The sequence below is a fragment of the Microplitis mediator genome, chromosome 9, assembly GCF_029852145.1.
Source record: "Microplitis mediator isolate UGA2020A chromosome 9, iyMicMedi2.1, whole genome shotgun sequence".
In the NCBI taxonomy this organism is placed as follows: Eukaryota; Metazoa; Arthropoda; class Insecta; order Hymenoptera; family Braconidae; genus Microplitis; species Microplitis mediator.
Window position 1 is genome coordinate 3,682,068 of NC_079977.1, and position 288,358 is coordinate 3,970,425.

Consider the following 288,358-nt stretch of genomic DNA (forward strand, 5'->3'; position numbering starts at 1 on the left):
TAAGTATCTATATACACATACATAATTTGAATACAGATGTATCTATCAACCGAATAGATAGATACTGTCTAAATACGTTCAACGTAACGGTATTTATCACATTTGATAATTTTAAATACAGTATATATTTTTTAGTATTTTGGAAATTCATAAAATCATAATTATTAAACCTGTGTACACTTAGTGCAAGGATGCGATGTATAGATAAATACTAAAGTGTGAGCTATATAGCTCAGATAAATATATATTTATCTATGGGGCGTTCCACGCAAAATCGGACACTATTTAGCTTTTGCACCTCGGATTTTTTCGCAACTTTTTTATTTTTTAGTATAGGTTGAAAGAGGCCTTCATGATTTTTTTCAAATTTTTTCCTCCAACCGTTTTCGAGATATCGAATTTTGAAAAATGTAGAGATTTTTTTTTCAAACCCCTATAACTTCGCGAAAATTGGTTTAAATAAAATTTTCAAAGAGACAAAAAGTGTTCGTTTTTAGACATTTTTTCAGTAAAGAATATCAAAAAAATTTTTTGAACCACGCTTCTATTGAAATTTTAACTTTTAAGTATAAATTATCGATTTACAAAAAACACGTACTGATCGATTTTCATCATAATTTTTCACAGCAAACTGTCACCTATTCTATAACTTTTCCAGCTATGCTCAGATGGGATCCATTTTTTTTCGATTTTTTAAATTTCATATTCCGGTTTTTTTTTTAAGAAAAATGTCTAAAAAAAATATCATTCTCAGGATTTACTATTAATAATTATCTGACACACAATTGTCATCAAAATTTTCAAATTTTATTTACACAAAAAAATTATTATTATTAATTAATTAATTAATTAATATTAAAACGAATATTAGAACTAGCCTCCTACACAAAAAAAAGAATTTTTTGGCGCAAAAAATTTTTATTTGACCCAAGAAAATTTTTACTTGACCTAAGAAATTATTTGAATTATGAATTGAAAACAAAAAATTTTTGGCGCCAAGAAAATTCTTTCTCACCCTAAGAAAATTTTTATTTGCCCCAAGAAAATTTTTTGTATTATGAATGGAAACAAAAATTTTCTTGGGGCGAGAAAATTTCTTGCGTCAAGAAATTTTTTCTAATATTAAGAAATTTTTTTCTCGCTCTAAGGAATTTTCTGATTTCAATCCGAAATACAAAAATTTCTTTGGGCAGATAAAATTTTTTCGCACCAAGAAATCCTTGTTCTGTGTGACTAAATATTTGAAAGCAAGAACAAATTTCTTGCCCAAGAACTGTTTTCTAGACCTAAGAAAATTTTTGTTTTCATTTCATAATGCAAAATATTTCTTGCGCCAAGAAATTCTTTTCTGTGTATGATATATTTAACGTTTACTTGTCTACAGATTTTTACTGTTTAAAAAAAAACTTGAACTGACGGAATACTCGTCAGAATTTTTAAAAAACTAGTATATATAAAAATCTCTACATATGTATGATGGTTAGATTATGTATTATGGCCGGGCTAGTAATTTAACCTCACCCACGTCTGTAGAAAAATTTAAAAAGATAAAAAAACAACTTGAAGACATACATAAGCCGCAAAGCCAGACTGACCACGGACTGGCCATTCATCTTTGGGTCTGATCCACTCCCGTCACATACTATATACACCAGGCTACCCTGAACTAGGGCCCCGATCAACTCGCTAATTCATTGCGCGATTCACGTTCAAAGGCGGCTCCGCTTCAGTTAGCTAACCGACAAAGGAAGTTGTTTATCCTTACACGACGGACCACAAGATGGCTGCCCGTTTAACCAACCGTCTGTCAATCAACATTTGTAAAAGATAGACAACCGAGCATAAAAACCCTCCCAATTGTCTGGGGCTCTTCAACACGCAGTCATCTGGATTATTTAGTAACACAAATGTATCATCATCATCAATTGATTTTTAATCTCTATCCAAATAAATATTTTTAGTAAATACTTTATAAAAGCAGTATCGCAAACAATAAATTTTTTATCTTAAAATATTTATTTGAATCTCCTTTGAAAAAGAATTTGCTGAAGAATTTTTAATTTAAAATGAATTTCCACTAGATAAAATATCATAGAACCATGAAAAAAAAAATCTTTCACTTGACAATATTGACTACATACCCTGGCTATAACAATTAATGGATATGCGTCAAAATTTGAGAGCAATTCGCCGTGACTAATGGCCCTGTCATCGTTTGGCTGAGGGATAGGTTATATGGAATGAGGATGATGGAATATGTATGTATACATACATATATTTATATATATATATCTAGATGTATGTGTGTATGTATACCAAGTCATTTGATGATTGAGCGTCGAGTGATAAATCAGGTAGTGTCTATAGCTACTTCGTGATGTCTAACTTGGTGAAACGTAAGCTTCGGGGCGAATATCAGTCGAGTCAGATGCACAGTGGAGTAATCAGCGCACAGGAACATCAGTCTCTGTCAAAAAACCCAGCCTAGTCCGGCATCAGCTACCTCACGAAGATGGATGTCGATGAAAATAAAAAGCCATTTTTACCATAGATCTTACATTATACGGTGAACTCTAAAGGGAACAATAGTCGATATACTTAATAATGTTATTCAAGTATAGTGCACTTGCTATTATTAAAAATAACCTGATGTACATTGCAAGCTGGGGTAAAAAATATAAACGGAGAATGATGATTTATTTTATCCTACTTCATACAGTCGATTAAGTGACTAATTAAATGGAAGTTATTAATGGTAAAAATAACTACACTGGGGTTTATACAAGAGCTTTATCAGCAGCCATCAACTTTCATTATTTTTATTACTTACCAACATTGTACGCACTGCAATTAATTGTATTAGGAAATTGTAAATATACTCTGAAAAATCGGTGTTGAAATTGAGTCCAGATTGAATAATTTGATCTGATTTTAGTGCACTCTCGTAAATTTGAAAGTGAAAATTGTGACTATTCACTGCCAAATGGTGATTTTCACTACTTCGTTTTCAGAAAGTAACTCAAGTCAAAATACAAATTCTAGTTTAGTCCTCAAAAGCCTCAATTCCTTTGATTTTTTATTTGCCGCCCAGAAAGTAACAACTTTAGTACTCAAAATTATCAATGAGAACTATGAGGTATAAATGCGCAAAATCCTTAACGAATGAAAAGTTATACTTCGGACTTTGAGAAATTTTAGATAGAAAAAGGGATGGGAGAGAATACGTCGAATGAGACTTGAGGTTCAAATGTGGATTAAATTATTCCTTTATGTTTTGAGTATTTTGAGGCTCTAATCCAGATTATGTTATTCCAGTTAAGTCCTCAAAGCGGTAAAATTGGTCATAACTACTACTTTGCGGACTAAACTAGGATAACTTTCTATACTGTTGTCAATCTTAATTTTCTAAACTAATCTTCAAAAACCTCATTGAGAACTTGAGACTTAAAGCTGAAAATTAGAACGTTTTTCGCGCAACAAAAACAAAAATTGGGAAGTAAAAAATCTACTGGATGACTAGATTTCTGAAGTGTTTCGCATATAAATGCTGGTATGTCAGCCGAAAATCTTAGGCCACCCCCAACTTCCGGAACTGACCCTCAAGCAGTCGAATTACCGAAATTTTTTTCGAAATCACTCCCGATTATTTAAGTGTAGGACAAAAACTCGATGAAATTTCACATGTTAATTAAATACAAATAAAAAGTAAAATTGAATAGAAGTAATTTAAAATTTTTATTACATATATATATATACATATATATATATATACATATATATATATATATATATATATATATATATATATATAATAATAAATTTTATAAAGATTGACAAATGGATTGTGTTGAAATTGAATCATCAGATTTGTTAGAGTCCTAAGTAAACGAATGAAGAAAAAAAAAATCTAGGTCTCTGGAGATCAACAAGCCAATTTGTGCACAATGGAGGATGATGTACGTCTTACGTCAAAGAACAAATATAAAATGAAAAGAATAAATATTTAGATGTGCAAACACTTTGTCTGATCTTCCTATTTCTGATTTTATTTTTCTTATACGTAATTTTTCATGGGAATACTTTTCTCAAGGCACTTAGGTATTTATCTTACATTTCCAGTAGCTTCTGGATTTTCAAATCAATATTCTATAAATATTTTAAATAAACATACGCAGAGATATAGATAGAAAATCCCGGTCAATATTGGACTCTAATTTGAAGAAAATAAATGTTTCTATGTTAGAAAAATTTTATCTGAGGAATCTTGGGAAGAATGCAGCAGGCTAATGATACTTGAGCTCAAAAAATAACTTAGATTACAGATAATAAAATTTTATTGTTACTCGAAATTTTTACCGCATTTCCTGCATTGAGAAAAATACAAGAGGTAACCCGAGTCGAAATTTTAGCCCTCATTTCACATTATTTTTGGGTTTTACCCCTCATTTCATCCTCAATCACTCTAAAACCAGATGTGTTACAAGGGTATTATTTTAACACACATTAAATGTGTTCTATGTTTAAGGCCATAAACAAAACTATAGTTTTTTGTAGTCACTTAAAACACGTTTCAAGGTGCTAATTTCGACTACACACTTGGTTTTACAGTGAAAAGAGCAAAGTGACTCTCATCTCGCCCTCAATGAAGTTTACTGATCCTCATTTCATACTTAGAAACCTCATGCGACTAAACTGAACCTCATATCAAACTCATAAACCTCAGTCTATACTCATTTCAAACTCATGAACTTCATACTGACCCTCATTTCATACTTAAAAACCTCATACGACTAAACTGAACCTCATATCAAACTCATAAACCTCAATCTATACTCATTTCGAACCCATGAACTTCATACTGATCCTCATTTCATACTCAGAAACCTCATGCGACTAAACTGAACCTCATATCAAACTCATAAACTTCAATCTATACTCATTTCAAACTCATGAACCTTATACTGACCCTCATTTCATACTCAGAAACCTCAAAGTTGAAAATGTTGTAAAAAATGAGACTTTTTCACTCTCATTCCTACGCTGTCAAAAAATGAGAGTAAATTCGGAGTTCCGGAGTTTGAAAAAAAATTTCTCTACACTCAGAGATAATAGGGAGTTTTTTTTTTTTAGCTGAGTAATTTCAGAGTGATCTGGATTTTATTTACTCCGATTCGGAGTTTTAATATTAAAATAAACTCCATTTAGAAGTGAATTTTTAACACCCAGAAAAAAAGATGTCTTGGTTCGAGTAAAAATTTTCTTAGGTTGAACAAAAATTTTTTAAGCCAAGAAATACTTTTTTCTGTGCAGTGTAAGAATTTTAATTAGTGAGGACAAATTGAAATAAACCTCGAATTTTTCATTTGAAGTTTAAAACTGGAATTATTTTTCGACTCGGAAAAACGAAAGAAAAATTCCTGACTTGACTGCACATATATATATGTCATCATAACATATTTTCATAGAATATATGATTGCCTCATTCGATCCCAAGAGATAATATCTACCGTCAATAAGAATTGATAAGACGTACCCGGAGCACTTAAGGGAACATCGTATAGCGTCAGACAGTGTCATCTCCCCATTTCTCTGATGGTGTCTAGCAAAGTATATATGTATACTCCGACATCTCCTCAAGCACATCGCTGAGTAGCGAACATCAAGTTTGATGATAGCTGAATGCTGCGGCAAATAAAGTATAAGTATAAAGTATATACTGTACTATGCTACTATATGTACGATCCTATATTATACTATATTATATGATACTATATTGTGTACACAATGCCAGCAAATCGACTTAAGGTAAAATGATATGATACTTGTCTTGAGACTTGGCGGCTCTCAACAAAGTGCTTCAGAGTATCAATGTATCATATTTTAGAGCTATAACCACTTTTTTATTTTTAAAAGTAAATAAATATAAAAACACTAAAAATATTACCCCTTCGTACCGCGACCTAGATGACCTGGTTAATAATTTTAATATACGGACATGGTAAACTTTTTCAAAATTTTATTTAGCTTTTTTTTATGCAGATAGAAAAAGTATGGCGGAGTCGTAAAAAATGAATTATTATTTAGATTTTTAAATGTTTTTATACTCGGGTAAGATATATTATAAAAATATAGCAATTGTTGTTGGATGACGTATTTTGAAAAAAGTACTTTTAAGTCACAATGACGTACACAAAAAAAATATTTCTTCTCGCCTTGAGAAAATTTCCGTTTTTATTTTATAACACAAAATTTTTCTTGTGCCAATCCTTTTTTTCTGAGTAGAAGAGCGCCAAATTTGACTCCTGAGAAAAAATCTCGTCGTTCGAAAAAAAATTTCGAAATTTGGAAAAATGATAAAATTTAAATAAAAAAAATATTTTGATCACTAGATCGTTAATTCTGATGTTTAGGCCACAAAAAAAATTTGAGAAATTTGAAACTTTGTACAATGAATCTTTAGCTTTGAAAATGAGTTTGAAATTTCTGGAGTCAAAGTTACAGATTGGCGATAAAAGAAATTTCGTACACTTTTTGTAAGAAATGAAGAATTCGAAATTAGGGAGTTCAAAATTAGACTTTTTCTGGCACATTTAATTTTCTGGATATTCTGAACCTATACTAGAAAAACTATAGAGATGCTTATGATTATTTTCAAAATATCGATCCTTTGAAATAAAAAAAAAACAAGTCTCTATTCAAATCTTGAAGATCAATATCACGAAATAAAAAAAAAATTTTATTAAACGATTCCCAAATCTCCTAGAGAATTTTTAACTTTTCAAATTTCTAAAAACTAAAAATTCCCACCTAAACGCACAAAATTTTTGAGTAAAAATTACTCATAAAGTTTGGTACTGTAAGGACATCTAACCAGTAACTAAATTTTTAATATTTTCATAGTAGAAATTGCACTTCATTCACATGCTATCGAGTAGTAGGGGAGGGTGGGGCAGAGCGGTCCCCCTGAAATTTGGATCAAAAAACAAATTTTTTTTATTTTTCGTCTAATTACTATAAATCCGATATATTTGCGCATTTTTAGCCTTACGCATGACACCTGGGGCAAAATGGACCAGCCGAAAATTTTGAAGAAATAATTTTCTAAAAATTTATCTGCGTAAACATTTTTCCAAAAATTCAACTTTTTCATTCTACCCATCAAAAATCTTCTTCCAAAATCTCTAATCTTTCAAAATAAAAAAAATGAATTCTGTCCAAAGATATATAATAAATAAATCAATCAATGCTTCAGTTTCTTCGATTACCGTAAAATAATTTATGAAACTGATTAAATTCTGACAAGGTCATTGGTCGCCCGAAAAATAAACATCGCGTTATTTTTTTGAGATTAGCTAAACTTTTTTAGACACAATTTAAAACTAAACTTTCACAGATACAATTTAATTGCAAATTACGTAATTTCATCATTACTATCATTGCTACTATGCTTCATTGTATCCATTTATTTGACTACATATTTTTACGCTGCAGATAAAAAAGAAATTATAAAAAAAAAAAATGAAAAGTATTTAAGATAAGACTGAAAAAAATAAGAAGAATGAAGTTTTGAAGTTCGGTGATTTTATTTTGAGATGATGATATTCATCAGTCTACCTGTTTAAATATATATAAATATATATATATTCTTAATGTATAAGAAGAGTGGTTCAGAGTTAAAGTATAAAGTGCTTGGCTTGTCAGCTAGCTAGCTACTAGTATGATCACCCTTGCCACCAGTCGCGGCCGTCACGGCTTCCGCCGGCGCGCGATGATAAATTACGTACTCACAGTAATTGCCTCCTAAGTTATGGTTTATAACGCGTATGAAATATGGTATCGTTCTGCACGCAATTACTGCTCGGTTATTTATCTCGAGTGCCATGACTTGTACCTCAACTCCTCCTTCTCTCCCTCCTTCTTTACCTCCCCATGTTCCACCTTCTTCTCCTCTTTCTTCTCTTTACTTGTTTTCTGCTGCCGCTATACGCTTTCGTAATACTTATTTTGATTTCTATTTTATCACCATTTTACATTTTTATCTTTTATTTCATTCGGTAATTAATCATTTTTTTTTTTTTATTGATAATAGTAATCACGAATACAATTCAATCGAAATATTAGTGTTAGTTATTTTTATTTTATAAATTGTTTTCAAAGTGCAATTTCATGATTTATAAGAGATAAGTATGATAAATATATGTGATTATTCTAAAGTATAAATTTAAAATAATTGCCCGGCAATGAGTTGGATATAAAAAACTTTTGGGGTACAATGAACTTGGAAAAAAAAATTTTTATTAATTATCATCATTGAAATTTAATTAATGACTTAAAAATTTTAGTTTTGTAACAATAAATTTATTTTATATCTTGTGTAGATTTTAAAAATTTTTAAATCGGAGTTAAAAAACGCTTCGCGCTCGAAGTGCGCTAAGCATTCAATATTCAAAAACGATTTTTTTAAATTTATGATTTGAAATTTAAAAATTTTATGAAGGATTTGAATGAAAGTTTGCATGCAACGTATTTTTAAAAATATTTTCACAGAAAATATCTAGTATCAAATACATTTTGCGCATCTCAAGTGCGAAGCATGCGCACTGGTCTAATAATTTTACTGCAATAAAAATTATTTAAAAAATTGAAAATTTTATATTCCCTGGTAGAAAGTGCGCGACTGTCGACCAACACCCGATCGGGGAGTAAAAGTAAGGCCCGGTGACATGTACCCGAGAAGGTGTCAGACCAGGGACGATTTCGTTGCCCGAACTATCGAAAACCCAGTTAGATAACTAGTCAGGGAGAATGTTGTTAGCCTCATTTCTTATACCCTGTCGGGAGCCTGTTAAGTTTGAAAATATATATCCCGAAAACCATTAACCCAATCGGGCAAAACGTTATGGGCTATTTAATTAAAGTAGAGCATTTTCAAAAATAAATTTATAATAAAATTGAAAAAAAAATTTGGTAATCGACTATACATAAAATATATGAATTTGCCGACAGATAAAAAAGATTTCTTGGCGCAAAAAAATTTTACTTACCTTGAAAAAATTTTCACTACCTCCAAAAAAAACTTCTCAGGACTAGAAAAAATTTTTTGGCTCAAGAAAATTTTTTTTCACCCTAAGAAAATTTTCTGTCTAGAGTAAAAATAGAGTAAAAATATTTTGCACTAAGAAATTATTTTTTTTTGTGTAAGAAAATTTTTCTTTTAATTTCATAATGCACAATATTTCTTGCGCTATAAATTTTTTGCGCATGACAATAATTTTTATTTATCATAAATCGCGATATAAGTAAAAAAAAAAAATTATTATAACTAAACAATGCAAATATATGATCAATAGCAACAAATACTATAGAGTGAACTTGACCCAAAATATAAATTATTAATTTTTAATGAATAAACACTCGAGCTATTCAAATTTTTTAAATTATCGCTCATGATTTAAATAACTCAAGTAATGATTAAAATCATTCGTTTATTTAATTTCTATAAATAATTTCATTACCATTGCAAAGTATATTAATTACTTAATTAAATTATTTACTGACTTTTTAACAAAGTGAATATTAATTTTTAAAAAATACATGAAATTTTGAAATCAATTATAAAAAGTTATGAAATCATATTTTTTTATCAACTTTTTTCCTCTGAGTTTCGAAGCTTCGCAATTGCGGTGTGTAAAAAGTTGTGTAAAACAAAGGATCAATCCAAAGTAGAAAACTAGTCTAGTGTCGCCAACTGGCGGCAAATTATGAAAGTACTTCCACTAAAAGCACGTGGTTAAAATTTACTCTGTCGGTAAAAGTGTACCAGTGTTTACATTTTGTGATTTTTAGTCATAAAAATTGTGAAATTGAAATTTTGACTTACAATTTATTCCAATTGAACTACTGTACGTTTTTTTTTAAGTAACTAAAGAAATTTAATTATAAATTATAAGAATTATTAAGTGAAATAATGGAAAAATATCCAGAAATTGTCTGGCCAGTAGAGTTCTCAGAACTAAAAGTAAGTTTACAAATTTATTTATAACTTAAAAATTACAAAAAATCTCCTGATTATAATTTTTTTTTATTCTTTAATAATTTTTTTAACTAAAATTTTTGTTTTAGTCGATCGAAAATTTATTGAAATGTAAAATTTGTTATGATTATTTGGATACGCCGGTAATTACACCTTGTTCTCATAATTGTAAGTTAACTTTTATTTTTTACTAATTAAATTTTATGATACTGAAATTAGCTGACGTCTATTAATTAAAATCTACAGTTTTTTTGATTTCATGATCCAGCAAACAATTAAAAAGTTTTGAATTTTTTTTCAACCAATCAGAGGCAAAAAAAAGAAAAACAAAAAAATGCACATGTAGAAAATTTAAAAAACTAAAGGTGCAATTTTTTGAAATATTTTTATTTTTATAATTTATCATTTTTTTCAAAATTCAAAAACTATTAGACGTCTGCTACATTCAGTATTATGTCATGAAGTCAGCAGACAATTAAAAAGTTTTGGATTTTTTTTTTAACAAATCAATTAAAAAAAAATAAATAAAAATATGCACATGTAGAAAATTTAAAAAACTACCAGTGCAATTTTTTTAAATATTTTGTTTTTTATAATTCATCATTTTTAAAAAAGAACAAAAATTATTAGTCGGCTAAACTCTGTCATGGAGTCAGCAGACAATTAAATGATTTTGATTTTTTTTTAACAAATCAATTAGAAAAAAAAACACTAAAAGTATGCACATGTAGAAAATTTTAAAAACTACAAGTGCAATTTTTTTAAATATTTTTTTATTACAATTTAAAGTTTTGAAAAAATTCCAAAAATTATTGGACGTCGATTAACTTCAGCATTTAATTTTCTACACGTGCATATTTCTATTTTTTTTTCTTGTAAATAATTTAAAAAAAAAAAAAATTCAAAAATTTTAAATTGTCTGCTAACTACAGGATCATAAATTTGAATTTTTTTATTTTTAGACTGTTCTTTATGTATAAGAAAATATTTGCACTACAAAACAAGATGTCCTCTATGTTTTCACGAATTATTTGAAAATCAATTGAGTCCGAATAGAATTCTAGAAGATATTTTAATAAATTTTGTCAAAGTAAGAACTAAATTGAACGAATGTATGAAGAAATTTAATAACAATACAATTGATCACAACAAAATAAATCAAAATAAGACATCTTGTGAATCACAAAATTGTAACGTAAGTAAAGAAAATTTTGATTCTGGAACAGTAGATACGTCTGAAGAAAAAGTGGACCAAGTTCATGAAAATATCGATGAATGTCCAAATAACTGCGACAGTTCGACTAATAAATCTTTGGATTCCAATAAGCCAACGCTGGACAATGACGAGATATCGCAAAAAAATACAAATTCTTCAGAAGTTAACGATTCCGATGAATTGAAAGCGTGTCCTGTTTGTCGTGTCAATATACCAGGGGTAAATTTAAATATTCATATTGAAAATTGTTCTAAAAGAGAAGCGATTCCTCATATTCATACAACGTAAGTATGAAATTTTTGATCGATGGGGCAATTTGAGTTTTATTGAACAGTTTTGTAACTTTGGGTTTTTTGTCTGTCTGAAAATTAATTTTTTTATCCAACCAATTTTTGGAAAATTTTATTTCTCTTAATAGTTTCCGTTCCTTTGGAAAAAAAAATTTCAAAATTCTCTGACGCGATTTTTATAATAATTTTTCTTTATTTAATTTGAATGAATTTACTGCTAATTTTACATAAAACTGAAATTAGCTGACGTCTAATAATTTTTGGATTTTTTAAAAAACGATAAATTATGAAAAAAAAAAATATTTAAAAAAATTGCACTTGTAGGCTTTTAAATTTTCTACATGTGCATATTTTTAGTTTTTTTTTTCTTCAAATTTAATTGTCCAAAAAAAAAATCAAAAAATTTTTAATTGTCTGCTAACTTCAGGATCATAATTTTACAACTTCCGTACAAATTTAATAACAAGCCGATGTTTTTTTTAATTTTTCTAAAAATTGAATGAAAATTAAACTCGTTGCGTAAAAAAAAATCTAATAGAAAAATTTTGTTCAAAAAACCAGTGAATTAAAAATTTAAATAATTTTATATTTCGCGCCTAAAAAAAAAGTCAAGTTTTCCAATCAAAAACCCAATAAAAAATTATCCTAGACACGGTTTTATATAAATTTAAAAATAACCAATGTATCAATAATCAATAAATATCAAATTACAGACCAATCATAAAACGCCCACATCTACCAAAGTTAGTATTAAATTTAATGAAAGACGCAGAGCTCAAAAAGAAACTAAAAGAAGTCGGCCTTTCTACCAAGGGCACGCGCAAAGTTCTGGAGCTTCGTTATCAGCGATACTGCACACTCTATAATGCGGAGTGTGATAAAAATAAACCACGAAGTACCAAAGATCTGCTGAAACAATGCAACGATCAAGAGACACTAGAAAAAACTGTCGAGACACTTCCTATTAGTATGCGATACAAGCGTTAATTTTTTTCGCAAAATATACACATACATATATATATATATATTTTTTTATTTATTTCGAAATAAATTTACATTAGTAGATAATATCAAAATAAGAGATCGTGAACTTAAGAGATGATTTTATTAAAACTATTGTACTAATATTTTTTTTTATTGTTCTCATACTGTAATTATTAAAATTAATTATTTCAAATGATATTTTGTTATTTATTTAATAATTTTAACATCACATTCAATCGATAAGTCATTTTATATTTTTTATATAGTATTCATTTCTATATTTTATTTTCTTATATAATTTATCGAGAAGGCATCGATTATTTTTAGACAATAGTTCATTTATTTATTTAATTATTTATGATTAATTGGTTAATTAATTAATTAACTAAATTATTAAGTTGGATTTTAAGTTGCGCTTACAGAGCTGCCCTTACAATTACACACCTTTGGTATCATTTGATTTATTTTTAAATTTAACTAATTTGTATTTTTAAATTCTATTTTTACTAGTGAAATTTATCGATAAATCGTTCGATAAATTAACATTTTTAAATTAATTTATTTATTAATAATAATATCCGATGGATATTGCTTTTGTTTTTTTAAATTGTTGATTAAATTTAACGGATACTTTGCTTTAATTTTAATAAAATTTATCTTTTGCTAACAAAGTCATAGACAATTTAAGTTAATTGTCTATTTTAATTATTTAATACTTTTTATAATTTGAAAATATTTTATAATTTAATATCCAGTTAAATTAAATACTAAATCAGTAACTATAATTTTTTAATTATCGCTGCCCTGGCGGATTCAAATTACGGTAAATTATGATATTTACCGTAAATTGCGGTAATTGTCGCATTTTATCGAAAAATACAGAATTTCTACGGTAAATTTGCCGCATTTTACGGTAATTTACAAAAATCTGTGAGAATTTACAGGCTTTTACGGTAAATTATCCCACAGATCACAAATTTACGGTATATTACTGCTATTCTACCCGCAAATTTACTGTAAAGTTTCGTCCTATTAACTTAAAATATCGAAATTTACTAAAAAATGCCGTATTTTTCCTAAAAAATAGAATTGCTATGGCAAAGTCACCGCATTTCACGGTAATTTGCAGTAGCATGCGGTAATGAGCTGCACTTTACAGCAAATTACGGTAAAATGTGGGAATTTTACTAAAACTTGCAGCGTTTTCTTTACTGTAATCACCGTATTTTACCGTACGATACGCTAAGTTTACTTTTACGAAAAAATACTGCACTCTTACGGTAAAATACCGCAGAGTTACCGAAAATTTATGGAATATTGCCGCTTTTTCACCTCAAATTTACTGTTAAGTTTCGTAATTTTACCGTAAAATACCTAAATTTATTTTAAGATGCCGTATTTTGCCTAAATTATTGTATTTTTACAGCAAATCCACCATAATTTACGGTAATTTACCGCCCTTTGCTGCAATTTACCGTAAAATGCGGGAATTTCACCATACGAGACGGAAGATTTGCATTTACGGAGAAATACTACATTTTCACGGCAATTTTACGGTAAATTACCGCACGATCACCGCAAATTTACGGCTAACGTCCAAAGTTTTGTCGTAAATTACCGCAATTTACTGCAAAATTCCGTATTTTACTAAAATTTCTAAGGTCAAGACTTAGATAATTGCCGTAATTTACCGTAAAATTCGGGAATTTTACCCTACGATGCAGTAGATTTACTTGTACGAAGAATTACTGCATTTTTTGCGGCAATTTTGCGGTGAATTACTGCACGATTACCGCAAATTTACGGCAAACTTCCGTAGTTTTGCCGTAAATTACCGCACAATTCCGTATTTTACTAAAATTTCGAAGGTCGACTAACGATAATGACCTCAATCTACCGTAATTCAAATCCACCAAGATATTATTATTTTTAATGATAGTAATAATAATAATAATAAAAGTTGTTTCAAAATTAATACCGCACATGGTATTAATTAATAAATATTTAAAATATTTTTTACTATTTATTTATTTAACAATTTCAATTAATATATAAAAATTCAACTATAAGAGACTAAAGAACTTTATCATTATTTTTCTCCAACAATCTATCAATAAAATATATAAATTCATATATTTATTAATTTTAAATTTCATTAAATATATATTTTCATTGACTGATTTTATTTTATTATTATTAATTAACTTTTTTATATTTTTCTCTCAAGATAAATAGTATATAGATTTTTTTAAATTTATAGCTCATGATTGATCAACAATTTTTTTAAAAGATAAAGAAAAAAATAAACGTATACGTACAAATTAATTTATAAGCTCGATGATTTGATTGATGATTTTAATTTTATTTATTTTAGTAATTAAATTATTTATTTTTCTTTTCTATACTTTTTATCGTCACGTGTCGCTACTTTTTTTTTGCCTCGCAACTGTAATGCCGATAGAACCTCGTATTTTTCTTAACAAATCAATAATGTCAGTCGTTGGCATATTTTCTACACTCTCATCATTTACCTGAAATTAAATAATTATTTAATTAAATTTATCATTACACTGAAAAAATTCTCCAACAATAATCCCAACTTTTTAAAAATATTTAATTATTTTCAATTGTCATATCGGTATTAAAAATTAATTAATTAATTAATGAAAAAAAAAAAATAAATTAAAATTACCGCCGAGGTAGTGATTAAAAAAAAATGATCTGCAGCTCATATTAACTAGGAATTAAATGAAATTTGGAAAATAAAATTTAGTAAAATTTTTACATCATTATTAAAATTCGAAGGTTCAAATTTCGCGGGCTAAAATTTACTCAAATTTCGTTTAACTCCCAATTAATAAGAAGTGTCAATTTTGTAAAAATCTATATTGCAACTGCGCTCTTTTTGTTTATTAATACTTTAGTTTGCGCACCTCAAGAACGAAGCGGATTTCTTGTAATTAAAAAATTAATTAATTAAAAAAATTTATGTATTAATTGAAAAAAAGTCACAGTTGCCGCCGAGGTAATGATTAAAAAAAAATTATTTGCAGTTGATATTAATTAGGAATTAAAAGAAATTTGGAAGATAAATTTTAGTAAAATTTTTACATCATAATTAAAATTCAAATTTCGCGGGCTAAAATTTACTCAAATTTCGTTTAACTCCCAATTGATAAAAAGTGTAGATAATTTTTTAAAAATCTATATTGCAACTGCGCTCTTTTTGTTTATTAATACTTTAGTTTGCGCACCTCAAGAACGAAGCGGATTTCTTGTAAATAAAAAATTAATTAATTAATTAAAAAAAATTCATGCATTAATTGAAAAAAAAAGTCACAGTTTCCGCCGAGGTAATGATTAAAAAAAAATTATTTGCAGTTGATATTAATTAGGAATTAAACGAAATTTGAAAATAAACTTCAGTAAATTTTTTACGTCATTATTATAATTCAAAAGTTCAAATTTCTTGGGCTATAATTTACTTTTCAAATTTCGTTTAACTCCTAATTGATAACAAATGTAGATAATTTTTTAAAATCTATTGCAACTGCGCACTTTTTTCGATTAATGCTTTAGTTTGCGCACCTCAAGCGCGAAGCGGATTTCTTATAATCACGATAACTCTCTAAAAAAAACGGCTTACGGACCTAATTTTTTTTTATCAGCGTTAGTTTGGTGACTACAAGAATCCTATCGTTAATTACCATCCAACTTTTTTTGCTTTAATTGCAATTAATAAAAATTAAAAAACTTGTAATTCACGAAAAATTCAGCCGCCATTTTTATTTTTATTATTATTATTTTTTTCATTTTTCTTCCGCCCACTGGTTGCAGCACCAGCGTAACAGCATTGAAAAAAAGAGCGGCATCTAATACAAAAAGGCGGGATATTTAAAAAAAAAATTAAACTGAAAACAAGAAATAAAAATTTAAAAGTTGAATAAAAATTCTTAATTAAAAAAAAAATTAATTAGTATCACAAAATAAAAGTTGTGATTAAAAATAAATTGGGCGATTGAGGCGCGCACTTTTGAATTTCCCATTTTTTTTTATTTAATTAATTAATTATTAAAATTTCATTATTGTTATGACAGTTGAGTCATTAAATTTTTTTTTGAGTGGGGGTATCGTCTGAGAATGTCGATTATATTTTTAAAAAAAATATACTTACCATAACTAATATATCACCCTGTTTTAATCTCCCATCTTTAGCAGCAACACTATCAGGATGCACCATTGATATTATAGTTGAGTTTTCGTGTGACTGTAAACTAAATCCTAAGCGACTATTCCAACCACGTGTCAATTCAACCATAAATACCTTGAAATTTAATTTAATTATCATTAATTAATCAATTCAATAATACGTTATTAATAAATACAAACATAAAATATTTTTTTAAATAAAATTTTAATTTATTCATGTTTGTAATTACAAATTTTTTACTTCAGTAATTTAATTCAAGGACTGTGTGAATATAAAGTAATTATGTAATCACTAATTCAAAGTATAATTTAATCTCCAATTTTTCGTTTTTAAAAATAATTTAAATTTCTATGATCCTGTTCAGCAGACAGTTCACAATTTTTGGTTTTTCTTTTTCAAAATTCATTTTAAAAAAAAACTAAAAAAATGCACATGTAGAGAATTAAAAAAACTATAAGTGCAATTTTTCAAAATATTTTTTTTTTTATAATTTATCGTTTTTCAAAAATCCAAAAACTATCAGACCTCGGCCGATTGCAGTATCGTAAATTTTTTTAAAAAATAAATTATATAAATTTTATTACTAATTAAGTCATTGAGTTAAAAAAATTAAAAAAATATTAATTAAGTATTCAAATTAATTATATATATTTACCTCACAGTCTTTGTATTTATTTTCCTTAGTAACAGTTCCATTGAAATTGTCATTTTTAGTTGTAGTATCACCGTTATCATTACTGTCGTCTGGTGCAAACATAACACCCTTCCACTTGAGTAAACTTTTACTGCCAGCGGGATCTTGTGCAGTTGTAATTTTTCCTAAAAAATAAAAATAATAATAATAATAATAAAAAAACAACTAACAAATCCACCTATTAATTATCCGCCATTTTTATTAATACAATATTACCCTCTCTTAAATTATCCCCTACTTTAATAAACTGATAAGTCTATCACTTTCACAATGCCATAAATATTTATGATACTAAACAGCTCGAATATGAATCTATATATATATATATGTAGTAGAAAGATATAAATATTCGCTAATACGCCGATAAAGTATCACTTAACACTAAGCTGAATTTACAATTCAAACAACTTCCCGGCGGCAAAATTATTTAACTGACACAGTAGATCATTAGAAACTTTTTTTAATAAAGTTAATTTTTCATGCATAATTTTATCCCACGTTGCGTAGACTTGGTCATGTATTTTTTATTTTAATACGATTTACATTCATGAATAATAATTATATTTTCTTATTCATATTTATTTAAAAAGTTTAATTAAAATTTTTAAAATGTAATTTAGATTTAAATTCGAATTTAATATTTATTGTTTTTTTACTAATTTTATTTTTTTTTATAGAAACAAAAATTTGTAATTTTTTGTTGGTTCAAAATTGCACATTAATTTTTTTAATTTTAACCAAATTTTTTAAACCCATAAAGTATTTAGTAATTTTTACTTCACAAATTTTTGAAAATTAAATTTAAATTTAAATTTAATTTTTTTGTATAAAAAAAATTTCACGTTAATTTTTATAATTTTAACAAAATTTTTTAAACCCATCAAGTATTTAGTAATTTTTACTAAATAAATTCATTAAATTATCAGAGAATTTAATGCAACCGGGAAATATCATGGAAATGTCAGGGAATTTCGAAAAGTATCCAGGAATTAAATTGTAACAGTTCAAAATTTAAAAAATTTTAAATTATACACTAGTTATAAAAATTAAGGGATATTAAATAAATTTCAAATTTTAAAGTGATTTTCCCCAGGCTGTAACTCGAAGGAAAATGGTCATACGACAAAAACAAAAAAGGCAAATTGTAGCTTCAAGTGTCTAGTTTTCTGATCTGGTCTTTAGATTTTTTTATTATGTGCAGTTCCGGAGTAATCCTAAGAAAACTATCGAAAAAGAAATTTACCAAATTTTTGCTCGTCTTAAAAACGGTCTTCGAGCTTCAATAAATTTTTTCCATAATTATGATTGATTTTTGATTACTCCGGAACCGTGCATAATAAAAAAATTTAAAGACCAGATCAGAAAACTAGACACTTGAAGCTACAGTTTGACTTTTTGTTTTTATTGTACGACCATTTTCCTTCGAGTTACAAACTGGAGAAAATTACTAAAAAATTTGAAATTTTTTGAATATCCCTTAATTTTTGTAATCAGTGTATTTTGAATTTATTTAAATCATAAAATTTCTTATTAAATATTTTAACTTATACATTTTTAACATCGAATAATCAAAAGTAGGCAATATTAATTTATTTTATTGCCATTTTTTCTGGTTTCTCTTATGATTTAATTATCAAATTAAATTATTAAAAATGAAAATATAATAAAAACTTTGAATATCTAAATGATACGAATAAAATTTCTAAATCAGGGAAAAATGTGAAAAACTTTACTGGAAAACCGGGAAATATCAGGGAATTTTGAAATCATTTCTTTGTGGCCACCCTGTTTAAATAATTTAATTTATTTTTATACTGCAAAAAATTTTCGGAGTTAATGCGGAGCAAATGACTGCTTATTTATTTAATTCCTTTGGAGTAAAATTCACTCCAGTATTTATTTTAATTTTAAAACTCCGAATTGGAGTGAATGCGGATTCAAATAAAATCCAGATCACTTCAAAATCACTCCGCAAAACAATAAACTCCCTATTTACTCCATATGCGCAGTGATTTTTTTTAAACTCCGTTACGTATTCAAGTGAAATCCGAATTTACTCCCAATTTTTTTTAGTGTAATAATAAAAATTAAATTAAAAAAAAAAATTCATACACACCTGGAATGTTTTTATCACTAGAATATGTAGCTTTGGATTTAATGTTATCATTGCCACTGCAAGTTGGATTAGCGCTTTGGTACGCAGGATTTTTGTAACTGAAATTAGCGTCAGACGTATCATTGTCTGTATCGAATACCAACGGCGGCATTGACGCCGGTTCGATCGGTAAATTATTATCCTGCATATCGCCAATTAACGCGTCATTATCATCATAATAATCATCAGCTTCTAACAATTCATTATCATTAACAGTCGACGAATTAATTACTTCAATATTTTGATCATTGCTCATTTCAGACTTTGATTCACCGTTTGATAAATTAAGATAATTTGGCCGTGATGGTTTGCTGATATTTATTTGTGGATTGTTTTGATTTGAATTAATATTGCTCGATGTATCAATAGCATCATTCTTATCATCATTCATTGAAGTTCTTGATGCAGGACGACGTAATCGTCGTGGCGAACAATTATTTGCCGTTTGATTTTGAGTTGACGAACCATTTGATCCATTCGGTGATAATTTACGTACAGCTAAATCACAAAGCATATCGACAGCCTCTTTTCTGAAATAATATTCAAAATTTTATAAAAAATATGAAAATTTCACTGGAAAAGAATTATTTTTATCCGACGATCTTTAAAACGAATCAACCGATTCGAAAGTATTTGGCGGCAATCAAAAAAGTTCACTAAGAAGTAGAACTGATGACATTTTGAGGCAAATCGGGCAAGTGGTTTATGAATTAAACGAAAAAAACCTTAAGGGGGATAGCCACTGTGAAATTTCAAAAAAAAATATTTTTTTTTTTTTTTTTTATTAAATCAAAGTGTATATGTTCAAAAATATGTATCTAAAGTTTTATATGAAAATTCCGAATATTTTTCAAGTTATAGTCATTTTTGTGACAGCGCGTCAACTGACCACTGCATCTACTAAAAACTTTAATCGCATTTTTCTCGAAACTACTTTTTTTGAACTGGTGGCATCTGTAATTTGCATAAATATCAACCGATTCGCAACTTTTTTTTTGCCGTATTCGCCTATTCAGTAGCTAAAGTTGCATGTAGGGGATTTTGAAAATTTTGATTTTTAAGATTTTTTAGGGCTGTTTGAATCCAAAAAAATGAGAAAAAATAACGAAAAAATTTTTAATATGTCGCCATTTTTTTTCAAATCCAAATTTTCAAAATCCCCTATGTGCAACGATAACCACATGCATACAAATTACAACGCCGTTTGGTTTTTTTGTTTCTGATAATCCGTTTTTGAGTTAGAGATGACACCGTGGTGGGGGAAATTTTTTTGTTGCTCCACAAAAATGCTTATAACTTTGTAACAACATGATATTTTTTAATGAAAATTTAGGAGAATTATCTTCAATGTATACTTTAGTAAACAAAAAAAACCCGATCCCCAAATTCTTTTATTATTCCAGTCAAAAAAATTCCCGAAAATCACCGATTTTTTCGATCCTCACAGTGGCTATCCCCCTTAAAAAAAAAGTTTTTATTTTTATTTTTTGTGTAACTCGTGAACTACTCGACCTATCGACAAAATCTAATCAGTTCTAAGTCTTGATGTTCTTTCGATTGCCGCCAAAAAAATTTAAATTGACTGATTCGTTCCAAAGATATCGTGGGACAAAAAATTTTTACACACACGCACACACACACACACACGTGCGTCAATCTAAAAATCATCAGAACAAAATTCTAGGAGCTCTGAATGAAAATTTTTTAAAATCGGACTTCCATATTTTTGAAAATTTGAATTTAAGCGGGAAATTAAAAATAAACTCGGCTCCTTTATTTTTTTATTTTTGATTATCAATACCTGAGACTAGTTCGTGGTGGACGTAAAGGATGATCAGGTTCAGTTGGTGATAATGCCGAGACTGGAGTTTGAGTCAAGTCGCGATAAAGACGTAACTTAACTCTAGGACCACACTGACGTAGTAACGCAACTGCTTCTTCGTGGCTCATTGGAGACAGCGGGACACCATCCACCGTGACTATTTTATCACCTGGTTGAATACGTCCGTCACTCAATGCTGGTTCACGTACCAGTGCTCTGACATAATGACCTAGAGCGCTGCTGTCGACCTTCCTCAGAGTAAATCCCAAGCTACCGGCTACTTTAGTCATTTCAATATCGAATTCCTGTTAATCATTTTTTTTTCTTTATTAGTAAACCCGATCATGTTAAGTCAGGAGAATTATTTTAATTAATCAGTTTAATTATTATTTAAATTGACAATTATGTATGCCGAGATGGCTTCACTTCACTTTAATTTATCGGTAATTGACACAAAATTTTTCATGCAATTTCCGATACTTCAATATCGCTGATAATTAAAATACTTATATACTTATATTAGTTTTATATATACTTATATATCAATTTAAAATTTTACTAGGATTTTTAAAAAATATTTATCATATGATCGGAAGATAAATGCGAGTATTAACTTATTATTAATAGACATAAATATAAAGATAATAAATATATATTTTGTTTTAAAGTTAAGAGATGAATAATTTATTGATTCAAAAAATTTATTTTTCTTCAAAGAAATTGGTTTTATTTTTTTTCCTCTAGGGGACAGGGTAAATTTTTATTGTAATTTCAGTCTCCCACTACCACGCGTTTAGTTTTGATCTCGACTACTCGTTATAAGACTGTGTTTATTTTATATCATTTTAAACGTCATATTTACGGTTTGTCACATGCGCCAGTATTCCGATTTTTCTATTGCTTATAGCGGTAAAATAAATACTTATCTTTTTACACAAATAATAAATATGATGACAATGGTATTAATTACAGTAATAATAATAATAATAATTGTTATTGATCAACATAATGCTCAATAAAACTTTTAAATTGTAACAGAAACTTTAATTCTAATTAATCATTACAATTATCAACAATAAATAATATTTATAAAATTATTATCCGCGAAAGATCGATAGTAAATTTTCATCATTAATTTTGATATTTTGTTCCTTCTGTTAGTTTATAATTTATCGAATTTTAACGGAGGCTTATAACGGGCTGTCTGCTACGAAACTCAAAAAAGTGGTTAAGTAGTCGCTGTTTGGACTCAGTACCCACCTATTGAGGGGAGAGACTTACCGGTAGGCTTATGACGTAGTCGACTGTATTAATTTATATATTTATTCATATATATAATTTAAATTCTATGTATTCACTTCTACTTACACCACATGGTTCAATATTAAGTGGTGGCACGGGCTTGAGAAAGCGTGATGGTAATGAAGCTTCACGTCGTGTCGGTGGAGTCGGTGGTGCCTTTGGTGGTGTAATACTGGGTTCACCAGGTAGCCGACATACTAATAATTCAACGGTATTAGAAGTTGTACGAAGTACTTCTAGTGCTTCCTGTTAAATAATATAAATATTTTAAATATTCATAACTCATTTTAAATTCAAACTGCAAATTAGTTATAAAATACATCAAGTTTTTTATAATTAACCAAAACAAAATTAATTAGCAATAAATTTTAATGTCAATCATTTAAATTATTGATATTAAAATTAATTTTGTTAATTTCACTATAAAAAATATGATAAGAAAAGTAACAGACAAAAGTTTTTAATTTTTATAAATAATTTACTCGTAAGTAAAACGAAAATTTTTCTATTAATATTTTAGTCGTTTATTCCCATGTAAAAAAAAATTCGTTCCAAAAAAGTTCTGCATGTGAAACTTCTAAAAATGAGACAGATTAGAACTTCAAATGGAACTTTTTTGGAACGTTAGTAATTTTGATGGTAAAAAAAATGTTTTTATGTACAAATTTAGAGTAAAAAAAGGACGTTCTTGGAACTTTTTTGGAATTTTTTGTGGAGGTTTTTTTGTGTTCAATAAAAAATTCAAAAGTAGTAATTTTTGAACTATTTTTGTATGTTTCTGGAATGTCTTTGATTTAGAAAAGATGCAAAAGTAGTGATTTTGGAACTTTTCTGGAATGTCGATATAAAATTCCAAAAAACTTCCAAAAACGTCCTTTTTTGACTCTAAATTTGAATCGTTTATTTAAGAAACCCCAAAAGTCAAGAAAACAAAATTTTTCAGGAAACAAAAAACATTTTTTTGGAAAAACTTGACATTAAAATAATAAATAAATAATTGAATACAATAATGTTAGCGTCTCTGAAAAGATTCCAACAAGAAAAATTTAATTTTTTAATTGAAACTACTTAAAAAAATTATTCAAAGTTAATTGACTTATGGGGTTTCTCAACCAAACGGAAAAAAAATTTATAAAATCATTGTTTTTTTAAATGTTTCCACTCAAATCATTTATTACACTGATAAAATGAAGTATTAAATATGTATTTGAACTCTGAAACTCAGAAATTACAAAAAATTATAATTAATTTAAACATTTTAATTAGTCATATAACAGTCAACAATAAAACAACATTTGAAATTAATTTCCCAAAAAAGCGCGAATTTTAAATAAAAAAAAAAAAATTATTTCGGTAAAACTAAAACTGCATGTGTTTAGTTGAGTCATTGACTTATGGGGTTTCTCAATTAAATGAAATTGCTGTCACCCCGTTAATTTTTTTTTAAACGCTGATTTGATGCATATTTTGATTGATTTCTATGGAGGGACATCCAAAGAACCCGAAAACCCAAAAAACCCAATTTCGTAAAAAACATGACTTATGTTTCTCAAATAAACGATTCATTTGCTCATAAAAATTTTTTTTTTACCATCAAAATTACTAACGTCCCACAAAAGTTCTATTCGAAGTTCTAATCTGTCTCATTTTTAGAAGTTCCACATGCAGAACTTTTTTTGAATCTTTTTGGAACGAATTTTTTTTTTAAATTTAAAAGAAATAAATTTTTTTATTGTCGGTTACTTTCAGTGGCGTAGAAAACAATAAATAAAAAAGTAATTAATCGAATGAAAAATATATTAGACTTACGTAATTAGTTAGACCAGAAAGTGTAATTCCATTAGCTGCTAAAAGAATATCACCAGACTCGAGTTTATTGGAAAGCGCCGCTGGCTGCTGGGGAAAAAGTCTTTTAACTCTGACCGGGCCTGATTTTCCACCACCGGAAAGACTCAATCCGAGACCTCGGCTACTTTTTTGCAAGGTCACCTTAAATGTGTTTTCTGCAAGCATTAAATAAAATAAAATCCAATCAATAAACTTCAATATCCTTATTCTATATCCTTTATAATGTGCGCTTATATCTCTAACTCTTTATCATAAAAGTGAACAAAGAGTTCCATTATTTTTTATTTCTTTTTTTACGTAAAAATAAAAGTCTTTGTATTTTTAAATTTGAACTTAGAGATAATGCAAAAAAAAAATAAACTAAGAAGTGACCTGAATTGTAAGCATTAAAAGGTGAGCCAATGACAATCAGTACCGGATATACTTGACTATATTTTAGACTCGCCTCTAACCGGATTTCCGAATTCTCATCCACGCTCTGGTATTTTAAATTAAATCTCCTCGCTATTGTTATAAACAGAACTAAATTATCACTTTTTTCACATGGTTTAAAAACGGTTTAATTTTACTTGGGAAAATTAATGTGATTAGTAAATAATCTGTTGTTTTCCGAAAGAATTAATTTTGAATTCAAATAAAATTAAGAGCAGTCGTAAAGAATTTTTTTAAATATTTATGCAATAAAATTATTGAGAAAATAAGTATGTATAAGTATTTTATTATCATTTTTATAAAATATTTGAGATACTAAAGAAATTTTTACCCATAGAATTCTTTAAAAAATTTTGGCTAAAGAATTTTACTTTGTACTGCACTTTTTTTTTTGTCATTCCTTATCCAAATTTTTTTGTAAAGATTTAAAAAAAATGTAACAAGTGTTCTAATTATTTTTCTCAACGATAGAATTCTTCAAAAAAATTTTTTTTCATTTCCTTTTTTAATATTTTTGTAAAAAATCATTTTAAAAAAACAAAGTAACAAAAGTTCTAATGATTTTGGTCAGAAATTTTTCCCTATAATAGAATTTTTCAAAAAAATTTACTTTTTATTGAATTTTTTTTTTTAATTTTGTTTTCATTTCCTATCTAAGCATTTTTGTAAAAAAACATTAAAAAAAAAAAAAAAAAGTAACAAAAGTTCTAATAATTTTGTGTTCTGAGAAATTTTTCCCCATAATAGAATTCTTCAAAAAAATTTTACTTTGTACTGAATTTAAAAAAAAAAATTTTTTTTCATTTCCTATCTAAATATTTTTGAAAAAATCAACAAAAAAAAACAAAATAACAAAAGTTCTAATAATTTTGTGTTCTACGAAATTTTTCCTCATTATAGAATTTTTTTTTAAATTTTACTTCGTACTAAATTTAAAAAAAAAAAAATTTTTTATTTTCTATCTAAATATTTTTGAAAAAATCATTTAAAAAAAAAAAAGTAACAAAAGTTCTAATGATTTTGTGTTCTGAGAAATTTTTCCTCAAAATAGAATTCTTCAAAAAAATTTTACTTTGTACTGAATTTAAAAAAAAATTTTTTTTTTATTTCCTATCTAAAAATTTTTGTAAAAAATCATTAAAAGAAAGAAGCAAAGTAACAAAAGTTCTAATAATTTTGTGTTCTGAGAAATTTTTCCCCAAAATAGAATTCTTCAAAAAAATTTTACTTTGTACTGAATTTAAAAAAAAAAATTTTTTTTCATTTCCTATCTAAAAATTTTTGTAAAAAATCATCAAAAGAAAGAAGCAAAGTAACAAAAGTTCTAATGATTTTGTGTCCTACGAAATTTTTTCCCATAATAGAATTTTTCAAAAAAATTTTACTTTGTACTGAATTTAAAAAAAAAAATTTCTTTTCATTTCCTATCTAAAAATTTTTGTAAAAAATCATTAAAAAAAAAAAGTAACAAAAATTCTAATGATTTTCTGTCCTACGAAATTTGTCCCCATAATAGAATTCTTTAAAAAAATTTTTTCATTTCTTATCTAAAAATTTTTACAAAAAATCATTTAAAAAAAAAGTAACAAAAATTCTAATCGTTTTGGGGTTTAAGAAATTTTTTCCCAAAATATAACTTTTTAAAAAAAATTTCTTTTTATTCCCTATCTAAAAATTTTTGTAAAAAATCATAAAAAAAAGTAACAAGTCCTAATAATTTTTTATATCGAGTATCAGTTACATGCAACATAGATCTGAAATAAAAACAATTAATTTATCAATAAAACATAAAACAATTTTTCTTATTGCACTTATCGTCATGTACGCAGACAGCTTCTACTCGATCTCGAAATCAATAACAGAAATCTTATCTCTAATAAAATAAAATATTTATATCACATACTAAATGACTACGCAGAGTGACGCACAAACTAGTGGCCTAGTTTAGAGCTGCGCGGACCAACGATCAATAGTGCATTATAACTTTTGTCATGGTCATGATTTTAAAAATTAATCATCATCATTTCGAATTAAAATAATAAATAATCGGTCAATTAGTCAATGGGTAATTTTGATACCTGGATTAATTGCCAGTAACGGCGGGTGTTCATCTTCAGGTGAACGTTCCGACGCGTATCCTTGGTCTTGATGTTCACTTGATGTAGGCTTTGAATTAAAATCATCAAGACGTTCTAATTGCTGACGATGATGATGCTTCATCAATTCACAGGTGGGCTTGTGAATAATTTGCTTATTTTGCGGATAATTTAAATCTATTTCACCGGATTCATGCTGGTTATACTGATGAACAATCGACTGTATACTTGTGGGATCACACCACTTTGGATCTATTCTTCTTTTAGGCAAAGTGCCCATTAATTCAGAGTCATAATGGTGACTATTGGACGGAATATACTCGTCAGTACTATTGTGGTGACTTTTTCTCACTAAATTTAAATTCCCATGCTTGCAACGCACAATATCGACGTCATTTTGATGATACCTAAAATTTATTATCATTCTTATTCATTTTTAACTTGAAGATTTACTGGATTAAGTAAAATTACTGAGGATTGTAAAGAAATTCAAATTTTTTATTCATTCGGTTCGACCCTTAACTAAAAAATTTTCTGTTCTATTTTTAGTTCTGTCCCGTAATTTTATTAAAAAAAAAAAAATATAGGATAATTTACGACCTATGGAATAAAAATAGAAATTTTCCGATGACTTTCAGCCTCGAACACAAGATTCAAAAAATTTCGACTCCGAATTTCTGTATCTACCTCTTTGTATTTTAAACTCAAAATATCTCATTAACTATTGAGTTTTTTGAAAAACTATAAGAGATCTTTTTTGTAGAGAATTTAAAGATCTACAAAAAAGGTCTCTTATAATTTTTCGAATAACTCAGTATTTACAAAGATATTCACAAAAAATTAATCGCGCTTTTTTTGAAATTTTGAAATTTCCGCGGGAAAATTTTCCAATTGATTTTTTATTAAAATATTTTTTTGGAAGATTGAAAATTTTGACAGATCTCACGTCGGAGAATATTTGATGAAAAATGCTGTGGTCATATAGACAAGTGACCGCAGAAAAATAAATTTGATGTTTTAAAATTCCATGCTGGCATTTTTCGAACTATATTTTGATAAGTGAATTTTTTTTTGAGATAAAGGTCACATGCGTAATAAATTTATTAAAAATATAATTAACATACTCCCAAGGATCGCCTTCAAGAGTTTGCAGTCGATATCGTTCGAAATCCGTCACCTCATCATTGAATTGAACTGATGATTTTTTATGGGGTAAAGTTCCACCCAAATTTCCAGATATTGTGTCCGTTATAACATTATTATTATTTACTAACATAAAATCATGATCATTATCTAAATTATTCGGTAATGACCCAGAGAATTTGTACCTAGACAATAAAATTATTTATTTAATTATATTATTGGAAATACAGTCGACTACATCACAAGCCTGCCCGTAAGTCTCTCCCCTCAATAGGTGGGTACTGAGTTCAAACAGCGACTACTTAACCACTTTTTTGAGTTTCGTAGCAGACATCCCGTTATAAGCCTCCGTTAAAATTCGATAAATTATAAACTGACAGAAGGAACAAAATATCAAAATTAATGATGAAAATTTACTATCGATCTTTCGCGGATAATAATTTTATAAATATTATTTATTGTTGATAATTGTAATGATTAATTACAATTAAAGCTTCTGTTACAATTTAAAAGTTTTATTGAGCATTATGATGATCAATAACAATTATTATTATTTTTACTGTAATTAATACCGTTGTCATCATATTTATTAATTGTGTAAAAAGATAAGTATATATTTAACCGCTATAAGCACTAGAAAAATCGGGATACTGACGCATGTGACAAACCGTAAATATGACGTTTAAAATGATATAAAATAAACACAGGCTTATAACGAGTAGTCGAGATCAAAACTAAACGCGCGGTAGTGGGAGACTGAAATTACAATAAAAATTTACCCTGTCCCCTAGAGGAAAAAAAATAAAACCAATTTCTTTGAAGAAAAATAAATTTTTTGAATCAATAAATTATTCATCTCTTAACTTTAAAACAAAATATATATTTATTATCTTTATATTTATGTCTATTAATAATAAATTAACTCGCATTTATCTTCCGATCATATGATAAATATTTTTTAAAAATACTAGTAAAATTTTAAATTGATATATAAGTATATATAAAACTAATATAAGTATCAAAGTATTTTAATTACCAGCGATATTGAAGTATCGGAAATTGCATGAAAAATTTTGTGTCAATTACCGATAAATTAAAGTGAAGTGAAGCCTTCTCGGCATACATAATTGTCTATTAATTTATTTTCGCGCTGTAACGGGAGAGTGAAATTGCAATAAAAATTTACCCTGTGTCCTAGACTAGGCTTATGACGGATAGTCGACTGTATTATAATTATTTTATTCTAGTAAATAAAAATACCTGTCCTCCGATGAACTAGAACAAGGAACAAGCATTTTTCCAACATGACTAAGTTTTCCTTTCGAGTCACAAAGATTACCCGATGACTGGGTTCTACGTCCAGTAAGGCCTTTGCCATGATGACGACTTAAATTTGAACCCATTACCAAATCCTCGTTAGTTGTTTCGTTTTCGGTTATTAAATTAAATTTATTTTTATAAAAATTATCTGATTTATTATTTTCTTTTGTTGGGTAATTAAAATATTTACTGATGTCTTTCTTGGCATTTATTTTGCATTTTACGGAAATGGGTTGACGATGATATTTTTTATTGTTGTCATTATTAAATGATGACGTTGATGATGATGAGACATCATCGTGAGGCCGAATCTTAGGCCTTAGGAAATATAAATTCACTTTATTGTCTTCATTTATTTCTTTTTTTTCATTATTATTGTTATTGTTTATGGTATTTTTTATGTAATAACTACAGGGAACACTCGGCCCACCCACCACGGGGGACACTAGTGCTTCCTCACCTGTAACATAAATATTTTTAATTACAATTTTTATTTTTTATTATTCATTTTTTATGAATGATACTGAAGTTGGCAGACGTCTAATAATTTTGGGATTTTATTTTTGACAGTAAATTATAAAAAAAAAAAATTTGAAAAAATTGCACCTACAGTTTTTTTAATTCTCTAAATGTGCATATTTTTATTTTTGTTTTTTTTTCTGATTGATTTGTTGTAAAAGAAATCAAAAAATTTTTAATTATCTGCTAACTTCAGGATCATTTTATGATCCAGAAGTTAACAGACAATTAAAAAAATTTGGATTTTTTTTTCACTAATTGAATTACAAAAATAAAAAAATCTACAAATATGCACATGTAGAAAATTTAAAAACTACAGGTGCAATTTTTTCAAATATTTTTTTTTTTTATGATTTACTATTTAAAAAAAAATTCAAAAATTATTAGATGTCGGCTAACTTCAGGATCATATTATTTTTTATGATATGATACTGAATTTAGGAGGCGTCAAATAATTTTTGGATTTTTTTAAAAACAATAAACTATAACACAAAAAAATTTCAAAAAATTGCACCTATAGATTTTTTAATTTTCTACATGTGAATATTTTGAGATTTTTTTTTTTTTTGTAATTTATTGGTTGAAAAAAAATCTCAAAAATTTTGAATTGTCTGCTATCTTCAGGATCACTTTATGATACTGAAGTCAGCCGACGTCTAATAATTTTTGGATTCTTTTTAAAATGATAAATTATAAAAAAAAAATATTTGAAAAAATTGCACCTATAGTTTTTTGAATTTTCTACATGTGTATTTTTTTATTTTTTATTTTTTTATAATTGATTTGTTAAAAAAAAAAATCCGAAAATTGTTAATTGTCTGTCAACTTCAAGATCATTTTTTATTTTTTTTTTTCAAAGTTAAGACCCGTAGCTAAAAAAATGAGTAATTTTGCAATAAAATTATTAGATATTAAAATATGAGGTTTGGGAAAATTTTTTTTTTCATTTGAAAATTTGCCATATTTTTTACCCACAAAAAAAAATTTATGTGATTTTTTTTAATGATCCTGAAGTTAGCAGACGATTACCAATTTTTGAATTTTTTTTTTTCACCGAATAAATTGTAAAAAAATACACATGTAGAAAATTAAAAAAGCTACAGGTGGAATTTTTCAAATATATATTTTTTTTTTTTAATTCAAAAATTATTAGACGTTGACTAACTTCAGTGTCAAATTTTTTTATCGAATCGTTGAGAAAAAATTTAAATTTTTTACTCAAAATTTTCAAACAATATTTTAAATTCAAAAATAATTTCTGTTCTCTTTCGTCATTATTTTGACACATAGATTACAATTGCGCTAAATCATTAAAAAAACAAATACGATAAAATAAAAGATAAGATTTTTTAGGACGAGAGAATAAAATTATTTAAAAAAAAAAAATTCTTACGTGTTCTAAAAATAAAAACATTGAGAATTTATTTTTTTCTTAAACTTTATACATAAAATTATTTATGTAATTTTATTATGATTTTAAAAAAATTTTAAATTTAAACTCGATATATATTCAACATTACTCACGTACTGAGTAATTTTATTTGACATTAAAAATAGAACGAAATTACCCATGAGACATTTTCATCAAGAATTTAAATTTCTTTTAAAAAAATTATTTTAGTATCAATTTCACTAAAAAAATTTTAAAAATATTAAGAAAATTAATAAACAAAAAATGGATTTTTTTATAAAAAAATTTTATTTGCCCCAAGAAATTTTTCGCATTATGAATAAAAAAAATTGTCAGAGCGAAAAAAAATTTCTTTGAGGGAAGAAAAACTTTTTAAGACAAAAAAAAATTTTTGCACCATGAATTTTTTTTTATGTAAAAATTTATGATGATCCAGAAGTTGGCAGACAATCGAAAATTTTCGGATTTTTTTTTTCATCAGAGAATTGCAAAAAAAAAAAAAAACTAAAAATATGCACCGGTAGAAAATTTAAAAAACTACAGGTGCAATATTTTCAAATATTTTTTTTTTTAATAATTTATCGTTTACAAAAATCCAAAAATTATCAGACGGCCAATTTCAGTATCATAATTTATGACCCATTTAAATTTTCTTTAAATTTATAAACGTAAAATTATAAAATAAAATAATTCAAGGACTTTTTTTTTACTTACGCATAATTCAAGGACGAGGACAACGTACGTTTCCCATTCGACATAAATAAAAAAAACCAACCTCCCAAAGTCCTTCATCCATAAAATAAAAATTTATAAATAATACATTTTTAAAAACCACTAGTTTTAAATTATTTTTTCACCACATTCTATTTTTAAAAAAATTACCATTTTACAAAATAATTTTTTTTACTAACTGTCAAAAAAAAGGAAATAAAATACCCGATTATTATTATTAATTTTTGAAACTAAATTGTTTTTAAACTCAGTGTTAATTTGAATAAAATATATGAGAATTTCATTACAATTAAAAATATGAAATTATGTGAGTGCATTAACAAACGCACATTTAAACCCTTTAATTAATTTTAAACAAAAAATTTAAAAAAAACTCAAAGAACTCATTAAAGTTCATAATTAAATAATTATTAAAGTGTCTAATTAAAATACCGTAACACAAGTTTTGAATAAACAAGTAGAGTACATGAAAGGCTGGTAATTTTATTCAAATTTTTGGAGCTTCAATTCACAAAATAAAAAAAAAACATTACGTTCACTAAATTCAAAGTTAATTAAATTTTCAATGGCAATTAAAATAAAAGTCTGATTTTTATTAAATCAAATTTTTTTTTTTAAATTTACCAAAAATAAAAATTTGAATATTTAAAATTTGTCCCGGTTATAAATTTATTGACAATAATCCTGAAATTACGACAATTTTCTTATTTTTTTTCAACACATCAATAAAAAAAAAAAAAAATACACATAGAAAATTACAAAAACCACAAGTGCAATTTTTTCAAATATTTTAAAAATTCAAAAATTACGACCGTCAAACTTCAGATTGACATTTAATTCCACTTTCAAAAACCACAAACTGAATATTACCACAAAAAATAAAAAATCCTGAAGTTAGCAGATAATTTTTGAATTTTTTTTCCCAATTCAAAAAAAAATACACACATGTAGAAAATTATAAAAACTACATGCAATTTTTATGACAGAAAAGTTGGCGGACTTTTGACAATTTTTTAAATTTTTAAATAATAAAATGAAATTGTTTTAACAAATAAATTAAAAAATGGACTTTTAAAAAATTTTAATACAAAATTTTTTTATATGTAATTCAAAAATTGTCTTATGTCTGCTCCATTTACACTCATCAATTTTTCGGAGTATTTTTTTTTAAATTTGTTTTTTAAAAAAATTCAAAAAATCACATCTAATTTGAGTATAAAAAAAATGTAATTAACCTCAAGAATTCGAAATATGAAAACTACCAATCTCTGTACTCTTTAAAACAACAAACAACAAATAGCTTTCACTTAATATACACACTTTTATATTATTATTTTATTAAACAAATAAACATTGATTTAATATAAATAATAACAATAATAATTATTTGAAAAACGCGCAATACAAACTCACTGATACCGTAATTTAAATTACACTGTAGTAATTAACGATTAAAATCATCATGAGAGCATGGACTGTCGGCAAACGGCAAGTAAGAAACGGAGATTTTGCGTTTATTCAATGAAAATGTATTCTCATATATATATTAACATGTATATATATATAATATATGTACACTTGCACATAGAAATCATCTACATGCAATACATACACAATATACCTAGTGTAAATAAGTATGTATGTATAATTGAGTGCATTGTGCTGTTAATTCTATATATATATACTTATATATATATGTATACATATATATAGGTAAAAAAAACTACAGCTTAACCGATTTATCACGCTAGATAAACGCGCTAGAGTATAAACGACTAATACATACACAGAATAAAATTATATTAGTGTAGACATAATATATATAATCACGGAATTTAAAAGTATGTGCACTGCAAGTACTCCAGAACACTGTGTACTGTTTGTACACTTACACTAATAAAATATAAGGTATATTTTCTGCTTACGAGGAATGTATTCCTGCGTTCTAAGTTTTGTTTTTTTTAAATATTTGAGTGGGGGAGAAAATGGCGGGAGGAGCAAAAAGACCGCGAATTATTTGAATTCGGATTTTGGCTGTTTATTGGGGATTTTTTTGTTTGGAGTTTATTGTTGTTTTATTGGGCGGGTGTTGATTGTTGGTGATTACATAATTAATGGAGGGTAATTAGAGATTTTTTTGAATGATTGATTGAGGAAATTGGATGGTTAGAATGAATATGGGTAAAAATTGTAATACATTCAGCAATTGAGAAAATTGGAGTTGGATAGGAAGAATCGATAAGTTTCTTTGTTTGGCTTAAAGTTACTTAGCAACGTATTTGCTGGAGGATTTTATTTTAATATAAAATTACATCGTGGAAAAATTGGATCATTGCTATCAGCGATGGGAAATATGATAAAATTAATGGATTAATTTTATAGTACATCTCAATTCAATATTTATTTTATTACTTTTCTATTTTGCTTTTATAATTTAGTATATTTTAGATGTTAATTTTCAAAATTAAGCTTTTGAAAGTTAATTTAATTATAGATAAATTTAAAAAATTGTTATTAGTTATTTTTTTTGATTATTTTAAAATTTGAAGTTTCACAATTTCATTGCGAAAAAAATATATTTAATATAAAAAGAATTATTCTTTATATTTAAAAATAATAATACTAATAATAATAATAATACTAATAATAATAATAATAATAATAATAATAATAATAATAATAATAATAATAATAATAATAATAATAATAATAATAATAATAATAATAATAATAATAATAATAATAATAATAATAATAATAAGTCATTTCATTTCTACACAAAATAACAAAATACTCTTTTATTCTTGACCTGACCCGTGACCCAATTTAACAGCAAAACACACAGTTTGCCAATTGGATCAATGTAAATTAAATTTCCCCCCAAAAATATATATACGTAAATATTTTTAAAACTCAAAATTTTTAGTTCCATGTAATTTATTATCTACAGCCTCCCAAGCGGCACAAAAAAATTTTTGAATTTCACTTCCCTGATTAAACAAAATGATTCACTCAATGTTGAATGTATATCTATATAGTAGTAGAATTGAATCATTTTGAATTGTTTTGAATCGTTTTCAATCGTTTTGAATCGTTTCTTTTAATCAGGGTTGACAATTGGCAACACGGAAAGAAAATTTCTTCAAAATTTACTGTTAAATTCATGTGAAAAATTACCGAAGTACTAAATTGGTGAACAATATCGTCATTTGGATTAACATTTACTTGAGACTACGGTAAATTTTTTTAGTAGCTGAAGAAAAAAATTTTGGTTCTTCTCTAATTTTTAATATTAAAATCGTAATCAATATTTGTTCATCTTATTAATTTTTCACTATGATTTTTTATCGTCATACTACAGTCAAAAATTGATGGTTTTTTCTATATTTTTTACGTTGTATATTTGAATAATTATAAAAAAAAAAGGTGATTAGATCAGGAATTTCACAACGTCTCACGATTACTATTATTTTAACAGTAATTTTAAATGAAAATTTCTTTCCGTGTACACAATAAAAAATCGTTGCCTTAAATTTAACAAAAAGCCAAAAATTTTCTGTGCCGCTTCGACTACACAGTAAAAAAGGATCCGTCAAAATCAACACATATCGTGTGTAAAACGAACGTTTTACACTTATTGATATGTTACTTTAACATGTTGTGTGTTAAAAAAAGTTACACGCGTATACGTTAAAAGTAAAAATTTTCCAAAAATTCATTTTTGACATATTTTATGTGTTGATTTGACAGTAACATATAAAAAGTATTACTTTCAAATAAAATAATATTTTTGTCCGTCAAAAAATCAATTGATTGCGACAGTTATATTCAAACAAGATAAATACTGTGTTAAATTGGCACACCAAAGTGTTAAATATTAAACACTCAGAATTTTAACACATGCTTTTTTTTACACTTTGACGATTCGTTTTTTTTACTGTATATCGTCCCAATTCCAATAACAAAATTATAACTAAAGAATTTCAAATAATAATTTTCCCAAAATTAGTACATTAATTATATTACCAATTATTCAAAAGTCAGTTACCTAAATAATCTTAACTACATATTTATTAATATAAATTAATTAACAATAAATACTTACAAATATATCTCGTAGCTGACAATTGTTTCCTCCCCCAAGTAAATTAACGTCTTAATGCCATCATGTAAAACTAATTGTTATTAAAAAATCCATTCTACCCCAGTAACATCGACACACACAGCATTTGACAAATGTAAATACCGACATATAATTACTTCTCTTTATCACAAGGCACATAGGGACGTTAAATATTGTCGTCAATTCTTTTTCTTTTACAAAAACCTTTCAAATCACGGGAATTATTCAAAATTTCCCAATTAATTATAATATTCAATGATCTCGCATAAAAATAATTAATTCCCTTACATTATTAATGCACACAAAAAATATCTAAATCAAATACCACTTAAATTAAATACTATGTGATATTATTTAATGTAAATGCGACAGCTTGTATGAATATAAAATGAGATTTAATTTTATTAAATGATGATAAATAATTCATAGTAATGCCTTTTATTTAAATTAAATAATTCACGATGTAAAGTTAATATAAGTGAGTAAACATTATAATTATTTACATAATAAGTACCACTCAATTGTCCATAGTATTAATTTTAAAAAGAGTATTAAGTGATCTGATATATTTATTATTATTATTATTATTAATATCAAGCCTATGATTGTATTCACTATTTAAATCAAACTATCGGCCATAAGTTTTCGTACTGATCGGATATATTGCAGATAATTCCCGTAGACATTAATCGTGTATGGATTTTGTCGACAATAAATCTTGTGTGGATTTAATAGACGATAAATTAGACATCGATTTGCTGAACAATATTTTTTAGATCGATTCAAATATTGAGACCGAGTATTTAAAGCCAAGTTCACTATTATTGTTAATTATTAATTATTAAAATTTTAAATTTGCGTTCAAATGCGAGCGTAAACTAAAGACACAGAGGTTCAGTGTGAAAATGATGACAAAAAATAATTTTACATACTCAAGATTTAATGGCGGTGTTAATTTTGTTAGACGTTGACACTGGATAAGTTTAACTAATAATGTTAACACTTGTGTTAATTTGATTGTTAAACGAGACGCGTGCTGACATTAGTGGTGATGCTGGTGCCTAGACACTGCGCGTCTGGTAGTTATCTGGCACCCGATCCAACACACCCCCGACGTCACAGCGTGGCTCGATGGCGCCACTACCCCTGGCTGCGCCCGCAAACCCAGTATCCAAGGTTGCTTATCCCAGCTTTTTCACCCTGTCACCTCTTTACCCCCTTCAGACTACAGTTCCCCCTCTTTTACACCCACGAGCTATCTGAGTACTAGAGTTTTCCACCCCTACGCCTCTCGTCGCAATTTTTGCCAATCGAGTGGTTGATGATGAGACTTGAAGCTATTGTGTTTTATATTTCGGATGTCGGATGGAAAATGTGGAAACTGCATTTATTGAGTTCAATGATTGATTTTATTTTTTTATATTACGGTGACCTTTAATTTTAGTTTTATTTATATTGATTCGCTCGGGAAAAAACGGATCTCGAAACTTAATTATAATTATTAGGTGGAAAAAAACCCGAAACCTTTAATGGATATAGCTTTTACTTTTGGCATAAGAAAAATTTTTATTCCGGAAGTAAAAGATACGAACACTTAGAAATTTTTAATTTATGACAGAACTTGTTCTTATGGAATAGTAATTTTTTACTTGTGTCAAAAGTAACTGATTGGAGATCCCATTAGTATCCTGCATGAAAAAAAGATATATGATAAAAATATATGATAATATATTCAACTTTATATACTATTTTATAAAATTTCATATACATGTTTTCGTCGATTGGATATATAACTATATATTTTTAATTATAGATAATTCATATATAAATAATTATATTCTCGTATACGCTGTTATATATTTTGAATCATATATTTTAATATAATCATATATTATATGAATATATTTAATCATTTAGCGTAAACCATATATTTCATTTATTTTACTACAAATATATTGTATTATATATTTCAAATATGTACTTATTTATACAATACAAAAAATATATTATATAATATATATAGTAGTGCCATATATAACCATATAACTAAATTTCATATATATGTATTTATACGCGAAATCATATATTGTAAAATATATAGCGAAGATATAATTTCATAATATATTAATATAAACTAAAGAATACAGTCGTTTTCGCAACATATATGATCGGGTATTTATTATATATGTTGCCATATATTTTAACCATATAAATTTTTTTCATACGGTAGTTTGAGTTGCTTTTTTACGTACGCAGAAAAAAAGTATTTCTTGGCGCAATAATTTTTTGTTTTCAATTTTAAGGCAAAAAATTTTCTTCGGGCGAGAGAAATTTTTTTGTGTAAAGAAATTCTTTTTTTCTGTGTGATAATGAAAATTTTCTCGAGCCAAGAAATTTTTTCTTGTTCTAAGAAAATTTTTATTTTCATTTCATACTGCGGATTTTTTTTTGCACCAAAAAATCATTTTTTTGTGTAGGTAATTTTTGCTTTTTTTTTTCTTCATGCGAGAAAAAGTTAATTTATAAATTCATTATTTTTTTTTTTTTTATTTTAAATTAAATTTCTAATTCCTTTGTTTTATAAATTAAAAATGATTTGTAATTCATCTGGAAATCTGATATCAATTACTGACAGTATTAAATCGTTTGATCTTTATTATTTGAGAAATAAAAAAAAACATATATATAATATATATATCGAAAGTACGGGAAAGAATCAAAGACTAGTTTTTAAACTCCGCCAAGACTTTTTTTTAATTAAATAAAAAATAAACTTTCTTTTACTTTGTACAGAAAAAAAATTTTACTTTTTATTATTCTTTTTTTTTACGTTAGAGATAAACGTTTTATTTTTTTATTTTTTGTATAAGTTTCAAAGTACTGAGAGCTTTATCATTCATACTCATTAATATATTCTGTATTATTATAACATACTGAGTAATGTATATTATTATCATGTCATTTATGTCACACGATACACATTTATAATTTAATACCATCCCGATCAAAGAGTTACATAATCGAAAAATAAATAAATAAATTTTTTTTTTCATACAATAAATTATTTTCAAATTTTACATACTCACAATAATTTAAAAAAAAAAATGTGTACATACAAAAAAAATTGGGGCAAAATGAGACACCATTTTTGAAAAGAAAATACAGGGCGGGCAAGTTGGTCCTGGTTCGCAAAATTTCAAATTTTCAGTAGACAAATTTTTTAGTATCTAGTATTTTAAATTTTTTATTGAGAACCGATAAGCCTCTGAGGTAAAATGGGTCACAATTTAAAAAAAAATCACAAGGCCGCAGTTGCAGATAAAATATAAATTTAAATTTTGAATGTTAATTAAAAAACTTATCTCTTAATGCGATTATGAGTAGAAACTGTATAAAAAAATATTTAAAAATGAAAAAATAAAAAGTATACTTCATGTTTTCACATGAATTTCACTAAATTAATTTACGAGTTGTCATTAAAAAGCCATTAATTGATAAATTAATGAAAGTTGATTTTTTATAGATCATATTTTTAAAAAACCACTTTCTCCACACTGTAAAAATACCGGTGTTAAAAATGGACTCATTTTAACTCCGTGCGGTGTTGAAATGGAATTATACCGGTGTAGGAGGCGTCATTCGGCGGTGTTAAAATACCGGTGTAAAGTGGGGTAAATTGCGTCCGTCCAGAGTAATAACTTTGGAAGTTATAAAACACAAAAAATATCTTGACACACACACACACACTCAAACTCACGAGCGCACACACGCACGCGAGCGCACACATTCCCAAAGTAAAATATTTTAACACCGCACTGTAAAAAATCACCAGGGTAAGTCCAAGCGGTGTAGGTGTTGAAATTAGCGGTGTTAAATTTACCCCCAAAAGCGGTGTGAAAATAACGCCGCCGCCGGTGTAAATATTCTGTACCGGTGTTAAAATATTTTACTTTGGGAATATTTTTACTTACTCGATCACTATACTTGTTAATAAATGATATTTTTTATTAATTTTCATACGGAACTGACATTTTTTGTGTTTTATAATCTTTAAAATTAATACTTCAAGCGGACGCAGTTTACCCCGCTTTTACACCGATTACCCCGCTTTTACACCGGTTTTACTCCACTTTTACACCGGTTACCCTGCTTTAACACCGGTGAATTACTCCTCCTACACCGGTGTGATTTCATTTTTACACCGGGCGGAGTTAAAATGAGTCCATTTTTAACACCGCTCTTTTTACAGTGCGGTAAAGAATATTTACACCAACGGCGGCGTTATTTTTACACCGCTTTCGGTGTTGAAGTTTAACACCGCCAATTTTAACACCTACACTACTTGGACTTACCCCGGTGATTTTTTACAGTGCAATCACGTTTACCTTTTTTTAAATTTTTGAATTCAATTACGATATTGATCTAAAGAAAAAAATTTTTAAATTTCGTTCGTAAACAAAAAAAATTACTTGCTTGTGTCATCATGCCCCGTCTTATCACTTTATTTCAAAGCAAACCTTAAAAAAATAATTATAAAATATATATAAAAAAAAAGTCATTACCTCGTTTTTTGTCTTTAAACTTCTGCGTATCTTTTTTTTCATTTTCGTTTAATCCGACATCCCCTTCAAGCCGATGACTTTTTTCATTAAAGTTTTTTTTTTTTTTTTTATCCCCTTGCTGTTTTAAAAGTTCGTAAACTTGTCGAAAATAATCTTCAGCAACATTTGTTCCAGATTTAATTTCACCATTAGGTTGTACGACACCTTGATTAATTTTTATATCAAAAAAATCTTGATGACTTTTGTTTGTTTTGTCCGACAGTTGCAATTTAACTTCACTTTTCTTCAAAGGTAAATTACAATTTACAAAATCCTCTTTACTATTAATAATACTATTTAAATTACATCGTTTTTTTCTCTTATTACCATAACGATTGTGGTAAATAAATTTAACATGAATATCACAACAATTTATCGGCGTGCAATAATTTCTCCTACAGTAATTTAATTTATTTATTTTTAAGTTATTATTTAAATTATAATTATTATTAAAACAGTAATTATTATTATTTAATTCAGTATTACAATTATTTAAATTTTTTAACTCGTGATTTATTATCATAAATTTCGAAGACTGTTTGAATAATCCCGCTTTACTATTAAGATACTTTTGAATTTTTTTACATCTCTCCTCGGCTATTTGCTCATTACTTTTATTGATAATTATCGATGATGTCAAATCTTTTAGAATTAATTGACGTAAATAATCACCAATTAAATAAATTTTCAATTTTTCAACCCTTACGTTCCAAAAGTAACGGCGTTTTTTACGAGACGGACACTTCAACATTTTTTGAATATTTGTTGATTTAATTAAATTTTTTTTTTCACTTTCATTTTTGAATTTTAATTTATTCGAATTATTTTTAATACTGTTTATATTTTTATTATTATTATTATTATTATTATTTATTTCATTACTTTCTTGTAAATTATTTAAAGACTCATAGTATTTTAGTAAATAAAATTCATTACCAATTTTCAGTCTCATTATCATTTTTTTAAAATTTAATTAGAATAAAAAAAATCAAGGATTCAAAATTTGACGTTTAATTTAAATTATTAAATATTTAATAAAATGGTGATTTTTTTTATTTTAAAAATTTAAAAAAATATCGAGTCGGCATATAAGCGATAGTTCAGTCGATCGAAAAGCAACTGGTTAAAATTTATAAAATAAAAGTTTGACTTTTAAAGTGTGACATCATATATACAGAGAGTATGTAGAGTATTAAGTATCTAAAAATAAAATGTTAGATGGTTGGTGGAATACAAGAATTTTGGTGGATGAAATGTCTTAAAAATATCTTAGCTTATTATTATTATTATTATTTTTTTTTTTTTATAAATATGTAAATTTATATATATACATATATATGAACAGCTGAGTCACTCGACAATTTGATTTATATATTCTAAAAAAAAGTAAATTAATTTTTCATTCATAAGATTTATGGTTCAAATTTTGAAAAACGATAATAAGATTTCAAATAAAAATTAGTCTGAGTAAAAAAAAATTTTAAACTGACAGTTAAAATTTTTTATTAATTTTATTTCTTAAATTTTTAAAAAATAAAAATAATAAATTATGTAATTTTGAAACGTTTGGGTCAAAAACTCGGTAGTTTGGCATTGAATATTACATGTAGTATATATAGATATGTATATATATATATGAATGTGCAAATGATAATTTTTAGCTCAGCTGAAATGTAAACAAGTGAGTATATATGTGATATATTTATCAACATATAGACGCATTGTTAAAAGATTCTTTAACGACAGAATGTTTATGCTGTCAAAATATTTGTGAAAAATTTCATAAACTATTTTTATAAATATATATATTTTTAAAACTAAAAAAAAAAACATATTAAAAGTAATTATATTTATTTATGCATGAAATATTTTTTTCTCGTATATATTACTTTTAAATGTGAAAATAAATTTGTAAAGCTCAGTAAGCAAAAAAAAAGTTGTTTGCTCTAAAAGTTTGCTAACTTTGGCTTAAAAAAGTTTTCTCGGGTTTGAAATAAAGTTTTAACAGTAAAAAGTGATGTTTTTTAGAGTTTCCCCGAAAGGTCAGTTTGTTATTCATTTTATTACGTACTACAAATATGGCTGTTGAAAAAAGTTAAGCGAAGAATAAAGTCAAATTTTTTTAATACGATCTGCACAGATCAGTATTTTATCATACGATTTTTTTTTTTTTATAGCAGCTTTTAATATATTTTTTAAATTAATAGTATGGTCGAGATCTTCAACTGCAGTAGTCGGTACATATTCTACAGCAAATAACAAAACATTGGTCTTTACCTTTAAATAATAAGTAACAGTCGCATTAAATTATTTATTCATATTCATATTAAATTTATGTCTTTATATAAAACCTTTGATTACGTTGATTCCGAAAAACTCAGATAATTTTTAGACTCGAAATTTCGGTACTCAGATTTTAAACTCAAAACATCTAATAAACTATTCAGTTTTTGAAAAAAGTACAAGATACCTTTTTTGTAGAGAATTTGAAGCCCTACAAAAAAGATATCTTGCACTTTTTCAGATAGTTCAATATTTACTAAGATATTTACAAAAAACCAATCAGTCTTTGGTTATTAATAACTTTTCGATTTTTCAGAAAAAATCTAAACTTGATATTAAAATAAATAGGGGTGAAGGGGGCAATGTGGGCCTCTGGGGGTAAAGCGGGCCCCTTAAAATTTCCTATACGCCAATAAATTCGGACGGATAATAAGCCCTGGTGAAAATTTTTCGGACTTCTGTCTGAAAAACTCAGTTCTAAAGTTCTAAAGACTTTTTCGGCCAAAAGTCCGAAAAATTTTCACCAGGGAGCTTATCGAAATTTCTTATATAATGAGGGCTAAAATAGACCACCAAAACTGTTCATTAAATATAATTTATTAAGAAAGTTAAAGATAATAAAATTACGTTTGAAAGTTATGTCGCAGCAGACTATTAAAAAATGATTTTTATATTATTAAAATACAATTGTTTTATAGTTATTTGCAAATATCACACGTGTACCCTGACTAAACAACTGAATTCGATCGAATTAAACAGAATTAAATTTTTAATTCTATTTAATTCAAATAAATTCTGTTAACTCGGTACCTAACTTGAAAATGAATTCTGTCCAATTCGGCAGGAAAACCAGAATTTGTCCAAATTAAAACGAATTTAAATAATTCTATTCGGTTTAATTCGAAAATAATTCTTCAATTTCTGGTTCTGAATCCGAATTGAACTAAATTAAAACGAATTTGAAATTTTTAAATCGGTTTTATTCTCTTTAATTCAAATTCAAATTTTCAATTCAGTTGAATTCTGTTTTGCAGAATTCGACAGAATATAATAGAATTAAAATTTTTAATTCGGTCGAATTCAGTTGTTTAATCAGGGTAAAGAATAAAAAATATCAAATCCGAAATTTTTTGGAGGGCCCACTTTGCCCCTAATTATCGATTTTTCAATTTTAATGGACGCAGCATAATTCAGTGAAAATTATAATTATTTTCTTTAAGGGACTCACTCTGCCCCCCTCTCCCTTATATTTTTAGAAAAATCAAACTTTTTCATTGATCTTATTCCAAAATGAATTTATGTATTTCTCATAAATTGCTGAAAGATTTAGTTTGAAATATTTGTATATTAAAATTCACTTTTTCAAATTTTAGTCACCTATATACTAATTTATCTTAAAAAATTTATAACAAAAGGGAGAGCCTGACCCTCACGTGCCCAATTTTGTCTCGTGAGTTACTTCGACTCTTCTCATACCCAGTAGAAAATTTTCAGTAACTGTCTAATACTTAATTATTTTCGAAAATACCGAGGGTGAAATATTTTCTAAAAAATGAATCTATTTTCTAATTTTGGTACGTAATGTAATTTATTGTTAAAAATCAATAGTAAATTTCGTACCAGCTAGAACATTTAGTGGCATGTCGGGAGAAGAATAATATTTATATTCTCTAGCAATATGATTATTATGAATCCCTAATTTAATAAGGTTATGGAGAGAAAAGATTTGATTAGCAGTTGGGGATTTATCATAAAATGTTCCAATTAACGCGATTCCAATGCTTATTTCGTTAAAGCTAATAGTGTGGGCGCCAGCAGTATCCCACCCGCGCCCAATATAAATGCGACCATCACCGCTGATAAGAAAATTGTATCCAATATCGCGGTCCCCGATGTAATTAGAGAAATATTTTGCTTGAAGAGCTCTAACTATTTCACTACAAGTGTCTCTAATGAAGCATGTATCAGTTCCCGTGTGATAAATCATAATAAATGGAGCCGGAATCACGTCTAATTGTTTTATTGGTTCCGTAGTTGGTAATGCATTCCATGCCGTACGATTTACAAACACTAGTTGCTCATATGAATCGTCTGTAGACATTAGAATATAATTATTTTAGATATTAAATGTTCATTAAAAAAATATTATTATTATATAATAATTTCTCACTAATTTTGTCTTCCAGAGAATTCGGAAATTCATCCCCGTGAAAAATCCAGCCGTCGATCGTGATAATAATTATCGTGAAAAAAATATTATTCAGTAGCAATAATTTGAACATTTTGGTTGACATGGAAAATTTTTAGTTACAAAGATTACTATTTATTAACTGAAACATTTTTTTAAAATTCTGCTTCTTAAATACATAAAATTTTTAAGTAATAACTATATATTTATATATATAGGTATTATTAATAAGTATTTGACCAATAAGCTTCGAGTCTTTTAAATTAATTGATGTATTTTTTCCGGTTCAAATTAAAATTTATTTTAAAACTAAGTAACGATAAATCGTAAAAATATAAATAAACGATACATTTTTTAATGGTTCATAAAAAATAATAATAGTTACAGCTCTGTTTTAATGGCCTATATAAGGGAGGGCCGGGCAAAACGGCCCTGATTAGAAAATACGATTAATGACGATTAAAAGAGTTTTGAATCGTCGATTAATGATTAAAGATGATAAAAAACGATTAAATTTTTAATCGTTTTTAATCTTCATGCAGGACCAGAAATTGCAGTAGGGGAGGGTGGGGCAGAGCGGCCCCCCTAAAATTTTGAGCAAAAAAAAAATTTTTTTTTTGCGACTAATTACTATAAATCCGATATGTTTGCGCATTTTTATCCCTACGCATGACATTTGGGGCAAAATGGACAAGCCCAAAATTTCGAAAAAGTGATTTTTTCATATTGTTATCATCAAATTAAAAAAAAATTAGTATAATTCCACATTTCTAGCCCTACGCATAACACCTGGGGCAAAATGGACCAGCCGAAAGTTCCAAAAAAATTTTTTTTTCATATTTTTCGGCCGTTTCTCTATGTAAGAGGCAAATTTGGTCACTAAAAATTTATAAAATAAAATTTTTTTTTTTAGTTGATAAATTTTTGAAATAAAGTAAAACTATAGAATTTATTTTTTTTTTATTAAATAACAATTATTAATTAAGGTAATCGCGAGTGAACGATTTATTACACTTTAAAAAATTTTTTTCGAGTAATATAAAACCAAAAATAGTTGTCAAGAGAAAGAAATAACATTCTTAATGATAAAAACAATTTAAAAAAAAAAAAAACGAAAAAAAAAATTTTTTATCACTTTTTGGAGGGGGGCCGCTCTGCCCCACAAAAAAAAAAATTTTTTTTCAGAATTTTGGCAAAATGTCCATAAATTTGTTCGAAATAGGACAAAAGTAAAGTGATCTTATGGTTGAAAGCCACAAAAAATAATAATTGGCTTAGGCGGGCTGCTCTGCCCCACCCTCTCCTTTATTATTTTACGATTAAAGATGATTACACGGAAAAAAATGATGCTCAAAATTTTAATAGTTTGTATTTTATTTTTGACAAAATTAGTATATTCGATACTAATATCAACCCAGGATCATTACTCTCTTGAATATGAAATAGTGAAATTAGTGACTATTCACTATTTGCTAGTGAAAAGTATATCACTAATTCAAATAGTGGTATACTTTGCACTAGCAATAAGTGACTATTCACTGCCAAATAGTGATTTTCGCTAATTCGTTTTTAGAGAGTATATATTCACAAAAAGGTTATTACTTATATTAAAATTTGATACACATATAAGAGCAAAATTTGTAATTTCGTATATTAAAATTAATATGAAAAAGAATCGATAAATTGGTATCTACAGTTATTACTATTCAAATAAACATAGAAAAATTTAAAAAATGAGGATCCGAAAAATTAGTAAACGTACATATTAATATGTAAAGATCTAGTATACTAATTTTTCATTTTATTATTTACCACTTATTGATTTATGTATATTGTAAATTAATTTATAATGATGAATAAGTGATATTTTAAGTTAATAATTGATCACTGATATCGAGTTTATGAAATAAAAGTTAGTAACTTTTGCAATTTTCAGCTGGAAAAATCAGTATCTAAGATACCAAATCATAATTTGACCCATCATTACTTTTTAATAGATTATGCCATAAATTAATTAACTTTCACTAATAAGTCACGTATTTATATACCTAAAAGTAGTAATTTTTACTTACTTTTTGAAATAATTGATAGTAGTTTTTAGGAATCTACAAAAATTAGTAAACTGCTTTGCATTAAGTACATAATAGTACTAATTATTGATAACAGATTACACTTTTTACTATTATTTATTAAGTTTTAATATTCCGTTTTTTCCGTGTAAAAATAATTAAAAATTTAATCGTCATTAATCGACTTTAACAGTCAAAAATTTCAAAAAATTAAAGGAAACCTTCAATAATTGTCTGTTCAAAAATTTAACAAGAAAATTTTATTCAAAAATATTTTTTAGTAACTCTTTACACAACTTTTTTTGATTTACAATATTGTTTTTGGGATATCTATAAATATAAAATAACTTTGTATATAAAAATACATCATTTAATACTATTATTGTAATACATATACCGCAAACATAATTAACCCTTAAAATACATCTAAAAAAGTTAAGTAAAATTAACATATAATTTGTAATTTCAAAGTCTGTATGTCTAGTGATCGAATTGATCAAATTTACACTCAATTATTTTTTCATCTATAAATTTTATTTATTTATTTATTTATTTACTTCCCAAAAATTACATACATAGTCGTACAAAACTACATATAATCCCCATAGAGACAAAAAGATTGTCTGTACATAATCTATAAATTTTTCTCAAAAATATGCGCTCCAAAATTGTGAACATAATGAAAAAAAAGACCCGGGTGATTTTTACGCATGCGTAAAAATACCTGCACGGAAAAAAATGATTGACAATAATTGTAGTTCAACTTGTAATTATTTATGTTGTGTTCGATAACTAATGTCGTTTCAGTTAGTAAAATTAGGATTTTAATGTTTAAACTGCTATAATTAAGAGTTAACCGTTGAAATATACTGCTTGACTATTTAAAATTACTACTTAAACCTTAAAAAATCGCAAGACACTTGTCAAAAAAATGCATCTGTTATTAATTTCTTACGTTCTACTCCATGATATTTGCTGAGATTCGGTCTAGGCGCGCTGTTGACGAGAATCTCAGTAATATTTATTAATATTTTTTTTCCGTGTGGTTAATAATTTTTACTGCTGAAAAAAAACTGTGACCACTGACTTGACGATAACGTCATGTATTCTAATAATAAAAATACTTTACTTTTTACTCATTCAAATAATTAGTTAATCATATTGTTCAAACAATTATTCTTAGAAATCTCTTTTCTAAAACAACTTATTTCTTTATCTACTTAATGATAATAGATAAGCTCTTAATTACAGCATTTAAATTGTCATTTACTACAGAAATAAACTTTATCATTTATTTGCACTAAAAACATTACATTCACATTTTTCGATCATTTAAAAGAACAAAATTCTTAAAATTTTTCTATATATATTTGGAATGTGACTCAATAAAGTCTACCTTTGCTTAATTACACTTCCAATTATTTCTTTATCAACAGAAAAAAAGCTATCAAATTGTCAGGAATGTCGGGTTATCAAAATTACTCTATAATATATTACATATAAACAGTTTTGGTATAAGTTATTGTCTTACGCATGTCAATTAATACTTATTATATTAAAATATATTTAAAATCTCTTATAATTTAACAATAATTATTTCTGAGGTATATCAAATTCATTACTTTGTACGTAAATGGAACACACATGATATTGTTTTCTTATTCACTAGACTTTTTCGGTTGAGTAAATAAATATATACGTAAAATATAAATATGTCGAGTATATTGTTTACATATATAAAAACTTAATAAAATTCTCTTTTCGTAAACAAAGAAAAATCTTTTCTCCCCCTACGATTTTTTGCGTGACAAATCAAAAAAATCTTCTAGGCGGGAAATTTAAAAATCTCAAAGTGCACCAATAATATCATGTATACATAGATCCTAATCTAAACAATGAAGGGTTATGATTAAATTTAGGTTAGCGAATTATTTTTTTCATACATTGCGCATTGTACTGCGCTGACCTGCGCAATTAAGACACGACTGTTTGTTTGGGTGGGGTGATTTTGTCCTTAATAAAAGGATCTATTGTTTTATGGAATGGGCATGGTTCTGGACAGGGCGTCAACTTTATGAAGATTTTACTGTAGACACACAACACATTTCGGGATTACATAAAAGTTAACAACCGCCACAACCATCGCAACCCATACAAAGCTCAGCACAAAGGCCAAAATCGCAGCTGGCACAACCATCGCAACCGACACAAGCATCGCAACCGGCACAAGCATCGCAACCGCCACAACCATCGCAACCGGCACAACCATCGCAACCGGCACAACAATCGCAACCGGCACAACAATCGCCACTAGCACAACAATCGCAACCAACGCACCCGCAATTTCCATTAGGAACAAAGTGAGGCCCCCATGGGTGACACGGCAAACAACCGACATCTATTGAATCAGAATAAAAAATATATAAATAATTAACACAAAAAATTTCCATGGAAACGAAAAAATTGAATACCTGCTACGGTCGGCTGAACAGTAACAACTTCCGGTTCGTTAGTTTGATTATTTTGTTGTGTTGCTTCAGAGTCATTTTGGCCATGGGTATCAGAATTCAAAAAAGCAATTACTACAACCATTATACAGACCATTAACGCTACAGATGCAAAAACAACTGAGTCGTTTATAGTATTTAAGTTATCAACGTACATTTTTAAAATATTAGTTTTAAGCTATGAACTGAACACACTGATAATTTTGAGACGCGCTTATGTGGACGGAACAGGTGACAATGATGACTAATGTCTAAAATTTCGTAGCAATCTCTATAGAGGGATAGAAACGGAAATAAAATGTCGGAAAGTGTATTTCCTATAGTATCAGCTATCTATGTAATAGATTTTTTTTCTATTACACATTATCTATATCTATGTTTCAAATACTTATAGATAGATAGATAAAAAAATTTATTTGATCTTGGAGTCGAGACTCCCTCAATATTACATACAAGACCATCAATATTACATAATTGAATAAATATTATACATGAGATATAGCACTTTTAATAATATAAGTAAGAATATAAAGTAAGATTAACTAATTAACTAATTAATGATATGATTTAATGATTTACACTTTCCATGTAGTAATTAAACCCTGATTAAAAATATTGATTGAAAAGAATTGAGAAGCGGTCACTCTATGCAAACTGTATATCTACATATACAAACAAAAAAATTGAAATCAATTGAAATTATTGAAAAGAATTCGAATTTTATCACTTTTAATTCTTTTCAATCAATATTTTTAAACAGGGAAAGAATCATTACGGAATTTTTCAAAATTATTTAACACAGTAATAGTAGCTGGTAAGAAATTCCAGGCGCGTATACCGTGAACAAGAAAAGAATTTTCATACATTCTACAATTAAATCTCCCTGATTGAGAAACCTAATTTGAAATAATTCAAACACGATCCGAAACAATTCAAAGTTAGCAAAATTGACTATATATAGATATACACTTTAGCATGGATTGAATCATTGCAAATGAGATTTCTGAATCAGGGCTAGGTAATCGCAAATAATTATCTCTTACATCTATTCTTTGCAACGCAATCGGTAAAAACTCTAAATTACTTCTAAATAATTGCCGATAGTTTAATCGAATTTCTTCATAAAAAAAACAAGCTAGAAAGTAATCTCTCCTTCATTTCAAGTTCAACCACCCTAGCCTAATATAGTAGGGTGTAACATGTTCAAATCTTGATATTCTGAAAATATATCTAACCACGGTGGCCACAGATTTTTGAGATTGAAATTCCCTGACTTTTCCAGGTATTCCAGTCAAATAATTCAAAAATTCCCTGACTATATGTAGTAATATTAAATCATTGGAAACATTTATTTAATTTAAAATAAAATGCTGTAAGTCAGTTTAATCAATAATTAATCATTGTCGTTAAATGAAGCTTTTTTTTATTATTTGTCAATGTTCATTTTTTTTTTTTTATTTATTAAATAAATAATTTTTTATTTTTGATTTGAAATCCATGTTTTTATATAACTTACTCTGTAATAAAATATAAATAGATTTTTCATTTTCACTAGAATAAATTTCATAAATAAGAATATTTCATAGAATATTAATAAAGTATTAATGAAGTACGCGAATAATAAATATAGTGAAACTTATTAGTTTATTACTTATGTATACATTTAATGTTTTTAGTTTTTTAACTTGTCAATATGGATGTTAATAGCTTGAAGATCCTGGCGATTGGTTTCTACTAAGACTTTTTTTTTCTAACAGCCTTGATAATTCTAACTGCTTCATTTTTTCGCTATTGGAATCAATTTCTACTAATTTTTTTCCACATGGTTTTACAACCGCATTCGCGCCGCGTCACTTCTTGAACAGTTTTGACAGAAAACTAAATTTGGAGGATTTTTTCAGTCAAAAGAAAGAAAGTGAAAATTTTTCCAGCTTTGTGACGAAATTCCCTGACATTTCCCTGACTTTTCCAGTATATTTATAATTCCCTGACATTTCCAGATTTTCCAGAAATGTGGCCACCATGCTAACACAACAATTTACTTTCCGCTGTAATCTGAGTTGTAGTTCATTTGAAATATTAGTATATTAGATAATAATTTTATTTGACCGTGGGATCAAAATCTCTTGTGGGAATTCAAGTAACAAAATTTTCACATTAATTAACATATGACATATACAAATAAATAAAATTAAAGTATCTGTTATAGTTTTTGAAGTATTTTATAATTCCCGGGTAATAAAATTTTTTTACAATACAATATTTATTTAATTAATTATAAGAACAATATTGACTAGATAATTCTAAACAGTCAACTATTTTGATTTAGTTTCACTGTCTTTTTCATTGTTCGTTGAATTTGTCTCTGGTTGTTCATCCATCTCCAAAATATCATCAGAAAAACCTTTGTCGCGATAGTAGTCAGGATGTTTGGCCATACATGAGAATAATGTTTTAATGGCTACAAGACAATCCGCATCATTTTGTCCTTCTGCAGACGTAAACATACAAGAAAACGAATTTTTGAACTCTGAACCGCAGGGTCCTGATGCCATTCCATCCAAGCAAGGACAGTCCCAATTTATTTCTCCATCAGGAAGCAGTAATCCAGGAGTTGATTCAGATTCTGCTGAGTTATTTTCCTTCGGAGATGAATTGTCTTCTTTGGCTGCTGAAATTTTTGTGTATTTTTCTTCTTTTTTTTCAGTTGACATAATTGGGTTCTATGATAGCAATACTAATTCTTTTTTAAATACTAATTTTAATATAATAAAATTAGTTCTTTTGCACTGAATATTTTTCTTCAAATCTAAAACAATTAACAGAAAAAATACAGAGCTTAGTTGTTCGTTACTTTTAAAATAATTAAAAAATCTAATTTCATTAATATATTTTTGTAAGATACTCAAAATTTACGTCAGTTAGCGCCTATAGCCGGCAACTCAAAATATTGTGTATAACACAGCAGGAAAAAAGATAATCATTCAAATTGCAACGTTAGCAGTGCGTAAAATATAATTTCTAGCTGCATGTATTATAGCTTGCGTGCAAAAAATATCGCAGTAACAATTAGTCATGTGAAAAAATTTTTCATCAAATTTCAAGCGCCTTCATTACCTGCGACCAGTAACTCGCCGACTATAGGCACTTTCTCCCTGATAGCGAGTATCGATATATCTTGTCCAAAAAATATCGATAGAAAACATCGATAGTTTAGAAAAAAAACATCGATAGTTGAAATATCAACAGATATCGCCCATGCCTAATTTAAAAAAAATATCGATACCGTAACATCGATAGTTTTAGTTTTTTATTATCGAGTATCGATATATCGTTTCCAAAAAATATCGTTAGAAAACATCGATAGTTAAAAAATATCGATAGATATCGCCTATCCCTAATACAGTATAGTTTAGGCATCGAGAAGTAGCCACTTCTCAACCGCTACCCCACGAACTAAAAGAGAACTTTCAAATCATGAATATATAAAGCAATAAACGTTTCGCGCGCAAGTCACTTTTGACATTAAATTTTAATTTTTAATGTTATGTAAATTGTTTATATTTTTATGTCATGTTCAGATATTGGTATCCGAGAAAATAGTTTGACAAAATTTTTTTTTTTTTTTTTTTCATCAGAGGGTCAACTTTTGACGAATATTTGAACTATCTTTTAGTTCTCAGATTTGTTGTATGAAAATGATTTAAAAAAATTTTAAACTTTGTATTGAGTGATTTCTTAAGTCCCAAAATACTAGGATATAAACTTTGATATTTACTAGTATGTTATTTTATAATACTTACCAAATTATTTTAATTTATCGTTTCTATACGAGTTTATTATTAAAAAAATATATATTATCATAAAAAAAAACTAATTACACCATAAAACTCAATAGCTAACCGCACACATGTCCACATAACACACGTGTTTACAACAATGAATGTTCAAGTGAAAACAGTCTAGGATGTGATGCAATGTAATGATTTTTCACTTATCATATGTAGATATTTATCACATATATTTAATACTTCATAGTCGGTCCCTGTAAGTGAAAGTCGTTCAAATATCGTGAGACAGATGGCGTCTCTCCGTATTTCTCTTGCGGGCGACCACGTCCATTCTGCGCGTCTTTTGTGCGCACGCAGTATAGAGTATAACAAAAGAAATGTAGCTGTAGCTGCTTCATTGTATTAATTGATAAAAAATTGTCTCTTTGAATACTTTTATAGAAGTAAACAATGAATAAATCAGATAAACACATCGATAACTAAGAAATTATTCTCAAGTTTATGTTCTCACTTACTACGCATTCACTGTTTGTATTTGCGACCCTTAGGGAAAAGTCAGGGCCGATGAAATTATTAAATATTTGAATAAAATTATTTTTCCAGTATCCGAAATTGGCCTCACAGTGGCCTACTACTCATGAATTCCGTTCATATATTTTACAAATATTGTTCTACAGTCAAGTTTGAGGGTGTAGTCTAGTTGGTCATTTTTGAAAAATCTTTTTTGTTTTTTTACATTTTTTTAATGTATATGTATCCAAGCATATTGTGCCAAATTTTTATGGAGATCCGAGCAGTTTAAGTGTATTTTTCTGAATCTAAAGGTCGACAAACACAATTTTACGCGTATCGAATATGTGAACTGCCACAGCTTGGACACATCAAGAGAGTGCAGAACGGAAAAAGGCCAAATTAGAAGCAAACGAAAGTTTTGAACAAGAAAAAGGCACTTCGTATAGTGCAGGCATCGCAGATTAAATTTTGGTAAGATTTTTTTTTTATTTAAAAAAACTTTAAACGCGTTTATTTCGAAACTACGATTTCGCCGACGCCAATCACGATTTCTCTGGAACCCGAGGGCTGATCCTTTTGAAATTTTAACCACATATTCTACACATAAGTACTTACAGGATAGACTAAAATCATAGAAAAATTTTGATTTTAACTAATTTTTTTTTACAAATAACAGCGAAAAAAAACACTTTTTTTCATTTTGTTAAATTTTCGTTAGATAAAATTAGTAAGAATGGTCCAAAATTAATATCGTTAGTCTATCTCGTAGCCACTGTCATACCGAATTTGAAACACTTCGATTTTTTTGTTTCAGATAAGCCGTTGCTGAAATATCGAGATTGAGCTGACCTGCTTTTAAATTATGGCGCTCTGTTAGAGTACACCTTTTGTATGAACATACTTATAAAAATGAATTAAAATAATTTTTTTTTTTATAATTCAAGACTTCATTTATCATCCCTAACAGTGTTTGTATACTTATCTTTCATAGCAAGCTCGCAAGAAATTCCCAAAAATAGACTATTTTTTTAGCCTACGAACTAGACCACGCCCTTAACAATGAAAAAAATTAATTAAAGCTGTTCGATTATTTTATTTTAAAATTCCATTATCAAAAAATAAATGTTATATAAATAGCAGTAAATTATTCTATAAAAATAAATAAAAATTTTTATTATTTTTATAATTTAAAATTAATTGTCATTATTAATAATACTGAAGTTAGCCGACGTCTAATAATTTTTGAATTTTAAAAAACGATAAATTATAAAAAAAAATATTCAAAAAAATTGCACTTGTAGTTTTTTTAATTTTCTACATGTGCATTTTTTTTTTTTTTTTTTTTTTTTTTTTTTTTTTTTAATTGATTCGTTAAAAAAAAAAATACGAAAATGTTTACTAGTCTGCTAACTTCAAGATCATCATTAGTACTGTACTTGACACGGAAGAACCCGACGTAATTATAAAAAATTAATTATCTTATGGTTAAATATAATAATTATAATTTTTTTTTTTTTAAATTTATCTAATCGAAACAACCCGCGCATCCATCATCACAGTCACAACCATCGCAGCAATCGCAGTCACAATCTCCGTCATGAATCTCATGATGATTATGATGATAATCATGTCCATGATTGCAATCAATGCAGCATAAAAAAATATTTGGCGAGGGATCTAAAATAATAGAAATAATAAATTAATAAATAGTAATTAAATTTTTGTTAATTAATAAAAAAAAAAAATTACCAGGCGGCGGATTACTAGACTGATTCAAAACCACTCGTTCTCTTCTTTCTTGACGGCGATCAGGATTTTCTTCTAAATTTTCCCCAGAAGCAATCACTTCATTATCAGGCAGTTCATTAGGATTTGCACTGTAACTGACTGCGGTTATTACAAAAATAATAATTGCTATTACTGCTACTGCTATTACAATTGTTATTGAAACGTCCATCATTTTTTGTAGTAATAATAATTATTTTACTTATCGGTCAAATTTATTTTTAAGACGGACATCAGTGAAAAAAAATTTGATTGGCTCGGATATTTTTACGTGTCTCAATGTATAGCTGATGATGATGATGATTATTTTTAATACTTGGCATTGGAGATAAAATAGAAGATTTTAGTAGGAAAGTTTATTTCCTACACTATCAACTGTCTGAATTCATTGAATTATCTAGTAATTGATTGATACCGAGGCGGCAATTAAAATTTTTTTAAATTATTAGAAAATCTGCTGGGAAATGGCGCCAATTTAAAATTTTAAATACTAGTCTATTAAAAATTTAAAATTATTTGAAAATTTACTGATAAATGGCGCAAATTTTTAATCATAAAAACTACTCTATTAAAAATTTTATATTATTTAAAAATTTACTGATAAATGGCGCGAATTTTTGACCTTAAAAACTACTCAATTCAAATTTTTAATTTTTTAAAAATGTATAAAAAAATGCTGATAAATGGCGCGAATTTTAAATTTTCAAATTTAATGACACCTCAAGACATTGAGGTACAAATTTTTTTTTCCACTTGACGTAAATACTACTCCATAAATTGAGTCACGCGATTAGAAAATTCTTCATTGCAGATTTTTAATTTTCGTATAAAAAAAAAGCGCGGAATTCAAATAGCGGATTTAATGTCTCCAGATTACGAGTTCCCTGAACCATACGTTCAAAATTAATTAACTTCTAAAAATGTAGATCGATTACTGGAACAATAATCAGCATAATCGGAATTTGAATTTGAAGTTGAAAAATAAAAATTTTAATAATAAGTAAATCATTCGCTACTATAAATTAAGCGCAGTAATTTCCGCATTTGTGTTATACACGAAAAAAAGAAATAATTAAGAAGATTTATAAATTTCAATTACTCTATTTATTTGATCAATCATCAAAAAGAAAAAAATTAAATTTTACATAATAAAAAAAATAATAAACTTATCAATCAATTAATTACTCAGTAAATGTTATAATTGACAACTGTACAGTTCGATATGATAATACATTTCTCATACATTTATTTTTCATTCGAATACTAATCGCTGAGTTTATCAATAAAACGACATCTTCATACAACATCAATTATTTAATTAATCTCTTCTACATCATTAATAATAATAATAATAATGATAATAATAATATATTTTTATATATAATGTGTACACTAAAATTTTAAAAAATAAAAAAAAATCTTATCTACATTAAGCATTCAGTAAATAATTAATTTTCTTCATATTTTCATATATATTTATATATATGTATACAAGTACTTAATTTAAATGTTCTAACACTTTATATATATTTTATAATATTTCCTTATTTATTTACTTAATTAATTCTCTCTGCATTTTTAATAACAAATCAAAATAATATAAAAAAAATTATTATTCAATTCATGATAATTAACATTTGATATGCACGTGCGTTAATTGCACTAATTTTATAACCTGAATAATTCAATAATAACAACATAGATATTATTTTAGTGTATCACGTTGCTAAAATATAAGGGCGTTTTTATTATTTTTTAATTTTTTAAACTTCATATCATAATTTTTATAAAAAAAAAAAATTATTATGCTCTTATATATACATGTATGTGTATAGATATTAAGGTGGCAATCGTATGAAGTATTTTTGAATTTTGATGTTCTAAAGTTGGAATAAATTAAAAACTTTTTAAAATTTGTCTGAACTTGGCGCTCATATTTAAAATTTTAATTTTTAAAAAATCATAAAGTTTGTATATATATAAAAGTTATTATGAAGTGTCAAAATTTTTAAAACTATACTGTAAATAATAACAAACTAATAAAGATAAATTTTTCAAAATAATGAAGGCGAACTATTTTTATTAGGGGTGTGCGAATATTCGAATTTACGAATTATTCGTCTCGAATCGAATCGAATTATTCGATTCGAATTTCGAATAGTTCGAATAGTTCGAATTTTTCGAATAATCTGAATTCAAACCAAATAATAAACTAATTATTAAATTGAAGAATAATTCGTATTCGTCGTAATTATCGAAATTTTTGACTTCTCGTTAAAAAATTTAGAAATTTTAAAAAATTCGGGAAGTTATTGGTCCGATTTTTGAAAATCGAATTTTTAAGAGATCTTGCAGACTGTCTGACATGGAAAATTAAAAAAAATTTTGCCGTGTACATGTCTTTTTTAATTTATGTAGAATTTTTGAATCAAAATACGAAATTTGCCTTTTCATTTCAAATATGACCGGATGACACTTTTTTGACACTAAAATTTTTATTATTTTAGTAATGAATTCTATGAAAAGAATATTCAAATTGTCAAATACATCCGAACAAGACAACTTTTCTATCGAAATCGATTAATTTAAGAGCACAAGACAATTATTTGAATTATTCGAATAATTCGAATCGAATGTTACTATTCGATTCGATTCGAATGATATTCGCACACCCCTAATTTTTATTAAATATCGTTCACTAATAAAACCTGTAAAATTAAATTAATAATTTTTTGGAGTTATATATTTCAAAAATATTTGATTCCGAAACTAAAGTTAAAGAATAATTTTTTAATTTTGTTAATGGAAGATCGATTTTTTTTTTTTTTAAGTCAAGTAAAATAAAAATATTATTTCCCGATGGAAATCAATTAAGGCCATTTTCAAATAGTGCCGCCACTTTTTTAAAATATTCAATAACTGTATTAAAATTTTGATAATTAATTAAAAAAAAGTTTAAGCATTAATTGAAAAAAGGGCAACGCAGTTACAATTTCGCCGAGACATAGATTTAAAAAAAAATAATTTACAGTTAACATCAATTAAGAGTTAAACAAAATTTGGAAAATAAATTTCAGTAAAGTCTTCATCTCAATATTATAATTTGGAATGTCAAATTTTTTAAGCTAAAATTTATTTAATGAATTTCTTTTAACTCCTTATTGATTTAAACTGTGAGTAATTTTTTAAAAAATCTATATTTCGGCGAAATTGTAACTGCGTTGTCCTTTTTTCAATTAATCCTTCAGCACCGAACTGAGCCGAACCGTATTAATTTTTACGCCTTACTTTACTCGCGTGATGAGAAAAAGTCTCATGGCTTTTAATAATATTCTTTATGTTTGAAATAATTTTTAAATTTCAAAATCATAAAAAGCGCGAAATTTTATTAAGATAAAAAAAATTTCACTGGGTCATTCCATTTGAAATTACTTGAATAAAATATTAATTAGAATAAAATATTTGAAGTCAAGTGTGAGAAAAAAACTCATAGCGCGGGTGCTGAAGGGTTAACGCTTCAATTTTTTTAAAATTAATTAAGTAAATTTTAATATTGTTATGACAGTTCAAGGTCATTGAATATTTTAAAAAAGGGGGGCTCTGTCAGAGAATGCCCTTAAATCTGAAGAAAGATTCAAATCGGATTCAGTTAAAACCTAACCTAGAAAAATTAAAATCATTTTCCAATTGATTATCAATCACAGTCTGCGAGGGCGCTTTGATCGTATTCCGATTAAAACCAATAAGAAAACTCCGATCGGATTCTATCAGAACACAGTTTTAAAAAAATGATAAAAAATCATTTTCTGATAAAATCTTATCAGAGTTTGCGAAGCCGCTTCGCGCTCACGCATTCCGATTAAAACCGATTGATTTTCAACCGGAATTTCTAGCGGGGATTTGCAAATTTTTTTTTACTTATTTAAAAAAATTCAAATTAAAAACATCCCAATTCATAAATAAAAAATTACCACCATAATAAACATACTATATATATTTTTAGTGTACATGTCTTTTTTTTTTAATTATCATTTAATTAATTTAATACATTGTACATCTAATTGATAAATGCACTTGGTTAAATCGATAAAATACACAATGTTGTGTATAAATATATAAACATATACTCCATGATATGTATGGTATAAAATAATAGATAAAAAAACTATGAAAAATAAAATAAATAAAATCTTTTTTATTTTTATACTTTTTTTTTAATGTAAAAAATTGCACTTTTTAAAATCTCATGTAATGTCGGAATTTAAAATATATATCAATTATTGTTATGTAATTTGTATATTTAATAATAATAACAATATAAATATACGTTTTCATAATTTCAATCAATAACGGGGTGGAAAAGCATAATAATTATATATGTATATATTTATATATAGTATATTTCGCTAAAGGCGTTTTACTCCTTACTGTAAGTAATACTTTTATGTATTTTTTAATAAATTTAAAATACAATATCAATTATTTATTTAAATAATTAAATAACAATACACAGTAAAAAAAATTTTGTAAAAATTAACACAATACTGTGTGTTAGAACAACAATTTACACAAATTTTTACATCCCCGGGTAAAAAAAATTATATAAGATCATATATGATTTGTATATAATTCATATGATTATATATAAAAATTCATTATATATAATTATATATGACTACATATAATCATATAGAATTATATGGAACTTATTTAACACTTTTCGATATTTGTATGCAATTAAATATAATTATATATAGTTTATATATGATTACATATAAAAATAAGTTATATATAATCATATATATTACATATAATTATATATGATTGCATATAATTATACAAGAGTTTATTTAATACTTTTCGATATTTGTATGTAATTACATATAATTATATATAATTCCATATAATTATATGAAAGTTTATTTAACACTTTTGGATATCTGTATGCAACTAGATATAATTATATATAGTTTATATATGATCACACTAAAAATTAGTTATGTATAATTATATATTACATATAATTATATATGATTGCATATAATTATATAAGAGTTTATTTAATACTTTTCAATATTTGTCTGTAATTACATATAATTATATGTAGTTTATATATGAATGCATATAAAAATCAGTTATATATAATTATATCAAAGTTTATTTAACACTTTTGGATATTTGTATACAATTACATATAATTATATGCAATTACATTTTATTATATCAAATTATATATAAATTGCATATAATTATATATAAATTTTTTTACCCGGTCTGTGTTAACATTATTAATTTGTGTAAAAAAAAAATAATACCAAAAAATATTAACATTCTCTGTCACCGGTTCTAAAACTTTAAAACATCATAATGTTATCTGCAACACTCGTAAAGTGTTAATTTAACACTTTTATTTGTGTTATTCTGATGCTTATAAAAATGTATGTATGACTACGGAAAATTCAAGACATTCTCCGTGTTAATTCAATGAGTTAACACGCGCTCTATGTTAAAGTTACATTTTAAAAGTGTTAACACTTGTTTGAAAAATACCACAGATGTTACTTTTGTTTCAATTAAAATTTTTTTAATTTTAACTGATCAACTAACACAAAAATATTATGTTAAATTAACACTCAAAAGTGTTAAATATCCAACACAAAATTTTTAACACAGACTTTTTTCTTTACACTAATACGAAAAATTTTTTACTGTGTAAATCACTTGTGCAATTTTATAAATTATTTGAGCTTAAAAATTTTTAATTATGGCCGATTATTAATTATTATTAATATATCATAATATAAAAGCTTTTTTTAAAATTATAGTACATAATTAACTAAGTAATACTAATTGCAGAGGTAAAATAATTAGCTACTATTTTTTTTTAAATATAAGAAGCGTAAAAAATGATTATAATAATAATTATTATTATTATTTAAGTACCGTTAACGTAGGCCGTATTTTTAAAATTATTTTACGAATAATTAAATTTTTAAGTTTTTTTTTTTTTTTCACTTGTCTCTCATTTGTTCACTTTTACACAATATTTACATATTTTATTATTAAATAAACATTGAAAAAGAACAATGCGATTTTTACCTGACTTATTATCGCGTCTTGGTGAGTCTTGTTTATTATTTTGATAAGGAAACGCCTGGAAAAATAAAAATAATAATAATAAATATATAAATAAAATGTATAATTAGATGAATAATTTATTTAATTACGAATTGAAATAAATATTCTGTGAGTTTTTTTTATTCAGTAATTAAAAGTACACAGGGCACTTTTATCTTTTGAATGTTAATTAGTGGAAACTTGAAAATATACGCAAACGTTTATGATTATAAAAGTAGATTTATAATGATGACATTTTTTTTTTTTTAAAGAAAAATTGTCATTTTTTTCTGCTTTAATAAATTAATTATATTTCCATATCTAATTTTATTTGAAAATTTTTTTTTTAAATAATTTTTTTCCCGCGAATTCCATGAAAATATTTTAAAAAATTTTCTAATATATTCTAAAATTTTATAAAAAATTTTTTGTTCAACAAAAAGTCGCTACCGATTTTTTTTTCTCATGTTACTGATAAAAATGACTCTTTAATTTTATTTTAATGCATTCTTACTAAAAATTTGTCATAAATATCAAATAGTCTATGAATTTTATTAATTTACTTAGGAATTTCATGAAAATAATTTTTTCAATAATAGGAAAATACTAAAAAAATTGACAAAATATTTGCTAGCATCTAGTGACACAAAATTATCACAGCGGACGGAGGTACTGCCGGTACTTCTACCAGAGAGAGAATGAACTTTGAGTCACCCCTACTACCGAATATTTTTAAACTGCGCATGCGTAAAGAAAAGTGGGGGGAATATTTAATATATAGAACACCCAAAGCGGGAGTAAAAATCGAAAACATCCGAGGCGGTCTCTTGCGGGGACAATTTAAAATTCACGTCATAAATTTTTAAGTCAATTTTATAAAAAATCATTTTCTTAATCGCCTCTCGCAATTAATTGCCCGCGAAATTATAATCAAAAAATTTTTTTTTTTAAAGTTCTTAAATTGTCACATGTCTGCAACTTTTCAATTACAAAAATTTAATTTTGAAAAAATCATGAATGAATCAAAAAAATAAATGATCCTTAAGTCAGTAGACAATTAACAATTTTCAGATTTTTTTCCTCAATTTAATGACAAAAAAAAAACCAAAAATATGCACATTTAGAAAATCAAAAAAACTATAGGCGCAATTTTGAAAAATATTTATATTTTATAATTGATTGTTGTGACAAAAGATCAAAAAATAATTAGACGTCGGCTAACTTCAGTATCATAAAAAAATCCGGTAGTAAATTTTTTCAGTCAATTGACCTCAATTATCTATCAATTTGTCAACCTCGCACTACATTTATCATCTAAATAATTCTATAAGACCATAAAATATTTACCTCACTAGTCAATTGTCTAATTTTCCCATCATCAGCATCATTAATTTTTCCAAGTTCCTTGTTCTCATAATTATCACACACCCTACACTCCATAACCTCTTTATTTTCACTGAAAGGTCGTGGTGGCGCTTTGCGTTTTACTTTTCTAACCCGACTGCCCGCCATTTTGTCGGCATTGAATTTAACTGTTTTCTTACAACTAAAACTTCGACTCATCGACGATCGGTCTCTTAAACAAGATTCCATTTCTTTAAATTCAAATTCACTCGAACAAACACTCAGTTTTTTATTATCTATTTTTTTAACCACCAGACCGTCTTTTTTTTTACTCATTAATTTTCCCGTGTGTTCTATTTCGACAACTATATTTTTATCATTCGTATATATCTTTATATCTTTTCCTACACACGAATCATTGCTATTATCACTAACTATATAACTACTATTTATTTTTTTATCATGATTATTATAATTATCATTAATAATATTATTTTTAGAATTAAAAATCTGGTCATTAACTCGATAATTATGACTAATTCTACCAGATTTTTTATCTCCAGACGTATATGTATTTTCAATAATATTATTGTCATTATTATTATTAACATTATTAATACATAAACGATTAATTTTATAATCCATCTCATCAGATATTTTAATTGCCGGTTTTTCAGGCTCTATTTTTTTAAATTTCATACATTTAAGACTAGTAGTATCGTTATTGTAATAATCGATCTCCAGATCTTTATCATCAGTCTTTTTACCTTTAATACAGGCACTATTGTTCATAGAGTCACAATTTATTCCATTATTATTAATATTATTATTACTATTATTAATATTATTATCATTTATATTTTCTACCATCACTTTATCGTCGATATTTTTTTTACCCAAGTCTGTGAGCTCTATTTTTTTAACTTTTTTCAGCTTTAATTCGTTAAAATTAGTAACAAGTTCGTTCAATAAATCATTTTTTATATCATTTTGACTTCTCATATTTTTATTATCAATTTTTATCGTTTTTTTATCATCACTTTTAATTACTATCCTTTCATTTTCTGATATTTTAGTTTTTTTATAACTACTGTTCATTTTTTCATTTCGATTTTTCAAGTCATTAAAAAATTTATTGTTATCGTTATCGAAATCAAATGAAACATTTTCATTTTCTTCTGTATGGTAAATTTTTCTGTGGTTTTTATTTTGAAATTTAAAATTTTCGTCATTAGTCGGGGTACCGCCATCTCTTACTGCGAAAGGTAAATTACTAGCAGTAATCATAAAACATGTCGCTTCATTTTTATTATTATTTTTATTGCTGTGTGAATTTAAAGACTCAGGTTGTTGGCACATTCTATTCATGTCTGAATACTCCATCACACTTTCAAAGTCTCGAATAGTAAATAAAAGCGGTGAATTATATATTTTTTTATCTTTATTATCTCGCTCTTTTATTTTAGTAATTGCGTTGCTGTTTATTCCATTTGAATTTGGCTTAATATTTGATGATGATGAGGAGGATGAATACAAATTTCTTGGTTTTGTTAATTTATTTGAATTAGTTTTAGTTAATTGACTACTGGACAACGTCGATGAGTTAATTAATTTATTTTCATTTTCGGTTAGTTTTTTTGATGGTTTAGTCTTTAATGTTTTAGGGTCTGGTGAACTTTTTTTACGGCGCAACGGCACTGCTGGTGGATTATTTAATTCAACTGTAAAATAACACACTTTTTAATTATTCACTATTGTTAATTTTTTTATTTAATTTTTAAAAGATCGTTTTTAAAGAAAAAAAAATTATGGAAATTTTTTGTAGACTTGAAACAATTTTTTTTATAAATTTAAATTTAACAAATTTTTTAATAAATTTTAAAAATCAAAATTTAAATTTTGTAACATTTTTGAATGAATTTTAAAAATCGAAATTGAAACTTTATAGTTTTTTTGAATAAATTTCAAAAATTAAAATTAAAATTTTGTAATTTTTTTGAATAAATTTAAAAAAATCAAATTTTATAATTTTGTTGAATAAATTAAAAAAATATTAATTTAATAATTCTTACATAAATTTAAAAAATCAAAATCTTAACTTTAGTTTTTTTGAATGAATTTTAAAAATTAAAATTAAAATTTTTCATTTTTTTGAATAAATTTTAAAAATCAAAATTTAGTTTACAAATTTTTTGAATAGATTTTAAAAAATCAAATTTTATAATTTTGTTGAATAAATTTAAAACATTTTAATTAAATAATTTTTACATAAATTTTAAAAATCCAAGTTTAAGTTTTATAATCTTTTTGAATAAATTTAAAAAATCAAAATTCTAATTCTAAAATTTTTTTGAATAAATTTAAAAAAATTTAATTTTATAATTTTTACATGAATCTCAAAAATTTGAATTTAATAATTTTTGCATAAATTTTAAAAATCAAAATTTAAATTTTATAGTTTTTTTGAATAAATTTTAAAAAGCAAATTTTAAATTTTATAATTTTTTTGAATAAATTTAAAAAATTTTAATATAATAATTTAACAAATTTTAATTTAATTATTTTTCAAAATAATTTTTGTATGAATTTTTGAAATCGAAATTTAATAATTTTTAAAAAATTTATATTCAATAAATTTTTAAAATTAACTTTTTATTTTTTTTTATTAAAAAAAATATTCTAATAATTCCCATATATTTTTTTTTCTTATAAAATGCGTTTTGTTTCACAAAAAAAAAATAATAATTCATACTTTTCTTCATGATGATAACAAGTTTTTAATTATAGAAATAATTTAAATAAATTTTTTACAATAAATATACGAGGACTCGAGTGTGAAGTTTAACTAAAAGGTACGACCGTTCGTAAGTTACTGAGCAAGATTCCATACAAATTCATTTAATCACCTTCTTTACCCTTGAACTCATTGGTTTAGTTAAGTTTGATAGAAAATAATGTCAAATCGATAGTTGAGGTTTGACTAAGTGGATAATGGCAATTTAATTAAACGAGAAATACCCAAGTTGAAAGGTTTGAATTAATATCGAACAAAAGTATTCAAATTACGTTCAAGTTATAATTATTTTTCATTAAACTTATTATTGATATCGAGTGAAATAGTAAGTAGGCTAAAATAGACCCGGAAAAATTTTTACACAAAAAAGGTCATACTATTTATTACACTTCTAATTAGTAATTTTACTATTTTATAACCTGAGTAAAAAAATGAATTTTTAAATAATTGTCAATTACGATATGAAAATTTTTAGTGTAAATAAAATATTTATAAAAATTTTGGATCGAAATATTCAATTTATTTGATTTGAATTCGAATTTTGAAAGCGCGCGTAAATAAATATTTTTGAAACTCATGTCCGAAGGTAGTAATTCTCAGAAGTTCGAAGTGACGTCACGATTCTGAGGTTATGACATTTTCTTAATAAAATCGAGTCATACTTGAACTTCTTCCAGAGAAAGAATGAACTTCTAGTCGCCCCCACTACCGAAAATTTCTAAACTGCGCACGCGCAAACAAAAAGTGGGAGGATATTTAGTACTCCAACACCCAGAGTGGGGGTAAAACTCGTAAACACCCGAGGTTAACTTTCTTGCGGGGACGTAAGAGTGTCGTGATCGGAATCCGTAGGAAATTTTCGGTTTGTAACAGCGTGAAATAAGCATCGTTTTCTAAGACTACTCTCTGGGAAGACAATATTTTTTTAATAGCAACATGGAAGTCTGATTTGCTAGGAAAAATGACTAAACTATCATTGGTTAGGAATTAAACTTTCCCTAATAACGGCCTAATAATAATAAATTTTCAGAAAATGCATAAGAAGATTTTTCAAAGTTTTTGATATGCAATTTTTAGAAGTTTTTTTCATAAGTATTTTAGTTGTTTATATAAAAAAAATAAATTCTTTTACTGTTTGATTTTTCCAGTATCCTAATATATATATATATATGTAAAATATGAACAAATATATAAAAAATACTTGGTAGTTAAAAAAAAAACTAAATTTAAATTCAAAAAATAATTTACGAATGTTAAATAAATTTGAATAAAATAAATTTTTTAAAGTAAAATCGATAGTTATAAAGTTACAAGTGTTTGAATTTAAAGATTTAAAGTTTATATAAATTATACGACGCAACTTTTATTTTATTGACTTTAACAAAGAACATTGTTTGGACTATTTATAAGAAATCCAAGAAATTTATCAAGAATCTTTCATCTAGATAATTAAATTCTTAACAATTTTATAACCTATAAAAGTTTCACGGTACCGATACTTGAAAGTTAATAAAACGAAGAAAAAAAATCTAAAAAACTACAATTAGTATATAAACTTATAACTGGTAGTTAATTTGATAAATAAAAATTTATTTACCTGATTTATATAAAAACTTGATGACTGGTACCGCTGATATCCAAGTCTTCAATATTAATCAGTATACTTGCGGAATTTATTTCATTACTCGTAAGTCCATCGATATAAAAATTTTTGCCATCATAATTGCCCATGGTACTGGAAGCAGCGCTGCTGTAAGCACTGGAAGTATTTTGAACTGACGACGTCGGGTCACATGATTTCGACGGCGCCAGCCATCTTGACGATAAACTACAAGTTGTTTGCGTATCTAATGAGTTATCTGATTTATCATTAATTGTACTTTGTAATTGATGCCGGGTTGTCTTTATATTGTCTTTATTACAATTATAATTATCACTATAATTATTATGATTTATTACTTGTGAAATAATCAATTCAATCGTTTGACAAGAACTATTTTGTAGCATTTTTAACGCGTCTTCATAACGAAAATTAAGTAAACTATGGCCATTTATTGCTACTATTCGATCACCTGAAAATTATTTATTATTCTTAATTAATCAACTAATTCATTAATTTATTTATTTATTAAATCATTAAATATATGTAACCTTTATTTATATTTCCCGCCATATCAGCAGACCCGCCGACTGAAATCGCCTGGACATAAACCCCGCCGTCATTCCCTTCGGTCACTTGCAATCCGATACTACCGCCATGCCCTCTCTCTAATTTAATTGTACGTAAAATTCGTTCTTCAACAAACGACAATTCTTCAAGCCGAGCCATAAGGGAAGTCGACATGGTTTCGTCATTCGAAATATGAAAGGTTTCATCATCAATTCGTATGTCTGCATCTGAAGTAGAAAAAATTTTTAATATTGCAATCAAAATCGTGCCCACGAGAGAATACCTCGGGTGTTTTCGGTTTTTACTCCGACTCCGGGTGTTCTATGTTAGAAATTTTCCCCCACTTTTCTGTGCGCATGCGCAGTTTGGGAAAAATTGGTAGTGGGAGAGGTTAGAGGTTCATTCTCTCTCTGGGAGAAGTTCGATAGTTGTCATGCTATAAGTCTCTGAGGTAGATATGATAGACTGTGGCAAAATTTTTTAAAAAATCCACTACGAGGACAAATAAAAAAGTTAGATTTCTATGAAATATAAAATCTACAGACAAAAAAAAGGTACAGAAAGACTGAAAATCAAGCAGTGATGAAGATGAAAATGAAGATTTAAATATATAAATAACGTCCTAAGAAAAATATAAATGTAACTAATATCATTCTAAAAGCTACACTATATGAAAAATATTGATTGTTTTTAAACTGTAGTTTTAATTCAACAATAAACATGCGTTATAATAAAGTGAAGAATTTATATTTTGTAGAAATATATATTATTGAATGCACAACTACACACACAGAGTAAATAAAGTGGTATGAGGCTGGAGAGGGTTTATGAGCCTCAAAATTTCGCGCTCATATTGTCCTTACTATGGTATTTTGTCCGATAACTACTGCATTGAGGGTCAAATGAGAAGCAAATTTATATGTGATTTCACGCTCATTTGACCCCACACAACCTCACCAAAGTTGGTTATTTGAGGGTAAAATAGAGGCCGAAATTTTGACTCGGGCACCGATTAGTAACAAAGTTATAAATATTAAAAGGTCCGTCTCAAAATTTCTAAATGAACAGAAGCGAGTAAGCGAAATGGAATAACAGAGCGAGTGGGCAATAACACACATTATATACAGCACGACAACTACCTTAATGTATAAATTAAAACGTAAAAATTCATAAAATAGAACATACTTAAAACATATGCTTCAGTCATCGGCGAATCATTTGAATGGACTAATGAACGGATTGAAGACACAGAATCAGATTTAAGTGACATTGATTCAAATTCATCAGCAGAATCTTTTGGCGCCAAACTGTTGCCATAAATTGCACGTGTGCCCATTTTAACACCCAATCGTCTAGGTAAACTTGGCGTACGAGACCCTTGTTGCTGCTGTTGTTGCTGCTGTTGCGAAGGCTGTTGCTGTCCTTGTCGCGTTGTCGTACTACTATTAGAATTAGGAAGACTTGATGTTTTTATTTTGCTATAATTTTTAGTGACATCATTTTCACTATTCCATGCATCGGATGTAGATTCCGTTGAACGAAACACATGGACTTTATTTTTTTTAGCACAACCAGACTTATCGATTGCCGCATAAAGCTCTTCTGGATGCACCGTAATCTTATCAGTCGGCTTGTAGCCATTGGAAGACATTAATTTCGGTATATCGTAAATAGATTTACACAATTGCCCGATGCTCTGATAATTGTACGTTTCATCTCTGAAAACACGACAGTTATCTAATTTATCACGTTCATTCAATTGCACACGTTCGCTTTCATCTTCAGTATCACGCGAAGCGCCCTCTGGCTCTAATCGTGCCCCTTCCGGTTCTAATCGCGTATCAACTTGTGCATAGAGCGCGTCATCTTCAGGTGTATAGCAAACAGAATCATTGCTAACTTGTGACGGAGTTGAATCTTTTTCCGGATTCTCGTTTTCTTTGTTCTGACAGTCTTCTAACGAAAGCTTATTTTCCCCATTATTATTATTAGCTGCTATTATTTTATTGCCAATTTTAACCTTAACTTTACTTTTGGGTTTTATGTTACCCAGTGAATCTGTTATCAGCGGGACGCCAAAGTCTTTTATCAAATCCTGATGCGACGTAAGACCCGATCGGAATTTTTGGAAAAACTGATGATGCAACGACGTGAGATTGAACGCATAGTAACTTTTTTTGTGGTCCATTTTAAGGTTAAATTTTATGTGTTTGCGGCCATTTTGTTTAGTGTAAATCGCCAGCCCGTTTTTGCTGTAAGTCAGTGTATGAATATCCCGCCATTGCAGCCGAACTAATTCGTTTATTTCTCTTACTTGACCAGCGCGTTTGAATAATTTAACCCCTTGACCATAAATACCGAACCAGATGTTCGTTTCCGCTTTGCGGACTTTGTTATTTTTATCGTTACTTTTGACAGTTTTGCCATTGACATCAGAAATGATGTTTTTGGGTACAGCGTAAATATTTTCTTTGCCGTCGACGTTAACGATACTGTCGTTCGCCTGATAGTTAACTTTTGCTAACGTGGATTCCTTGGATAATTGCTGTACAATTTTGTTCAATTCCCTGGCATCAATCGTCGCAATGTAAAGATGTAGGCCATAATCATCAAGTTCTTGGGCATGAGTAATAAATAATTCCTCAGCGGTGTTTGCGTCGAGACCTCGTCTATTTTGGTGCGCTTGGTGTAGCTGGATTGTAAGTGTTTCGTTAGATAAATTCACTTGGGATCTCTCCTCAGAATTTGATAGAATCAATGTCTCGGGCACGTAATGTTCGAGTAGGAAATAATTTCCCCGACCGTGTTCATTTTCATTGTAATTACCGAATTCCGCTTGGAGAGCAAGACCTGTCAGATTGACGAGCTGCGCCACTGAGCAGACCAGCTGCTGTTCTAAAATACATCGTCTTATCTGTAGGTATAGCAAATGCTTCGAAATCCAACTGCGGATTCCGCGCAATGAGGGTAAGAAAAATCTTTGCCGTAAATAGAGCATGAAACTTGTCGGCAGACACATCGGCCCGGGTTTGTTTTTGTCATTCAACCATCCAGGAGGCGCGACTTTGTGCAGTTTTGTTTCAGGAGGCAACATGGCGAAGTCTCCTGCCAATAGCGCCGCTAACCCCAGAGTAAAATTTTCCTCCAATTGCTCGGCCTGGATTATCGCCTGGAATAACTGACTTGCAGTTATTCTATTACGGTCACAAACGACGTCGATCCGTTGCCCGGACAGTAAGATAACAACCAGACGGCCTACATTGTTGCCCTTAGGATCGCCAATTTTGAGGAATTTTGACGGTTGATTAGCTCGTACTACAAATTCCGGACCGACACATTGTGTCTTGTTTAGACAACGTACTGGACCACTGAGTGCTCGATATAACCGTGATGGGGCTCGTTGTACGGGTTTACCACGACGAGCCCTTGGCCCATTTCGTACTTGGAGATTCCGAGGTGGTTTAGGTGGCGGTGGGTTACTGGGAGGCTCGGGTAAAGCGAGGGGATGCGAGTAATTTGTCATTGCGTTGTTAACTACTGCTGAAGATTTAACATTGTAAGTGGGTTCTTGATGACATTGTATTTGTTCATTATTATTTTTTTGTTCCTCTTGTTTGTAATATTTTACATCCGGATTCTGACAGACGTTTTGTTGTTGATTATGATATTGTTTTTGAGACTCAATTATAGACTCCACTGAATTGCTTCGTAAATTTTTAGCTGCTAAATTCCGACTGAGAATTTGCGGGCTTGAATACTGTCGATGCAACGAAGTTTGGGGCGGGCGATTTTGTCGGGATGAAGTAGCGCCGGGAATAATTTCTACGCTGCGAAATGGCACTTGGCCAATATGAGGGGGATCTTTATTGTGGGCTTGAGGGTTTGTGTTGTAATTGGGGTTATTGTTTATCACAGAGTCTAAATTAAGTCTGGTCGTAATCGGCCGCACATAATGACTATTCTGATTCGGATGATGTTGTTTGACAGTCAGACCGTTAACGCGCACGTCCTGTGAGCTAAGGAATGGTTTCATTGGAAAAGCATATATCGGTTCACTGTAAACGCTATTTTGAATCTTTTCATCGTTTTTACGTTTCGTTATATTTCGCATCTCCGATTCATTGGGGGGTTTATTCGGACACTCGGAATAAATCGGCTGTGAATTTGTTCGAATGTGATTCGTTTTGTCTGTTAATAACGGCCCGTTGGATTTAATATCTGTTTGGGATTTAAATTGATGTTTTGTGAGGTGCAGAGTTGATGGCTCGAGGACACTCGGAAGATTGGGATGAGATCGTGAATTGCGTGATTGCGCTTTGAAAATCTGTCCTTTGACGTGGTGAGGCTTTGTATAGTTACAGCTTTGGGGAATTGATTTTTCATTGTTTTCGGTACGTTGATTCCAACGATGAGGATGTAATTGACGTGAGGATGCTGCCCGGTTACGGGCTATGTACTGAGGTGATCTTATAACTTCACGATACATGTCCATTACTATGCGAGTAAAAGGCTTTGACAACATACGCGTACGACAATACTCTGATATTACCTGAAAAGTTTTAATAAATTTTATATTCAAAAGAGCTGAAAATAATACATTTTTCTATGGATACGATATGTACGCTAGGGTGGCGCAAAAAAATCGACTATTTTTTTTTTCGATCTCGCATGAAAATTTGTTGGTTTACGATGTTTTAAGAAATCTCTCCAAAAATCAGCTCGATAAAAAATTTTCAAGAGGTCGCTCACGAATTTTAAAAATATCAAAAATAATCGAAATTCGGATTTTTATTTCTAAATTTTTTTCTTTCTCGCGGCAGCAATAATTTATATTTGTGAAATCATGACTACGCTGAGAATTTCAGCCCAAAATTTGAATATTTAAACCTCGCTCAAGAATTTTGAATGTTTCCGAGTGCTGTCTTTTGGACGTTTTTGAGCGACCCTTAAGTATTAATAATAAAGCTTCTCGATTTTTTCACCATCAATTTGCATGACAATGAATGAAAATATAACCCGAGAAATAGAAATATCAAGTTTTTTACATACTTTTTTATTTTTTAATTCAATTTGTAGGTTTTTTCGCTTATTCAAAACTTGCCAAATTTTATTGTTTAAGACTGTCCTGTATATTTTTGGTTATGCAACAGTTATATTTAAGTGAAATGACAATAATTGAGTTATAAAAAAATATAAAAACTAATTCAAACTATTAGTTACATATTATCAGTTAATATTCAAAATTCTTGAGCGCCGTTTAAATATTTAAATTTTGGGCTGAAATTTTCAGCATAGTCATGATTTTACAAATACAAACTATTGCTGCCACGAGGAAGAAAAAAATTTAGACATAAAAATCCGAATTTCGATTATTTTTGATATTTTCAAAATTCGTGAGCGACCTCTTTAAAATTTTTTATCGAGCTGATTTTTGGAGAGGCTTCTTAAAACATCGTAAACCAACAAGTTTTCATGCGAGATCGAAAAAAAAAATAGTCGGTTTTTTTGCGCCACCCTAATGTACGCACACGGAAAAAAATATTTCTTAGCGCAAGAAAAATTTTGAACTATGAATTGAAGACTAAAATTTTTTAGGGCGAGTAAAATTTTTTGCACTAAAAAATCTTTTGTTTCTGTGCAGTAAAAAAATTTCTCGTGTTTGTGTAAAGAAAAAAGTCTGTGTTAAAAATTTTGTGTTAAATATTTAACACTTTTGGGTGTTAATTTAACATACTGCTTTTGTGTTGTTTGATCAGTTGATTTTTAACACAAAAAAATTTTAAGTGAAACAAAAGTAACATCTGTGTTATTTTTCAAACAAGTGTTAACACTTTTAAAATGTAACTTTAACATAGAGCGCGTGTTAACTCATTAAATTAACACGAGGAATGTCTTGAATTTACCGTAGTCATACATACATTTTTGTAAGTATCAGAATAACACAAATGAAAGTGTTAAATTAACACTTTACGTTTGTTGCAGATAACTTTTAATGTGTTAAAGTTTTAGAACCGGTAACAGAGAATATTAACATTTTTTTTTCATAAATTAATAGTGTTAAAACAATATAAAAATTTGTGTAAAATGTTGTTTTAACACACAGTTTTGTGTTCGTTTTCACTGTAATTTTTCATGCAAACAAATTATTACCCGAAAAATTTGATCTGATTTTAGTCTGACTAGACTATATTTGGACTAATTGGTCAGTCTTTAAATTTTTAGACAAAATTTTAATCTGTTTTTGATCTAAAGTCGATCAAAAACAGACTAATCAAAATTCTAGGCAGAAAAAGTCTAATTTCGATCTGGATAAAAACAGAAGACAAAATATTTTGAGAAAAAAGTATGATTTTGATCTATAGACGACCAAAACCAGACTAAAAATATTGAAAACAAGTCTGAAAAAAGTAATACTACCGGTAAAATTCGATTAAATTTCGCGTTAATTAAATACGAATACAACTAAAAAGTAAAATTGAATACAAACAACTCAAAATTTTTCATCCGAATTAAAACAGATCAAATTTTCCGACCCGGGTACTCAATTTCTATCTATTTAATCACAATTATAAAGCTGGTGGGCGCATTAAAATTAGTAGTATATATATTAGTATAAATCTGATATTTTATGACTCGCACATGCTGAAGCTAGTGTGTTGTTAATTCATTCGTATAAATTTTATGTCATGAATGATATGCTGTAGTATTTATATATTGTTACATATATTTACATCACTTGTTATTGATTATGTCTGGATTCTCGTTTAATTAAATATATAACTAAATAATATAATATAGAGTGTAGTAGTAAAATTTAAATTGAAACACGTACATCAAGAAGATTCATGAGAGAAGCACGTCGCTGCGGATCCGGTTCAATCATAGCTGCTAAAACAGACTGTAGTGCCGAAGGCGGTGAAACTGACACTGAACCTGTTAGGGCAGCGACCCGTGGGGTGGTATCCAATAACGCACGGCCCAGCGAGTACATCCACATCTACGGAAATTATAATTACATGTCAATGTCTATTGAGTCTACGGGGTCTAGACTGAAGCGATGATTGTTTTAAAGCATGTGGGTTATATTTATTGGCTTTTAAATTAAAGGAAAAGGGGTTATTGTTATTTATGGACTTACTTTTTCGGATTCAGTGTCTGAATACAAACGACCGGGCCTATATTCTGGTGGTAAATACGCTCGAGCTGTTTCCGGAGACGCCATCTGCAATATAACTCTACCCCGGGGTGTGAGTTCAAGTGTGTGAGGAGTCACCACCGGCCCCGCCCGCGAACCGCTTCCAACAACTCCGCTGTCTTCAACAGATAACAATACATAACAATTATTATCTCAGAATATATTCAGAGACATTGGAAATTCAACCCCTTACAATATATATATATATATATTGTCATTTTATATTTTATTTACGCTGTAAAAAATTTACGGAGTGAACACAGATTAAATCTGGAGTGAATGCGAATTTAAGAAAATCAAAATCACTCCTCTGAAAAAACAAACTGGAAATTCCGATTGATGAAGCGAATTCGGATTTAAATGAAATCCGTAATCGATCCAAAGTCACTGACAATTTTTACAATAATTTTGAAAATTTTCGAGATCAGATTATGATTAATTTTCGGAGTGATTACGGATTTTATTTCAATTCGAATTCGTTACTTGGGGTTCGGAGTTCGAAAGAAAAATTACTCTGCATACGGAGTAAATATGGAGTTTGTTTTTTCAGAGTAAATTTTACTCCGAGGGATGTAAATAAATAGTCATCTGCTCCGCATTCACTCCGGATTGAATCCACAGATTTTTTAGTGTAAAATTTTTTAGAAATTTGCTCCGTATGCAGAGTAATTTTTTTTCAAACTCCGAAACTCCAAGTAACGAATTCGGATTGAAGTAAAATTCGTAATCACTCTCGTTTTTTACAGTGTAAATTTTTTATCTCGAAAATTTTTAAAATTACACTGAAAATTGTGAGTAAATTCGGAATGAATACGGATTTTATTTAAATTCGAATTCCTTCCGATTCAAAATTTTGATATTAAAATAAACTCCCCTTCGAAGTAAATTTCACTCCGAGGGAAATAAATAAATAGTCATCTGCTTCGCATTCACTCCGGATTTAATCCGCAGATTTTGTAGCGTAAAAATTTTTAGAAATTTACTCCGTATGCAGAGTAATTTTTTTTCAAACTCCGAAACTCCAAGTAACGAATTCGGATTGAAGTAAAATTCGTAATCACTCTCGTTTTTTACAGTGTAAATTTTTTATCTCGAAAATTTTTAAAATTACACTGAAAATTGTGAGTAAATTCGGAATGAATACGGATTTTATTTAAATTCGAATTCCTTCCGATTCAAAATTTTGATATTAAAATAAACTCCCCTTCGAAGTAAATTTCACTCCGAGGGAAATAAATAAATAGTCATCTGCTTCGCATTCACTCCGGATTTAATCCGCAGATTTTGTAGCGTAAAAATTTTTAGAAATTTACTCCGTATGCAGAGTAATTTTTTTTTCAAGCTCCGAAACTCCAAGTAACGAATTCAGATTGAAATAAAATCCGTAATCACTCCTGATTTTTTACCGTGCGAATTTTTGATCTCGAAAATTTTCAAAATTACACTGAAAATTGTGAGAAAATTCGGAGTGATTACGGATTTTTTAAAAATTCGAATTTACTCCGATTCAGTTTTAATTTCAACATAAACTCCCCTTCGGAGTAAATTTCACTCCGAGGAAATTAAATAAATAAACAGTCATCCGGTCCGCATTCACTCCGGATTTAATCCTCAAATTTCTTAGCTCACAAAATTTCAGAAATTTATAAGAAAACGACACTTATGAAAATTATATCCAACAATTTTTTTTTTCGAATGTATACACGTGTTGTTCAATTCTACGTGACAACAGACTGTGCCTTTTAGAAATATTAAAAATTTAAATAAAGAAATAAAAAAAAGCAGTCAAATAAATTAATCGAATTGAGTCCAGTAAAGACAGTTCTGATATGAATTTTTCGCGTTAACTGAAAGGTATTTTTAGCAATAGAAATCATACATGATGATATGATTGATGTTGAAAATCCACTCTGAAAGTGACGACTCATTGACATACATTCAGAACTTAACATATTGATGCCAACGTATAGTATTCTAGGGGAGGAGTTCATTGTTGAATTAGATGTATGTTCTCTGCGCTTGGCAGCATACTTATTATATATTGAAAAGCAGCTTTGATACCGACATTCATGACAATTCAATTATTTAATTGACTTAAATGTTTACACCAACATATTTATGGAAATAATAATTACACGTGTTTCTTTTATATTGATTTCTTGCGTTAATAATAGAGAATAAAGAAAAATATAATTTAAGAATAAGTCTATTTGTGGAACTGCGAATTCAAAGTTATGTAAATACTTGAATTCAAATGGTACATGAATAATCCTGATGTATCCTTACAAATCTTAATATTTTATGCATTCACTTCCAGTTCCTGCTAAAATTATACTGTTATATAAATAAAATTAAAACTTCGTTATTAGTTGGAAATGTCAGATAAAGTTCAAGTTTTTATTCTCATTTTTAATGTTCACTAGTGGAAAATTTATAAAATTATATCAATAGATGGTAAATAATAAATATGAGTGATTGTACGGAACTCGGGTAATTTTGAAGCAGAATTTGAAAAAATAATTTTGAATTTTGACTCTTTTCCCAATGATTTTAATGGACTGTCATTTATAGTTCATTTTAAGAAATAGTTTATTTAGTAATTTATGAAAAATTTATATATTACACTGTTAAAAATAATTTGAAAATTACAATACAAAAGGAATTGAATTTTCATAACTAGATATTTGAATTTATTTTCAATGAAAAAAGCTTTAAATTTAATATACGTAATTTAATAATCAAGCTGGTATTCAAAATTAAGAAAAAAAATATGAATTTTAATAAACGTACTTAAAATTTATACTTGATTTTAAAATTTTCAAAGCAAGTATTGAAAATTCTAAAACATATATTGAATTTTAAAAATTCTATTTGAAATTTCATAATACTTATTTGAAAATTCAAAAAAAAGTATTTGAAAATCCAAAGTGTTGATTTGAAAATTCAAAAACGTCTATTTTAAATTCTATATGAAATTAGTAATGAAATTTCAAGACAAATGTATGTGTTTATTGCGTTATATGCAATCTTTGAAAATTCAAACAATGTTTTTTACAGTGTACGGAAATTAGACTAGGGACTGACACGTATTCTGATAAAGTAACGAAGAAAAGAATATATATTGTAATACAATAACCTAAGGTAAGTCTAAAATATTATTTCATGACTTAGACTGCGAAAAACTTGACGCGAAACTTTAAACACGTTTTTCTCGAAACTGTCTTTTTCAAAACGATTCTCAAGTTATACTGGACCGATTTACCTGAAATTTTTTTAGCCTTCTTTATAGACTTCTCTATATCTCGAACTTTCTTCATCCCCAAATTTCAATTTTGACTATTTTTAAAAAATTCGAATCAAAAAAAGTGGTACAATAATTGTTTTTTTTTTTTTTTCAGGCACTCGCCATTTTGTGAAAAATTTTTTTTTCAACTTATCCGTAGTTCCAGACATTGCGACATTACTTTAGATTAATAATATTTTTTTTTTGTTTCCGATTGCTAGGAGGGTGGGAATTGTGGGTATGGTCACGTGCTAATTTTTTGAGACCCCCCACTTCATCAGCTGCTAATTTTTTGAATTTTCAACTTTTATTATATTTTTATTTTTTTCTGTATTCTTGTAATGTTAATAAATGACTTATGAAAAAATATATACTAAAAATATTGATTGCCTTTTTTTTACGGCACTTCAAAAATTACCTGAAATTCATGCCTCTACACTAGAATACCCCCTTAACATTAAATTAAGGCTGAGTCGCACCTAACGAAATCTCGAATTTGAGAATTCTGCGATTTATTAAATAATTATCATAACAGCAATTTTCTTAGCTTCTGACTAAAAGCAGAAGACGAACTTCCTCGGAAGATTTTCATCATCCGAGTCCCATAAATATTCAAAAAGTAATAAGAATTCTTAAATTCGAGATTTCGTTAGGTACGGCCGAGCCTTAATTGCTGTTTGAATTATTATGCACACGGAGAAAAATGGGCTTAAGAAATCAACGAATTGTTATAATGACGACCAAAACGGAAACAGGAAGCTGAGTTGCCAAAAATTATGCTACACTACAATAAATATGTACTTGAAACTTATTGATAACTTGTAATGAATGTTCGTCTAAATTAGGAATTATAGTAGAAATTAAGAAATTTTTCGCGGCTCACAACAATGATTATAGTGCAGCATAATAATTTTCGGCTCAACTTCCTGTTTCAAGTTTTCTCTGCAGCATAATAAAAATTCGTACATTCTTTGTCTCCATTTTTCTCCGTATACTTGAAGATCGGAACGTTTTTCGCGGAATAAAAAAAAATTGCAAGTAAAATTCTACTGGACGACTAGATTTCTGAAATGTTTCACATGTAGATCCTGGTATGTCAGTCGAAAATCTTAGACCGCCCCCGACTTCCGGACTACCCCTTGAGCAGTCGAATGACCGAAATTTTTTTCATTTTCGTTGCGCTTTGTTTCGATCTTCAGGTACATAAATAAGTATTCTAAGATAAAAGTATTCATATATAACTAGAGCTCTAACTATTTCGGGCTAAAAAAAAATTGGTTGTTGCATTAAAAGTTTTGTTTATTTTGCCAGAGGCTGGGGCTGATAAATTCAGTGGAAAACAAAAAAAAAGCTTTAAAATAAACCGATTCACTGAGCTGTGGGGTTATATATACAGTATATCTATAAATATATTATACAGTAAATCTATATTTAATCGAAAACAATCGCAAATAATTTACATCAAATTTGCTCGTCAAAACTGACAAATCGACTGCCTCACGTGTTTTTAGCATCAGCATGTCACTAAAAATAAATTCAAAATTGCACTCGAAATATGACATGTCTGGTACTAAAATCAGGTCTTATTTTTTAATACAATAGAGTATTTTTGTTTTAAGACTGTAATTAATCGCAAATTAACGCATCTCACATAAAAGGAATGACACCCGAAGTTTCGAACGTGACTTGAAATTCAAAAATAGTGACATAAATTCGTCAAAAATTGAAATTCATAGATTTGTTACCCCTACCAAAGTATCAAAGTACAATAAAAATAACAATAGAGTCAATTTTTTTAATGTTGACACGAAAAGGAACTGACGTTTAAGGGGGATAGCCACTGTGAAATTTAAAAAAAAAAATTTTTTTTTTTTTATTAAATCAAAGTGTATATGTTCAAAAATATGTATCTAAAGTTTTATATGAAAATTCCGAATTTTTTTCAAGTTATAGTCATTTTTGTGACAGCGCGTCAACTGACCGTTGCATCGACTAAAAAATTAAAACGCGTTTTTCTCGAAACTACTTTTTTTGAACTGGTGGCATCTGTAATTTGCATAAATATCAACCGATTCGCAACTTTTTTTTTTGCCGTATTCGTCTATTCAGTAGCTAAAGTTGCACGTAGGGGATTTTGAAAATTTTGATTTTTAAGATTTTTTAGGGCTGTTTGAATCCAAAAAAATGAGAAAAAATAACGAAAAAATTTTTAATATGTCGCCATTTTTTTTCAAATTCAAATTTTCAAAATCCCCTATGTGCAACGATAACCACATGCATACAGATTACAACGCCGTTTGGTTTTTTTGTTTCTGATAATCCGTTTTTGAGTTAGAGATGACACCGTGGTGGGGGAAATTTTTTTGTTGCTCCACAAAAATGCTTATAACTTTGTAACAACATGATATTTTTTAATAAAAATTTAGGAGAATTATCTTTAATGTATACTTTAGAAAACAAAAAAAAACCCGATCCCCAAATTCCTTTATTATTCCAGTCAAAAAAATTCCCGAAAATCACCTATTTTTTCGATCCTCACAGTGGCTATCCCCCTTAAGAAGAAAAAAGTCTAATTTTTGAAGAATGTCATTCTAATTTCAAATGTTTATCATCTGCCCTCTAAATTACTCATATTTATCTGTAAACTAATATCCATAATAAAATATGTTTGGTACAAACTGCTCTATTTGTAAGCAAACAGAGTCATACTGATCGAAGGGTTTCGCTTGTGCATGTAACAGATATTTATTTACAGCAAATATATGATTATTATTAGATGATAAATATTTATAAATGTTTAAAACAAAAGTTTGTTGACCGAATGAAATATGCGGTTAAATTTTCCTTTCATGTTGATACGACAGATGGCTACATAATAACGCTAACTTTATTACATATTCATAAAATCACAATTGTGCGAAACATACAACATATATTTTAGTAAAATCATATCATACATTTACCGAATGACAGAGAATAATTCATTACTTTAAATTATCTATAATGGAGTGAATGATAAAAAGCATAATTTATTTTAAATTTCTAAAAAATCATTCACTGTCGGCCTTAAAAAAATAGTATCAAAAGTGAACACTTAACTTTTTTTACTGACTACTGTGATTATTATTTATTTATTTATTTATAAAGAGACCCAACAGCCATATGGCCAATAACAGGGTCACAATAAGATACATAAGTATAACAAAAGATGATGTGGCAACGAGTATTAGCATACAAAAAAAAATTATAGGATAGATCACTATGATTTGTCTTCCAAAACATAAAAATATAAACAATAATATTGGACTGTAATAAAAAAAAAGAAGAACAAAAAAACAAAATTTAAATTACATTTTTGAAGACAAGCTTAGTAGTCTAATTCTTTAGTTTAGTGATTTATTTAAGTTTTTAACTACACTCTTTACAATATTCGAATGATGTTAACTAATTTCCACAATAATTAATAAAGCCCATAGAGTACTAGTTATCAATAAGGAGATACAATCTATTAAATTTGTATATAAGTATAAAGGCCAAAACAGTACTCTGCGATTACAATAATACGATAGACAAAAGAGAAAATGGGACCAGTGTCCCAAGCTAGTGGTGCGTGTCTCCCGAAGGCTGAGGAAAATCTGCCTCATGCCCTTTGACTCTCGAGGGTGTTAGCCCTCTCTCAATTTGAGCCTTAATATTGATATTAAGAGGTGTATCATCGCAATTTTTGATCTTTTTTGAATGAGCGGGTTTTTGTCTCATAACTCTCAAACCATCGAGATAAACGAAATTGACTTCGATACATTTTTTGAAGGAAATTTGATGCTCTACAAAAAAGGTTTGATTGAAATTTTTTGTCAGATGAACCGTTTCCTTATAATCATGCTTTGAACATTGGTAAGATTTTAAAATTTGATTGTTCAACTTTGGAATTTTGTAATTCATGTAAAAATAAGTTTTCGGAAAAAGCTAATAAATATTCTTGAAGGAAATTGAATGCTCTACAAAAAAAGTCTCTTAACAATTTTCGCTAAATTCACTTCTTCAAAAGTTATTCAAGATTATTGAAGTCGTTTTACTTAACTTCAACCTTGAATAACTTTTGAAGAAGTGAATTTAGCGAAAATTGTTAAGAGACTTTTTTTGTAGAGCATTCAATTTCCTTTAATAATATTCATTGGCTATTTCTGAAAACTTATTTTTACATGAATTACAAAATTCCAAAGTTGAACAATCAAATTTTAAAATCATACCAATGTTCAAAGCATGATTATAAGGAAACGGTTCATCTGACGAAAAATTTCAATCAAACCTTTTTTGTAGAGCATCAAATTTCCTTCAAAAAATGTATCAAAGTTGATTTCGTTTATCTCGATGGTTTGAGAGTTATGAGACAAAAACCCGCTCATTCAAAAAAGATCAAAAATTGCGATGATACATCTCTTAATATCAATATTAAGGGCTCAAATTTTCACGATGATTTTTTTTTGTCATCCCAAATAATATTTTCACAGTATCGTTAAAAAAGACAAATAGTCGATTTTTTTGGCCCAGTCTAATAAATATATATACATATATACGCATAAAATCAAATAAATCTAAACAGTTATCACTAATATCACTTATATTATTACAAGCTGTTGTGAGTCTAAAGAGCGATTATTAATTTTTTAGCTCCATTTGTTTCATGTCCGGTTTAATATTTACCCCAACTCTTTTTTTTTCATAATAATTTCATTTCTATGCTCAAAAGTATAATTTTAAGCGGATAAAGTTTATCGGTCTATTTTAATGAAACTATAATGGACATTAATGAAACCGATGAGTAATTTATGTCATTACCTATCGTAATAAAATTCCCCAATGAATTTCAATCACCTCTGGATTAATAGCTGCAATGATTGATAGCTCATCAATCATCAAAATCATTACAGTTATTCACAAATAAATTCTTATTTTAGTTACTTATATTTTCGTATAGATTTTTCATCAGTATCTAAATATAATTTTAATATTCTCGTGAAACTTTATCTTTAGAAAAAAAAACATTCATATATGTATACATATATATGCATACAAAAAGTTTATTTGGACATATAAATAGCTGTTGGAAGGAAATCTCCACCGGAGATGAAGTAGAGAAATAAAAAAAGTAGACCGGGAGTGAGAAAAGGTGGTAATTCCGACATATGAAGTTTGCTCAGTGCCTCCGGGACACATATAATACAACAGAATGCTATATAACGCGATAGCTTCAATTTGATACCACTGGGCATAGCAAAGGCATTATTTCTTAGTCCTTCTATTGTCTGTTATATCCAACTTAAGGATTGCATACTGATCTATATATATATATATATATAAGGGTGATTTATTCTAAAATCGGTCTTTTCTTCCCTTTAACCCCTCGAGAAACAAAATATACAATAAAGAGAAAAAGAATTGGTGATAAAAATTTTAGGGGTTGCATTGAAACTCTATTGATTATTGAACATTGCATTAAATCATTAATCACTACTACACTTTTTCCTTCTCTCAAATAAACTTATTAAATTCCATTGGCTGTTAAATATATCCATTGATGATTTATAGTATACATTGATAGGATTTGTAAATATTTAATAAGATTTATTCATTTTTAATAAATAATTTATAAGCCTGGGAAAAATAATCCGCACGAATTTTCCGTGTCGGGTCTAGTGCTGATATTTGATTTTTTTCAAACGGAGAAATTATTCTTGATTGAAATGCTACGGTGTTATGGTAAAGTCAACCATTGGCCGACTGACGGAAATTGAAGTACACACATGCAAAAATTACTATGGTTGAAGTAAAATTCCCAATGGTTACAGTAATTCGTGATGAAATCGTTGGCAGTTTTACTACGGTCGTAATTTTGTCATGTGTTTATTTCAATTTCTGCAGGTGATCGATGTCAAGCTCTTAAAATCGATCAGAAGACTATTTTTTTTATGAGCATGACATTAAAACAAAAATAACTAGAAAACAATGCGGAGTTCGAAAAAACTTTATTAGAAACAACTTCTAAGGAATAAAATTGTCTACAAAAAAGGTCTCATGATATTTTGTAATAGGTCTGATAGTTTCGCAGGAAAAGTAAGAAAATCTCAAAATTTAATATGAATTCGACTTTAACCTCAAATAACTTTTGAACAAATAGATTTATCAAAAAATGATAAGAATCTTTTTTTGTAGAGCATTTAATTCCCTACAAAAATATACCTGCCAATTATTCCTATGACGCATTGTAAGCTACTTATAAAAATCTGAAGACGTAAAAAAAATTTTTTCCATGTTATTCTTATGGAAAATAGAAAAGTGCGATGAGGAACCTCTTAATGTTAATATTAAGAGCTCTAATTTTCACAGGCGTCTTTTTTCATCTAAATAAAACTTTTGAACCTGTTTCCGAGAAAAAAAAAATTTGTTATTTTTTGGATCACCCTAATATATATTAGGGTGGCGCAAAAAAACTGACTATTTTTTTTTTTTTCGATCTCGCATGAAAATTTGTTGGTTTACGATGTTTTGAGAAACCTCTCCAAAAATCAGCTCGATAAAAAATTTACAAGAGATCGCTCACGAATTTTGAAAATATCAAAAATAATCGAAATTCGGATTTTTATTTCTAAATTTTTTTCTTTCTCGCGGCAGCAATAATTTATATTTGTGAAATCATGACTACGCTGAGAATTTCAGCCCAAAATTTGAATATTTAAATCTTGCTCAAGAATTTTGAATGTTTCCGAGTGCCGTCTTTTGGACGTTTTTGAGCGACCCTTAAATATTAATAATAAAACTTCTCGATTTTTTCACCATCAATTTGCATGACAATGAATGAAAATATAACCCGAGAAATAGAAATAATAAGTTTTTTACATACTTTTTTATTTTTTAATTCAATTTGTAGGTTTTTTCGCGTATTCGAAACTTACTAAATTTTATTGTTTAAGACTGTCCTATATATTTTCGGTTATGCAAAAGTTATATTTAATTGAAATGACAATAATTGAGTTATAAAAAAATATAAAAACTAATTCAAACTATTAGTTACATATTATCAGTTAATATTCAAAATTCTTGAGCGCCGTTCAAATATTTAAATTTTGGGCTGAAATTTTCAGCATAGTCATGATTTTACAAATATAAACTATTGCTGACACGAGGAAGAAAAAAATTTAGAAATAAAAATCCGAATTTCCATCATTTTCGATATTTTCAAAATTCGTGAGCGACCTCTTGAAAATTTTTTATCGAGCTGATTTTTGGAGAGGCTTCTTAAAACATCGTAAACCAACAAATTTTCATGCGAAATCGAAAAAAAAAAATAGTTTTAAAAAAGAATAAAATATTTACTAAAATAAGAAGAAAATATTAGATTAATTCTGTACTCAATTATTCAGGGAAATCAACATTTTTCATTCAATTTGAAATATAAGAACTTAAAAAAAGTTTATCGAACAAATTCGTGAGCTTTTAATCAATGAAACAAGGGAGCGCTAATGAATCGAGGGAAAAAAGTCGATTGTAATGGTTCAAGTACTTACTGGAAAGAAATAAGTCTTGGAGGGCCTGGGCAGCTTGGCAGAGAAGAGCCCATGTCTCGGCAGCGGCCAATCCTGTTCCCCTGAGTGCAAGAATGTCTCCAGCTAAAACCGGAAGTACTGTACTTCCTGTATCTACTGACATTCTGCAAAAAAAAAATTAGTTTATTGTTCTCGAAATCTATAATAAAATAACATATATTTTTTTACATATATTTACATCTATACACATATATATATATATATTTTTTTTTAAATGCTAATTTAATATTAATTGAAAAACAAAACCCCAATTGCGTTAAATTTGTGAATAAATTCAATTTAAAAGTTATAAATATTTTAAATTAAATTAATCCATTGGATTTAATTGAGTTTTATATGGACAAGATTAATTAAATACTTAAATAAAATTTTACATTGAAAAATGACATTAAACTAATAATTATTCTGTCACTCAGCGTAACTTTAATTAAAAAAAAAAAAAATAAACTAGTAAATTTATGAATAATAATAATAGAATTAGTAATCAATAGAATGAATTTATGAAAGGAGGTGTAAAATTTTTTATTCTCATTAACTGAAGTTAAAAAAAATAAAAAAGTGATAAAAAATCTATTTATAACTAAGGAACTAAAAGTAACTTATAAAGCGCAGATTAAAGTGGAAGTTGAAAATTTAAATCTGCGGGATAAGTCACTTTCCGTTGGTACTGAATTGCTGCTCTACTCGACTGATTGATACTCGATGCAGCGAATAGAGAACTGAGATGAGAACACTCTTCTATATAGACTAATACAGCAGTAGTATGTAGTATATAGTAGAAGCATTTGCCAAGTGACTGTACTTATACACTACTACTAGACTAGTGTTGATCGAGTCCGATGGGACGTTTGACATTTAGCAGCATAGTGATGTCACTTCCTCTCAAGCCTAATCAATTTAACGGGACGCCATCAACGAAATTGACTGGGCAATTGGCAATACTTTTGTTTTTAATTGTCAATTTTTTTTTTTATTCAGAATTTTTATTTTTATTTTTTTTTTACTCAGAAAATTCGACGGTATTTTTTTGATAAAAAATTTATAGAAAAATTGATAAATCTACTAGACTTTTTTTTAGTTATTTTTAATTTTAAATATTGAAAAAAAATAATAGACAGAAAAAAAAAGTTTTTACTCGACCCAACAATTTTTTTGCATTTTAAATTGGAAACAAAAAATTTCTTGGGGCGATAAAAAATTTTTAGAGGTAAGAAAAAAATGTTTTCTAGTCCTAACCCGAGTCGGAATTTAACCGCTTTAAGTACTCAATTTACTTGAATAGACCTATTTTAGTACTTGACATTCTTAAGGGGTTAGGGGTACTCAGGGGTATGAAAAAATGATGATTTTCAATAATTTTTTTTTTGTAGTTAATTACTTTATTTGACAAAAATAAAAACATAGCTTTATTAGAACACGTTTCGATTTGACTTCACGAAAATTTCAAAAAAAAAAATTAATAATTCAAAAAGTTATCGCTGTTTTTGTAGAGCCCGTTCCTCCCGAAGTCCTTTGCGGTGATCATCATAAGTCCTTGGAGATTCATCTAAAATCAATCGGACAAGAAAAATTAGTTTTATTAATAGATAATCTTGTGCCTGATCGAAGCTTTTTTTTTTTTTTTCGAAATTAACAAAATGGCGGCCTCAGGAAATTTTTTTCAAATTTTCGAGAAAAAAACCGACAGTTTATTGTTAAAAAAAAATCGAAATTTTGAAAAAAAAAAAAAATCCTTCGATCAGGCACGAGTTTTTAATGTATTTCAAAAGTACAATAAATTTTATTGAAATCTACCGAGCAGTTTTTAAGTTACAGTGATCACCAGTTCAGAAAACATAGTTTTGAGAAAAACGCATTTAAAGTTTTGCTATGGATTTATGTCGAATTATAAGAATTATTTAATAACTTACACTGAGTCATCTATTCCTGGACCATATAATAGCTCTTCAGCCGACATAGCAGCTTCCAAAATATCGATTTGCTGGTGCCTACGTTGCAATCGACCTTCTCGGGTGTTATCATTAGCGCGCTTATCTGCTACTTTGATACGTGCAGCATCCATTCTTTCTGCATACCGATGAGAATTAGGCCCACAATTAAGTCCTAGTGTATTCATCAAGACTAATAATGAATTTATACCCTCATTAAATATACACATAGCAACGTATGCAGCTATTTGTACGATGGTAAAACTAGTATTTACCGTTTTTGGGCATATTTTCCATACTAGTTGGTTAAAGCTTTCATTATTATTCTGATTGAATCCACCTACACATCTTGAAAGTAAATTTTCATTACTAAGATCTTCGTATATAGGCTTGATAGCTTTTAAAACATCAGAAGGTAAAGGAGAATAATCGTGAGAAAAGGTATCAAGCTCTCCTCTTGCTTCAGCGCGCTGGTAAGAGCACCAAGATTCTTCGCCTTTTGGACACATATCATGATTCGGTTTTTCATCACTCGAGCCGTAGTGATAAAAGGTTGCCATTATAGCAGATTTCATATTTTCAATAGAATCACAATGCCGGCGTATTGCTAAACCATAGTACACAGTTAGTTTGTCTATTAATTTTCCTGTGAGCTTACCTCGACCACCAAGACCTTTTTGTTTACTCTTCAGCGTACGTAATCGACTCCCCATCCGCTTTTGGACATGCCCTATACATTCCTTTTTATTTACAGTTGTATTTTCGTAAGGATCTGATTTTATAATTCCTGAATAGGTCTTGGAGTCACCATCACCAATATAGTTGGCATACTTAACTCCATATTTAGTTTCAGAATACGAAAACATTTCGACCATCGCATCCACCTCCATTTTCCCAGAAGACCCTTGATGATTAGCAGAACACACATCTTCATGCGATTGATACCATTCCTCGAACTCAACAGTATTTGTTTTTTTTTTCCAATACTCACATAGCTTACAATATGCACTTTTAATGTTTATGTCAAGAATCTTTCCAGTAAAATAGCCAATTATAGAAGAAACTCCAAATGACGATGTATATCCCCGTTTTTGCCAGGTTCCATCTCCCGATACAGTTAGATGATTTATATCTTCATTTTCAGTTGTTGGCATTGCTTGCTTTTCTTCATTCACAGCTTTCGTCATGAAGGTTTCTGCGACGGCTTTACTACAATTCAAAATCTGTTTCAGTAAAATTGTATGCGTAGATTTATCTAAAAAAGACGGCATGTCCATCAGGCCGCAAAACTTGCACAATCCTTCGTATCCTATTCCTAGTATTCTCATTACAAAAATGAAACGTCTGTTTATTTCATAAGAATGCCCAACGAAAGAACAGGAAGGAATATATTCATTTCCACAGTTATTACATGCAACTACAATTTTGAATCCCAGCCCACGTGTACTTGCTGTTTGAAACACTACATTTCCATCACATTTTTTACATTTTATAAGAGCAGAAATTGCAGTGAATACCTGAATAAAATTTATTATTCGAAATTCAGTACTGCTGTCTTCAGGTACATCATCTTCAGTGTTTTGTTTTAATTTTTTAGAAGATGTACTCTGAATACTTTCATCACGTTCGGCTGTTTTCGGATTAAAAACATTCTTTCTTTTGACTGAACGCGACTTATTAATTTTTTCAGAACTCCGAAGTTCTCTTGAAACCTTTCTAGAATCACGTCCCATGGTTAATAATTTAATTCACTTGAGAAATAATTTATCACAAAACTATCGACTGATCAGTGCAACGACTACAGGTATACTGGCAACCAAAAATTATTTTTCAGTTCTTGTACTACCTACAAATTGTGAATATATGTAGAAGGATATATATATATATATATATATATATATATATATATATATATATATATATATATATATATATATAATTATAAATACATTAAAATGGGGAGATATTCATGACAATGAAACCCGAAAGGTCGGTTGCTTGCAGCTGTTTCTAGCTACCTGCTCTCGAATGCCACGTAGCACCCGAGCGTCCTTTGGTCATTGTTAAATAACTCGAAAAGAATTTGTCGGATTCACTTCAAATTTTCACACAATATTTTTAAAATATTATACTTTAAGAAAATGCAAAAAAAAAAAAATCGATTTTTTGAAAATTCTGACTACCCCTAACCCCTTAAGCGGACCTAAATAAGTATTTTTCATATTTTATACTCTCATTAGCTCCTATGGATATAAAAAATCAAAATTTAACATCTTTAGAACCTATGAAAAATATTAATTCTCATTTGGTAGGATAAATACTCTATAAAAAAACTTGGAGAAATTAATTTCGAGAATTTCAAAATTTTGCATGTATAATCTTTTTCTTATAAATTTTTGTTCAAACGGAAATTAATAATTATAAAAACCAAAATGAATTGAAAAGATTTTTTGCGAATATTAGTATCTAGATTTTTTATGTTACTGCACAGAAAAAACAGATATCTTGAGTCAAGAAAATATTTTTGAAGACAAACGTTTTCGGGAACCAAGTCAAGAATTTCTTGAGCCAAGAGAATTCGTCTTGGTTGGAGATTTATACTTTATCTGAGAAAATTTAGGTCTCCAAAAAAATTTTCTTGAATCAAGAATATTTACCTTCAGTCAAGAATTTTTTTTTTTTGTGTGTGACAAAGATGAACATACATTGAAATTGAACAATTGTTCTCTTCGGGTAAATGATTTTTAATCAAAAATTATATTATTCGTAAGTAGAATATTTTGATACACGATGTAATGGAATTCAAATTGGAAACAATAGAAAATCCAGTGATATTTCGATAATTCGCGAATTGTTTGAACTATTCGCGAATTATTCGAAAATTTCCGAATTATTCGAAATTTTACGAATTATTCGAAATTTTCTAATTATTCGCTTTTTTTCGAATTATCCGGGAACTTTCGAATAATTCAAAAATTCTAATTTCGAATCGAATATTAATATTCGATTTGATTCCATTCGAACGATATTCGATTCGATTCGATTCGAACGATATTCGCACACTTTCTTGATCCTAGAATTTTTAGATTCTAGCAAAGTTATAAATTTTGACTCGAAGAAAATTTTTTTCTTCAATTCATAGTTCAAAATTTTTCTTGTGCCAAGAAATATTTTTTTCGATTGAATTTTTTTTTATTCCACTGTGACCTAAAATTTTCGGATACTTTTAACTGTAAAATTCTATGCGTGTATTGAAAATAAATATAATTTAATTTCAACCAATCAATATTGTTACATAGTTGGGATGTGGATACTCTATTATGTATGTAATCTGCCAGCTTGGACTTGGCAATAATTCCTGTAGTAATATATATGTATATATATATATACAAAATAGCAGAGTAGAGTAGCGTATTGTATTGTATCAATCTAGTGTAGAGTTATCCCAATAGCAAGCCAGCTTTGCATGGCCCAAGTGATAAACATCAATGTCAAAGACGACATTGTGGCAGAAAACTTCCGCTTGATTTTCTCCTATTACTTATCTGCAATTTCTTGTCCCACTAAACAGACTTAAAACGGGATAAAAATTTTCTTTTCAATGCTGTTGAGTCTGTCGTGAAAGAAAAATTTCCGCTCATTTTATTTTCTTTTTTTCTTTAAAAAAAAAAATAAAAACCTGATAGAATATTGATGTATTTACAAATACTTTATATTACAGAAGATTAAATTAAAAATTTAATTTAATCTCATCCGGATTTTAATATAAAAAATTTTTGATGTTAAATTTTTTTTACGAAGGGTAAGTTCACTTTCTATGGATTTTTACAGTATATATAAACTCAGTAAAGAAGGATTTCTTGGTGCAAAAAATTTTTACTTGTCTGAAAAAAATTTTTGTATTATGAATTGAAAAGAAAAATTTTCTTGAAGAAAGAAAAAATTTCTTGCCTCAAGAAACTTTTTTTTAAACGATAATTCAAAAATTTGTGTAGGCAGATAGAATTTTTTTGCACCAAGAAATTTTTTTTTGAGTACAGCTAAAAATTAAAAGTGAAAAAAAATTTCTTGCGTCAAAAAAGTTTTTTTTTTAAACGATAATTCGAAAATTTCTGTAGGCAGGTAAAATTTTTTTGCACCAAGAAATTTTTTTTTGAGTGCAGCTAAAAATTAACAGTAAAAAAAAAATTTCTTGCGTCAAGAAACTTTTTTTTTTAAACTATAATTCAAAAATTTCTGTAGGCAGGTAAAATTTTTTTGCACCAAGAATTTTTTTTTTAGTGCAGCTAAGAATTGCAAGTGAGAAAAAAAGTTTCTTGCCTTAAGAAAATTTTTTTTGTCCATATATATATAAATATATGTGTTAGACTGTAGAGATGGTAAATTATTGGAAGAAAATTAGGTAACGTAAATTAAGTGCTGACTGGTTAGTAATTCCGAGTGACTAATGGTGTTCACATGATTGAGTGTAAATGAGTGTTTTTCAAGTATTTCAAATAAAAACATTGTCTACAGACAGATAATTTTTATTTGACAATAGCTTTAGAAATAAAAACCTATTAATTTTACAAACTCTTAGCAGTTGATAAATTATTAAGTGAATAATTACAATAGATAATTATTTTCAATTAAAAAAATAATTTATACAGTTTCATCATGAAAAAAAACTACAACTTTAATAGTAATCGCAGTAAATGAAAAAATTATTAACTATCACTGGTAATGTTGATTTAACATTGAATAATAACGAGCAACCTGCAGTCACTACGTGACGGCCCAAATATCACTACTAAATTTATAAAATACGCAGAAAAAATGGATTTCTTGCTGCGAAAAATTTTAATTTGCACCAATAAATTTTATGCATTATCAATTAAATACAAAAATTGTCTTGGGGCGAGAAAAGATTTTTTTGGTCAAGAAATAATTCCTTGCGCCAAGTAATTTTTTCTAGTTCTAAATAAATTTTTGTTTTCAATTCACAATGCAAAAAATTTATTGGGGTAAGTAAAAATTTTCTTTAGGCGAGTAAAGATTTTTTGTGTCAATGAATCCTTTTTTTTTCTATCCACACTTTTTTGGCTTTGAGAAGTTTCCTAAAACCAAAAGGGAGCATAAAAATCTGTCATTTTGGAATAAGTAACGCGATATAAATAATATAGATATATATTCAGTGACATTCAGTCATATTTAGTGACAGAATAATTAAAGTATTTATTTATTTAAAGAAAATAAATACGATCGTCTTTTTTCCCGCGTAATTTAAATGTAATTCGAATGATATAGATAAATCTTTTTATCTCAATACTTGGCAATTAAAAAGAGTTTAAAGTATGAAAAGGCACAAATTCAAGTCAAGACCTATATAATGATACCAATTTCAAGAACATTAACTAATTCTATCATATAGATATGGCGGGAACAAAATTTTCCTTATTCTCTTAATAATATAGAATAGATAACAATTAAAATTTAAATAAATATTACATTAGCGTAATTGAATAAATTTGATGGTGAAAAAATGGCAAATCCCTTTTGATTTATTAGAAAAAATTAAAGCTAAATGTTAGCTATGACTCAGTAATTTTTGCTATCGCATGGATAATCTCAGTTTGTATTATTATTTTTAATTTAAATAAAAAAATTACTTCCATGTAGTCTTTCAGCGTTTAAATTTTGTACTCAACTAAAAAAAAAGGGGAGAAGGGAAAGAAAAAAATAAAAGTTTATAATAATCACAGTGGACGATAGAAAAAGTATAATATTTAATGAAAAATTACTAGCTCGAGTGAGTAATTACTATCCGTAATTAAAAATTTAAATTTATCAGTAAAAAAATAGAAACTCCTTTTGATTTAATAGAAAAATCTCTAGTTAAATGTTACCTATGTCTAATTTTTACTGTACAAATAATTTTTTAATCTCATGAAAAATAAATTACGACATTTGTTTAGTCATTTTCGGGCGATTTTCTTTCGTAAATAAATCACTTGTAATTTTTTATTTAAATTTATTTACAAAAATACGAGATTATTTGAATTATTCAAAATTCCCGCCTTAAAATTCAAAAATTGCACTGCAAAAAATTGGGAGTGATAACGAATTTTATATCCGAATTCACTCCGGATTTCATTCGCGGTCACTGCAAATTTTTTTTCAGTGTAAAAAGTAAATATTCGATACAAAAAAAAATATATATATATATTAGGGTGTTTCAAAAATTGAAAGTATAACTAAAAATAAAAATTTTGGTACCATTCCGAGCTCTTGATAATGATATTAAGGTTTGCCTCAATCCATTTTTCTATTTTCCATTTAAATAACACGGGAAAAAAATTTTTTTTTTTTTAGAATTTTCCAGCATAAACAAATCAACGGATTTTTATGCACAACAAATTTTTTTGTAGGAAGTTGAATGCTCTACAAAAAAAGTCTCTTATCATTTTTTGATAAATCCCACTGTTCAAAAGTTATTTAAGCTTCAAGACAAATTTATAGTAAATTTTGAGATTTTTTTACTTTTCCGGCGAAACTATCAGTCTTATCAAAAAATATCATAGAAACTTTTTTGTAGATAATTTTATTCCTTACAAATTATTACAAATAAAGTTTTTCGAAATTCTGCGTTGTTTTCAAGTAATTTCCATTTCAATGTCTAGCTCTTAAAAAAATAGAATTCTGATTAATTTTAAGAGCTTGACATTGAAATGAAAATAAATTGAAAACGATGCGGAATTTCGAAAAATTTTATTTGTAATAATTTGTAAGGAATAAAATTACCTACAAAAAAGTTTCTATGACATTTTGTATTAAGACTGATAGTTTCGCCGGAAAAGTGAAAAGATCTCAAAATTTACTATAAATTTGACTCGAAACTTAAATAACTTTTGAACAGTGGGATTTATCAAAAAATGATAAGAGACTTTTTTTGTAGAGCGTTCAATTTCCTACACAAAGTTTCATTGCGCATAAAAATCCGTTGAGTAGTCTGTAAGCTAGAAAATTCTAAAAAAAAAAAAAATTTTTTCCAATGTTATTTAAATGGAAAATAGAAAAATGGATTCAGGCAAACCTTAATATTATTATTAAGAGCTCGGATTGGCACCAAAATTTTTATTTTCAGGTATACTTTTAATTTTCCAATACCATAAAAAAATTTGTTTTTTTCTGAAACACCCTAATATATATATTTTTTTTAAATAAAAAAAATTCCTATTGTATGAAAAAATATATTATTTATATATTTTCAATAACCTTTGAAATATATATTGAATATTCCAACAATACAAGAAATATTCATAATAAAATATCATTCAATAAATATAAGAACATATAATATAACTATAAATATAAATAATGAATACACACCTTACACATCATCGAGGGGTTGATCATCACGCGGAGGTACTCTCGCGTTAATAATCTCGTGGGTAAGGGATATTGAGCCGCGGCTTCCAGGTAAATAGTAAACTAAACATGATACACCCACGAGGAACAGGAAGAATAGAAATACAAGATCGAACATCAATAACGAGTTTAATGTCATTAACTGCATCATGAATATCAATGTATCACTTTACAGTTATATTTTTATACAATTACATTTTTCAATATTGATATGGATTTTATATAGTTTTCATGTCATATGTAAATTTTTGTGCACGGGTGTTATCATGAAAGCTCCCATTCACTCAATTGTTACTATTTCCCGTATCACCTTGATCCAATTGTTTTTTTATTGAAGGATGATAGGCATATACTGGTAGACGACTCAGTGGTGATTGATACCTACTACATATTCCTATAGTCAAATGCAACAGGAAAGCGTAATTTGATTTTGATTCAATGCGCGTTCACCCTCGGAAAATATATTGTTCTATTCCCGAGCGTATAGTAGCTATATATGTAAGTCGTAAACATTTTCTGTAATAAATTACCCTCAAGAATAACCTTTCTATAATAATTTTTCACAATTCTTCGGGTCAAAAATTACGATTATAGTTCAGAGTTTACTCTAGAAAAAAAATTCGTTACATTGAACTTCAAAATTTGAGACAATTCTGAGGTGACCATTTTTGGAAGATTAGAAAAATTAAGGCGTACACAGAAAAAAAAAGATTTCTTGGCTCTAATAAATTTTTTCTGTACCATTGAAAATTTTTGATTTCTATTTTTGATGCAAGAAAATTATTAGGCAAAGTAAAAATTTTCTTGCGGCTCGTTTTTGAAAGGTTCTTATAAAAGTTAAAAAACATTCATAATGGGGTGGCCACAAACCGGGAAAACCGAGAAATATCATGGAAATATCAGGGAATTTCAAAAAGTATCCGGGAATTTAATTTTAACAGTTCAAAATTTAAAAAATTTTAAATTATACACTAGTTATAAAAATTAGGGGATATTAAAAAAATTTCAAATTTTAAAGTGATTTTCCCCAGGTTGTAACTCGAAGGAAAATGGTCATAGGACAAAAACAAAAAAGGCAAATTGTAGCTTCAAGTGTCTAGTTTTCTGATCTGGTCTTTATATTTTTTTATTTTGTGCGGTTCCGGAGTAATCCTAAGAAAACTATCGAAAAAGAAATTTACCAAATTTTTGGTCGTCTTAAAAACGGTCCTCGAGCTTCAATAAATTTTTTTCGATAATTAAGATTGATTTTTGATTGCTCCGGAACCGTGCATAATAAAAAAATTTTAAGACCCAGATCAGAAAACTAGACACTTGAAGCTACAGTTTGACTTTTTGTTTTTATTGTACGACCATTTTCCTTCGAGTTACAAACTGGAGAAAATTACTAAAAAATTTGAAATTTTTTTAATATCCCTTAATTTTTGTAACCAGTGTATTTTGAATTTATTTAAATCATAAAATTTCTTATTAAATATTTTAACTTATACATTTTTAACATCGAATAATCAAAAGTAGGCAATATTCATTCATTTTATTGCCATTTTTCCTGGTTTCTCTTATGATTTAATTATCAAATTAAATTACTAAAAATGAAAATGTAATAAAAACTTTGAATATCTAAATAATCCGAATAAAATTTCTAAATCAGGGAAAAATGTGAAAAACTTTACTGGAAAACTGGGAAATATCAGGGAATTTTGAAATCATTTCTTTGCGCCCACCCTGATAATTAACTTTTTTTTTTTTTAATTTTTTTCATACCCGAAATTTTAGTTCGAATTATTTTTACCTCGAAAATTAAGAAAAACATTTTTCACAAGTACTCAGTTGAAAATTATTTTTACTCTTGAATGTTTTCAAAGTTCAGAATCGTCTCAAATTTTGAAGTTCTCTATTACGGACTTGTTGGAAAATCATTTGAACTTTTTTTTTACAGTTTGCGTTTTTCACGATAAAAATATGAATTTAAATAAATTTTATTAATTAGATGTTTTTTTTTAAACAAAATTCAATTGCTTGTAACATTGTTTCAAAATAATGACGTTATACATAATAAATTAAATATATATATCATTTTTATTTCGAGGTGGAAGAAATATTTCCATAATTCAATTTCAAATGAGTTTTAAATTAAAATTACACGTAAAATACGGGATGAAAAAGTTTTGTAGAAACAATATTACTATGAATTAAATTTCCTACAAAAAAAATAACATAAAGTGTAATGTAAACGCGTGTTAAATAAATTTTTCAAGCGTGATAATAGTTTTGATAATATAAAAAAAGTTTTATCCCCGAAATCTGACGAAAATATAAATTCAAATATAAACAATGATGCAGACAAAAAAAGTTTAGTAACAGATTGTTCAAAATAAAACAATTCAAGCTCCAAAATTTGAATTTCAAATTAATCGTCTCCTATTAATAAAATTATTTTGTAGCCTCGTAATTGAGATAAAAATTTTTAACAATAAATCAAAGCTTTTTATTTCACTATTTTACGACAGACAAATTAAATTATGTAATAAAAATATTACTTATTTAATAAAATAATTAAAAATTTTAATCACACTAAGAGCACTCATTTATGTAACCGTTAAAAATAAAAAAAATTTTATCGGCACTTGTTACGTTAAAGCAACCGTTAAATGTCTGTTTTATTGCTCGATAAAATAAAAATTGTTGACTTTAAAGTTGTTTCATGTTAAAAAAAAAAAAAAAAAAAAAAAGGATTGAGACAGATGTTTATCAGCGGATAAAAAAGCGTGAGATATCTGTGCGGTAATACCGTTCGAGAAATACTAAAAGGTGCATGTTCGGTCGTTTCTCTTGAAGCCACATCCCCTATACACCCTTTAACACCCTACACCCTCTCTGACGTTTCTCGAGAGATTCTGGGGTTCCCTCACCCACGCTTGTACGTCAAACGCGCATCCACCAACGCAACAGTTGCTGCGCGCCCATCGTGTGCGTCCATTACCGATCTCTACCCTCGTGTACTCTTTTCGAGAAAAATTTACTCTCCATTCTAACTCCGGCAGTTTTACTACATACTTTCATTTAGTAACAAGAAAATCTTCCATTCTATGCCACACAAAAAACATTTTTACTCGATCCAAGAAAATTTTTATTTGCCCCAAAAAATTTCTTACGCAAATAAATTTTTTCTAGTCTTCAAAAAAACTATATTTTTATTTCTTATGCCAATAAATCCTTTTTTTTTCTGTGTACACATAAGAAAAATGACACCTCAACTTAATTTGAAATCGATAAAGAAGTTTCTTCCATTTGTACTGCAATCCGGGTAAACTGTAATCTATTAGTTTTTTCCGTGGAAAAATATGACAGTCGGAAATACTTTATTTGTACAGATGGTTTTCTTTTATTTTTCAAGGCATTGAATGAAAATTTTTATATCAAGTTCGATGAACTAATAAAATTCTTGAAATAGAAAAAAAAGTGTTTTATTGAAAAAATTCTGTGGAAATGAAAAATAGTTTATGAGAGACTTTTTTTTGACTGTTAAGTTGATAGCTGCAATCAAAAATTTATTTTAGAGCTAACGAACGAATAATTGCACAAACACAAAAGCGCGATATGCTCAGCTCTATATTCAAATTTTTTATTTCGACTGAATCAGCATAGACTTTATTTTATTAATTACTTAAATAAATGGAAAATCGGTTTTTGCACATGAAAGTGAAGGAAAAATGTATACTTTAAATACCGAGCCCTAGGTCTAGATTTTCTGTGGAATTTCTCTAGGATTCAGAGAAGTCTTCTGGAGCTCAAGGAGTTCGAAAACAGGGAAGTTTTGGGACTGGTCCGCGGGGCCAACCGATGTCCAGATTTTTTTTTTACTACACGGTAAGAAATGCATGGCCTGACGGCCATACTGACATTGCGGCGTCCGCGACAACGTGTATAAAAATAACATTTATGGTCAAAATATATGTAAAAATATATGATAAACATCAGAAAATATATGTGGCCAATTTAACTATATTTTCTGATATATTTTTTTTCATATTAAAAAATATAATACTCATCATATACGAGTCCGTATATGTTTAGCATATATAAAATATATATGTCAATCATATACAAAAAATATATTTTTATCATATATGAAAATATATATTCTTTTCATACACAAAAACTATATTTTTATCATACATAAAAATATATATTTCTATCTTATACGAAAAATTTCGATCGTAAAGCACATCTCAGATGCTTCGCATCATGAGTCGTGCAATATATTCTGATCATATATAAAAACATATATTTATATTGTGTATGGAAAAAAAAAGTTTCTTATTCGTATGACCAACTGCAATTAAATTAGATCTAAATTTTAATATACTCTTTAAATTGCAGTTAAAATTTTCAAAATTAGTTAATTTGATGCGAATATATATACCCATATACATATACATACACTGAATAAAATATATGCTTAAATATAACAAAGAAAATATATGGTGCCATATATAATATAAATTATATGCTACCATATATTTCATTTCATGTAAAAATTTTATATTTTTTAAATATAAAAGGAAATATATCAATACAATATATTAAAGGTAAACGTTTATATAGCTTAATATAAAAAACATATAAGTTACATATATGGAATACATATATTTACTACTGCATATAATTTTATATTAAATCAGCGAAAATCTCTATATGATTTTTTATAATATACAATATAATATATCATATATTGTTTTGTTGCAAACATATATGATTTTATATATTTTAACCATATATTGTTTTTTCATACGGGCAATGCCGAGGGCACAATGCTACTAATTTTTCCCGCCATAATTTCTGGCATGTCAATCAATGTATACTATTGTATTACCACCAAAACTATATAGATGTCGCTAGACTAGGTTTCTCTGCCACAAACAATGTGGATACTGCAATGCAGTATGGGCCTGACGGCCATACTGACATTACGGCGTCCGCGATAACTATTGCCAACGTTCCTATTCCCGCAGTGGTTGAATCATCTATGCATACAATTTTATAACCTATAAAAATCTTCGATACCATACAGTATGGCCTTCGAGCCCATACTGGCATAGTGATAGCGCAAAATATTTCTTACCGTGTATTAAAATTCGAAAATCTCGACAAAAGTTCAATTTGGAGTTCCAATTTGTCTCAAATTTAGAAGTTCTACACGGAGAAAAATCTTGGTTCAAAACCTACTAATTTTTATTATGCTGTCGACGAAACTTGAAACAGTAAGGGAAGCATCCACAAAATTATTATGCTCTTATGAAAAATTATTATGCCGCATCACAATTATTATAATGTATGGAAGTAATTTTTATTAAATCTTATCGATAAGTGTCTCGCGCGTAGTAAGTATTATGATACAGCATAATAATTTTTCGTATGAGCATAATAATTTTGTGGATGCTTCCCTTACTGTTTCAAGTTTCGTCGACAGCATAATAAAAATTAGTAGGTTTTGAACCAACATTTTTCTCCGTGTACATATTGAACTTTTCGTGAATTCTTTTATAAAAAAATGTATACGTGGGCCATAGGTGAACTGATTTGCTCGCGAATATTCAGCAACTATTTTCTTCAAAGGTGACCTTATTTTATAGCAAGATATATAAATGGTATTTAAGTGTTTAAAATATAATTTATTTCTTGGAAAAAAGACTCAACAACAGCTATTACGTGCTTCTCATGTTATAATGAGGCAACAAGAAAAAGAAAATTACTAGCAACGATATATTTTTTTAATTTTTCTATCGAAAAAAAGCGTATTTAAAGTACGATCATATATTTTAAAATAAACACTTAGTATTGATAAAACGATATTTTTAAATATTGATTTTAAAATGTTCACTTTCTCAAGTACTATAAAATATATGTAGGCAGTGCATAAAACGAGTTATTATGTAAAAAAAAAATTGCAAGTCCTCAAAGTTTATACCTGATATTTTAAATGAAATATTGGACAAGTACTTTTAGGATTATTGGAGAATATTTCTCATTTAGTTTAATAATTCCTTAGTTTTATTCAAACGCGGGATAATTATTCCGACAATACATGCAATATTTCGAATTTTCACTCGAGTGAAAAATTTTAAGGGTCAATTATTTGTAAAAAGTAAACGTATGCTAAAATTTTAATGATTGCAAGAATTTGCTTAAAATAACAGTCCGTACAATCCAGGATGAGAATCCATGCAATCCTGACTCGAACTGTTATCCTCTGAATAATCGATCGTTAAAGGAATTCATGTTTCCACACGGTTTCGTGATTTGTGAACATGAAATTCATTGCATATATATTGTAAGTCATCACATAGTTAAATAATTCAATTAACCCTTTAAAGACGTACATTTTACAAGTATTAATAAAATTTATCAGATAGTTGGGATATCTTGGATGAATAGATTTGAATCTTTATGATTTAATGTAATACTTCCTTAGATACCCATGTGAAAGGAGTTCATAAGTGAGCTTCCGAATTTGAGACAATTGTGAATTTTCAGTAGGTCATTGTTGGAATTTTGAAAAAATTCAATAGAAGATTTAATCTCCAATATTCATAATTCTGCCCTGTTATGACAAAACGACGTATCTCGAGATACGCTGTTTTGTCGTAACAAAGCTAAAAAGGTTTATTTAGGGTCACTTAATAATAGGGTATCATCAAAATTTAACTAATTTAATTAATTATGCCAATAATATTGATCAAATGAATCAAATGAATTTAAAAGAAATGAAAAAACGTATATTTTTTGCATTGGAAATTCAATCCTCGAGTTACAGCGTTTTTTCATAACAATTTCATCTATTTATCAAAATAAGCATTAGTTTGTTACGATACAAAAAACGTATCTCGATTTACAACGTTTTGTCATAACAGAAATTAATTTTTCTGTTAAATTGTACTCAAATTCTGTGGAAACTTTAAAAGCTATTTTCTCGAAACTATAATTTTTGAGATACGTCGTTTTGTCATGACAGGGCAGTAATTGGTTATAAAGTTTTTTTTTTTATGTTTTTCAAACCAGCAAAATTTTCAAGTCTAATTATTGTTGCTGAAAAAATTAAGAAAAATGTCTTAAACTTCGTTAAGTGACATAACTACGAACTTTTTCTAAACTGTAATTTCAAAGAAAAAACCAATGGTTGACTAAATACTATTAACATATTTAAAAAAAAAGTCCAAAATTAGTTCAAAATTAATTTTTAATGAATGTATTTTACCCGGGAAAAATTGATCAAATTTCGAGCTTTTAATAGAGTCAAAAAAACTCTACACAAGAGTAAAAAAATTATCACTTATATAATTTTAAGTCAATTTTTTTTTGTTCTTGTATTTTCAGAATATTTCAACTAAATATATTTGGTACAACAAAATATGACAGTTTTGATTCAAATAATTTTATAATTTGACGGAAATATATCATTTATTTGTGGTAAGTAATTGATATATTTGTGACGAAGATATTAAATTTGTGATAAATAACCTAAAATTTGGCTATACTATACATATATTTGAAGCTCTTATTTATTTGTCGCAATAGGATCATTTCTTTACCACAAATAAATCACTTATTTCACGCAATTAAACTACTCAAATATATTATATCTTTCTCACAATTAAATATTTATTTGGCCGTATCCAAATATACGATATATTTGGCTCAAATAAATCTTAGTTGGCTCAAGTAAATCTTTTTTTCGGTGCAGTTAAAAATCGTTTAAAAAAAGTTCGTTATTGTATCACATTTTGAAATTTTGAATAGCCAACACTTTTTCAACAGTTTTTTCAACACGAGTTCCCTAAAAGTACTCAATTAAAAATTATATTTACTCTTGAATGTTTTCAAAGTTCCAAAAATTATCAACTCAAAGTTCACAATTGTGAACTTTTTTGTAAAATTTTTCGAACTAATTTTTTCACATGGATATTTGTATTTTTCGACATTGTGTGTTATGCTAAAAATAGTATATTTTATCAAACGCGAAGTATATGCTTTAGCTTTTAGGAAACATGTCCGGTAAGTACATTAATTTACCGTTTTTACTTCCCTTCACTGAGGTAGAAAAGAGATGTCACGAGCAGTGTCTTTTTATTTTTATTTATATTAATGCTGCACTATACCACCGAGAACTAAAAAAATTTCCGAAAATTTTAGGTCATTTTAAAAAATTTTATCTCGGATGAAAATGAGCTGCCATCAGAATAAAAACAGCTAGATTACTACAAAAAAATCTACCTGACTTATTCTTAAGCTAGCAATGTCTCAAAACGAGGATTAATTTCATATGCGAGACTTTTAACTACTCAGCACTTGTGTTTTTTAATGTCTCGCTTGCACTGTGTCGACATCCCATAAGTGATAGTGTCGTGAGAGAAAAATTCTCATAACGAGAGTGCTGAAGGGTTAATCCACACTTTCCCTTTTCTACTGCCGTTAGCTTCCTGAATGTGGGGGTCGAATAGGAAATGCAGTCTGAGTTATTCTATTAGAGAATTAATTTTCAAGGCAGAAAACGTTTATAAATTTTATTAATAAATATAATATGAAGCAATTAACCCTTTACGTACTGCATCTACCAAGGAAAATCCATTTTTCAAACGTGACTTTGAATGCTAGTAAAACATTTTTGGCTCGCAACTTTAACCCTGCCATTTTTTTTTAGAGAACTATATACACGTTTCAATATCATATGTTATAAATGACAAGCATAGAAAGTTTATTGTAACGTAAAATGGAAAAAGATCGATCAAATCGAATGAACTGAGAAGTGAATTGTATGAATCGAAGAAATAAAACCCTGGAATTACAATTTATTCAATTCCGTAGCATGGCCATGCATAGAAAGTAGAAAGAAAAAAAATGGGTATTAATGTTACGACGTCAAAGGTTAGAAAAATATATCCTGGGGTCTGGAATAATTATAAATTGCATTGAAATACTGCTCTGGTATCTAAAAAATTTTCTCGGATAAATGGAAATTTTCGAATAACCAAAAGATGTCTTAGATCTTTTAAGGGTCAGAACTTTTTTCTCTATCACACTCAAGTCGACGAACGGTATCCTTGTTGCACTTGCGCAGTAAATGGATACTTTGTAATGCATCGAGCTACGTTCTTAATTTTGCGTTTAGAGATTTTGTTTGAGAGAAAAGCTTGGGCAGAAATTAATATAGACCCTCCTTAATGACAACTTTTAAAGCAATAGATCAAAAGTTTTGGCCGACTGAACGGGGCTCTTTTTCATTGGAGATTAGCTGAGTAGGGATGGTAAAATCGATTCCGATTCTACACGAGAATCGATTTTGTGGTCAAAAAACTCGATTATTAAGACTCGACTCCCAGTTATCTGAATCGATTCTTAGTAATCGGGTTTATAATTTATTTTTAATGCCGAACTAAGGACTCTATTGAATGAAAAATGGCGTAAAGTAATTGTATATTTTATTACGAAAATATTTCAAATTTAGTGTCTTCTGTGCGTTCGCATCGTTTTCTTATCTTACATTTTTTTATTTTTGATCAATCATCTTACAAATATTTTGATGACATATATAGTTAATTTCCTTTTCATTATCGCATGAAAATCGCATCTAAATAATATAAAACTCATTTTCGGAATATAGTTTGTAGCTGTACTAGTATGTCATATTTGTCTGTACCAGTTTAGTCATCATGACATTAATATTGTCTGATTTACTTTTTTAATAAAATGTAAAATTTCTAATATTTTCATAAATTTGCATTCTATTATACTTTTAACCTCATTTTATTGGTTTTATTTTTGAATATCAAAAAAGTTCTGAAATTTTAATTTTCTTGAAAAAAAAATTTTTTACTCAGAATCCATTCAATTTAAAAGAATCGATTCTTGAGATTGATTAATCGATTCTGAGAATCGAAATTTATGAAAAAAAAAATCGGAATCAAGAATCGATTCTTCATCTTAAGTTTCCATCCCTATAGCTGAGTTGACCAAATGACTGAGGGAAGAAGCAAAATTGAAATCTGAATCATTTTATAAGATGAAGTTGCGTCTAAACAATAAGATGTAGCACTGTGTGTGTACACAGCCGCGCAATACAGCTTCGAGTCTGGAGATAACAGTATCCTTCAATTAACACTAACGCGTTACATCAAGTGGTTCGGTGACCAGTTGCTAATTGATTTTTCTGTCACAAAAATTGAATTTAATCACTCTACAAGTCTCCAAAAGCGAAATTGGTTTATACTCTCTTGTCACCTAGTGGGCTGTGGCGAACTAAGATTTTAAGTAAATGAAATTATGTAATGGATTCTGTCCAGACTCATGTTAGTCGTAGAAAGACTTAGAAGTGTTTCTTTAATTTCATTTTCTAGTTGCTCGTAATAGATTTTAATCTTAATTTTTGATCAATTTGTAAACTTTGTAAGCAAAAGTAAAACACAGAAGATATGAAGATTTTACTCTTGATTTGAAGTTCGCGGGAAATTTTTAAATTCAAATACTTAAGATTTGAATTTTTTTAAATTTTGAGTTTCTTTACTTTTTAATTAGCAATTAAATCTGTGTTTAGAAACGTCCTTATTTTTTAAAATAATTTCCATAAAAATGAAAAATATTTATTTCTTTTTAATAACAGCTAAAATATTAAAAATAAGGTCAATAATAAGAATAATAAAGAAAAAAAATAATATTCTACCTTTCATAAATGCAAAGTAAATATGTACGATGACAATAAAAAGTATTTAATAATTTCATATTATTTGACAAAATATTTTTTTTACTAAAGCTAAAAATAGTTAAATCTGAAAAGAGAATATAAACCTCAGCAAAAAAAATGCGTAAAAAGAGATTAACTCTGAAGGGGAAATAAAAACGCATGCAATTAAAAATATAAGGTTTGCTGAATTTCACAGTAAATTTTTACGATTTACTAAAAGTGTACTTATTAATAAATAAAAGTACATTTTGATAAATGACGTAAGTTTTGTAATCATGTTTTATTTTTAATAATTTGAATTTTAAAAAAATTGAATCATCGAACTTAATCTCAATTATCATATACATAAACATATATACATATCTAACGATGAACGTATAGAATTAGATCTCTGCCTAAGTCGCAAAGTACCAAAAAGTAACACATTGTGAGTGATAACGAACAGAGAAGAGATGGAAAAATTAATTTGTGGGGTGAGAAGTATTTCGACTAAGTATACGACAGCTGAAACTCCCCAATTAGAAGTGTCTATCATACCCCATCTAAGACACTGTGTTAGAAAGTACAGGTTGGAATTGTTAAACAGTCAAATTCCATTAACTGGGACAGTTAGTTTACGGAAGAGCGGAAATTTCCTTGAAATTCTCACTTAGCAAATGTCCCTTCTCTTTTTTAAAAGTAAACTACAACGCATGCGCTCTTACATCGACATATAAATGTATAGCATCGGATGAAAGACAGCGTAACCTATAATTAATTAATGTAACGGGACCTAAGTCCACCTCTTCCACGGAAGCCGTTGCCTCGCCCTTTTGGGCATAAACGCGCTGCGGATTCCCATCTCTTCCACCCAGACGACACTCTCAGTCAAAACCAAAAGTGGACATTTACCGGGGGTATAATCAAAAATCCCCATTGCGTGTGGTATCTAACCACAGCCACCACGAGTCCTACCTCACTCGGGCCCCCCACTCCTTCCACCTCAGAAAATAAAGAGACTCTGGCCGAAATGGGGCTTGGAATGGGGCCCCCATGGTACCAATTCCCTGTATTGGTCTACAGGCTGCAGATAAGTATTGAGTTGCAGCATAACTCATCACCCTAAAAAGGGTTTCTTCCACATTATCCCACTTGGATCTAGGACGGCAACTATTAAAAGATTGCCCTCTACCGTCATCACCAAATAAATAAGTGTAACCTATAGTGGGGGTCGATTGAAGGGAAGTTCCGACTTCATGAATTTGACTGTATATTAAAACAGGCATAGGGACGAGTCACTGCGAGAGGCACGAGCTGTACAAAGCCATCTAGTAGAGTGGAACCGAACTACCATACATATATTTGTCATTTCTTCATTTTTGAGGTGGCAGAAATGCTTCAATTTATAAAAATCTTCGACTGCGTGCAGCAGAACCAAAAATTTCAAAAATATAGTAATAGAGCAATAATTGAAAAGTAAAATACAATAAAAACATTCGAAATAAGGAGCTTTCACAAAATGTTATTTCTTATCTGGCATAATCTAGCCACTTTTAAAACATCTAAAAGTGCTCTAATTCTCTATACAAATAAAGAAAAAAAATGTATGCACTTCGAAATGTAACTCATCAGGGGGCGCGTGTGTTTTAGTATCACTTATATTCCAACAAGTTCTGATAAGTTTAAAAGCCTCTTGTGAGAAAGAAGCTCATAACCCACCTTCTGAAGAGTTTAAAAGTGACTACAATGCTTTAGAAAGGAAATAAAACACTTGGATTTACACTTTATGAATATAGAGTTTTTTTTTCTTCGCTAGAATAACTATTACTTCTATTTTTATTTGGAATATCGTTAAAAATATAATATATATTCATAAATTGTTTGAAGTTTTAGTTTAAATGCTAAGCAGTAGGAACCGAAAAGTTTTCAAACAATTGCTTATATAGACAGACGAACAAACAGATAGACGTCTAACACAATAAAGCTATAAAAGTTTTAGTGATGACTATATAAAATCCTAATTAAATAGTACAGTACTTTTCTAAAAAAGAAAAAAAACTTTTTTTAAATAGAAATGACTCAAAAAAAAATTGGAGTACAGAAAAAGTGATCAATAGATGGCGCTTCTATTATATATATACTATACATAATGAAAAAACCGGTGACCATGGCCAGGCGTGGGTTCGAATCCCAGCGGTTGCCAAAAGAATTTTTCACACAAAGAGTGTGAGGTCTTTCGGCCCTGAGGTTCGTCCCGTCGCCGATTCATGAATTTGATCTGGTTTAAAAGTTGAATTTGATTTGGTTGAGATGTGAATTTGATTCTTATATGAATTCGACTCGATTGGGAATGCCCAAGACCTTAATATACATATATATACTTAAAAAAAAAAAAAAAAAAAAAAAAAAACAATGAAAAAGATTTTGAAAGGTGGTTTTTGAATTGTGAGCTTAATAAAGATAATTATTATCGTATTATTGTTAAATATAGTACGTAGGTATTTATTGAATGTTTAGATACTTTATATGTTAAAGTTGGCTAGATTGAGAATTCCCAAGGCCTATTGTACCTCTTTTATATTTTTTCAATAAAAAAAACAAAAACAATGAAAAAAATGGCGGCTAAATTTTTTTCATGAAATTTCAGATTTAAGTTTTTATGAATTACAATTAAACAATAATTCAAGTGTAAAAAAAAAAGATTAGTTGGAAGTTATTGCGTTTACCAGCATCCGTAATATTGACCGACATCACGGATTTTTTTTCACAATTTTTTGTTTTTTAATCATCATTGCTAAAAAATTGACTCAAAATCGTGTTCATTTTGTTCATTAATAAATTATCGTTCAAATGCTACGCATTTCGTTCAAGTTTGGCATATTTGAACGGGTGTAAGTACGTTTTTTACGTGAGCGAATCATCGGGTACCGAGTAAGCGATAGTAGAACACATCTCATTGCTTCGCAAAATCAATTAGAAAAATTAAATTAACAACCCGGCTTCCCATTTTGGCGACAGCAGAACACTGCCTCCGCTTCGCGATCGAAGTTTGCAATATATTTTGTTCTTTACTGCTCATATAGAAATTTTTAATTAAAAAAAAGGTTACACGATTAGTTGAGAGAAAAGATGAGAACGAATTTTTGTTGTTGTTTAATAGAATATATATCTGGCACTGAAATAAAATTACTCGCAATCCAAGATAATAAATAGTAAGAGATACTTGAAAAAGTTTTCGCATTGCTACGGGGTCGATAATGAGCTTACGAGCTACTGAAGAAGCCCTTCGCAGTAAAAATTGCCGGCTGATCCGGACATGGAAAAAGTTTGCGCAAGTTGGGTGTCATGCAATACGCAAACTTTCTTCAAACTCGCTCGAGGTAACTTCATAATAACTACTTGATACTTTGAATACTTTTATTAATCGTTAAAAACCATCAGATGTTTTTAAATAAAATAGTAATAATTAATTTATACAAACTGAGTGTAAGTTGAAAAATAAAAGCATTATTTTTCCAATGATATTTTTTTTTTGTGGTGGTTATAGTGCACTTTTAAACTTTATTCGTTGTGAAATATTTCATTTAATATTCAACAAAAGTTATTGATCTATCTATACATATATGTATGTATGTATAGATGTATATATAATTCATTATTTAAATTGCGATTAAATAGTTTTCAAGATAAAATGTACTTTCAGCCGTTAGAGTATGAAAAATTTTTTTTACGGACCTGGTTATTGAATTATGCTTTAATAGCTGTTCATTTTATGCAGAATTCTATGATTTATAAGATCCATTTATTAATTTTTTTTTGTAAAAAGAAAAAGTAAATTATTACTTTGAAATTCCTATTTGACGCGGGTAATTTAAAATAAATATTTGTTACCTTATTAAAAAATTTTTCTATAAATTTTTTTTAAAAAATGTTTTTTTTTAACCCAAATTCTGTTCGTAAAGAAATTTTTTCTCAAGAAATTTTTTTTTTTCAATTTCAAATTCAAAAAATTCTCGCGCTAACAAATAATTTTTTTCTGTGTACATAAATAAAATTATTTAAATATTTAAAAAAATCTGTCACGTAAATTAATGTGTTTTTTTTTTATTTTGTAATAAAATATCCAATAAAAAATGAATAATTATAAAAAATAAAATATTTCAGATGATATTAGAGTCATGGTAAGACGAGACCGCATTGAAAAAAGCGATAAAAAGGAGGAAAAAAAATTGCCAACCGTTGATGAAGAAGAGAAAGACTTGAATCAAGGTTTCGGTGATTGGCTAAGATCAAGTGACGGTGTGGAAATGATGAGACTTTTTGTAATTGCGAATTCACTTCTTGTTTTTGTCACAATCGGTTGGCCAAACATACAACAAGTATGGTCCATAATTAAGGATTACATAACCGGCGAGGACGAATAATTTAAGATAATCATCATAAAAGTATGACAATATAAATGAAAATTACTACAGAAAAAAAAAAGATTTCTTGGTTCAAAAAATTTTTCTCGTCCCAAAAAAATTTTTTTTTAAACAAATAAATTACAAAAAGTAAAAATATTCACTTGTAGAAAATAAAAAAAACTATAGGAATTTTTCCAAAGATTTTTTTTTGTAATTTATCGTTTTTAAAAAAAATCCAAAAATTATTAGACGTTGGCTAACTTGAGTATCATGAAAATTTTTGTTTTCAATTTATAATAAAAAAAATTTTTCGCGCCGAGAAATTATTTTTTTCTGTACATTACAGGAAAATTTAGTCAGGATATTAAAAATAAAATGTATTTTTAAAATTGACAGATAAAAAAATTGAATTTTAATGAATGATAAAGTACCTAATGCTCATCTAAGACTTGGACGGATATTAAGTTTACTCCTCGTTTCTTAAACAACTATCGATTTTCGAAGCACTACTTGAAGAAAACTAGCTCAACGTGAGTAATTGTGTTACTCGGCTGAATTTTCCTCAATTGCATCCTAACGTGAAAGTGAAAAAGCTTCGTCGCAAGAGGAAATAATATTCCCGTCGAAATTTTTAAAATAAATATAAACTTTACTACCAATGCATTAATAATAATGATAATTTGTTAGCAAAAAAACTTGATGGGTAATTCGGTCCGTCTAGAAAATTTTTTAATTTAAATTATTTTATCAGCCCAATGCTACACAGAAAAAAAATATCGACTGAAAGTAAATATTTTTGATTTAAAAAAATTTTTTTTAAAAACTCAATTTTTTCGGACAAAGTAGAAATTTTTTCTGACCTAGAAAAATTTTCTTGACTCCGCGAATTTTTACTAACAATAAATTTTGAAAATTTAAATATTTAAATTTTGCTGAAAGTTTAATTGATTTTTGGCGGGAAAATTTTTATTTTAAATTTAAATTGCAAAAAAAATATGACGACTTGTTACTCAATTTTTTGAACGATATGTTATATGAATATATATCGAAATTTTTCATATTAAAAAATAATAACTCAGAAATTGAAAATAGACGAGAATAAAAAAAAAATTAAGTTATGCTGGCTGTCGCTATTCGCGGTGTTGTTTTACTGATCGTGATTGGCTGGTACAGTAACAGCGTTTGGAAAATGATTGACGGATATTTCAAAGATAAATTTGAAAAATATTTGCGTGATGAGTACAAAAAATATCCGCAAATGAAAAAAGATGTCCAAGAAAAATTAATGGAAAAACAAATAAGCGAAATTGTCGACTCTACGATAATCGATAGTAAAAATAAACCTAAAGAAAAGCCATTAGAGTTAAATTTAAATAATAATGAAATTAATAAAATTAAATCAGTTAATTTGGGTCATGGAGAAAATTTAAAATCAAAAGATGAGTTACGAATGAAACCAATTAAAGAAATTAATAAGAAAAAGAAATCGAAATTCAAAAATTTACGTTCGGATAATAAGGCCAGAACTGAGAATGACGAAAATGATTTTTCGGAGTTTGAAAGTGATGGTGATAAAAGAGGAATTAAATTGAAAGGTATACGAGTGGCGAGTTTACCATTTAAACCTAAAGCTGATATTGGTAGTCTTGATATTATTTCAGAAGATGAATTTTGTCCAATTAATTTAGATAATTATGATGAGGAAACGTGTGGAGAAATTAAAGTATGGCCTTAATTATTTAATTTATTTGTAATTTAAAATTTAAATATCAATTTTGAGTTTTTGTTTGAATCCTATATATATTAGACTGATTCAAAAAAATCAACTATTTTTTTGTTCTCGAAACCTCCTATTAAGATGCCTGTTAAAAAATGAGCTTTTAATATTAAAATCTAGAGGCCGCTCATTGCAATTTTTTATTTCCGATTTAAATAACATGGAAAAAAAAATCTTTAAGTTTGGAATTTTGTACCTTCGCAATGGCTCATTGTACAGATAAGCTCAGGATATGATTTCGTAGGGAATTAAACGTTCTACAAAAAAGTCTCTTATCATTTTTTGATAAGTTCGTCTGTTCAAAAGTTATTGGAGCTTGGAGTCAAATTTAAAGTAAATTTCGAGATCTTTTTACTTTTCCGGGGAAACTATCAGACTTATCAAAAAATTTCATAGGATCTTTTTTGTAGAAAATTTTATTCCTTACAAATTACCTCTGATAAAGTTTTTCAAAATTCCGCATTGTTTTCAAATTATTTTCATTTTAATGACAAGCTCTTAGAAAAAATAGTGTTCTGATCAACTTCAAGTTAATTTTAATAAAGAAAAAAGTCTGTGTTAAATATTTAACACTTTTAGGTGTTAATTTAACATACTGCTTTTGTGTTGTTTGATCAATTCATTTTTAACACAAAAAAATTTTAATTGAAACAAAAGTAACATCTGTGCTACTTTTTAAACAAGTGTTAACACTTTTAAAATTCAACTTTAACATAGAGCGAGTGTTAACTCATTAAATTAACACGAAGAATGTGTTGAATTTACCGTAGTCATACATAAATTTTTATAAGTATCAGAATAACACAAATAAAAGTGTTAAATTAACACTTTACGTTTGTTGCAGATAACACTTTAATGTGTCAAAGTTTTAGAACCGGTAACAGAGAATATTAACATTCTTTTGAGTTATTTTTGTTACACAAATTAATAATGTTAAAACAATATTATAATTTGTGTGAAATGCTGTATTAACACACAGTTTTGTGTTAAATTTCACACAATTTTTTTACTGAGCAATTAATATAAAAAATATATATTAAATATATATATGATATAATTAAATATTTAAATATTTTAGTAATTTCATAATAAAAAAAATTTGTAACTGCGTTAAAATTTCAAAAATTTAAATAATCTATATTATTAAGAGAATAAGGAAAATTTTGTTCCCGCCATATCTATATGATAGAATTAGTTAATTTTATTGAAACTGGTATCATCAGATAGGTCTTGACTTGAATTTGTGCCTTTTCATACTTTAAACTCTTTTTAATTGCCAAGTATTGAGATAAAAAGATTTATCTATATCATTCGAATTACATTTAAATTACGCGGGAAAAAAGACGATCGTATTTATTTTCTTTAAATAAATTAATACTTTAATTATTCTGTCACTAAATATGACTGAATGTCACTGAATATATAGCTATATTATGTATATCGCGTTACTTATTCTAAAATGACAGATTTTTATGCTCCCTTTTGGTTTTAGGAAGCTTCTCAAAGCCAAAAAAGTGTGCATAGAAAAAAAAAGGATTCACTGACACAAAAAATCTTTACTCGCCTAAAGAAAATTTTTACTTACCCCAATAAATTTTTTGCATTGTGAATTGAAAACAAAAATTTATTTAGAACTAGAAAAAATTACTTGGCGCAAGGAATTATTTCTTGACCAAAAAAATCTTTTCTCGCCCCAAGACAATTTTTGAATTTAATTGATAATGCATAAAATTTCTTGGTGCAAATTATAATTTTTCGCGGCAAGAAATCCTTTTTTTCTGCGTATTTTATAAATTTAGTAGTGATATTTGGGCGACTGCCTCACGTAATGACTACAGGTTGCTCGTTATTAATTACAAAAATTATAATAAATAAAATTAATTATTTAAAACGCACTATAAAATTTAACTTCGTGTTGTATAATTTACGAAAGTTATATTAAAAGTTTATACCCGGATTCGAAAAACACAACAAACTTTAAATAAATATAATATTAAAATTATGCAAACTAGAGTAGAAACTTCCAGTTAAATAATTTTATAGTACAACAAATTTTTTTTTTTACTAAATTATTTAAATGCGAAAGTACTATTGCATAGTTTACAAACAATGTTCATTCAAATTCTTCGAAACAATTTCCGCGCGCTTATAAAAAAATAAAAATTTTTATGAACAAAAAAATTCAAATTTTATAAAATATTCAAATTTTTTAAAAATTCAAACAACCAGAGAATTTATAACTTCAATAAATAAATATTTTCCCACATGTGCAATTGTTTGTTTAAATAAAATAATTACTCACTCACACTCCGAAAACCCGTCACTTAATTTCAAAATCATCAAATAAAAATTTAATTTAAATATTTAATTGCAATTTAAAAATTCAAAACCCAGAATTTTATAAACAAAATTTATATAAAAACTTTAGTCTGTAGTTTTGTAGGTTAATTTAAAAAATATATGATTTAGTATAAAATATTTGAATTTTTAAATATTCAAATTAATTTACCAGTGAAGGATAATTATTTAAAATAAAAAAAAATATTTAATTGTATTTACTAACCTACTAATTTTGTAAAATAAAATATTATAATAAAAAATGAACTAACCTAGGATACGATGATCTGGAGCAGGATATTTATTTTAAAATGATTATTATTTTTAAATTAGAAATTTTTTAACACCGATAATAACTCACTATTTTTTAGCGCTTGTTTATACATTTTTACACTTATATTCACAAGTTAACATACTTACATTACGAATTAACACTGACAACACACGATAAATCATCAAATGAGAGCGCGTCATTCTCCAGTATGTCGCACTCACACACACTCACTATATACATATACTACATGCTCGCACATATACTTTTTAAATTTATATACACATATAATATATATATGTTACATAAACCTGTGTCTATGTGAATGTTCACAATCCTCCTTTAGTTTGAATATTTCTGCACGAATTTTTCGCGGGCAGCACTGTCGCGCTTTCAAAAATCATGATCCTGAAGTTAGCGGGCAATTCAAAATTTTTGAATTTTTTTTCAATCATTACGAAAAAAAAAATCTAAAACAGGGTGGCCACAAAGAAGTGATTTCAAAATTTACTGATATTTCCCGGTTTTCCAGTAAAGTTTTTCACATTTTTCCCTGATTTAGAAATTTTATTCGTATCATTTAGATATTCAAAGTTTTTATAATATTTTCATTTTTAATAATTTAATTTGATAATTAAATCATAAGAGAAACCAGAAAAAATGGCAATAAAATAAATTAATATTGCCTACTTTTGATTATTCGATGTTAAAAATGTATAAGTTAAAATATTTAATAAGAAACTTTATAATTTAAATAAATTCAAAATACACTGGGTACAAAAATTAAGGGATATTAAAAAAATTTGAAATTTTTTAGTAATTTTAAACAGTTTGTAACTCGAAGGAAAATGGTCGTACAATAAAAACAAAAAGTCAAACTGTAGCTTCAAGTGTCTAGTTTTCTGATCTGGGTCTTTAAATTTTTTTATTATGCACGGTTCCGGAGCAATCAAAAATCAATCATAATTATCGAAAAAAATTTATTGAAGCTCGAAGACCGTTTTTAAGACGAGCAAAAATTTGGTAAATTTTTTTTTCGATAGTTTTATTAGGATTACTCCGGAATCGCACACAATAAAAAAATATAAAGACCAGATCAGAAAACTAGACACTTGAAGCTACAATTTGCTTTTTTTGTTTTTGCCGTATGACCATTTTCCTTCGAGTTACAACCTGAGGAAAATCACTTTAAAATTTGAAATTTTTTTAATATCCCTTAATTTTTATAACTAGTGTATAATTTTAAATTTTTTAAATTTTGAACTATTACAATTCAATTCCCGGATACTTTTCGAAATTCCCTGACATTTCCATGATATTTCCCGGTTCGTAGCCACTCTGTAAAAATATGTACGTATAGAAAATTAAAAAAACTAAAGATGCAATTATTTGAAATATTTTTTTTTTATAATTTAATGTTTTCAAAAAATTATCAGACGGCTAAATTCAGTATCATTCAAAAATCGTGTTTTTTTAATGAGTGTGAATGTAGCAGACGATAATTGATAATTTTTAAATAAATAAACTAATTAATTAAAATAATTAAATTTAAAAAAATACGTGTACTGATTTTTTTTTATCTACGTATTTTTTTATTTTCCTCCTTTTTTACATTTTATTTCTTTATTCAAAAATTCAAAAAATTGCCAAATGTTAGCCGAATTCACGCTCATGTTTGTTTATGATCCCGAAGTTAGCAGACAATTGAAATTTTCAAATTTTTTTTCAACAGTTCAATTTAAAAAAAAAAGAACAGAAATAAAAATAAAATTTGACTTTAAAATTCCCGGTCAATTTAATCAATCACTCAATCTTTAAAACAAAGTATCGATCTCTCGAATCGATTCCATAAAAAGAAGAATCGATTCAAATAATCGAATTGCTTACATGAATAAATCGAATTTGTGGAGAATCGATCTCGAATCGTACATACTTATTTTTCGATTAACCTCGAAGTGCATCAGCGCATGTGTATACAGAGGGTATAGGTTACGTTTTTACATACATTTATATTTATATCATTTATATATAATACATATATACATTTGCATAAATAAATAAAAAATAAATTTAAATAAATATATATGTACATTTACATATAATAACAAAATATGAGTGACTGTCTAGTAATTAATTATTTGTGTATTATTTAAATTTTTTAATTACAAGATATTTATTTATTGACAAAAGATAAGTTTTAATTATTAATAATAACAATAAATATACATATATATTTAAATATATATATATTTAAAAAATGGCAGATAACCACAGCGATAGTAACAATAATTTTAATGGTATTCTACCTCTGCGGGAAAGTTTGGTAAGTAAATTTTTTTAAAACAAAATTATTTATTTATTTAATTAATTGATTAATTAATTAATTTTATGTACGCAGATAAATACAGCAGTTAAATTTTTGAGAAACCCGCAAGTGTCATCGAGCTCTTCGAACAAAAAATATATATTTTTAAAAAATAAGGGTCTCACGGATGAGGAAATAAAAAAGTCATTTGAACTCGCGGCAGCAGCACTTCCAGTTGATAATAAAAATGAATTTACTGCAATATCTATTCCTTCCTATAATAATAATAATAATAATTATGTTAGTAGTAATTATTTAATACAACAACCAAAGTGGATTTATATTATCAAAGAATTTTTTAATGTTACCGCCTTTATCGGGACTACTTTTTACTGCATTTACTGGTGTTACAAGGTAATGTTTTTTTTTTTAATTATATTTTTTAATTCAAATTCGAATTCAAAATGTAGAATTTTATGAATTTCTATTTAAATTACTAGTAATTTAAAAATTTATTAAAGTTCAAGACTGAATTATTTATGATTCTGAAGTTAGCAGACAATTACAAATTTTTTGATTTTTTTTTAACATTTAAATTTGAATAAAAAAAAAAAACTAAAAATATGCACTTATAGAAAATTTAAAAGACTACAAGTGCATTTTTTTCAAATATATTTTTTTTTATAATTTATAATTTTTTTTTAAATCCAAAAATTATTAGACGTTGGCTAATTTCAGTATCATAATTATTTGAGTCACTTTTGGATGATACTGAAGTTAGCCGACGTCTAATAATTTTTTGAAAATTTTCAAAACGATAAATTATGGAACAAAAAATATTTTAAAAAATTGCACTTGTAGTTTTTTAAATTTTCTACATGTGCATATTTTTAGTTTTTTTTTTTTTGTAATTGATCTGTTGAAAAAAAAAATTCAAAAATTGTTAATTGTCTGCTAACTTTAGGATCATAACTTTTGGAAGTCGCATGGGGTCCAGATAATTTTTAAAAATTCAAAATTTGTAAATCCTGGACCCATGTTACCACTGAAGGCATCAAATGCCTGCAATATTTTTTTGTACATTGGAAATTCTTACTGCTCGGCTACTAAAATTTATTCTACGGTTCTATTGCCTAGGGAAATATTAAATATGTAATTTAATTGCGAAAAAAATAATTGCAGTTCTATTGCCTAGAAAAATAATTCATGATGTTCAATTGATTGCTATTTAATTGTGAACCCAGTCAAAGAAATACCTGATTAATGTAGACAAGCTCCTGATTTTGCTGAGAAAATCTTGTACTTGTTGAGGAGAAATGACCAACGTTCAAGACCGATCACTTGATAAAAAAAAGACGATTGATCTGTAAAATATCAGAACCGCGGTAGTCTTGACAAAAGTATAACTCGCCATGTCCATAATAAGACACTGAGTTGAATCTCATAGTCGACGCAGGGAATCACCTGATCAGGTCACTAATTTCTAGCGCCAGGATTTTTGCGTTAATTTAAAAATAATTAATAATTAGTGGTGTGAAATTTTTTATATTACGGGGAAAATATTGGTCTTATCAAAAAACTTTTCAAACAAAAGTTGTAGGAAATTTAATTTTCTAAAAAAAATGTCTCTTATAATTTTTTCTTAGGACTAATAAGAAAGCCGTAATTTCAAAATTAAGATTTTCATAAATCCTCAAATTTTGAATCATTCATTATGAATCTTAATTTTTGAATTACGGTGAAAATATTGATCGTATACGAAAATTATAAGATACATTTTTTTTAGAGAATTAAATTTCCTACAACTTTTGTTCGAAAACTTTTTTAATAAGACCAATATTTTCACCGTAATATCAAAAATTTGAACTATTCATTTAAAAAATAAGGCAAAAATCTTGTCCCTACTAATTTCTGATAGAAAACTCTGTCAAGTTTTCCAGTTGCTATTGTGAAGACTACCGAGGTTCTGATATTTTTCAGACCAGCTGCGTTTTTTTTATCAAGTGATCGGTCTTGACCGTTGGTCATTTCTCCTCAACAAGTACAAGATTTTCTCAGCAAATAAATCAGAAGCTTGTCTACATTAATTAGGAATTTCTTTGATTAGGTTCACGATTAAATAGCAACCAATTGAACATCATAAATTATTTTTCTGTAGGCAATAGAACTGCAATTATTTTTTTCGCAATTAAATTACATATTTTATATTTCCGTAGGCAATAGAACCGTAGAATAAATTTTGATATCAATAAAAAAAAATTCATTATTGATTTTCTTAATTAACATTGAAATTATTAATAATTTTTATTACAATTACAGAAATTTATCGAGCCATTTTTATTCAAACGTAAGCCTCCATCAAAACCTGACGACAGTAACGAAATAATTCTGAAAGACGTCAAAGAAATGAAGGAGTCCATAGCCAACGTTGAAGAAAACGTAAACAAACTAACGTGCAATCACACACCGGACCCAACAGTTCCACAACTGATACAAGAATTGAAACAAGACTTAGCTAGTTTAAAAGGTCTACTATTATCCCGCAAACAATTTCCAAGTGCGCCGCCTTCGATTCCTACCTGGCAGCTGGATGACGCCTCGAATCAGAATCGCGAAAAAACAACCGAAGACGATGCCGCGAGTGGCAGCAGCGCAAATAATTCTGACAGTTCACTAGAAATGATACGGGAAGACCCCAAATAAATTTCTTTTATTATCATATATATTATATATATATATATACTTATTGATAAATTAATGAACAATAGTTATGTCGATCACCAAAAATAAACCCGACCCAATAAAATAAATTTTTTTTATACTTTTAATAAAATTATTTAATTTTTTTTTTTTATTTAAAACAAATTTTAGTTCTGTAGTCAAAGTTTTGAATTTAAAAATTCAAATTTACGCGGGAATTGTAGATAATAAAAATGATGGTTTTTTTATGGAAAATAAAAAACAATTCTTATAATTATCATTTATTAAGAGTCTATAATTAACACACCTTCAACAAGATTTCTACACACTAGTAACTATTATTATTATTACATTAATTATATTTATCATTATCATTAAATAATTAATTAATTAATTAATTAATAATCGCTAGTATTTATAACAGACATAACATTCCGACTAATATTACATTTAACCATTTTTTCATATCATACTGCAACTGTAATAAATGTAAATATAATTATTATTTTCACAAAAAAAATAATTTAAATAAGTCTACATTCAAATTTACATTGAACCGAATTATATCGCGGTTCTGATTACAAAAGGACGCATTTTTATTCTGTCTTTTGGCTCAAGGAAACCTGAAGCCAAAAGGCGTATAATTTTTTTTACTGCAAATTATTTTAGATTTTTAAAATCCAGTTTAAAAAAATTTGAAATCCAGACAGAATTTAAATCCCGCGCTCTTGAGGTTTTCAAAATTTTCAGTCAAATTCAAAGTTGAGGCGATTGGCAATGAAAAAATTTACGCCCTTTTGAAATTCGCGCCGTGATATACTCGTGTAAAAAAAATTTCAAAAATGTTCGATATGTGGAAGGAAAACTTGAGACACAGGAAATTTTTTTTGAATTTTTGTAATTTTGATAGGAAAAAAAAAGTTGAATTTTTGAAGAACGAATTTGATGATACTGAAGTGAGCCGACGTTTTATAATTTTTAGATTTTTTAAAAAATGATAAATTATAAAAAAAAAAATATTTGAAAAAATTGCACTTGTATTTTTTTAAATTTTCTACATGTGCATTTTTTTAGTTTTTTTTTTCTGTAATTTATTCGCTGAAAAAAAAATCTGAAAATTTTTTATTGTCCACTAACTTCAAATTATCACTTTTTTGAGTACAAAAAAAAATGATAGTAAAGTTAGCAGACATTTGAAATTACAAAAATTTTTTTTAACAGATAAATAATGAAAAAAAAATATTTCTAAAAAAATCCACATGTCGGAAATTTCATAAACTATGCGTGCAATTTTTCAAAATATTTTTTTTAATATTTATTTTTTTGGAAAAAAAAATCCAAAAATTTTTACGATACTGAAGTTAGCCGACGATGTATAATTTTTTTTTTTTTTTTATAATGATAAATAATAAAAAAAAACAAAATTTGAAAAAATTGCACCTGCAGTTTATTAAATTTTCTTCATGTGCATTTTTTTGGAATTTTCTTTTTTTTGTTCTTAATTGGTCAAAAAAAATTTTGAAAATTTATAATTGTCTTCCAACTTCAGGATCATAAATTTTTAAATGTCCGCTAACTTTATTGTCATAAAAAAAATAATATTTTCAAAACCATTTTTACTAAATTTTACCTTCGTTCAAAAAAAGTTCCCATAAGGAACCAATAGCTTCAACAATAAAAAATTTCCAAATTTGCAGTTTTAAAACTTTTCCAAAATTACAAGTTTCCCTTTAAGTTCTACTGCTCAAATTCATTCCTTCCACACCGAATATTTTTACACGTAATAAAATATAAAATTTATCGACGTATAATTGCGTGGAAAAAGCAAATCGACAATGAAAACAATTCCACTATTTTTTTTTTAATTATTTTTTAAGCCAAATACTTAATAATGAAATTTATTTTTACTCGTTTACATAATTACTCAACCACATATATAATACATGGAATATTGATCTTTGGCTAATGCATAATTTCGGAATAGTGCTTTACATTATTTACAAATTTAATGAAAAATAATTAAATTGTGTATCAATGAAAAAAAAAACTAATAAATAAAATAAAATTTCCGTCCAAACCCGTGTAAAAAAAATTCGTTCTAAAAAGATTTCAAAAAAGTTCCGCATGTCGAACTTCTAAACATGAGACAGATTAGAACTTTGAATGGAACTTTTTTGGAACGTTAGTAATTTTGATGGTAAAAAAAAGTTTTTGGTAAAAGAGCAAATTTAAAGTCAAAAAAGGACGTTTTTGGAATTTTATATAGACATTCCTAAAAATTCCAGAATCACTACTTTTGACTTTTTTTAGGACTAAAAAAAACGTCCAAAAAAAATTCCAAAAAAGTTCCAAAAACGATGACCCTGAAGTTAGCCGACGTCTAATAATTTTTGGACTTTTTTTTAAACGATAAATTATGAAAAAAAAAATATTTGAAAAAATTGCACCTGTAGTTTTTTAAATTTCCTACATGTGCATATTTTTAGTTTTTTTTTTTTTTTTCTATTTTATTTGTTGAAAAAAAAATCCAAAAATTACTAATTGTCTGCTATCTTCAAGATCATCCAAAAACGTCCTTTTCTGACTCTAAATTTCCTTATAAAAATTTCTTTTTACCATCAAAATTATTAACGTTCCAAAAAAGTTCCATTCAAAGTTATAATCTGTCTCATGTTTAGCCCGTGTAAAAAAAATTGTTGAAAAAAGGTCAAAAAAGTGTTGACTAGTCTAAACTTCAAAACTTGACACAATGACGAACTTGTTTTAAACAATTTTCAAACTTTTGAAAATACATAGAAAAAAACATTTGACATAATACTACAAATTAAAATTTTTCAGTGCAAAATACGTTCAGAAAAAACTGATTTTGAACCATTTCTGAACGTTTTTCGTTTCAGCATATCTTAATAATATGAGGATAGTTATTGATATTTCTCTTGAATTTTTAAAAGTTTAAAAAGCGTTCAAAAAAAGTTCGTAGTTGTGTCATGTTTTGAAGTTTAGAATAATCAACACTTTTTTGATTTTTTCTTAACAATTTTTTTTACACGGGAGAAGTTCCACACGCGGAACTTTTTTGGAACGAATTTCTTTTACACGGGAAACTAAATTAAATTTTTTAATTTTTCATCTTCAATTAAATCGTCAATATCATGTTGCATTAAATGAATTATATTTGTAACAAATACTAGATTAATTACTTGGATGTGTAATGAGGGCACACATACGCAGTACGTACATAGATGACATTAATTTTGTTTTAAATTTCTATGTATTTGTGTTGTCAGTGTAATTATTATTATTATTTATTAATTTGTTATCATTATCATTATTAATATTATTATTATTATTCTTATTATTATTGTAATTATAATTATAATTAATTAAACTATTTCAGCAAATCAATCGAGCATAATAAAAACACTAGACTGCTACCACCCACCACCCCCACTATGGGGTAAATGTAAATTTCTTGATAGAACTGAGCGCACGTCTTGAGTAAAACGAAGTGCATCTAATACAGGTAATAAACTTAATAATGCTGTATCACCAGCATCACTGAACCATGATTTTATTGGTATTGCATTATCTGTAATCAATAAATTTTTTTTATTAATAAATTATCTGTAAGTGAGCAGTAATGTGTGATATCATGTTTGGTTACAAGCAACGGATTTTATTAATAATTTTCTGTTCGATAAATATCGATTGTAAATCATGAGATTCTGAATAAAAAAAAATTTCTAGTAGATAAATGTTCAGTGAACGGAAGCTGGTATTTATAAATAATTATGGGGAAATTGCAGAATAAAAATTTAATGTAATGAATAGAATGATAACACCGGCGCACAAAAAAAATTAAGTAGAATTTGCATTTGACCGGACATACCTACGGGTACGTATTTTGGTCCGCTGAATCCGAATTCGAGGTCAGTTTGACCCCTACACCCTCGAAATTTCGAAAAAACTTTAAAAAACCGCAAAAATGATGAAAATTTGCAGTTTTAATGATAAATAAATGTTTTGGAACTAAACTCAGCGTGATTTTCATGTATTTCGATCCGCTGAATATGAATCGAAACTTTATTGAGACCACGAGCCATTTTAAATGTGAAAAAATCACACAAAACTCTCGAAAATTCCGAAAAAATATAGTTTTCATGATAATGATAATTATAATTATAATTATAATTAATAAAATTTAAACTGGAAAAAAATAGAAAGCCGGTTTACTCTAAGGGTAAAATTCGGTGACACGACCGGTGACCCAAAGACAACTGATCCCCGACAATTGATCCTTGCGACGATTGATCCGCTGATAAAATATACTCACACATATAAATGTGAAAAATTTGTGTGTAAGAATATTTTTTATGTTACACGCACACAAAATTAGTGAAAAAAGGGCGTAATTTTTCACATATATGTGTGTGAGTATATTTTATAGGTGGATCAATTATCGCAAGGATCAATAGTCGGGGACCAACGGTCAGGTAAGCGTCAAATTCAAACCCGCTGTTTTCGAGCTCAGAGCTTTTGGGCTCTGGTAAAAAAAACGATTAGACGGAAAAAAAATATTTGGCTGAAAAAAATTAATTTTTGTCCGGAGATATCTTTGGAAAAAATTCAACTCTGCGGCAATCGAATCGTGCAGCAAAAATTAAAAAAAAATTTTTCTATTCTTAGTAAAAACATGTTAATTACTCGGCCGATTGACTGAAGTCTAATCATTTCTAAGTCTTAGTGAGTCCTTTCGATTGCCGCCAAAAATTATCGAATCGATTGATTCGTTCCAAAGACATCTTCGGACAAAAAAAGTTCACGCGCACACACAGACCCGGACATTTATCCAGAAATAGTCAAATTTCCCAGGACATCTAAACACCGAGATCTGATAGAAACTCGATTTTTTAAAATCGGACCGAAATAACTTCCCCTTTTTTTTTTAATTTTATATTTTTATAGCGGGAAGTTTGAAAATTTGAAAACGGAGTGCAAAGCAATTACATGGTGGCCACAGATTTTGGAGATTGAAATTCCCTGACTTTTCCAGGTATTCCAGTCAAACAATTAAAAAATTCCCTGACTATGTGTAGTAATATTAAATCATTGGAAATATTTATTTAATTTAAAATAAAATGGTATGTCAGTTTAATCAATAATTAATCATTGTCGTTAAATGAAACTTTTTTTTATTATTTGTCAAAGTTCATTGTTTTTTTTTTTATTTATTAAATGAATAATTTTATATTTTTGATTTGAAATCCATGTTTTTATATAACTTACTCTATAATAAAATATAAATAAATTTTTCATTTTCACTAGAATAAATTTCATAAATAAGAATATTTCATAGAATATTAATAAAGTATTAATGAAGTACGCGAATAATAAATATAGTGAAACTTATTAGTTCATTATTTATGTATACATTTAATGTTTTTAGTTTCTTAACTTGTCAATATGGATGTTAATAGCTTGAAGATCCTGGCGATTGGTTTCTACTGAGACTTTTTTTTCTAACAGCCTTGATAATTCCAACTGCTTCATTTTTTCGCTATTGGAATCAATTTCTACTAATTTTTTTTCCAGATGTTTTTACAACCGCATTCGCGCCGCGTCACTTTTTCAACAGTTTTGACAGAAAACTAAATTTGGAGGATTTTTTCAGTCAAAAAAAAGAAAGTTAAAATTTTTCCATCTTTGTGACGAAATTCCCTGACATTTCCCTGACTTTCCCAGTATATTTATAATTCCCTGACATTTTCAGGTTTTCCAGAAATGTGGCCACCATGTAATCATTTCTAAGTCACAGTGAGCCCTTTCCATTGCCGCCAAAAACAACCGAATCGATTGATTCGTTTCAAAGACATCGTCCTTTTTTTAAATTTTAAATTTTCATAGCGGGAAGTTTGAAAATTCGAAAACGGAGTGCAAAGAAATTACAGTTTCTCATTTATTTTTGTGATGTAATTTTCCATAATTCCCATGATTGAATTTCATTAAAATTTCTCAGAATTTTCCTGATTTTCTACTCGAATAAATAAATTAATTTAAATGCGGCAAAAAATATTTAAATTAAACAATAAATAAAACACAAAACTAAATTAGTAAAGTACGAGCACCGTTTTGAGGTGATGAAAAAAAATATATATAAAATGTATGTAGCTTGGAACCAGACTAGTATAATATTTATTTCTTACGTGGATAAGCTCGGTAAGCACCAGGACTATTGTCAAGTATAAAAACTGACGTTAAATCGGAACAAATAGCTGCTAAGTCCTTAGTATATGATCCCATTTCAGGAGTACAGTGTTGTCTGTAATATCTACGTCTAAGTATGCCACGATTGTTGTCCAATTTATCAGCAACTGCAGCTCCATATATTTCCATTGATGCTGTGAATACAACCAACTCGTACCTGTGTAATTAAATCATTTTTATTAATAAAATTTTTATATTTTTAAATTATTATATACTCAATACTTTTACTTTTAATACTCAATCAATAAAATAATTTTCTAAATAAATTTTCCTGTCAATAAAAAAAAAAAATTTATCGATTTATTTTTATAAAAATTTTCTTTGACTTGTCGCAGAAATAAAAAATTTCCCTAATTATTGTAATGAAAAATTTTTGAAAAAGGAGAGGCGACTAAATTTAAAAATAATTCCGATGTTCTGTAGATGAATTCGATTTATCAATTATTTAAATGTATTAAAAATTACTATAAAATATATAATTGTTCGTTTACTTACCACTGACTTACAATATCCAAAAAAAAATCAACATGTGGTCTTTTGTGGACGAAAAATCTCACTGGATGTCGATCAATTGTCACTTTCAGTACAAAATCCGGTGGAGTTCCCGGTCTGACTGTCGGTCTTGCTACTCCATCATGATGTGAATGTATTAATGTTTCGTCTAAATCTAATACTAGTACTTTTCTCTTCACTATACCTGGATAAAATAAAAACAAAATATCATTTTAATACAAATGGATTTGCTGTTCCATTATTTTACGTATCAATTACAGGATAAAAATAATTGAGATGGACACAAATCAAATTTGATCAATTTTTTAAATTGTAAGAGACTTAAATTATTTTTTCCCGAGTGCAGATCGACATTTTTTTAATTTAAAAAAAATTCATACAGGATAAAGTAATCAGTATCCAGCTCATATTTATTTTATGAAAAAATTTATTTCGATTGTTGATAAAAAAATTTTATTTGCTCAGAAAAAAAAAAATTTATTGGAGCAAAAAATTTTTATTCGTCCCAAGAAAATTTTTGTTGTCTCAAAAAATTTTTGTGATATCAATTGAAGATGAAAATTTATCTTGGAGCGAGAAAAAATTTTTGCTTTCATTTTTAATATAAAATTTTTTGCCGCCAAAAAATTAATTATTTTGAATTTGAAATAAAATTTAATTGTAGAATTAATAAAAAAATTTCAAACTTTTTTGTGACATAAACTTATAAAAAAAAAACTTCAAGCAGATTTTTAATAGAACTGAAGACTAAGTAATTTATTAATTGGCATAATAAATAGTGAATTACAAATATATATTAGGGTGGTCGTTCAAAATTAAATTTTCTCAGACGCCCCATAAAAAGTTTCTTCTTAGTGAAAAAATACGTGGGGAATTTGGTTTTTTCTTTTTAAGTAAAAACAACACGAGCCGCAGAATCAAAGTTAATTTTTCGATACAATCGCGTTTTTTTTAAATATCTCATGAAATATGCAGATTAAAGGGAAAAATCATAGGAACAATTTTGTAGGAAATTAAATTCTTGACAAAAAAGGTCATGTTTATTTTTTTTATAAAATGTGTATTTTCGAAGATATTTTTAAAAAACTTTTTTTAGATCTGATGAATTGAGCGTTTTAAGGATTACAAATTTTGAAAATAACATTTTTCTAAGTATATAGAAACTACAGCAAGCATTAATGATTGATATGTTACGAGTTACGAAGTTGTCTAAGAAAAAACGTTATTTTTGACATTCGTTCTCCTTAAAATCCTCAATTGATAAGATCTAAAAAAGTTTTTTTAAAATATCTTCATAAATACACATTTTATAAAAAAAATGAACATGACCTTTTTTGTCAAGAATTTAATTTCCTACAAAATTGTTCCTATGATTTTTTCCTTTAATCTGCATATTTCTTGAGATATTTAAAAAAAACCGCGATTGTATCGAAAAATGAACTTTGATTCTGCGGCACGTGTTCTTTTTACTTAAAAAGAAAAAACCAAATTCCCCAGGTACTTTTTCACTAAAAAGAAGCTTTTTATGGGCCTGAGAAAATTTAATTTTTAACGACCACCCTAATATATACAATTGTTATATACTAATATATCAATACAAATATTATCAATAGATAAAAAAATTAACATACTTAATCGATGTTTTGACAGCGGTGATAGTGGAAAAATTTCATATTTAACCGGTTGCATCTGTGAAATCTATTAAAAAAATAAATAGAATTATTAATAATCAATTAATTTATTAATTAACTAACAATTAATTATAGACAAATACAATTATCCCAAATAACTTCGGATAATGAAAGTAGCAGACGTCAGACAATTTTGAAATTTTTATAAAAAAAACTTACTAGTAAAAAAAAAAATTTCGAGTTTCAAAAGATTTTTGATTTTAAATTTTTAAAAATTATTTTAGTTGTTTATTTAAAAGAAATAAATTTTCGTCTGCTACTTTCAGTATCAATAACTTTGATCATCAGGATAATTCGGACCTCTTTCTATACTTAGATTTTTTTATCACAAAATCTCGATCTTCAATCTCTAGATCTTTTAGATTTCGTATATGAAAATATTATTTCACATCTAAATATTTTACCCAGAATAAAAAAAGGCCAGTTATCAAAGTTGGCTGCGATAATTTATTTAAAATTTACTGAAAGTATAAATATTCTTTAAAAATAAATAATATTGCATAAAAAATTTTTTTCTTAAAATTTATCACATTATATCTAAAAATAAATACTTAAAATAAGTAGATATTCATATACTTTCAATACATTGTTGAAAAAAAATATGTACACATTTATGAGTAAATATTAGTAGTGCATATTAATAAGTTATGAAGTAATGAAATATATTTTTTGTATAAAAATAGATTAGTGTAATAAATAATGACCCTGAAGTTAGCAGACAATTAACAATTTTCGGATTTTTTGTGCAACTCAATACGAAGTAAAAAAAAAAAAAATATGCACACCCAAGTAGAAGACTTGGCTTTATGACCTATTAATAGGACACCAAAGTGATGACAAATCAATCAGAAATTTGATCCTGAAGTTAACAGACAATTGAAAATTTTCGGTTTCTTTTTCTACTTAATTTAAAAAAAAAAAATGCACACCCAAGTAGCAGACTTGGATTTTTGACATCAATAAGATATCAGTTTTGCGGCTTTTTTTTTTATCAATTAATAAGACATCAAAATGACATCATTATTTGTAATAAACTTTTGTAATTAAATATAAATAAATGAATAAATTTTTATTTTTTAAATTTGCACACCCAAGAGACTTGGCTGTGACATCACTAAGATATGTTGCGGCTTTTTTTTACCCTTAGGACATCAAAATGTTGACAAGGTCAGAAATTTGATCCTGAAGTCAGCCAATTAACAACTTCCAGATTTTTTTTCAACTCAATTTTAAAGAAAAAAAAATGCACACCCAAGTAGCAGACTTGGCCGTGACATTTAAAAGATATCAATTTTGATGCTACTTTTGGACCTATTATTAGGACACCAAAATGTTGACAAATCAATCAGAAATTTGAATCTAAAGTCAGCAAACATTTGACAATTTTCGTTTTTTTTTCGACTCAATTTAAAAAAAAAATATGCACACCCAAGTAGCAGACTTGGCTTCGTGACATCTAAAAGATAGAAATTTTGATACTATTTTTTGACCAATTAATAAGACACCAAAATGACATCATTCTTTGTACTAAACTTTTGTAATTAAGTACAAATAAATACATAAATATTCATTTTTTAAATTTGCACACCCAAGAGAACTGGCTGTGACATCACTAAAATATCAGTCATGGCTTTTTTTTTACTCTTAGGACATCAAAATATTGACAAGGTCAGAAATTTGATCCTGAAGTCAGCCAATTACCAACTAGATTTTTTTCAACTCAATTTTAAAGAAAAAAAAAAATGCACACCCAAGTAGTAGACTTGGCCGTGACATTCAAAAGATATCAATTTTGATGCTATTTTTTGACCTATTACCGGGACACCAAAATGTTGACAAATCAATCAGAAATTTGAATCTAAAATCAGCAGACAATAGACAATTTTCTTTTTTTTTTCAACTCAATTTAAAAAAAAAAATATGCACACCCTTGTAGCAGACTTAGCTTCGTGACATTTAAAAGATAGCAATTTTGATTAAGACACCAAAGTGACATCATTCTTTGTACTAAACTTTTGTAATTAAGTATAAATAAATGAATAAATTTTAATTTTTTAAATTTGCACACCCAACAGACTTGGCTTTGACATCACTAAGATATCAGTCGCGGCTTTTTTTACCCATTAATAGAACATCAAAATGTTAACAAAATTAGAAATTTGATCCTGAAGTCAGTCAATTAACTTCCAGATTTTTTTTCCTCAATTTAAAAAAAAAATGCACACCCAAGTAGTAGACTTGGCCGTGACATCCAAAAGATATCAATTATTCCATTCTTCACCCAATCAACAGACCACCAAAATGCTGACAAAATCAGTAAACGTCAATAAATATCTGCTCAAAAATCTTAACAAAAATAAAATTACAAATAATCATGTCATTGTCATGACTTTCTCCAAAAAAAAAAAACAAATGACTCCAGGACCATCATCGTCTCATTCCCACAACTCGGCTCTAAAACCAAAATCTTTGTCCAGCAAACATCATAAATTTCTCTGCAACCCGGGGCCGAAAAAAAACTGAAATTTCAAATATTTTTTAAAATTTCGCTTCTGAAATCCAGAAAATACCAGACCTCTGCTAACTTCAGTACCATAAATAAATAAATAAATAATAAAAGAGGTGCAATGCACCAACTTACGGCTCTAACCTGCTTCTTTAGAAGAAAGCAGATGCAGGTCCACACACGTGAAGCCATTAGAAGGAAAGCCCTCATCCCCGTTTGCAATTGTTTCAGCATTTCTATTACTCATATAACCGGTTAAAACTATTTGGTTGTACACACGGTAATTAAATGCATACAACCTTATTTTATTAAGGACAATATTTATAAATATATATTTTATTTAAAATAGTTTTACCATCACACATCCACCAATAAGACACTAAAATACCCTAATACAAGTTGTATATTTGTACAAGTAAACAAACTCGGTATTATATCATCCTGCATTTGTGAGTTATCATATTTTTTAGCTAATTTCCAACTCTTTTTTTATTACTATCAAATTTATGATAAAAGTCATCAGGTATTTTAGTTAACTCATATAATTTTTACGCGGAACGACAAACAATTTATCTGGATTAAAATCACAAAATCTTAAACTTACACGGACATTGTCTTTTATTTAACATGGACACGGTTTTTATATTTATGTATGTGTTTTTGTACGCGAATATATGTAACGCTGGTGATGAAAAATGTTGTAATCAAGTTTATTGTCTTGGTTCTGTGGTTTTTCTAAGGTCAATATGGCGGATTGTGGCGGGAAATTCAAATTTTGAAAATTTGACAGTCCGGCGGCAGACGATTTTTTTTTAAATTAAAAGGAATGTTAAATTCATGGAAAAAAAAAAATATGCACATGTAGAAAATAAAAAAAACTATGGGTGCAATTTTTAAAAATATTTTTTTTTTGTAACTTATAGTTTTTAAAAAAATCCAAAAATTATTACAAGTTTGAATGTGGCAGACACCAGACAAATTTAAAATCATAAATAAATGGGGTAAATAATTTAAAAAATAATATTTGAAAAAAATGCACTTATTAATTTCAAAATTTTCTAAATGTGCATTTTTTAAAAATGTAATTTTATTAATTATTTACTCGATTTATTAATAATTTTAAATTCGTCTGATGTCTGCTACATTCACACTCAGAAAATTATTTGACGTCTGATAACTTTGGTGTCATGTAATTTTATTTTGAGTAGAAAATTTTTTTATGTAAGACTACAGGTGGTTAAGTCATGACTGATCTTTAAGTTAGTAGACGATAAACAATTTTTGATTTTTTTTCTACAAATCGATTGTCAGAAAAAAAACATGATCCAGAAATTAACACGATCCTGAAGTGAGCAGACAGTTACAAATTTCCGGATTTTTTTTTCAACAAATAAATTACAAAAAAAAATAAAAAACTAAAAATATACACATGTAGAAAATTTAATAAACTATGAGTGCAATTTTTTAAAATATTTTTTTTTTATGATTAATCGTTTTTAAAAAAATTCAAAAACTGTCAGACGTCTGCTAACTTCAGTATCATAAATTAACAGACAATTAAAAATGTTTGGATTTTTTTTTCACCGAATGAATTGCAAAAAAATAGAAAATAAAAAAATGCACATGTAGAAAATTTAATAAACTATAGGTGCAATTTTTTCAAATATTTTTTTTTTATGATTTACTGTTTTAAAAAACAATTTTAAAAAAAATTATTAGACGTCAGTTCCCTTCAGTATCATAAGTTAGCCGACATCTAACAACTTTTGAATTTTTAAAAAAACAAATTATTTAAAAAATTCCACCTGTAGCTTTTTTAATTTTCTACATGTGCATATTTTTCTTTTTTTTTCGCAGTTGATTTGGTAAAAAAATTTTTAATTGTCTTCTAACTTTATGATCATCAATTTTTTGATTTTTCTTTCAACAAATCAATTATGAAAAAAAAAAAAAATGTGCGGGCGGATGTCTATGACACAGATCCCGTTGATACAGACAATTAATCACCCAGATCCCGATGAAAAACTTTCTTACTTACAAACCGTAGGTAAAAATTAAGTGAGAGAATAATATTTGAACTGACAATTGTTACCAACCCCGTGGGGATCAATTATTTGACAATAAAATGATGCCAACTTAAAAAAAAAAGTTGAAATTTTTTTTATTTGACAGACGTTCAATTTTTGGAGGATATTTATAATAAATAAGTAAAATATTATCCCAGTTTTCGATAATTAGTAATTTCAAAAATTTTATACAAGTAAAATTATTTGAATTTGAAATTAATTATTGACATTTGAAATAAAATAATACGTAAGTTTATAATTATTTATAAATTTTTAGGTTATAATTTATGATACTGGAGTTAGCAGACGTCTAATAATTTTTGGATTTTATTTTAGACAGTAAATTATAAGAAAAAAAAAATTTGAAAAAATTGCACCGGTAGTTTTTTAAATTCTCTACAAGTGCATATTTTTATTTTTGTTTTTTTTCTGATTGATTTATTGTAAAAAAAATCCAAAATTTTTTAATCATCTGCTAACTTCAGGATCATTTATAATTTTCAATTACTTTATAATTTTTAATTACAGGCTGTAATTAATTGAAATTTAAAAAATTTTCAAAATACTGAACTTGTAAATAAAATATTTTGAAAAATTTGAATTAATTTTCCGATATAATAATCAGCGTAAGTTCAAATTTACTCGTCAATATTTTCAAGTTCTTTTTTTTAAATTTCATCAACACTGACATCTAAAAATAATTAAAAATTACTTATTCATTTAGTTTTAATGCTGTGACGTTTATTTGAAATTTAAATAATAAATTTTAAAATTTACAGCAAAATGGGAGAACGTAAAGGAACAAATTTATATTACCCACCGGATTATGATCCGCGTGTGGGTGGACTCAATAAATTCATGGGTACCCATGCACTGCGTGAGCGTGCACGTAAATTACACATGGGGATACTTATCATCCGATTTGAAATGCCATTCAACATATGGTGTAATGGATGTAATAATCATATTGGTATGGGAGTGCGTTACAATGCCGAGAAAAAAAAAATTGGAATGTACTACAGCACGCCGCTCTATCAATTTCGTATGAAATGCCATTTGTGCGACAATCATTTTGAAATAAAAACTGATCCAGCTGTAATTATTTACTGAAATATTATTAATTATCATGTCTAATTTGTGGTACCGCGACTATTAAACCGAAGACAGTAACCGTACGACACTTCAACCGAATGACAGTTCAACCTCGCGACATTTCAACTGACAAAAAATCCCTGATAAGACAGCATCTAAATAAGAGGGTCCAGGTTATTTACAGTTGAACTGTCGTTCGGTTGAACTATCACAGTTGAACTGTCTTCGATTTAATTGTTACAGAACCCTAATTTGTAATCCAAGTCTTTAAGATCAATGACACGTTTCCGCGAAACTAAATTATTTTTTTCAATATAAAATTTCTCTTTGTCGCAGTAAAAAAAAATTCTTATCCATAATTATGAGTTTTTTAAATTTACTGTAATTATTTTTAAAAATTTTATTTAGAAAAATATATTTCTTAGTATCGATAATTTAAATCGTGATAAGAAATCGATAATTTAAAAAAATTACAATCCAAGACTTGGATTTCCAAATTAAAAATATTAATTATTAATTATTAATTACTGTTGTTTATTTAATTTTAGAATTTAACTTATATAGTAGAAAGTGGAGCACGTCGTCAAGAAAATCGCTGGGATCCAACAGAAAATGAACAAGTTGTACCAGAAGAAAAAGAAGTATCAAGAAGACTCTATGATGACCCGATGTTTAAATTGGAACACTCAATGGATGATAAAAAGAAAGCTAAATCTAAAGACACAACGTTGAGCAGCTTAATTGCTAATAATGAACAATTCAAAGACGATTATGCATTAAATTCATCATTACGCGCGGCATTTAGAGTAAGTAATCTAACATTCTTACGGGATATTAATTAATTATTAATTCATTTAATTTATTAATTGTACTGTAAAAAAGCGGGAGTGAATTCGAAGTGATCTAGATTTTATTCAAATCCGCATTCACTCCTCAGAGTTAAATAGTCCGCAAATTTTTACAGTATAATCGAATAAAAATTAAATATTGTCCAGGTGGACATCATTGGAAAGTCAATAGATCTTCTGTGATGTCGCGGTTTGACTCTCATACTTTTTTAAATTTTATTTCAAGGGTTTCAAACTTAGGGAAGAAAGGGGTCTGAGATAAAAAAAAAATATTTTTGTGATTTGTTTTTTACAGAGTACGTTTGTTATTAAAATTTTCAAAATCTGTGACATTATTAAGCATCAATTCAAGAATATTCTGTGAAATTTTCATAAAAAAATATTGAAAAATGAGCCAGTGGTAGTGGGGAGAGACGCGTCTAAAAAAAAAGTCTTCATACCGTAGGCAGAATAACTCATGACTGCCCGGGATGTCCGGGGCCTTGAATGTTCGTGAGCTGACCGACTGCGTCTGCAGACCCAGTAAAAAAAAATTGTAAAATTATAAATCGTCCAACTTCGCATTCAGTTCACCCTAGGGAACGTCGTCGTGACCTGGGTCTCATTCCTCATGAGTTTAGACTTCGAGCCGCGAGTTAAAAAATTTTTCTTCATCAGAGAGACCAAAGTTTTATTGTAGATCGCAAAAAAAATTAATTATAACCATGATTTTTTTTTTTTTAATTAGAAACCTGACGGGAACGTCGCAGTAGTCGATAATTTAAAAATTACCTACAGATTTTAAATTAAAATTTTACTACTCATGATTTTATTTGCAATAAAATTATTTATTGTTTCAGGAAAAAAAAAAAGAATTGCAAGAACGTAAAAGTTTATCATCTAAACTGGGCTTAGTGCAGGTTAATTTGGTTGATGAACATGACGAAGACATCAAATTAGCAAAATTACTAATGCACAGTAAAAAAAGTGATGGTAAAAAAAAATCAATTTATTCTCCATTAAAAAAACTCGTAAATTCTAGTCATGTTCATAAAATGAAAAAACAAATGGCACCGTCGGCCTCGACGAGTCTCGTTAAAAAAATTAAAAATCAACGCATTCAGGACAAAGTATCCAGCTCATCTTCGGGTACTAATTTAACCGCAAGTACTTCATTAGTTAATTACGACTCATCTTCCAGTTCTGACAACACGTAATTTTGTTTTGTGAATCAGCAGATGTTTTTTTTTTAATATATAAATTTTATTTATAATACTTTTTACAATAAAAAATTGTACTCAGTAATCTGAGGTTAACATCATTAACAATTAATTATTTATTAATAATATTTATATAAAAATCACTTATACTTATTTATAAAAAAATTTATATTAATGGTATAACAATTAATTTTTTTTTTTAATTACTATTCGTAAATTCAAAATTTTCAACGCTGATTTTTTGAATTTCTTCAGACTCTTATTGTAAATATTTGTAAGAATTTATTATTAGGTCAATATTTTAATTAAAAAATTAATTGACTCAACTTCGAATAATAAATTTGTAATATATGTAAATAATTAAATGTAATATAAAAAATAAACACTACAAAATTTTTTTAATTAAAATTATAATAATTATTTATCAAAATAAATCAATCGCGCAATATTAAAAATTGATTAAACTATATATACATTAATATATATATATATATATATGTGTGTGTGTGTGTATATGTATATATATTTATTATGAGTGTGCAAAAAATTCGAAACTCCGAATAATTTGAAAGTTCACGAATAATTCAAAAATTTTTTTTAAACGACTTAACATTTTTTTCCCATAATTCAAATTTTGGTCAGAAGTAAAAAGAGCTCGGACTTGAATTTACAAAAAAAAAAAAATTTGTTTACTTTAAAAACTAAGCTTTGAATCCTAAGTAACACAGAGACAACAAATGAATCGTTTATTTGAGAAACCCCATAAGTCATGTTTTTTACAAAATTGGGTTTTTTGCATTTTTGGGTTCTTTGGATGTCCCGCCATAGAAATCAATCAAAATATGCATCAAATCAGCGTTTAAAAAAAAATTAACGGGGTGACAGCAATTTTATTTAATTGAGAAACCCTATAAGTCAATGACTCAAATAAACATATGCAGTTTTAGTTTTACAGAAATAATTTTTTTTTTTTTATTTAAAATTCGCGCTTTTTTGGGAAATTAATTTCAAATTTTGTTTTATTGTTGACTGTTATATGACTAATTAAAATGTTTAAATTAATTATAATTTTTTGTAATTTATGAGTTTCAGAGTTCATATACATATTTAATACTTCATTTTATCAGTGTAATAAATGATTCGAGTGGAAACATTTAAAAAAACAATGATTTTATAACTTTTTTTTCCGTTTGGTTGAGAAACCCCATAAGTCAATCAACTTTAAATAATTTTTTTAAGTAGTTTCAGTTAAAAAATTAAATTTTTCTTGTTGGAATCTTTTCAGAGACGCTAACATTATTGTATTAAATTATTTATTTATTATTTTAATGTCAAGTTTTTCCAAAAAAATGTTTTTTGTGTTTCCTGAAAAATTTTGTTTTCTTGACTTATGGGATTTCTCAAATAAACGATTCAAATATGTCTTTCAAAAGTACAAAACAAATTTTTTTCGGTATTAACGCCAAGTTCTTTTATGTAAATATGACCTTCAGATGTTGGTCTGAGGAGTCACAGGAATTTGATGACTTATTTGACGTTTATTTTTAATTTACTTTTTGTCGTCACTTGTGTCAAGTTTTTTAAGCAGATTTTTTCATGAGATTTACTGACTTGTCATCATTTTGGTGTTCTGTTAATAGGCCAAAACCCAGCATCAAAATTGACATCTTACTGATGTAATGAAGCCAAGTCCGCTATTTGGGATTAAATAAAATTTGAAAATTTGAAAGCTGATCGAAATTTTCACAATCGAATCCAGTAATTGAAAAAGTTTCGAATTATTCGATTCACACACTTGTAATATTTATATATAATAATATAAAAAAGTTGATATTAAAATAAATAATTATACTTTTTTACATTACAGTGGAATCTGTAACTTTTACATCCACCAACTCCCCCCCTTTCTTACAAAAAAATAAGAAGTCTACTGCCGCGTATTATATAATTTTGATTTCGTAATTTCTAGCCCCTGTCAAAGTTAGAGAGCTTCCATTGTATTCAATATAAAGCTTGTTATTGTACTTAATTGTTTTTTGTTTAAATAAATTAAACAACTAAAGCTGGAAGTACATGGAATGAGTAAATTAAAAAATAATAATAATAGTACACGATTATTCAGGTGTGTTTTGAACATTCGTCGATTCATTACGTCGATGCAGACGTTCGGGATGAGAGCAAGCCAACTGACTGAAATCACGAACGACATCATTGAATGTTTCGTCACCAGTAATACCGATTTCCGAGTCTTTCATCTCTTCATTTAACAATCCTAGTCGCAATAAAGTTACGATATCCGCATTAGCTTCTTTCACAGCAATTGACAATGGTTTTACTCCACTTTCATCTTCGATATGTTGATCCGCTCGGTGTTTTAATAATAAGCACACCTGAGCTGTATGACCTGATAAAAAAAATTATATTTTATTTTTCTAATTAATAAACTAGACCTGTCGCCAAGTTGACCGCAAAAGTTGGCACTTCCATAAGTTGACGGCAACTTTCAGCTCTAACTGTTGACTACAAGTTGTTCACAAATTGCTCAAAAACTTGGTGACAGGTTGCGGCAGTAGACTGTCGGCAAGTTTCTGAGCAACTTGTAGTCAACAGTTACACAGGCTGAAAGTTGTCATCAAGTTGGTCGCAACTCATGTACACCAACTTTCTGATCAGAAACTCAGGCTATCAGGGATAGTTAATTTAAAAATAAATACCTAGTTCAGTGGCTAAATAAAGCGGCGTTTTACCCTCAGCATCCTGACAATTTATCTTGGCTCCGTTTAAAATAAGATACTCACATGACATGACAGATCCCTTTTAAAAAACAAATTACACATCAATTAGATATTTTATTTTTTATTAAATTATTTAAATTATTTATTGACGCTGCGTTACAGATGTCATGAGAACGTATCTCAGTAAAAGACAACACTAAAAGGACCCTGATAGTCACCTTAACGGTAAATTAACTACAAGCTACTGCCGTATTCTGAAGGCAACTTAAAGGAAAGTGTTGGAGAGCAAGCAGTTACCTTTAAGTTGACAGTAAATTGTCTGTAACTTGAATTCTATTTGACTACAAGTGTTACTGTCAGACAATGACGTTATCAGGGTATAAAATTTAATTATCATTCATCGGAAGCTCTCAAAGATAAAATTTTAATTTTTACCATAACACAGAACCCAATCAGATAATTTTGAAGTTTAATTAAAATTTGAGAAATTATCGTTAAAACAAAAAGTAAAAAACGGGTAATATGGATTATTTTATGAGCTCTGACCTCCTTTTTACAGAACTGAGCTAAACTTTTCCGTTAAAAAACTATTTGAGGGAGAGACCTGGGAGTAGAATTTTTTGAAATTTTAAATTACCGCCATTTCTAAACTAGTCGACTATTTTAGTTAATCTTCGAACTTGATCAAGATGATGGCCCAAAAATAAGTGTTTAAAGTTTCATTGATTCGCTTTGAACTGTGAACACTATCAATCCCACAAAACCCCTTGCATTATATATATATATAAATATATAAACTTTTGAACCAATGATATTTTTGGGTTCCATGACAACTGAACCCAGACAACTGATCCCCGACAAGTGATCACACGACAATTGATCCCGCAGACAACTGATCCCACAGACTAGATCCAACTGACAACTGGTCCAACTGAAAACTGATCTTCTAATTCATCAGTTTCATCAAGATTTTCGTAACTTTCATTATCATCATTTTCAAAACCTTCATCTTCATCATTTTCAACTTAATCTCGATGGGATCAGATGTTGGTGGGATCAATTTGCAGGGATCATTTATCGTGGTATAAAATTGTTGGGATCAGTTGACGGCACACCATATTTTTGGAACCTATTTGACTAATAGGGTGGGCCGAAAATTCGTTTTTTTTTAATTTTTCTTTTAATGCCGAAAATATTGTTTGTCGCGCTGTAAAAAACTCTGAGCGAAGGGCAAATTTTTTGTTGATATCTTAGGCTCCTTAATGTGAGTTAAAGTCAATGACTAATTATGACAGCTACACGGAAAAATTGGAACCCGGCTGGTTACTGTTCTGCACCCGACTCAATACGGTGCTGGAAAAAAATTCTCGATTGTGGTGCAATACCACACGATATGCGCACACGACTCAGTCAGGTCTCGCACAGTAATCAGTGTGGTGCTGCACCACAATCGAGCATTTTTTTCCAGCAAAATCTACTACACAGAAAAAAAATTTTTAGCACCAAGAAATCATTTTTTTCTGCGTAAAAATAAAAATATTTTTGTATCCATTCTTATGACACCTGCACCCCAAAATAATTAAAGTAAATTACACTAATAATCGCCTGGTGTAACGCAGTCCTTCCTCGATCATTGACATTGCACCACATTTTGTCAGCCCCGGCAGCCAACGCCGTGCACATGACCGGCAAATTGTGCGCAGCTGCAGCCTTGTACAGCAGCATGTCAGCATGCAAATTCTCAATATCTTCTTCATCAGCAAACTCCTCTTCCTCCCCAGCCGTGGAATCCTGGTCGGAACTCAGCTCCAGATTGCTTTCAATAAAAGGTTTAGGCAAATCGCAACCAAACATCAGTATGTCCGACTCATCCTTGACCTCGTCCTTAATCTCCAGCTCCTTGTCATCTGTTACCATCTCCACTCTGTCTTTCTCATCCTCTCCACAAATTTTATCTTCGAAAATTTTATCCTTCACCTCCGCACTATCCCTGTCATCGTCAGGCTGCTGGATACTCGTCAGTATTTTCCCATACAAAGTCGACGTGTTTTTCAACTCAACAGTCCCCGTATCCGAACTTATCGAGCTCGCCTCCGACTCGCTCATTACTTCAGCAGACGTACCAGTGACACAATCAGCGATGCTTTCATCCACCACCTCATTGATCCCTTCCCTATTCAAAATTTTATTTTTCCCATCAATCTTGTGATGACTTCTGGGTCTCCGCCTCAATTTCCTTACGCTCCACTTGCGGAATCTCATGATATCCCGACTGTGCTGCTGCTGATCGCCAGTGGAAATTATCAAATTATTATTAAACGGCTTGACAAACTTTCTGTCAACGTACTTAGCTTTGATCCAGGCTTCGCGGATGCTGTTGATGCACTTGGGTGTCGCTTTCGTGATATCGCCGGAAGGTTTCACAGCTTCGTAGACATTATTGACAACATTGTTGCCTAACTCGGCCATGACTTTTAGTATTTCCGGCTCCCAGTCGTCCAAAGTAAGCGACCGGACTTTGCTGTAGTGGACACCAAGGCTGCGATGGATCCCGGAGCATTCAATGCAAAGAGTAATCCCCAGATTGATACTCGCCCACTTGGGATCCGGGTTACCGCAGTCGCAACAGGAATCGTTGCCTGGTATCTTTAGCAACTGCTCCCATACGCGGGTCCGCGGTTTCGCTGGCGGTCTCACGGGCCCGCGCAAATTGTTGCGTTTGAATTCCGTGGATTTGTTGATATTTTTCAGAGTGTAGGAACTGGTGCCGCGTTGAATGGCAGCACCGATCGCTTGCTGCATTGACGTGACCCAGGCCAGGTACATTTCCTCGCTGTCAGCCTGCAGGATATGACTTTTTGTTGGACTCAAAACTTCAAAACAGTTGCGGCGATCGCAGTCGACGATTGATTTCACGGTGCAAAGACGCAGGTCGTCTTCCATGACGGTGTAGTCGTCGTCACCGGTACGTTTTTTGTAGACCAGCTGGTGATCTTTTAAGCAGAACCACCGGCGGTTCCATGTTTTGAAGGCATTACTTGTTCGCTTAAATAAATAACCTTCCATTCGTTTATTATTATCCGTTGCTGAAGGTATCAAATCCCGACTTGTGACGTAAACGTGACGATTTTCCATCTCTTTTTCGAGTTTCGTAGACTCCAGGCGCATTACCACCAGGTCGTCGCTCAGTTCCTTGAGAAATGAGTCGAGATCTTGAGCTAAATCGGAGCCTTGGTGATAATAAGTGAAGCATGCGTGCATGTAACTCAGTAGTGACCCGAGAATTTCGTGACGGCGACGCGCTTGTAACATCGTCAGTGCGTGGACGTAATCTAGTGACGTGTGACGGAAACACGACCGCGTTGCTGATAAAATATTTGACACTTCTTCGTATTCTGCGGGTCGTGTTTTAGGCACTTGGGAGTTACGGTTCAGTGCGATGTCAAGATCGTTTGATATTTTTTCGAAGTAATGACGAGATTCTTTGGCTTTTTTGACGTCACTGCAATTGATATATTTGTTGTTTAGTTATTTAGTTTTTTTATATTTATTTTGTGTAAATAAATACCTTTTTATGAAAGCGCTCAGGTCTCTGACGACTGTCCTCGATGCCTGGTCCAACAGAATTGAGTGGAATTTGTTCATTTCTTGCAATGCGTGGATTAGTTTATTCAGAAAACTCATTACTTTTTCATCATCGCTGAAGTACTGTGATAATTCCCATAGACTGTTGGTAAATTGGCTGAGAAAAAAACATTGAACTTGATAATAAAAGAAAAAGAACAATGGGCAACTAATTGATGATAAGTGGTTGTAATTTTGCAATAAATTTATTTGAATATCTATGGGTAGTTATATAAAAATTGGGTATAGAGTTTGCGGGTATTTTAGTTACGACCAAAGAGATTTTAATGGAAGGCATCAGTTGGCTACTAAAATTTATTTTCTACGGTTCTATTGCCTACGGAAATATAAAATATGTAATTTAGTTGCGAAAAAAATAATTGCAGTTCTATTGCCTACAGAAAAATAATTCATGATGTTCAATTGGTTGATATTTAATTGTGAACCCAAATCAAAGAAATACCTGATTAATGTAGACAAGCTCCTGATTTTGCTGAGAAAATCTTGTACTCGTTGAGGAGAAATGGCCAACGTTCAAGACCGATCACTTGATAAAAAAAATACAATTGATCTGTAAAATATCAGAACCGCGGTAGTCTTGACAAAAGTATAACTCGCCATGTCCATAATAAGACACTGGGTTGAATCTCATAGTCGACGCAGGAAATCACCTGATCAGGTCACTAATTTCTGATAGAAAACTCTGTCAAGTTTTACAGTTGCAATTGTGAAGACTACCGAGGTTCTGATATTTTTCAGACCAGCTGCGTTTTTTTTATCAAGCGATCGGTCTTGAACGTTGGTTATTTCTCCTCAACAAGTACAAGATTTTCTCAGCAAATAAATCAGAAGCTTGTCTACATTAATTCGGAATTTCTTTGATTTGGGTTCACAATTAAATAGCAACCAATTGAACATCATGAATTATTTTTCTGTAGGCAATAGAACAGCGCAATTATTTTTTTATGCAATTAAATTATATATTTAATATTTCCGTAGGCAATAGAACCGTAGAATAAATTTTAGTAGCCAACAGCAGTAAGAATTTCCAATGTACGAAAAAGTATTGCAGGCATTTTATGCCTTCCCGCCTAGATTAATAATTTAAACTGAAGTAATTATAAAATACTTGAGTTTATAATAAAACAATTAATTTAATGTTAAAATTATTTTTCCCCCCCACTTTATCAGCACACGACTCGGTCCCTTGGAGTAATTTCCTACAAATTTAAATTTCTTATAAATTCCTAAATCAACTTCCTGTTAAGCTGAATTATAAATGACTTATACTCCAATAAATAAACAATAAAATGAGATACTGAAATTACCGGTCTAATAATTTTTGGATTTTTTAAAAAACGATAAATTATAAAAAAAAAAAATATTTAAAAAAATTGCACTTGTAGCCTTTTAAATTTTCTACATGTGCATATTTTTAGTTTTTTTTTTTTCTTCAAATTTAATTGTTCAAAAACAATCAAAAAATTCTCAATTGTCTGCTGACTTCATGACACGGAGTTTAGCAGACTAACAATTTTTGTTCTTTTTTAAAAATTATGAATTATAAAACGAAAATTTTGAAATTAATAAGTGCATTCTTTTCAAATATTATTTTTTAAATTATTTACCCCATTTATTTATGATTTTAAATTTGTCTGATGTCTGCTACATTCAAACTCGTAATGAATGCTTGATATTTTTTCTATCTGTCAAAAATTTAATGCTCTATCAGATTAGAACAGTATTATTTAATTATTCTGGTAGAATATTTAAAAAAAAAATTTTTATTGTTGTTCTGTGAGATTTTTTCTCATTATTACAGCAAGATTAATGATACTGAAGTCAGCCGAGGTCTGATAATTTTTGGATTTTTTAAAAAACGATAAATTATGAAACAAAAATATTTAAAAAAATTGCACATGTAGTCTTTTAAATTTTCTACATGTGCATATTTTTATTTTTTTTTCCTTCAAATTTAATTGTTAAAAAAATCAAAAAATTTTCAATTGTCTGCTAACTTCAGTATCATAATAAAATCTGTATTTATTCATATGTATAAATTTTAATAGACATAATAATGACATGTCTTTATATAATTTTTCATAATTGGTGGGAAAGTTAGTGACTCATTCACTACAATCTGACCAGCATAAATCTACAGTAAAAAAAAATTATTTGAGAAAAAGGAAAGAAAAAAAACTCACTTCTGTTGTCCGACGAATGTTTTCCCAGCATCAATCATTAAATTACAATATTTTAATACCTATAAAAAACAATATACCGTTAATACAATTTATACAATTACTCAATAAAAATAATAACAATAACAATAATAAATTATAGTCACCTTATCTAATTTTTGCTCCAACTGATCTATATTTCCTTCGACGTTTTCAATACACGATCTAAATTTTCAAATTTTTAAAATAAATTATTCATTTATTGTAATTTTCAGAGAATACGTAATCGATAATTTAAAAATTCAAAAATAAAAAAAACAATTACGTGAAAGTAATTACTTAGTAAACAATACAGAGCGTGAACAAAGAGATCTAACAGTTAACCAAACAATTGTTTTTATTGAACTAATTAAAAATAAATTAATTATCACAAGTAAAAAAAAAAATTAAACTGTCAATTTTTTATAAAAGAAATTTAAATAAATAAACAAATGGGTAGAAAATAAATAAAATTTTAAATTTTAAATACCGAAATTTTGGAGTATCTCGAAGACATTCGTCGAAGTCGATTAAAGTCTTCATGATTACACTAATTATTAATTAACACACTAAAAAAAAAATGTATTTGTTTATTGAACGGTAACTCATTCACTAATTAATGTTACGCGTAAATAAATATTTAAAATAATTTTAAATAAACTGTAAATAACAAAATTATTTATCCTCGAAGTAAATCGTGTCTACATAAACATTCGATTACTTTCGGGATACGTCGGCTATCTTCGGGCTTATATTTATTTTATCATTATTATCTTATATTTGTGTTCAAATCAAACATTTTAGTTTTTAAGGAATGAAAATTTAAATTATCGTGGTACGGAAGTTAGCCGACATCTAATTTTTGAATTTTTGAAAAATGGTAACGAAAAAAAATATTTTGAAAAATTGCACTTGTAGTTTTTTTAATTTTCTACATGTGCATATTTTTAGTTTTTTTTTTTCTTCAAATTTAATTGTTTAAAAAAAAATCAAAAACTTTTTAATTGTCTAGTGACTTCATGACACGGAGTTTAGCCGACTAATAATTTTTGTTTTTTTTTTTAAATGATGAATTATAAAAAAAACATTTTGAAAAATTGCACTTGAGTCTTGCATTTTTAAAATCCCCTTTTCTGTATGTCAAGCTCTGATAATCGTTTAGATCGCAAGTTCACAGAAATCTACAAGCGAAATAAGATGTCAAGTTGACTGCAAAAACTTGATGGATGTACAAATAGTTGACGGAAACTTATCGTCAACTTTTGCTATTAAAACTTGTTTACTTTACCCCAACTTTTTTTCAGGCAACATTTTCTGTTAACTTGTCTTCTAAATAAAAAGAGCGCGTAGATTTACTGCAACTTTTTTAATTTTGTAACGTCAGTTAGATTACACTTAATACTGACGTATGTAATTTCAAACTTCCCGCGGTGGAAATTAAAAATTTTCGAAATAGGAAGATTAGTTTCGGTCCGCGAAAAATTTTAATAAAAATACACGAATTAAAAAATTTATTGGGACAAGTAAAGATTTTTTTTCACCAATAAAATTTTTTTTCTGCGTACGATTTTGAATTATAATCGATTTCAGACAAATGACAAGGGAATTAAACTTACCGTTGAAAAAAAATTTATCGTAAATTATGCTTGAATAAATAAATAAAAATAAATTTATGCAGTATTAAGAATTATATTTTTTAAGTTATACATAAAAATTTTGAAAATTAATGTTATGTAAATTCACTATCATAACTAATGAGGTTTTAAAATATTGATGAGCCGTTAAAATTTTATTTCCATTCCAATTCTCAATTTTTCCATTCAATTTACAGCAGCACTTTTTTTAATAAACTTTGGTCCTGACATTTTGTCAATACAAAAATTTATACGCAAAAAAACTATCTATTCATCTAGATTATCTAGACAAATTAAAAATAATAAAAATTTCCAAGCTATTATTGTCATTTCCGGTCTATAACATCAACGATAACGAAAATAATTTATCATTAAAATTTTCACATTTTATTCATCATGTAATTCTTGTTTAACTCTTCTCCTTCCTCTCCTTTCATAAATATTACCCCCACTACTTCCTTTACTACTCGAATTATCAATCGAGTCTATTTTCATTTTAATCGATTCGACTGCCGCCGAAATTTCATCAAACGATTGCTTGTGACTCGGAAAGGTCGCAGGTACAAATTTAAAATTATCATTAACAGGACGACTGACATTTTTAGTTCTCGGTCGATTTATTTCACCCCCAGAAAATATTCTCTGTTGCCGTTCACTCTCCCCTGCTTGAGGTTTAAAATTTTTTTCATCTTCTTCATAATTCTCCTGCTTAAAAAATATTTCCGTTCTTCTCTTACACTCTTCTATTTCCAAAAGCTCCTGCTTACTTTTTCTCCCGCGTTTTTTCTTGATTACATTGAAGTCCGTCTTGATCTCCATCGTGTTGAAATTCTCATCATCGGAATCGATATCCACAGCAGATGACCCATGAGATTTTAATTTACTTCTCCTCTTATATTTCCTCGGTCTCATCTGCGGCTGTCTTCCTCTCGCGGTATTTTCGTCGCAATGGTCAACGATGTCATTGTAAATATCCTCCGAGGTACTGAACAAAACATTGCAAACTTGACAACAATAAGGCGTCGCAGTGCCTTCATATTTTGGATCCGGTCCAATATGATGTGACTTTACGTGCTCTCTAAGTACAACCCGTTGATTAAATGCCCGCGTGCAGATAACACACACGTACGGTTTTTCTCCCGTGTGAATTCTCTCGTGTTTTCTCAAAGTACCCCCGTCAGCAAATGCGCTGACACAAAATCTACAAGCGTACGGTTTTTCTCCCGTGTGTACACGCACGTGAATTTGCTGAGAACTACGACTACTAAATACTTTATCACACTCGTTACATTTAAATACTTTGTCGCCTAATTTTTTTTTATGTAAATTTGAATGATTCAAAAGATCCCGCTCATTTGTAAATTTATCACCGCATTCATTGCAAGTTATTTTATCACGATGCGACAGCATGTGACGTTTAAGTCGCGTTTTACTTTTGAAATTTTTTCCACATATCGTACAATTAAATTCACTGTCATTTGAACTACTGGTATTTTTACTTTTACTCAATGAATTTTTATCAGCACATAAATGTTTGTCTACAGAAACTTTATCTCGAAATACACGACGGCAATCAGAGCATTGATACCGAGTACTTCGGGTGTTGGTTTTTTTCTGTGGATAAGAAGTTTTAGTTTCGGTAAAAAAAAAACCCGGGTTGTTATTTAAGTCTTCGTTCAAATGAGGCGGCGAGCATGCGTGAGTTTTCAGGTGATTTGATAAATCAAATTTATTAAGATAACGCGCGCCGCAGAGATTACAAGCGTGCGGGCGGTCATTTTGATGAGAAATTACGTGATTCATAAGATTAACTTTTGCGCGAAACCTGCGCCCGCAGACATCGCACGGGAACGGATTATTATTAATTGGACTGTCGCTTTGTTCGACCGGTACCTCATCAGTGTCATCGTACTCCAGTAAATTACTTTGGGTTAAATCGACTTCGGGTATTTTCGAGACATCATCAACTTCGGAACTGTACCAGTTGTCACTGGTGATGACTTCCTCGGTGCCTTGAATATTTAAATAATTGTTGTCTTCAGTGTACTCTGGTAAAATGTATGATGGTGAATTTGAATCAGCTGGTGTTTGAACAGACTCTTGTTCTTCGACGCACACTTGCTCGCAAGCTCCAATCACACCCTCGTGATAATCGAAATCTGATTCTATTCCGTACACGACTTCCTCGTGAACGACATCCTCGACATCTGCGAACTGATGCAATGAATCCCCGGTGTCCATTTTTTTAAATATCTAGGAAAATTATCAGCACGGCATTGATCCCTAGACAATTTTGAAGTAAATTTTATTTTAAATGACAAGATAAATTTTGAAAATTTTTTACTGCGTACTTACTTTGTTTATTCATATATTTGTGTAAGTGATATTTTTGTAATTTTATAGATAAATTGACACACGTGTTTGAGAGCTTCAGCAACAGGAATAAACTTGCAACGTGATCCGGTTCTTGGATAATTAATTGTCGTTTGTCGTAACTCAGTGCGAGCGTGGAATTGGAGACTGGTACAGTTTGTGCTCCGGCAGATTGACGTGTGTAGTTATGGCGAAAGAAATAAAACTAATTCTCACCAGCTTCATTCAATATTTATTTTAAAACACAAACTGTAGCGAAGTTTAATAAAATGGCTGCTTGCCGGGCGAAGCCGATTGATACCGAGGAAATCCGATTGTCAATTTTGAAATATTTAATTGTTTTACATGGGAAATTTATTTATCGAATGATTGTAATTAAAGGAGCGGAGATTTTTGAAATATTGTGAGTGTGAATGATGATACTGAAGTTAGCCGAGGATTAATAATTTTTGAATTTTTTTTTAAATCGATGGATTAGAAAAAAATATATTTTAAAAAATTGCACGTGTAGTTTTGTGAATTTTCTACACGCATATTTTTAGTTTTTTTTTTTTTTATCATATTTGTGGAAAAAAAAAAATTCGAAAAATTTTAGTAGTCTGGTAACTTCTGGATCATGTGTGAATGTAAGAGACATGAGACGATTTATAAATTTTGAATAATTTAAAATAATGAAATTTAAAAAAATGCGCGTGATGATTTTTCGTTTATCTAAATATGCATTTTTAAATGATGGTAAAGTTAGCGGACTTTATAAAATAACAAAAAAAAATGCATCTTTAGAGAATTCAAAATTCAGTACATGCATTTTTTAAAAATTTTATTATTTTAATTATTTAATTTTTAACTTCCCGCTAAGAAAATTGTAAATTTTCAAAAATTCGGGAAGTTATTGGTTTCGATCCGATTTACGAAAATCAAATTTCCATCAGATGTCGACGTTTTGAGGTCCTAGGAAGCTATTCTGACTAATTTCACGATGATGTCCGAGTGTATGTATGTATGTATGTATGTATGTATGTATGTACGTACGTACGTATGTAAATACCTGTATCTTTTGAACGGATGAACCGATTTTGAACTGTAAGGTGTCATTCGACGCGGATTGTCAATATCTTGAAGCCGTGAGAAATTGAGGTTGATCGGTAGGGCTCGTTCAGAGATATTCCAAAAATAAAAATTTTTCAAAAATGTTTTTTTTGGATAAGTTTTAATGTGCTCGATGGATTGATTCCAAAATAGACTGAAAATTTGATTATAATGATACTAAAAATAATGATACTGAAGTGAGCCGACGTCTTATGGTTTTTGGATTTTTTTCAAAACGATGAATTATAAACAAATAATATTTGAAAAAATTGCATTCATAGTTTTTTAAATTTTCTATATGTGCATATTTTTACTTTTTGGTTTTTTGTAATTGATTTGCTAAAAAAGAAATAAAAAAATTACTAAGTGTCTGTTAACTTCAAGATCATGCGGAGATTTTAAAAATATTATGAGTGTGAATGTAGAAGACATGAGACGATTTATAAATTTTGAATAAATTAAAATAATGAAATTTAAAAAAATGCACGTGCAGATTTTTCATTTATCTAAATATGCATCTTTTTATTTTTCTTCTACTTACATTTTATTTATTTATTTTAAAATTTTAAAAATTGACACTTGTAGTTTTTAAATTTTCTACATGTGCTAATTTCTGTATCATAAATAATTTTATTTTTAAACTTTTAAATTTATTTTGAAAATTTTATTATAATGATACTAAAAATATGATCCTGAAGTTAACAGACAATTAGTAATTTTCAGATTTTTGGCGGGAAATTTAAAAATCTGTCATGTGATAAAATTTGACGTTTACAAAAAAACGCTGGCATGAAAAAGCGGCTTTATTTTTCAAGGATTATACGTCATACTTATTGTGATTTTACTTTTTACTCATTGTTTTGATTAACACGAGGTTAAAATATAATAATATATTAATAAAATAGTTAATAGTAACAGTGTTTGATTGTATTTCAACAGTTAATGACATAATTTTTAAATAATTTACATCATTTTATTAATGCAGAATGACGTTTTTCCGAGATTTATTTCAAAATTTATTCGGTGGAAACCGAAGAAACGAATACGATCATCAGGGGTAATTATTTAGTAATTAACAATAACAGAAATTAAAAAAAAAACATTTATATTTTAATACTTTGTCATATAATTTAAAAAACATTTAAATTATTTTTTTAAATTTTATTATAAATTTTTTGTATTTACTATTTATAAACCAACTTGCGTATTATATAAATATTTATTTAAATAATATATAGAATATTCTAGTAACATATATATTTTACTTAATTAAATTTTTTTGGCAAATAATAATTAATGATTTTTTAATATTACGTATACGCGAAAATTGTTGAAGTTATATATATTTATTGTAATTAATAATTAGTAATAATTACTGATAATTATAGATTTGATGATCGTCAACACTATGGCGACAAATTTCGAAATCCAATTTGGCGAAATGACGAGGAAGATTCTGATGACTATGTCGATGAATACAGGTAATTAATTATTTATTATAAATCTTATATGATGCTGAAAGAAGCTGACATTTGATAATTTTAGTGTTTTTAATTATCAAGTTAATTGACATCAGAAAGATTTTTAAAAAGTATAAAGTAAGAGATCCAGTACTTAATCAGAGAACTAGTACTCGATCAGTGAACTAGTACCCGGTCACTGATGTCTTTGTATATCACAAGAAAATTATTGAAAATTCTTCATGCATTTTCATGGTGGCCACATTTCTGGAAAACCTGGGAATGTCAGGGAATTATAAATATACTGAAAAAGTCAGGGAAATGTCAGGGAATTTCATCACAAAGCTGGAAAAATTTTCACTTTCTTTCTTTTGACTGAAAAAATCCTCCAAATTTAGTTTTCTGTTAAAACTGTTCAAAAAGTGACGCGGCGCGAATGCGGTTGTAAAACCATCTTGAAAAAAAATTAGTAGAAATTGATTCCAATAGCGAAAAAATGAAGCAGTTTGAATTATCAAGGCTGTTAGAAAAAAAAAGTCTTAGTAGAAACCAATCGCCAGGATCTTCAAGCTATTAACATCCATATTGACAAGTTAAAAAACTATAAACATTAAATGTATACATAAGTAATGAACTAATAAGTTTCACTATATTTATTATTCGCGTACTTCATTAATACTTTATTAATATTCTATGAAATATTCTTATTTATGAAATTTATTCTAGTGAAAATGAAAAATTTATTTATATTTTATTATAGAGTAAGTTATATAAAAACATGGATTTCAAATCAAAAGTAAAAAATTATTCATTTAATAAATAAAAAAAAAAACAATGAACATTGACAAATAATAAAAAAAAGTTTCATTTAACGACAATGATTAATTATTGATTAAACTGACATACCATTTTATTTTAAATTAAATAAATATTTCCAATGATTTAATATTACTACACATAGTCAAGGAATTTTTGAATTGTTTGACTGGAATACCTGGAAAAGTCAGGGAATTTAAATCTCAAAAATCTGTGACCACCATGAACTAGTGTCTGGTCCGGAAACTTATACCCGATCAGGGAACTAGTACCCGATCAGGAAATTAGTTATCGATTAGGGAACTAATACCCGGTCACTGATGTCTTTGTATATCACAAAAAAATTATTAAAAATTCTTCATATGCATTTTATAAATTTTTGCACATCAGTATTGACTGCTTATTAAAAATAAACGAATTTTTTTAATGACTACTACTTTCAGCATCACATAATTATTAGAAAATATGCGACCAAAAATAATTAATATAATTCTATGAATAAATTTCAGAGGATTCGGTCAAAATCCACAAGAATTTCATTTCCAAATTTTCACAAATCCTTTTGAAATGACAAGATACTTCGAAACTCAAATGCAAAATATGATGAAAGATTTTTTCAACTTTGGTTTTAATCATGACTCTGTTATTGGTGAAAATTTTGGCGGTAAATATTTTTGTAATTTCAATAAGTATCAAATTTTTAAATAAATATAATAATATTTATACTTTTAATTATGAAATTAAAGATCACCATGAAGGTTTACCTCAATTACTTCCACCACCAGTTCAAGGAAAAAAAAATCCACGTGATGAAGTTTTGAAGCCGGGTTATGATCTTCCGTCTCAAGATCCTGGAGATCTGAATTCTAAAAGAGATCAAGATCTAGATGGAAAGTAAATATTTTTTAAATTTATTTATTTCAAAATATATATATATATTAGGGTAGGTTGGAAAAAAACCTTTTTTTTTGTTTTTCTCAGCATGGGGGTAGAATTTGTACCTTTCAAAAAAAAAAAAATTTTTTTATTCAACATTTTGAGGTGGCCCACTCATTTTTTAAATAAATAATTGATTAAACGGGGCAGTTCCAACAAAAAAAATTTTTTTTTGTCCCAAATCGTGAAAAACATCTAATAATTGTCGAATGTGAATTTTTTTTACTTCACTTTCATTTTAATTCAAAAGAAAATGCTTTTCGTTTTTCGATTTTTTACTTAAATTACACAAATAATAGGAAAAAAATTTTTTCAACTTCTGACTTTCAATTAGCTTTCAAGGGGACACCCTACAGATTCTAGAACACCGTGTAATTTTTTTCGTTGGGACTACCCCGTTTGATCAATCATTCATTTTAAAAACGAGTGGGCCACCTCAAAATGTTGAGTAAAAAATTTTTTTTTTTTTTATAAGGTACAAATTCTACCCCCATGCTAAGAAAAACAAAAAAAAAAGTTTTTTTTCAACTCACCCTAATATATATACCAGTAAATAAATATATATATATTTATATATATTTCTAGAATAACTGCTGGCGATTTCTCTCGTATTTGGCAAGATGTTGAAATACCTGACGAAAAACAATTAGTAGTTCCCGAAGATGGAAGATCGGTTGTCCCTCGTAGTAATTTTAAATTTAATTCATTCGGCAAATCGGTGATGTCACAAATAATAAGACGACCTGATGGTACCGTCGAAGAACGGAAAAGTGTAACTGATAGCGAGGGCAACTGTGAGACAACAATAAAACGTAAAGTTGGTGATAAAATTTACACGAGTGTCACCAAGAGAGATAAAAATGGAGTTGAAAGCAAGACCGAGAATTTTGAAAATATTCCTGAGAGTGAGCTTACATTTTTTATGCAACAGATCCACAAAATTTTAGTTATTTCTGATATTAATTTATTTTTGGTTTTCAGGTGAAATTAAAAATTTTGACTCGAACTGGAAACCTCTTGAAGAACCGAAAATTGATGTCGGGCCGCTGAGTAAATTTCCTTGGGAAAAATTTTTTGACTTCAACCCAAAATTATAGTAACGTTTAAGAGTCATGCGTAGTTAGTACATTATAATAATTGTAACTTGAAAACATGTAAGAAAGTTATTTCCAATTACGTCAGCTTGTAAAAAGAAAATTATAAAAAGTTGCTACTGGTCATAAATAAAATAATAAAATAAATTATTGAATATTTAAATAAAAGTTTCTTTAATTATAAATTTATTTATTGTTTTATGAAAAATTAATTAGTCTCTGTTTGAAAAATGTGTTTGAAATTATTCGTAATTTTGAAGTGCATTCGAAAATACTTTAGCTCTCGTTATGTAGCAACGCTGGGCTAGAGTTAGAGTATTTCCGAATGCACCCACAAACAATTTTTTAAAAAATTGACATCAATTTTGAAATTTCCCGCCAAGTTAGCGCCTGATCCTGATCCTGAAGTTAGCAGGCAATTATAAATTTTTGAATTTTTTTTCAACCAATTAATTACAAAAAAAAAAATCTAAAAATATGCACATGTAGAAAATTGAAAAAACTAAAGGTGCAATTTTTTCAAATTTTTTTTTTTTATAATTTATTGTTTTAAAAAAAAATTCAAAAAATATCAGACGGCTAAATTCATTATCACTCAAAAATCGTGTTTTTTAAATGAGTATTAATGTAGCAGACATGAGACCATTTATAAATTTTAATTAAATAAATAAATTAATTAAGATAATTAAATTTTAAAAAATACATGTACTGATTTTTAATTATTTAAGTACGCATTTTTTTATTTTCGTCTTTTTGACATTTTATTTATTCATTAAAAAATTTAAAAAATTGCCAAATGTCAGCCGAATTCACGCTCATATTTTTTTATGATCCTAAAGTTAGCAGACGATTAACAATTTTCAAATTTTTTTTCAACAGTTCAATTAAAAAAAAAAAAAATATTAATGCAATGAGATCAAAATTTTAATTAAATTAACTCTCGTTCCATTAAACAAAAAAAAAAACATATTTTTTATCAAAAGATATGTAAAAAATTAATTTTTTTTTTAATTCAAATCGTGGATTGACAAACTTGCTATAAAGATTTAATTATTATTATACCGGAAATTATAATTCATTACATAATGAGCGAATGGCATCATAATTTGCTGCAGTAAGTACAGGACCTTCTGGTTGCGGAAAAGTAAAATCATCCATCGGAGCTCTTTCTAAAAAATAAATAAATAATCCATTTAAAAGATTTATTAATAGTAAATTAATAAGAACAATAAAATTATGGAAATAAAAAATACTTACGACCATTTCTTCGTGGTCGATAATATGACGGTTTCTTTTGAGTTTTTGAATTGATGATATGACGAGGAACCCAGCGATTTAGTTTCAAATCAATAACATCTTGGATCATAAATCTTATTCTTGAACTTATTTTATCTTTTTCATTTCGATTTATCAGTTTTATTAATACATTAAAGTATGGTGAAAGATCTCTCGTTTCTTCCATTGTTTGTCCAATTATCGTTAACAATTCACACAAACGTTCTAAATTCCCTTCATCAGGTGTTTTTAAAAGATCATTTATACACATATTCATTATTCTATTACTCAACATTTTTTGTTTATTTAATTCACCGATAAATTTAATATTTCCAATTGACTTCATTTTGATCCGACGATCATGTTCTTCGAGACTCAATTTCAGTTCTTCCTTTTTATAATCATCTGTACATTTTTCAATTTCTTCAAGTTTTTTGACCCTCTCTTTCGTTCCATCAGTTTTAGTTTTTTCAAATTCTTTTTGGCAACGAATAGTAAGTAATTGATGAAAATCAAAATTGTCGCACGAAGTTTTATCTGACATATCAACATTTATTGGTCCTAGTTCCTTGCAAATCATGACATAGGATTTTACAAACTTTGGATCATTAATTGCTTTATCATATATTAAATTAACAACACCTTGTAATTTTTCCCGCGTGTCAATTTCTAATTCTCTTAGTTGTCCAACAAATTTATCAAACGTCTGCGGTGCTACTTTATTAAAAATTCTACGAACTTTTTTATAAAGCAGCGTTTTTTCATCATCTGCAGTTTCATTATTTTTCAGCGGAGTTGGCTTCCATGGATTTGTAGATTCATGTAATTTTATACCTTCATTAAGTGACATGTTGTCACCCTAAAAATTTCTTTTAATTTTAATGATACTGAATTTAACAGCCGTCTAATAGTTTTTGAATTTTTCAAAAAATGATAAATTATAAAAATAAAAATATTTAAAAAAATTGCACCTTTAGTTTTTTAAATTTTCTACATGTGCATTTTTTTAGTTTTTCTTTTTTTTGCCTCTGATTGGTTTGAAAAAAATTCAAAAATTTTAAATTGTCTGCTGACTTCAAGATCACTCAATTTTAACCCTTCAGCACTCAGATAAATTTAAAATTAAGGTTAAAATGACAACTGTTTGTATACACCTGGTCCACAAATAAATTTCACGAAAAAATCCGAATCGAGCCGACCATACTCGATTTATAAATTTTTACACGATTCTGAAGTTAGCAGACAATTAAAAATTTTTTGATTTTTATTTGAACAATTAAATTTGAAGAAAAAAAAAAAACTAAAAATATGGACATGTAAAAAATTTAAAAAACTACAAGTGTAATTTTTCAAAATATTTTTTTTTTTATAATTCATCATTTAAAAAAAAAAACAAAAATTATTAGTCGGCTAAACTCCGTGTCATGAAGTCACCAGACAATTCAAAAGTTTTGATTTTTTTTTTAACAATTAAATTTGAAGAAAAAAAAAAACTAAAAAAAAGCACATGTAGAAAATTAAAAAAACTACAAGTGTAATTTTTCAAAATATTTTTTTTTTATAATTCATCATTTAAAAAAAAAAACAAAAATTATTAGTCGGCTAAACTCCGTGTCATGAAGTCACCAGACAATTCAAAAGTTTTGATTTTTTTTTTAACAATTAAATTTGAAGGAAAAAAAAAACTAAAAAAAAGCACATGTAGAAAATTAAAAAAACTACAAGTGTAATTTTTCAAAATATTTTTTTTTTATAATTCATCATTTAAAAAAAAAAACAAAAATTATTAGTCGGCTAAACTCCGTGTCATGAAGTCACCAGACAATTCAAAAGTTTTGATTTTTTTTTTAACAATTAAATTTGAAGGAAAAAAAAAACTAAAAAAAAGCACATGTAGAAAATTTAAAAAACTACAAGTGTAAATTTTCAAAATATTTTTTTTTTTATAATTCATCATTTAAAAAAAAAACAAAAACTATTAGTCGGCTAAACTCCGTGTCATGAAGTCACCAGACATTTAAAAAGTTTTTGATTTTTTTTTTAACAATTAAATTTGAAGAAAAAAAAAAAACTAAAAATATGATGATCCTGAAATTGACAGACGATCAAATATTTTTGAATTTTTATTTAAACAGATTAATGACATAAAAAAAAAACTAAAAATATGCACATTTAGAAAATTCAAAAACCTATAGGTGCAATTTTTTCAAATATTTTTTTTTTAATTTATCGTTGAGAAGCACAATCCAAAAATTATTAGACGTCGGCTGACTTCAGTATCATAAAATATGGACATGTAGAAAATTAAACAAACTACAAGTGCAATTTTCTAAAATATCTAAATTTTTTTAATTTTGTTTTTAAAAAAATACAAAATTTATTAGACGTCGGCTAATTTTAGTATCACAAATTATTAATTATTAAATAATTAGTAAATGGTATTAAATTCGTGACAATAAAGTTAGCAGACATTTAAAAATTATGATTTTTTTTTTACAAAAAAATGAATATTAAAAAAAATATTTTGAAAAATTGCACGTATAGTTTATAAAATTTACGACGGCATTTTTTTAGAAACATTTTTTTTCATTATTTTTCTGTCAAAAAAAATTTTTTTAATTTCAACTGTCTGCTAACTCTCTCATCATCTTATATTCTGCTTCAGTAAATGCTGCACGATTTTGTACATGCGTGAAACTCAAATTCTCCATCGGAGCCCTTTCTAAAAAATAAATAAATAATCCATTGAAAAGATTTATTAATAGTAAATTAATAAGAACAATAAAATTTTCGGAAATAAAAAATACTTACGACCATTTCTTCGTGGTCGTTAAAATGACGTTTTCCTTTGAGTTTTTGAATTGATGATATGACGAGGAACCCAGCGATTTAGTTTCAAATCAATAACATCTTGGATCATAAGTCTTATTCTTGAACTTATTTTATCTTTTTCATTTTGATTTATCAGTTTTATTAATACAGTAAAGTATGGTAAAAGATCTCTCGTTTCTTCCATCGTTTTTCCAATTATCGTTAACAATTCACACAAACGTTCTAAATTCCCTTCATCAGGTGTTTTTAAAAGATGATTTATACACGTATACATTATATTATGAGTCAACATTTTTTGTTTACATAATTCACCGATAATTTTAATATTTCCAATTGACTTCATTTTGATCTGACGATCATGTTCTTCGAGACTCGATTTCAGTTCTTCTTTTTTATCAGCATCTGTACATTCTTCAATTTCTTCAAGTTTTTTAACTCTCTCTTTCGTTTCATCAGTTTGATTTTTTTCAAATTCTTCTTGGCAACGAGTAAGAAGTAATGAACGAAAAGTAATACTGCTACGCGATGCAGTTTCATCAGTTGGCAGATCAACTTTTATTGGTGCTAGTTCCCTGCACATCATGACATAGGCTTTTACAAACTTTGGTTCATTAATTGCTTTATCATATATTAAATTAACAACACCTTGTAATTTTTCCTGCGTGTCAATTTCTAATTCTTTTAGTTGTCCAACAAATTCATCAACTTTCTGCGGTGTTACTTTATTAAAAATACTACGACCATTTCTTCTTCTATCAAAACAACGATTCGGTGATGAATTAAATGACGTTTTCTTTTGAGTTTGAACCATAGTTTTTGAATTTATGTTACCATGACGAGGAACCCAGCGATTTTGTCTCAAATCAATAATATCTTGGATCATAAATCTTATTCTTGGACGTATTTTATCTTTTCCATTTCGATTTATCAGTTCTGTTAATGTAGCAAAGTATGGTGAAAGATCTTCCTTTTCTTCCATTGTTTGTCCAATTATCGTTAACAATTCACATAAACGTTCTAAATTCCCTTCATCAGGTGTTTCTAAAAGATGAATTACACACCTCTTCATTATATTAGTAGTCAACATGCTTTGTTTATTTAATTCACCGATAATTTTAATATTTCCTATACTCTTCATTCTGATCCGACGATCATGTTCTTCGAGACTCAATTTCAGTTCTTCCTTTTTATCAGCATCTGTACATTCTTCAATTTCTTCAAGTTCTTTAACTCTCTCTTTCGTTTCATCAGTTTGATTTTTTTCAAATTCTACTTGGCAACGATTAAGAAGTAATGAACGAAAAGTAATACTGCTACGCGATGCAGTTTCATCAGTTGGCAGATCAACTTTTATTGGTCCTAGTTCCCTGCACATCATAACATAGGCTTTTACGAACTTTGGTTCATTAACTGCTTTATCATATATTAAATTAACAACACCTTGTAATTTTTCCTGCGTGTCAATTTCTAATTCTATTAGTTGTCCAACAAATTTATCAAACGTCTGCGGTGCTACTTTATTAAAAATACTACGAACTTTTTTATAAAGCAGCGTTTTTTCATCATCTGCAGTTTCATTATTTTTCAGCGGAGTTGGCTTCCATGGATTTGTAGATTCATGTAATTTTATACCTTCATTGAGTGACATGTTGTTCTAAAAATCTCTTTTAACCCTTCAGCACTCAGATAAATTGCTAATTAAGGTTAAAATGACAGCTGTTTGTATACATACATATATATCATATATATCAACTTCATGAAGCATAAAAAAAAAGTTTTGATTTTTTGCGGGAAAAATTCGAATCAAGATTTTATCAGATCAATGTAAATTTACATTGGTGTTAATTGATCTATTTAGATTCATATAAATTTCAGGTTTAAACTTACTTATGGTGACCACAGATTTTGGAGATTGAAATTCCCTGACTTTTCCAGGAATTTTAGTCAAACAATTAAAAAATTCCCTGACTATGTGTAGTAATATTAAATCAGTGGAAATATTTATTTAATTTAAAATAAAATGGTATAAGTCAGTTTAATCAATAATTAATCATTGTCATTAAATGAAACTTTTTTTTATTACTTGTCAATGTTCATTGTTTTTTTTTTATTTATTAAATGAATAATTTTTTATTTTTGATTTGAAATCCATGTTTTTATATAACTCTCTATAATAAAATATAAATAAATTTTTCATTTTCACTAGAATAAATTTCATAAATAAGAATATTTCATAGAATATTAATAAAGTATTGATGAAGTACGCGAATAACAAATATAGTGAAACTTATTAGTTCATTACTTATGTATACATTTAATGTTTTTAGTTTTTTAACTTGTCAATATGGATGTTAATAGCTTGAAGATCCTGGCGATTGGTTTCTACTGAGACTTTTTTTTTCTAATAGCCTTGATAATTCTAACTGCTTCATTTTTTCGCTATTGGAATCAATTTCTACTAATTTTTTTTCGCGATGGTTTTACAACCGCATTCGCGCCGCGTCACTTTTTCAACAGTTTTGACAGAAAACTAAATTTGGAGGATTTTTTCAGTCAAAAGAAAGAAAGTAAAAATTTTTCTAGCTTTGTGACGAAATTCCCTGACATTTCCTGACTTTTCCAGTATATTTATAATTCCCTGACATTTTCAAGTTTTCCAGAAATGTGGCCACCATGAAAATGCATGTGAAGAATTTTCAATAATTTTCTTGTGATATACAAAGACGTCAGTAACCGGGTACTAGTTCACTGACTAAGTACTGGATCTCTTACTTTATACTTTTTAAAAATCTTTCTGATGTCAATTAACTTGATAATTAAAAACACTTAAATTATTAAATCTCAGCTTCTTTCAGCATCATATAATAATTATAATAAATAATTAATTACCTGTATTCATCGACATAGTCATCAGAATCTTCCTCGTCATTTCGCCAAATTGGATTTCGAAATTTGTCGCCATAGTGTTGACGATCATCAAATCTATAATTATCAGTAATTATTACTAATTATTAATTACAATAAATATATATAACTTCAATAATTAACGCATATACGTAATATTAAAAAATTATTAATAATTATTTGCCAAAAAAATTTAATTAAGAAAAATATATATGTTACTAGAATATTCTATATATTATTTAAATAAATTTTTTTTTAAGATGGTTTTACAACCGCATTCGCGCCACGTCACTTTTTGAACAGTTTTCACAAAAAACTAAATTTGGAGGATTTTTTCAGTCAAAAGAAAAAAAGTGAAAATTTTTCCAGCTTTGTGACGAAATTCCCTGACTTTTCCAGTATATTTATAATTCCGACATTTCCAGGTTTTCCAGAAATGCGGCCACCATGCTACTTATTTATGAGCTTCATAAATTTGTATGTAGAAAAAAAAATATTTAGAATTATTATTAAAAATTAATTAATAACTAGAGACAAATATGAATTAATTATAAATTTATATGAATTACTGATATTATTTAAATTACCCGATGATAAATTTTATAAACATATAGTAGTTATAGAATTATAATATATATATATTCATATAATAGAGTAGAGTAAATATTTAAGATTGATAATTTTTCGTGACGGTAAATAAAAATACGTATGTAAATGTAAAATATATATGTTTATATTTTATATTCTTAATTATAAATTTATTAACAAGTAGAGCACTAGTAGTATCATTATAAATTACGATGATGAGGATGATGATGATAATAAAAATAATAATTTTTTGTACAGTACAAGCGTAAAAAACTAATCCCAATATTTTATCTTGCCGTCCCAACCGGCAGTGGCCACCCGAGAAGGCTCATGAGGATGCCACAGTGTGGAAATACAAACTCCGTCATGTGCCTTCCATTTTTTATAAAGTTTGGTGGTCTTCCAATCCCATATGTAGCACTTCCCATCAGCGTCTCCTGATACTAGGTAACTCATATCAGGCGAGAAATCCAAACCACACGCGTAACCGGCTACCATATGGCCTGTGAATGTTTTTTTGCGGTTCATCTTGAATCGATTTAACGCCGAAAAAATTACTATTTTATTGTCCATTGACTGACAGGCCAACCATTTCTGGTTGGGAGACAAAGCGACTGCGGGCATTGAATGCATCGTAGGATCCGCGATGTACTTCATGTCCACGGGAATATCCCACTCCCACACTCTAAGACTTTTGTCGTCGGACGTGGTGACGAATCGACGGTTCTCATCTACGAACGTTATGGTGTTCACTGCACCCAAATGACGATCGTACTCCTGAGTTATTTCCCCGGATCTCGTGTCCCAGCAGATGATTTTCTTGTCACTAGTTCCAGCAACAAACAGATGCTGCTTGTCGTGCTCTGGATTAAATTTAACGCAGTAAGGAATTTTCCTGCTGGTAAATCGACTGATGCACGCGCCAGTTTCGGTGTCCCAGAGTTTGACATAACGGTCGTATCCAGCAGACAAAAATCTCTTTCCGTCATTGTCAAAACTTATGTCACGAACTGCTTGCCTGTGTCCATAATAAGTACGTACGCATCTGCGGTCTTTGTAAACCTCCCAGAGTTTAACCCGACAGTCCATGCTGCAGGACAGCATAAGATGAGCGGTCTTGGGAAACCATTTAATCTGGGAAATTCCCTTCGTGTGACCTTCCCAGGTGTGGACTTGAGATTTAGGGAGGAAGCATTTGTCCGGTGGCGAATCTGACCGTAGATTAACACCAACATCTTGAGGAGCATGAAGGAACGAGCGGCCTTGATAATCCACCGGGTCTTTGATGTGCAAAACAGTTTTTTCTTCCAGTGGTTTCTCTTCCACCTGCTTGCCTCTCTTGCTCTTTTTGGCCAGAATCTCTTCCAGCTCTGCCGCTTCCTCTTCCGTAGGTTTAATGACCTTCTTTTCATCAACGAATGCACCCCAGGGTCCCAGGAAACCTTCAATGTCCTGTGGGTCGTCATTCCGGTGGCGTTTCCTCTTGTCCGCTGGTCGCAACTGTGTCCGCTCGAAAACTGTCTTTGCTCCTTTTTCTTCTGCGACATCTGTTGATCCTACCATCGCTCTTCCTTCCTCTGCACTGCCGTCTATCGTTGGATCCAGCGCGTAACCTGATACGATAAATAAATAAATTAATAAATAAATTAATTAATTAATTAGCAAAAATTATTTAAATAATTTTTAAATGTTTTACCATAGCTGGTAAAAGTCCTGCGCTGGTTTTCAAATTGGAATTCCGATATATGAGCTTTTTCAACGTAACCGGATAATATATTTTTCGCAGCGCGCTGCTGCTGTGTTTTGAAAGGGTTTTCAGGCCCAACCTCCGGTGCGAACAATTCATCGTAGGTAGGATTGTACGGAAGTTCCGTCATCGTTGAGTCAATATGACGGAGGCAGAGTTCAGTGCCCTGTAAATAAATGAACATTTTTTTTTATTACATGAGTCATCGGATTTGGAAATAATATTGATAATAAATTTAAAAATACTTACAGTCGGAACCACGTCTGGGGCCGCGCAAATTTTCATAGACATCGCGATACTGTGCTCGTTATTTATTAATTTATTGTCATGGTTAACCTCAACTTTAGGAATATCAGCTGATGAATCTTCTTCTTCGTCGCTACTCTTGTATCCTTGCAACGCGAGCATTTTTTTAAATTATTTACGCTAGTTTGATTATTTGAAATTTTTAAATTTTTGGTCCAGATATTTTGTATTTACAAACAGTAAATTTGGATTTGAATATTTGAGGTTAACTTGGTTAGAAATAAACGTGTGTTGTTCGTAGTCAAGTTCTGAACGTAATAAAAATCAGGTGGATTCGTATCTGGGTTCGCGCCTCTACTGGTAAGTAAAACAACCAAAGATACAAGGGCGCGCTCTGCTGTCCGGAATTTAAAACGAAAAATTACACCAACGCAAAAGAAAATACAAACTTGCACACAGCGCTGCGGTCTTCTGTGTTACAAATTTTGAATTTTATAAATGTTTCATTTTTTATTGACGCGTTTGATAAAAAATAAATTGATTAATAAATGGTGATAACTTTCAAATGATACTAAAGTTAGTCGACGTCAAATAATTTTTTAATTTTTACAAAAACAATAAATTGCAAAAAAAAAAATATTTAAAAAAAATGCACTTGTGGACCTTTAAATTTTCTACATGTGCATTTTTTTAGTTTTTTTTTCTTTATATTTAATTGTTCAAAAACAAATCCAAAAATTTTTAATTGTCTGCTAACTTTACTATCATAACTTTCAATACTGATTATTATTTTTGATGATGTCATTTATTGGTAAATTTGAAATGAAAATCGGGATGAGAGTGACTGTAGACATGAGACATTTTTTAAATTTTGAATAAATCCATAAATTGAAATGATGAAATTTAAAAAAATGAAAAGTGTAAATGTAGCAGACATAATGATAGTAAAGTTAGCAGACATTTGAAATTAAAAAACATTTTTTTTAACAGATAAATAATGAAAAAAATATATTTTTAAAAAAATGCACATGTCGGAAATTTCATAAACTACACGTGTAATTTTTCAAAATATTTTTTTAATTATTTATTTTCTTGTTAAAAACAATCTAAAAATTTTTAAATGTCTGCTAACTTTATTCTCATGCAGACATAAGACAATTTTTAAATTACATATAAAAAATAAAACTATTAAACTGATAAAATAAAAAAATGCATGTACTGATTTTAGAATTATCTAAAAGTCCATTTTTTAATTTTTTTTTATTAATTTAAAATATTAAAAATTGTCAGATGTCCGCTAACTTTACTGTCATAAAAATGAATGTACTGATTTTTCATTGATCTAAATGCGCATTTTTCAAATTTTTACTCCAGACATTTTATTTATTTATTTAAAAATTCAAAAATCAGGACTTGTTACCGTCTGAAAAAACACAACGGAAACCCATAGAAAATTTATAGAAAAATTCGACCGAGAAAAAGTTGGCATGGAACTGTAATAATCGGGAATAATGAAAAAGTGCTTCTAATTGCTCACAAAATGCTCAATTGAAATCTGCAATTGCTCACATTATTAATTAATTACTTAATTATTTATTACTAATTAAAAATTCGGACTTGTTACCGTGTAAGAAAATCTATAGAAAATTTGAATTTAATTTCCTTTTTGATTTGAGATCTACGGTCGGTAAGTCAGAATATCAATCGGTGACATCGGGATCTAGGTGATTGATTATGTGTATCACCTCCAGTGTAATGGGGATCTAGATATCGGGATCTGGATCATCAATACATTGCGTCATCGGGATCTGTGTATAGACTTCCCCTGAAAAATGACAGCATTTTCTGAAATACATTTACTAGAGCGAGAAAGACTTCTATTTACGCATGCGTGGGCGTATCACTTCAAACCCAGATCGTAGAAAAAAATGCGACACATGCGCAAATCAGCGGATTCCGCGGGTCGCGCCCCGCGACTCCTACTGCAGTAGACGAATATAGATCGTAGTGTACAGTATATTTACAATAAAAACACCCATATATTATTTAAATCCTTATAACATTATATTTTATATATTTAAAACACATTTTTTATAAGATTCTACTGCTTAAAATATTTAGTAATTAATTTTTGTGTGGCTGTAAATTAAAAATATGTTGTAAGAAGTGAATTAAAAACAACAATCTGCGTTATCATTTATTAGTAACTAAAATGGGTCTCAAGGATTTTAGAATTATTTTTGACAATCCTTGGAATACTTATTATCCTGGACAGACGGTCAGTGGTCGTGTTATTGTTGTTCTAGATTCAATTAAAAAAATACGCGGTAATTAAAATATTTGAATTTTTATTATAAATAATAAATTTAATATTTAATATTTGAAATCGTTAAATTTTATTTCAGTGTAAGCTTACAAGAAGATAAATATAGAACATTCATAAATAAATATATATATATCATATATTTCTCAGTACTAACATCCGTTGTAATTATTTTTTTCTGTTAATTACAGGTATAAATATTAGAATAAAAGGAGAAGCTAATACTTGTTGGGCAACTGATAGACAAGAATTAAATCACGAAGGAAAATATGAAAAACAAGAAGAAACAGTCACTGGCCATGAAGAATATTTTAATATGCAGTATTATTTACTCGGGTCATCAGGTAGATAAAAATAAAATATGAAACTTTATATTTATAAATAAGATATATTTGTTTCAGGTACGGAATTTGAATTACCCATTGGCGAACACTTTTATCCATTCAATTGTGCGCTTCCTCAAAATTTACCCAGTAGTTTTGAGCACGACTATGGATACATCCGTTACACTGTCAAAGCGACAATAGATCGTCCTTGGAAATTTGATCATGAAGTTAAAACAGCATTTACTGTTGTGTCGAACTTTGATCTCAATAAAGAGCCAAGAGCAGCAGTAATTATTTTATTTTAATTGCAGTCGAGTTGCGTTATAAGTCCATTGGCTTATTTTTCTATTGAAGACTCTTCTATTCCCCTTCCATGGCTATGAAGATGCAGTCGAACTCCATTAACTCGCAGTTAGTCTACGAAAGAGCGTAAATTTCCTGGAAGTTCCGACTTATCGAATGCCACCTCCTTTGAAGACTAAACTACACGCATGCGCTCTTAGATCTTTATACACAGACACGAGCAAATGTATAGCATCCAGTGGGAGGGAGCGTAGCTTGTAGAGGGGGTCAAGACTAAGGGGAAGTTCCGAGTTAATGGAGTTCGACTGTGATCATGCGTACGGTAGTCGACTGCTACACAGAAAAAAATAATTTCTGGGCGCAAGAATTTTTTTTTATTATAAATTGAACACAAAAATTTTCTTGGGACGAGAAAAAATTTATTGACTCAAAAAGTTTTTTTTTGCTCTGAGAAAATTAATTCTCGCCGTAAGAAAATTTCTGATTTCAATTCATAATACACGGAAAGAAAATTATGGGAAGTTTTGCTATGCATTATGGGAATGGTTCCCATAATGGTATGGAAATAGTACCTATACTATTATAGGGATCGTTTCTATAATTAATGGGAATAGTTCCCATAATAGTATGAGAATAGTTCCCATACCATTATGGAAACTATTCCTATACCATTATGGAAACTATTCCTATAATATTATGGGAATAGTTCTTAAATGGTATAGGAATAGTTTCTATAATGTTATGGGAATGTTTCCCATAATTTATGGGAATGATTCCTATAATTTATAGGAATAGTTCCTATATATTATAGGAATGATTCCCATAATATTATTGAAAGTATTCCTATAAATTATAGGAACCATTCCTATAATTAGAGGAACCATTCCCATAACGTTATGGGTATCATTCCCATAATTATAGGAACTATTCCTATAATTATGGAAAACATTCCTATAATTATAGGAACTGCTCCCATAATTTATGGTTGTAATTCCTATGATGATATCGGAAAAAATTTCACAAAATTATGGGAACAGTGCCCATAATTTTCTTTCCGTGTACAAAAAATTTCTTGGGCTGGGAAAAAATTTTCCTGGGGCGAGTAAAAAATTCTTGTGCCAAGAAATTCTTTTTTTCTGTGTAGCAGAACTGGGGGGTATAGAAATTCTTAGAATTTTACTCCCCTACGGTGTGACGTCAATTGATCTCTACAAATTGATCCCACCGATAATTGATCGTCAATTGACTTTTGTCAGTGGGATCAATTGTCTGGGATCAGTTGTCATGGAACCGGGTAATGATTTCCCTAGACCCCTGTAAGCAGGTTCATAACGCAACTAGACTATAAATAAATGTTTTAATACTAATAAAAAATATATTTTAGGAGCCAGTACATTTGGAAATGTCTAAAACATTTTGTTGTCTTTGCTGCGGCTCGCCGCCATTGAAAGTAAACGCAATTATGCCAGTCAGAGGATACGTTCCAGGACAAGCGATGGCAATTCGCGTAAATGTTGAGAACGAGTCAGGAATAATTGTTAATCAGGTTAAATTAATTTTGCGTAAAATAGTTACTTTCAGAGCGAACACTCCGCGATCGGATACGAAAATAGAGAAAATAGCCATTTCCGAAGTAAGTAAAGGTCCAGTAGAAGGCAACGCGAGTTCGGATTATGAACAGAAATTAGACATACCGCCCTTGCCACCTTCGAATCTTACCCACTGTGGGATTATCGATCTGGAGTATAATTTTAAAGTCGAAGCTTGTGTTGATGGATGGTATTTTTAAATATTTATTTTTAATTTATTCTACAGTTCTCTTACGTTTAACGATAAATAAAGTTTGCTTTTTTTTCCATAGGTACCACAGTAATTTGAAAAGCAATACTGTAGTATTTATTGGCACAATCCCATTGGCAAATTATCAAAGCGCTGTCTTACCACCCACAAATACTACATTACTGCCAGGAAATCCAAGTGCGGATCCAACATACGGTGGGTACCCGAGTGGATATCCTGAATTTACCCCTGGGAATGCCGACCCCTCGATATCTCCCACTGCACCTACAGCCCCCCCTGATTATAACTCTGATTCTCCCGCTCAGTTACAACCAAATAATGTATACCCTAATTTACGTAAGTATTTTTTACGTCAAACTAATCCTCATATGTAAACATTATTTATATATATATACATGTGTTTTATTGATATTATTGTTATTTTTGCAGCTCCACCTTCGTATGAAGAATACGGATGGTCAATTCGAAGTCTTCGGGATCATGGAGAATCTGATCAAGTACTGGGACTCCGAGGACATTATGCGCCGCGTTACCCAGTTTACAAATTTTCAACGACTTGAAATAATATTTATTTTGTCAATTAAATATATTTACATAAATTTATGGCCTTGCTAAAGTATAGCTAATATATATATATACATTTTTTGAGCACATGCTTTTTATAAATAATTAATAAAGACTAAGAAATATGAAAAAATTTTTTTATTGCGATTCATATCGTTATAATAATTGCGCACTTGGTATAGCTTCCGTTTACTTCAGTTTTTTATACATGATTCTGAAGTTAACCAACAATTAGAAATTTTTGAATTTATTTTTCAACGAATCTATTTAAAAAAAAAAAAAAAAAAAAAATTGCACATGTAGAAAATTAAAAAAACTACAAGTGCAATTTTTTAAAATATTTTTTTTTTATAATTTATCGTTTTGCATAAATTTCAAAAATTAGCAGACGTCGGCTAACTTCAGTATCATTTTTTATACCCGTACGGAAAAAGTATAAATCCGGGGAAATCTGAATATATGTCGCATATATAAGACATCCAATTTTACCCGGATATACTGCTTTTTTCGTACGAGTACTTTACATATTTACTGCACACAAAAAAAAAAAATTCTCGACTGAAGGTAAATATTCTTGATTCAAGAAAATTTTTTTGGAGACCTAAATTTTCTCAGATAAAGTAGAAATCTTCTCCGACCAAGACGAATTCTCTTGGCTCAAGAAAATCTTGACTTGTTACCCAAAAACGTTTGTCTTCAAAAATATTTTCTTAACTCAAGATATCTGTTTTTTCTGTGTGGACTTTTTCGGACTATTTCTCCTGGCCAATTATTTTTTCTCTTCCCTATTCTATACCTTATTATCAGTCCAGTGGAAACTCCGCATTTTCATTGATTTTTGAGGCTTCTTTGTGATAATAAAAGCTCGACTTTATCAGATAAGAATTATCTAAATAGAAAACGACTTAACCATCAGCAAGATCTTCAAAGTATCAACGTATGGTACAATTGTTAACAATTTAGACAATTTCAATTGAGGGGGAGGCGAATTACGGGCAGGCTTATGACGGGTAGTTGACTGTAGTTATATATTTTTAAGTAATAGAATTTATTGTATTTCAAATATGAAAAACTATGAAATATTTTTATACATATAACTTATCATAATTCCAACGTTAAGATTAATAAATATCTCAATTTATAAACTCGAGACTTTAATATTGGAGTATAGTTTTACTTATTGTAGACATAACTTTCCGCTCCGCCGCGTCCGAAACCTAAAAAAAATAAGATAATGAAATTTTTGCCCAAATCTCCATGGGTAATCGTCATTATTAATTAGAAAGATCCGTAAATAGATTAAATAATTACCCCCTGGTCCAAAAAGAGCTGAATAACAAGGATGGTTGCAATAAGGTTTTCCTTCATGCTCAGAATGTCCTCCAGGTACCAGAGTTTTGTTACACTTTTCGCAGCGTAGGCATGATCCGTGCCAATCTTTTCCCAGCGAAGTTTTACGTTCAGCTGTAAATTAATTATAAATAATTACACTGATAGATATATATTTTTATATGAACTAATACTGTGCTGTTAAAAATTTTCGGATTGAACTCGGAGTAAATGCGGAGTAGATTTATTTATTCCTCTTGGAGTTTCGATCGAAACTCTAAATCAGAGTGAATGTGAATTTAAATAAAATCCAGATCACTCCGAAATTACTCCGCTGAAAAAAACAAAATCCCTATTTACTCTTTTTCCGAATGATACTGAAGTTAGCCGACGTCTAATAATTTTTGAACTTTTTTTTAGACGGTAAATTATGAAAAAAAAAATATTTGAAAAAATTGCACCTATAGTTTTTTAAATTTTCTACTTGGGCATATTTTTAATTTTTTTTTTTCTTCAAATTTAATTATTAAAAAAAAACCTAAAAAATTCAATTGTCTGCTTACTTCAAGATCATTTTTTCCGAGTGATTTTTTCTAAAACTCCTAAATTCCGGCTGACGGAGTAAAATTGGATTTGAATAAAATCCGTATTTACTCCCAATTTTCAAGTGTAGAATTCTAGTACACTGTAAAAAATCCGGAGTGAATCCGAATTTAAATTCAATGCGAATTTACTCCGCATTCACTCCGCCACTCGGAGTTCCGGAGTTTAAAAAAAAATCACTCCGCATGCGGAGTAAATTGGGAGTTTCTTTTAGCGGAGTGATCTCGGAGTGACGCGGATTTTATTTCACTCCCAATTCACTCCGGTCCGGAGTTTTAACATTTAAATGAATTTATATTAAACTGTGAAACAGTATGGGTGTGCGAGTTCGCGTGTGTGTGTGTGTGTGTGTGCGTGTGTGTGTACGTATCAGTTGATCAGTAATGTAATATGCGAGTTTTTACTTCGATTTCATTTAGCGGAGTTATTTTTTATTAATAATATTTTCAAAACTCCCCTGCGAGGTGAATTTCATTCCGAGGGGAGTGAGAATTAAAAATTCATTCACTCCGCATTCACTCCGGATTTAATCCGCGAATTTTTTACAGTGTAACCTTCTAATATTAAGCAATTTCGCTTGAATATTTAAAGGAATTTTTATAACTCAATATATAAGTGCTCTCAGAAAATTCCATTAAATGCTTGGAAATCAATTAGAGTAATAATTAAGTACTAAAATCAAAATTTTTTCCACTAAAATTATTTTCGAAAAAGTAGAGGTCAACAATGGTCACTTTTCAATTTTGTAATAGCAGAAAAAAATTTCAAATTAATTATATTTCGTAATTTTGAATTATGAAAAAAATTTCAAATTGTGGTTCGGTATTTTCTACTTGTAGAGAAAATTGGAATTGATTAATTTTCATAATAATTTGGGTTTTTCCCAGACAATTAATTTTTCTTTTTTTTTCCGGGATAATAAAAATATTTTTCAGTCTAATAATTACGGAAAATTTTTGAAATAATGAAGATTAAAAAATGTTATAAAAATTGTATTGATTTAATGGATTAAAAAATAAAATTAATGACAGATAAATTGAACTTTTAGTGTCATGAGGATACAAGTCAACGTAATGACAATGATGTGTATGTTGAATACAAGGCAGATCCATTAGCAATTTCGTAATTATAAATTTGAATAGATAATACACATGGGACGTGTACCGGGTGCAATTATTCATCGCGTGTGAAAATAATAGAGACCCATGGGTTATACTATACATATATATTGTATACATTAATGTTCTGAGTTGTACATTTCTTGTTTATTGTCACAACGCGTCAATATTTCTCATCTGGATAACAAGAGTTTTTTGTTACAAAAGAGAAAAGAATATATATTTTTATATTCATTAGTATTTAGTGTTAACCGTATGTGTAATAACATAATTAATTAACTCATACAACATAATCTTTTTTCTCCTCATTAATTATATATATGACTCATAAATAAATTAAGTTACGTAAATTTAGTAATATTACTTTTTAATCTTTGACTGACGATATCTCACAAAATATATGAGAAAATTACATGTCATATGACACTTTTGGAAAAGAAATTTAATTCCCTACAATTTTTGTCTCATTGAAAAATACGTAAAAATCAACCGTTCAAAAGTTACCGCCGTTTAAACAAATTAAAATTTTTTATGTCTATTTAAATTGGCGGCAATTTTGAAAAAATTATGCGATGAATTTTTTTACGGAGACTAAAATTGCAGATAATTAAATTATCTGCAATAATTACACACGATATAAATTTTCCTTCTGTTACAAAGTCATTAAATAAATTTTTTTCAATATCAATAAAAATTCTCCAAAAAAATGATCCGTTTGAAAGAAACTGAAAAATTATCCACCTTAAATTATTTTCGCGTACATAAAACAGCCATTAGTTAATTAACTCCTAATTATGATGCAGTACAGTGGCATTAAAGCAACAAAAACACAACATAAAGTGTAAGATGAGACTGTGTACAAAGATATACATATACATACAAATTTACATATATAAATCTATATATATATATATACATATCGTCGGCATTTCCGCGCATCAGAGAGCCGACAGACTGCGCGATGCACGCATCGTTGCGCCCGGCGTTAAACAATCGGTGGCTACGCGATGCATATACAGAGACTTCTTCCCTCATATCCGCGTTTTTTTTCCCATTTTTTTTTTTCCATGCCGACTACTTTTTTCCATTTATACCCCTTTACAGTGGCTTTAATTTTTTTTATTTTTTAAAAGATTTCTTCTCTTTCACTTTATACTTTTTTACTCGGCTCGGTTCTTTTTAAAATCTCCTCCCCATAGGTAATCTTTCTCGCTCGTTTTCGAGCGCACGTCTTTCGAGTCCTCGACTTGTGATACTCCTACAACTACTAGTGTCATAAATACATATATACATACACATATATGTATATGTATATGTTAAGAATACTATGACTGTGACAACAGATACTCCTGCTTGGCCATTCTTCAGCAAAACCAGTTTCATCTCTGTTCTTCTCATTATTACCTAACGCGAGACCCGGACCGTCGCGCTCTTTGTTGTTGTCCTCGCGGCCGGATACTTTATTGTTGTGTGGCTGATGTGAGCACCGCATCTCTGCATTTTTTACTATTATATTTTTTTATGTTTTGAATTTTTTTCTTCCCTGGTATATCACCTAGCGAATTCATGACTGAAATAGCTACTCCACTATCATATATATATATATATATAATATATATGTATGTAGTCTAATTCTTTGGTCTCTTTGTACCCATAAATAGATAACAAATATATTTATCTATTATATTTTCTATATATTTTTTTTTACATCAAATACTTTTTTGTAAATTTATGACATTTCTTTTTGAGACGAAAAAGTTTTTTAGATAAAGAGACGTTAGACAATAAATTTAATGGCGTAGAAAATTTTATAGAACCGGAAGTTGACTTAAATTTTGTAAATAATTTTAGGTGTGAAATAAATTTTCTAATTAATTGCGGCTGTAATTTTTTAACAATCGATTGTATGGTAATTTTTATGGAGACTAAAGTCGTAGGAAATTGAATAAGCTTTCTAATGACTATATATAACATATATTTATCTTATATATTTTGTGAAGAAATTCAAATAATAATAAAATTAGATTTTATTTAAAATTTGAATTTTTTGAAAAATTTAAAAAGCGCGCGCTTTGGAGTCCGATAAATTTTTTTTTAAACGACTATATATATATATATATATATATATATATATATTATATATGTATATTAAACACTTGGTTAATATATTTAATAAAATACATAAAAATTATAATTAAAATTTAAGCGTAATAATTAAACTTAATTACCGCTTATTATATTAATTAAAAAAAATTTATCACATGCAAGTGTCGAGTATAAAGACTCTATTGTACCCAACAGTGCTCTGTTTATTTTAAAAATATTTTTCGTCAAAGTACAGTAAATAGGCCCTTGTGCTTAATTCAAATCTATGACGAAAGGCGAGATGAAAAAATTTTGTATCAAATTAAGTATCACTAGACTAATTAAATTTTTTTCCACGCATGGGTCTAGTATTTTTTTACCGAATGCCTACACCCATATCTACGTACAAGTAGTTAATAGATAACAAAATATCTAAACGTCAAAGACAATTAGACACAAAATACCGTTTTTGACCTAAAAAAAATGTGTTACTTAAAAAATTTTTTTTTCAAAATTCAAAAAACAAAACAGATTTTTTAGTGAAAAAATATAACATTAAATATTTACAATATAATGACATTAATGTTTACAGTTTATGAAGCCATTGGAATGACATAATATTTGCCAAGGTACTGCTATATATTTTTTTACTACTCAAGGTCATACAATGAGATCATTGATACATTTGGAGTATTATGATAATCGTAATCCACTATTTCTAATTTAATTTTTTTTACTTCAATCCATAAATTTATATATATGTATGTACATCCATACCATATAAATTTACATATTTTTTTTAGGTAATTAAAAATCGTGTTAAAAAAAAAAATAAATAATTTATAAGTTTACGTCAAAACATAAAATATTCAAATGAATTTTTTTCAAATAATAATAAATATTTTACTCCAAATATGAAATATTTAAAAATTAATATAAAATAAATTAACTGCAATTATTGCTGAGTAATTAAAAAATATTTTAACGATTGAATAATAAAAATAATAAAAAAAAATACAAACAAAAAAAAAACTCACCAAAATAAACAGGTTTGTTACACTTGGGACAGGTAGACATGATAATAAAACGTGTAAATATAAACGTATGTAATAAAGTAAATAATGAAAATTAATAATAATTATAAAGTGACTTAATGAGTAATGAGTAATGATGTTTCTTTGATCGTGGTCAAACGCAAACTGGGCATCTGCTTAAGGTATAAGGTAACGCAATACATTCTACTACAGTTGATTGAGCGTGCGAACGTTGTGTTGAACGTTAGTTATTCTGTATACTATACAATATAGTATATATTATATATACCATACATATATTATACTATACACGGTGATGTAATGCTCAATCTGATGTCTCAGGTTTCCTTAGCGTTTTTAAACTCAAATTTTAGGCGGTTAAAAAATGCGCTCCGTTTTTTCCTCTGGAACTCATTCAAATTTCCCGGTTTTTTGGTTTTAAGGGGGATAGCCACTGTGAAATTTCAAAAAAAAAAATTTTTTTTTTTTTATTAAATCAAAGTGTATATGTTCAAAAATATGTATCTAAAGTTTTATATGAAAATTCCGAATATTTTTCAAGTTATAGTCATTTTTGTGACAGCGCGTCAACTGACCGCTGCATCGACTAAAAACTTTAAACGCATTTTTCTCGAAACTACTTTTTTTGAACTGGTGGCATCTGTAATTTGCATAAATATCAACCGATTCGCAACTTTTTTGTTTGCCGTATTCGTCTATTCAGTAGCTAAAGTTGCACGTAGGGGATTTTGAAAATTTTGATTTTTAAGATTTTTTAGGGCTGTTTGAATCCAAAAAAATGAGAAAAAATAACGAAAAAATTTTTAATATGTCACCATTTTTTTTCAAATTCAAATTTTCAAAATCCCCTATGTGCAACGATAACCACATGCATACAAATTACAACGCCGTTTGGTTTTTTTGTTTCTGATAATCCGTTTTTGAGTTAGAGATGACACCGTGGTGGGGGAAATTTTTTTTGTTGCTCCACAAAAATGCTTATATCTTTGTAACAACATGATATTTTTTAATGAAAATTTAGGAGAATCATCTTCAATGTACACTTTATAAAACAAAAAAAACCCGATCCCCAAATTCCTTTATTATTCCAGTCAAAAAAATTCCCGAAAATCACCTATTTTTTCGATTCTCACAGTGGCTATCCCCCTTAAATTTTGAGTTATGGAGTTGGGAGATTGATATTGATAATAAATATGTTGGTATGTTTATGAAATGAGGAAGAGTTTTAAATTACATCTTTTCACTTCTGGCTGTGGATATACGAGACAACGCCGAGGAACGCATGACTGCATGTAATACATCGGGAATCATTTCCTACCAAATAAAACCACGTTCTGATTATAACGGTGGTGTCTCAGAGTGATTATGATCAACCAGTATTGCTACTCACTCAATATGCCCAGTCCACTATTTTTTTTTTTTTTTTTTAATTAATATTACGTAGGCTACATATTAATTAATTATTTTACATGAATTTATTGTTATGATGATTAATTAATATTTATTTAGTGTAAGTGTGATTGATTGATTGCAAATATTATAAACAATGTAACAGTATTTAAAATATATATGTAGTGCAGGGAAGTAGTTTAATTCAATATTTTATTTTTTATGAAGTTTCAATTTGTGTAAGTGATTAATTTAAGTCTTGTATGGGTTCTTATTTAATTTTGTGTATTTAGTAAATTGATGATTATGAAATAAAAACTGTGAAATTTTTTTTGTCACGCTTGAGAGTTTATTTCTTTTGTTAATTTAATATAGTTCTCAGCTTATCTACGAAACAACACGTAGGCTAGATGGAGTTTTACTGTAATGAGAAAATTGTTGAGATGGGGTGTGTAATTTTCATTACCTTTTAGTCTATTATGTAAACATATTAGGGTGAGCCAAAAAAACCAACCTATCGAATTTTTGTCTTAAAAAGGACCTATATATCGAGAAAAAAATTCTCCCATTGGGCAAAATTTTTAGCTCAATTTTAACAGGTGTCGGTAGCCATTTGAAATTTCCCATTTAAATAACATGCAAAAAAATTTTTTTTGATTAAAAATATTATAACTTTTGAACCATGTGAGACAAAAATTCGGCTTTAGAATATTCTTGTAGGGCACTAAATTTCTTAAAAGAAAGTCCTGAGAGTCGAATTTGTAAACTTGATATTCCGTATACTAAAAGGCTATCAAAGTCTAGAGTAAACAGAATCATACAAATTTAAGGCTTTATTTGGATTTTCCAAATACTTTTCTTTTATTGTGATCGATAACAAAATATTATTTGTTACAACGTGGATATTGTTGGTGATTTCATTGCACTACATGTAGAACAAATTTTCTCATAGTATTGATATTTTTAATATCAAAGCCTTAAATTTGTATGATTCTGTTTACCCTAGACTTTGATGGCCTGTTAGTATACGAAATATCAAGTTTATAAATTCGACTCCCAGGACTTTTTTTAAAGAAATTTAATGCCCTACAAGAATATTCTAGAGCCGAATTTTTATCTCACACGGTTCAAAAGTTATAATATTTTTAATCAAAAAAAATTTTTTGCATGTTATTTAAATGGGAAATTTAAAATGGCTACCGACACCTTTTAAAATTGAGCTAAAAATTTTGCCCAATAGGAGAATTTTTATCTCGATATATATGTCCTTTTTAAGACATAAATTCGATAGGTTGGTTTTTTTGGCTCACCCTAATACATATATTAGACTGTGTCAGAAAAATCGACTATTTTGAACTTCCCGCTAAAAAAATTGAAAATTTTCGAAAACTCGGGGTTGTGGTTTCGGTCTGATTTTTGAAAACTGAGTTTTCATTAGACCCATTTGTCTGCAGGGAAAAAAATAAACTTAAAAAATTAGTGTTTGAAATTATAACCCGGATCCCGGATGTCAACATGGGGAATTTTAACATTCCAAATAAAAAATTTTAATACGTGTCGTCAATTTTTTAAGTATCAGTTACAATTTTGAAAATTCAAATAGTAATTTTTCTTACATAGACAATAAATTTTCAAACTTATCATGTAATTATTCACGTTTTACTCACAAATGAAAAAATTACTATTTAGAACGATAGCATTTACTGATCACTTTATCATTATATTACTTGTCATTCTCAATTTATGTAGTTCATTATTTTCCGTGTGGGAAATGTCTGTCCATCGGATATTTTTTTTTTTCATTTTACCTTCTGATTATCGTCTGATATCATTTTTGAGGCTCTTTCAATGGAAAATAATAGAAAATACTAGAGGAAAAAAATTATTAGAGTCCTAGACTCTCGACAGGACAACGTCGATGTCATCTGGATGTCTGTCCATTTAATATTTTTTTTTCATTTTACCTTCTGATCATCCGACATCATTTCTGAGGCTCTTTCAATGGAAAATGATAGAAAATACTAAAGGAAAAAAATTATTAGAGTACACATAAAAATTTATCAATAGATATAAAAATAAAAATATTTTACCGCAATTTTTTTCAAATTTTCCTAATAAAAATTTCCACAAAAGTTATTTTGAGATATGAACGTAAATAATTTTAATAAAAATTACACATGTAGACGAAATAATTTAAATCTCTTAACAAATGTCACGATTACAAACTTCAACAAACCATTAAACATTTCAAAACACTTATAAAAGACCTCATTGTCAACAGTACAAAAAAAAAAAAGTAAGCAAAAAACAATAAACAAAAAATAATTTATGAATTACTCATATAATTTGTTACCCAACACCTCATTACTTGGCACGCAATATCTTTATCACGATTTATAGCTGATGAAATTATCATCGGTAAATTAATTTATAAATTACTCAAGTAAATTATTTATCTAAAATAATATTTTCCTCTTCTAATTACTCATCAATTAATTAATTAACCACTCAGTTTATTAAAATACCATTTTTTAAAAATACAAAATATTTTCTTCAGTCTAGTCTGCCCTCTTCAGTAAAAATTACGTACTCAATAAATCAGTGAAGTAAAACTCACATGGTAAAATAAATTTACATTAATTTAAAATTATAATTAATTATTTCAATTAATTTTTTATTAAATCAGCTCACAAAAGTTTATTTATTACTCCCATTTTTCAAATTTACACTAAAATGGCGCCAAAAAAAATTTATCTCCAAATTTCGGTGAATGACGAACGATTTAATTGTTAAGAAAATTAATTAATTAAACAATAGAAAATTTTTTTACTGTACCTGAAATTGTGATAAAAAATCATGGGAGAGACAGAGAGAGAGAGAGAGAGAGAGAGAGAGAGTATAGAGGCTGGTGGTGATGCTAATTAAATACGAAAATTGGGAGGTAGCAAGTGGACAGCGTTAATATCACCAATAATCAAATTATTCCATTTCAGTGGACATATATATATAACATATATATGCTTATATTTTGTATACATGTATATATATGATATATACATATATACGACCAGAATTTCCACTGCATGCACTATAACATCGAACATTTAGTCAATACGTCTGTACATTCTATTTATACACATAATTCAAACCTTATTAGCAATAATAATAATAATAATAATAATAATAATAATAATAATAATAATAAATCATAGAAATAAAAAACTTTATTATTTACTTGAACTTTTATTAGCGATATCTTATTAAATAAGTAAGATAAGCATACGTCAAGTATGACCATTGGAAAGGGAATAAAATATTCTACAAGTTTTGTTCAGATAAAACCTGACGTAAAATCGATCATTTAAAAGTTACAGCCGTTTGAACGATTAGATAAATTTAAAAAAAAATAACAGACTTTTTTTTTTTAAGGATTAAGAGGCTGTAACTTTTAAACCACTGGTCCAAGGATATTTTTATGCGAGACTGAAATAGTAGATAATTAAATTTTCTTCCTATTACTACGCTGATATTAAACTGCCAATGATTGTTGATGGTACTGAAATTTATGATTTTAATAAAAATTTTTAGTGGGAATTGTGACTGTCTTTGATAGAAATGGTAGAAATTTATAGTTGTTGTCATCAGATAATTTTTTGGACTTTAGATTACTGCCTACTAAACTATTGATGATTTTTTATTGAAAAAAAAATGAAGGAAATAAGAATTTTTTTTTTTCATACCGAACTTGTAGAAAATAAAACGACCTCCAAAAAGATATCTCACAAGTCGATACTTTGATACTCAAAAATATTTAAAAAAACCTCTCAAATTTATCTATTACAAAATAATCCGTCTTCCATCATCCTGACCAAATTTATCATATTTTTCTAAGACCACTTTCTGAAATCTTGAAAAAAAAAATTCTCATCATCCAAACCTTCGTTCTCTTCATTTACACAAAAAAAAATAATTTCTCGACAAGAAATTTTTTTTGCGCCCTGAGAAAATTTTTGTTTTCAATTCAAAATACAAAAATTTTCTTGGAGCGAATAAAAATTTATTGCGCTAAGAAATTATTTTTTAAATCACTTATCAACTCATCAACCCTTAGAAATTTTCAATAGAATAAAAATTTAAACAATTAAATTCTCGATCCGATTACCAACGACGTCAACTCATTTTTAAAAGGATTTGGCTCAATAAATTTTCTTGCTTCAATTAAAAATTTTCTTTGGGCGAATTAAATTTTTCGCGCGAAAAAATCCATTTTTCTGATATTGAAATCAGCCTGCATCTAATAATTTATTTTTTTAAAAACGATAAATAAAAAAAAAAATATTTCAAAAAATTGCACCTTTAGTTTTTTAATTTTCTTCATGTGCATATTTTTAGTTTTTTTTTTTTAAATGAAATTGTTCCAAAAAAGTTCAAAAATTTTGAATTGTCTGCTAACTCCAGGATCAAATTTTTTCATAATGAAGTCAGCGGACGTCTAATAATTTTTGAGTTTTTCTAAAGACGATAAATTAAAAAAAAAAAAATATCTAAAAAAATTGCACCTCCAGTTTTTTAAATTTTCTACCTGTGCATATTTTAGTTTCATTTTTTTTAAATTAAATTATTGAAAAAAAATTCAAAAACTTTTAATTGTCTGCTAACTTCAGGATCCTATTTTTTCCATGTCCACTTAATTTTTCTCGTAAATTTTCCTCATAAATTTTTTTCCGCAAAAAAAACCATATCATATATTTCTCCGAATAAATATATCATATCACCCGATAAATAACCCTTGGGTGGTCGTTTAAATGTCTCAGTCCAGTATACAAATAAAATCAAAGTTAAATAGTCTACTCATTCGCAACGTCATATGACGGTGCAATGACTACATGACTACTCTAGATGATGGTCCAACATACACATTATTTTTATTTACATTCATACATTAATACATCCATGCTACATATATTTACCCATGTATACATATAAATACATACGTACATACATACATACATTTATATATACCGCGTAAAGTTTAAGGAAAACGGTGTCGTAAGAGTTCGTTTAAACTCGTGTATCTTCGTGTCAACCGGCTGGCAATGCTGGCATGGCAGCCTCGTAGTAGCCTCTAGCTCGCGGGGGTCTTGCGGGTGGCGGGGGGCGCTCTCGTCGGAGGGAAGCCGTGCAGACGAATCCGCGGTCGTGATTGGTCCACGCGTGGGAGAGCCGCCCGCCCGTGTTGAGCTCTGGCCGGCAGTCAGCACCGAGCATCCAGCCTGAGAGGATCGTGTCGACTTGTGTTTTTTTAAAAACTCCACACATTTTATAAACAATAATACGCTCGGTACTGCTTATTTTAATCGTCACGTTTTTAAATTTAAATTCAAATTTTAAATAATTTAATAAATAACAAATAATATTAATAATAATAATAATAAAATATATAACACACTAATAATAATAATAATAATAGTAATAATAATTGTGATTGTTATTGTAAAATAAACCGACGTAATGTGAAAATTTTGGCGGGATATTTAAATTAATATAAAAAATTCAAATTACCCGCGTAATTGCTGGCTGGCATTATGGCATTCAAATGCCGCGTAAATCAGTTATTAAATTACTCTCGTGTATCTAATGAGCTGTTGTTGTTATTAATGTGCAAATTAGTGATCGTGTCGCGGATACCGGTTGTTAAAAAAATAAAAAACAAGTATCTGTCAGTGTTTATTCCCAGGTTTTGATCTGTGAAAATAATAAATAATTACTAATGAAAACGGTGGATTTACCCGGGAAAACGTTTTGTTTATTTAAAATAAATATCAGATATTTTTTTTTAAATTAACGACGTGATGCACTATCGTAAATTTATTTTCGTTACCGATTGTCTTAAATTTTTACAGTATTGTGCTACGGATTGTCCTAGTCTTTATACGCGCGCGAGAAGAGAATAATTTGAAATAAATTATTTAAAGTGTTTTTAAATAAATAAATAAAGGTGCAGTGTTTTAAGTTGTAGTGGACATTTAATATTTTTATTTAAAATATTCTAACTCTTTTATTTTCCACTCTAACCTCTTCTCTTTATCTTTACTCTGATACTATTTTATAAATTTAAATATAAATAATCAGTTGGTGGTTAATTTAAGTGAGTAAATTTATTAAGTGATATTTTATATTTAAAAAAAAGTATTATTACTTTTAAATTTGTTGGTAAAAAAAATATAAGCGGGTAGAAAGGTGGTAGTGAGAAAACGTTGACGCCCGATCGGTCCCGTCGGCGGACGGTCGGCGCGATTTATTAAAACACAATAATGCCGCACGTGAGCAGCAGCGGCGGCGGAGATGATCTCGGCAGTGAGGACGAGGTCAAGGTTTTCAAGGATGAAGGCGAGGACGAGAAAAGATCCTCGGAGAACCTTACCGAGGAGAAGAGTTCACTTATTGATCTTACCGAGTCTGAGGTGCGATGATATATTTATTGCTTACGAATATTCGTTTTAAAAAACTTTATATTTCTTATATTTTTAATTTATCCACGAGTTTTTACGGATTATGTGTGTGTGTTTTCAGGAAAAAGGATCACTTGCTGGTGGTGCTTATACAAGTAAGGCCTCTTCGAGGTCTGATCTCAGTCCTGTCTTTGGTAAGTTTTTGTTTCTTTTATATTAATTACGCGGGAAATTTTAAATCCTCAAGTTTATTCAGTTAACAATTGGATTTTTTTTTCAATGATTTAATTTAAAAAAAAAAAAACTGAAAAAATGCATATGTAAAAAATTCAAAAAACTATGAATGCAATTTTTTCAAATATTTTTTTCTTTTATAATTCATCTCAAAAAAAAATCCAAAAATTATTAGACATCAGTTTCGGGAAATCATGATCCAGAAGTTGGCAGACAATTAACAGTTTTTGGGTTTCAATTAAAAAAAAAAGAATGCACATGTAGAAAATTTAAAAAACTATGGGTGCAATTTTTTCAAATATTTTTTCTTTTATAATTCATCTCAAAAAAAAATCCAAAAATTATTAGACATCAGTCTCGGGAAATCATGATCCAGAAGTTGGCAGACAATTAAAAGTTTTTGGGTTTCAATTAAAAAAAAAATGAAAACTAAAAAAATCCACATGTAGAAAATTTAAAAAACTAGAGGTGCAATTTTGTGAAATATTTTTTTTTTATAATTTATCGTTTAAAATGAAATCCAAAAATTATTAGACGTCGGCTGATTTCAGTATCGGAGAAATTCTATACAAAAATTCTAAAAAAAATATTTTTAAAAATTGCACTTGTAGTTTTTTTAATTTTCTACATGTGCATTTTTTTAGCTTTTTTTTTTATCTGTAATTGACTCGAAAAAAAACATCCGAAAATTGTTAATTTTCTACTAACCAGGATCGTGGAATTTGAAATAATTTAAACTGCGACAATTATTTAATGATGCGTTTAATTATTTAGTTTAATGTAAACGGGTGATATTAATTGAATACTTATGATTATTATCATTATTTTGAGGTATTTAAATTAAGATTTTGGTTAAATTTCTATTAGTTTTGCTGTAACTGACAAATTGTCTTTACATTTGCTGTCACACATGCTGCCAAAATACTCAGTAGCTCTTAAGATTTATGCATTAAGACACGCAAGTTTACTTGCAAGTGAACCAACCTCGAAATTACTTGCATTTTAAATTAATCTACGTTACTAATTTACGTGTTGAATTATATTTCATTATTTATTTATAAACAAATACATTTTTTCCTGTCTGATTATTTTTTTAAATCAATTTGAATAATTATTATTTCGCGCGGTTTTCAAAATTCTAAATTTGCCGCGTTCAAATTAAATTATTTAATTTTTACATAAATAATAATAATAACTATAAATTTTATATGATACTGGAGTTAGTCGACGTCCAAAAATATTTGGATTTTAATTTAAACAATAAATTCTAAAAAAAAAAATATTTTAAAAAAATGCCCCTATAGTTCTGTAAATTTTCTACATGTGCATTTTTTTATTTTTCATTTTTTTTGTAATTTATTTGCCGAAAAAAAAAATCCAAAAATAAAATATTGTCTGTCAACTTCACGAGACTGAAGTCAGCCGATGTCTAATAATTTTTGGATTTTAATTTAAACAACAAATTCTAAAAAAAAAAATATTTGAAAAAATTGCACCTATAGTTCATTAATTTTTCTACATGTGCATTTTTTTATTTGTTATTTTTTTGTAATTTATTTGCCGAAAAAAAAAATCCAAAAATAAAAATTGTCTGTCAACTTTACGAGACTGAAGTTAGCCGACGTCTAATAATTTTTGGATTTTAATTTAAACAATAATTTCTAAAAAAAAAAATATTTGAAAAAAATGCACCTATAGTTCATTAAATTTTCTACATGTGCATTTTTTTATTTTTTATTTTTTTGTAATTTATTTGCCAAAAAAAAAAATCCAAAAATAAAACTGTCTTAACCAGGATCATAATTTTATTGATAAATAATAATAACTATTGGTATTGTAAATAAATACAATAAGTTGAATAACGCGTTGTTAAATATGTGTATAAATATATATACATATGTATGTATATATGTGGCTGTACTTAGTAAAGCAAAAGACATACAAGTTTAAAAGGAGGAGTAGAATAAGCAGCAGCTAGCGGGCACTCAAGTGGTTAATAATCCGGTGATTGGAATGGCCGAGTAGTGACGGTGGTCTAAAGTTCTTCGCCGAAACGAGACATTTGAAACTTCTATAACAACCGTATACATTCATTACTTTTTTATTTTATTTCTCAGTATTTTTTGTTTACTTTAAAAAAATCAATTTTTTTTACCAGTAATGTAACTAAAATCCTGGACAAATAAATTTAGCCTTTTATTTTTTCAATTATCATTAAAACAAAAAAAGTATATCCATATATACATATATGTGTAGTATGAAAAAAAAATGATGATAGATTGGAGGATAAATAAATAAAAAAGTAATGGATAATTTTGGGTTTACTGTAAATATACAAATTTAAACGTATGAGGGCCGTCTGGATCTGGTGATGTAGAGTCTGGCTAACAACGAGGCCCAATGATATCTCGTTGTGCGAAGTAATTGACGAGTTCGCGTGTAGGCGGCCGTTTATGTTAGATCGCCTGGAGCTTTGAGCTAACGCTCGCTCTACGTTTTCTACAGTATGGTAAATGTTAAATGAAGGGGGAAAAGGAACAGTAGTATTATAAGATGGGATGCTGTAGAAAGAAGCTGACTTTAGGGAGTATTCGTAAAATAAAAAATAATAAGACCAAGTAGACGGTGGAGAGAAAACAAGAGGCGAATGCTGCATCACCATGAACTTGCTACGAATACCTTTCTGAACCCTGGTACATAACAACCGATGCACTCCTCTTTCTTTCTCACAAACCTTAACGCCTATCCTGTCTCGCTCAATCGTTCTCCAAAATATTTTATTTCTTATTTCACTTCTTCTTCTTCTTTCTTTCTCCTCGCTTACCGGGTGTGCCCAATTTTTGCTGCTGCGAACTGTCAAAATTACAAAATTCGCTCTCGAACAAAATCCGAGCTCTATTCTGAGACATTCTTGAGCTTGAAAAAAAAAAAATCATAAATCGGCCGCGTAGTTCTGGATATATCGCGTGCGAACGTCAAATGGATTCGTCTTTTTTTGGGGAAAAAAATTTTTTATTGAGATGGAAATGCCATAGACTTCTAGGGCTGGTGGATTTTATTTTTATTTCCCCGGTGTCAAAACTTAAAAAATTATTTTCTTGGTGATAAATGGTCGGAAAAAGGTCGACATTTAAAAGTTTAAATGGAAAAAAGTAAAAGATATGGGAGGATGTTGAAGTGGATAGATGGGCAGAGTGTATTGGTGGTCCAGAGACACCCGGTATACGTTGGCAACACAACAAGGGGCTTGAGAAGACTAGGGAGGCTGTAGTCTGAAGCTCTACCTGCTCGCTAACGAGCCTACCTGCTGGTGCAATGGTCCAGAGAGTAGCCCATGTAAGAGAGAAATCTACACTACAAGTCCCTTGTCCTTTTACTCAACTCAACTCCCTATTCTTATTCTCATTCCTATCGCTGATGTGAGTTTCTCCAGAGGATTTTTAGTTACCGTCTACTCAAGACCAATCTCGCACTTCAGCTGGAGACTAGCCCTCGCTTTTAGCTCTTGTGGAGTTGCACCTTCTTTTATAAACAAAATTTGTACGTAAAAAAATTTTTCCAAGAACTACCGGTCCTACTTTACGTCAGTGAATGAATGATACAAAAATGGATTTTTTTTTTCTGTGGGAACAGAAGATGGATTATCTTTTTTCCCTTAAAATTCACCTGATATTTTTCTGCCTACGCTTCAATGGTTTTTTTTTTCTATTTATTTTGGATACTCGAATTTTTAAAATATATTTTTGGTCGGTGATTTTTTTTAATTATACACCAGACTAATGAATGTAACGAAAAAAAAAAAAAAAAATTAATTATAAAATAGAGTTATATCAGAAAATGGTGAATGGTTGACAGGAAATCAGGTTCCTGACCCATGGCAACACGTGCTCAACACGTGGGGTCATTTAATTCACATCGTCACGCAATGTTACGACTCAAAAAATATATACCAAATAAATTAAACCGTTTATTCTTATTGTATTTAAAAAAACACCCGTTTAAATTTATGGCGCGAAATTTTTTTAAATTTAAAATTTAAAATTTAAGATTTAAAATTTTTTTGAAAAAATTGTTGTTTATTTAACCGACATCTTAGAACGGGTGAAGAAAAGTGGACACTGTGGGTAGTCATTGTAAAGATAATTTAATTCTCTACAACTTTGGTCTGAATAAAAAAACACCGCAGGTCAAAAGTTTAAAAGATACAGCTATTTAAAGCTTTTAAAAAATTGCTTATTGCTAAACGAGCGCAAAGTATTCAGACGCTCGTAACTTTTCAACCGCGGGGTAATAAAATTTTTAAAAGAAACAAAAATTGCGGGAAATTTAATTTCCTTTTCAGAGAAAATTTTACGATACTGAAGTTAGCCGAGGTCTGATTGTTTTCAAACCGATAAATTATAAAAAAAAAATTGCACCTGTGGTTTTTTTTATTTTCCACACGTGCATATTTTTATTTATTTTTTTGAATTAAATCGTTGAAAAAAAAATTCAAAAATTTTTAATTCTGTTAACTTGAGGATCATAAAAATTTTCTTGGCAAGTCTGCAAACTTTTGACTTTTATTATTTTAAAAAATTAATTTTTTAAAAATTTTTACACATGCAATAAAAAGTGACAGTAAATCTTGTAACATCTGTTGTCAGTAGATTTTGTCTAAAAAAAATTGGTGGCAAAAAACGTCAAGCCCCATTAGGTTTCCGCGTGATTCACATCCGTTTAAAAAATTATTCACATCGATAACTTATTTTTTTTTTGAATGTGGTAAAAAAAAATGTAAATTACATACATACAAAATATCTTTCACATACTGAATGATTACTTAGAAAATTTATTACCGCATACATTTATTTTAATGCAAAGTTATTATTAAAAAATTTTAGGGCATGTTAAATAATGAAAAAAAAAAAAAAGTTAAATGAAAAATATGATAAAAGTATCATTATCATGTTTAAAAAAAATTTATTGGTACTACGGGTAAGAAGAAGAAGAAGAATAAGAAGAAGAGTTACCGATTGAGGGGCGTTGATAATTACAATCGAGTATACTACTAGTATATCTATATATACATATATATGTAGTGGTGGTACAAGAAAGGGAGGATGATTATGATTATAAAAGGATATATTATGGTTAGGTAGAGAAGAAGATGACTCGAGTGAAAAGGATAAATGCGTACAGTATGTGTGTTAAGAGGAAATAAAAATAAAAATAATAATGATAAGCAATAAAAAAATTTAAAGGGAGAAAGAGAATGAGGGTAAAAATGAATGGAGACGAAGAAATATATATAGAGGGAATTAAGGTTTGAAGAAACTGGAATAAAAGAAGAAGAAGAAGAAGAAGTGGAATAAGAATAAGAAGGGAATGGCAGCAGCAACTGCGGTATCGGTCGAGGTTAGCAATCTGTGTAGTGTTTTACGACAACTATAAATATGGCCATAAAGCTCTTTGTTTAGAGCACAAGTCCGGCATTTTTAGTCTCTCATACTTTTTGTTTAGTCTTTGAATATTATTTTTTCGTGGATTTTTCACGTGCGCTAATTTTCTACTCCGAAAAATTATATAAAAATTTATAATAAACTGGCAAAGTGGGGGCTCGGTCAGTTTTTTTAAATATTTTTTTTGACGTCAGTAAGTTCATATAATTGATGATATTTTGTGTATAGAACATTACTACGTATGCAGAAAGAAAGATTTCTTGGCGCAAGAAAAACTTTGCATTAAAAAATGAAAACAAAATTTTTCTTAGGACTAGAAATAATTTCTTGGCTCAAGAAAATTTTTTCTTACCTTCAAAAATTCTTTGTCACCTCAAGAAAATTTTCGTTTTCAATTTATAATGCGAAAAATTTCTTAGGTCAAGTAAAAATTTTTCGCGCCAAGACATACTTTTTTTCTGTGTACGTATGCAGAAAGAAGGATTTCTTGGCGCAAGAAAAATTTTGCATTTCTTACGTCAAAAAAATATTTTCTCGCCTTAAGAAAATTTTAGTACTAAATTCAAACTGCGAAAATTTTATTAGAGCAATTAAACATTTTCTTGGTGTAAGAAAAATTTTGCATTATAAAATGAAACTAAAAAAATTTCTTGAGGCGAAAAAATGACTTTTTTCACACAAGAAATTTTTTTCCAGTCCTAAAAAAGTTTTTTCTTGACTCAAGAAAATCTTTTCTCGCCTTAAGAAAATTTTTGTACTTAATTCATACTGCGAAAAATTTCTCGGAGCAAATAAACATTTTCTTGAGGCGAGTAAAAATTTTTTGCGCCAAGAAATCCTTTTTTTCTGTGTATTTTAACGGTTTATCGTACAGACAATTTTTTTTAAATTTCCCGCGTAAATTTAAACCAGAATTTTGTGCGGCTTAAAAATTAAAAAAATTGCTGTTTCTACTTGAACTAATAATTGAAAACTTTTTTTATTCTTCAGTAAAAAAAGAAAGTTATCTTAATTTGTTTTTGAGAAAACTAAACCGCAAGATTAAAAAATACTTTGAATGGATATTCGAACATTTAAATCCATGTTTTCGTTCTTTAAAAAACTTTTAAAAACCCAGGCCCCTCAGAACACTTATAAATATAAATAATCTAAAAAAAAATCTTAAAATTCGACTAGACGTTTAGAATTTAAAGAACAAGTCATCAATCGCTATCTTCAAAATCTTAAAAACGAACATGAGTCCGCGTTAAAAATATTTTCCACTAAAAATTTATGTTTTTATATATTTATTTTCCGTCCTTTTACGGTAAATTGCTTGGATTATAAATTTTTTTGGTCGTCTAAAGAAAAGAGGATTAAATATATGAGAATATCCGAGATGTTTATGGAAGAGGAAGCGGACAAATAAAAAAATAATGAAAGAAACGATTGGATACATACATAATAAATATACATATAAGAAGACTTGAGTTAACTAGGACTAAATATGGTAGCTCCACCCGGTCTCAGTAAATAATTGTATCTTGTAAAAGAAGCGGGACTAGGTAACTGAGGATTTATATGGGCGTAACCGACGGGACTCGACACTTGCTCTCATAGTCGTGTGCAGTCTACACATATGATCTCTGGTCGGCTCTCCGCTCTTTGTACTGCTAAGAAATATAAACACTCGTGTAGGTGCACTTTCAATCCATGTGCGTTTATATCACAGTCTCCTGACTCAAAAAGACTATTTTTCTTTTTCAAAAATTACACGGAAAATATTGTTCGAGATGACGAAAAAAATACTGTCAAAGTTTGAGCTCTTAATATTAATATTAACCGAGCGAATCGGTGTATCGGAAAAATCAATGGATATTTTTGTTGGAAATTGAACGCTCTACAAAAAAAGTTTCTTATCATTTTTCGATAAATTTAATTTTTTAAAAGTTATTCAAAGTCAAAGTTGGATTAATAGTAAATTTTAATGATACTGCAGTTAGTCGACGTCTAATAATTTTTGGATTTTTTTTTTTCGAGATAAATTATAAAAAAAAAATATTTGAGAAAATTGCACCTGTAGTTTTTTTGATTTTCTACATGTGCATTTTTTTTTTTTTTTTTTTTGCAATTGATTTGTTGAAAAATAAATCCGAAAACTTTTGATTGCCTGTCAATTTCAGGATCATAAATTTTAGTGTTATTTGACTTTTTCGGCCAAACTATCAGACTTATCTTTACTATAAGTCGATTTTTTTTTAGTTTTAAAAAATTTTATTGATCATATTTATATTTTTATTTACACAAACAAGAATAGTTTAACATTTATAATTCCTGTCCAGTGGATATTACTTATTTTAGATACGATATTTTTATTTGATTGATTTTATATATAGTTAGGATTTGTGATAATTATTTATCAGGAGAAAAATTTGGTAAAAAATCTGATTAGATTTATGTTACATATTTGTTGCTTAAAACTAAACACTCCAACTACACTTAATTGTACTTCACCTAAGTTTTATTATCGATTATAATTTGTTGTGGTACTTTGTATTTTAACCAAGGGTTTTTTTCTTTGATAATAAATTTTTCAAACTATCGTGTACATTAAGTTTATTTGTATAAAAGTCTATTGATTGTTCATATATTACTTCTTTGATTGCTGGAATGTTTAACTGAGCATGTATTTTATTTGTTGATTCTCGGGAATTAACAGCGATCATTTTGAGACATTTATTTTGTATAACTTGGGCGATTATAATTAGATGTAGAAGTCGATTTTTTTGAATCAGTCTAATACATATATTTTTTTTTCATAAATTACATACTTAGGAATACACAATTAGAAAACTAAACAAAGAGATCTAGAGATCAGTTTACATTCTCATTGATCATCGAGAAAATCGCCCTCGCAAATCCACTGGTCATGTTCGCAAACATATCGCGTATCTCAATCATTGTGATCAATCTCCATAAAACGGTTACAAAGCTTGTAAAGTAACCAAGTTAATAAAAAAAAAAAACTAAAAAGAGAAAAGAAAATAGTAAATTATTTAAAATCGATAGCTCGAGGCAGCAGTCATCAGATTGGGCTCTTTATCGTCCTGTTATCCTTGCGATAAACTCACACACCCGTTTCACCGGATTGTCCACGGGTGTCAAACTTCTCGCCTCGCGGTCTTCTCAACACGGTCTTGCGCCTGCCTGAGTTAAAATCTCTCCTTTTCCCTGTTCCTCGGTACGGAGCCTGGACTGTCTTAAAGAAGGACTGAAGAAGGACCGGTTAGTGTCCTGTGTTGTGGTTGTCTTGTATAGCTACGCTGGTCGAGAAAGAATGCAGTATTGCGGTATGACGAGGATAAATATGAGAAAGGAGTGGGCGAAGGTACTTCCAACAGTGGGTTACACCCTTTATTGCTATGCATCCTTTATTTATTTTATTTTTAAACTCTTCTGCTACTTCTGTCTTTATTTATCTTTATATACATAAGCTATCTTTCTTTATTCTTTATATTGCTCCCACTCTTTTTCTTCGAGTTGTTGCCGACAATACACTAGTAGGCCCCTGCTGTATCCCGGGTATCCCCGAGGCCACGAACTCAAACTCCGACACCTCGTGGCCTTGCGGCGTTGCCGTTTCGGATTTCGCGTTGCCGCCGTCAAGTTCGGGGACGTTTTTTATTTTTATATTTTATCGTATTCTTTATATTTATATATATGTATATAACTCGTAATATACTTTTTTTTACTTTCGTAGTCTCCGTTTTCAATATTTTTTTTTTGATGGATTTTTAAATAAATTTTTCAAAAATTGGAAAAAAATTTCTTTTTATATCTAGAAATAAAATATAGCAGTCAAAAAATTTTTTCAATGCATCCTTTCAAACATTTGTGCGAAATTCAAAATTTTTAAGGTTTAATTCAAAAACTCCCGCCTTAGGGGTTGGGTTAATTTTAAAATTAAGAGTTGAAAATTTACAGTAATTTTTTTTCTATCATTTGGGTGAGTTTTGGAAGTGGGATAATAAAAATTCAAAATTCGTCTCATCCTTTTGTTGCTTCAATTCGAAGTCTCAATTTTCAATATTTTTTTTTATCCTTGGAATTTTTAAATAAATTCAATAATAAATGAATAGGACCTACAACGCACGCTTCCACGTGTACTCTGCAAACATACTTTTGAAAAAAAAAAAAAAAAAAAAAAAAAAATTCAAAGTATTTTTCTTATACCCCAACTCGGTTATTTATTTAAATAATTTTTTCTTACGAATAAAAGTCAAAATAATAATAAAAAAATTCAATTAAATTTATAAAACGGATGTATGCAGTTTCGGGCACTGCTTCCGGTTTTAAAAGTGAGAATGAAATATGTAAAAAAAAAGGTCGTTGGACCGAAAATATCTTCTACACGTGTGCAAACTTTAAGCTTTTGCTACGATAAATTCTTCGGTTCGTTTATTTCTCTGAAATAATTGTGAGCGCAATTTTAAACAGTCCTTCGAATTTAATTATTTAATTTTTTCTCGTCTGCACAATAGTTTAATAAATTTTTCTGATGTTAAATTAATAACTTTGATTAATTAGCAAAGTATTAAAATTTTCGAATCACGAATTTTATATGCCGCAATTTTTCCGTATATTAACATGACGTTAACGCGATCCTTTCTCGTATTTCCTGTGTCATACTTGTATTATTATCACACTGTAACTTATCTTTTATTTAACATTTATTGTACATATCTCCTTGAAAATAAAAAAAAATAAAATAAAAATAAGTAAACCTCAAGTATTTTATCTTATACTTAAAGTTTATCTCAGACTTATTTATTTACTTTTTTTTATTCTCTTGTATTTTATTTTATAATTTTAACCCCTAGACATGACGTGCCTTGAAACCACGACAAATCGCTCGTAAAATTCACTTTTAGTATACTTAAGAGAACCAAGTACGTTGACCAGAACGAATGGGCACGTTTCGTTGAAAATCTCAACGTGTAGTTGTGTTGAGAACGAGAGAGAAAGAGAAATTCGTGCCTCAGTCCTCTATTTTTTTCTCTTCATTTATTTTATTTTTTCATTATTGTTACATTTACTCCACTCCAGACCCGCAGATATTGTAGAGCAATGAATAAAAAAAAAAAAAATATATATCAGTGATTGGTTTAAAAGAGAGATCAGAGCCTTGAGATGGTTTCGAACCGCCTATTGTTCGCGTAGTCTCGTTACTACGAACATAGCTGACCCTTGGTGTGTACAAGTGAGCACGTACTCTATTTTTTCGAGCAACTGTACAATTATTACTTGCAATATTCTGCAATTAACTATCAGTTATTAGCTATACATTAAATTGGGGCCTTAGACTCGATGTACGTATGAATAAAAAAAAAACTAGGCTCGTCAAGAATTCATTTCATCACCTATTGACCTTTTCGGTTATTTTTATTCCTCATATAAATACAAACGTGTCAACGTTACAAAGGAAAGATAGATATTATTATGAATTGTAAATTGTCGTATAATGAATATTTAAATTCGTTCGAGTTATTTGTTGGACACTTAAAAATATGTTCCGCCACTGGTACGCATGTACGAATGTGACTAAACATGAAAATAATAATAAATGTTTTTTGACAAATCGCCAAAGGGATTTAACGACCTTAAGAGTACAAAGAATACGATGAAAACATTCGTAGTTTTTGGTAGAAAACATAGTTTACCGTCGATTTCTCGGTAAATCTTTGGCTTGAAGAATTCAAGTATGAAAAATAGCGTGACTGAAGGTAGTTACACTTGTTGCTTGGTGAACAAAGGGATTTTTTGGGAGAGGAACGGAAGGTTACACAAAACATTTAAAACACGACTCACTAAAGTACACACTAAAAATTCCAATCGGCCATTCGTACGTCCGTTATACTTTTCCTGTGGATTTTCTCAAGAAAAAAGTAAGTTAAGGCTGGATAGGATGAAGGTGAATAAGAGATGGAGAGTTGCATTGAGATAAAAAAGACCCCCCGTATCGAAACCCATGAGACCGGATACAAGTATGTATTTTCTATTGACACACCGAAGACTGCGCAAAAACCCTACGATCCAAAGAGGCCCATCTATGTCATCGTTTCTTTTCTATTACCATACTAATAAATATATATATGTACATATATATATTTGTGTGTATGTATTTTCAGGGTTAGATTTGTGTCTGAAATCTGTGCGGTCCTCTGCTCCCGCGGGGATACACTAATCCCTGACCTTTTTCCTTTTTTCGTCTTCATCTGGTTTCTCTCTTGGGAAAAACGGAAAAACGTTGAAAAAACCACTGACTCATTCTCTCCTTCTCACTCTACAACTCAACACACTCGTTCACAGTTTTTTAGTTTCACTTTTTTCTTTTTTTTCCTGTCTACTTTTTCATCTTACTCATGCTTCGAGCAGTTTCGACAAATTGACCGTTCAAATGTTATTTCAAACATGTGTGTTATGTCAAATTAGTATAACGGATTCTATAAATTACTTTTTTCTTTTTTACTTCAACAAATTTTCACCATTTACTTGTCGTGTAATTTTAACCCGACTAATAGACGGTAATTATAAATACAAATATTTATAATTTATGACATCTCGAGTCTTCATAAAATATCTTAAATCTTTTTCCACCAACACTGATATTAAAACACCGAAAAAATACCTGATAGTTGATTATTAAATTTGAAAATGAAAATTTTCCCGCTCAATTTATTCAGTTCAAAAATGACCGCCAGGTGGCAAAAATTTCTCGCATGCAAACTAAGAGTTAAATTGAATAAAATAATTAGCCTGGAAGTCACACTAAAATAAACAAACTAAATTGAGAGTAAAAAAAATAGACAAAGGGGAACATGGAACGTAAAATTTGAGAACCACCGGGCGTTTTGTGATGTCGGCAGGTCGGTAGGCCAGGTTATACAGTTGATGGACCAGAGCTAATCTAAAAATCGCCGGAACTTCACAATTATAGTAATTTACCAGCCGACAACAAGCTATATACATAAGGTTGCCTTACGATGGTATTAACACACTCTTATTACCTTTTTTATTTTTATTTTCTTATTATTATAATATATTATTTCTTCTATTGTATTATTTTTTATCATTACTATTAGTTTTATTTATTTATTTATTTATTCATTCATCTATTCATTCATTCATTCATTCATTTAAAGTAACCTATTCTTTTCAACTCCCGAGCAATTGTTGAAAAGTTTTATCCCAACACTATATAATTAAACAATAAAGAAAGATAAATATAATGACGGGTGAACTAGTTGACTTATTAACCTAAAGTTTAAATAGTAAACAAACAAAGTTTAATATCCTAAGAGAGAGCGAAAGTTTGAAACTTAAAGTTTGACAGACTTGTGTGTTTCTTGGACTACTCGACAACCGAAAGGACAAGTATAAGTATAATACACGTCATACATTTACTGTACATAGACAGTAGGAATAGAAGTGACGGTTAAAGACGCGTCTGATAGTGGGTGGGGGGATGATACGGGTGTGCAAAGGGTGTAGATATACGATGACTTACTATAGACGATAACTGTATGTTACATACTCCCATAATCCACATATATAGATATACATACATATATATTGGTAAACTATGTGCGAGAGGTTGTAAGGCGTGTGGCGCACATGTGCAAGATAACCGCGCGAGCGTCGTTTAGATGCGCGCGCTTCATTCCTTCTCGACTATACCCGACTCTATATATGTATATATATATTTCTTCTGCCATACATATATACATTATATATATATCTATATATATTTATGTGTGAATGTATGGGTTTGTATTTTAACAGGCGCGCCGGCGTCGTCGTCCATTTTGGCTGATAGGCAGTCCGATAATATTGGAGATTATATTATTTGGTCCTCTTATATTTTTCATACGATACCCAATGTATACATCTATTAATAAATAACAATGATGATATGATTATGATAAATAATCTCAAGCGGTTGTAAATACTAAGCAGCTATTTAGGGTCTATTTTAAAAATACCAACTGCAGCTCTTTGGTTGACAGAAAAATTTTTAATTGGTCTTGAAGATGATTGAAATGAACGTTTATGTCAACACGCGCTTTGGCGTGCGTATTAATAGACGGTACATATGATTACTAAAATGATTTAATCGTCCTTTGTTATATAAATTGCTGCTGTTTAATGTGCCGTCATTCAACATTTTCTTTGACACTTTTACGAGACTCTATTAACTTTTTGTTGTATTCTAATGGTAACTGTTAATAGAAACTTACTAAATAAACTTCACTTGTCTAAACATTAATGAACATTTTTTTTATTATTTCTTTCAGGCAAAGTGGATCCAACGCCGCACACCTCATCATTCAACATGGGTTATCTCGTGTCACCATATCCCTATCCAAATGGTGCCGGTGGACCTATTCCAGTATCTATGGTAAGTTATTTTTATTTATTTTTCTGGTAAGACAAAAATTATAAATAAGTGCAACTTCAAGTTTCAAATTATGTTTATTAATTTTCTTTAAATGTTACATTATATTTTACAATGTATTACAATTTTGAGTATTTACTAATTCTCGTTCAAAGAACTTTTATCTAGTAGAAATTTATTTTATATTTTACACATTACAGCTTTTATAAAGAAATAATCGATCTGTGTTAAATATGGGAAAATAAAAAATTCAAAAACTCATAACGCGGTGTTAAAATGAAATAACACCGGTCTAGGAGGCGTAATTTGGTGGTTTTAAATCGGTGTAAAGAAGGGGGAAATTGCGTTCGCTCAGAGTATTAATTTTGGAAAGCTTATAAAACACAAAAAATATTCACACAAACACACACACACACACACACACTCGCACACTGTTTAACTGTGATGATTGAGTAAGTAAACATATTCACAAAGTAAAATATTTTAACACTGGGAATTTTTTTTAACACCAGTAAAGAATATTTACACCGGTGGTGAGGTTATTTTCACATTACTTTCAGTGTTGAAATTTAACACCGGAAATTTTAACACCTACACCGCTTGGACTTGTTATTTTTTACAGTGTACGTATATCACTTAAATTAGACTTACATATTAATAACACAGTGTAACGTATGTTAAGTTGTCAAAAACAGTATTATATTTAGTTTATCCTTAACTATAGATTTTTAATGCTACATAATATGCACTTTTATAGCTAATTGTTTTATTGATTTTAGGAATTACTAACAGCTTAGATCTCGTATTAACTACTTTCTGTAAATATAAGTTTTTACACTCTTCGTAATAGTAACAAATAACATTTACAATAAATGACTCTTTGATTTTCAGAGGAGTAGTGTTTATATCATATGAACTTATTTTATTTATCGATTTTGATTCAAAGGCTGTTTGAAGAGAATGAATGTTACAATATAGAATGTCAGAAAAATCCTGACATCGCAATACATGTATAGATACTATGTTAATTTAAGTATGAAAAAGTATAAAAATTATTGCAACGCAACTGTGATAAGGGAAGTAAGAAGTGTAGTATAAGATAAAAAAAAGAGTACAAATATGCAGAAAAATAAGTCAAAATTAGTGTAAAAGCAAATGTAAATAATTAAAATAAGACAAAGATAGTTTTGTAAAACACGCTATGTGATACAAATAAAAACGCTATTCTATTCTATTCTATTTATCAATTTTGGATAGAGGCTACATTTTTGACAGAGTTGTTATAAGCACTACCCTAAGCTATAGTGCCATAGCTTATTACTCATATATATTTCATATATATTTATATTCATAAACGATCGTCTACGCGTGTTGGAAATTGATAAAATTCAAAGTCAAAGATCATATGGAATGGGAAAAGTAAACAAAAACAACAGAAACAAAATAAAAAAAAAAAGATGTGTTTACTGAACGCGACAGTGTTGATAGGGTCCCGCGAAGTGATAAAATCAAGAGGTCTCTTGCACTAGCAGCGTGATCAATGAAATTTTCCGGTGGATTCGCGTGCCTGCGTCGCGATGGGTGGGACTGAGAGGGCAGACTGACAAAGAGCGTGTGCATGTGTAAGCTTTAAATAACGTAACGTGCGTATAGAAGAGTATGCTATATATCCACTTGGTGATAGTCAGATACTCACCACACGAACACTCGTTCGCGCTTGGCACGAAAATTGATTCGCGTGTGCGCGCACGAGGTGGTCATAGCGCGGGTTTGAAAAGGCAGGTAATTTAACTGCGGTGAAGCATATACTGGGCTAAATACTCACTAAAATTACCCCGATTTTAACGTTTAAGAGAGCGTGATAATAATTAAATAACAAACTGCTCATTTTTGTCTCGAAAATTTTTCTAGTTACTTTTTGCCAGTTCCCAAGCGCTTCTTCTTCACCAAGCAGAAGAAGAAGAAGAAGAATATAAAGTTATGGTGGTCACGACACCAAAGTCCGTTTTTTTTTATTTATTTATTCTTTATCTCCTCCATTCCATTTCTTATTCTCTTGTCTTGAATTTACCTACTCCATACCCGAGGCACTCATCTTCTACCGTGTCATTATGTCGTTATTTCCGACAACGAGCGTGTCTCATCGAGAACCTACCTACGCTTCTTCTTCTTCTTCTTCATCATTTTCTTCTTTTTCTTCATATGGGCAACTCATATGTGTTGAGGTGTCTCGTACCAAAAATCATTTTTTATCATCTCATATTTTTTATTCTCATCTCATCTAATCTAAATTATTATTCCATGTTAGTTTTTTTACTTGTTCTTCATCATTATTTTTAATACCAATCGAGATTCGGTAATTAACAAAAAATTGTCCCACGATCAGCTAAATAGAAGCGTTGAAATTTAAAACCTTATTTTTTATAAAAAAATAATAATAACAATAACACTGAGGCTTGGTTTTAATTCAAAACAATACAATAATGGGCACGGCAACATCGTGCACGTATGAAGCAGTATATTTATAATACCGCGAATCGCCAGATCCTCATGGCGGCGCGGTGATCGCTGCTCATGTAATGCTTAAAACGTCTGTCTCTTTGTCTCCAATACATCCACGCATACTTATACCGCGTATGTGTAAAGTTGTGTTACTGCGCAACGGAAGAGATGGCATTGTCCCCATTGTAAACCACTACCGAGACTGCTATACATGTTCGCACACATGAGCATGTGCAGGGGTCCAAGCCGTGCAATCTTTAGATCTAAGATTCCTCTCTCCACACACACATTCATAAATACATATATAAATAAATATATATACATGTGATTCCATTTGGCATTTCCTCACTTAAATACCGCTAATTGTTCGCCAATGACCACGATATTTTTATTTAAAACGCGTGGGAGAGTCTGTCAGCAGTGTTTCAAGGCCTTTAAAACCTCTGGCTTATGCACACCCACGTAGGTCGTTAACACGTCAGGTTTCTAGTTTACCCACCACCAGAATAAATATCAAAAATTAACCGATAATATTTTATACTTTTTTATTGTCCCGAAAAATTTGAGCGGCTGCGTAATGGCCGGGGAATTTGTATTTTCTTTTGTAATACCAAAACTTGACCACGAAATTTTCCGGTCTGGACTTCCATAAATTTTCTTTTGCCCACCAAAGATGTCCGTTCGAGATATGATTTAATCTTTAAGCTTCTTGGTGTATTATTTATCGTGGTCGTAAATATTATTTATGTTTTATTGAAAATACGTAAACATGAGGATTAAATAAAGGGGTAGTCATTGATATAAGTAGCCGACAGCCGTCTACGGTTGTCATGATCCACGTTTTTATTAACTGGGATTGCTACCAAGTCGTACACTTGGAATCTCGTTTACCCGTCTCATTATATGGATGTACGTACTGAGTGTACGTCTGCACAAGATGCCCAAGACTACTGATACTCAAGACGTGTCTCGCGTGATAGCACTCTCTGCAATCTTGAGATACACAGCTGGTGCCCACTGACAATTTAACGCTTACGTGTCTATTTATTAACATTTACACAATTTTATATAGAAAATTATATATATATTGCACACCTCGAATGCGAACTGAAGAAGTATACAGAAAAAAAAATTTTTCCACCGGAAAATCATTTTTTCTGCGTAGTGATCTACTGTCGCCGAACTTAAAAGCCGAGTTTTTGTCAACTTAAACCATCTAAACTAATTTCTTATTTAACTTTATGTCTATATTTACATTTTTCTTGACTTAAACGCGATAAAATAATAGAACGCAGGTAAAAAAACGGAGCCTGTAGTTTTGAGTTGAGTATTATGTGAAAAGTGTGGAATTACTTGAGACCGCCAACATTTTTTAGTAACACCCTCCCCCCCATTGAGAAGCCTTTTAAAGGTATAGTCCTGTGCATAAGGACCTTATTCTATCTTCTAGGGGATAAATGAGCTAGAATAAACGTTGAAGGCCCGTGAAAATTTTAAAGAATGCCCAGAACTAACTGGCGACTACAAACTTGGTCATGAATAGTCGAGCAACGAAAATAAAATAAAATAAAATAAAAAATGGCTGAAAAAGAGACAAGTATGCTTAGCCTAGTATGCTCCAAACGGGTCTCAATCTTGTTTCTTATTTTATTTTTTGCTCCATCTCTCTCGTCCTCGTGTGTCTCGACGCATAACTCAACTTTTCGAGTCTCGTTAAAGTGTTTTCGAGAAGAGGGAGGGTTACATCCAATATAATACGTATGGATACACGATAATGTATGCGCGGATGCGGTCTCTCCACGCACCTTTTTCGCCTTAATTTGAAATGCCTCGTTAGATTATTATTTTTTATGTTATTAAACATTTTTGTTCACTCGAAATTATCGCGCGGTTATTTTTTCGGCGATAAGAAATTATTTTAAGTGTTTTTTTTTTTTAGATTTATTTTTATTATTTTTTTTTTGAATGTAATGGTGAAGGTGTCCATTTATGTGTAGCTTAACTGATCAAAATAGCTCAGGTATCCCAAGCCCGTTCGAGCATCACGAGATGGAAGGAAAATAATAATAAATAAAAATAAACGAGTGGTTTTTTTTGTTGAGGTGTAGGTAAAAAAAAAAAAAAAAAAGAAATCAGCATTTTAACACAAGTGACACGAGAAATTTTCAGTCAAGGGACCAGCGTGGGAGTAAATTAGCATTTTAAAAAATTTTATTTATAAAAAATAATGAATTGACTACGACTAGAACATTTTTATTCTCACGTGTACACCTGTACAATAAAATTAAAAATTTCTAAGCGTGTATTCATCTCTGGGCATTGAAATATTTTTTTAAAATTCATAGATCGGGCATTCGGACCAACGAATGCCCGATAAATGAATAAAAATAAAAAAGGTAATAATTTCTTTGGATAAACGGGGAATCGGAGTGAACACATATGGGGAAGGAATGAGGTGATTGTGGGCGATGAGAGGGGCGTGTCTTGACTCGGTGTAATAGCCGGTAAGCGGTGCTATTATATGGAGAGTACGGTGGCTAAAAATATGTGACGTCATTCTTCACAACTCTGACCACACCCGAGTAATAAAAAAATTAACGTGTATAAATTCATCAGATTCGTTTCACTGCCGTTATGATGTTGATGTTGTTGTTGCTGTTGGTTTATTTACTGCCGATTTAACACACGGAGATACACCTCTCCATGTCCGCATTGTAAAATTTTTCGTAATAAAACATTTGTTTTTATATTACTCCGACAGTCTCACTACACCTCTGCATTTTAATTAACTCAGCAAATCGGTTCATAAACTATCATTTTTTTCCGACACTCCAAGAAATTTAATTTATTTGACAAACTTTAACATGTTTATTTATATTTCTCGAATAAATTACAAACATCATTCCATTATATGTTGAATTTAATCATCAGTCAAAATAAGTCATCGATTTAAATTAGTTAATTAGTTCCGTATAAATCATGACAACCGAGTTTCGACAAAAACGCTGTCAAGAAACACGCGGTCGAATTTCTGATCAGACTTTTAGTCATGTTAAATTTCAAGTATTTTAAAAAAATTTCGATATTTTAAAAAGACGAAATAATCAGAAGAAATATAAATGTGTGTATATATTTTATAATACCTCCAAATGGGGCATGTAAAAAAAAATTTAACAAACGTCTTAAAATATCTCGTCTTTAAAACCCGATCCTGGAGATAAATATTTATAAGACATCGTGACATTGGTTTTCATCATTTATTTAAAATACTTTTTTATTATTTAATTCTTTGCTTGATACTTGGTCTTGTTGGTGATTTAGTTTAACCCTCAGCTGCGGTCTGTGACCGTTTACGGGTCTCTGGCTCCTGTGTTAACTCTGGCTCGGAACGACGAACGGAACTAACCAAGATTTCCCGCGATCGATAAAGCTCGCGATCGGTTTTATTCCACTCTCGCACCGGTTCTGTCTGATGCTGAATATCCACTGTAGTACCATACCTACTAATATTATACTCGTTACTCTTATTTTGTTGTTTTCTTATGCTCTCTCGTATCGGGCGTTCCTCGCGAGCGATATTCCCGGCGATGGAGATGAACGAATAAGTATATAACTATAGACCAAGAAAAAAATGAAAAAACAAAAGTTTATATAAAAATAAACAAAGATAAAAACAACGAATAAAATAAAAGTTCACGTGCACACACACACGTAGCAGACAGTAATTGAGCTCTCGCGGCGCGTATTCAATGGCGTCTTTTTCACCGCGTACACTACTTTTAAAAGAACAAGAATAAGGTTCTGTAGAGACAGGGGGCAAGGGGTTTTGTCAGCAGTAACCAGAAGACGCCGCGGAGCGTGACACGACGACAAAGTCGATGACGAGTGACGACAATACTAGTGTAGTATAGTTTCAACGTTAATTAACAGAAAGGGTTTTACTGCTGATAGACTTGCTTGGTTCCCTTTTATAGACATACATACATATTCTGACAAAGAAATTGGCAAAAAGGGGTCGCGAAAAGTTTGCGTGTTCCACGCACGTCACCCCCGAATGTCGTTTAAATTTTCAAAATTTATTATTGAAAGTGTTTCAACTAAAAATTTTAAATTTAATTAATTTATCATACGCGGCTTTTACTTTTGTCCTTTTACTTTTAACTCCTTTTCAATAAATGTCTGTTGTAGTATATAACGTATCATATATTCATCAAAAGAAATTTTTAATTTATTATTTAACAAAGGGCTTAATTTCATGTTGAAAATTATTACGTAATATTTTTCATTTTTTATTTCAAACCTGGACAGTGGAGAGTTTAAATGAGGGTGTTATTATTTTTGGTTATTTTTACAAATTTAGACACGAGCTAATGATAGAAAAGAAAAAAGTGTTGTTTAATGTTGCGTTTTGCTGACAAAACATCTGCTGCAGATCTAAAAGTATTGAAAATTTAGCACCTGCCATTTCTTCTCTTCTTTCTCTGGTGAACTTTATAATTACGTAGAAATTAAATTATTTTTAAATACTTTTATTTTTTATCTATTCTAGTCGAGAATATTCTGATGGCAGATGAAAAAAAAAAAAAAAACAAATAACGTATTACAAAGTTACGTTAAACTATTATTAAAAATGTAAAATTATAATAATTATTTCAAAGCTGCTTATATTCCGCACAAGCTATTAAAACTTTGGTAATTATCGTACAGTTAATTACGTAATTAGTTGAGAGAAAGCTTTGGTATTCGTTAATTTACTGCATGAGGATTACGCGTAAACTCACGTGGAAATCCTAATTAATATTCACCAATCTTGCGATATTTTTACAAATCTTCGGTTATTTTATCAAAACTAACTATATATCGATACACTAGAACCGTTTAGTACTTTATACTCAATCGAACAAACAAATCGTTAGCCAATTATTCCACTTAATTAGACCAAAAGAACTCAAAACTGATCCTAATTTTGCATGAACCTGAAGATCGGAACGTTTTCCGCAACGTAAAAAAAATTGTAAAGCAAAATTTTACTGGATGACTAGATTTCTGAAATGTTTCGCATATAGATGCTGGTATGTCAGCCAAAAATCTTAGGCCGCCCCAATCTCTGGAACTCGCCCTCAAGCAGCCGAATTGCCGAAATTTTTATAATTTTCGTTGCGCGAAATTAGTTATCAAATAAAATAAATTTAACATTTAAATGTTTTGAGTGACGAAACGTTAAGTATCCGCGTAGATTTCCATTGTAGGTGTCAGCGTGTGCGGTAACGAAAGGGTGAAAATATACAAACAAGGTTGTCATTGTTATAACCAAGTGCTGGAGAGAATCACTAGTATTTCTCGTTTGAAATCGCTCGTACAAACTGGTAGCGATGGTGATGATAGAGGAGACAGAGGTAGAGGCAGAGAGTATGCAGAAGTAGAGGTAGAGGCGGAGGTCCAGTACTACATACATATAACACCTAGTGTAGTGTAGCTATAACTATATCTATAGTTGGGACGAGAGATAGAGCAAAATAGAGATACTGTTAGCTCTTTGTGGCATAGTCCGCGGTTCTCGCAACAGTTGCCTCTTTGATACGTTCCACGGACCAATGGGTTCGCGCTTCGTTTTTCACGTAACACCACCCTTGAATAATGCCTACCTAACAATCGTGGCATCCTACTTGACTGCCGCTTACTACTCTCGTTTTCCTGTTGTATGCATTATCTATTATATGCTTATGCTTCTCCAACTACTGCTACCGCTACCGCTAACACCAACCTGTGCGTGGTAATTACTTTTTTTTTACCTCAATCTTTTATTTTTATTTTTTTTTCATCACCCAAGTGTTAATGCCATTTCCAGTGGCCTTGGCAAGTTCTTTTGTTTAAATTTAATTTTAGCTTTTTTATTTTTATTCAACCGGGCTCTGCACTTTTTTCTCTATCACACTCAAGTCGGGGGTCGTTAGTATCCTTGTTGCACTTGAGCAGTAAATGGAAACTTTGTTCGCGTTTCTCTCTCAAACAAATAGCCATTTTTTAAAAATTAAAACGCTGATTGCTAGATTATAGAGTAGTGCATCGAGCCTCGCTCTTGATTTTTGAAAAGCTTGGGCAAAAATTGCTACAGACCCTCCTTTAATAAAATATGTATTGTATGTGTAATAATAAATAACAATGATAATGTTAATTGTTGGATGGATAAGGCGGTTCTGAGTGTCTTGAGGCACATCAGACAACTTTGACGGTGATTGTTTACAAGGGATATTAATCCTCGGTGATTGTAAGCTCGTTTAAACTTTGCACAGCTCTAAAAACAAGGCGGTGTGTTGAATGTATGAGTTGCATGATCAGTGTGGGCATCAACAGTTAACGTGTCTGTATTGTTTATAACACCGGTTAGTAAACAGGTAACAGTAATTTAATCATTATCATACATAACTAATGCCTTTGTGATTACTCACCGCAGTATACATCTTACAACTTTATTTCCTCAATTTTGCATATGCGTCACTAAAGTAAATACTTGCTCGGAGAAATTGTTCTTGTTTGAATTGTTATGATGTCATAGTAAAGCCGCACGGGAAAAAAGTTTCGTCATCATACCAAAAGACGGGATAACGTAAGATTTCGTTGGTGACAAACGTGACTAGCTTATGGTAATAAATTAATTTGTGTTATAAACACATGAAAAAATAGCCATGACCATAATTAAATTTTCAATGGTTACAGCAATTTGTGATATGCGTCAATTTTACTATGGCCATAGTAATTCTTACATGTGTTTGTTTCAATTTCTGTTGATGGTCAACATGGTCCTACTTTACTATGAAACTATAGTATTTTAAACGAGAATAATTTCTCGGTGTAATACTGAATAAATTTTAACCCACGAAAAGTTACATTTTAAATAGGCGACAAAAAGGATCTGCTTTTTAACTGTCTAGACACCATAACCACACCCTTTTAACTCTACACTAAAATTTTATTTTATTTAAAAACCCGTGTGCCGAATATCGCTTTTTTTTACCTCATTAATTCCATCATCGATTTACGATAACTCCATCCAGGTGACAAGGAATTTTGTCTGATTGTATGACTCAGTTCTATGGAATTAAGCCTTCACTGATGATAATAATAATAATAATGAAAAAAGAAGCTACATCTGATATTTCAGTATGTAGTTTTTTTAAAAATATTTTCGCCTTATAATCACACGTTGGTTATAATGAGAGGCTTTATCGGTCACCGCACCTACTTCTGCGTCAAGTGTCAAGTGCCAGTGGCGGGGCATCGGTCACATATCCAAAGATGTGAATAATATTCTGATTCACGAGCAAACATGTGTACAAATGTTTTTTTAAATGACATGGGGAGTTGAATTTTAGCCGGTTTCGCTTCTTCAAACAGCCTCTGATACAACTCACATCAATTAGTAAAAAGCACGTGTGCCTAAACTATTTAGATTATTATTATTTAAAAATAAATGAACCTCGTTTTAATTTATTTTTATTTAATCTTCACTAGCGTTAATGCTGATTGCTAAATATACATTGTTAATCAACATCAACATAAAATATAATGTAATGTGTGTAGATATGTGATGTTGTGGATAAAATAACTACTCAATTAGTTTGCGTGACGCTATCATTTAGAGTGTGATGTGACCGCCAATGAGGATAGTTTGTTGAGATCCGCGAGTCTGCGTCCTATCTCTGCGTCGAGCTCTTGGGCTGCTTGTGTCGATTCTCTCATTCGTATGCTATGGTATGGTATGGTTTGCTTTGGGTTATGTTCTGTTCTGTTCTGCCCGTGGATCGCGGATGATCGTGGGGCGCTTATAGTACGGCGGTGTTGCCATGCCTCGCGCACGCACCAAATATTTGACGCTAACCATCGGTGAAACACGCTTGTTCCCTCCGGTTTACTAGCCAGCTCGAAAACATCGGCGCCCCTTGTTATTTGCATGTCCCTATAACACATACTCTAACACACACTCCACACACTCAAGTTGATGCTTCGTAACGTACTATTTTCAATTTAACTATTTTTTTTTTATTTTTTTCTAACCTTTTATTTAAACTCGGCTCACGAGTTTTATTATTTTTTTTAAATTCTCTAAAAGTTTTTTCAGCCAAATTCTACTCGACACTTTTTTTTTCTTATATTCAAATATTTGTCTAAAAAAAAGTGTGTGTACAAGTACGTACCTTTTTAATTTAACCTGAAAAGGAGGCTTTGTTTTGCTTATTGAAAAATAAGGTAAATGCTTATGCTATATATCTCTTAAGAAGAGAAGGTTCGTGACGAGAATAATTTGAAAACAACAAACGCAAAATTATGAAAACCTCGGTGGTGTATTATAGTAGTCGATTTACGAGCGATCGTTGCTCGAATACGCCGGATGCGCTGATGATTCGTTACGCCTTGCTTTAGCTTGAGTCTTCAGTTTACTCTTAACTTCTCCCAGCAGTCTTATTCTTGCTCAGTGTTGTTTGAGTCTTCTCGCTGGTCTTGTAAGAGAGCTAACATCATAACGTTAAGAGGGAGAAAAGATGTAAGAAGGTCGTAATTTTCGCATTCCCTTCTTAAAGTTGAGGCCTCGTCGTTCATCGGATATATGCGCTTGCTAAAATAGCTCCAGGCATCATCGCCCAGTAGAATCCAAAACATACAACTCTTCCATCCACTCTTTTAAATCCCATAGTTTTATTTTTAAACTCACTGGCAATCTATTGGGTCTATCTGCGATTGCTAAAACCTGTCATGTTTCTATTACTTTAGCAGTCGGTGTAATTATCGTACTCTCGGTCTCACTCCAAGAAGCTATTTACGAGTAATTAAAGTAAAATAATGGAATGCGCAGTATGAAATAAGGCAGAGCATAAAAAAAATTTAATGTTAAGTTTAAGATTGTCCACTTGACGTGCATTGGGCAGCTCTCGGAAGTAATGCACTCAGGCAAAGAGCCTTGTGCAGTATCTGCCTTACATTACATTACTTGATACGTAATGTTACGATGCATGCACGTGTGTGTTCTCGTTCTTGACGTGATGTAAACTTGTCTGTGTGTAGACTTAACGCCGGAAAAAGAGCATTCGTATGACGTTCATTCGCTCTGCTGGTAGCTGGTAGATGTTAGCGTATATATATATATATAAATATATGGTAGAGTATTAGTATGTATGGAGATATAGAAGCTGAAGCGAAGGGGAATAACAAGAGGGACGATGGATAGCAACCAACAGGGCGAGAGTGTCGCGCATTTAGATAATGCGTACGCTCTCTTCGCACTCAACTCGGCCGTCGCTCAGCCGTAAAAGCCTGAGGCAACAACGACGAGCGTCCTTTTATCCTCTTGTAGTAACTTTGGTAGCCGTATACAATCCCAGTGCACTCTCCCGACCATATCCCTGTGGTATATATTTATATATATACATATACATATATGTATGTATATACATACTACTGTAACGTCTGGTTATTGCGACAAGACAGTCAAGAGAATGTCGTGTGAAGTCTTTCCCATTAACGCTGCGTAATTGCGCAAAAATGTGTGAAATAATGCATACTCCCAAAGTTTACCAGATGCTTCTGCTTCTTTCTTACAACTATTACACTCTTTATGCTTTTCTACCCTTGCAATCAGACATTACTTTGCTTTATTGCATACAACAGATGTATCTTTAACTGTCATTCACTCTTCTGTTGATGCTTGTTCACTATATGTCGTTTAATTGTGTCATGATAATTATCTATATCTTATAAGATGTGACAATAAAATCTTAATGCAGGTTTTTAAATTCTATTGATGTGGATTTTTGGATATCGCAAATATATTTACATAATGTTCATTGGTACAAAAAAAAACTTTTTGAAGGAAGAAATTTACGAGCGAAAATCCAGAAAACTGTTAACGATAAGTTTCTATATTTAAATTGAAAGCTTACTTTTTTCCAAGTGAGAAAATTAAGTCATCTAGCGGAGACTTTGAAACTAAATCAACGCCCAAGAATAAGCAGGGAAAATTGATTAGAAAGTGAAACAAAGTTTTTATATTGTATGGTAATATGATGTATGATGATACACATTATCTGAGGGATGATGTCAGCAGCTATAAGTTGAATTTGAAAGTAAAGTCTTGTTTATGTGTACGTTATATGTGTATATAGATAATATATGTTATTCGTTTATGGTGAAAGCGGCTGGCAATTATTCTTCCTCGAAATCCTGAGGGAGAGAGAATATAGAAGGTATCAACCGATTTCTCATTTGCATGAAAAAGAATGAGTTCCAAGGCCAGGTATTGCTATTTGCTGGCCGGTTTTAAATATTTGAGAGCCATCAGTCTGGAGAGGAAGTAGAAATGATGGAAAAAAACTCGATGATCGATAAAACGGGCTAATATATTTTTATTACTTTTTAAGTTTAAAATATTGAGACAAAACAAAGATGTTGGATGGTTTCACCTTCATTGGTGAGGTTGATAAATTGAAATATTTTTGAGTTAACTGTCAAAGACTCGAGTAAAAATGGAAAAGGGATCCGATGAGGACGGGCTTCAGGGATAGAGATGAGTTTGAGCCCGGAGCTCTGAGCCCAGAGTGGACGTTGATGATAAATGATTTTGAGAGGTTGAAATATCTTTCGGGAGACAACTAAACAACTCATCGGGTACGCTTTCATGTAATTGCATTCGGCACGCCCCGCCTCACCCGATGCTAATATCTAGGGTTCGGTTAGTTCGCGCCTAGTGAAAATTGCAGTAGACGATTGTTCTCGAGCAAACTAAACTTTAAACGTCTAAAGACCCCGACCTCAATGCATTCTTTATCATTTTTAATAAATTATAACCATTGCAATAATAAGTACAATAAAAAACAATACAAATATATAAATAATATTATTTTTAAATGACTATAGAGTCATGACTCGGGCTTGATTGCTTCTGGCAGGAGTAAAAAAAATAAAAACACATAAAATACATCATTAATTATCTGGGAAGATGACAGCCTGCTCCCTATTTTGCAATATTTTTTTTCAGCCGAAAAACAATCATTCACACGGGCAATCTTAATAAAATGTTTACCTTAAACAAGGAATAAAAAGAATTCAAGTATGAAATTGAGGTGAAAAAAAAGATATTAGATTGTATGTTATTAATTCATCATATCCGGTACATTACGTAACAAGACCGAATAAACGAGTCTGTGAATCGAAAGAGGAGTAGGAGGAGTAGGAGAAGAGTTTGATAGAAAGGGAGGAGGCATATCAGGAAAAATAAGTTTGGACATGTCGGAGGTGTCTCGTTTCCATGTACGAGTCGAAACGAGGGCCGGAGAGCGTTGAACACTATCATTTGGCAAGCAGAGGCCGCGGTTGGTGTTATGGACGAAAGAAGCCGAGGAAAGGGTCCCGTTAGCGCAGGGTCAAAACTCCTTTTTATCTCCATCCTTGTTTTAAGCTTCACCTGATGGATCCAGCGGTCACCCCCGCGACCCAGTCCCTACCGCCTCAGTCCACGTCTCACCCTTCCTCCTTCCCCGTGTATACACGCTTTCTCATCTCGTTCAGGACGAAGGCCGAGGCTCCTTCTCAGGTATAATATAACCCAGCCACCTTCTCCACCTCTTGCTCTCAACTTCTTCTTCTTCTTCCAACTCTTCTTATTTCCTTCTATCATTTTTTTACCTTTTTTCTTTATACCTTATTCTTTTCCCTGCAGAACGAACAGAGAGGTTATTTATTGCGGGTTTGGCGTTTTTATTGGATTTACACAACTTAAATACCCGCGTGAGACTTGCCTACTGGCATCAACATAAATATTGTATTTTCAGAAACGAATAACCGGGTGAGAATGAGCATGTATTGGTAATAAATAAACTACAATACACATGTATATATCTATATAACTATATATCCTGTGTGTATAGTGTCTCTTCGATTAACATTGCGCGTGGATGAGATACGATGAGCACCGCTGTATCAAATTTCCGAGTCTGAGTTGTGGTCAGGGCTGTAAAATACCCAGCTCAGTGTATACCCACTCACATGTATGCACAAATATAAAATATAAAATAATAAATAAATAAAATAATCATTGGATGATAATTCTCTTGTCCTCTCCTTTAATGAAATTTATTTCCTTGTTTGCGCCACGCGTTACCGGCCCCGCAACGGATCGTTATACTCCAATGATTCTCCTCGGTGTAGGCCGATAAATAATAACGATAAAGTGAGAGAATAAAAGTAAAATAAAAAAAATGCATCGTATCGTTGGCATATATCCCCCTATATAATACACACGAGTTCATTGAAATCTCAAGACACTCGAGAATGCGTCTGAAACTTTTTTCTCTCCGTCTCTTTTTCTCTTTCTGGCAGACGTACATTATATTCGTAACCACGACGTTAATCGCCTTCTTATCTAGCGGGTAACAACGTGTAGGCATTCATCCGTCATCCAGTAGCTCTCACTTGCACTTAAAAAAAGTTCCCGGCAAGACTAGAGCTAGTGTGGGAGGTCCGACCCTTAAACTCCCCTGCCCCTACTTGTCAATTCAGCTCTCCCTCGCGTTACTCGAGTCCGCCATTGCTAGGCATATACAGTACATAGTAGTCGTCTCATGCATCCCTTCGGCCATTGAACGAAAAGTCGAGCCCTCGACCACTCGAGAGTAAGATGGAGCAAAGGGGGAAACATACTGGCTCTCTCTCACTTTGAGGACCACGGAATGCTATGGAAATCGATTGGCCAATTATAGTCCCACCGCCTACTTCGCCCTTTGGCGTATCCCCCAATCGAATAGACTCCATATAGATCCATATCTATATAGATTTATACATACATACATGCATACATACGTACATACATCAGTCCAAGGAGGTTACTTGGTAATGATAATACGTCTCAGCGTGGGAAGAGTATCTCTGGTTCACTCCAACCAATTCCCTCGACCTTGCTCTCAATTACGTGGTCGAGTCTTCATACTCAGTGCTAAAAGTCACGCGATCAAAATGAAACCCATTTCAACAAGTGTTTATTTGATTAATAAAACTATAACTTACTGTTATTATTATCACCATAAATAGCAGTCTTCAACATTTGACATCATATTCCATCAAATCATATGTTTTTAAAAATAGAAGCTAACCTTAAGCTTATCGGTTAACATATTATATGTATATATATAAAATAAATAGATAACGAGATCAGTCCAAATAAACCTTGGATTTATTTATCGACCAAGCGGACATCGGTGTCTTGATAAAGAGCATCAAGTTTACCAGAAAGAAAGAGAGAGAGAGACGCCTACACTGGCGACTCGTCTGCATCGATAGCATACAACATATATTACGATAACAATTGTACGCCAGCAGAGAGAGAATGGTGAATAAAAACAGAAAGAGAGAGTTGGAATGCGCCCGGAAGTTCCGCTGATTCGATTATCATATCAACTTATCGTGCCGGCGCTCTTGTTTGTCCGGTCACGTAACCTCAAACATCCATATATAATACGTATAATAAAATATGCTATGAATTAACGATACATTTAATTACGATTGTGTACTTAATTATTTCTTAGATACGATCTTTATGTATTTAATAAATATCGCGTGTATTTAAAACTGCATACGTCCCTGAGGCGTGATACAGAGCGGCAACGGTGTATCAACTTTAAAACAGTAGGGAAGTCTACATAAATCCAGAAAGGGATACAGTGGCAGCAGCAGCGCGTTTGTCAGCCAGTGTCGACACTGACGGGACCGCGGATCCTCGTTACCGACTCGCGCTTTTCTCATTCAGTGCCAAGCACATCTGATCTCTCTGACCTTTCTGACGATCCATCATTTTCTATCTCTTCACAAGTGTTTACGTAAGACTGGTTAAGTCATCACAAATCTTATTTATAAAATTTGAATTTTCCCGCTCAAATCCAAATTTAAAATATTTAAATTTAAATTCCGTGAGATAAAAAATGTCAAAGGCTGTCAAAGATTGATAAGATTTACATTGATGAATATAAAAAGGGCGCAGAAAAAGCCAACTACAGCCCTGTTAACGTCTTGTCCCCACTATTTTTCTCACTCACTCGCCGTCGTTTTAAATCGCGGTCTCTCTTAACTTGTATACTATACTTGTATATTAGAGTTTCGCGTTAAGCTTGTCGGTGTGGCGGAGAACCTCTAGGTAATGGTAGTAAGGACCCGCGTGGTCTCAGCTCAGTCCACCGGACGTGATTTAAGCGGTTCTCAACTTGTCTGGTGATGTTATGTATACAAACTCGACAAAGCTACAACCGCCGGGAGCTGATGATGAGCTCATACACGACGTGCGGCGGTGCGTTGTCACGTGCCACCAACTCGTTAACTGCCCTAACGACCAGGGATTCGCGCGTCGTGGTTTCATCGATAATTGGACAATGGAAATTCAGTCTTGACAGCAATTATCATAAGAATAAAGCCTACATACATTACATGTCCACATATGTATCTATATATGCATATATATGTGCAAGTTATATTTATGTAGAGTAGTAAATGCGTTTTTTAATCCATACCGTCAAGCTGGTGTGTAGCATAATGGTGCACATCTTGCAGACGCGATGAATAACAAATCGACTTGCCCTCGACTCTCCTCGACCGATTCTCCGGTCACGTCGATCGGATTCTCTTGCTGGCTTCGTCGACTTAAACTTTAAGAGACGAGAAAAAAAGACTTGTGTTGCTTTATAACTTATATATACTCATACATATACCCACATATATACATATATAAATATGTGTTCACTAAAGTCTTTAGACCACAACAGAGTAATTCTAATTCTCAAACACAAGTATTCGAGTTCTTGGAAATTTAACGTGACTGCCATGCAAAATAAATTCGTAAAACTTTTACAAAACGATCGGCAACGCAAGATCTATGTTTATACATCGTAACTTAAAGAGATGCTAAATAGCATCCAAAACCGTATATAAAATATATCAAGATTTTTTTTTTTCATCGAAAAAGTAAATTCATTATCCATAAAGTGTATTTTTTAATATACTTATACTTATGTAATAAACAATAAATCGTCTGTCAATATTTCGTATCCTTTATTTAAAATCTCATTATTATTTTTTTTTCTCATCTTAATAATTCTTTAGTGTGGGCCCTGTATAAATACAGGCCGACCGATTATCTCAAGATCAAAGAGACCGCTCTTAGTGACTCTCTTACACAGTTAATTTATTAACAATATATACCGGTACCTATATATACCTACCTATTTAGATTCAGACACTTGTCTTGTCAAACACAGGTACTTAACGTACGCGAAAAGTTCCCATGATAACACTCTTATTATCTCTGTTATAAAATATATTCAAAAGTTATCTTCTTCATACATTTAAGCTTTAATCTTAATTGCCGCTATTAATTAATGTTAATGTTTTGGTACGTAATTTAACGTAAACTACCGGTTGACGTGTCTCATAAAAATTAACTCCCGTACACGTTTATTCATTTAATTATATTTTTTATTTTTATTTGAGTAACTTTGTTTTTAATATGCGATATTCTCAGCAAAGACTCATTATTCCGATTTCTACGCCACTGTAAATCTCATAAGGGCTCATTATCCTTATTGAAAACCGGCTTTTTTCGTGAATTTTATTATATCAGGTAATGGGTCTGCTCCTCTTCATCACGTTATACGCTTGCATCACTAAAAAGACTTCTCGACTCTTGATACTTTGGTTATACTCGGTCTTTTACATGAAATGGGCCTCATATAACGATGATAAAATATGACATGACCACAATCTTCTTCTATATGTATTTATATACATATACATGTTATATATCTTGCCTTTTTCTTTACCTCATTTACTTGATCAGGATTCACCGTGAAAAAGAATAACGTGCCATGATTCTCAAGTACCCTATTATAATTTATAAATATACTAAATTTACTTTTACCAATTCAATTTATTTGTATCCATGTAAAAAACAATTTCCGATAATACTCACATTTTTTTTCCTTTTTTATTTTTGTTTCAGGTGAGTGCTTATCAGTTTATCTAAATTATCACTAATAAATTAGATTAAGTCTTACTACTAAAGTAAGTTTTATACTTTTATAAACTCTTTTAAATATCTATCAATATTTTATTGACTATTTATTGGTACACGAAATGAATTATTCATAAAAAAAAAAGAGTGTACTTGACAGTACGTTCGTGTTCTCGATAGCAGAATATAACAGGATTCGATGAGCTAAAATTAATAATAATAAGAACAATTGGGGCAAGCGTGCGCAATGGGAACATGTGCGTAAATTCATGCATTTCGGACTGAAATGCATGGGGTTGCGTGCACTTCCCATTGCGCACGCTTTCCCCACGTAACTCTAAATTTGTTCGAAAAATCAAAATTTTACTTCTTACTACTTCTGGGCTAAGAGAGAAATCGCGTTTTACCCCAAAATAAATAACGTAACTTGAAAAAAGGCAATAAATAAAATCGGTTATCATAAGAAGTTTGAAAAAAAACCTCGTAATAAAATAAACGAAAAAATGCTGTGTAAATATTTAAAAATTACAAAACACAAACAGATAATATATTGTTAATATTTGACTAAATACATATATCGTGACCCTACACTAGTAAGTATCCCAAATAGAACACTTGCGACTTACAATAGATCGTGTGCACAACAGCGGCGTATACTTGTAGTAGGCACAGCGGGGTGGGCTAAAGCCATAAGTAGAAATAATAACGCGTATAATACTCTCAGTGGCTTGGTTGCTGTAGTATATTAAATAAATATGACACGCGTGTAATATGACTGTTAGAAGAGGCGCGGTCGACCCCATTTGCACCCCATCAATTGCATGCGGTTGTCTATCCCCCCTGGCACTCAGCCTCCCTTCCGACCCCTGGATTTCGCCGCAACATGACCACTATCCATTCATGTTAGCGCCGTGCTACCGGTACATATTACTCAGAGGCTTGAATTTTCACGTCTGCGATGATATTGATTCGAAAACACAACACATTGCTTATCATCATCATTATCATCATTGTCATCGTATCTCTTTGTTCGCAAAACTCTGTTTAGTTTATGATCAACGCTCTTGGTTACAAATATCGTATCACTAAACAAATCTCAAATTACTCGTGATAAATATTGTTGGGACATTGTGCCAATGAATAGTCTGGATGTCATTTTAAAACAAACTATAAAAAGTCGTTTAATAAATCCAGTGTCCGAAGTACAATGAACAAAAGCCAATGAAAATTTGTTTCCGATGGTTGAATCAGGTGAATACTTACATGATCATATCATAATGATGACTGATGAATAGATAGGACTGTCGCATTCCCATGACAGCCGTTAAATATTTTAACCCGGAAGTCACTGGGTGCGGGTTCCGCCGGCACCATTAAATCTTTCAATAGCCAATGATCCGAATTCACATCTTTCCCCCTTAACTTTTTTTATCCCCTACTCAAATATTACATGGAGGTTATGATATTATAGAGGCATTAGGCCCTGGTTACCCGGCACTTACCAAATGATTTATCAATTGAGCTTGCCAATCCCTGGACTAGTGTGTAGTGTTGAAATATTATAACATCATCATATTTCCCACTATGGTTCACCCTAATATTATCCCTCTTGTGATATGCCTTGGTACCCACTCTTAAAACTCAAATACTATGGATTATCATAACAATGCGTGCCTAATTGCGGGCTAATCGTCGCTCCAGGCTTTTTAAAATTATATTTTCGATATAACATATATATATATATTTTTTTTTTTAGATTACTATAATGACAATAGTTCTTGTATTTAATTTAAATTAAAACACAATTCAAAGAAAATTATAATACCCTTATAAATGTAACAAGATCGTTGATATTAGGGACAGCTTATTTCGGATGAGGGTCTAGTTTGATGAGATGGAGATAAAATGAATGTTGAGTAGTTTAAAAAAAATTGTTTATTTAAATAAAAGATGTTTCCGCAACAAATTAGTCGATAACAATTTATTACGGAGACAAAGTTAATATTTACTTTATAATTACAACGTATAATTGCTAAATAAATCAAAAATGATCAGTCGGTTAAAAAATACACAGATAATTATAGTGGTAAGGATAAAAAATAGCCAAGGTTTTGACAGTTTGTTTAGAGCAAAAAATGAATTTTAATTTAAACGAATTCAAAGTTACATTAAAGTTAAAAGTTTACGAGTTGAACTGAGCCCCCATATAGTCGACTGCAATGACGTGCTAATTATATGATTTCACATAACGAGATGCGGGTCCTCTGGTGAGGAAGGGGTTGAGATGATAAACTGCATTCGTAGAAGAATATTTATTTTTGTGTATTTTATTATTTTTTTTTCGTTTCGTTCATCTTTCTGGCCATTGAGGTTTAGGTCTCGTTTCGCCAGAAATCACAGGCTACAGCTAAAGTTTTTAGCGCCGGTCACTGTTTCATTCTTTCTTACTCTCTCCCTCTCATTCTCTCGTAGGGTTATAATTTATAGCGGAAGCCACAGAATACACAATCGGTGTTCAGCAGCCGAAAGTCTCTTACGACTGCGGTAGACCGTACTCAAATATCTTTTTACTTTTTCACTAAAAAAAGTTATTTATATTTTTTTCTCAAAAAAACTTTCGCCATTTAAATATTACGAGTAACAAAATACATTATCTTTACACTACCATAATAATAATAATAATAAAAATAGGTATTATATAAAAAAAAATTTAACACCCCTTTTAATATTAAACCGATCATAACGCGACTTGACCATTATGTTGACTCAACTCATCGTATCCCGCATTACCGTCTATTAATATCATAATATAAACATAACCGGCAGGTTCGCGGGCATTCAGCCGAGGAGAAATGTGCGTGTGCGTCACCCTGAGTGTGTGTGTAAGCTAAATATGTATAACATATTACACTAGTAAAGGTTAGGATACATAAATGCAACCCCGTAGGGTTCGGCGATCGGTTGAAAGGGGGCAGAATACTCGGGCCATGGAGGGGAACAAGTGGCGCGTGATGAGCGGGGTGTGTTACATCCATATTATCGAGGGAGAATTCTGGGATCCCTGTACAGCACTTTTAAATCCTCAACGATCCCATCTACAGGTCCCCTATTTTATTTTTTTTCATTATATTCCTTTTTAATATTTTATGCCGTATGAATAAAAACTCATGCTTCTTTTTTCATCATAAATTTATTGTTTTTAATTTTAATCTGGTAACATGTACATTTGTTTAGTTATATTGCATAAATGTACAAGATAAGAGGATAAAACATAATAATAATAATAATAATAATGTTGGTTATTTTGTAGTCACATCATACTGCTATATACGCGAATAACCGCGTCGGCAATTTAACACGTGCGTGATCGTGATATCACGTATGTAGTATACATATGGTATGTTATGGATATGAAAAACGAATGTATATACTCACGAATAGGATTAGAGTTATGTATAAGCTATATTTATATTTATATTTATATACATATACATATACAGAAGCATACGACGATACAAATTATACCGATATCAACTTGTGAGCATAATATCTTTTTATCTCTTACTGCTAAGTATAATTTTATGCACAATAAAATAACGAATTATCATAGAAACTTATTATCGTGTTAATTTAAACGCAATTACTCTATCATATAATTATTAAAATATGATATACAAAATACTCATTCAGTGATTTATATATTTCCTTAAGATTTTCTAGTTAATTACAATAATTATAAAATGATTGAAAATAAAAAACAAAATTTAATAAAACAAAGAAGTAAATTAAAAATAAATAAGGGACGCGAATGGTATAGAGGACTGGTACACCCTTATTAAGATTCCATCCGTGGAATTCTACCTGCCCCGAGTAGTCCGCTACTGGTCTTAAGTAAATAAAACACGAGTCGAGGCGACGCTGCAACTTTAATACTTGTCTCTCTTGGCTTATCCTTTTCTACTTGCCATCCTCTTGTATCGTTGTTGTAGTTGTTGTAGTTGTTATTATTGTTGTTGTTGTTAAAACTACTCATTTGATCTCCACCATTTCTGGCTCCTAACTTGCAACAACTGTACACGGTCTTGTTTTTCCACAGGCCATTATTTTGCAGCATCTTGTGCTAAGACATTCGTACTGATACTCCAACCATAACATCAAAGTCTGCTGATACTTTTGTCAGTTAAATTATAACCTGAGCCGAAGGATCCAACAAGTGTTGTCATAATAATTAATTATTAATGTAAATAACGAAGGCAATATATCATAAGACCTGAGTCATAAGTCATAAGTATGTTATGAGTTGTAATCGAACAGAATTGATAAAGTTTGTAGCTATAAAATATCGTAATTTGTCCGGTTACAGTACAGTAAGACGTATGACAGTGACGTATGTCTGTCTAGTCAGGTCTTGACAGTTTCTACTTACTCTTGACGTCTCCAATGTGTCTGACACATAACCGCGAGGCCTACTACCACTCCTGATTTCAACTCTAGTGCTACAATATTACTGGCGCTATTCAACTTTTGATTTTTTAGTTATTTTGTATGGAACGTCGCGATAAGCTTCAATGAAACTTTTTAATGTTTCTCCAAGCTATGTTTGTATGGTTGTCACTCTAAAGAATATTTTCCTCACTCACTCTTATTTCTTCTCCTATCACCGCGATTTTTACGAGTCTTTAGGTGCCGCGACACAATACGATGCCTATGGCAGGACGATAGTCGTAGAAATTTGTCCGATTGTCTCTCTGCTAGTAATACACGGGTATTTTTTATTTTCTCTGCCATCTCTTTTTGCACTTGGTATAACCATCGCGACATTGGAAGTTGGAAAAAGGAAAGAATAGGTAAAAAAAAAATATAGAAAAGAAAGAAAGACACTGACGAGCGGCGTGAAAAAATAGGGAGAGATAAAAAGAGAATACTTCCGGGCATAATCCGTAAGCGCGCCAGAACAAATCAAGCTTACACCAGCCCGATTCATTGTTCTATGCCTAGAAGGTATTCGTGTCGCGATTGGCGAGCGAAGATGATGCTTCCACCCTTAGGCTTTTTTTTATATTCAATCCTGTATACACATTACAATGTACCTGGATACTGGAATAACTATCGCGATATCCTACGAGTATTTTAAATTCAGAAATAGTCCACATTCGTTTTTACGATTTATAAATACAATACCTCCTGGAAGTTTTGCTTCCAACTAAATTTTTTCTATAGAAACACTTGACAACCGCCACTAAATTACTTTCCGCCATACCTGCGCTGAAAGTTTGGATTCCTGCTCTGTTTAGAGGGACGAAAGTTGTTCTTTGTTTTTATGAGAAAACAAATAATAAAAATTAGCACATGCGCCATTCTTCCCATAAACAAAAGCAGAAATTCAAACTTTAACATGCAGATCCGGTGAAATAGTATATTACACACTAAGGAAGGAAAGTAGGACATCCCAACCCGCGTGCGCGATTGCCTACAGAATCCGAAGGCGAAGGCGGAAAACATGCGGATTGGGACGTCCTACCTCTCTTTGTTTTTATGAGAAAACAAATAATAAAAATTAGCGCATGCGCCATTTTTCCCTATAAGCAGGGCAAAAGTTCAAACTTTCAGGTGCAGATCTGGTAAAAAATAGCATACACATCACGGCGAAGGGTAGGTCGTCCAAACTCTCGTGTTTGCCGCCTTCGCCTTTGGCTCGGGTAGGCAATTATGCACGTCAGTAGGAATGTCCTACTTTTCTCCCTTGGTGTGTAATATACTATCTAATACTTTTTACGCAAAATCGTACCTTCTAAATGCCATAAATTCAAAGCTACTTCTACAAATAATAAATTTGTCAACATAAGTCTATTTTACACGACACGTCTGTTAATTATTAGTCAATAACAATATAGAATTCTCTAGAGTAAAATATGAGCATCAGAGTGAACTTGACCAACATATAACATGAATATATTTATATAAACATTGCAAGTTGGCTTTGATCAATCAGACTGTGAATTATTGTAATTCCTAAAGTAATCGTGTTATGCCTCTTCGGAATTCTCACGATATCTCCTCCTCTTACTTTATGTTATCGTTGACCCTTATGCGCATGTATATAAATTTATATTTATATATAGATACAGAATATACGTAAGTATATAAGTATCCAATTCACCGGGGGAAAGATATCGACAGATTGTGTACACATCGTAGTATTTACTGCTGGATGAACATCAAGTGCCTGCTAAGTTGATTGAGATTAATGGAAGACAAGTCATTGATTTAGCCTTTTACAGATTCTTTACTATTTTCCTTTTACTTTTCTCATTATTATTATTATTTTTATTGAATTAACCATAACCTACAATATACAATGTCTTAAAAATTTGATTCTGCCCAATAATTTAACTGATTTGAAAGGCAATTGGTATACAAAAGTGATGTGTGTTATAAAAAGCTAAATAACTTGGTATAAAAACGTAATAAAATGTAGACAGTGATGGAAGTCAAAAAATAGACGACATTCAAAAGCTGGTGTGTGCGTGTGTGTGGAGGAGAATAGAAAGAAAAAGGAACCATAAGACATTTAAGGGCCCCGTGATTCTAGGAACTCCCGGACATTTCATTCGGTAGAGTCGAAAACGGACGACGGGGCGTCGTTTTAGACCCAGCTCTCATGGTCGTGGCAAAAGACCACATGGGGGCTCCAGACAACTCTACGACTCTGGTCTTGCTGGGAAAAATCTAAACTACAGTACGTGAGGCTGCGATACACAAAACGATTCTCTGGTTAGTGTAAGTTCTTTTGCATCGTGGATCTCAAATGATACCCTTATGACCTTGCCCCTTTACGAATTACGCGCTTAAACTCCTTTCTCTTAAGATGTTTAAGCCGAAAAAATATAAATAGAAAACGTGAGATTTGAATCTCAGAGTTAAAAATTTAATTTTCTGAAATTCTGAATGTTTTCTCCCTTTTTTTCTGATTCTGATGCTGATGATGATGTAAATACGGAATAGTGACAAGAGATTGTTGTGTGGTTGTTTGTTTGATCGACAATCTTTAAAGATGTAAGATGACAGTTATTTTTGAACCGGTATTGTAGAATATAATAAACGTGCCACTGACTAGCGTTGCTCGTTAGCAAAGACATAAATCGTTTCTTGTGTACCCAAGACAAGGTCTCTTGCCAAACGATCGTGACCGACTAGACTGTAGAACTGAGGACTGGAGTCGCGGTGTGTTATGTAGTGTAGTAAGCAGTGAGTTGAATAGAAATAAAACAACCAGGAGAAGGGAATAAAAAATAAAATAAAATAATACAAGTTACAGGGGGAGAGGAAGAACCTTTCCGCGAATTGGAAACGGGTCGAAGAACAAGTGAGGTCACCGTCTTCGTTGTTTCCCCACTATTATTTTACATCAACACCGTCATCCGATACTTTTCCGATCCTCGATTCAGCCGATTATTCGATTACGCGATAAATAATTATGTTTTTTATTCCATTCTTTTATTTTATTATTTCTTTTGTGGTGTAGAGTTCAATGAAGAAAAAAACGTCGCACCTTCTTCATCGCACTTCAATGTAGTCTTATCAATGGAATGAAAAAAATAATCAGACGGCATGTCTGTAATTTTCAATCAACCAAGACATACGATGACATGCAATTATAGTACCCGTTGGTTGGGTTACAAGTGGGCACAAGGGCGTGCAATAATTCTACGGATATGAATGACCTCGTGAAGAGTTTTAAGAAGGGTAGCGATTATTATTATTATTATTACTATAATAATAAGAATGATGATGATTATGATGATCTACATGCAGAAACATTTCTATTTCTCTCGAGGTCGAGTCCGTACTCACTTTTGTGAGAGAAAACCAGGTAACCCTCGATCACGTTGAGAAGTCGAGTAACAAGACTGATTGGATTGAAATCGTTGCCTCTAATAAATCCAACGAATACTTAGATATTTCTGCATGAGTCATTCGTCGTCAACTTTAAGGTCTCACGTCGCTCGATAAACTGCCAGACATTTCCGTGCATTAATGAGCATTTGGATAGCAGTTTCTACAAAAAAAAAGCTTAAAGAAACCTGAAATGCGTATTTGGAAAACGGTAATGCCACCAGCAGACTTAGTCAACGTGATGGAGAATTCACCCCACCTACGAGCGCACACCCGTAATTGCTTCCTTTGAGTAGCTCTGGAGGTGTAATTTAGTCCCAACCAACAACCTTAACTAATTAACACACCGAGTTGCAGCAAGTACCGAGTACCGAGTGAGTAAGTGAGTGAACGAGTGACTGACGGACGAGAGAGACTGGTGTTGCGTCTCCACTCACGTTGATCGAACTTGTACCATAGACATGTCCCATACTCTGGATGCTGTTACTGATGTTGATACCTGATTCTTGACGCTTTTCAACTTCTCTACCTCAGATTAAACACTCATACTCACTCCTTACATTTATGTCACCCTGCTCAACATCGACCGTATCGTTTATTTGTTGTGACGGCTAAATTTACTTTGATAAACACGTTTACCCGTTAATAAACTTCTGTATAACCGCATTGTTTCGACAAATTTAATATATACCTGAAGATCGGAACGTTTTGCGCACAAAGAATAGAAAAATTGGAAAGTGAAAAATCTACTGGATTACTAGATTTTTGAAATGTCAACCGAAAATCTTAGGCTATCCCCTACTTCCGGAACTACCCCTTTAGCATCGTAACCCAGACGAATTCACCTTTGGTAATATTTCATTTATAAAAGTGAATATATCTTTATAAATTTATAAAAGATTCAGTTAAAGTAACAGCAACACGTATAATTGTTATCGTAGACTCGAAACAATGAGGATAGCTGCTTACATATGCGAAACAATTTCTTTGTCTTTGTTTTTAAAACCGATTTACGCGGTATGCAGATGGCCGAGAAAGATCTGCGGACCGCACGCGGTGACGATGACCTCTCACGGTACAAACGTCTCAGATAAAAGTCTTTAGAGATATGCCTACATAAATATAAATACAAATACTCGGAAAGTAAGATTGTAAGTCATGTTAAATGCCGTATAATAGAGAAAATAAAATGAAGATTTTACAAACGAATACGCAATAGATTTAAATTATTTTGATAATTCAGTGGTTTTATTTTACAAAAAGCCATAAATCTTCGGGACTATATACATGTAGGTATGGGGGAGGACGATGACTCTCGATTACGCACGGCAGATTTAATTAAATATATACTTGGACGAGTGTGTGGCTAACGATAAGTCGAACGCCGAGAAAAATGGGTTATTTATGACAAGGCCTTATTCTTATTCTACCTTAGAGTTTCTCGGTTGCTGGTCGCCGGCTGGTGCTGGTACTGGTGCTGGTTGTTCCTCGATCCCCGAGACTTGTCCTCGCTTTAATTAAACCCAGCTTAATATCATATTCAGTTAGTTACGTATTCTCTTCCAACTCGCGTTCCCTCTGGGTATTGGCTACTACCGGCTGCATCAGCTATAGTTCCAGCTACTTTGCGTACAAGAAGACTAATGTTAATCGGTTTTGAGCCTATAGTGCGCTTCAGTGTATCGATTGTTTCCAGGTTGTGTTTTGGCTCCAGCCTGAAAAAGTGAATTTTAAAAAAGGCACTACTGACCATTGACAATCTGTCCAACACCTGTCACCCACTTAAGAACACACTAGGATCTAGTTCTAGTAAATGATGATGATGATGGTGAGAAACCAACAATCTGTGCTTATTGCTGCGATCCTCGTATTTAACACCTGATTAAAGCGGGAAGGATAGTGTTGGCGTGACCAAACCGATTGCAGTATATAAAGAGGATCTACTCTCTCTTTTCGTCATGTTCCTCTTTCTCATCTTGGCCCTGAGTCTGCTCGTGTGTATTAATGTGAGCGTGAGGCTTGAGGACAACGTGGTCCAGGCTCTTGTCCAGTCTGCCTCGAGAAGGAGGGGCTCGAGATGGAAGATGAGAGTTAGAATGAAGAGCAGAGCTCAAGACAGAGAAAAGGGTAAGAAGCAGTGTAGTAGAGAATTGTAAAGAACTCGCTAGTGTAGGCCTCGAGCGACAGCGTAATCACCTGGATGAACTACCACACGCCACCGTGCCATTGGCGTAACCGTTCGTTATTATAAATTTACCTTAGACTACTGTATTAATGACTACGATAACAAATAACCGAGTTTTTAATTTATTTACGCTGGTTTTTATTTATAAACATCAAGTACTTATGTTAGCTTTTAATTTAACCTCTTTTCAATGTGACTTGAAGAAGAAAAAAATCCGCATTAATGATCGTGTAAAAAAGGCGTTGGCGTAGGAGAAGCGACGTTTTTTTTATAAAAACGTGGAAACGTTTTTTCTCTCTTTTTTTATATATATATTTATTTATATATAAATTTTTTTTTGCCAGTCAAGGCAGAACCGGCGAGTAAAGACTAGTCACCTGCTCGCGTCTACATCCTTTGAAAATTAAAATCTGGCTTGGTCGAACCGGCGAGTCGTGAGCGCGACCCTTGAACCGAGGAAAAGTGTACACGACGACGACGTTGACGATGTCGACAACTACGACACCGTACCGTCAATTCCGTCTCTCTTTACTCTTATAATATTTTCTCTTTCGCGCTTCAAGCTCCAGGTTCTCAGCAGCATTATGTAGCCTTCCTTCGCACCAGCAAAATTATACACAACCAGCCACCAAGCATACACACCATCCTACATCTTCTCACCATGTTCACAGATCTCGGGTCCATTATTTACAGACCTTGAAACTTTGAGTACACGAAATCTAACAAAATAAATAATAACAATAACAGTTAAGTAAAAAAATGATAATACACTTTAAATAAATAAAATAATTATCGTGAATCCTAAAGCTATCGAATTTAGATAAATAAAAAAAAATACTTGTAGAAAGGATTTACGTATTGCGACAGACTCGCGTGTCTGGACATAAATCTTGCAAACGTAAAATAACGAGCGGTCGGTTTTTTATACTTCTTCAAACATAATAAGCCAAAAAAAAAAAATCCCTGTGTTTTGTGGGACATAAAATCGACAAGAGTCCTATTAAACTGCCTGATAAAAATTCACCGGTCCAAATTCTTTGGAATATTTCGGTCATAGTTTCGTAAGCTTTCATATATTTACCGTAATCCATAATAATAGTAGTTCTTATTATTATTATATTTCCTAAATAAATAAATAAATGGACAGGACATCGAGTGCCAGAAAATTACGAGCTGGTATCTAAGGCTCCTTTAAGGTCCTTTGTTCTTTCTCAGTACTATATTCTCGTCTATACTGTGTACAAGAACAAACAACAGAACAACAATCTACCTGAGGGTACAGAAAACGACACAATCTTACGTGCGATCTTTCTCACGTGAAGGTTTCATAGATTTCGGATGACTGTGATCGAATAACAGTCACGAAATTTTCTTTCGTTAAAAAAATAAACTCCCTAATAATAATAATAATGATAAATAATTATTTTAAAAATATACTGAAGACAATAAAATTTTTTCATGATGATAATAAAGAAAATAAATAATTCTCATAGACCTTGACTTCCTTAAGACAGCATCTTCAAGCAGGCTTGCACGATTTGTGATTTTTCTCGTGGCGTTCTGAGAGCGAAAACCACGGACGAGGTCAGTCGTGGATTCTCCCTCACGATTCGGATATATATGTATATATATATTCAACTTTACACACCAACACCGTGTACAAATGAATCAGATACCTTTTTTATTATTTTATTATTATTGTACAGTTCTTCTTTTTATTTCTCTACATGTGTAAGAACTCTCAGCAGGAGTTGCCACGGACCAACACCCTTTCCTTCACTATTAATCATCAAAATCCACTTTGTTTTTTCTTTACTATTCTTTTTATTTATTTTTTACTCCACACATATATAAAAATTTGTTTTTTTTTATTTTGCATCCTATCAAATCACTAACGACTCAGTGGTCAAGAGCGAGGATAAATGAAGAAAGCTAGACTTGTCATGGCCTTGAATGCCCACAACCTCACTGGAACTCTGCCAATGGCGACAGATGTTACTCGTCGTTCTATCTAATACTTATAAATTAACGTTAACTAAGATCCAGATTAAATTGCACGTTTAATACTCGTGTGATACTTTAACATCAACTAGATTTACTTCCCTGCCATACATTTTCTGCACAAAAAAAAAAATCTTGAATCAAGAAATAAAATGTCTTCGAAATTTTGATGCTTGAACCAAACGGAATTTGATACTTTATTGCAGTAAAACGGTATTTGAATCTAGAAATTATGAACTACGCGGAAGACGTCACTTTCGCAGCCTGAAATTCTTTAAACCAAGAAAAAACTTTCTTGAGCAAAGAAATTTTTTTCTACGTTCGAGAACATTTTTTTTGCCAATTCAAAAAGTTTCTTGACTGAAAATTGTCCGTTAATGAGTCTGTGTGCTAACAGACAAAACCTTTCTTAGAGAACTCACTCTCAGATTCAATCGAATTCACAATTTAGAGGTTTTTCAATCGCAATTATAATAATTGTCGTTCATTGACCCGTAATAAGTTCAAATTTGACGGCCAATTCTGTATGCACGGAAGATCGGAACGTTTTCGCGCAACGAAAATGAAGAAAATTTCGGCCATTTGACTGCTTCAGGCGTAGTTCCGGAGATTGGGGTGGCCTAAGATTTTCAAGTGACATACAAGGATCTATAAGCGAAACATTTCAGGAATCTAGTCACGCAGTAGAGTTTTGATTTCCAAATTGTTCTTTTCGTCCCGCGAAAAAGTCCCGATTTCAGGAACATACCTACATAAAATTATTGGTAACGCGAATATTAAGTTCTTCTGTCACAAACTGTCATAATTGCCATTAATCAGCGAATTCCATAAAAAATATATACCTTAGCAATTAATTATAAACAAAATAAAATAATGTTGGTCCACGAGTACAGCCGCCAATGTGTTCCCCAGCCCCTTGTTCACCGCATTAACAGGCATGACTTGAAAAATGTGGTTCCTAACACCGAACGTCCGTTGATCGTATACACAGGCGTCATCTCTATCTCTTTTTATCTCACTTGCCTCGCAAACTCATCATCTCTCAGTTACACGATTGTATTTATTAACGCGTCTCGCTGCCTCATTTCGTTTATTCGCTTGCTAGCTACAGCTAGTTTTAACATTGTTAGATGTCCAGTAAATATCTAACCATATATACATATATATAAACCAAAGACCCGTGCCAAATAACATTCTAAGAAATTAGCCGTAGTCTTTGGAAATTTATTGTTGTCTCATATAATTAGCGTATAGATTTTTTAACTTTATTTCTTCTTCTTTCCGTTCCTTTTTTTCTGGTGAGAAGATCGAATAAAATCGTGTCGACATGTTTGATCGATCCTACCTCATGTTTATATTGATTATTTAACACTTGAGTGGTAAATATATACATCAATATCCATATATATTTATATTTATATACATATAGTTACGAGATGTGTGAGAGCTTTGACGCCCGTGGTTGCTCATGATTATGAAAAATTAGTTATATTATATATTTACTGTTTATATATCACGCGATGATACATTCCACGATTATACAAATCGTTTCGGTACACGCGGTATCATAGAACTTATGCAAATATATAGATAAATGTTGTAGCTTAACTTTATTGTACACATTTATATATTTATGTACATATATATGTGCATGATATATATGTTTTTAAATTATAAACACATGCAAGCTCATATTTGCGCACGCGACGTGTTACTTTACCCGCGCGTTTTATTTTAAAGACTATGTAATTCCAGTATTTTCAGGGCCTACATACTCACGAGTTCACGAGTATAAGTGCGGTATTAAAGCACTTTGCTTCGCTTTTAACGGCGCGTAATTATATAAATCTACGACAACCAATGTATGCTCGAACAGGTTTCTTCTGCTCTCTATATCTGTCTTCATTTTACTAATATATTTATATACATATATGTTTAGATTTTTTTTATCCTGATAATGAATTGGTGTCCCCCGTAAATCTATCAAATTCTCATACAAAATTATAAAAAATAATATATACAAAATATTACCGGTTTTTTTTATTATCAATAAAATTTAATATCGTAAGGAATTTTTAACTGATTTTTATCAAATGGTAAAAATAATGTTTTGAATTCGGCGGGAACTTATTTTCAAATTTTTTTAACTTTGAAAATTTTGAGTCATAAATAAAATTGATTGTAACGAAAATTTTCACAAATTTTGATACAGGGGCTGAAAAAACCAAACGACTTACCCCAGAAATTTTTTAAATGTAATTGAGCATTATTTTGAATTTTTTCTTAGTAAACTTTTTCAAAAATCGAGTGTTAGTCTAAAAATGTTAATGACTTTTGTTTTTTGATAAAAACTATTAAAATTTTTTTTTTCTTTGCATCCAATAGTTATGTAAAATGTAATTTTTCTGTACGTAAATTTCTTACAAAAACATTTAATCTAATCAAATTTATTTAACACCCAGAAATTTTTTCTTTCACGTTTTTAGGGGATAGCCCATTTTGCCCGCGAAATTGAAAATTTTTTTTATTTACTTTGAATATCCTTAATATTTCCTTAAGAACCTCGTTTGCCCCTCCCCTCTATTTAGAGTCTCAATTAACATTTAGTAAATTTTTGAGTCTGAATTTTTTCGTTTACTTGACCTCTTTAAATAACCTTTTTTAAAAATTTTAATTATGGAGTATGTTTGAAAAAGCTGAAAAAAAAAAAATGATGAATACTCATGTATTTTACCTGGACAAATTGCCATGTCTGCATTATCCCTCGGGTTGTCTGCAGCCTGAATTTACATGAAGAAAATACTTGTGCTCGTGGTTGTGGACTTGGTCAAAGATATACATATATGTATATATACATACCTAAATATATATATACATATATATAGAATCGTTTTCTTTACTTCTATTTCACATCCCTGCCTCAAGTCACATCCATAATGCATGCAGTCGCATGTGTGTTGACTAGAGTCGCCACAGTTACTCTAGGGGTTGAAATGTCTTGGTTGTTTTATCTTAGAGAGTGAAGACGATATTTCGCTGATCGAGCGGCTTAAATAAAATATACACATCCTTATTTCCTCGTAGTAGATTTTAAAAATAAACGACTCGTCACTTTGCTTTTTAAATCTCCTTTACATTTTCACTCAAGTCGTTTTAGCTATAGCACTAAACCTTTATTCTACTTTTGTGTCCTCAATACAACTATACTACTATACCTATCTTTTTTTAAAACCCGTACCTCCTAAAAACGTTTTCCACACTTGGAAGCTCTGAACCAACGTAAAAAAAAAATTTTTTTTATTTAATTACTTTAAAATTTTCGATATTTTTTTTTCAATGCATCGACTGAATTTTACACCGCGTAAATATATATGTATGTTAATTCTATACCTGGATTAAATTTAATAGTTATGCCTGCAAAGGTATCATTGACGTACTGTATAATTCTCAGCGATCGAATATTAATGTTTCATAGCAAGTAAGTGAAAATCTACATGAGGTGGACAATAAATTACATATTGCTTTTCCTCAGTCGATAGATCAATCGACATATATCCACACAGGAAAGTTACTTGTATTTATAACAATTTGAATATTTGAAAAAAAATATAGTCTAGAGGTTCATATATGAGATTTTTCATAAAGAAACTATGAAATGAAAGTAAAAAATGAAAATAAATATAAAAGAGGATCTTGTGTGCACAGTCTAATCCATAAATACATATATATTGTAAATTTATGGGGCGGATATCATTTCGTAGGGACGTTGGATCGAGTGGGTGTAGAAAAGGGAGGAATTGAGGGCGAGGTCCGTGCGTTCGGGTGCAACTGAAGCAAGACGGAAAATTACATATTGCCTCTACTCTATTCTACTCTTCTCTCTCTATCTCTATATCCAGCTATTCTCTTTCACTGTCTCTCTTTTTTAAATTTTTTTCACCCTATTTCTGCACACACGACATGACTCTATCAGTCATGTCCACAGGCTTTACTCTGTACTCTCCAAACGGAATACTCGATCGGCATTAAATATTCATACGCACATCAACCCGTTCAATTTAATTCTCTATCCACCTGTCGTCTTATCTGTCGTTTGTGTTTATTAATTGTCGATTGTATTTATAGAACCTTTGGCATACGTCAAAATATATTTTATTTTTATCAGCAACGCGGAGAAAATTTTTTTATACTGTCTACGATACTAAATTTTTAATTTGTACTTCTTTAAATGGTAGCTAAATTTTTCAGTAGTAAAATAATTACACAGAAAAACGAAATTAGGCGCTGCAACAGGACAAAATTCTGTTGTAGCAACAGGATAAATTCTGTGGGAGCAACAGGAATGCGTCCTGTTGCAGCGCCTACTTTTTTTCCGCATAGTTTAACCGTTGATAATGATAACAGTAACAACTGATCGGGAAGATTACTTTCGCAGGTACTAATTGTAACTATGAAAGATAATACACCGAGAAAAATGGGTTTAAGGTCAGTAGTCTGGTAACTCGCGCCAATTTTCATGCCTATTTTTAAAGGCCTCTTTTTTTGAGAAAGAACAAATGAAAAGTTTAGAATTTTTAATATGTTTTTATTTATATTTTAAGGTAACAAAAAAAAATTAAATATTGTTTTATTATTATTATCATCACTCGTAGTTGGCGCCCAAAAAAGGGCATGGATGGCCTGGGTAATTTTGATTCTTGCCGACATCTGAAATAAAAAATTCTTAATTAGTCTTAATCTATAGATATGTCATTTTGGTCGAAACTGCAATTATGAAATTTTATCGAAAAATAACAAAATGGTGGACCCTTTTTGTGCGACAAAAAAATGACTTTTTGTTTCCAGTCAGTATATACCAAAAATTTCAATTCAACTTTTTAGCTCTCTTGTATGTAAAATAGCATATAAATTTTACGCAAAATTAAAGTTGCTATTTTACATCGAGTTTATATGTAATTTTACGTGGAAGAGAGCAAAAAGTTGGAATGAAATTTTTTATGTTTACGGACGTCATCGAGATGTCAAATATTTCATTTCAATTTTTGAATTAAAATGTTGATTATCTAGAGAGTTCTCATTGGTCAATTTTTGATACCTTAATTTTTTATGATATTGACTACTATCGAATTCAGGCTAAAAATTTTACTACAACTGGATGATGACCTTTACTATAAAATTCTCTCCGTGAACTTATTTTTTTTACAATGCCATTGAAAAAATAATTTTTTTTGTTCATTGTACTGAAGTTGTAAATCACGTAGCAAGACCTCACGCACAATAGTATTTAAAAGCTTACTGATGGCTATATATAAAAATATTTCTCAGAAAATGTATAATAATGGCGTAAGCGTAAGCAATAGATGGAACACTTTGTTGAGTATGTGGAAGTGAAAAAGCGGCAGGCTGTTTAAAAAAAATAAAAAGAAAGAAACATACTAACCAAGGAATTTGTTCTCTTACGGGAGTAAGCAAGACAGTTTAGTTTACTGAGAGAGTGTAAGTGTAAGCAGAAAATATGGATGAATAAGGAGTAAAAAAGGAATTAAATGGAAGCGCAAGACTTGTATAGTGAGGACTGCTCGCGGGCAGTATGGGAATCACTATAGGGAGCGCTGAGCATTGAATATTAACGAGTATCGCGCGAGCCCGTAAAGAAGATGGTTATAAGTTGTGTAGTAGGGGAACTAAGAACAGAGATTGTTACTAATCGTTTCCTGTATATATTTTATACTACCATCAACTATCATATTATATTCCCTTCTTGTTACTTTTATAATTATTTCCGCGTCTTGTTAAATTATCTGTGTGATATGTTTTATGAATAAGCTTATAAATGTTTTAGTCATTTAATTGCTAATTGATTAATTATTTAAATCCCACCCATGATTATAAATTTACGATATAAATGTCAGAGTCTATTTATTTAATAGACGGTTGTTAGATTTTTTTTTTAAATTCTTTATAATAGTCATTAATTTCTAATGCTGTTGATTGACCAATCAGTCGAAAAAGCAACCCCACAAAATTGTATAACCGTGATGTTAACCATCGGAACAATTTAATGATCAGCTTCGGGATTATTATTCACCCCTACATTTATCCTTTATTTTTTCCATCATGCGGCTACACAATTGTACGATTATATTCTTTCTTCACATCCCATCTCGGTTATTCTTTTATACTGTACCAAAATCTACCTGGAGTTTTGTTTCGGGCAGGAGCTCAGGCAGGTAGAGAAATAATTTATCGAAATCCAAGCGTTAAAGTTTTAGTAAACAGTATAATTTGTTGTTAAATAAATAAGATATAGAAATGCAGTGACCAGTGTCCCGGGACTTGGTAACGTCAAGGTAAAAGAAAACAGCAACGCGAGGGTGTGGAGTAACAGAGCGGATAGAATAATGACTGGCGCGTCGCCCGGATGACGCGAGGTGCATATCTAATGACAACCTGCCGTCTTTTTATTTTAACACATGGAAACATGATGAGAACATGACCGTGAGTAGAAAAGAGGTTCCATCATCAGTGCATATATATACATATAAATATATATGGGGATTATAGAGTGTAAGTATAAGTGACGACATGATGATCGATGCGCATGTGCATTAAGTTTTATACCCTGCATAAGAAAAGGAAAAAGAAGAAGGGTGACGGAGGTGGATTAATAAAAAGGAAGGCTTGACCGTGTTCAAGAGGTGGAGAGTTTTATATTAAAGTCGTGGACGAATGCGCGATGGCCGCGTGGTTAGAAAACCTTGCCGTTAACCTTCTCTATGCAGAGCTATATGTCGTCGTCGTCGTCGTTTGTTTTTCTTTTTTTAAACGTTTTTTGCTCGTTGCCGGAAAAACGGAATTCCTTGCGGCTCAACCCTCGCGTTTGCATTAATAATGGGACTGGCTTGTACGTTTCACGATGAAAAGAAAAGAATATAGATATATATACATGCATATATATGATGGAAAATTTAATTCTTTAGTCTTTCTTCTATTTCACAGTTAAAAAACTAAATAAAAAAACCGTTTTTGTTTTTTTTTTCGAGTAAAAAAATTCTTTTCAAGTTAAATGTCGGAAATTAAATTTTTTTAAGGTTCTAAATTTATTCATCGAATGTTATATAGATATATTTTAAGTAGACAAGTTTCATTAGTGGTTATGTATGTATATGTATATATATAGACTGCGAGTGGTGAAGTGTCCTGAACATTTAGTAAGAGTTTTGTATAAGAGCTGGTGTATGAATTATAAGAGTTGCCCTAGTTTTTCGCGAAAGCGGTCAATTAATGCTGGATGGATCCAGGCTTTAGATTGCAGACTCTAGAATATCATCACGAGAAAATTTTATATTTTCTGCAAGCCATATGCGCACACTAAACGCGTGAGGAATGAGACTAAGAGGCTCTCTTGTGTAGTTTCTCGCAACTCAACCACACGAAGCAGTTGGATTTTTATGTGTACGCCTGGTACATTTAGCGAAAGAAAAAAAGCGACACTTTTAAACATTTTTAAAAAGGCACTTTTAACTTTTTTATTTTTTGTAAAGAGTAAAAATGGTGAATTACTCGAGTATGTTATAGGCTAAGTTGAGTTTAAAATACGTAGTTGTATTGAATTGGCCAGGTAATAGTAGCAATTTTGGTCTTTATTCTTAAATCTTTCTTTCTTTACTTGAATTTCTCTTTTCTTACTCACTACTATCTCCCACTCCTTTACCCGCGTGGTCCTTAAGTGATTTAGTGCTTCCCTGCTTTATCGTTTTTATTGAATGACAAGACGTAACACAATTTCGATTCGACGGTAACCAATTGACTTAGACGAAAAAACGGTATATTAAATAAATAAAAAGGGTATTTTATTTGAAAAATTATTTTATTGCCTTAATTCTATATTATCAATACGTTTATTTAATATTTACTATATTGATTATGAAAATTATTCGTAGAGCCAATGAGAAATTTAAAAACAGCGAATTTTAAGATGGAAAAAATTCAATTGAAAATAAATACTACGTTATAAAAAGTATGAAATATAAATCTTCTATCAAAGAAAAAAAATAAATTTTGCAATAAAATCCAGTTGTGAGGGATCAGCAAAAGCTGTTGAATCCGCTCTTGCATTTAAAAAAAAAAAAAAGAAAAATGTAAAGGGAGTTTTTTCACTCCCCTCTAAGACTTTGCGCGACGGCTGAGCTGGTTTTTATTAATCTAGGTCTGCTAAAAGATTTACTCTCTGCAAATACCTGACATTCATCTTTTATAAAACACTAATCACAACCAATCTGCATCGCAGCAATGCTCAATCATTTCTATTCCTCGATAAATTTATATTATTTAGTATTGAATTGATACAAATGATGAATACTAAATGAACCTGTTGCATTTACAAACATTATTTTATTTTCTATGAAAGAAAAAAAGACCATAAAGAAAAAGTATAATTAATTTTTTGTAAATAAAACTTTGAATTTCTTTGATTGGTCTCGTATGTCGAGTTTAACATCGGGTATATTTTAGTCTTGGTAACCCTCGCCCGGATCTTATTTCACGCCGGCTTGAAAAAACAAACGGTCTGAGTTAATTCCGTACCGGATTCCATCGTAAGACTACTATGCTCAAGTCTTAGCTGTTTGACGTGTGCGAGAACGTTTTTACAACGGAAATATCGCCATCAGGATATTTCTAGGACTATAACTATGACAACTGTGAAAAGTTATCGTGCGGAACATGAGCATTTAGAGTTTCAAAAATCTAAATATTTACATGGAAACATTCATTTAACATCAACGGTAACTTAAAAGTAGCAAATATGTACGTATTTGATAACGCAACGATTGAATTGCTCTTTGAATTACGTTATTTGTCGTACTACTATAATTTACACAATGACATAGGGTTTGCTGGACATACATTACAAGTTGTCGTGCTAACGTGACATACGAAATCCTTCACCCTTCTGCTACAACATGTCAATCTTATCTGGTTGAAAGTGCTTGTAAAATCTCAAAACACTTTTTATTTTTCAATTGGATAAATTTTTCTGTCAACAAAATCATTTTCAATAATATTCCGCACCCTGATCAATAATCTCATTAGATTTACATTGAATTCCGTTGAATTCACGGATAAATGATTTTAGAAAAAAGACGAATTCATAAAAACATATATTTGAATAAAGTTTTTATAACATGGGCCAGCAAGAAATGAAAATTCCTCGAATTTCGGGCATTGTTAGTGTCCGAAAACCCGGTAACAATAGGAAGCGCACCTTGTACACTTGTCGATCCGAACAGTGGACTGAGAATCCATCTTTTCATTCTATATAAAGAGTAGGTACTGAAAAGGAAGGAAAAAAAAATACGCATCCATTTTTCCCTATTCGGAGGCTGTTAACCGTGAGAGATCTACATTGCGGGTAAATATTTGGACATCAGTGACCACGAAAGTGGGATCGACACAAGAGTTGTGAGGTCATTGAAGTGTGGTTATAGTACCACGAAGGGCAAAGGGGGAAAAAGATCTGGATGAGACCTGAGCGGAAAGACGATGGAAGCCTGTACTGTGTCAGCAAGGAGAAAAAGAAGGGAACATTGTCCGTAAGCTTAGCGGACCGCGATAACGGAGTTAGCGTTTTTGGGGAGAAACCTAGACTGGCTATTGTGTACACTCGAACTCCACCAATTTGTATAGAACCAATACTGCGTCATAATATTCCTCGCCCGAACCTTATTTCCACGCATTCCGTCCATTGTGTAGATGTCATGAATTTCGATAAACTTTCTACTTGAATTTGTCGAACTACAGAAACAGACAGATATAACTTTATTGTTGTCCAATTGGCAAGTCGTCAGACCTGCATGAAAGCTGGATACGTACTGCTAGAGAATTCAGTTAATCGTGCGTGTATAAGCGTTTGTGTGCCGCCGATTCGGAAGGACGTGATCGATTCAGCGCCACTGCATCATTCAAGGTACATTCAAGCATTAGCCCTGTTTTCGTCGACATTTTCAGCTGGTTAAACTCCGAAATGAAGGCTTGTTATCGACTCATCGATTGGAAGATTGAACTGTTCTTTGCAGTCTTCCTATGGGATTTAAATTACATAAACCGCCTCTATCCTAATCGTCTTCCCTTCCTGGGATACGGGACAATATCTTCCGGTGGCGCCGGGTTGGCGTTAAGACTCAGGTAATACATGATTCACGGAGATAATAGTGGAATGCGTTTATTACCTGGATGCAGATCCTTTTTTTGAGGAACGAACCAAGCGTGAAATGTCAGGAAGGTTCTGTGGATGTTTTTTCAAGTAAAAAATAAAGAAGAAAAAAAGTACGAGGAAGGTAAAAGGGAGACGTGTGACTGCGTGTGTGACTGCGTGTTTGCTTTAACGTCTCAACGACTCCAGAAGACGTTGGTCGTCGTAATTTCTCCTTCTATCTCCCTTTACTCTTCTTCAGATTCTGGTGTTTGCACAAGGCACACAACTTGTGTTTTCGCGTGCGTATCAACGTTGCGGTTAAGACTAACGTGTGGGTTAGCATTACGATCATGCACTCGCTTCTCTTTTAAATCTTCTCACACGTTTAACATTTATGGTATATAAAGCGTATCAGTATATAGATACATATATATCTCTATATCTATACTGTCTATCTATATATAGAGGGCGAGGAAGAATGGGATAGTATAAGAGAATAACGGAGAATAGTAGAGACACACAAGAAGAACCCGCGTCAGTGGAATTTATTTTTACGAAGTTGTGTGCATGTGTGTGGTGAGGAGGGCGCACCACCCAAACCATCGTCGGCACCCTTGTCTTTGATGTTCGAACGACACATAGGCATCGGCGCATAAATATTTAGAGTCACGGCACCCAACGATAATGTAGGTATCTTGTTCTAAGAGACTACAGCAGTCACACTGGGACTTGAAATCATTTTCAGCGTCTATGTTATGTAGGTTACTCTATACAACTCCACACTTTTTGCATCATTTTTAAGATGAGATTTTTCTTTTCAATCAAAAAATAGTAGCGAAAATTTTTTGTTTTGTTTATTTAAGAACTATAAAGACGGGAATGAAAATAAAAATAAAATTTATAAAGAATCGAAAGGAAGGCACAAAGAAAAAAACCTTGAGAGTACTTGATAGCCAAGTTTCAACTGTTAAGACCCTTGTCATGGTGAGTTTGTTCAAGGGCAGAGAGAAACTTATGAAGTAAATTAGAGAACAGAGTTGTGCTGTTGGTGAACGTGACAGGCCGGAATTGCAAATGGTTGTTGTGATCGAAGGAAAGGAGTTTGACGACGACGAAGCCGAGTTACAGCGAGTGGTGAAAATGACTTTATATTTGGATTCGACGAGGAAAAGGGGTCGAGCCCGAAGGGTGGTAAATGCTAGCCAGGCTGCTCGTTCGTCGTGCGACTGGGAAATTTAAGAGAAAGAGAGACGAGGAAAAGGCTGAGGTTCGTCGCTCAGTGAGGATGAAATTGAAGGGAAGGGGCGGGTAATTACAAAATATAAAGGGTGGGTCGGCCCTCGCCATCGTGTACCCGCCAGCCAGACTGATGAATATTTCACGGGGCTACATTAGCTGGTGAGAGAAAGCTTGTATGTAACTCTTTCATTTCCCATCTACCCACTTTTCTACGTTATACATTTATTTATCGTGCGGAAAAAAATTTACACGTTTTTTTTATATATTTTTGAATATACCTATTATCCAAAAATTTAAGCTGTAAGACTTGTAAAAAAAAGCGAGAAAAAAAATTTTTAACAGACTTTAAATATTGGGAGGATATAAATGTAGACTCTTGACATAAAAATCGACAAGATTTAAAATGGATCGGTGTATTATTCGCAGAAAACTGCGATCGAGCATCGAATTTGAATAGATTGTACTCGTAGATGGAGAGAACGGCGACAGGAAGAAGCAGAAGAGACGAGGGAGGTAAAAGTAGTAGAGAATCGCGAATTGTAGTTTGCAAAATAAAAGAGTGAGCGAGAGGGGTAGAGAAAAATGGCCGATACCAAATTCCAATGGCTGTTGGGAGCCCAGTCACGGTAGCGGACCACTCGGAAGGGTCTCTTGGACAAGAAGTAGTCGAGTAGTACACGAGGACAGTCTCACAGCAATCTGGTTCTCTCATAGCAGTAGCAGCATTACCACTGGGGGACTGCTGCTGGTTGGATGTGAAGAGGCCTTGGCGACCACGAGAAGCTGCAAAACTCATGGAGCACTTGGGTAGCTGTTGTGTGCGTCAAGTCTCCATCTACACACTACCTATCTCTCTTCTGTGCACACGTATGTACACAAAAGTTATCTCCCCTTGAAGTTGGTTATAGCGAAACCCCCTTGACTAGTCGCTCACTCCCTCCGTTTTTCAACTACCCGGACGCATATCGACGACGGAGCTGGACCACTTCATGTCTAGCGACCCTTTTCGTCGATGCACATTCGAATTTATTGGCGCGTGTTCGAATATTCATAAAAAAAGTTTTAAAATATATATATAAAACCAAGCTCTACGGCACGACAAATTAAACGGGGATTTTTTAAAGAGCTCCATAGAAGGGTACATACAAACCATTGACAAGTGAGTTAGAGAGAGTCGGGCTTATTGAGAGGGAGAAAAATATGAGATGGAAAATTTCTATGATGAAATGGAGTAGTGGTTATGATTGAAAAGTCGATTGTTGAACTGGACAAAGTGTTCACTGACTTTGCAGTTTATTCTCTCGCGAGGTTTTTTATTACACCGTATGTATATACACTACTCGTTTGTTGGTTTGTACCAGTGATTCCACCACAGCTCTTCTGCACTACTGCACTGTATTTAAAACCCTTCAAAAATCTCATACTCGTGTTACTTTATTTGCATTCATGTTTACATATTTTTTTTCAGTCCTGATTAATTGTTTTTTCAAACATAAAAATCGAATATTTTTTTCTACTTTATTCGTTTGCTCCATAAACCAAATAATTAAATTCACATCAAGTAGGCTATAAAGAGTTAACTTGAGCTGGACACTTATTACAGTTAAACCGTAAGTCACGTTTATCTCATATATACACTGGTTCACGTGAAAATGCAGAAAACAATTAGCATTCGTGGTACGTTCCCAGCGTCCACAATTTGCTCGTCCATAAGGACGTTGCACACGTCTGATAAAAAAAAATTCCGCTGTTTCTTATTTACCATGCGAAGCGTGTACGTGCTCTCTCGCCCACACGATCGTGAATTAGCTTGGCTCTTCTGATGTACATTTCGTATTATTCAGACAAGATACGTATATAGATATAATGGTTTACATCTGAAAATTTACTGGCACAGAGAAAAGCAGGATTCTTCGTATTTTCTGGTGAAATTTAAAGGCAACAGTGGCTATTGTTTTTGGCAAAGATCATTGTGATTGGTGGGCTAGTCCGTACATTGTTTCTGGTAGAGTATACTCTCTGGCTACAGCTATCGACCGGTGCACTATTTGCTCTGTTGAACTCACAGAGCTCTTGTCGACAACTCCTACGGCTTACGGGAGCTTGCTTTCTTCTCAAACTATCATTGTTGGCTTGGGTAATGCAGTTAATGTATAAATCTGTTATTAATCGAAAAATAATGTGATCATTGGTGATGAACCGAGCGACAGAAATGATGACAAAACCATATAATTGGGGCTTAAGTGCTTACAAATAAGACGAGCTCGCCACTTTACTGGAGTCTGGTGCGTATGAGCAACAATGGCGTCGCCACCATCATCACTATCACCCTTTTACTGAGAGTGAGTGAGTGAGTAAGCGAGACAGACATCATATTATAAGCGTGGTAGAATTGTACTCACGGGTTGGCTGGTTAAGCCCCTGGAGGCACTGTGTAGCGTTAATATAGCGAACGGCGAACGCTGCTGAGCTCTTTGCCACTCCACCGAGCAGAAATTGATAGGATAAATTCCGGGTCTGAATTGGCTCCGTCGAGCTGGAAAGGCCCCCTTTCCTCTTCTCCCTCTTTAACTCCTTTCGTCTCTTCTCTTTGCAACCACCATCACCTCTTTCTCCTCCTCCACTACCATCTTCTGCTTCTTCTTTTCCTCCCCTTAAACTTCCGAGCTTTCCTCTTACAGTCGTGCATCTTTGTCACCTCGGCTATTTTTTCTTTTACTTGCATTCATTTCAACTCGCTCTCACCCTTTTCCTCACTTTGCTTTTATACTCTTAATATTTTTGTACATATATATATTTATATATATGTAGTCACACATACACATGTATAATATTATGACGACTGTGTGGTCTTGAGACGAGAGTATCATTAGCGTATACACCCTGACAACCCTTTTCGACAAAAATCCTAAAACCTCTCGTTTCACTGAAATACATTTTAGCTTGGCTAAATTAAAACAATAATACTTATATTTTATACAATTCACAAAATATAAGTGCCATTGAATTTGTTGAAACAATGAAGAATTTTTTAATTTATTTATTTTCGTAAATGAATTTTAAGTTTTTTAATGTAGTATTTACAAAATTGCTATACGGGAAAATTGCTGAAAGTAATGAATTCTGAAATCGATATGTCGTAATTATAGTGGGCTGTTGTACAGAGTCAAACTACACTTGAGAATTCAAGAGGGTTGCCTCGGACTTTGAGTAAAAATAAAGAACGATCCATATAAATAAAACGATGGGATATGGTAGAGGGTTTGATATAGAAGGACATATATATGTACATATATATATCTGAAAAGAGAATGAGCGAAGCCGGATTACAACGAGGGGGGACTGATGTACGAGTGGGTACAATGGGAACAACTGTCGTATCCATTATGCGCACTTAATTAGGCCTTAGCGTGTCGCGGTGGCCGAGAGCACGTAAGTAATATAGCTAAAGGGAGGGCGTATGTGCTAGCTCGACGAATGGACAAGATATACTTGCAGAGATGTGCTCTAGATGGTGTATGACAAGATGTAATGTTAGTTTGGGTATGATGGTGAGAGAGACAGCAACTGCGCTACCTATACGTTTATCCGAGCATAGTACATCAACGTGCAAGGACAACTAAAGAGTCCAGGGGGTAGACAAGATTATAATCTGTCCCATTATTGTACCATCGACGTCCCATAGGGGATTTTTATATTTGACAATGCAGTTACACTTTTTGTGCATTTAACGTGGTGCTCATCCCTCTTAAAAGGGGAATAAACAGAGCGGATCACTCGTGGTCTTTGCAAATGTGTAACTAACCCCCTTAGGGTTGGCGGCGTGTGTGTAGGCTGTACACCAGAATTGGGCTATGGGACAGTCGAACAACATTATCAGGGACAAATTTGTCTCCAGCGCAGTATTAAGTTTAAGCGAGGCTGGGGTTCATCATTTGCCAAACCGTAAAAGGGGTCCTCGGCTATAATCCTACCTGCATATGATGTTCACTGTCATTGTTTGCTGAATCGGACGACATACGGGAGACACGTGGAGGATTTTTTAGTCCCCCCGATACACGACAACTATATGTCCTCATAGGCTTAAGAACATCAGCCATCATTTTCATTTCATTCGCCTTTTAGCTTAAAACTTGAATATTCTAAAAAGTACACTAAACTGTGTGAGAAACTGATGAATTATTGAAGACAGCGGGTAAACTGCATTGAAAAGACCTACACAGCAAGAGTAATAACAGTTATTAACGCACATGTTGACATTGATAACAGGTTGTGTAATGAACGTATTTCTGTGGGCACGCATATAGCGTATATTTCAAGTTGTGTTTCACGTCTATCTGTCATGGATTATTGCCAAAGTACACACGTTGGTCTGGATCGCGTGTGCTAGTGCTGATAGAGTGGTGATAGCTGAATAAAGGAGGATAGGGGGGAAGAGGAGGAATTGACGGAATTCGGGATATAACGCATCAGTTGGGTATATGTCCAATTGGTCAAATAGAATGACGCTTCACCTCTCATCGACTACTGGGTACGCCAGCTAGTCTAGCTTAATTCGGAACATGTTGAAGTCAACATGGGAACTACAAACAGGATTGCAACAGATAGTATTGCAAATAGGCAAATATAAACCCCGCTAACACACACCCCATAGACTAGCTAGCTCTCTCTCTCTCTTTAGCTCTGTGAGTTTCTCAGTGTGTACAAATCCCCTTGGTTCTATTACAAACAACGTCACCATTACCTAACCCTTACACTCACATTCACATCACGAAGAATACAAATATCGTCCGTTACGCAGCACACATCTCACAGAATCAAATACAACAATTGTCCCAAACGAATAAAAATAACCTTTCACTCGGATACAATTATCTCATTTTTTTTTTATCTCTGTATACTTTTGATTAGCATAATATTTAATTCTGTTTACTTAACTACTCTTTGTAACGAATTTTTTTTATTTGTGATTTCAGGTAAGTTTTTCACAATTCAATCAACAACAGTTTGAAAGCTGTATTGAACAATTCGCAGTAAGTAAAGTAATAATAAATATCATAGTTTCAAGTTGTAAGACGTGTTTATGAAAGATTATTAGTTAGTGATGAAGAGGAACTTGCCGCAGTGTATATCTAGTTACACTACTGTACATAAGCTTGATGATAAAGTGCTAATGAGCAGTGTCTGTTGCTCTGTAACGTACCGGTGCAATTTTCGTAAAGCCATGCGAGGCCATGCCTCAAGTCCTTTGCCTCTCATCAGCTCGTTTATTATCATTATTTGCTACGTCATCGAGTACGTAGTTTGCTGGGTACTTGCCGGTGAGAAATGTAAGCTCAGAAGCTTCTGTTAATGACGAAGCATATCTCACTTCCATAATAACTAAATTTAGTGATGCATTATTAATGTTTTCAAAAATTTAACTAATAGCTATCTAGTAATAACTTAATTAATAAAATAAGGACTGCGCGCCTTGTAAAGAACTAGAGTGAAAGAGTGACGGATGATGATGAACTAGAAATAAAGCTAACAAATCGAGTCATATATGCTTTGAAGCTATCAAAGGATATAACTGTATAGGAAGCAAGATTATGCCTAAGGCTCTAAAGGCGGTGGCTGACAACCGCCCATCGGGTTGAGAGGACCATAATCCAGTTTCTCTCCGTGTTCATCTTGTTTCACCTGTCGCTGGGGCACAGTAGACTATCCTTAATGGTGCGCCAGAGAACACTGGGAATGGCTGTTGTGTGTCCCTATCATCTCTCTTCGTCCTTACTGTACACACATAACTATCCTTTCTACTCGGTAGCCGGGAACCGACGCTGATGCTGAACAACTCGTGGGTGGTCGGTGTTCGCGGCACGCCGATCGTAATTACAGGTTCCTTATTTACCGCCTGTTACACACTTCGTTAGCACATCGCTTATAAAGTAGTTGTGTATATCACTTAGTATATATATATATATAGATAAAGAAAGAACGTTGAGAGTTGAGTTAAGTTAAGGATATAGGTGGAGGATACTTGTTGCCTTACGCTCATCTCACGTGTATATAACGTCTCGTATATGTCTTGTCAGCCTTATTGCCGGTCGTTTGCTCTCTTTTCTCTGTTCGGCGTTTGAGTAGCCTCTGATCAAGCTAACCAACCAACCTACCAACCAGCTTTCGTTCGTCGCTGAATGAGCTACACTGATGGGTATACTCTTGGTTGTGCTCTTAGTTCTTACTATCATGATCCAGGTATTTATGAATGAATCGCGTGCGTGCTGGCTCGGCGATTAGTCTACTCTTTGTATGTATTCGACATCGCCTGTTCTCTCAATTACTTTATGGGCTTGTATATAATTCTGATGTCCACTGAATTCTGCTTCTGTTTTATAATTTATCGTTATATTTTTTTTCTTAATAATTAGTAACTGTGACGAAATAATAATTCGGAGAATGAGACTTTATAAAATATATTAAATTGGTCGAATTATTTCTCAACTGTATTATAATTGTAATTAAAATTGTTGGTAAAATAAAAAAAAAGCTGGGGTATAAAAAAAAGTACGTCTGAGGTCGTTGGTGGTTAGCCGCGCGACAGTCGCTCTGAAACGAGAAAAAGAGCATCAAGTATAATACACGACTATGCAGGCTTATATATGAGAAATGTCATAAGAGGAGAGTAGTATATAAGAAAGCGAGTAGGTGAATAATAAAAAATGAGAGAAAGACGATGATGATGATGATGATGATGATGAGGGTGCTGGCTGCGTCTGTAAGAGGGAAGAGAGAGTACAATCTGACGTCTCTTATTAGAGTTAGTACCTTGATAATTGGAACGGTCGCGTGCTCCTGTCTACGGACAATAGAGTCGTCGTAGTGCAAATTATTAAAGTGTGTTTCGCAACGTCCTTTACTTCTACGACTGTTACTGCTACTACTACCACTGCTGCTGCTACCAATACTACTACTGCTACAACCGTCTAGAATGTCATCTCTTCTTCCATTTCTTTTGCTGCTACCCGTTGAACAAAAATAAGCTCAGATGTATAACGAGCAAAAATAAAAGAGTATAAAAGTATATAGCGTAAAAAAATAAAGGAAAAATAAGTAAAAAAAAAAACTATGAATGTTCTTGCTGCAGTATCTCTAGAGTGAACGCATAATATTGAGAGATACAACCAAAGTCTTTCTTGTTTGTTTTTATTTATTTTTTGTCGGATGTATTTCAAGATGAGAAAGCACAAGAGAATGAAGGATTTCTTCATTCGTGACCACTAGGTTTTCAAGGAATCAATAGACTTCACTGATGTATATATGTATTTATAGATATCTTGCAGTATATATATTTACTTTCTTTCATTGGTGCAAAAAAAAACTCAGATAAGAGAAACGCAGTAGCATCTGTACGGTCAAGCGCATTTACCAATGATGGTCTTTCAACAACGACAGAAAGACGAACCCACTGAAGTAAAATACTTTTTGTATACATCCTTGGAACTTAAAAAAATACGACGAAAATAAACCAATGGAAAATAGGAAAACCGAAAAAAGGCTTGGGTTTATCGCAAATAAATCCAGAGCTTTAAATTTCGTGCAACCCCGATCAACCCCCGTCTGCTGCAGCTAGATCTCTGACGTTAAATGCTCAGCACAGGAAGGTCTTACACCGGAATGCAGATGAGAGCAACTCTGGTGGCCAATCAGGGGTAAGTCCTATTTAAACCGCGGCCTCGTTACTCTCTTACTCATTTGGAGATCTCTCACTCTTATATCTGTATCCTGCTATACTATACTATACTGAAAGGCATTTAGCCAGATTGGCTAAAAGGTCCTTTCATTAAACATTTCACTTTGTCTCATTCTCTTACGCTACATCTTTTTTCTTATTCCTTTTTTAGTTGCGCTCTCCTTATTTTCTCTTCTCTCCACTCAAGTTTATATTTTAAATGCTAATTGCAACTTTTCAATGGACTGTGGTAGACTATTTTATTGTACGCAGGAGTGAGTTTTTAAAATGAAGGAGAGAATTGTAAGAAATAATGAAAAGATAAATTGTATTAAAAATTTTTTGAAATTAAGGACGCGCACAAATGTAAGAGATAAAGTACACTGACAAAAGTTGGTACTTGAATGCTGTATAAGTAAATAAAAAAATTATGACTTGCATTATTATATACGTTTGCGTGTTTGAGTTGTTTACATCCTATAAATATATATATACAGCTACAGAATATCACATTGTGTATATTTTCCACTTGCTTTTCCAGCTTTCTATCTTATTCTCACTCTCGTGTCCTCTTTGTTGGTTTCAGTAATTAAATTAACCGTTTTTATGGTTATTACGTTCCCGGACGATCTAGCACTCATTTTAATTTCGTTCCTTTTTACATATACAATTATACATACATATTTATTTTAATGTTATTCCTGTTATCTTCATACATTCAAGCACAAGAGTATCATTTTCAATTTTATATTTCCACTTGAACTCGCGGGTTGTCGCAAATCACCTGGGTAACATGAACTCAAAGAAACACCGATGAAAGACACTGATAATATTCTTTTTGTCGTCTTTAGAAGGTATTAAAAAAGGGACATTCACGTCATTATATTAGGGGGATGGTGTGGACTCAGTTTGCCAACCGATGCGTGGATATTTTCTTGTTAATGAAAGAACTCCGAGGATAATGCAAGACAGCATCACATAAGACAGAGGTACCAATGGGACACCAGAGGAAGATAACGAGGTTGATATTTCATTGGTCGTGGTACGTTAGGAGCACAGGGAAAGTCAAAAAGCTAAAAATAAACGATAACGCCTGGGTGGTTTGAAAAAATAAAGAAGAAAAGTAGGAATAAAAAGGGCGGATTCACTGGCTGACGTCCATGTACAAACCCTCTTGGTTTATGCACGACGGATGCATATAAAAGAAGATGTAAAAAAAGTATGAAGAGAAACAGCCAAAGAACACCCGGAAGAGGATTGAAAATTTTTTTTTTCGTGGTAGCATTTTGAAAGGACAATTATTTTCTTGTCGTGGACTCCCTTTCTCCAGCGCAGCGTCTAATCAGAGAATTAAAGCAAGCCCAAGGCGTGTTCTTCGCCTGCTCTTCTCGTCCGGCAGAGAAAGCCAATTGTTTGGTTGCTACTGAAAAATGGTCTCCTGGATATATTTTTCGAGAGTGAATTCGCTGGAGATGAGGGAGAGAGAGTTGGTTAAAAGGCTCTGGACATTATTTGCCAGTCTATAATGATGTCTCTGCTGTTCCCTTCCTGTCTAAAGTAACTCATTTCTATGTACGTGTGTATTATCTGTTATATATTATATATAGCATCAGAATGAAAACATCTAAAAAGTTGTGTACATAAAACAGCAGTTTTCCCCTCAACGGTTTTGGGTTTTCGTGTAAATTGGTAAATTGATGGAGAGGTTACGGAAACGCGGACTGTTGATGGAGGGGTGGTAATCAAGTAACTGTTGGTGAATAACTCGTCTCTAAACTCATTGAAATAGTTGTTGGTAACTTGGAGTGGGCCAGCATCAAAGTTTGCATGCCTAGTTTGCTATACGGAATTTAACCACCACAAGTATAGTACATAATGTGTATCAAACTCAACTGAATTCAAATGTTTATAATTGTGAAAATAGTTATGACTATTAGAGAATTGAAAATTCTGCAACTAGTTATATATAAAAGTTATTCCGAAATATTGTTATTACTATTATATCATTAAAAAGTGTATCAAACAACTGGCATATTGTGTCGTTAGTGTAACACTCTTGGCAACAACTGGTGTAAGAGCAGGAAGATCAAGCAGATCTCATCGGATTAAAAGTTTCGAAGAGACATAAATAAATGAGCTGCTGGGTACAATGGATACGAAACGACAAGGTAGAGTGAGGCGAGGAGAGCAAAGGGGAATGAAGAAGGAAGGTGAAAGAGAGTCGGTGTGTGTAGAGCATCAGTAGAGAGAACAACGAACGAACGAGGGACTAGCCGCTGGCTCCGGGTTTGCGTATCCGCTCTTAGTATATTGGAAGCGAAGCAATCCCTCCATCTACTTCTCTCATTCTCCAGATCCCTCGCTCGCCTGGACCCAATCCTCTCGACTCCGGTCTCTCTCGATTCCCCACACCCAAACTGCTACGTACACAAAGACTTTGTCTATCTTTCTCTCTCTACTCTCTCTTGCTTTACTTGCTTTTATTATACACTCTGCTGAAGATACCAGATATATAGTCACCGGGGCCACGGGTCCACCGAAACCGTCCGCATTGCGATAGCGACGTCTATTGGCAAACTTTGCCAACACCCGGATCACCTTCGGATTAGCCATCTCGAGCAATATCGCCCATTCTTGTGGGTTTTGCCGTCAGAAGAATATGCACCCTACGGTTTTATCCAAGATTCCATGATATTGTCCACTCGACAAAAGTTCAAATAAAGACATCCTTCATCCTCCATTTACAGTAAAAAAATAATTCCTGCTCATAATACTTTTAAAAATATCAAAACCCAAGAAAATGATTCAAAAATCATTTCTTTTTTCCTTTTCCTTAACATCTTCAATTGGAGTTTCAATTTCTTTCAAGTCACGAGTCAAGAATAATACCCGTAAGCGGTAGTAAAAGCGCAGGCGAATTGATTAAAGTATATGAGTATAAAACGTGCACGAGAAGAGGAATGGAATTGAGTATGGGAAACCGATAGACCAACCGAGATTGGATAGAATAGGAAACCCTCAAAGTGGATGAGCGAAGTGTATATATACGCGAGAGAGCATAGAACCCACCTCTATACGCTATGTGCTGTATCCTACTATATGCCATATATTTATACACATATATATATATGACGTTACTGTATACATGACTACACAAAACGAGTTCTGTGCAAGGCTTTACCATGGCCTCGACTGATATGATGCACGTGAGCCTTTCCAAGTAAATTACACTTTTCACGGTCTTACGAGATCCTCGTAGATCATTGCGAATCATACCACCACCAGGTGTTGTTACCTCTTCTCCCTGTCGTTACCGTAACGCTGTAGTTGGTTAGTTCCTTTTACTCTAATATTCAACCTCCGGTATATAACGTCTTGTAAAATTCAACTTTTTATTTTCCACTCTGTTCTTCATGCATATTGTTCGTGATTAACTCACAGGCTTCACTTAAACGCCGTTATTAAACACAAGTGCTATAGTAGGTAAAAGAGAGCTAAATTATTATTAATTTATTGCACTTTGAAAGAGTCGTTGATGCCTTGTGAAAAATTATATTACATCAGTTATTTATATATTTTCCATCAACTTCACTGTTATTTCTTAGTTTTTTTATTTATTAAGAGTTAATAAATTCACAGGCATTGTCAAAGAAAAATATTTATTAATTTACGCGCAAAAGCACTCGCTTAATAGACGAAAAATAAATAAATATAAAACAAGTTTTATAATTGAATCTTACTTTTAAATGCGGCAAGTTTTGAATGAATAAACGCGGTTTTAAAAGCTATTATATTTACTAGATAATTTAAAGTGTTAAATCGTGACCACAGTACATGAAATCACACACGGGTGATAAACAAATGATTTGGTCCTTTGATCAATCTGACAGAAAATTTAATCAACTGTAATACGCGGCCTTTCTCTTTTTGTTTTCGTTTATATTCATGTATTTATTTTGCTTACATTTCTATTAAATAATTTAAATTCATTCAAATAAAATACTCGCCGTCTGTCCGCTGACTAAGTAACATCACCCGGAGATTGTTGGCTTTGACATTCGATATGTTACGAACAAAGCATGCTATAAAAAATAAAAAAAATTACAGCGCTGAGAAAAATAGAGTATGAGAGATGTTATATACTGGATACAATATATATTTGACTAACGGAATGGAGGCTAACGGGAAAGCTGGAGGAGGGTTAGAGTATAACGTATTCCGAGTGTTTCTGAGTATCTGTGAGGGGTTGGACTAGGAGTTTGGGGTGGATCCTACGGCTAGATATATTTTCCTATACGCGTTCATTCGCTTTACTTTTCTCCAATAAATCTGCGCCATTGGAATTCCGAAAACATCCACACATTAAAAAAAAAAAATTAAAACCAGTTCAAAATAAAAACAAAAAAAAATACTAAACTATTCAGTTCTCTGAGTATTATAAAATTTTTTTCCAAAGCTATTTATCCGTAAAATGACGATAGTAAGACTTGTCTCTTAGTCGGCGTTATTTTTAGCCGATGTAAGCAAAAAAACAACATGTTCATCTCAGGCCAGAAAAGCTTTTCTCCATCCTCTTGTTTCTGCCATCGTGACACACAACGGCGCAGCGATTTACAGCGATATCACGTGGATTTAGCGCATCGTATCTCTTTCATCCCTCGCATATTTCACAGCGAAGCCCCTTCTCATTCAATACTGAGTGGCTGTGCGCAATATTAAGACCGTTTATATTTTTTTTACTTTCTCATGTTTGTTCCACTCACGATTCTCTACAATTAGTAGTAAGGAACAACTTTTTTTGAATTTTCAAGTTAAATTTAAACAACGAACCAAATATTTGTTTAATTCCACATTAAAGTTGTAACCACCCATTATAGTTTTGTCAGTAGACATAGAGATATATCTGTGGCAACCTTTAAAAACAATAAATGCATAAATTGTAAATGCCGTTTATTTTCCGGTTTATATGCGCATTTGCAGCTTATGATGTGCACGATTTTCCTTTTATTATATACATAATACGTATCATGATAGAATATTTTTAAAAAATGAGAGAATGAAGGTCGGTCCCGGAAAAAAGGGAGTAGGGGTACATAATATCACCGGGGGAGAGATAACGATCGGGAATATTAGTTTCAACGTTGCTTCGTTTGAATTCCCATCGCTCTAGGGTATGCCAATGTTAATTACTTTTTTTTCTCCTTGCTCTCTTTATCTCTTTCTCACTCTAGTAATACACTCCATATACTAGAGTAGTAACATCTACTCGATGCAATCGCGTTACTATGAATAGATTTTTCCGCGGTTTTACTTGCTACAAAATTCACGAAAGTAATCTCAATACACTGAGTAGTATAGTAGTGCACTAGGTTTTTTCTAATTTTCCCGACCTTTCGTATTATATAGTATACTGTGAAATCTCAGTGTCTATAGCTCGGGATGGCTATTCAACCTAACGGATGTATTTAAACGAGCATAAAAACACAGACGTCAAATTTTGACGAGTGGGTTTATGCTAGAGAATAAAGCCAGCCCTGGTTATATGAATGCATTTGATGCTGACTGATGTTAAGGTAGCAGGAGAAAAGGGCGACCCCTAAATATGATGCAGGTGGTTTCATATTTCTATTCCTCACAACTCGTACATGGATACCAATAGAGATTTCATCACCTGCAAATTTAGGGTTCACGTTTATGATCTATTCAGTTTATTTGACTCGTAAATTGCATTTAATAACGATAATGTTAGTGTAAACTTGTTTACTACTTTGACATTAAAAGCTGTTGAAGTTTGCTGATCACGCGCAAAAGCGTTGAATTAAATAAAAAAAATAACGATAGTGCTGAAGATAAAAAAGTAGGTGTCTTAAAGTCTTGCTTATTAGTGACCGCGTTTTATTACCTTTTCTAAAACCAAGTACTTAAGAGACATCTTACTACTATCGCTACTTTGAACTTTGTTTCTTTCTCTGTAAATCTTATTTTACCTACTCAGTTTGTCGGCATGTTCGTCGACGTGTTAATAAAATTGCGATTCAAAGCTCAAGTTTGTACTCAAACTACCGGGGCAAATGTTGCGTCCAATTATTTTATTTTAATTAATTGCGATGAAGTGAAAAAAGAGAACTAATAGCTTATTTTCCTGGCGATGTTGTCAGAAAGTTTGACTTGGACATTGACGATGCTAAATATTGACATTTGGTGTATAAAATTGAAAGTATAGAAGAGTAAAAATGGATACTGCGGGATGAAATTCGACAAAACAAAATTTAATACTAGATATGTGTATAGTTGTTAAAGAATGACGAAGAGAAATAAAGGGCAATAACGAAAAAAAGAAAGATAACGGAAGAAGAGAGATGGGATCCTCGCACCCCGGGATAGTGTCGTTCCACGAAGTCGTCGGGACGTTTAATTGAATTTCGCTCGCTCGACGATTGCGCGTTTGAAGTTTCTTCATTCCTCTTACCCCCGGTCTATCCGCGATCCCGGGTCAACGGTAGCTCATACTACCAATACCCGGTTTTGACGACTACGACGACGACGACGGCGACGGGGCCATACGGAAAACCAAGTGAAGAGGAGAGAACGAGAGAAACCGTGCAAGCAAGCAAGTCGGAGAGACATTTGAAATCCCGAGGACGTAGAGATAAAAATAAATCGGCTTTAGCAGGGCTTCCGCGACGAGAAGTAGACTACAAGAGGAGAAAAAATAAAAAAATAAGACGAATAAGATAGGTCGCAATGCCGTGAGGGGTTATTCTTAATATTTGTAAGGTTTTCATCTTGACGACTGTGTAGCCCCAGGGAAAACGAACTAAGTAAAAAAGATAAGATGGAAAATCGACCAGGAAACCTTCCGGTTTGTCGAAAAAACAACCAAATAAATAAAATAAAAAACAAAAATACATAAATCCTCGTTGAATCCTGGCTTAAAGGTGGCTAAAGATTCTGACGTAAATCTTGGATCATCTGATAGTCAATAAAACACCTTAAGTGTACATTAAAAGCCAATTCAAAGGAAAACCTTAACCAAGCATTGATTGAAACAGCTAAACAGTCTGTGTTCCGTTCACGCTTGTTAATCCTCATCTGCTTGATAACTGGAAACACCCAAATGCCCGGTGGCAGTGAGAACCGCGAGTGGATTTGGCCAGCAGTCCAAACCAGAGAGGACGAGAGACAAGGGGCATATGTGCATGTATGTTATACGTCTGCATTTATATATGTATATATGTATATAGCTGTTCCACACATATATTCTACGTTTGAAAGCATCACCCGGAGCTCACGGCAACGTAACTAATTACCTGATCTCACCCGCTAGCAACTAAGTTCATTGGTGAAGGGGCCAGTATGCTAGTGAGAAAGGATAGAGGACGTGTGTATTAAACCACCACTGAAAACAGGTATATCGTTGGAGTGAAACAAGAATACTGTGTTAGTAAATGAGGGTGTTGTAACCCCTTCAGTTTCTGTGCTCTCTAGGTTCTGGTGCTGACACCAAAGCCTCCTCAACACACTACTGTGGATGCCAGGCAGTGCAATACAACTTTACAGCTCGCAGCACATTTCGTCGTGAATTCTGGTTATTCTGCGAGAACAGCTTTTATTTTATCCACGTACGAGTTTCGTTTAACATATATACCATGATATGAAAAATAAAAATACCAGGAAATTACTACTGGGAATGTCTATATAGACATATATTATTAAGGTATGCACAAGTTGAAGAGATGATAAAGAAAATATTTTCTTTCATTTTTACATATACTTGTGATAATAGATCAAGCGAATGATTAAAAAGAAGGTAGAGTTGTGTTACTGTATGAATATTATGACATGAATGATTTGAGATTAGTGAAAATCTATACGTGACTTGGATATGCGAATAAAAATGCAGATTTCGAACTTAGGTATTTAGGAAAATAGAATGCAATATATATATAAGCGTTTGGTTGAACCAAAGACCAAAAGCAAGCTCGCAAAGCCAAAGTTCCAGAGAGAAAGAGGACAAGAGCAGATCGATCGGATTTTCCAATCTCCCTCGTACCACTGCTCTGCTATATACGGACTGTATTTGAATTCCAATGTCGGTGGATGCTGAAGCGCATAGTTGTCTAGCTAGCTGTATGTACCAACTCTCTCTCTCTCTCTGGTGCCGGCGTAATACCAACACCCTGATTCTCTACTACCGTAACAGCAGCTATGTCCGCCGTTGCAGTGAAATGTCGGTAGATAGTAGCTAGATACAGCATATCTACCACCCACTCTGGTTTCTCTTGCAGCGCCACTCTGCCATGTATCCACACACAGAGGATCAACACCAACGTGGCCTATCTCTATGCAGACAATCCTGTGCGCGTAGTTGCGACCGGCGCTGCGATTGAATGCTAGGAATTTCATCATGAGTTTGAGTCGAGGGATCGGGATACTGAAGGGGGACACAAGCGGTGGCAGGAACAGCAGCAGCAATAGCTGTGTAGAGAGATCGGGAGGAGTACGAACAGGGAGACTGAGCGAGTACCGCCCTCGGCCACCCCCTTAGCAGCCCCAGCCAGAGAGAGATAGAGAGGATGAGAAAGAGAGAGAACGGGGCCAGAGCCCCTTACTTAGCAGTGGCCGTTCCAATCATGATTCCACGCTGCACCGTTTGAAGTCTCGATTGAAAAGGGGCGGAGGTTTGACTAAAGAACGAGTCCTGGTTATATCGACTATCCCAGAGCAATCCACGCTCAAGCTTTCTCCTCGGTGTCTATGTGACCCGTTGCGTACATACGTATGTCTATATATATTTATATATACACATCCATATGTATATACATGCCGTGGGGTTTGTTTGTGGGACGGTGAGAGGGTAGGAGGGTTAGGCGCTCCAGTGAGTGGACCCGACTGGGTGATATCCTAGCACAAACACTACCCGAGGGTCCAAACTCGTCCGCGTAATGCTATATGTCCGGAAATATCCCCGGGAAATTCGAGAAGAGTCTGTATCTCAAATACAGCTTAATCGGGATGCCGTAAAATATTTTAATTTTTAAATTGAGTAAAAAACCAACTGCCACCCGCTGATGCACAGTTTAATTTTTTCAGAGTTTTTGCTGCAGGCAACAGTGCCACTTTGATTTCATACGCCATCAAAGCTATATCACATATCGCTAATCGTTCGCTTACTCCCTGAACCACCTGGTGCGAATGACGTTGTCACCGTTATTACGATATTTAATAACACGTCCGCGATGCTATGATTTTAGCAGAGATTACTTACTCTACATGTAATATCGACGGCTATTTTCAATAGAGTGAAATTTAAACATGTATATATATACATATACATATATATTGTATAAATATAAAAGAAAAACTTACGAACGTCTAACATCAGGCCGATGAACCGATAGGTCGAGGGTTGATGCATGAATGAATCGAAAAGCAAAGGGTGTGTTATCGAGATGCTATCGTACGTCTCTTTGTGATCACAATCCAGTCGATGTGGATGTGTATATTTGGTCTGAATGTAATACACCCGGTGAAAGAGCAAGGGGATAAGGACATAGTCCATTTTGCTAATAAGGCGTTTCTCAATCTATCACCCCTTACATCTTTTTCCTACACTGCTTATATGTAATTGTTCTGGGTCAAGATAAACCTGTGTACAATAAACTCTCGCAGTTGCTATACACTGTACTTTGGACAACAGTTTTTTGTCGAATGTATTAAAGGGCGAGCCCTCGGAGTATTAAATGTGCGATGAAGTGACCATGTATGTCTAATTTTTTTTTTTCACTACATCTTTTTATCAATTTTTTTTATTTCACTCATGAGGACAAAGGTTTAAGAATCAACAAGTGAATCGTCATTGAATATCCCGTGATATGAGATCTGATGTCCCCCTAGGTTGCTTATGAATGTTCATATATCCCAATACAACTATGAAATCTCATACTTTTCCTTGTCTTTTATTTTTTCACGTTCCTTTCAATTCTTTTGCACACTCAGCGAGCACAGGGCCGTCACAGGTGCTTCCAGATGACTCTCTTCCGCATTGTATGATTTCGAAATTTCACATTGCAAAGGGAACAAAGCAGAAATAGGGATAATCCATCTGTACCATTTACCATTCGAATAAAACACAAAATTTTTGAAAAATATTGACGATATCCTTATCCAGTTTCTTACGTCGGTTAAAATATTCCTTCAAATAAATCGTTTTCCAGTTGAAATAATCAATTCCATTAAACATACAAAATAAAAATTTTTTATAAGTAATAGTTTAAATTTTTTATTGAAATATTTTAGTCCTCAAATTAATAACATTTTTTGTGAATAATTTTTAAATTCTTCTGTATGAATATGAAAAATCAAATATTTATTTCATTGTCGATTAACATATTTTTATATATAGAACTTGGCGTGACAATTTTTTAATGTATCGACAATGTTGATTTTATTTTTTTTATCACATAGATAAACTCCCTATGTAATGCAGATAAAATGAATAGACTATTTATTTAACAGCGTGAAAATCAAGTCCATTGATTGTTGAAATTTTAGACAAAATTTTTTCGTGACAGTTTATTTTAATGTTTTAGGCGATGATTTTTTAATAAATAAACTATTTTTTTGTCTATAAAAATGTCATTTTTATTTTACACAAAATATATAAAATGTTTATTGAACAAAAGTGCGAGTAAAAAATCTAAAAAGTAACGATAAAGAGGCTGGAGGAAAAAAGAGCGAGAGAGGAAGTTAGTTTACGCTGTATAATCTAGTATCTTTTCGCTGTGGCAATTAACTTCTCTCAATAATGTCACGTTCATTCTAGCCTCATTTCCAACGCGTAACAAACTTGAACGTCGTTCCCCTGAGTCACCCCACCGTCACTTGTACTCTCTTGGTTCTTTGTCGTATACTCTCACACTCTCCGATCCTTTTAACTCGCCTCCTAAATTTAGTAATCAAGTTTTTCCTTGACGCAAGTAAAATTTGTAAATTTTCGCTTTTCCTCTCGCGAACTTAACTTAGTATTCTCGCCGTCGCTTTTTATCTTACGTTATATTATATTCACACGTAGTATTCTCTGTCGCCCTTGATGGCCTATATGCTGTAGTAGTATACATTTACTTTGATGTCAAGCTGAGAAAACGCCACTGCCGTTTAATTTACCGGATGATGTATTTCCAAGATATCTACAGCCTTCCTCAACTACGACAGCGACGTCGTCCCAACATTTTCAATTCCTATCATCAACTTCTCATCTTTCCATCCCAATTATTTTTTTATTTTTACATTTTACATGTAATTTGAACCAACAGCCAATTACTTTTTTTACTGACTATATTTGTTTGTTAATTTAATTATCGCAGACTTCTGACGTTCAGTATCTTAAATTCCTTGTCGAAGAGTATATATATTGGCTTGAAAGTTTTTTTGTTATAAAATAAGAAAATGAAGTTGGAGCGATAAAAATTTCCTGTATGAAAATGGCAGGAAGCTTATATACATGTATACATTGTAGTTGTACATAGATTTTAGTATGCGAAGAACGAAGTATGCCAAAGTCGAGAGCCAATAATGTTTGGAGGGTAGAGAAGAGGTGAAGACGGAACGAGGGTGTTACGGCGGCAAACGTGTAGGCCAAGCGCCCCGCGAAGTCAGTGCAAGTGGAGCGAAAATCAGATTTGCTCGTTGTCGCCTCTGCCCTCCCAGCAAACCCACTCCCAACTTACCCACCTACCAGAGTCTCTCTTTCTCTTTCCTTTCAGGACATTTCACTCACTAGCACACTCTCCCAATGTTTCGTATCCCAACGTGTATTCGCGTTTTGCGAGCTGCCAGCTCCACTACTCTTGCAATTCACGAGTCACCCCCTAGCTCTCTTTCTCTCTCAGCGAGTCGTAGATGGAACGAGCGTGTAGCCCTTTGATCCTGCCGACAGTCACCCTCCGGTCCTCTACCGCCCCCTCGAGTCTACCGACCTAACTTAACCCCCTAGACGTTCTCTCGGTTGCACCCCTCTCGTTTCACATGCCACCTCCGAAATTCTCGTTCTCTTTCACTTGTATGTCTCTGTACGTCCTCGCATGTCGTTTGTTCGTCCAACTCCGAGTACGTCAACGACTGCGACAATCCCCTTCGATAAATATACCAACGACACGCGACTATCTGCGTTTACACGTGCGTGCAAGAGTCCTCCAATCATCCTCCAACCCTTTTGTCTTTCTTTACATTTTCTTTATATATTTTATTTCTATTTTACTTTTTTAAATTATTTCCGTCCTTTAGAACTTACCTGTCTGCTCAAAATATACAGACTGATTTTAAATTATTTTCTTTATGTATTACCCAGAAAATAACTTGAGCAAACGTGATGTCATTGGATTTTTTGTACTTATAACCGAGTAAACTTTGCTAGCGAAACCTTGCGTCAGATGTTTACATGACGGCAACCTGATTTTTTAGTCAGATCAAACGGCAACTTGATTGCTTGTACCAAAGCGCGTCATAACTAAAAAAAAGTTACGTAACACAAACATCCTTCACACAGTGAGCGCGAGAATAAAGAGCATCAATTATCAATGCAGTAGATGTTAACCGCGAATTTTTCGGAGTTGGCCAACTGGTTCGTCGTCTATTTAATCTTCTAACAAAAACTACTACTACAACTTCTTTTCTTCTGTACTTCTTATAATGATGCTCCGCGTGACGTGATGTTTATAAAACAAAAGGTGCTTGTCTAGTTGGTGTCTTTAGCAAAGTTCCGGCCGACGGACACTTGGAAGCTTCAGGCTAATACTTCAATGTCTTTGTAAGTAGTCTCGTCTTTATGTCATTGTCACAGCAGGAGCCAAGATGCTAATAATCAAGTGTTTATTTCAATGAAGCCATTAATTTACCATTTAATAAATTACAAAAATACGTGATCAAGTACCACAATATTATCATAATTTTGTTATTGCGCTGGTTGATAGCAAATTAAAATGGTTATCGAATAAAAGTTTTTCACACAACAGAGTTGTGATGTAAACTGGGGGATAATCCACTTATCAAGAGCTATAATAACAGCAGCCAAGCTGTTTCAGTTGCTGTAGCAAAGTTTCCTTTCATTCTTATCGGATCGAAGCGGAACGTCAAAGGCTCAACAGTAGCGGCACGTTTGAATATACCAACTGTGTGCGATATTTCAGTCAAGATCGGCGCGTAAATCGCGCGAAACTTGACTCGCACAGTCACACGGTCTCTCTTGTTGAATTATATATTGCTAGCCATCACATATGTAAGTGCGATAAACATTTGTTGTCGCGTATTTGTTTAATGAATACTCTCAAGTCACGAATGACAATAAAGGGATCAATGGTTTAGAGCAAATGCAAATAATAAATGTGGTGTGAATTTAAATAAAATAAATAGTAAAGTTAGTTTAAATAAATTAATCTGTTTACGTAAAAAATTTTTATTGAATAAGAAACGCGGGCGTGATAACTTTGAAGTTTAAAGTAAATTTTCTTGCAAACTAACGTATAAAAAGTTGGTTTCTAAAGCTGCAAGTTAAAATTTACATGGCATCGTTTTTATCGAGAGGGAAAGTGGACCGCGTGTAGTCAGACATAGTTGAAGAAAGAAGGTACGAAGTAGTAACGGCCGTTGCAAGTAGACTGGCAGTAGATCGAGAGATGAGTATGCATGCGACAAGAGCTTTAATGTCGTCCTCTGGATGCTTACTGAACTTCGTCACACTTCTCAGCTTCCTCGAAAAGTGGGTTACACCAAGTTTCTTTTCTCATTCACTTCACGAGCCATCGCGTCTTTGACAACAGTGATATAGGGTACGATGTGTTGGCGATAAAAGTGGTGGTGATCGTAGCGCTGGAGAGATGGTGATAGCAGTGATGGTGGTGGTGATGGAGGAGAAAGTAACGGTGGAGAGAAAATAACTAAGCATGGTGGGAGTAGATCGGTGTGTCGAGTGAACGCAGGCGCCGGTAGCCATGGCGACGATTCCTTCGGATTGGCCGCAGCATCCACTTTAATATCCCCGCTCTCGTGTTCCTACGTCGTAATCCACCATCGATAACCCCTCCGGCATACTCACAACCGGCCATCTACCCTTACTTGCTTCTTTATTTCACTCACGGCCCTCACTGACAGCCCTCTTTTTCGACTCTCACTTCTCCCCTTATCTTCTTTTTCGCGTCTTCCGACTGGCACTCTTTCGTTTTTATGACCAACCCCCGTGAGCTTTTTTCTCTCTTGCAAATAAAATCTTTCTCAACATATTTTAAAAATATACTTTCGAAAAATTAAGCCCTCAAATATTAATCATATTTTCAGTAAAAAACAAATTTTAAATGATTGAACATGAGGAAAAATTACTATCTGACTTTGAGTCTACGCACGTAAATTCATATTTATCAGTATAAAAAAGTATCCCCTATAACGCTGCAGACTCCCACCCGAGGTCATCTCACCCCTCTGTGCCTACGCCTCTCCCGTTGCCCCGGCAACTTGGCTTGGGGTTGGCTGCTGCCTCGCGTATTCGCCGCCCTCGCACCCCCTGGTTATATCTCAGAGAGAGAGTAAAAGACGCAAGTGCAAGTGAGATTGACGATAACCTAACGAGAGTAACATATCTGTTGTACTGATAAAGAGTAACAGAGAGAGTAAACTCCCTCGGTAAGGATACTTCAGTGCAACCCAAGCGGATTAATGTATTTCGAATAATTCATGGGACCTTGTTTGTATGTCCTGTGTATGTTCGTATATTACCGGCACCAGCCAATTTATGTTTAACCTCCTCTGCTGAGCAGAGTGTCACGCATTACGAAAAATCTACCTGCTATGAAAAGGTTATTATGCAGCTTGGATTTCAAGTACTTAATACATATATGTCTTTACAAATATACATTACATTTGTATGCTCCTATATTTATATCGTTTTCTACTTCATCATTTCCGACTAAAAATTTTTCCACTTTTTCATTCCCTTAAGAGCCTCGCTCGGAACTACCTAACAAATTTCAATTCATCGTACGCATTAGTATGAGCAATTTTTTTTTTAATTCTCAATGACTCGGTGATAAATAACATGACTTTATTTCCATTAATTTTATTTTCGTACTAGGCGCAAGTCTAATTTGTCAGAAAGCTCTTGATGTTACGGGGGTACATGTCAAGTAATGAGGCAATTAGTGTAAAGGCAAAAAATCTTTGCATGCAATAAATGCGTAGCATAAGAAAGAAATTTGAATTAAACGCGCGAATTAAATTGTTGAGTTTAAAATTTAAATTTATAAAAAATTAAAAGCCTAAGACATGCATACGTTACAACTAATGGTACGTATAAGACGTTTTATGTAATATTTAAAGAGGAAAATAAGGTTTTATAATTTATAAAACGAGTTTCCATATTAGGTGATAGACTATGTCGACAGTATTAAAGAGAGAAAGGTTATAAAAGCTTGTCAGTCTACTAATTCTTATAATATCCGCTAAATATGTTTGCGTTATATTAACAAGGACCAAATTGTCATGCGTCATTCCTATTCGCTGTTAATAAATTTAAAAGGTATATAATGCAAACACGTGTCAAAAGATTGTATATAATTTATATGTTGTGAAAGTTATATACATAAACTTATTTACATATACATAAGAAAACAACAAAAATACATTATAAACTTACGGATATGTGGATAATAAATATAATACAGTTATTTTTAAAAGCTTAATAAATTATAAACTCAACTCGACGTGTTGGACTTGAGTAGGGCCAGTCAAAAGTTTCAATCGATTTTTAGCAACTCTATGTTTTTACCCTATATGAATATTTAAATCGGAGTCGGAGTAGCAGTACAATCGATATTTCAGTACTGAAAGCTTCTCTCGTAAGCAGTATCGAAAGCCACGCTGTAGGTCGTGCAGATAAATGTCGACGATGATGACGTATGCTAGTGTACAGAGAGGGTAAACAAATAAATGGACGAGATAGAATGAGATGTAAAGCGAGTGTAGATAGTTGACTAGGATGATGCTGAATAATATCGTTTCCTCTCTTACGCTTATTCTTGCTAAACGGACTTGGTCCTTGTCTTTAGCAGCATCGTGTCCTCGATGTATATCATCATCAGTGTCGTTCTGTCCTGCTTTCTCTTTCGTAAACGCTTCTGCCATCACTTTGGTATATCTGCTGCCGCCTCTTCCCCAGCACCCGCGGGCATCCCATGCCAACCAACGAGGCTGGGAGCCGCTTTTGCTTTGTGCGCGTCGGGCGGTGGTACATCAAAGCCTCCTAGTTCCCGCTCCAGCCTTTGACGGTTGCGTCGCAGCCGCTCGCTCAGTCGTCGTTCGGTAGCGCGAGCGCCCGGCACTGCACGCGACGTATCATCTGTGTCGTTTTTGGACGTTATTTTGGTGTCCGCAGTGAGTCTGACAATACGCCCTCCGGATGCACCACACGAATTCAGTAGCCAGCGTTTGGCTGGAATCGAAATCGGAGAAATCCGAGTCTGAGCTAAATCATTGTCCTGTTGTTACATGGACTACTACTGGTAAGCAAACGTACTGCGCTGAGTGTACGTTGCTGCGATTATGTCGCCTCGTAGTAGTGGCAAGAGTGCGCGTGGCAAAGTCGTTAGAAAAGGGCGGAAAGTGCGTAGTGGTGGTGCTACTACGGCGGTGCCACGGCTAGGTGAACGGACGACAGCATTGAGGCAAGAGCGGGGACGAAGAAACGGAGAGACGATGATAACGGACAAAAAGGCCGTCGCCGTAGTAGTTCCCGAGACAGGTCGATGCACCACGACGCGCACGCGCCAATCCCCAGATTCCAAGGCACTTGGCAGCGCCCTGATGCTACGATTTATGGAAAAACGTCGTCGGAAGACTACTGCCACTGATTCTGATACTGATGGTACAGCGGAAACTCAAGATGTAGACAGAACACGTCTCGATTATAATGATGACGATAATGATTCGGATACTGCTAATGACGAAAAAGATTACGAAAGCAGTATTAAAACGTCAACGACAAAACATGCTAATGAGATTAGTAACAAGTCAGAAGATAAATTTAATTACGATGATAAAAAAATTATTGATTCACCAGTTTCTCCAGAGTCTTTTCATTCGTCCAGATATTCAGCATCAGAGGCATCGTCGATGATTTCTATGAATATCGATTGTACAGAAAAATCGCCATCGAATTGTTGTCCAATAACGAGTATAACACACACGCCTCTCGATACACTGAAGAATGCCTTAGAAGGTTATGACCATAGTCGTATTTATTTAGCTCATGTTTCTTTTCTCGATTGGCGAGACCTGCCGGGTAAACGTGCAAACGGTGAAAGAGTATGGGTGGTAGGTGCTGCCGATCACGGTGGTCGTCATCGAACGAGATTACTAGTAGCCGGTCGTCACTGGCGGCCAAAGTGTTTGGCAAATGTAAATATGGTTACTCAACCAGTTGTTTATGCGGGTGGTGGTAGTGGATCATTGACGGTAGATCTTTTTTTATGGTGGTTTCATCGAGAATTTGCAACCACTGCAATCGCAATGCATCCCGACGGTGCAATATTAGTTGCTGAGTCAGCAGACTATCTGCCTCCGGAAATAGAATGCGTTACTGCAGATGGCTTGGTGCGACTATTCGTCGTTCCCAAAGATTGCTTGGAGCCGAAAATTGTCGCCAATGAATTGCGAATACGTTTAGCAGCAGGACTACTTACGAGTGTTAGAATCGACTATGAAAGTAAAATGACTAGTTTAGATGAACGGGTGCGTAAATTTACATTAAAGGAAGCTTTTGCAGAATTGCATCGTGCATGGTTGAACATCAGATCAGAGACATTCGCCCGCTGTTGGATGCTGCTATATGAGCGATCAGACGCTAAACCACCGCCCGTAGGTCCATCACTTTCTACACATCTTCATCGCATTTCTGATCATACTGAAGATCGTATGATGATAGCTGAACTGCGTGGACTTGCACACGAAGCCGGTCTGGAAGTTGGAGACTCTGAACTCGAGCGCTGGATACTCGATGAAGAGAGTGAGTTAGCTAAACGGGTCAAGAAGAATGAACTCGATGAAGAGCAGATAGATAACAAGGAGACTGCAGCAGCTGTACAAGCAGCCAATGAGTACGACGACGAGGGAGCAGTAGATAAAGACAAGTACGATGAAGCGCCGAGTGCTGAAGAAACCGTCCAGCTTCTTTCCCGTGTTCTCTTATGGATGGAAAGAGAACCACTCGACCCAGGTCTCTTACTTGCGGTTAGGTCGATGCGAGATACTGCCGCCGTGATGGTAAGCAAGATGTATGTAGATGATGGACAAGTACCACACCACTGAGTATGTTCGTTGTAACCGTTTCTTGTCATCGATTTACCGCCGTCTCTTATCTTGTCTTGTCTTTCTCTAGTTTTACACTCTGTCTGTCGCTCTTGCTGCCTAAATTGGGCTAATTTAGCACTCAATTCGAAGGGTGCCAACGTCTCACGACTATGCCAACGAAAGAGACACTCCAAGTAACTGGGATTGGCGAAAACACCCACTGCTATTACCCCTCTTTCCTTCTTGGCAGAGTGTAACTGCTGCATAACACCGTAGTGGAACCCAAGCGATACTCGAGGACCTTCGAGTTGGTAGAGGGCGCGCCCAAGCTTTCGTAAATTGATCCTTCACTCCGTTTTCTTGCGACCCTTATCCATTTGTGCTAGCAGTCTTTTCCAGCGAAATGCTCACATTTCAGCTTAATGAAATACTCAAACAGTTTTTAATTTTATTTTTAATTTACAATTAATTTCAGGATAATTATTTCATTACTATTACCATTTACATTTTAAATAACGTGTGTTACATTTTATCTGTTTCAGGCGAGTAAAATGGGTCTTGCCGGCACGCATCCAAGCGGCTTACCGTTCTTTTGTGGGAACGGTGACCACCTGACGCAACCACCGCCTGCACACATGGGGATACCACCTTACGGAGCATTGGACGCAGGCAAGGCGGCCGCGGCTGCCGGTGAGTACTGGCCAGCACCCCAACACGGTCCGTCCTCACACCCTGCACACTGGAAGCGACTTCTTGCAGCAGCAGCCTCCACAGGTCAGCCACGCTTCCAACCGCCCAATCGTTTTGATTCATTTATTTTTATTATTTTTATTATCATAATTATTCCAAATTTCCAAAACACTAATTCACTCATGCTTTCATACACACACTAATCATATTTTTCTTTTATAAACTAATACTACTATATATTCAAAAAATTTTTTTTTTGTTTATCATGACAAAAAGATTATTTTTGGGTGGTGGTGGCTGAGGTGGAGGTTGTGTGTATGTGTGTGTGCTCTTAATTCTTTCTCTCTTTTACTTCGCGTACATGCGCGCGATAATATTTATCGAACAACAAACGACTAAAATAAACGATTACTCAAGTATATTAAATCTTTTGAACGTCAGAAAATACACCCTTGTGATTCAATGTAAATTCAACAACTATGATATCTCTTTACGTTCCCAAGTCAAGTAGCAAATCAAACGCTATGGAAATTTAAGTTTTATTCTACGTTTATCTGTCTCTTTTATTTCAGTAAAAGCTCTTAAGTGCTTGTAAATATTGATGTATTTTAGCATTTCTTTTTTTTTTATTGCGTCCTAATTGAAAGAATATTCCTTATCGAGTCAAGTAGCGAGAACGTCATCAAAAGGAAATATTTCATGAGATAAAATAAAAAAACGAACATATATATGTTTGTGTATGTACATAAAATAAAATAAAAAGAAGCGAGGGCCTGTCAGAAGGGAGAATACTTGCAAACTGGCCTCAAGTATAAGAACAAGAGGAGAACTCACCATTAGGCTAATCAGTCAGGCATGCAGTTTTTCTCCGGCGTCAGGTCAACGAGTTTCAATGGTTTATTTATATATATTTTTTTTCCATTCTTTTTCCCTCTTGTTATCTCCCTACTCTGTACTCCACTTTATTGGAGTAGGGTAGTTTCATTTCTGCTCAGGTAGCATATTCAATTTTTAAATATACATACACTACGTTCAATAATTACCATAATGATAATCATATTAATTATAATCATAAATATATTAACATATGTCCTTAAAGCATCGCGTAAAATACCATCAATGGTTGTAGAAAATTTATCAAAAGATTTTCTATATAGACATGAAGAGAAAACGTTGAAATAATAAAAAGTGCTTGAGTCTCTTTGATCGCAGTGAATTTAGGTCACGAGCACTTTTATTTACAATAAAAAAGAAACTACATATATATGTATAGAAATAGCTGAGCCAAACTAAGACATCTATGTACTGGAGCAATAGTGATTACGCACGAAAATAATACGCACCAGTGCGTTAATTTGAAAAGCCTTGGAATCAAGATGTGTTCGTGTTTTTCGAAAAATAATAACCGAGATGAAAAAAATGAGGAAAAAAAAGAAATCACCTAGCATATACATCAGCCGGATCTCTATGTAGATGGGATTGATAGCGTTTATGCAAGACTACGAAGCTCGTACGCCGGTAGAGTTCTTTGTCTTGCAAACGAGCGAACGTTTCGCCCCTTGTCAACCCTCTTTAGTCGACCATCATATCCCCGACGTCAGAAATTTTACAATCCCTCTCATTTTCTCGTGTCTCTTTCTCACGGAACTACGTCGTAACTACTCAGCATCACTCTCTATATACTACTCACCTTTTCCATTATCCTTTCTGACTCTCTACATTTTCCAGTCCCTACGTTCCCTCCTACTTCTCCTCCTAGCTCTATTTCTACCTTTACCCCCTTGAGTTACTCTCGGAATACTTCTAATTAGCCAGCACTTTTCGATCTCACCCGTTTATTTCAGACCACCGAAGCACCCGCATTGATTCCCTTAATTTTTCCATCCTCTTCTAGCTTTTCATCTCCTTCTCTACACTCTTCTCATCTATCGTGTTTCGCTCGACAATATTCCTTTACACTCCACACCAGTCATGCTCGTAGAAATAAAAAAAACTTGAATCCGGGTGGCATAATTGATATGTCGTCGAACGAGAGTAGACGCGCGTTACAATTTACCTCCGATCCTTTTTGTTCAATTCTCCGTTAATTTAAGTCGTTTTATTTTTAAAAATCCTTTAGCTTTTTCTTTAGCTCCTCGTGATTTTCCCCAGAGCTTCAGTTCGAACGATCGTATCCATACATAGGTACGTACGTGAATGTAAAGAGCTCAGCAGAGGAATCTGCAGAGAGATGTAGAGTCAGGGAGTTGCCTCGTGGCACTCCTTGCACACCGCACAATTACAGGGCAACTAGTTCCACTTGGCTAGGCCAGTTAAATAGCATGCCGAATGCAAATAACGAGCAAGAGGCATTACACAGACACTTTAGCTGAAGGTGTGTCTGAGCTTCGTTATAACAACACTAAAGTCCTCCACAGACCAACTGTGCCACCGGTTGTATAGAAAGAGGGACTGCGATGAGAAACTCAGTCTACATTAACGCTAATTTTTAATGTTCACTGCAGTTAACCCATGGAAACTATTGTCCTGTTCATAAGTATGCTCCTAAACGATATGACTAATTAGTTGGACGATTATTAACTCGATTTCACGATGATTTACGATCTTTCGCGAAACAGGTTTTCAACCTGAGCAAAAACGGCGCGTGTGCGTGTCGACTTACCAGGACGTCTAATTGCACAAGTATTTTAACCGTTTTTTTTTAGCTACCTCTTTTTACTTCGTTTTTTTCATCGCCGATCGGTTCGTCATCGTATGTATTATACGTTATATCGTATATCAAAGTTAGGTGTAGTAGCCGGTCTACGCGCAGCAGGATTCATTATCACCCTTGCGGGACGTCGAGCAGCCACGTGTCTGTCGGTTGTTTGCTAGACCGGTGCACACTACTGGGTGAAAAGTACCGTCAACTAATGCAATTATCGTGTATCAATATACAAATATATTAGATAGAGAATGTATCATGTGGTTTTAATCTTATTCAGCTTGAAGACTTATCTGTCTTTTTATAGCTGGTTTATTAAAAATCATTGAGAATGCTGTGTGAAACTAAAACTTTGACACGTTACGCAAATTTAACTATCGGCTATAAAACGATCCCAAGTCTCACCTACATTTTATTTATTTATGCTTGAGTTTTTTCACTTTGTTTATTTATAACAATATATAATGTATATTTTATATCGAGCCTGTTGTGACTGGACTAGTGTCGTCGGGTTCCGCTCGATCGAATCGATAAAACGCCGAGTTAATGCAATTATCGCGTACGTATAGATATCCGTACGTTGATCGCGTATCGTTTTTTAAAAATATAAAACAGCATGGATATTTATGTACTAACTGTGCAAAGGCTAATGGCGTGTACATGATGCGAGAGAAAAAGAAAGACGGATAAGAGTACATGGGTGCGCCTGAGAAGGCACTCACTCAACACAAACTACGCTGTGAACTGAGAGTATTACAACCGGCAATAAGTGACTGATTAATGAGTTCCAAATAAAGTTTGCGCTGTACAATTTAACGCACAAGTAGTAACCAGTGTTGTCAGTGGTACATTTTATTCACACTATAACTACTGCTATTATGATCCCGATTATGATGATGATAATGATGAGTAATAGCTGAGCTAAGCTGAATGAGCAATAGACGAAATTAAGCACTTGTACGAATATCCTGCGGTGAAAAGGCCAGCACAGGCTTCTTGATCATTGATCCTAACGCTCGATTAGACTCGTCTAACGGCTGGTACGACTGAAGAAATTTCCCGGGACCATTAATGCTACTACTTCCTCTAGCTCAAGTTAACGATGGGATCTAATAAAACGCAAGTGGAAAAACGAACGGGAGTTTGAGCTGCTGGAGACGGAGACTGTGGAAATGGAGGAGGCCAGGTTAAAACGGGCTAAAAGGATCAGGGATCCAAGTTGAAGTATGGAATGAGACGGAAAATGCTTAAAAAAAAGTAAAAAAACTGACAAAGAGAAAACGATTGCACGCCGGATTCTCGATCGTTCGATTCCTCCAGTTGCTCACGGGAATAAAAGAGTAATTTTCCGGGTGGTAAAACCTCGATAATGGGGTTGCAGACTGCCGAGTCGACTGGAAAGTGATTAAGCACACATGACAGAGTCTGGCGGACTTGCCCAGGATATTACGAACGAATACTGCTACCCCTTCGTCTCCCTTTTACCTCGTCTTGTTCATCGTCTGGCCCTCATCTCTACTACTCTCGTTCACTTACCAGTCTTTACTTTATACCCAGAAACCACCTCCCCTAGCTACGTTCATTCAATACTTGTCTCTACTAACTCACGTTCGCATACTTCGCCAGCAAGTTTATTCACTCACTAAATTCAAGTAGTGATACCCATTATTAGTGGTGGTTGTAGTCAAATAAGTGGCCAGATTGCGGGAAAACATGCGTAGGAACTTGCCAACAAGTACCGCTGCTTCAAACGGGCGTGATTTTTTTCGTCATTTAGAAACAGGTTCACCAATAACGACAGTCGTTAGGTCTTTACGAAGCCAATTTATTTATCGTTCTGCAAGCACGCACGAACCCCTAATACTTCAAATCCGAATCGCCATCCCTTTGATATACAATACCCAAGTGAGCGATCGGTATATATGGCGATATTGATTTGCAGACTTGGGACAAATTCGAACGTTTAAAAATTACGCAAATAGATTTAATTTCAAAGTAATGATGAAAGACTTATTAAAAGAGAGAATACACAGTATAAATATATAAAGCAAATGAATTTTTAGCGTTTACATTCGGACGTACGATTTAACAATATTTGTTTATCAAATCGAGCGTTAACCCCCATATATCTATGAGCAAATAACACAGTCAGTCATCTTTTCATTTGATCCAACAAATTTTCTTTGATGTCGTCATAATATTTGCATTAAATTTTCCGCTGCACCCACTCACTCTCGCTTGCATATTTGTGAAAAAAAAACTATTTCACCTACGCTTTTTTTTATTAAACAAAAATTATAAGTCAATATTATTTTTCATTAGAGTCTGTGGTTGGTTTTTATACGCAGTAAATTCAAATGTTTTCATAGGTTTAACGAGAGCCCCGATGTACCCCTTCTCGACGGGGCAGTATCCGTATCCCATGTTAAGTCCAGACATGACGCAAGTGGCATCGTGGTAAGTTAATTTTTAATTTTCTTAATAAAATATTGTTTCCAGTTTTGTTATAAATACTATAATAAATCTATAAATTATTGGGTTATATTTATTATAAGTACAACACTAAAATTTTAAGTTATTCCCAATCAATTTTACCTTTTATTTTTATTCAATTAAATCGTTTTGCTAATACTATTCCTTATTTAGACTACATCCAGATTTATTTTCAATAGTTTTAATTCCAGTTTTAGTCGCCTCTAGATCAGACTTTTTCTGTCTATTATTTTTACTCTGTTTTTGATCTTACGATGATCAAAAACAGCCTAAAATTTGAAAGACAGATCAAAAACAGACAATTTAGTCCGAAAACACTCTAGTGAGATTAAAATCAGATCAAATTTTTCGACTCGGAGTAACTTTAAAAAAAGAATCGTAAAGTTTCTAGTCTCTAACTTATAAACCTTTCTCGTGCTTGGTCCTTCGAGCCACCAATAAATTTGCATTTTTGAACTGAAACTCTACAGAATGCACTTCATCATAAAATTGGACATTCATTAGAGAGAACGGCAGTTAAAATAACAATTTAAAAGATGAATCCCCCGAAAAATCTATAAAAAGTGTTCATAAGTGGATGGTCATTTTGTCTGGTCATCCTCTCCGTTCCAGTCTATTAGTTCGTGTACACCCTCTTGGCTAGATTAACTTAGAAACCTCGTGGTCCCTCCTTGTTATTTGCTTTCTGCCTGAACCACCCTAAATTGAGATTTTCCACGGATGATTAGTCCTTCGTCCCTCAATTACCGTATACCCTCTTATTTTTTCCTCCATCGATTAAAATTTAAACCCAACTCACCAAAACTTTATTTTGTTTTATACAAATTGTTTCAACGATAATATCTACAAACCTATTAAAATTTATTCCTTAATGATGAAGATAAATAACGCGCATACATAAATACAAAAGACTAAATTAACAATAATTACAATATCTTATAGGCATACGCCAGGCATGTATCCTATTTCACCGGCGAGTGCCGGGTTTAGAAGTCCATATCCCACGAGCTTACCCATTACAAGTTCAAGTTTACCCAGGTATGTCTACACGTTATTGTGTACTAATTAAATAAAAACAAGATTATTATTTAAAATACTTGAATGATATAATTAATTCCACTATACACTTGTTTGTAGTGATCTTTATCGGTTTTCACCAACGGGCCTTATGCCTCCTCATCCAGGACTGAGTCCGCACGCACACGCTTTAGCGTCTCATGCGTTAGTCTCATCGGCGCCTAAAGCGGATCATTCTACCTTGGATCACAATCACAGGTAATTATCACTAATTTACATAAATTTATTATTAAAATATGTCAATTTATACGCATCGTTATTAAATTTTCAAACTGTCAGTAGTCCACTCATAAAATATGAGCGCGACTATTGCAGTTCCTACGTATCGCTAAGAAAACAAACGTCTGGATTCGAACCTCAGGGAGGGCAAATATGAATTTTTCACAAAAGCGTAAGGTCTGTTTAGCCTAAAGTTGTTCCAACGTCGGAATCACAAATATCCTAGTGTCCCTACGTTCTATACCCAACAGTTAATTAGTCGCTGACCCTGGGAGTTAGGGTGACTTAATAATAATGATTAATATAATAAAGGGAAGGGTAAGAATGGCTAGATGACGTCACGTTGGGTCCTCTAGGAGTCCCGTCGGAATGCCTCTTCTTCATCCGTCTCAGTCCTTTTCAACCCTTTCCTAGTGGGGGTAAACATCGTCACAGGCTAGTTCCCATGTCTCGGCATTGAGGGAAAAGTAGCTTACAAAAATAATAAATTCTCATAAATAAAAATATATTTAAATCAGCTTTCAACTGTGTACACAAATAGCCTAGTGTAACTACATTCCGTGACACATAATATCTGATATTTACATAAATTAAATAAATATATAATCATAGCTATCAACACATCAAACTAATCCATTATTTCCACGGTACGATTGGCTCCCTCGTAAATAAATAAACAGAAGTCAAGAGCAAAACGCATTGCACCGATAACATAAAACTTGTGTGCGAATGATTACCAAGATGACGATTGAAGTTAAATTATTAGCTGAGGGAAAAACTCAGTCGATAATAATAAAAAAAGAAATATTCAGTATCTACCATCCGAAATCCACATATTGTCTCGCAAATGATAAGGAAGATAAAGTAGTTGCAAAAGACTGCTGCAGGGGGTAGCACATCCCAAAGCATCAGAACAACCCCTATTACAAAAGTTATCGAATAGCAGACTTCTCTTTTCTCTCCTCTTCTCTTCTATTCTCAGGATCCACATCACAGCGTCTGCGCTGTTTCCGTCCCGTATTGATCATTACCCTCTTAACAGATTTATAATTTGTATTAGTACTTAATCCACGTTATTGGTTTGTATTTATTCCCATGGCACTTTAAGACAACGTTCTCTCAACGTGTTCATCCGTTGCCACAGTTACTATTGTCTTATTCCTCAGACACTCACCAGATCTCCCTAAATCTACTTCCATACTGTACATTATAAATGTATATAGATATACATATAGATGCATAGATATATATATAATATGACATTTCCGTTGAAAATTACGAGTTTGCTATTATTATGATTGTCGAATCGGAAAGAGGGGTAGTCTCCAAAGCATCAAGGCCTTGTATTACAATGTAGTTGCATCTATCACTCCAAGTAGTAACGTTCGTCTTGTCAGCCATTATCGGGACATTTATTAACAAATCTCCATATATATAAATAATAATTACTTTTAATTAACTATCTACTGTAGTGTTTTAATCTCGTAAAATCGGGCAACGACCCACAGTATCCATAATAGTAATACCTATTATTATTATTATTATTATTATTATTATTATTATTATTATTGTTATTATAATTGCAACTGTACTGCAATAAATCAATTGATACAGCGGGTGGCAAAGGCCGATGACAATGACGTTAATGACGTTTCGAAGGCAAGTGGTCGTGAGTGAATAATTAACCATTAAGTATAAGGAAGTGTCTGAATAATCATAGAAGATAAAAAAGGGACGGAGGTTGACAACGAGGGTGACGACGGAGGACATTGTCGTAACGTATAAGGGCGACAGTAGCGCCACGGAGCCCGCCAAAAAAATGCTATTTTCACCCCCTATGAGAATTATACATTGGTTATATAGTGTAGGGCACTGCTAGCAAGAGATGTAGTTGTAGAGAGCCATGAATTGCAATGATGGGCCGTGCACCCGCACCACCGTCCATCCCCGTCACCCCCTCAACCCACGGATAATCAATCGTAACACCGCTGGGTTATTCGTGCTACGACGACTCACAAAAGACTTTACTCTACCATTAACATTTTAATCCTCGAATAACAATAATTACTTATATCGTACTTGTCATTGTCTAAATTAATATCAAATTTTACTTTACTTATATTTACTATTATTATTATTAATTATTATTTCAAGAGGTAGATCCGCGTAATAAATATTTATGGTGCGATATAAATTTATAATAATTCTATTTATGGCGGTCGGGCCATTTAAATTAATAAGAGAACTCGGATGAAATATTACGCGGATAGAATGTGATAATTTTTTTTTTTATAGTTAAATTTGTAATGAATATATTATTTAGTATTTTTTAAATTTATTCAATTGGATATTATATATATATATATATATTTATATAAATAATATATATGTATTTTGTGATATTGTGATATTTATTTAAAATAAGTGCTAATATTATTAAGTGTTAATTAATAAAAAAAAAAAATTGCCAAATTTAGTCTGTGATTTATTTTAAAAAAATTAAAACGGTCAATTAGTGTAATTACGATTATTATTTCAAAGTGATAGACTTTTAAATAAATATATTTATTTAGCTGTGAATAAAACAAATGGCAATGGAGTCGGAGTGTTTAGAGCCATTGAATTTGGTAATAAAAAAAGATAATAATAGTAGTAATAATAGTACTAGTAGTGAGTCGGTATTATTAGAAGCAGACGATCTGTCATTATCTAGTACGACAACAACGGCAACGATAACTGCCTTGAATAAAAAAGACGATATTGTTATTGACGGGGATGATAACAAAGTCCCGGATGATGCCAGAGTATTGATGCAAACAGACAATATGGCGATTGAGCATTTAACTGGTGATAGTAACAAAAAAATAAGTGATAACAATTTGGCGATGGCGGACCACAAACTATTGACGGCCTTGCATATGAGCAATTTGATGCAACTGAACATGGGAAATTTACCGCGTGATTCAACACCCGAGTCTCAAGTCCAGCCACCCCCGCCTTATGGTACACAATATTATTTTATGCAATTGCTGGCGATGGTCGAGGCACAACAACTCATGTGTCAACAAATGAACTGGTCCCTACCCCAACATTTTACCAGAAGTCCTATGAGATTGCCCACCCAGACTTATTTTGATAACCCGGGGGTCAACTTGACCGAGCAGTTGTCCAACTCCCAGAGCCCGCTTTTTTCGGTCGCTAACGTCAAACACGACACTGATAATAAACAATTGTCTAGTAAACGGTACGAATTGTAACTTATTTAATTTTTTATGTTATTAATTTTTTTTTTTTTTTTTTGCAAATCTTCAGGTCTTCAATGGACCAGAAAAACTCGTCGTCTTTGTCATCAGACATCACAAAAACACAAGACACTGGACAGCAAAATAATCAAGGTACGAAATTTTGATTTTGTTTTTTGAAATTTAAATTTTATGACATTAATTAATTTTTTTTTTAATAGACAAAAAGAAACCCCACATAAAGAAGCCTTTAAACGCTTTTATGCTGTATATGAAAGAAATGAGAGCGAAAGTGGTGGCAGAGTGTACCTTAAAAGAGAGTGCTGCAATCAACCAAATTTTAGGAAGACGGGTAAGAAATTTTAATTATTAAATACTAATTGTTTTTTTTATTTGGTAATTAATTCAAAAATAAATTTTAATATTCAGTCGATTGATACTGAAATTAGTTGACGTTGTTTTGGATTTTTTCAAAAATATGAATTGAAAAAAAAAATATTTTAAAAAATTGCACTTATAGTTTTTTTAATTTTCTACATGTGCATTTTTTTATTTATTTTTTTTTTAAATTACTGTTGAAAAATTCTAAAATTTTTAATTGTCTGTTAATTTCATGGTCATGTCGACTTTCGTATTGTAATTAATTTTTTTTTTTTGTGATTGAATTAGAATTTAAATGCGAAAAATATTTTTTAATTCAAAATTTGAGTTAAAAAAATTCAAAATAAAATTTTGACTTAAAAAATAAAAAAAATTGCATGTAAAATAAAAACGCTTTGTCAAAAAAAAAAAAAAAAAAAAAAAAGCTTTACTCAATTATTAACAAAAAAAGAAGCAAAAAAGCAGAAAAAACATAATTAGTTAGAGAGCATTGTAGGTGGGATCTATGGAATATATAAATAAATATAGATATATGTATATAAATATATGTATATCGTAATAGAGAGATTGATTCGATAATTAACGTGTGGGCGAGCAGGGAGGGCGGGTTGGTCGATTATAATTTATCAGTAAATAAAATAAAAGAATTAAAAAAATCTTAATAAAGTACTAGGGAAGTAATTTAGTACAAGTACTCGAGTAAGAAGTTAAGTAAATAAAGATAGTGAGCACGGTGCACGCAAAAAAAAAAATGATTGAGACTTTGAATGACCGTTTTGGGGCATATGACACGCAGTGGCATTCGCTAAGCCGGGAGGAGCAGGCGCGGTATTATGAGGCGGCCAGGCAGGAGCGCCATCTCCATCAGCAGCGCTACCCCGGCTGGAGTGCCAGGGATAACTACGGATACGGCAGCAAGAAGAAGAAGAGGAAGAAAGAACGCTCCGCAGATCCCACCGGAGGTACCACTTTCCAGTGCTAGAACAGCAGGCCCTTTTACAATAATAATCATAATTAATAATCATAATAATAATTAACTATTATTATTTATAAATAGTAACCTCATGGATATTGAAACGATCAAAGTCTCTATGCGTTTCTTTTTTGTTTTGTTATTTATTTATTTATTTTTTTTTATATTTTTTTTTTTTTATTTTATTTTTCTTTATTATACATATATATAGATGTATATATTTATTTATATATGTGTATAAAAGTATTAATTATATTTTTAAAATATATTTTTCCTATTCTCTTTGATGAGCGGATTATTAATTTAAATTGGATTGGATTGTCTGTGGGAATTGTGGAATGTGGCAAGCATTTAAAAATAATAATAATAATAATAATGTCCAATAGATAATATATTTAAAAAAAAAATTAATTAATAATATATAACCCGCGTATGCAATAATTGTCTCTGGCCAACTCCCTGAAGCGGTATTATAATTTTTTGAGGTAAAAATTATTATTTAAACTTACGGTAAAAATAATAGTGATAAATTATTTGAATAATATCGGGCGCGTTTTTAAAATTTTCTTTTGTAAACGATAATTTTTTTTTTTGATGTACAGTTAATACGGGTGGGGAACATGGCTGTTCTTCTAGCACTTTAAACGGAAAGTAGGAACCCCAATGTTATTTTCGAATGCTTTTTATAAATTTAATTGAAAATTTATCAATAACTTGAGTAATGGCTCGAGGGTGGCGGAGTAGATAGCAGTATTTTTTATTAAAATAAATAATTTATTAAAAGATCATCACATCAATACATCACTCATCAATCTGTTATTGATATATTGAGTAATAAAATAAAAAAAAAACCGTTTAGATATAACCGTATAAATGCAATTACAAGTGTATTTGGTTCTCTCTCGGTAGTGGCACGCGCTAGGGCGAGAGGAACAGGCCAAGTATTACGAATTGGCGCGACGTGAGAGACAGTTGCACATGCAGCTGTACCCTGACTGGTCTTCCCGCGCAAATACCAACCGAACTAAGAAGAGGAAGCGCAAACAAGACACAAACAGTGATCCTGGAGGTACCCACATGCCTCACTCCACACATTCTTACAAAAATAACCCACCACAATCACCCAAACCCAAATTTTTAATTATTATTATTAAGAATATAATACATATATACATTTTTTTCCACCATACTTATTATAATATTTATATTAAATTATATATAATATATAAATATACTATTGCTACACTACATATTATTGCATGTTTTCCCCATTTCGGGGTCTAAAGGTCAACTTATATTGTATCACACATACGTACATACATATATGTATTTTTCTTATTATTATAGTTACTGTTATTATTATTATTATTATTATTATTATTATTATTATTATTATTATTATTATTATTATTATTATTATTATTATTATTATTATTATTATTATTATTATTATTATTATTATTATTACTATTATTATTATTAAAAAAAACGTGCGTAAGTGTGTTGATAAAAACACATCTACGCAGGTTATTTATTTTATTTATTTATTTTAAAAATGTATATTAACATATATACATATATTAATTACGTATTATAAAACAACAACAAACTTTGGGGACGCTGGCCATCTTGCATTTTACAGGGAGACCTAATTTTTATCCGCAATCAGACAATCCTAAAGCGTTTTTTAATTTTTTTTCTATTTTTCACGTCTCTTTTTAATCCTATTGAATTTTTTATATTATCCTTTGATCGTTTCAATGTTTAACCCCCTTTTTTTGACTCCCGTTTCATTTATTATTATTATTTTTTTTTTTTTTAGTATTTTTTTCGACCTCTAATTATTTTTTTTTTGAACCCTTACATTAAATTTTATCCTATTAAATTTTCGTTCACTGTTTACCTACGATGCTTTAACCCAATTTATATATCCAAGGCTTACTCTATCGCGAACAAGAGTAGATTACATCTTATTATTAATTTTATAAATAATATATAATATATATATATATATATATTATTTTAATTTATTTAGTTATATTATTTGATACATTGCATGTGCTTGTATATTGTTTATTTATTTTGAGGTTATCCTTTACAAAAATAATTTCATTGGTTAATAATTCAAATTACTTATTCTATTGGTTCCTCGTATATTTTATCGCAAATATCCCATGCAACAATTTCCATCACAAGTTGCTGGTCAAGGCACTGATTACAAGAATCTTTTGATAGATACTACAAGAACTTGCCCAAGATTACGTACACAAGACAATCTTGCAGTAGTTTTGTACTATTTTTATTAAAGTATCTTGCGGAAGACCACTGGGTGTCTAGGTCTTTATATAGCTATCGATCTGCCACAAGATATTAATGCAAGATTCTAAGACAAGATTGTTGCAGGACTTGCACATGATATTGTACAAAAGAACATTGAAGATGTCTTGCTCAAGATGTGGTAGTAAAGTTACTTACGCGCATCTTGAGCGAGTCTTGCAACAGAAATTACTTGCAGACACTAACGCATGTCTTGCGCCAGATCTGCTCAAGAAGTCTCATATTACACTGTCTATATATCTCACTTCTGTCTCTGTCAATTCACCCCAGGACCCCGGATCGTGTGCCAATGGAGGGGGTAAAGTGGCAGAGACGGAAGTGAGATAGAAGTGTAATATGAGACTTCTTGCGCAGATCTGCCGCAAGATGTGCGTCAGTATATGCAAGTAATTTCTGGTGCAAGATTTGCTCAAGCCACTGTACCAATGCACCTTGAGCAAGATATCTTCAATATTCTCGCGCAATTTTTCAAGTACAACATAACACAAAAATTGCAAGTTAAAAGTCTGTATCAATGTCTGCAGCAAGACCCGTAGTTATTTAAAGACGCAGACAACTAGTGTACTGGTGACCAAACTTGGGCAAGATTGCCATAGTTAAGTCCGCAAAAGAATTATCTTTTCGCCCACTACTTGGCTATTATGAAGTTGCACTGTGACTTTGCACTGATGCGCATGCGCAGTAGTGGCTCAATTGTAGAAAAATGGTGGGAGAAAGGATTATTCTTTTACGGACTCAACTACATGGGATTTTAGGCAATAAAAAATACTAGTTTATTAATAAACGTTAAAGGTTAACCTCAAAAAGGGCTTTTACAAAATAACTTTAATTAAAATAAATAATTAAATAATTTATTACAGGAAATAGACAAAAAAACTAGTAAATTTTTGTAAAAGTCCTCGTAGCTCAGTAGTTTGCATGATTTATTAAAAAATTTCTGAATTTATAAGCTAATGCTTTATTCAGTACGCGTACACTTAACCCTTTTTTAATTAATACTTAAAAACTATCATATATTTATATATTATTTAAGTAATACAGAGAACGAAAATTTAATTTTGCTTCACTTCATCAATTAGTTATAGGCAACAATATTATTAATACAATACTAATATATGTATATTTGATAATTATTATAGGTAATAATATGAAAAAATGTCGCGCGAGGTATGGATTAGATCAACAAAGTCAATGGTGCAAACCCTGCAGGTATGTTTATTTATTTATTGTACACTTTTATATATATTTTTAAATTATTATGTTAATATTTACTTACAGTGGTTGAGAATACCTTTTAATTATAGGGTTTTTTTTTTAATTTATCGGTTATTAAAATTCCATCTTAACTCCAACGTCATCCACATGTGGAAAAAAAATGAAATAAAAACTTTGAAATTTTTTTGTACAAAAGTTATTAGAAAGTCATGACAGAAAATGTGTCTTCCAAAAACTAATAAATTGATACTCATAATTGTAAAAAAAAATATATATTTATATATAAATATGCTTATATGTATTAGGCTGATTCATTTTCGAAGATTTTTTTACACTCAGAAAAAAAAAATCCCAACGAATCTCAGCTCGATTCAAATTCTCAGAACTTTCTAAATTTTTTTGAAGTTTTTTTACACAGAAAAAAAATATTTCTTAGCGCAAGAAAAATTTTCGTTTTCTCAATTCATAATTCAAAAATTTCTTGGGACGAGTAGAAATTTTGGCGCCAAAAAGTCCTTGTTTTCGTGCATTTAAAAAGCATAGGGAATTAGGCTTTTTCTTCAATTTTTTGCTGTCGCATTTCGAGTTATCGATCGCCGACTCCGACATTTTCTAGGCAATTTCATGCTCTCCAAAATTTTTTTAAGTAATTTTACTGCGACTCTAATAGTTTTTTCTAGGGACGTCTACGGTTTCCGTGGCTACGTCAAATGACCGCGAATTCTTGTAGAACTTGACGAAAAAAGACTTTTTTTTCAAATATCTGTAACTTTTTCGAAAATGGACTAATTCCGACGTTTATTGTTTCAAATTTTCATCTTTGAATGTAAATTTCGGAAAAAAATACAAAAAAAAAGAAGATATTAAAATCTATGAAATTTTTCACTTTTTTTAAAAAATCACATTTTTCACAAAATCCAATTTTCTCGAAAACTAAGCGAGATATCGAAAAATTTTATTCTCAAAAAACTCTCATTTGGTGGTGCCGCGAAAATTGTAGAATCCCCAAATTTACAGTAAAAGTGCAGATGATTTCATAGGAAATTTTATTCTCCACAAAAAAAAGGCCATTAGTCTAGTGGCTCAAGTTTTTTGTTCGCGTGATATAGGGATTGTAATTTCATAAATTTTGCAATCGGCGACCGATAACGAAATGCGACCGAGCATTAGAGAATTAAAAAAAAAATATTTAAATTAACAGTTGAAATTTGGCGGGAATTTTGATTAGTGAGTGTAAAAAAAATCTTCACCGGAAATTAATCGCCCTAATATATATACTAATAAATATATATTTTAATAAAATATATAATTAAAATTGCTTGTAAATACCTAAATAGTTAATTACCACAGTAGTTATATATAATATGACATTTATATATTTTATTGATAATTGAATCTCTATATATATATATAATGTCTATTTAGTACCAGCAATTACGGTAATTGTATTGTTTATTAAAATTAGTTTACGCCCTTTAAGCCCCGCATCTACCAACTGGGTTTTAACGATGTCATTAAGCTCATTAAAGGGGTGAATTATTATTAATCCTATTAACAAACTAAAAATAATCGATTAGTATCAACACTGACTTGACAACTAATTAAAATATTTGGGAGACATATTTTCTGATCAGTGTTTAAATCTTCAATACACTGAAAAAACGAAATATTTGTCTCAAATAAACCGATTTTTGTAAGACTTTCATATTAATTATTTATATACGACATATTAATACATATATTTATCTATAAATATATCGGACGATGGAAAAAAACTTAATTTGTGACAAATAATTGATAACTCGCAATGAAATTTAAACTTCACAAAATGGCGGCTATTTTATTCGTTCAAAATGCCCGCCATTTTTCAAATATTTATTTTGTCTTATCCAAGTACATTTTCTGCGACTTCAATGATTATTGGGCTAGAAATATATTTTTTTCAGTGTAACAAAATTATCCTGTAATTTAAAATGAAAAAAAACCGAAAAAAAAGCGTGTGGGTGACGACGATTTGGCTCAGGGGTTTAAGGTGGGAAAAAAATAAAAAATAAAATAATATTTTGCGAGCGCCCCTTTAATGGCTGGTGGTTGGTTTTGGCAGCCCAGTGGAGCATGGAGCGGGGATGGGCATCCACGCGAGCATAATCCATCACGGTGTGGGAAATAGCGCGGGGACAGGGGTCGGGGCTGGAGGTGGTGGTAATGTTGGGTCAGCAAGTGCCCCAACAAACACAAACACTGCCTCCAATGCCTCCTCGCCTCAGCAAGAACCCACTTATGTTAATCTCTAGTCAAGCCTATCGCCTCCCTACTACTGCAACACTTCTTCTTAAACAGTGGTCAGTCCCGACTTAAACCAACGGACTTGCTTTCTCTCACTCTAAATGCCATTTTTTTTAAATTCAAAACGAATTTCAAAAATCTAGATTACATTGAAAATTTCGCAGTAATTCAATCAATCAAACAAACAAACAAACAAATGGCATTAAGTGAGTTGTGGCAACGTTCCGATGCTCGCATTGTTTCTCATTGTTGTGGCTCTTTACAGCTTATTATTGTTATTATTATTATTATTGTTGTTATTTATGATTATTATTATTTTATTTATCCTCGTTTAGTTTGAAATTTTATTTTTTTTCTTGTCACTCAGTGTCGCCCTCAGCATGGCTAATCTGTTATATGTATATTTAAAAAATTAAATAATTAATATTTATGATAATAATAATAATTAATTTATATTATATTATATAATATATGTATGACAGATTTTATCGGTTTAAAAACAACAGTTTGATAGATTTTATATTATAATTTTTTTGGCATGGCAATTATTACTATTATTATATATTTATATATAAACAAATTACATGTGTATTAAAAATATTTATGTGTATTTAGTGGCTACTTTTTTTATTATTTTTATGCCATTGCGTGTTTAAGGCGCGTTTACCGATTTCATTGATTTAAATAATTTAAATAATAAACTAATTACTTAAAGTGTTTACTGACCGGAATTAAAAATATTCAGATCTGATGAAATTTTAAAAATGCGTTATCTGATCATATTTGGACAAGCATTATTATATATGATCATCTGTTCATATATATAATTGATTTTGTAGTATCAAATATTGTATAAAAAAATTTGCACTTGAGTACTGTCACATATGAACATATATAATATCAAATATGACCGTATATGATATCAGATATGATTATATGTGATCATATATGATTCCAAATACCAGATATCGTATATACTTACGCCTTGCTTGGTTCAAATTTATATACAAACATGTATCTGATCACATCTGATATCACCTATGTTAATATCTGATCACATTTATGATATCAATTTACATATGAATATATATAATATCAAATATGACTGTATATGATATCAGATATGATTATATGTGATCATATATGATATCAGATACCAGATATCGTATATACTTACGCCTGCCTGGTTCAAATTTATGTCCGAACATGTATCTGATCACATCTGATATCATATATGTTCATATCTGATCACATTTGATATAAATGGCTGTAGATGATATCGGATATGGACATATATAGTCATAGGTGATCAAATATAGTCATATGTGATCCTATATTAACTTATATTTGATCATATACATTCATATGTGCGATATATGAACTTATATTCGATCATATATGATATCAGATATGATCATATACAATCACACTTCGCCAGGTTTAATTTCATATATGATCATATATCTGACATCATATATGAATTCATATTTAATTGAATTTTACATGAGATTCGGTCATATATGTTCATATCTGAACAGATTAATATTCATAAATGCTCATAAATAATATCAGGTATGAACATATATAATCATATGTGATCATATATGATACTAGAAATGATCGTATACACTTATGCCTTGCCTGGTTCAAATTTATGTACGAACATGTATCTGATCACATCGGATTTCATATATATGTTAATATCTGATCATATTTGATATCATAAATGGCTGTAGATGATATCGGATATGGACATATATAGTCATAGGTGATCAAATATAGTCATATGTGATCATATATGAACTTATATTTGATCATATATGATACCAAATACGAACATATACAATCACGTCTCGCCAGTTCCAAATTTATATATGATCATATATCTGATTCCATCTGATATCATATACGTTCATATATGAACTAATATTCTATTCAAAATTACATCAGATATGATCATATATAATCATATGTGATCATATATGATACCAAGCACGAACATATACAATCACGTCTCGCCAGTTTTAAATTTATATCTGATCATATATCTGATATTATATACGTTCACAGGTGAACTCATATTTTATTGTATATAATATCAGATACAATTATATATGTTGATATTTGACCAGATTAAAATAAAAAATGACCATATATGATCATATCTGAGTATTTTTCCGGAAATAATAATAATTAACTAATGTAATATATGCTCTGTAATAATATATAAATTAATTTACTAAGAGATGAATAATGAGAGCCAATGGCAGAGCGGTAATGTCTCGACTGTAGTACTGAATTTCAATTGCGGGTTCATAGCCTCAACATAAATCCAGTCCAGTCCTTATATTCCTTATTTATAAATTTATATAAAATCACGTGACTGTCTAAATTTTATTAAAATTTATAAATTATTAATTATTAATCGGCATTTTTTAAAAAAATTCAGATATTGCCTGTAATATTATTTGCTACTTATAATTTCACAAGATAATTTATTTTTTTAAATGTTTACATGCTTGAAATATATTTTTTATATATGTAATTAATTAATTAATTTAATTAAGCATGGCATTGCAGCGAGTGAACACAATTTAAAAAAATAGCAAATAAAAAAAAAAAATTTTGCTATTTTTTAAAATACATTTTTTTATATCATCGAGTGCGCATGATATTTTTTATTTTTCTTAGTAATAGTTGTGAGGTAAAATTTATAATTTAAAAAATAATAAATGTTCAAAATTTATTTTTTAAAAATAAAATCCCTTCCATTAAAAAAATTGTGATATAAAAAATTGTTTTTTACAGACGTAAGAAGAAATGTATCAGATACATGGGTGAGGGAGGAGACGGCGACGTCGAGGGTGACGGTGACGGTGAGGACGATCACTCGGAAGATAATTTGGGGAGCGTCGGGGAAGCCGGAACTCCTGAAGACGACGAATCACTGAGTAGTCCCGGTGGATTGTCGGCATTGTCAAGTCTGGCGAGTCCTTCACTGGTTCTCCCATCGCCTGCGAGTCTCGCGAGTCCGTGTCCCTGTCCACTGACGCCTCCAGTGCCTCCGCAGTCGTCGCAGTCCTCGATTTCTCTTAATCAAAATCCCGTACAAGCGGTACCGCACCGTAACCCCGTGGGTACAAACCCCCACGACATAAACAATCCGCTAAGCGTTAATCAATTAACTGGTCAGTGTATAAAGAGTGAAGTTAATCAAGGACCTTCGGGTCCTTCCAACCCGGCGATCAGTGTTACGTAGCCCTGGATGGCCCCAAGTGACAAGACTCTCTTACGATTCGGTGTCATCGGGGTTTATATTTTTAAATTTATTATTAAAATAATAATAATTACAAATATTATTATTATTAATATTAAAGAAAAATTTTTTTATTTATTTGGCCGCGGCGACTCAGTTGATCAGCTCCAGGCAAATAAATCGATATACCAGTTAATTATATAAATATATAATTAATTAATAAATAAATATAATGATAATTAAAGATAAAGTAACGATAGATGATAAATGATGTAAAAAAAAAATACTCAGGACCAAGTGTCTAGCTGTATAATCCACCTCGAGAAGCCTCTCGTGCAATTAATATTTAAAATTCAAGTGACTGATTTTATTAAAGACAACTGGAGGTTGATTTTTACAGCTTGTAGTCCTTGTTATGTTGTGATGCCAATGACTGATTGAGGTCATGTTCCTGTGCCAGGTACTATATTCTATTAAATTTATAAATAATTAAATTAAATTGAATATTTAATTACGATAATTATAAATATTATTGTAATTTTTATTTAATTTACTGAGATAGTTAATTTTAATAATAAATTTATTAACATTTATTATTATTAAGTTTATTATTAATTAATAAACAAGGAATACACGTGTCAAAATACATTTTTTCTGTATGTAATTTGTTATTTTTTTAAAAGTCTATACAGTGCGATTTTAAATTTACGTGTAAGACAATTATTAATTTTTTTATTTTGTTTTTAAACAACAAGTCGTTTTTTTTTTTAATGAGTAATGAGTCTTTTTTTTTAATAACGATCCATATTAAATTTATTTTTATGAGATGAGGTGAAAGGAAAATGACAATTGTAATGATAGTGTTTTTATACTGAACAATTTGATCTCCAGTTTTTTATGACATGAAATTATTTTATGAATTCTAAGTGCATTTTTAGTTGAAGATTTGACAGGAAATTTTTTTTTTAATTTTGTACACTACCCTATTCGATCTCAATTACGGTATTTATCATAAATTTGCTGCTTTTCGCGGTAACTTACGACCAGTTATAGTATTTTACGGTAATTTACGGTAAATCGCGGTAATTTACTGGTAATTACGGCAACTTACAGCATTTTTTACCGTAAACACGGTCTAATACTTTACGGTAATACCGTAATTTTGAAATAAATCCGCAACTATACGATGAAATACTACAATTTTACTGTAAAATCCCGAAAGTTTACGGTAAATGACCGTACCCTTACCGTAAGGTTCTGAAATTTACTGTAAAATACTGCATTTTGCTATGATTCTTTCAAATACCGTAAGTACGAAAATTTTCAAATATCAAAATTACCGGAAATTACGAAAATTGCCGTAAATTACTAGAATTACCGCATCGTTACGGTGAATTTGTCACTTTTCGCGGTAATTTACTATGATTTGCGGCAACTTACAGCTTTTTTACTGTTAGCACGGTATGAAAATTTACGGTAATACCGTAATTTTGAAACAAATCTGCACATTTACGATTAAATACTGCGATTTTACTGTAAAATACCGCGAGATTGCCGTAAGTTTACGGTAAATTACCACAAGCTTACCGTAAAATCATGCGATTTACTGTAAAATACTGCATTTTGCTGTGATTACGGATTTCGTAATTACGAGAATTTACATATATTATGAAAATTGCCGTAAATTACGAAAATCACCGGATCGTTACGGCAAATTTGTCACTTTTCCGATAAGTTACTACAATTTGT

The 288,358-nt window shown here is 30.7% G+C and overlaps 20 protein-coding genes across 34 annotated transcripts in view; 8 read left to right on the plus strand and 12 right to left on the minus strand.

Moving 5' to 3' along the window:
* The first annotated feature begins 9,793 nt into the window (after window positions 1-9,793).
* On the plus strand, window positions 9,794-12,684 carry LOC130675049 (E3 ubiquitin-protein ligase RAD18-like). The gene is made up of 4 exons (XM_057480505.1): window positions 9,794-10,018; window positions 10,123-10,201; window positions 10,996-11,533; window positions 12,253-12,684. Exons 1-4 carry the CDS (start codon window positions 9,968-9,970, stop codon window positions 12,524-12,526), a joined length of 942 nt encoding a protein of 313 aa, XP_057336488.1. The 5' UTR covers window positions 9,794-9,967; the 3' UTR covers window positions 12,527-12,684.
* Window positions 12,685-12,883: 199 nt separating this feature from the next.
* On the minus strand, window positions 12,884-41,898 carry LOC130675046 (tyrosine-protein phosphatase non-receptor type 13-like). 2 transcript variants are annotated; one of them, XM_057480503.1, is made up of 12 exons: window positions 33,443-33,713; window positions 32,190-32,261; window positions 29,486-30,005; window positions 28,207-28,410; window positions 27,065-27,489; window positions 24,516-24,709; window positions 22,773-22,952; window positions 21,384-21,709; window positions 19,544-20,112; window positions 17,389-17,552; window positions 16,698-16,847; window positions 12,884-15,054 (listed from the first exon to the last, which is right to left on the minus strand). In XM_057480503.1, exons 2-12 carry the CDS (start codon window positions 32,191-32,193, stop codon window positions 14,938-14,940), a joined length of 2,853 nt encoding a protein of 950 aa, XP_057336486.1. In that variant the 5' UTR covers window positions 32,194-32,261; window positions 33,443-33,713; the 3' UTR covers window positions 12,884-14,937. The 2 variants fall into 2 exon arrangements, with proteins under 2 accessions (XP_057336486.1, XP_057336485.1); XM_057480502.1 differs by lacking the exons at window positions 32,190-32,261; window positions 33,443-33,713 and adding an exon at window positions 40,893-41,898.
* A 2,910-nt stretch (window positions 41,899-44,808) lies between these two features.
* LOC130674976 (peptidoglycan-recognition protein SB2-like) lies at window positions 44,809-45,496 on the minus strand. Its single transcript, XM_057480429.1, has 2 exons — window positions 45,385-45,496; window positions 44,809-45,305 (listed from the first exon to the last, which is right to left on the minus strand). The coding sequence occupies exons 1-2, from the start codon at window positions 45,494-45,496 to the stop codon at window positions 44,809-44,811; spliced, it is 609 nt and encodes a 202-aa protein (XP_057336412.1).
* A 6,060-nt stretch (window positions 45,497-51,556) lies between these two features.
* LOC130675051 (uncharacterized) lies at window positions 51,557-56,403 on the minus strand. Of its 2 annotated transcripts, XR_008991196.1 has the most exons (3): window positions 56,032-56,403; window positions 53,782-55,959; window positions 51,557-52,787 (listed from the first exon to the last, which is right to left on the minus strand). XR_008991196.1 is itself a non-coding variant. In XM_057480508.1 (2 exons), the coding sequence occupies exons 1-2, from the start codon at window positions 56,240-56,242 to the stop codon at window positions 55,808-55,810; spliced, it is 363 nt and encodes a 120-aa protein (XP_057336491.1). In that variant the 5' UTR covers window positions 56,243-56,378; the 3' UTR covers window positions 55,096-55,807. The 2 variants fall into 2 exon arrangements, 1 of the variants encoding a protein (XP_057336491.1); XM_057480508.1 differs by lacking the exon at window positions 51,557-52,787 and having other exon boundaries at window positions 55,096-55,959; window positions 56,032-56,378.
* Window positions 56,404-62,162: 5,759 nt separating this feature from the next.
* On the minus strand, window positions 62,163-96,062 carry LOC130675045 (uncharacterized). The gene is made up of 8 exons (XM_057480501.1): window positions 95,871-96,062; window positions 86,536-86,678; window positions 75,631-75,806; window positions 75,325-75,489; window positions 69,678-73,041; window positions 68,474-68,719; window positions 67,920-68,394; window positions 62,163-62,221 (listed from the first exon to the last, which is right to left on the minus strand). Exons 2-7 carry the CDS (start codon window positions 86,675-86,677, stop codon window positions 67,925-67,927), a joined length of 4,563 nt encoding a protein of 1,520 aa, XP_057336484.1. The 5' UTR covers window position 86,678; window positions 95,871-96,062; the 3' UTR covers window positions 62,163-62,221; window positions 67,920-67,924.
* On the minus strand, window positions 87,897-115,637 carry LOC130675048 (uncharacterized). The gene is made up of 3 exons (XM_057480504.1): window positions 115,419-115,637; window positions 88,485-90,348; window positions 87,897-88,120 (listed from the first exon to the last, which is right to left on the minus strand). Exons 2-3 carry the CDS (start codon window positions 90,233-90,235, stop codon window positions 88,117-88,119), a joined length of 1,755 nt encoding a protein of 584 aa, XP_057336487.1. The 5' UTR covers window positions 90,236-90,348; window positions 115,419-115,637; the 3' UTR covers window positions 87,897-88,116.
* Window positions 109,730-111,074, plus strand: LOC130675052 (uncharacterized). The gene is made up of 2 exons (XM_057480509.1): window positions 109,730-110,006; window positions 110,791-111,074. The coding sequence occupies exons 1-2, from the start codon at window positions 109,943-109,945 to the stop codon at window positions 111,048-111,050; spliced, it is 324 nt and encodes a 107-aa protein (XP_057336492.1). The 5' UTR covers window positions 109,730-109,942; the 3' UTR covers window positions 111,051-111,074.
* Window positions 111,432-115,425, plus strand: LOC130675050 (uncharacterized). Its single transcript, XM_057480507.1, has one exon. The coding sequence runs from the start codon at window positions 112,150-112,152 to the stop codon at window positions 112,765-112,767; it is 618 nt and encodes a 205-aa protein (XP_057336490.1). The 5' UTR covers window positions 111,432-112,149; the 3' UTR covers window positions 112,768-115,425.
* A 1,737-nt stretch (window positions 115,638-117,374) lies between the features above and the next one.
* LOC130674628 (peroxisomal membrane protein PEX14) lies at window positions 117,375-120,672 on the plus strand. The gene is made up of 3 exons (XM_057480016.1): window positions 117,375-117,740; window positions 117,816-118,136; window positions 120,042-120,672. Exons 1-3 carry the CDS (start codon window positions 117,675-117,677, stop codon window positions 120,423-120,425), a joined length of 771 nt encoding a protein of 256 aa, XP_057335999.1. The 5' UTR covers window positions 117,375-117,674; the 3' UTR covers window positions 120,426-120,672.
* Window positions 120,673-123,711: 3,039 nt separating this feature from the next.
* On the minus strand, window positions 123,712-132,047 carry LOC130674629 (CTD nuclear envelope phosphatase 1 homolog). Of its 2 annotated transcripts, none has more exons than XM_057480018.1 (5): window positions 131,541-132,047; window positions 128,831-128,897; window positions 127,182-127,383; window positions 126,626-126,843; window positions 123,712-124,011 (listed from the first exon to the last, which is right to left on the minus strand). In XM_057480018.1, exons 1-5 carry the CDS (start codon window positions 131,628-131,630, stop codon window positions 123,854-123,856), a joined length of 735 nt encoding a protein of 244 aa, XP_057336001.1. In that variant the 5' UTR covers window positions 131,631-132,047; the 3' UTR covers window positions 123,712-123,853. The 2 variants fall into 2 exon arrangements, with proteins under 2 accessions (XP_057336001.1, XP_057336000.1); XM_057480017.1 differs by having other exon boundaries at window positions 131,532-132,047.
* A 1,500-nt stretch (window positions 132,048-133,547) lies between these two features.
* LOC130674482 (coiled-coil domain-containing protein 130 homolog) lies at window positions 133,548-136,721 on the plus strand. Of its 2 annotated transcripts, XM_057479824.1 has the most exons (5): window positions 133,557-133,709; window positions 133,991-134,088; window positions 134,242-134,557; window positions 135,103-135,360; window positions 136,242-136,721. In XM_057479824.1, exons 3-5 carry the CDS (start codon window positions 134,246-134,248, stop codon window positions 136,596-136,598), a joined length of 927 nt encoding a protein of 308 aa, XP_057335807.1. In that variant the 5' UTR covers window positions 133,557-133,709; window positions 133,991-134,088; window positions 134,242-134,245; the 3' UTR covers window positions 136,599-136,721. The 2 variants fall into 2 exon arrangements, with proteins under 2 accessions (XP_057335806.1, XP_057335807.1); XM_057479823.1 differs by lacking the exon at window positions 133,991-134,088 and having other exon boundaries at window positions 133,548-133,709.
* Window positions 136,722-136,975: 254 nt separating this feature from the next.
* On the minus strand, window positions 136,976-145,911 carry LOC130674481 (arf-GAP with coiled-coil, ANK repeat and PH domain-containing protein 2). The gene is made up of 7 exons (XM_057479822.1): window positions 145,670-145,911; window positions 145,308-145,365; window positions 145,165-145,223; window positions 142,905-143,078; window positions 140,930-142,838; window positions 139,316-139,415; window positions 136,976-139,005 (listed from the first exon to the last, which is right to left on the minus strand). Exons 1-7 carry the CDS (start codon window positions 145,720-145,722, stop codon window positions 138,716-138,718), a joined length of 2,643 nt encoding a protein of 880 aa, XP_057335805.1. The 5' UTR covers window positions 145,723-145,911; the 3' UTR covers window positions 136,976-138,715.
* A 1,042-nt stretch (window positions 145,912-146,953) lies between these two features.
* Window positions 146,954-149,402, minus strand: LOC130674808 (zinc finger protein 354C-like). The gene is made up of 2 exons (XM_057480232.1): window positions 149,169-149,402; window positions 146,954-149,096 (listed from the first exon to the last, which is right to left on the minus strand). The coding sequence occupies exon 2, from the start codon at window positions 149,052-149,054 to the stop codon at window positions 147,201-147,203; it is 1,854 nt and encodes a 617-aa protein (XP_057336215.1). The 5' UTR covers window positions 149,055-149,096; window positions 149,169-149,402; the 3' UTR covers window positions 146,954-147,200.
* A 1,690-nt stretch (window positions 149,403-151,092) lies between these two features.
* LOC130674744 (uncharacterized) lies at window positions 151,093-154,733 on the plus strand. Its single transcript, XM_057480166.1, has 6 exons — window positions 151,093-151,332; window positions 151,664-151,756; window positions 153,061-153,215; window positions 153,298-153,445; window positions 154,073-154,392; window positions 154,469-154,733. The coding sequence occupies exons 1-6, from the start codon at window positions 151,262-151,264 to the stop codon at window positions 154,582-154,584; spliced, it is 903 nt and encodes a 300-aa protein (XP_057336149.1). The 5' UTR covers window positions 151,093-151,261; the 3' UTR covers window positions 154,585-154,733.
* A 75-nt stretch (window positions 154,734-154,808) lies between these two features.
* LOC130674743 (eukaryotic translation initiation factor 4 gamma 3-like) lies at window positions 154,809-156,964 on the minus strand. The gene is made up of 2 exons (XM_057480165.1): window positions 155,839-156,964; window positions 154,809-155,750 (listed from the first exon to the last, which is right to left on the minus strand). The coding sequence occupies exons 1-2, from the start codon at window positions 156,704-156,706 to the stop codon at window positions 155,650-155,652; spliced, it is 969 nt and encodes a 322-aa protein (XP_057336148.1). The 5' UTR covers window positions 156,707-156,964; the 3' UTR covers window positions 154,809-155,649.
* Window positions 156,582-160,422, minus strand: LOC130674741 (eukaryotic translation initiation factor 4 gamma 3-like). 2 transcript variants are annotated; one of them, XR_008991112.1, is made up of 3 exons: window positions 158,668-160,422; window positions 156,828-158,578; window positions 156,582-156,715 (listed from the first exon to the last, which is right to left on the minus strand). XR_008991112.1 is itself a non-coding variant. In XM_057480164.1 (2 exons), the coding sequence occupies exon 1, from the start codon at window positions 160,334-160,336 to the stop codon at window positions 158,687-158,689; it is 1,650 nt and encodes a 549-aa protein (XP_057336147.1). In that variant the 5' UTR covers window positions 160,337-160,422; the 3' UTR covers window positions 156,582-158,578; window positions 158,668-158,686. The 2 variants fall into 2 exon arrangements, 1 of the variants encoding a protein (XP_057336147.1); XM_057480164.1 differs by having other exon boundaries at window positions 156,582-158,578.
* Window positions 160,423-162,332: 1,910 nt separating this feature from the next.
* Window positions 162,333-164,501, minus strand: LOC130674897 (pre-mRNA-processing factor 17-like). Its single transcript, XM_057480346.1, has 3 exons — window positions 164,177-164,501; window positions 163,877-164,093; window positions 162,333-163,793 (listed from the first exon to the last, which is right to left on the minus strand). Exons 1-3 carry the CDS (start codon window positions 164,333-164,335, stop codon window positions 162,454-162,456), a joined length of 1,716 nt encoding a protein of 571 aa, XP_057336329.1. The 5' UTR covers window positions 164,336-164,501; the 3' UTR covers window positions 162,333-162,453.
* A 1,632-nt stretch (window positions 164,502-166,133) lies between these two features.
* Window positions 166,134-169,622, plus strand: LOC130674674 (arrestin domain-containing protein 17). Its single transcript, XM_057480075.1, has 6 exons — window positions 166,134-166,500; window positions 166,688-166,840; window positions 166,898-167,109; window positions 168,510-168,904; window positions 168,987-169,261; window positions 169,355-169,622. Exons 1-6 carry the CDS (start codon window positions 166,386-166,388, stop codon window positions 169,483-169,485), a joined length of 1,281 nt encoding a protein of 426 aa, XP_057336058.1. The 5' UTR covers window positions 166,134-166,385; the 3' UTR covers window positions 169,486-169,622.
* Window positions 169,623-170,513: 891 nt separating this feature from the next.
* On the minus strand, window positions 170,514-175,851 carry LOC130674675 (cysteine-rich protein 1-like). Its single transcript, XM_057480076.1, has 3 exons — window positions 175,662-175,851; window positions 170,801-170,953; window positions 170,514-170,706 (listed from the first exon to the last, which is right to left on the minus strand). Exons 1-3 carry the CDS (start codon window positions 175,699-175,701, stop codon window positions 170,663-170,665), a joined length of 237 nt encoding a protein of 78 aa, XP_057336059.1. The 5' UTR covers window positions 175,702-175,851; the 3' UTR covers window positions 170,514-170,662.
* Window positions 175,852-182,331: 6,480 nt separating this feature from the next.
* LOC130674274 (protein pangolin, isoforms A/H/I/S) overlaps window positions 182,332-288,358 on the plus strand; it is a 109,706-nt gene continuing 3,679 nt past the window's right edge. Inside the window, exons 1-12 of one of the 10 annotated variants that reach the window (XM_057479556.1) lie at window positions 182,332-183,532; window positions 183,642-183,714; window positions 197,529-197,632; window positions 266,279-266,510; window positions 271,500-271,587; window positions 272,566-272,661; window positions 272,761-272,898; window positions 276,232-276,314; window positions 276,383-276,513; window positions 277,339-277,504; window positions 280,992-281,061; window positions 286,162-288,358. The exon at window positions 286,162-288,358 is cut by the window's right edge and continues 3,679 nt beyond it. In XM_057479556.1, coding sequence (XP_057335539.1) covers window positions 183,383-183,532; window positions 183,642-183,714; window positions 197,529-197,632; window positions 266,279-266,510; window positions 271,500-271,587; window positions 272,566-272,661; window positions 272,761-272,898; window positions 276,232-276,314; window positions 276,383-276,513; window positions 277,339-277,504; window positions 280,992-281,061; window positions 286,162-286,612 — 1,782 coding nt within the window. In that variant the 5' untranslated portion in view covers window positions 182,332-183,382 and the 3' untranslated portion in view covers window positions 286,613-288,358. Of the gene's footprint in view, window positions 183,533-183,641; window positions 183,715-197,528; window positions 197,633-263,770; window positions 265,710-266,278; window positions 266,511-271,499; window positions 271,588-272,565; window positions 272,662-272,760; window positions 272,899-274,322; window positions 276,164-276,231; window positions 276,315-276,382; window positions 276,514-277,338; window positions 277,505-278,424; window positions 278,585-280,991; window positions 281,062-283,171; window positions 283,410-286,161 lie in introns of those variants that run through there. The other 9 variants (XM_057479557.1, XM_057479554.1, XM_057479555.1 and 6 more) reach the window with 9 other exon arrangements.

Bases quoted from the DNA above. Each gene is read 5' to 3' on its own strand.
- LOC130675049 (XM_057480505.1), top strand. From the start codon at position 9,968: ATGGAAAAATATCCAGAAATTGTCTGGCCAGTAGAGTTCTCAGAACTA. The intron at 10,019-10,122 runs GTAAGTTTACAA...TTTTTGTTTTAG, and splicing joins TAGAGTTCTCAGAACTAAAA to TCGATCGAAAATTTATTGAA. The intron at 11,534-12,252 runs GTAAGTATGAAA...ATCAAATTACAG, and splicing joins ATTCCTCATATTCATACAAC to ACCAATCATAAAACGCCCAC.
- LOC130675046 (XM_057480502.1), bottom strand. From the start codon at position 41,889: ATGATAATGAGACTGAAAATTGGTAATGAATTTTATTTACTAAAATAC. The intron at 21,710-22,772 runs GTAAGTAGAAGT...AATGATTAACAG, and splicing joins TTAATATTGAACCATGTGGT to GAATTCGATATTGAAATGAC. The intron at 15,055-16,697 runs GTAAGTATATTT...ATTTAATTTCAG, and splicing joins AGGGTGATATATTAGTTATG to GTAAATGATGAGAGTGTAGA.
- LOC130674976 (XM_057480429.1), bottom strand. From the start codon at position 45,496: ATGTTCAAATTATTGCTACTGAATAATATTTTTTTCACGATAATTATT. The intron at 45,306-45,384 runs GTGAGAAATTAT...TAATGTCTACAG, and splicing joins TTCTCTGGAAGACAAAATTA to ACGATTCATATGAGCAACTA.
- LOC130675051 (XM_057480508.1), bottom strand. From the start codon at position 56,242: ATGATGGACGTTTCAATAACAATTGTAATAGCAGTAGCAGTAATAGCA. The intron at 55,960-56,031 runs GTAATTTTTTTT...CTATTATTTTAG, and splicing joins GTCTAGTAATCCGCCGCCTG to ATCCCTCGCCAAATATTTTT.
- LOC130675045 (XM_057480501.1), bottom strand. From the start codon at position 86,677: ATGTCAGTAGATACAGGAAGTACAGTACTTCCGGTTTTAGCTGGAGAC. The intron at 73,042-75,324 runs GTACGTGTTTCA...AAAACTTTTCAG, and splicing joins CTCTCATGAATCTTCTTGAT to GTAATATCAGAGTATTGTCG. The intron at 68,720-69,677 runs GTATGTTCTATT...TTTCTACTTCAG, and splicing joins GACTGAAGCATATGTTTTAA to ATGCAGACATACGAATTGAT.
- LOC130675048 (XM_057480504.1), bottom strand. From the start codon at position 90,235: ATGGGACGTGATTCTAGAAAGGTTTCAAGAGAACTTCGGAGTTCTGAA.
- LOC130675052 (XM_057480509.1), top strand. From the start codon at position 109,943: ATGGAAAAAGTTTGCGCAAGTTGGGTGTCATGCAATACGCAAACTTTC. The intron at 110,007-110,790 runs GTAACTTCATAA...AAAATATTTCAG, and splicing joins TTTCTTCAAACTCGCTCGAG to ATGATATTAGAGTCATGGTA.
- LOC130675050 (XM_057480507.1), top strand. From the start codon at position 112,150: ATGCTGGCTGTCGCTATTCGCGGTGTTGTTTTACTGATCGTGATTGGC.
- LOC130674628 (XM_057480016.1), top strand. From the start codon at position 117,675: ATGGCAGATAACCACAGCGATAGTAACAATAATTTTAATGGTATTCTA. The intron at 117,741-117,815 runs GTAAGTAAATTT...TTATGTACGCAG, and splicing joins TACCTCTGCGGGAAAGTTTG to ATAAATACAGCAGTTAAATT. The intron at 118,137-120,041 runs GTAATGTTTTTT...TTACAATTACAG, and splicing joins GCATTTACTGGTGTTACAAG to AAATTTATCGAGCCATTTTT.
- LOC130674629 (XM_057480017.1), bottom strand. From the start codon at position 131,630: ATGCTGAAACAATTGCAAACGGGGATGAGGGCTTTCCTTCTAATGGCT. The intron at 128,898-131,531 runs GTAAGTTGGTGC...TTTTTTTAATAG, and splicing joins TAAAGAAGCAGGTTAGAGCC to ATTTCACAGATGCAACCGGT. The intron at 126,844-127,181 runs GTAAGTAAACGA...TTAATTACACAG, and splicing joins TTGGATATTGTAAGTCAGTG to GTACGAGTTGGTTGTATTCA.
- LOC130674482 (XM_057479823.1), top strand. From the start codon at position 134,246: ATGGGAGAACGTAAAGGAACAAATTTATATTACCCACCGGATTATGAT. The intron at 134,558-135,102 runs GTAATTATTTAC...ATTTAATTTTAG, and splicing joins AAATAAAAACTGATCCAGCT to AATTTAACTTATATAGTAGA. The intron at 135,361-136,241 runs GTAAGTAATCTA...TTATTGTTTCAG, and splicing joins CATTACGCGCGGCATTTAGA to GAAAAAAAAAAAGAATTGCA.
- LOC130674481 (XM_057479822.1), bottom strand. From the start codon at position 145,722: ATGAAGACTTTAATCGACTTCGACGAATGTCTTCGAGATACTCCAAAA. The intron at 145,224-145,307 runs GTGACTATAATT...TGTTTTTTATAG, and splicing joins TGGAGCAAAAATTAGATAAG to GTATTAAAATATTGTAATTT. The intron at 142,839-142,904 runs GTATTTATTTAC...TATCAATTGCAG, and splicing joins CTGAGCGCTTTCATAAAAAG to TGACGTCAAAAAAGCCAAAG.
- LOC130674808 (XM_057480232.1), bottom strand. From the start codon at position 149,054: ATGGACACCGGGGATTCATTGCATCAGTTCGCAGATGTCGAGGATGTC.
- LOC130674744 (XM_057480166.1), top strand. From the start codon at position 151,262: ATGACGTTTTTCCGAGATTTATTTCAAAATTTATTCGGTGGAAACCGA. The intron at 151,333-151,663 runs GTAATTATTTAG...TGATAATTATAG, and splicing joins AACGAATACGATCATCAGGG to ATTTGATGATCGTCAACACT. The intron at 153,446-154,072 runs GTAAATATTTTT...ATATATTTCTAG, and splicing joins GATCAAGATCTAGATGGAAA to AATAACTGCTGGCGATTTCT.
- LOC130674743 (XM_057480165.1), bottom strand. From the start codon at position 156,706: ATGTCACTTAATGAAGGTATAAAATTACATGAATCTACAAATCCATGG. The intron at 155,751-155,838 runs GTAAGTATTTTT...TTTATTTTTTAG, and splicing joins TCGACCACGAAGAAATGGTC to AAAGAGCTCCGATGGATGAT.
- LOC130674741 (XM_057480164.1), bottom strand. From the start codon at position 160,336: ATGTCACTCAATGAAGGTATAAAATTACATGAATCTACAAATCCATGG.
- LOC130674897 (XM_057480346.1), bottom strand. From the start codon at position 164,335: ATGCTCGCGTTGCAAGGATACAAGAGTAGCGACGAAGAAGAAGATTCA. The intron at 164,094-164,176 runs GTAAGTATTTTT...ATTTATTTACAG, and splicing joins CCCCAGACGTGGTTCCGACT to GGCACTGAACTCTGCCTCCG. The intron at 163,794-163,876 runs GTAAAACATTTA...TTATCGTATCAG, and splicing joins CAGGACTTTTACCAGCTATG to GTTACGCGCTGGATCCAACG.
- LOC130674674 (XM_057480075.1), top strand. From the start codon at position 166,386: ATGGGTCTCAAGGATTTTAGAATTATTTTTGACAATCCTTGGAATACT. The intron at 167,110-168,509 runs GTAATTATTTTA...AATATATTTTAG, and splicing joins ATAAAGAGCCAAGAGCAGCA to GAGCCAGTACATTTGGAAAT. The intron at 168,905-168,986 runs GTATTTTTAAAT...TTTTTTCCATAG, and splicing joins GAAGCTTGTGTTGATGGATG to GTACCACAGTAATTTGAAAA.
- LOC130674675 (XM_057480076.1), bottom strand. From the start codon at position 175,701: ATGTCTACCTGTCCCAAGTGTAACAAACCTGTTTATTTTG. The intron at 170,954-175,661 runs GTGAGTTTTTTT...ATTAATTTACAG, and splicing joins TAACAAACCTGTTTATTTTG to CTGAACGTAAAACTTCGCTG. The intron at 170,707-170,800 runs GTAATTATTTAA...TATTTTTTTTAG, and splicing joins AGCTCTTTTTGGACCAGGGG to GTTTCGGACGCGGCGGAGCG.